The 221,967-nt window shown below is 41.0% G+C and overlaps 10 protein-coding genes across 22 annotated transcripts; 5 read left to right on the top strand and 5 right to left on the bottom strand.

Annotated features, from left to right (window-relative positions):
- Positions 1-7,158: 7,158 nt before the first annotated feature.
- Positions 7,159-60,294, bottom strand: egfem1 (EGF-like and EMI domain containing 1). The gene is made up of 38 exons (XM_030744090.1): positions 60,067-60,294; positions 59,071-59,205; positions 58,466-58,575; positions 58,041-58,145; positions 41,574-41,696; positions 38,641-38,763; positions 36,854-36,979; positions 36,426-36,548; positions 34,974-35,096; positions 34,523-34,660; positions 34,235-34,357; positions 33,750-33,872; positions 33,427-33,669; positions 33,166-33,294; positions 31,177-31,305; positions 30,762-30,890; positions 26,913-27,047; positions 26,548-26,682; positions 25,285-25,410; positions 23,689-23,820; positions 23,296-23,424; positions 23,057-23,188; positions 22,691-22,819; positions 18,402-18,530; positions 17,599-17,727; positions 17,071-17,199; positions 15,947-16,075; positions 15,505-15,633; positions 15,254-15,382; positions 13,495-13,626; positions 13,135-13,263; positions 12,765-12,893; positions 11,628-11,756; positions 11,173-11,301; positions 10,841-10,969; positions 10,144-10,272; positions 9,897-10,025; positions 7,159-8,479 (listed from the first exon to the last, which is right to left on the bottom strand). Exons 1-38 carry the CDS (start codon positions 60,147-60,149, stop codon positions 8,406-8,408), a joined length of 4,866 nt encoding a protein of 1,621 aa, XP_030599950.1. The 5' UTR covers positions 60,150-60,294; the 3' UTR covers positions 7,159-8,405.
- On the top strand, positions 27,765-30,367 carry LOC115790288 (EH domain-containing protein 2-like). The gene is made up of 6 exons (XM_030744091.1): positions 27,765-28,032; positions 28,147-28,323; positions 28,470-28,567; positions 28,989-29,401; positions 29,514-29,678; positions 29,783-30,367. The coding sequence occupies exons 1-6, from the start codon at positions 27,812-27,814 to the stop codon at positions 30,341-30,343; spliced, it is 1,635 nt and encodes a 544-aa protein (XP_030599951.1). The 5' UTR covers positions 27,765-27,811; the 3' UTR covers positions 30,344-30,367.
- A 483-nt stretch (positions 60,295-60,777) lies between the features above and the next one.
- Positions 60,778-67,992, top strand: mffa (mitochondrial fission factor a). Of its 4 annotated transcripts, XM_030744995.1 has the most exons (8): positions 60,778-60,953; positions 61,571-61,817; positions 64,706-64,875; positions 64,989-65,080; positions 65,911-66,072; positions 66,953-67,009; positions 67,248-67,332; positions 67,422-67,992. In XM_030744995.1, exons 2-8 carry the CDS (start codon positions 61,592-61,594, stop codon positions 67,551-67,553), a joined length of 924 nt encoding a protein of 307 aa, XP_030600855.1. In that variant the 5' UTR covers positions 60,778-60,953; positions 61,571-61,591; the 3' UTR covers positions 67,554-67,992. The 4 variants fall into 4 exon arrangements, with proteins under 4 accessions (XP_030600855.1, XP_030600853.1, XP_030600852.1 ...); XM_030744993.1 differs by lacking the exon at positions 65,911-66,072 and having other exon boundaries at positions 64,709-64,875; XM_030744992.1 differs by lacking the exon at positions 65,911-66,072.
- Positions 67,993-68,011: 19 nt separating this feature from the next.
- dnaaf1 (dynein axonemal assembly factor 1) lies at positions 68,012-70,377 on the bottom strand. 2 transcript variants are annotated; one of them, XM_030744991.1, is made up of 3 exons: positions 69,278-70,377; positions 68,582-69,189; positions 68,310-68,508 (listed from the first exon to the last, which is right to left on the bottom strand). In XM_030744991.1, the coding sequence occupies exons 1-3, from the start codon at positions 70,191-70,193 to the stop codon at positions 68,455-68,457; spliced, it is 1,578 nt and encodes a 525-aa protein (XP_030600851.1). In that variant the 5' UTR covers positions 70,194-70,377; the 3' UTR covers positions 68,310-68,454. The 2 variants fall into 2 exon arrangements, with proteins under 2 accessions (XP_030600849.1, XP_030600851.1); XM_030744989.1 differs by having other exon boundaries at positions 68,012-69,189.
- Positions 70,378-70,421: 44 nt separating this feature from the next.
- mrpl44 (mitochondrial ribosomal protein L44) lies at positions 70,422-72,542 on the top strand. Its single transcript, XM_030744663.1, has 4 exons — positions 70,422-70,651; positions 71,057-71,525; positions 71,677-71,855; positions 71,989-72,542. The coding sequence occupies exons 1-4, from the start codon at positions 70,476-70,478 to the stop codon at positions 72,161-72,163; spliced, it is 999 nt and encodes a 332-aa protein (XP_030600523.1). The 5' UTR covers positions 70,422-70,475; the 3' UTR covers positions 72,164-72,542.
- An 850-nt stretch (positions 72,543-73,392) lies between these two features.
- On the top strand, positions 73,393-99,011 carry agfg1a (ArfGAP with FG repeats 1a). 8 transcript variants are annotated; one of them, XM_030744040.1, is made up of 14 exons: positions 73,393-73,773; positions 81,235-81,328; positions 84,063-84,178; positions 85,480-85,645; positions 86,358-86,520; positions 87,789-87,908; positions 89,249-89,281; positions 90,932-91,147; positions 92,468-92,663; positions 93,198-93,277; positions 93,866-93,973; positions 95,594-95,749; positions 95,914-96,008; positions 97,586-99,011. In XM_030744040.1, the coding sequence occupies exons 1-14, from the start codon at positions 73,607-73,609 to the stop codon at positions 97,643-97,645; spliced, it is 1,770 nt and encodes a 589-aa protein (XP_030599900.1). In that variant the 5' UTR covers positions 73,393-73,606; the 3' UTR covers positions 97,646-99,011. The 8 variants fall into 8 exon arrangements, with proteins under 8 accessions (XP_030599900.1, XP_030599899.1, XP_030599898.1 ...); XM_030744039.1 differs by having other exon boundaries at positions 89,249-89,320; positions 93,869-93,973; XM_030744038.1 differs by having other exon boundaries at positions 89,249-89,320.
- On the bottom strand, positions 98,549-101,021 carry slc19a3a (solute carrier family 19 member 3a). The gene is given in 8 exon segments (XM_030744047.1): positions 98,549-98,688; positions 98,691-98,750; positions 98,835-98,976; positions 99,118-99,310; positions 99,439-99,517; positions 99,733-100,231; positions 100,329-100,564; positions 100,875-101,021. Coding segments are annotated over 8 exon segments (1,425 nt in total). The 3' UTR covers positions 98,549-98,619.
- Positions 101,022-101,412: 391 nt separating this feature from the next.
- On the bottom strand, positions 101,413-104,819 carry slc19a3b (solute carrier family 19 member 3b). The gene is made up of 8 exons (XM_030745110.1): positions 104,670-104,819; positions 104,329-104,508; positions 103,914-104,079; positions 103,433-103,742; positions 103,080-103,231; positions 102,166-102,358; positions 101,821-101,962; positions 101,413-101,565 (listed from the first exon to the last, which is right to left on the bottom strand). The coding sequence occupies exons 1-8, from the start codon at positions 104,817-104,819 to the stop codon at positions 101,413-101,415; spliced, it is 1,446 nt and encodes a 481-aa protein (XP_030600970.1).
- A 636-nt stretch (positions 104,820-105,455) lies between these two features.
- daw1 (dynein assembly factor with WDR repeat domains 1) lies at positions 105,456-116,527 on the top strand. Of its 2 annotated transcripts, XM_030744830.1 has the most exons (13): positions 105,456-105,557; positions 105,849-105,921; positions 106,705-106,849; positions 107,632-107,690; positions 107,779-107,901; positions 108,029-108,128; positions 110,142-110,249; positions 111,311-111,417; positions 111,563-111,665; positions 112,137-112,251; positions 112,451-112,527; positions 115,720-115,882; positions 116,046-116,527. In XM_030744830.1, the coding sequence occupies exons 1-13, from the start codon at positions 105,518-105,520 to the stop codon at positions 116,078-116,080; spliced, it is 1,248 nt and encodes a 415-aa protein (XP_030600690.1). In that variant the 5' UTR covers positions 105,456-105,517; the 3' UTR covers positions 116,081-116,527. The 2 variants fall into 2 exon arrangements, with proteins under 2 accessions (XP_030600690.1, XP_030600691.1); XM_030744831.1 differs by lacking the exon at positions 110,142-110,249.
- A 2,523-nt stretch (positions 116,528-119,050) lies between these two features.
- On the bottom strand, positions 119,051-151,093 carry sphkap (SPHK1 interactor, AKAP domain containing). Its single transcript, XM_030744153.1, has 12 exons — positions 150,766-151,093; positions 148,363-148,465; positions 146,948-147,058; positions 130,473-130,532; positions 129,925-130,065; positions 128,520-128,790; positions 124,956-128,262; positions 123,425-123,583; positions 122,486-122,569; positions 121,266-121,315; positions 120,291-120,475; positions 119,051-120,129 (listed from the first exon to the last, which is right to left on the bottom strand). Exons 1-12 carry the CDS (start codon positions 150,798-150,800, stop codon positions 119,974-119,976), a joined length of 4,662 nt encoding a protein of 1,553 aa, XP_030600013.1. The 5' UTR covers positions 150,801-151,093; the 3' UTR covers positions 119,051-119,973.
- Between the last annotated feature and the right edge of the window lie 70,874 nt (positions 151,094-221,967).

Below are 221,967 nucleotides of genomic sequence, written 5' to 3'. Positions count from 1 at the left end.
TGTCTAAGACAGCTGGTTTCAGCCTAGCATGTTTCACTGTGTGTAAAGCATAAGAACCAGAACAAGAAGTCCCTTTTAACCCCCAGAGATCCACAGGTGTTTCCCATAAATACGTGATTATAAAAATTAAAGGTTGGGCGAGTGTCCTCGGTTCAAATGAAAATTGCTCCATTTAAGGATAGCACTGGCGGTGCTTTAATATCACTGAACTCACTGAAGTACAAACAGAAAAAGAGAGTGATTGTTAAACTAAAATCAGGCCAGCTTCCCATCTGCATTTTCATAGCTGTGTGTGTCTGCACAATCATAGCACTGTACACAAGTGTCCAACAACTGTTGCCCACTACACTCCATCCTGCCCGCCTGCGATATCTGTGAAAGGATATAAATAGATTGTCTTTTTAGTGGAAGAGAAGAAAACACAATGTTATTTCTTTTTTTTTTACTGAGATAAGTAGCCAGTGCTGAAGTTAATTGTTGTTCTGTAAAGGGCATATGTCTTTTTCAAAACATTTGAATCCATCCTAGTCCACCAACAATACCACTAAATAGCCTGAATGCTAGTCGTTAGCAACTCCATGCTTGTGTGTCTTTCATTTTTAGACAATCATGATTTTGTTTTCATTTTTTTGTTTTTGTTGGTGTTGTTGTTGTTATTTGCTGTTGTATTTTGAGAATTGTATTTATTTCTTGGCAAACTGTAGTTTGTTTACTGAATAGCACTGCTCTTAGCCCAGGTGAAGGGGGAGATTCCCAGCCGGGCCTATCCCAGAGTTCAATGGGGTTTGTAGATGACATTTGAGTGCCGGATAGTATTAAAACATACAATTCACTCCTTATTCTACTAATGAAATCAGTTGATGAATAGATATTACTTAGGGGTTTTTTTCTATGACAATTTATTGATTCAAATGTAAAAAAAAAAGAAAAAAAGAAAAACAGTATAAAGAATTAATAATAAAAAGCCAGGTATAATTTCTTCATAAGCGCATGATTGGTCTGGTAAGATCTGTATCTGACATTTTCTACGGTTGTCTGCAAGCTTGTGTGATGTTCGGTTCATGTTAATCCCTTGTGCCAAACTTATGATAAATAACAGATTACTTTCATTTATTTTCCCATTTTGAGGGACCAGATTTTTTTTCTTTTGTTTGTTTTTGTTGTTGTTTTGTTTATAATCGACTTTAAAAAGTAATCAGCAAGTTGAGGTACTTTGTTTTAATGCTTTCTACAATGTAACTGTTATGCATTTCAATTCAATACTGTGGGAGGAACAACTAAGAAATAAAGGACTACAATGTGGATTGACATGTTTTCCTTTCTCTCTTTATTTCTCCAGAAAAAATTTTTTTTTTACTCACTCTTTGTCCTCCTTCTCCCTCACACCTCCCCACTCCATACAGTCCTTCTGGCTGCTCATCATTTTGGACCACGTTGAAATTTATACTAGGAGACAAGAGTCAGAACACCACCTGGCGCTTTCTTCTGGCGCTCCCATGGCCTCAGAGCGAGGGAGAGCCTGAACTCTGGTCCTCTTTATTTTTTCTTGAGGCCTTGGCTCACATAGTGAGGGAGAAGCAGAGAAAAGGCTGGAGAGGGCTTGAATGTGGTAGTGGGAGCGGAGGCAGGAATGTGTCCTCTTTATTTGTGTCCGTTTGTGGGCCATGATGGATGAGGTGGGTAGATGTGATGACCTGGCTCATCGCTCAAACACTCAATAAGAGTCCCATCCTGCAGCAGGCCTCCCCATCCGGCACCCCCCTCTGTCACTGCTGCCAGCCAACGTGGGCGGACATTGTGGCTGGGAGGGTTGGAGGTTTAGCAGCTCCATTGTCCAGCGAGTAGCTCAAGTGGGGGGTTGGAGAATTGGGCATGACAGTGAAGATGGCTGGCGCTGACACTCCACATTTACAGTGCTCTTGGCACCCTAATGGATGGGTTATTTTTCTAAGGCCCGTCGTCAGCCCTCAGGGCTCCGTGGGGCGTCCAGCTTTGATGAGGTCATAGAGGGTCACGTTGCGCTGATGAGGTCAGCATGGGTCCTCCAGCTTTGATGAGGTCAGCAGTAGTGGTCTTGCAAGCTAGGACCATAATGAAGTGACATGATATTGGTCATGAGTATGGGTTGTGCCACTTGCACTATTGGGGACTCATTGAAGCTTATATGACTATGGAAGTTTGCCAGCAGTCAAAACACATGTAGCTGCTGATCCAGTAAATCTTGAGGAAAGGTAACTTTTGAATCATTTGGAGACTGAAAAAGTTGACATACATCATATCTTCCAACTTCTGATGGAGCTTTCTGACTCTTAAGCCGCTAGGTCCTCCACTATCACCATGTAGTAACTGGCTGTTTTGAGCCACAAAGGAGGTAGTGTAACAGTGGATTTTTAGAGCTTTTTCACAGACAACAGCTGCTTGCTTCTGCCAAAAGCAATACTATAAGATTAGTGGCCATGAACCAAAACAGTAAAGTTGTCGGCCTCAAAACCAAAACAATGACCTGGACGACACAATAAAACCCCCCTTTTGATGCCACAATAGGACTGACCTATCGAGGCATAGACTCCACTAGACCCCTGGAGGTGTGCAGTAGTATCTGGTACCAAGATGTTAGCAACAGATCCTTTAAGTCCTGTAAGTTGTGAGGTGGGGCCTCCATGGATCAGTCTTGTTTGTCCAGCACATCCCGCAGATGCTCAACTGGATTGTGATCTGGGGAATTTGGAAGCCAAAGCCAACACTGCAAAGTCGTTGTTGTGCTCCTCAAACCATTTTTTCTTTGTGGCAGGTTGCTTTATCTTGCTGAAAGAGTCCACAGTCATCAGGGAATACTGTTTCCATGAAAGGGTGTGTGTGGTCTGCAACAACGTTTAGGTAGGTGGTACGTGGTATGTGGGATGGGTACGGAACACCCAGGCATCCATGTGATGTAAAAGAAAACATGATTCATCAGACCAGGCTACCTTCTTCTACTGCTCTGTAGTTCAGTTCTGATGCAAGTGACGGGTCAGCATGGGCACCCTGACTGGTCTGCAGCTATGCAGCCCATATGCAAGAAACTGACATCTTTCTATCAGAACCAGCATTAGCTTTTTCAGGAACCTGAGCTACAGTAGCTCGTCTGTTGGATTGGACCACATGGGTCAGCCTTCACTCCCTACATGCATCAGAGAGCCTCGGCTCCCCATGACTCTATCACTGGTTTCTTCCTTGGACCACTTTTGATAGATACTGACCACTGGAGACCAGGAACACCTCACAAGAGCTACATTTTTGGAGATGCTCTGACCCAGTCATTTAGCCATCACAAATTGGCCCTTGTCAAAGTCACTCAGTTCCTTGCCTGTTTTTCCTTCTTCTAACACATAAATTTTGAGGACAAAATGTTCACTTGCTCCCTAATATATCCCATCCACTATTAGATGTCGCACAAAAAAGCACTTAAGAGACTACTCTGTTATAAATATGTACATCAAGTTCAGAGACAAGTCCAATCACCTTGCATTGGTTCGGAAAGTAAGTGATCTGCCCTTCTGCAGGTGCAGTAGAGGAAACTGCGGAACAAGAGTTATACCTTGACTAAATCTGGGAACTAACTTGGCTGCAGCATTTAGCCACCAGACCCTCAGAGGCCTTACCCCCACTGCTATTCAAATTGCCCTTGTAATTACATCACCTACATAAAAAGTTCCCCTCGACAAAAGTCCAAAGGCACTGCCTCTGGAAAAAAAGACCAAAATATTATGAATGGACAGCACAGTGTATGGTTTCATTGTTCATGGGCAGTGGACTGACACAAGGGTGAGTTTGGCAGCAGTTAGCTGCGTGTGCGCTGTTTTGATCAGTGTTGATTAGAACATGCCAATGTCACCCATGCATCCTCTCACACTTAATCAACACATTGCGACGAGCTGCTGCCATCATTAACCCACACCTTCATATAAAGGGCTCAGTGTGTATCCTTGTGTGGCTGGCAAGGCCCTGGATGAATGTCTGTGTAAGTGTGTGTTTACACAACTAAGGAAGTGAGACAGAAGAGTGTACATTAGTCACTACAATTGGTTTTAGTTAAATGCGAGAAGAGTGTGTATGTGAGTGTGTGTTTTTCACCAGGTTTAGGTTCCTGTGCTGCTGTGCCCTGACTGTGTGTGTGTGTGTGTGTGTGTGTGTGTGTGTGTGTGTGTGTGTGTGTGTGTGTGTGTGTGTGTGTGTGTGTGTGTGTGTGTGTACGTGGTCTGGTGGGCACTGTGGGCAGCACTTCCTGGGTCTCAGAGCCACTCAGCTAATGGGGCAGCTGGCACAGCCTCAGAATCCATCAGGCCTCATTACAGCTCCTGTTCAGCCACCATCCTCTTTTTTTTTTTCTATCTTCCCCTCTTTCTTCTCCTCACCCCAACCCTTCCTTCCTTTCGTTTTCCACCCGTCCATGCAGTCAACCCAGTGTGGCGTGTAACTGCCCTGGTCCACTTGCTGGAATATACATCACACCCCCAGAGAGAGAGGCCATCACAGCTGGCAGCTCTCACACTGATTGACTTGGCACCCATGCTGACTCAGACACCAAGGGAAACATTGTAGAGAAGGAAACATGGAGGGGTGGGAGTGTATCCTTCAGGGAGGAATTGGGGTTGAAGGGGCTGGCATGGAGGAACACTAAAGCTAACAGCTGGCCGAAAGTGTATTTGTGTGTGTGTCTATATATGTGTATTTGGGTGGGGAGATGTCACAAACCACTTCATTAAGTTTCTGTTGTGTTTACAGTTACGGTAGCACATTCACTGTCAGACAAACAACTGTATGTAAATCAGACCAACTCCTCTCTTCTTCTTCTTTTGCGCTTATGATTGGATCTTCTCTGCACCCACGTCTGCTCCCTCTTGGAAAGCAGCAGAGTTTAAGGTTGTGGTTTCATTACACTGTTCATTTTTCTCCCTGGAGGCTACGGGCCATTAATGTTATTGATGGACACCCAGTACAATCCCAAAGAACAGACCCAGACAAAGCAGCGCAGCCGTGCACATGGTTTTAATATGACGAGTCTAATCAGGATAGGCGTGGTGGCAGAACCACTTGAGGCCTGCTATTGAAATCATCTCCTTCTCTGCTCATGGATTAGATTAGAGGCCATCAGCGTCATTGTTAAAGGAGTGGGTACACATATTTGGGTTTTGAGACTTCTGGAGTCGCTTAAACATAAAATGTTTGCAGCACAAAATTGACAATATATGCTGATGGTAATTAGCGTATAGCATGACCCATTCATTTATGTGCACTCACTTCAATCAAGAGTTCTGTCAAAGTTCCTTTCTGTACTGAGCTCCACCCAGTGGTGAAAATAGCAACATGCATCTACCTGTGAATCTGGGTTTGAAAACTCCCCCAGCTTAATCAAATAAACCTCAAATATAAATGAGTGTCCAGTTAGCACAAGTAATAACATAAATTCTGCTGAAAGAAAAAAAAAAAAAAGGCCACCTTTCTTCAGGCTTGTAGTTAAACAAGCTGACACATCTAAACCAAAGATACGCTCTTTACACTACAAGGCCCCAGAGTGTGGGAGAGTTTCTCGATACAAATCTTTTTACAGCCCTGACATTTAACATTTATTTTTTCAGGCAGCAACCAAACAAATGGTGCAGGACGTGTTGAAATGATTTCCCCTTCACTCTTTTATCTGAGCAGACAGCTTTGTCAGCTGAAGTTCAAAACACTGCGGCCTTCTGGGAGATCTGGTTCAACGCAGAGGGGCAGAAATTATCTCTGGGACGTGAAGCTATGGCAGTAAAGTGATAGAATCTCTTTTGCACAAAGTGGCGTATGCTTAATTACAGTGAAAAAGTACCCATGATGCGATCTTACCTTTTACGGGCTATTTCATCGACAGTTTCCTGCACCCCTCGCTCTCTCTCCCTCTCTGATAAGCCAGCATGCGTACAACAGTGAGGCATTTTATTTCGCTTGAAAACTCTTTCAGCACAAAGGCCATGCTTCATTCATTTACTTGCAGTAAAACAAAAGCGTCCTTTGAAATTCTGGCATCACTTCAAGGAAACAAAAAATTATATCTGAATCAGCTCAAATAGCTGATTAGTTTTCATATCTCAAATCATGAAAAAAACAAAAACAAGGACTCCTGCAACATACTGTATCAGTGCAGTATTAGTAGTGTAAGAGCCAGGCTTCAGCACAACAGTGTGGTAACCATCTTTTGATGTAACCATTTAGATTAGATATGCTGCCTTGCCAGTTCCTCATTTATGGTGCCGCTCACCCAGCGTGCTGTTATGGAGGCGCTGATACAGCGGTGCAGCGGCCACCCAGAGCTCAGTGGATGGATGGCCTCTCTGGGCCTGTTTGACTGGAAACAGGTGTGTGTCATCTGAAGATGAAGGCCCAGCCGATAAACATTATTGGAGAACATCTGCTGCTTGTCACAACACGGGGAGAGCAGGAGCGCGTCGCCATCCATCAGCCACACTGGAGAGTGCGTGTTTGGGATTGGGGGGGGGGGGGGGGGGGGGGGGGACTCGCTCACCCATCGCTCAACCCAGGGATCCTAGATATAGGCTGCATGTTTGGTCCAGGCACCTGCCCGCCTCTGCCAGACCACAGCCGCCTTTGGCCAACAGGAGAGAAAACGCTCCAGTGGACTTGAAAAATGCCTCTGGGAGAGAACACTTGTTCTCTGATGCTGACACACACACACACACACACACACACACACACACACACACACACACACACACACACACAGAAAAGTAGGCACACACACCTTAACACTCTGATCAGGTACTACCCCACCCCGTTTACTACTGGGAAGGCAGGCATGGCCTTAATGCTTGACCCTGCCCAGGCTGATGATGAGAGATGTCTGGTAGTTGCCTTGCTCAAATATGCACACTGACACACACACACACACACAGGATCCCATAGCTCTCTATGACAGCTGAAACCTCCATCCATACCTTACTGGCCCCCAACCACCAGCCTACACAACTCAGGGATCACAGAAATCAATACCATGCAACACTGCATTCATAGCACACAGCTCCAAAAAAATAGATGGTTAGTTAAAGGAAATGTCCACAGACGTGTTTGTTGTTATTTATTTGGTTCACGGCATCGTCTTAACCACAGATGACATAAAACACGCTGACAAAAGGAAACGGATTAACTGACTGATAAATCAAATGCATCTTCATTTTTTATTTTTATTTTTTTTACAATGTAGCACCACTGATATGCCAGGAAATGAGCACAGTAGGTTACAAGTGACACAACTGGCATCGACCTGAGATGTGATACAAATACAGTTTTTCCAAAAAGAGAGAGAAAAAAAGACAAACACCCACTGAAATAAAATGTTTTGTAAGAAATGGCAGTAGTGAAAGGGTGAACCGGGTTTCTGCTATGGTAAACCCAGAGAAATGTGCAGTAACATTTTCTTTTGTTGTTTTTTGGTAAAACTCCCAAACTTTGTGTCAGCAGCTGACTCGGTGAACACAAATCTGAAAGAAGTTAAATGCAATGACTCGCGACCAGCACCGCACTGCACCGGGAAAACCTGTGGTCAACGCTAATAAATGGAGTGTTTGAAGTGCAGGGTAATGAAATTTGGTCAAGGCGAGATTAACCTTAAAGTAAGTTAAGATGAACATTAGGTAATAATGTTCAGAGCAGGCAGCAGTCAGTTTTAAAGTTATCTGATTCTTTTCAGAAGGAAAAATGTTCACATTAAAATGCAAAAATGGATCTGAAAATTACAAGCAACACCGTGAGACTCGTTTCAGCATTTAGCGGGTCACTTTGGTGCAGGCGAATTGCATAAAATATATTCTATTTTTTCCCCTTTGGGACCATATTTTTGTGTCTCGCATGTGCTTTTTCTGTAGGTGTGAATCTTATGGTTTTTTTTTTTAAATAAGTAAACAAGTTGCCCATATATTTCTAAATCTGTTTCATACAACTATTTTTACACAGAAATATGCTTGGAATTCTTTTACACTAAACATTAAGCCTTTTTATAGACACCCACATTACTAAAAAAAAAGGGGAGGGGGCAGTGGATGAAAAGGATCACATGTTGGTAATGGTAACAAATGTGATGCAGGTATTTGTGTACTGCTGAGGAGGTTGTGTAAACCTGGACTTTTAATTTTAGATTGACTGGGGTACATCTGAGTTCATGCTCCTTTGAAGGCCTCTCACATGCCAGGTCCACTGGTTGATTGCCCCCCGAGCTCGCGATCTGGTGACCGAGTGCCAGCTTCTGACAGCCGAGTACAAGTTTCAGCAAACATATTAACACCAGCATTACCTTTACCGAGATGATCTGAGTAATGCTTCACTGAGCCAAGTACTATGTTTGAACACCCAGTCAGATGTTTGTACCTCTGCTTGGGTTATGTGGTTTTGCTGCCTGTTCTTCTCTTTCTTTCAGAGAAGTTCAGCACTCCTGGGGTGTGGTGGAGCGGTGCTGAAAAGAAGGGGAAAAAAAGGCAAGAAGACATCAGCACTATTTGCAAATCAAAAGCAAATGTTCTGGGGATTTTGGAAGAGAAGTAACTGCTACGTCGTCTCCCTGTGTGCTTGGCTTTGAGGAGGTAAAATGAAGACAGCTTCAAGACTGGCTTCATGCTGGGCGCAGATTAAAATAACTGTCAGGAGACAGGAGCAGCTATTGAGAGAGACAGGGTGACACACAGAGTGATGGGGCTCAGCCTCTCACACTTCATGACACAGTATTTCACTAAAGCTGGTTCAGCTTTACAGCCCTTGACCCTGGGTGTCTATGTTTTTGTGTGTGCGTCTGTGTGTGTGTGCATGTGTGTGGTCAGGTATTACTCATGTTGTGGGGACTTGAATGGATTTACACAGACACATTATGGGTTGGTGTCTCCCAAAAGGGGACAAAAACGTCATTCCTCACGACGCGCATTGTTAATTTGAAGGGGGAGGAGACACTTTAAGGTTAAATTATGATAAGGGTTAGGGAGATGTTCATTATGTCTCCAGGAAATTAATGTAAATCAATGTAAAGTCCTCTCATGTAATGATACAGGATTGTCTCTGTCTACAATACCGTGCAAAAATCTTGAGTCACCCCTTTTTTTTCTTTATATTTTGTGTCCATGTAGCCAGACTTTCTTGTGATTTTTTTTAAAATGGTCTTGAGCAATAGCTCTTCAGGCTGTCTGAAGGTCTTTGAAAGATTTTCTTTGGACATGGGCTGCTTTTTCACTCATTTTAAGTCCAGCCCGTGTACCCGACCATTTTCAGAGGAATGCTTTTGCTTGTTTGTTTGTTTGTTAATTAAGCCACATAAGAGCAAAGCAACTAAGCAAAGAAACAATTTTGAATTATTATTAGCAGCTGGTCACAAAAACCCATCATTTGTTCCCATTTATTTAATTGGATCAACAAAAAAATAGATAGAAAAGATAGAAAAACACTCATTAGAACAGTATCAGTCATAGATTGGCCTCCCCAGAGCCCGAACCTCATCATTACTGAAGCAGTGTGGGATCATCTTGACAGAGAACAGAACAAACAGCAGCCAGCATCCAAAGAGCTTTGAATGTCCTTCAAGAAGCCTGGAGAACTATTCCTGAAGACTACTTAAAGAAATGACAAGAGACTGTCTTGAAGAATAAAGATGGTCACACCAAATATTGACTTTCAAGCTCAATGGAATTGTACAGACTGGTTTTTCCTATACTGTAATTTAATGTATGTTTGCACATTTCAATAAATTGTTGCATATATTTCCTCTTTTTCTCACTACATACAAAGAAATGAGGGGGGGGCTCAAGACTTTTGCACAGTACTCTATGTCAAGTATCCATTTTGCTTTGTGTGTGTGTGTGTGTGTGTGTGTGTCAGTAGCAGCTTACCTTCACTACAATTAGGGCCAAGCAAGGTGAGTGGGCACAGGCAGCGCCCATTCACCCCATCACAGTGGGCCCTGGCAGAACAGCCACACAGCAGCGAGCAGTCAGGGCCAAAGCGGTCTCCGCTACAGTCTGAGACATAAGTAGAAATTCAAAGAAAGGAAAGACTTTCTGCACGACAGCCAAAGCGGCCACTTTTCTGAATCTAGTTTGGATTCAAGTGGATCATGTTAACAAAAGTAACATCTACTTTTTTCACATCTCTGCCCCGTTCTTCCTGGGGGACAAAGACAGCGTCCCGTTGATGGGTCACACGGGGCCTCACCAGCGCAGTCACATGACCTTTCACAGTTCAGTCCAAAGGTGCCAGCTTCACATCCTGAGTAGCAAATTAGCACACAAGCACAAACAAATATAATGGAAATGAATGGAAACTAGATTCACTCGCTCAAATCGTGCATACGCATTTTCTCACACAGACACATGCACCCAGATCGATCTGGGTCAGTCTCTGAGGCATGTGGCTGCCTTAGAGGTGCTCTTCAATGCTCAGTCATATCTCCTGCTGGTACTGAAGTGGCCGTTAAGAGCCCTGTGAGCTCGCAGGAGGGCATAAGGATGTAACAAGAATGCATTAAGCAGTAGGAAACACCTGTCTCTCATCAAATAACCAGCCTGCCTGCCCACCTACCTAAAAGCCTGTCTGCCAGCCACCACACACTCACATTTTTTTTTCTGGAAGTCTCTTATTCATTCATGCTCATATCTGCCCCTGTACAGCCACAGCTGGGTATCCAGATGGCCGTTTATTAATGAGCACGAACTTGACTGTGAGCACTGGAGTGTTTGTCTTCACGGTGCTGCTGAATTGCAAGTATCCCAAAAATACTCAGAAGATGCATTTTTAATTGTATATTTAACATAGTAGCTACATGTAATGTACTTACTTCTTTGGCATTGTGAGCCGTAGTAGCCCGGTGGGCACATGCACTTGCCTGTCACAGGATCACAGGCTTGAAGGACCTTACAATCACAGGTATGCACGCAATTCACGCCAAAAAAACCAGATGGGCACTCTGGGAGGAACACAAGGCAGAGGATTTAAGATTAGTTGTTTCACAGTATGGTCAAAAATGGTTGTGTTATATCAGAGTTCATTCAGTCCTCTTTGTCACTAGGGGAGTATAGAAAAGATCCACATTTCAAAATGTCAACAAGACTTCTAGTAACCTTATCACCAAGTTCTCTTTTTTTTAATTTCAAGTGAGGGTTTGCATACTGTGTTGACAGGAGTGGCCATAGTATCCTGCAGTACAGCTGCAGCTGCCAGTGAAACGGTCACAGGTCCCATTGTTAAGGCATGGACAGTCTTGTGCACAATCAAGCCCATATTTACCCTGTGGACAGGCTACACACACACACACACACACACACACACACACACACACACACACACACACACACACACACACACACACACACACACACACACACAGAGAAATGTACACTGACTATAAATGTGAACAGTGAATAGAAGCAACAAAATTCAAAGAACCAGAAATAAAGTTAAGAAGATTAAAGTGGGAAAAATGTCATCATGTGGTTAATAAGAAGGAAACTGGTGCAACATTTAAGAGAGTTTTCTCAGTTAGTTCTATTGTTTGTTGTTGGCTTTTAATTTGAAATTTTCTTATTTTCTTTTGCTGCTGTATCTGTCTGCTGTATCTGAAGTACCTATCTCACAGCGAGGTCCAGTCCAGCCGAGGCCACACTTGCAGGACCCGTCACTGGGGTCACATAGACCCCCGTTCCGACAGCTGCAAGTGTTTCTGCACTGCAGACCATAGCGCCCCCTGGGACACTCTGGAGAAACAATGTTCAGGAAACATCATAATACACAAGAACTACAGATTCTTCTGCTCAGCAACCGCACTAGTGGGTGCACCAAACACAAAAACAGACACACTGCACAGCTTGAGCTCTGCCTGTTTGTCTCTTTCACACACGCACACACACACACACAACTGCATTCACCATGCTCGTGTTTGTTTAAGCAACAGTTTTTAAAGAGATGGCAAAGTAGCCTAATTTGGCGCTGATATAAAAGAATAATCATGTTTCTCTGGGTAATTTAGATTGGGAAAACAATAAGCAAGCCGTCTTTGATTCCCCTGTTTATTTATTTGCTTCCTTGCCAAATCCAGCGACACGGAACATGGAGAATGAGCCACTTTAGGTTTATGTAAACATTCAACAAGAGGAACTTAAGAGGTGGTATGTCCAAGTACATGCAGGAGGCTGAAGAAGAGAACATTTAGTGGAGGCAGTGCTGGAAATTCCCCACTTGCAATCCAGCTGAATTGCTGATAAAAGGAGAGATTAAGAAAACTCAGCTCTGCCTCTGTTTAGTGGGAATAAAAGCCCTGTGATCATCAGAGGCCTTACACTGAGGAAATGGAGAATTTGTAACTTAAATACACACTGAAAATGTTGAAAACTACACCCTCATTTTAGTGGTTGTTTCTCATTTCTAGTTAAGTGTCCTGTTTCTAAAGAACTCATTAGAGCCAGTGGTTCCTAATGATGCATGGCAGCCTCAGTGGTGACTCTTTGTAAACTCGAGAGGATTGTAAAAGAAAAATGTCTAAATATAAAGTCTGTTTGATATCTGTGATATGGTTTTGCTTAAAGTTCAACAATGAGGTGACAGTTTCTATTCTATTTAGTGTCAGTCTTGAAACTACTGTTAGTTTTTTTTTAAATACAATTTTCTCATATGCAACATTTTTCTTGCTACGTCACATTTTAACTTGTGCAAATATATTATTTTTCACTAATACGCAAATAAGCAATCAAACATTTTAGCGGTACCTTGCAGGCAGGACAGTCCCATTCTACCAGGGCCACACATACACCTCCCCGTCACTGCGTGGCATTGTCCTCCTTCCCCACAGGAGCACATCTTAGCACAGTCTTTCCCATAGTACCCACTAGGACAACCTGCATAAATAAATATGCTTTCATTCATATGAAAGAACAAATCAAAAGTTATGGAGGTAAATGTAGGGGTTTTTTTTTCACTTGCTGTCGACCAGAATTTGCTAACACGACATGAAGGACGGTTGGATTAAAAATGTCTCTAAATTAATAACACCAATGAAGCGATATAAGTTAGGAGAAATATGACTTGTTTTGTTGTTTTTCATTGGAGGCCAGGGAGATTCAAGCTTTCTTGACTTACTTGAGCTGCAGTTAGCTCCTATGAAGCCAGGAGGACAGTAGCAAGTGCCAGTCCTGAAGTCGCAGCGACCACCATTTATGCAGCTGCACCTGGACTTGCAGTTTGGCCCAAAGGTCCCTGCTCTACATCCTAGAGGCAAACCATGATGACAAAAAGGCCAGAATAAGACAAACAAAACAATTATTGGCTTAAATTATACATATCGTTGAGTCATGGAAATCTCAAGAACAGGCCAAATAAGTATCCTGCAGCCACAGTTATTTTCAGTAGACTTCCTGTTTTACAAAACAAAATCCACGTATAATGGCAAGTGCCTCTTATTAGTCCATGGTTGCAAGAGAAGATTAACAGCATACTTACTTAGCTCACAGTGTGGGCCATAATAACCAGGCAAGCAGCTGCATCTCCCCGTCACAGGATGGCACTGCTCTTGGTCTCCTGAACACTGGCATAGCTTGCTGCAGTTTTCTCCAAACATTCCAGCAGGGCAGGCTGAGATGATACAAGCAGGAGCACATCGTGCACATGTCAGCAAACAGAATATAAGGAGCACTTGTTCAAAGTAGGGAAATGATAAGTCTTAGATGCATAGGTCACCTGAAACTACTAATCTTTCACAGATGGGTCAAAGACAGCTGTATTAGAGGCGGTGCTTATGATTTCTTATCTTTATAATAGAGTTCAAATTAATCACTGAAACTTTACAGTGTTCACAATTTGCATAAATCATTCAATTATTTAATGGACTAAGTGTATTGAGTCCTCTAGAGCTGGTCCTGTCTCACAGGAGCACAGAGCATGGGATGGTTTGAGTCAGCTATGTTCTTACAAATGGAAATACTGATTTAGACATGGCTGCTGCCTGCAGAAGAGTGTGCAGCATGCTGTGAATCACTGTAAAAAGACCTAAAATGAACTTTGTACTAGAGCGCTCACATGCGCCCTAATAAAGTTCAGGGCTGCAGTGCACATTTAAAAACAGCTTATGTTAAGAAGTAGTCTTTTGCAAAAGCTATTTGTTGATTTATAGCCCATAAAGTGTATGTTAATTAAGGCTTTGTTAAAAGAATTCAGGTTTAATAAATTATTAGGGGCAACAAGCAATGTTTTTGGATATACTCAATTGAAAAGGCATAAATCTTCCTCAAATGTGGCCTTAATTTTTCATTATTACCCCCAGTAGGTATTGCATACCTGAAAGGAATATTTGTGCAGCTCTCCATAGTGGTGGTTAAATTAAGACAGCAGATAAGACCTTAATGCACACACTCAATAGTACACAGGAACAAAGACGCATGCTGTTTCCCTTTCCTTCCTCAGATTATCCTGCGAACACACTGGGACATTCAGTATTGACTGCTAACGAAACCAAAACTCACAACAACTTTCCCTGGTGCCCAAACCCAGGCAAACACAGAGGGACATTCTTTCACACACCCTGTCTGCATACATACATACGCGCTCATCACAATAATGAATGAAGTCCCCGGACAATCAGTCATAGGGAACAAGACGAATCTGTGAACCGAACATGTTTTCGGGTGAGACCGCAGCACTAAGCTACTCAGTCAGGCAGCAGCAGGCAACGTGGGGGACAGATAAGAAAGGACTCCAGACTAAAGAGGCAATTACGGTGCTGTCATTATGCATGTCTGCCTTCCAAAAGCCCTTATCCGCCGCCGAGGAGACAAAAACAATGCCTTCTGTTTTACTTGGCAACCGGTGTGTAACATTTATCAGATGTCTGGGGAGTGTGTAAGGAGAGGAAGGGAGCTGAGGCCGTAAGGAAGGGGAGGAAGGTGGGGAGTAGAAGGAGCGGCGAAGGGCTGAGGAGTGACGCTGCTTATTTACACTCCTTAAGGGTATGGTTTGAATAATGAAACATTCTCACAAGCACACGATTGGTGTGTTCCAAGGCGACAGTGTTTTATCAACAAGGTGCAAATGTTAGCTAAATGGCCTCAAATGTTAGCTATGTAGCCAGACTCTCCTGACTACCTGTTACAGGTAGTGAAATGCTGAAGGTTTGTGGATATTTAGGATCTAAAAATTGAGCAAATAAGCCACTAATCCCCTCGTGATTATAATTCATTCAGATAGGTTTTGTGTTCATTCTTACTTTTCTCACAGCCAGGCCCCGTGAGTCCAGCTGGGCAGCCGCAACTCCCTGTCTCATGGTCACAGGACACTCCAGCCTGGCACTGACACCGCTGGGCACAGGAAGCACCGTAGAACCCCGGGAGGCAAGCTGTCAATCAATACACGCATCACCCAGGCGCACGCACGCACACACACAGTGTCACTTCACTCTTATGTCCTTTACTGCCAGTTTCATTCAGCTCCGATTTCCTCGGTCCTGTACACACTCACATTTCTCGCACCTGGCTCCTCTCCAGCCTGGCTCGCACTCACAGCGGCCTGTCACATGGTGGCAACTCGAACTGTGGACACAGTCGCACCTCTGCTCACAGCCGTCCCCGAAGAATCCCTTAGAACAGGCTTCAGACAAAACACACAAGCTTTCACGGTAAGCATACAACATCAGAGCCCAAGGACACACTTTTGGAAGATGTTTACTTTTTTATATGCTTGGAAAAGGCTACCTACACAAACTGTTTTGATGCACTATACGTTATCAGCTTATTTTCCCGGAGTAAACAACCCTTTCTACTTTTCTGCTGCTGATATCCAAACATTAGCAAATGGAGCACAGGTGCATGACGTTGACAGAAAGGCTACAATATTACGTGTTTTTGCAAAGATATCGGCAGATTACTGTAAGACAACTGCACTGCTAAGTTTAGGAAGTCACCTGATTGGCAGAGGTCTCCTATCCAACCATGGGGACACAAACATTTTCCTGTCACTCTGTCACATCTCCCTCCATTCATACAATGACAGACCTGGGTACAGTTCTTTCCATAATGTCCTTCTTCACACTCTAGGAGAGACAGAAAGGAAACTTAAAAGGGAAGTTACAATCAATTAATAACTTATTACATAAATACAACAGGGCTTTTCCAAGACACTAAATTATGAAGACAGAGACAGAAAGACAAAAAATGTAATCAACAAACCTAAAAAGTTCCATCTGTTTCTCTTAGCTTCCCTACAACACATATTGACTGGGCACTCGATTAATTACACCCTGCTAGTACCAACGTGGACCCGCTTTTGCCTTCAGAACGGCCTTAATTCTTCATGGCACAGATTCAACAAGGTGTTGGAAACATTCCACAGAGATTAGGATCCACACTGGCGTGATGGCATCGCACAGTTGCTGCAGATTTGTCGGCTGCACATCCATGATGTGAATCTCCCGTTCCACCACATCCCAAAGCTGCACTGTTGGATTGAGATCTGGCGACTGTGGAGGTCATTTGAGTGCAAGAACTCACTGCCATGTTTAAGAAACCAGTTTGAGATGATTTGAGTTTTGTGACATGATGCAGAAGTTGGGTACCTTGTTGTCACAAAGGTATGGATGTGGTAAGCAGTGATATTCAGGTGGACTGCAGTGTTTAAATAATGCTCAGTTGGGATTAAGGGATCCAGAGTGCACCAAGAAAATATCCCCCACACATCACATCACCACCACCAGACTGATCCACGCTTTCATATTGTTCATGCCAAATTCCGACCCTACCATCTATTGTTTGTTGCAGCAAAATCGAGACTCACCCAGTGCGGTCTTCTGCTGCTATAGCCGATGTGCTTCAAGGTTCGACGTGTTGTTTGTTCAGAGATGCTATTCTGCATGCCTTGGTTGTAATGAGTGGTCATCTGATCTGATTATTGTTGCCTTTCTATCAGCTTCAAGCACACTAGTTATTCTCCTCTAACCTCTGACATCAACAAGGCATTTTCACCCAGAGAACTGCTGCAGCTGAACAGTTGTACATAACAAAGTGTGAGCCGTGGCGCTGTCGGACTCACCCAACTCACAAGCTGCTCCAGTCCATCCCAGCGGGCAGGAGCACTGGCCACTCACCCTATGACAAGACCCTCTGTTCTGACACAGACATTGGCCCAAACAGTGTGCCCCATATTGTCCTGCAGGACAGGCTGAACTCAAATACACAGAACACAGTATTAAAAGTTAATCATATGAATGGTTTTAAAGATTGAGAAAATAAAGTATTTGATGTCATGCAAATCATCATTAGAGCTATGTCTACAAATATCGACATTACAGTTTTTGTTAACAACTTTTATTGCAGGTTATATACTCATAGATTTTAATTTTTTTTAACAGTTCCTATATTATGAGTTCATTTCTGTAACGCATGGTTAAACCACAACATCAACTGCAGGAACTGTGCCGGGAATTTATAGTGCAAAAAAAAAATCTGTGAAAATCACTGCGTACCAGTGCATTCAGCAGTATGGTTTGAAAAATTGATTGTTTTCATACTAAAATTTGTCATGCTCAGTGATTAGCAGTTTAACTGATGAGCAACTCACGCAGTTGGCACCTGCCTCCAGTCCACCCGGCTGTGCAGCTGCATCTCCCAGTGACATGGTTACACTGGCCTCCGTTCTGACACTCACAGGTCTGACTGCACTGCTCTCCAAACTGACCTTCTGGGCATTCTGCCCACACACACACACACACACCACAAACACATGCACAGACACACACACACTCAGTATTACCTTGGAAAACTGGCTTGAGAGCTAATTGAGATTTTGATACATTATGGTTTTTAGCACCCATATTGTAAACTCAGTAATGATCAAAGTTCAAGATGACATTTGGGGTCTAAGAAAGAGGGAAAATGAACTAATGACAGAGGTGCATGATTAAGTCATCCTTGTGGCTTTCTGCTCACTCTGGTTCTGATAGTTAGAACCACAAAACGGCTGTGGCGAGAGGAAAGTCTTGAATAAGACTGCAGAATGACAGACTAAGAACTTTAGTGGGCATTTCACTAGCTTCATTAAAACAATGGCATGAAATCCTCAAGAAACTTCATCATGAGAACACTGGTTAGCTGCTAAAGTCTCTTCCAAGTTATGTTCTCGCCATATACATGTGGGTGCATTTATCCAGAATAGACTTCAATTAAACCATGTATGCCCCAGGGCACTCTTGTGCCCCCTCCTTTCTCCACCCTTACCCATCCCTAAAAAAGTCATTGGCAATGTCTCATTATAGAGATAATTGTTCACAAACACTTCATAGTTGAGTTTAAGGAGAGGATGTCGTGATGGGCTCCAGTGAGGGCCTCCCTCACACCCTGTTTTAATGATGTGGCTTCCATTACCCAGAATGCAGTGTGGTCCTGCCCAGCCGGCGGTGCACAGGCAGGCTCCTGTGATGTGGTGGCAACGGGCACCGTTCCTGCACTCGCACATCTGGCCACAGTCAAGACCATAAAAGCCGTCCGGGCACACTGTGGGCCAAGATAAAACATCCGACTGGTTAGAACTGGCAGCTTCACAAAAGAGGAGAGGAAAAGGTTTAGATGCCAATATTTTTTTATTTAGTTCTTTCTTTTCCCTTCCCCACTCTCACTCTGTTCTCCTCTTCCTACTTTCCCTCTCCTTCCTACTGAAAATACCAATATCAAATTGCAGTACCACACTGCGGCTGTTGCAAAGCGTCTGCGTTCGTTAAGTGAGCTCATGTCCCACATGTGTGGTGGATCTGGGCCACATCAAAGTTTATGGCGGCTCAGAGGCTGTTCCCTCTGGGGGGGGGGGGGGGTTTAGAGGGGGCACAAAGAGCCGGTAAATAGAGCACCTGCTGAGTCCACAGGCCCCACCAACACACAGCAAAACAAAGCCTGGTGTTACTGTACCCACATACACACACACACACACTGACAGTGTTGCTGCAGATGCAAGGAGATGCCAGTTTAAGGGTCTGTTTCCCATTCTCAAGGCAAGTTAGAGAGATTGCTTGAGTGTGTGTATAGTCAAGTGACACTCACAGAGTTTGGTAAACACAGTGCCTCCCATCCAGAGGAACCTAGCCAGAGGTTGCGGGATGATTGAGCCTTTCCACTACTGGGATGTAAATATTATCTGTAAGCATGACTTCACCAGAGCAGGAAAGAATGACTCTGTTTATTCACGGCCTATTTTTGATCGGTCAATTTGTCACTGAAGAGATCACAGGCTAGCTCAAATGATACTTGCATTCTGCAAAACAAAAAAGTTCTCTCACTCCGCTCTTTATTTACAGGAACGTTGCTATTTCTCTGCCAGAGTGTGACTGACTGACAGCCGCTGCAGACATTTCTCTCCTCGAGTGCCCTCTTCTGTTCCCTGTTGCAGCAGTACGTGAGAAAACGGTTTGCATAGAGCCTGTCCCAATTATCTCAGCAGCCAGCAGTTTTTCAGTTCATTTATATGCTACTTCGTCTATGAATAAGGAAAGCAGAGCACAACGTGACCAAAGGAAGCCACAAATTGGCAAAAATGTGTAGCTTGGTGGTTTCATGTATTATAAATGCCGCATTAGTCAGGGTGTTCCCCTACAGTTAATGCATCATACCCTCCTGCTCTCGCTCAAATTGATGACGGTGTCCACTCCTCCTTTTTCTTCCTCGAGGCCTCAAATTGGGAAAAGTATCTTTCCTGCTCAGCAGTTTCTGGCATGGCCGTCGCTGCGTTCCCACGCTGACAGCATGACGTCTTTGACTCTCTCTGTAGTGGTTAGGCAGCGATGTTATTAAACCTAGCCCACTGAGGATGCTGTCATTTTAATGCAGCTGTACATTAACTCTGTGGTAGCAAAATCGTCGGTTTATTGTCTGCTGTTTATTATTATCATAGCACTTGCTGACACCATGGCAACACGCTGGTATTGCTTGTCCTGCAGAAAAATGGCTTAAGAACATTACTTTGATATATCATGAGCGCCTCAACACATCTCTGTTGTTGAAATATAAACATAAAACCTCTCAGATGAGTCATGTGCCCGTTTAATGAGGGGAACAACAAAATGTAACACTTGCTCTCCTTTTCAGCAGACAAAGTTTACAGCAGCGCACACACACTTTATATTAAATCTTTAGGCAGTCGCACAATTTTGAATGACAAACTTTGGATTTGTATACACCAGCAGGGGGCGACTGGTTTCCATATTAACCACAGAGCTGCAATCTGTCATTTGATATTAGCCCAGTGTCTACCAGTGTTTCTAAATGCAGACTCTTCCCTCTGAGTCTTTGTTTATAGGTAGGCACAGAGGATTCGGTCCACCATCACACACACACACACACACACACACACACACACACACACACACACACACACACACACACACACACACACACACACACAGTGCCATCATTGAAAGACTCCATCTCAAGACTAAATGAGCTCTTTAAGACAGAAGGATTATTTCCAGATCCCTGGTTGTGTAAGAGCCACTGCTGTCAGCCCATAAAGCAGGTCCAGGGACCACACAGCCAGGGAGAGCAGACTACAGAAATAGAGCGGATAGAGAGAACACAGAATAGAACTTCCTGGTGCTATTCAGGGTCTACGTACACTGAAAGGGGTCAACGCTACAACAACAAAACAGCCCGGTTTCTCCAACAAGAACACGGATGTTCGCTGCTCGTCAGACCAGAGCTCTTTTTTTTTTACTGCAACAAAATGAAGGTTTTTGATGCCGACATCAAAGCTGCGGACCAGAAACGCGGCACGATCAGCTTTAATTGAAGAAGTTGTGTGCTGGATCCGTGTCAGGCCGCTTTCCTCCAATAATACTTGATGGGAATGTTTAGCATCAACCTCAGCACCACAAGAATGCTGAATGCAACAGTGCCTTTGGCCATATCAAACTATCTGAATTCTGTGGAGCCAGCTACTTCTGTGAATAACGAGATCTAAGTTCTAACAAGAAGTCACTTCTTTCCCTTTAATTCTTTGAAACAGCTGAAGTAAAGAGGTCTGGACCTTCTCAAACGAAGGCCTCTTCCTGACTTTTCCTGAAGGAAGAGGCCCAGCAGAAGACTGAGAAACTGGACACCTTTGTTTGAGGGGAATGGGCCTTCAGAAAATAAAATCTGGTCAGAGTGATAGCCCCATTTCCACAGCAACATCAAATCAGACTGCGGCCATTAGCCTGTTATGACTAGAGATGTGAAGCTCTGTTCTAGTGTGGCATGGCCATGATTTACAATGCCCTATATACTAGGGAGGGGGTATGAATTTCTGGAACTGGTAGTACAATCATAGTAAATCTTATGCTTTGTAATAACAGGAGGCCACTTCAAGTCAAAACAATTCTATTACATCGTTAAAACTCTCGGACTGTTGTTATGTCTTGGAATTCAGGACAAATATCGATGAATATTTGTTACATGAGAGGCAGGGTGCTGATACAAATTACATCTTAGGATTCTAAAAAGGTTCACTCATGATATTATATGGACAATGTGATGAGTCGCTGGATCTGTATGACGCTTCACCAAAGTTGGAGAAATTATTAAAAAATCAGAAGAATGTCCTGCAGCACCCTCTAGTGCATGAAGAGCAGCAATGTCACCAACCATGGAGAGAAGTATCACCTTCATGGGATCAAGTTCATGAAATGAGTTCAACACACCTTCATTTGTTATAAAATTATTTAACAAAAATAATATTAGTAGTGATTTTTTAATAATAGTAGTTTTTTTTTAAATAATTTAGTAATACTAAATAATTCAGAATGCAATTTCCTCTTGCTCAAGCTGACATATTGATATTGCATCAAAAAAAAAAAAAAACTATTCAAATAAAGCAAAGAAAAGCATTAAGTCCCCACAAATGAGAATGTGGTATGTTCTCCACCTTGGCTTCAATTATGTAACCAGATCATCACTGATGTAGAAGCTCATCGCTCCAGATCCATCATAATTCAAAGGGTATGATTATGAGTGAAGTACAGAAGAAAAGTTGTGCTTTGGTGAGACTGTGGAAACTAATGACAATTCAAAACCACTGACTGAAGTCAGGGAGGCTCACAAACAGTCATACCCAGGGTGCATTAATCTCATTTCACTAAAGTAAAGGAAAACTGCCTGTAAAACGACCAATGTGATCTTGAACTTGACTTTGAGCACAATCTGGGCTCATTAAGTGATTCCTGCTGTTAAAATGGATGGATGGATGGATGGATGGATGGATGAAAACATCTGTCTTCCCACTATTTGATTAGTTACATAAAACTGTTCAATCAAATCTGAACTGATTTTCAAAACTGTAGATTTGCTTGTGGAATCGAGTTGGCAGGGAAACATATTCGAACCACTTTCTTAGGTAAAAGGGATCGGCATCACAAAGGGATCCACTTCCACTCAGGAAAATGTGCTTTTAAGATTTATTCTTGAGGTGAAAAGGAACCAAAATCACTAATAAAGTGCATATAAAGACTCAAATATAGCCACATTTAAACGCTGCTGTGCCTATTAGTGCAATTAAAAGTACCTTAAATCAATCTTTTACTCTAAAGCCAGTATACTAAACAAAATAAATAAATAAATAATTCACAAATGATTTAATAACATTTTAGAGATGTTTACAGCTGAAGAAACATCAGAGACAAGAGGTCACTTACTTTTTTCACAGAAGGTGCCCGTATATCCAGGAGAGCACGTACAAGCTCCACTCACATGGTCACAGAGGGCTCCATTCTGACACTGGCACAGCTGAACACAGCCCTGCCCATAAGTGCCATTCATACACTCTGTGAATGGAAGCATGCACATTATACAATACAGATATTCATATATCTTCCTATTTGCACAGTACAGTTCTTGGATCAAATAAAACATATCCAGACTGTGTTATGCTTGTTAAACACAGAATCAAATATGCCAGAAATTACTGACAGTGATGCTGTAACTGAAATCGCCCCATGGTGGCAGCATTTAGTAAAATATACAAGTTGAAACTGCTATTAGCAGCTAAGGCTATAACTTACTCTTTTCACAGTGCTCTCCAGTGTAGCCGGCCTCACACACACACTGACCACTGACTGGGTCACAGCCCAGAGACTGTTCGTGGCACTGGCAAGTAATGGTGCACCCTTGGCCCCAGAAACCAGGACTGCATGCTACAAACATTTGCAAACATTACAGTGAAAGTTAAGTGCAAGGCATTTATATGTTAGAAGACTCTGTCATAGTAGCTCTTATTTATGTCTCATTCGTCTGTTCTCACGTGTTGCACAGTCGTGGCCTCTTTTGCCAGGAGGGCAGATGCACTGTCCTGTCTGTGGGTCACAACTGGCATCATGGTGGCAAGAGCAAGGTGTTAGACAGCCTGGACCATGATATGCTGCAGGACACTCTATTCACAATCAGAAAATCGCTTTAGTCATGAGCTTCCTATAATTTCAGTTAATTAAATTGTTCAAACAGCTAGTTGAGCAGATAACAGCAATTTGCCACATTGCTGTGCAATTTATTTTTTTTTTGTTCTTTAAAACGTGAAGTTAAATGAGTAATAAACATATTGCAAGAAAACAATAACGTTAAACATGTTATCACCAACATTAATGTCAGCTACATCTTACACATTTTCATGGATCTCAGAAATTTGATGCAAACTCACCATTTTGGCACAGCCGTCCCATGAATCCTGGCTTGCAGTCGCACACACCAGTCTGTTTGTTGCATGAGCCTCTGTTCTGACAGTTAGGGCAGGAAGACCTGCACTTTGATCCCCAGAATCCATCGGGGCAGTCTGGGAAGCAGAAAGCATCTTTCACTTTAATAAAGCACTACACAGTACACACCTAACACTGACCTCTGAATCATTCAAGCATAAAACAGGCACCTAATTCAAGGGATGAACCAGTGTTGTGTCTGCGTGTAACAGAAAAATTAACAAAGAAAGCATTTTAAATTGTATCTTTAGGCACTTACTAGCAGCCTGTCACAGAAACCCATCATTTGTTCCCATTTCTTTAGCTGAATCTACAAAAAAAATGCCAAAGACAACACAGTTGGGCAGGCATAAAATCCTATTTTTCCTTCAACAAGGTGATTCCAAAAACACTATTAGCTGAAAACTTGGAATATCTTGGCACGGTGTGCAGTGTGTCCTTAAAAAAAACTGACAAAACTGGGCAAGTGGAGGGAAAAAGAAGAAATGCCAGGCCTTCAAAACTATGTACAGCAGATCAACGGTGCCTGAATGTCATGTCCTTAAGAAATAGGAAAAATCCAGCAAAGACCTGACACAGGATCTGAAAGATGCATCTGACTCTTCAGTTGATCCATCTGCTGGCTGTCGATTCTGTCCATTCTTATGGAAGAGAAACAGGAAGAAAAGGATGAGGTATGCCAGATTACATAAGAACTGGACTGAAAACCAGTGGCAACAGGTCTGATGGAGTGATGAATCCAGATTTGAAATTTACAGTTCAAATCATTGCTAATAGGCACAGTAGTGAATGTCTACAGCCATTTGTAAAATATACTCGAGGTTCTGTCATGTTTGGGGCTGCATTTCAGTCAGTGGAGTTGGGGACCTCATCAAAATCAATGGAATTATGGACACAGAAAAGTAGCATCAGCTTTTGATTCACTGTGCAGTACATGGAAAGCATCTGATTGGCAGTTGCTTCATTTTTCAGCATGACAATGATCACAAACACACTGCCAGTGCGGCGTCCACAGAGCCCGGACCTCAATGTCATTGAAGCAGTGTGGGATCATCCTGACAGAGAACGGAACAAAAGGCAGCCAACATCCAAAGAAGAGCTTTGAATGTCCTCCAAGAAGCCTGGCGAACTATTCCTGAAGACTTAAAGAAATGACAAGAAAGCTGCCGAAGAGAGTTCAGGCTGTGCTGAAGAACAAAGGTGGTCACACCAAATATTGACTTCCAAGCTCATTAAATGATTTACATAAAGATGAGTGGAAATACAGTATATAAGGCAACAAAAAAAAAAAGGTTGCACAATTTTTTTTCCTATTTTCCCAGCAAAATATAAAGAATTGAGGAATGGCTCAAGACCTTTGCACAGTTCTTTAGGTCTCTGAGAGGGGCAACATTTCTCATGAAGCAAATGTCAAGTTTGTAAACAAAAAAAATATCGCTAGATTGAAATGTCAGTGAGTTCATTTGGCCTTCAATTCATTCTGTTCTTCCTGCAACTCAATCAGGGTAAAACTATTATTATAGGAGAGCAACAATAAATACCTTCCTGGCACGAGTCTCCTGTCTTTCCATCAGGACAGATACATTGTCCAGTTATGGGATCGCAAGGAGCTCCGCTGCAGTCACAGGTCAGGTGACAGTTCTGTCCGTAGCTTCCAGCCTGGCAGGCTAGCAACACAAAACACACAAGAGACACAACAGTCATCATGTAACTCAAGAAAAAAAACACAAGTCTGGATAACACAATAGTGAAAAAAAAATGGTTAAGAAAGACAGCTGGACGAGTGAAAATGTTGAAATCATAATCACGTGATGTTTATTTATTCAGCCTCTGCCAAAAGCTTCTGCTGTAATAACTGAATTAAACAGCCCCTGTCATGACCTGGCCTGCAACTTAAGCTAAGGACAATCTAAAGAAAAAAAAACTTTTATTTGGTTTGACTAAGCCAGCAAGCCTAGGCTTGGACTGTGCACTGGTGCTGACACACAATAATTCTGCTCTGTTATCTTAGTCCGCTCCACAGAGACACAAAGTGATGTTTTTAGCAGAGGCTCCTGAACACCATTCGGTATCACTCTAGAGCACCGCAGAGAGGGTTGAACTTTCCATCAACCGGCAGGGCAAACAGCCAGATGACACCCTGCTGTTCAGGAACACTACATTTTAGTTGTGTAGTTTGTAATCACAAGAACACCTGCACTGACCGGGTGAATTCAACTGAAAGCCCTTTTTTTTTTGTTTGTTTTTATTTCACCTACTAAATCCACTCAATCAATCAAAGCCATCGGAAAATGAATAGAAGCAGGAGGTGAGGAACAAAGGAATGAAGGAAGGTTTATATGTGTTATAGGAAATTAAAAATGTGACAAAGGTGAGCAGACTCATTCATAATAAAATGTGTTGCTTTGTGCTGTCAGGGTGGCATTTTATCAGAAAAAAACACACACAATTGCACAAGCACCAAGTATGCAAACTATAACCATGCCTGTGGACACGTGTCAGTGTGCAAGGCCACGCAGTTCACAAATTCACACACATTATTAAACTCTGTGGTCTTTGACTATAAAAGCTGTGACCACATGAGTGCACTGTGGAATCCAGCTTTGTGGAGAATGTCACACATAAACAGTGCATTTGATAGAGTTTAAAAGGAGCAAATATTATGCTTGATATTATGATATGACATTATGGATGTAAGCCAAACGTCTTAAAAGAACAGCACTGCATATATTAGCCCCAAAATAACTGAACATGTGCTCTTCCATTGGCTTTTTTAAAGTGTTTTAAATCCTTTTTTGGCTTACCCAGTTGACAGTTATGACCGTGAAGGCCTGCAGGACACTGCTGGCTGCACTCTCCAGTCTTGGGGTCACATGACCCTCCACCTGGACAGTCACATGGCTGCTCACATCCTGCCCCGAAAAAGCCTGGATCACATTCTACAATGAGACATACAGATGCGTAAAAGATGACTCCAAGTTTATTTCCTTTCAGCGGCTAACATTAGAGATATATCACTGCAACTGGAAACATAAATGCTCTGAACCTGTGAAGCAGTCAATAAAGTAATGCACCCTTATTCATGTTCAGCCTGAAAATGTGGTCAAACACAAATCTTAACCACTTCATTCCCACCGTTGAATAAACGTGCTCCGAGAAGCGCTCGTACCTTTCTCACACCGTAGGCCGTGGTATGCAGCCTTACAGGAACAGCTCCCCGTTTTGGGGTCACAGCCAGTGGAATGTTCTTGAACGCAGTCGCATTCCTTGGAACAGCCTGCACCGTGTGTCCACCTGGGACAAGCTGAGGGGTTTTAAAAACAGACAAAAGGCATGAGTTAGGTTGATGTATGACGATGGATGGTTTCAATATGCTCTCGTGTTTGCGGGACACTACACACAAAAAATATACACACGTTATACACATTTATTTAAGTAGCAATAGCTGCGGTAATACTGCACTAAAACAACTTCAGTTTCTGTTATTTAAAGTTTGGGTGGTCACAGTCGATTCAAAGAAAAACGCAAACTATTGAAATGAAACTTTCTCTGTATCAAAATGCATTTAAGTATGAGCCAAACAAACACACTCATAACACGATGGGTGTTATGACAACGTCAGATTTCTGCTGGCTTTAGTCATGTGACCGCTGCCTCCTTTTTTCACTTGATTTATTGAACTTTGACTCATCTGACAGTTTGTGCAGTTACTTTGCTTTTCTGCTTATACAGAAAAGCAATTAATAAACAGAGTTAAGTGTTATGCGTGACGTTTAAGTCTGAGAATCGCTACATCCCTCGGTTTGAATCTTGCCAAGATTGTCCCCACACAACAACAAAAACTGAACTGCACTCCACCCTGTCCCTCTACACACTGGCTTTATGTTAGGTGCAGCTGCAGGCTCTAGTTACACCCTCTCCACCCTCTCCAACGTCCCGCTGCAGGATGAAGTGGACAGCTGTGAGAATCTGATAATATTCCTTGTGCACATTCTCCCATCATTTAGTTGGGTCTTAGAAGAGTGAGCAGCTTCCACACTGAGAAATTAAGAGCAAAACTTTGTCGCCATGTCTTTCCGGAGGCTTTGGAGCACCCCTAAAGCAATGGGGGACGTCAGCATGGTGACAGAGGAGCTGAAGAATCTTTATTACAAGAGGCTGCTGCCAATAGAAAAATACTATTCTTTCCATCACTTTCACTCACCAAGCTATGAGGATGCAGACTTTGGCAACAAACCAATGGTGCTGGTGATGGGTCAGTACTCAACAGGAAAGACTACTTTTATCAGGTAAGCTCAGGACTTCGATGACTAAAAAAATTGCAGTTACTTGTACATGCATTAATTTACTGTGTTGGGAACAAGGGGAATAACGGTGCTGGTTTGCACCATGTGTATCTTAAGGTATCTCATAGAGCAAGATTTTCTTGGCAGCAGAGTTGGGCCAGAGCCAACTACCGACTGTTTCACTGCCCTCATGTATGGAGAAGTCGAGGGAATCATCCCTGGGAATGCCCTGACGATGGACCCGAAAAAGCCCTTTCGCAACCTTGACCCTTTTGGAAACTCGTTTCTGAACAGGTGATCGGAGTTCACAGGCAAAAGTGGAGAGTGCATTCCTAACTATTTAAGCACTGATAGGATGATACTTTGCCATTATTCCAGAGAAAGCAATGAAGTAATCTTGAAATGCACTGCATTTAACCATGCAAGAAAAATCTTTACAGGTTTCAGTGTGTTCAGATGCCAAATCGGGTCCTCGAGAGCATCAGCATAATAGACACGCCAGGCATCCTGACTGCTGCGAAAAGAAAACTGAGCCGAGGTGAGACAGAACGTCTTCTAATTCCCCTTTTAGTGTCAGAGGGAGTTAATAAGTCTTTGCTTCTGTTAATGTTGGACTACGCTTTTGTCAGGCCCGTGCAAATCCCTGTGGGAGCAGAGTCATAGAAGATGCAATAAAGCAAGAACATTTTCAGCCCAGCATAATTCAAACACTTGAAGTCAGAAGCAAAGCAGATGAAAGCAATATGATGGTGGGCTGGCGGGAGATAAGCAGTGAGCAACTGAAAAGGCTCTGCTTTTGTTTTATAGACACATTTTCCAGTGGGTGTAACCGAAATGGCTTGGAACCAGTGAGGGCCTCTGGGATGTGTAAAATGTTCCTCGATGCCTTGAGGCTGTGAGGCTAGCTCTATTACATATAATGTTAATGAAACCCCTATGTTTCTGTTCCTTCTCCCCAGGCTATGACTTCCCAGCAGTGCTGCGCTGGTTTGCAGAGCGCGTCGATCGAATCATCCTGCTGTTTGATGCGCATAAGCTGGAGTTTTCTGATGAGCTCACACGAGCATTTGGGGCTCTGTGCGGTTACGAGGACAAGTTGCGTGTGGTTCTCAACAAAGCTGACAGGGTGGACTCTCAGCAGCTGATGAGAGTGTATGGCGCCCTCATGTGGTCACTGGGCAAAGTGTTTCGAACCCCTGAAATTTTGCGGGTTTACATCGGATCTTTCTGGTCCGAGCCGAGGCAGACGTGCGACCACTACCAGCTGATAGAGCTGGAGGAGGAGGATCTTTTGGCCGACATAAGGAACCTGCCACGCAATGCTGCAGTGCGCAAGCTGAACGACCTGGTGAAGAGGGCGCGCTTAGTGAGGGTCAGAAATCATCTGCTATATTAAGCCCCAAACCACACTTTACAGATCTATATTTACAAACCCAGCTGTTGTCTTGATTTTATGTCTCATTTCAGCTTTGTTCTCTTCACAGGCTCATGCACACATCATCAGCTATCTGAAGCAGGAGATGCCAACAATTTTTTGCAAAGAAAGCAAGAAGCACAACCTGATCTACCAGCTTCCTGTCATTTTTAACAAGATTCAGCAGCAGCATCGAGTCCCAGCTGGTGACTTCCCTGACTGCACCAAGATGCAGGTCAAACTTTTTTTTTTTTATTGTTGCCTAATTACCATATTTCAAAGAATGTATTCACTCTTATGTTCTGTGTGAGCCTCACATGTGATTGCGTACATTTTCAGGAGAAACTTTTGAGTCAAGACTTCTCAAAGTTCAAGAGACTCAAACCGAGTCTTATGACCTCCTTGGATAAACTCCTCACCACTGACATTGCCAATCTGGTGCCCTTACTCCAGAATCAAGAACCAAGAAAGAAATCTCTCCCTGGAGTGCTGGACGGGGAATTTTTGGGAACATTCAGGCCCGACCATTACAGGAGACACCCATTCAAGGAACCCCCCAAAGATGAGGGGAGCGAGGCAGATTTTGATGAGTGGGTAGTGGAGAAACACAAGCCTAAGTATGATGAGATTTTCTACAACCTCAGTCCAAATGCGGGCAAACTTAGCGGAACAAAAGTCAAAGAGTGGATGACAAAAACTCTTCTGCCCAACTCTGTGCTCGCTCACGTCTGGAGGCTGTCCGATGTAGACGGGGACGGTATGCTGGACAATGAGGAGTTTGCTTTGGCAGTGCACCTTATTGAGGGAAAACTGGAGGGCCACTGGCTCCCCAGAGAGCTGCCTCCACACCTGGTGCCACCATCAAAACGGCTAAGTACAGCGAGCGACGCATCAACGTGAACTTGTTATCAAAAGGAAACTGAAAGCTGAGAACGTGCATTCATTACATGTAAAATTAGTACAAAATTTTCTGAATGTCAACTAAGCTGTTAGCAGCTTGATGGTGAAAAGTACTAACAAAACTGAAGTGCATGTGAGCGCGAACCTGAAAAGGTAGCAGCTGACACCAAAACCTAAAGCTTATTAGTGGTTTTGATTGCTGTTTGTTTGTTTACAATCACATTATTAAAGTTATCCTACAAGAAAAAACAACAGCCAATTTTGCCAATTATATGGATAGTCTCTCTTTGGTTAAAGCAGTAAGACTTTCATATTTTCTGATTGTAAAGCATTTTTTTTAATCAATGACATTAATGAAAAAACATTAACATTATCACTGTTGCCACCAATATTTTGTACTCTAAAAATTCTCACTCACCTAGGTGGCAAAAACGGCCGTATAATCCTGGAGCGCACAGGCAGGCTCCGTAAAGACGGTGGCAGCGTCCACTGTTGGGACAGTTGCACCTTCTTCTGCAGTGCCTCCCAAAAAAACCCTTTGGGCAACCTGTGAGCAAGAATAATGCCAAATAAATTGGTCCTTGCTTGTCAAAAAAGGAAATCCACTGTAATAAGGCCAAGAGCTACAAATTAAAGCTACATAACAAATACATTTTCAGTTTAAGTTTTTCTCTTTCTTTCCAACATAAATCTTTTTAATGACTCTGACAATTTGGGGGGATAAAAGTGCTCTTACAGATGTCTAATCACAAAGTCAAATTCATGTGGAGGGGGTCACGAGCAAACTAGACCCAGGTGGTTGCGTGTGTCTGTAGGAATGTGTGTATGCAAACCATCCTCGCAGAACGAGCCTTGCACCCCAGGGGGGCACAAACACTTCCCAGTCACAGGGTCACAGGAGCCTCCATTCTGACAGCGGCACAGACTGTTACAGGCCTGCCCATAGCTCCCCTGTGGACAAGCTAAAGAGAAAGGACGTGGAGATGCAGATTTATTGGCTCAAACTGTGGAAAAAAAAAACAAACATAAATGTGAAAATAAGTGGCAAAAGCTAGGGTTTTGCTCTAGTGTTAGAAAGTCAGTAAACGCTTTCACCTTCCTTCCTCTCTTTCCTCATGGTGTGGGCCTGCCTGAATTTCCTAATCTCAGTGGCATTGTTAGCAGTTCTGAGAAGAAACAGCTGGCTGTTTAAGATGTGCTCAAGTGTTCTAATCCATCAAATTAATTGCTGCTTAAATTCAGTATCGCAGATTCTCTGCAACAGTTTTATGTCGCTCCACGGGAGGATAAAAACGTTTAAAATAATGTGGCACATTTTAACATCAGAACAGACACAGGAAATACTTTAGAATTAATTAATATATAAATGAAGGGGCAAGACATATTTGGAGAAATTCATGCAACCAAATTGAACCAAAAGGTAGTGAACAGGTCAGTAGGCAAGGGTGTAATTTTGTAATGGTGTGCATTCTTGGCCACGTCCCCCTGGTTTTAATCTCAAGGAACTTCCTGAATAAAGGTTAAATAAAATAAATACTTAAGACATGCTGTTTAAATACCACAAATACTTGTATTACTTCAATAACAATATCAAAATATTGCTATTAAATACTGTCATGCTGCTTCTGAGAGATCATTCAAATATAATTCAAATAGTTTAAGATATAGGGTAAAAGAGTGTAAAATCAGTTAATTATATTTCTCTATATATGCACACAACTCCATGCAATAAAAATGTTATGCTACATTTTTTAGAGGCCACAGATGGTCCATATTTTTTTTCCTTATTGACCTCTATGTTCTTGCCTACTGCAACATTCCCCATATCTTTGCTTCAGGCACCAATATTCCTCATCTACGCCACCTGAAAATGCTGCCCAGTCCCATCACCTTCAGGGTGTACATCTGAACACTGCCACCTCGGAAGCTCGTTTCTAAAGGTGACAGATTGCTTCTAACGGACTTATCACACGTGGCTCTCCTCCTGTGATTACTAGCCTGACTTGGGTTCAGACCAAAAGACAGCCATTAATCACAGAGCTGGATGGGAACAATGAAGCTTTGCTTTGTAACCCGGTAGTGGACATCCTTGGCCTCAGGCTGTGCTCTTCCAGATTGATTCCCCTGGCCCTCTTGTGTTCTGGAGCCCATAAACAACACAGCCTCCCACACAGAGGAGCCGTCAGGTTTTGATGCATGATGCTGGATCGATACTCAGGGGGAGCTATGCCATCTTTCTTAAACTAGACCATATTGCTAAAGGTAGTTCAAATAGACCTGGGAGAAGATGCGCCTTGTGGGACAAACCAGGCTGCATCCATGTGTGCCTATGCACTGTACTGTTCACTGTACAACTGAATCAGCCGTCTGATCTTGACATGACTCATTCACTTTGGTCTTCCTTCCAGTATTAAGGTCAAAAGGTCAAAAAAGAAGAAATTTAGACCTGTCTAAAAATTAGATGCGAGGACCATTAACATGTGCCACTTAAAAACATAGTAAATATGAAGCCTTTTTCCTCTCTAAGGCTCACTAGTCAAAACTTTGTCATAACATATTGTTTGCATAGGAAATACTCCTATGAAACCACCAACTGCTTTCATTTTTTTTTGTACATAACAAGCCAATGAGCTATAGCCTATTATTTATGAGCTTTAAAAATGCTGCCATATAGATTTTATTCCTTTTTTATTTGCTAAGCTAAGCTAACTTGCTGTAGCATACTGATGAGAGGTGGCACATGATTTAACCCACAGCAACAGTGTCACGAATTTGTGTTATGAAGGAAAGGCGTAACTGCAGAACACTCTAATGAGCCTCACTCTCGTTGCAGATGACCCCCGTCCAGCCGGGCGAGCATTCGCATCGGTCTCTGTTTTCAGTGCATGCTCCATGCGCACAGTCTTCACAGCTTACACTGCAGTCCTCCCCAAATGAGCCATCTAGACACACTAGAAAGAAAATAGCAAACTTTTCTTTTTTATAAGTTCTTGAAGCTCGTCAACATTTAATAGGAAAACAGTAAAATAACTTCAGAATCATCATTCATGCTGTTATTATTTTTTTTTATTTTTTTACTGTACCTATGTGACTCTCCAGTCTAAACTCTCCCCTGCGCTCTCTCAGGATTTCTAATTCTTTTTCGCTGTCACCGTGGTGACTACCATCATCGCCGTCGTCGTGGCTGCCGTAACGGGAGTGCAAGGCTGCCGTGTACTGCAGGAGCCGAGGAGCCTTGCGGAACAGCAGGTCTGGCAATCTGTCCGCCTCGAGCGGCTCCTCCTCATCTTCCTCTTCTTCCTCCTCCAGTTCTCTGCTATAAAGAGCTAAAGACACCGAGCGCAAGGTCGGTGTCATGGTGAAGAAATGCAGTTACGTTCTTTGGAAAGTTGAAAATGTTACTCACAGACACAAGAGTGCTGGTCCTCATCCAATCGGAAGCCCTGTCGACAAAAGCACTCGTACGTTCCCAGGGTGTTGCTGCAGTAATGTTCACAGCCCGAGGTCTCTGCCAGGCACTCGTCAATGTCTAATGGAAGAAAATGCAAACAAAGCGCAGGCAGATGAAAGAATAATGACAGTGCAACTCAAGTGTGGCATTGCAAGTAGATATGGATTTTTTTGATGTTGTTGTTTTGCCTCAGTGTTTGATTTAACATCTTCTACCCATCTAAACGTTGCACTTGATTGTACAAAGTTTATTCGTTCTTGAGTAAAACGTTCTCTTTTTTCCCCGTTTTCTAGTAGGAATTGGCCTTGAAAGGATTAATTTCTCAGCACTCAGTTAGTAAATGCGCTTTGGGAATTTGTGTCATACACGGCTTTGCCACAACACAGAAAACCCTCCTAATAAGTACCAGACTAGATGATCTGCTAAGAGTCCACTCTTACCGTCGCAGCTGCAGCCGTCTGGGTTTAGTCTGTAGCCAGCCCAGCAGCTGCACTCATAGCCGCCTGGATAATTTCTACAGAAGTGGCTGCAGCAAGACTCCTCACTCGCACACTCATTATTATCTGAGGAAAGCACAACGTTTTAAAGAGTTGGGATCAACAGATTGTCTGAAGGACTGAAGCACAAAGTCAAAAAAAATTAAAATGAAAGAAGTGGGTGAAAAAAGAAAGAAAGACAGAATACTGTCTTTAAACTATTTAGAGCACTGTAGATATAGAAGGTCTTACCTACACAGGTCTTCCTGTCTTGGTCCAGCTGGTAGCCTTGGGTGCAGGAGCAAAGGGGGCCGTTGGTCGTGTGCTCACAATGATGAGAGCAACCGCCGTTGTTCTTCTCACAGCTGTTCACTATCTCCATCTCAATGCCTGAAGATGAAAAGACCAAACCACAGCAACAGTACACAACAAGAGATGCAGAATAAGGACAATGATGGGGGCATTTCTGGCTAATAGAGACTCTGTAAATCTTATTTCTTTTGGTATTTTACATGTTTTACCTAAATACCTTTTTATGATGATGATATTATGATGGAAAATTCAAGTTCTGCAATTCAAGTTAAAGCAAAGTTCACAAGTAATATAGTATTTGTGTCAAAGTTCTGCCTTTTGCTGAAATTAAGCAAGTAATAATAATTCAAGAATTACAGTTTGTGAAAGGCAGGGTGAATTTCTTACTTACGGTAGCACTGTGTAGCATCAGCACCAAGTTCAAAACCGGGATGACACACACAGCTAAAGGAACCCAACATGTTGACACAACCGTGGGAGCACTTGGCGTGGCCAGAGCTGCACTCATCAATGTCTATAAGAGTCAGATATTAATACACACAAATGCTCATGTTTAGATACCGACAAATGTAGACAACCACACAAAAGCGTGTAAGAAGAAATGAGCATAAAAAGTCAAGAAGTCATTGATTCTAGCAAAGATTTATCTGCTTTACAGTGTTGCAAAACTCTAGAATATAACTCAGGGTCATATTGAGAAACAGTTGAGGTCAAGAGGATTTTAGTGTTTGTGGAAGTGTGTTCTTGTACTTAAACTATTCACCAGAATTATGTAACCTGACATTCTTGGCCAAGTAGCAGCTAACTCTTTGTACTAGAAGGGTATCATACTGCGACGAATCCAAACACATGTACAGTCATGTGAAAAACTAAATACATTTCTCAATAGCTTGTTAAACCACCTTTAGCAGCAATAACTTTAAGTAATCATTTTCTGTATGACTTTATCAGCCTCTCACATCATTGTGGAGGAATTTTGGCCCACTCTTCTTTTTATTATGTTGCTTCAGTTAACTGAGGTAAGTAGGCATTCATTTATTTACAGCTCTTTAATCAGGTTGAAGTCTGGGCTTTGACTGGGTCACTGCAACACCTTGATTCTTTTCGTTTGGGATCATTATCCTGTTTCATGACCCAGTTTCAGCCAAGCTTCAGCTCGTGGACAGATGGCCTCACATTTGAACCTAGAATACTTTGTTATACAGAAGAGCTAAAAGCAAGCCCAAATCATCACCCTTCCACCACTGTGCTTGATAGTTGGTATGTGGTGTTTGTGCTGATATGCTGTGTTTGCGTTTCTCCAAATGTGGTGCTGTGCATTATGACCAAACATCTTCAGTTTGGTCTCATCTGTCCAAAGGACATTGTTCCAGAAATCTTGCAAAAAGCTTTCTAGTGGCAACACTTCCAAACAAGCCAAACGCAGTCAGTGAGCTTTAACAACTGAGGACTGTAGAGTCTGAAATGTAGCTCTTGGGGTTTTTTTGCATTTTCTCTGAGCACTGCACAATCTCACCTTGGGGTGACTTTGCTGGAACGATGACAACACTGTGTTAACACACACCTGAAAGCTCCAGACCTGCAAGCTGCCAAAACTTCAGCTTTTATAGAGGTGCTAACACTTTGCAGATGTCCAAATAATTAAGTACTTTTGATTAGCAACGTCTAGGTGCTACTTACCCTCTTAATTCCTATGGAAACAGGAAGAGTGTCGTTCGTTTCTCACTGGACTGCACAGAACACTTTTTTTTTTCACACGACTATACATTGATAAAAACATCTCATGCACCATGACAGAAATCTTGTCTGAGTCTTAGCTCTGTGTGTGAGAGGGATTCCTCACCTTCACAGTTCTTGTCGTCTCCAGCCGGTGTAAAACCAGGTCGGCAGCTGCAGCGAACTCGGCCTTCTTCTGAAGTACACAGCTGGCTGCAGCCTCCATTCCTCTCCTCACAGGGGTCCCTCACTAACACAGAGAAAAGGATACACATGCACATATTGAAAGAATGAAGCCAGGTCAGGCCAGTTCATAAGGACAGTTTTTATTCTTGACATCTAAATTTGAATCATGCACATTCATCTATTAATGGTTTACCATATTCTGGTTATGATATATCAAGAGCCCTGATAAAAATCAATCAACCCATTAGAAAATCCATGAAGACTAATCAGATTTTGAGCTCTGTAATGCACAATGACCTTTTTTTTTCCCCCCTCCATAAGTCTGCCACTTTAACAGATTTCCCTATACCAAAAGGTAGGCTGACTTACATTTACAGTGTTTGCCATCTCTCTGCAGCTGGTAGTTCTTCCGACACTCACATTTGTAGTGATTGTTCCCCATGTCCACACACTTGTGCTCACATCCACCATTCAAGACAGAGCAGGAATTCACAGCTTAAATGCAAAAAAAAAAAAAAAGCAAACGAGTGCTCAGTTAAATAAAAAATAAATAAATCAGCTCAGGTGCTCACCTGCAGATTTAATGGGCAAGAAAGTTGTACTAGGTTTGCAGTAACTCAGAAAGGATGACAAATATAATTGAATTTTCTGGCAATCCAAAATGCCTTTCACAGCTCAAATTGCACAGCCATATAATTGTGGAAAACACTCGGGTAAATGCAGGAAACTGGACTGTTGGTCCAATAAGAACCCCTGGTTTACTTTCTAATGAGCTTTCCATCCTATCATTCCAGTGACTTAATGACGTGCCAAATATGAATATTAGCCGTGTGCCTTATGGGTGCTCTAACACAGACATGATGACACAGGCTGTAAAACTGAAAGAACGGCAGGCTTTTAATGCTGATGACTTCAACAGACACAATTAACCATCTCTCTGCATCCATACCTATCCTTTACCACGAAGCTGCAGCTGGAAACTGAGAGCATTAAAGAACATAAATAGGAGTACAGATTTTCACCAAGTAACAAATTGTTTCATTACCTTACAAATTTTATGGAGCTAAAAGGGTAAAAGTACTTTACCACCTTGCATTTCCCCCTTTTAAATTGTGTCTGAACTTCTCACAAGGATTATTCAATGAAGCTCTGAGCTTCTATTCTTTTATTCTGTTTTTTCAGTGTGTCTGTTTGTTACATTTGTACAAAACCCAAAGTGAAAAAAAAAAAGACTTCTGGCATTAACTGTGCAGAAGAAAGTCCAGTGACTGCGACCAAGCAAGACTGCTTTTCATTGGACTGAACGCTTACTGGCCACTTCATTTGGTAGACTTTGCCAGTATTGGCTTCAGAACTGCCTTAATTATTTGTGGCACAGATTCAACAAGGTGCTGGAAACATTCCCCAAAGATTTTGGTCCATATTGGCATGATAGCATCACACAGTTGCTGCAGATCCATGATGCAAATCTACCTCTGTGAGATATGGTGAATGTGGAGTATCATGTTTGAGAAACCACTTTGATATGATTTGCGCTTTGTGCCAAGAATCTATCCCCAAGACCATTCACCCCGAGAACTGTTGCACAGGATAGTTTCTCTTCGTCAGACAACTCTCTGCAAACCCCAGAGGTGGAAACACTCAGACCATCTGGCACCAACAGTCAGGCCACATTCAAAGTCGCTTAACTCACCTTGATCATGTCTTCACGCTTAGATGCATTGAGCTGCTGATTGACTGATTAGATGTTTGTGTTAACAAGCAGTTGAGCAGGTGTTCCTAATGCAGTGGCCGATGAGTGTACATTTCAATCAAATGGATGTATAATGCTATGCCTCCTGTTTGCAGTCTTTATTCTAAGTTATGTAGCTGCTTGCTTAAGTTTCATATAATAAATTTAGATGGTGAGACTGACATTAATATTCCTTTCTAACACTTGGCCAGAAAGCTCATAAGCAAATCTCAGAATGTCAAGCTATTCTTCAAAGGGGCAATAAATTCAAAAACTGTTTAAAAACGGTACTTTATCTGTGTGTTATTACACAGAGAGAATGCAAAAATCCTGAATTATTAATGTGGAAAGAATACCGTGTGGGGAGGAGCGGAGAGAAAAATCGTTTCCTCGAGTGCAATAAATTCTTTTGTTTTGTACTTACAAATGCAGGTCCGACCATCAGAGTGCATACGGAAGCCTTCGCTGCACTCACAGTGATAAGAGCCTGGAGTGTTGACACACGTCTGCTGGCATCCTCCATTGAGCTCCTCACACTCATTTACATCTGAACACACAGATATGCAATACATACGTATATACTGATTACAAAAACTCCTTAACAGAACTGAATATTTCTACAAGGCAGCTCAAAACCACTTCAGGAGTCATTAAAGGACAGCCAGCCTCTGGCTGTCTCAAATATCAAATTTACAAGCATGACAGTGATGAATATGGCACAACTAGAAGCCCACATAAACAGTTTCTCTGCTTTTTGATTAAAGCAATGAGAGACTGGTGAGAGAAAAATACTTGACTTGATGGAGGATTAAAATAAGCATTTTAGAAACAAGGAATTTATTACATCCTTAATTAAAAAAAAAAACTCCCGCCCAGCTTTGAGGTGGTCTATTTAAACATTCTATTTGATGCAGGCCAAATAACAGAAAACGAACAGCGCAGTCTTGCAGCAGTGTAGAATAAAGAGTTGTAATTATGTCTTTTTAACCAAAGCTCCAGTTTCTCCTGTTTTAAATGTTGACTGCTATGTGTAAGGTTCAGCTTATCCCCCTTTAACTCTTCCAGTTTTAATAGTGAAGAACACTAAAAGCTTGCTGCACATTATGTATATAGTTTCTCCTGTCCATTTGTGAACAAAACAATGAATCACTGAATCTCAGCCACACTGAGCTCTGACGCTCTATGAAAGAAATTTACATCTACAGTGTCTTTGAGGTGAATGATGAGTAGTTTATCATGCTGTTTGCACAGTATGCATTTAATCACTGCTTCCTACAGTTCTTCATGTGTGTCAGACTGATGTTTATGTTCCACACAGAGATTCAACTCACATACATTTGGACAACGCATCAAACATCCTCCAAACCTCTTCCCGCTTGTCATCTCTGACTTTTCGGATCACTCTAATGAAGGCTATGTCTACGTGTGCAGTGAGGGGGCAAATAAAGTTTCATTTTCTCTTTTCTTTTTTTCCCAGGAACATGTGGCTCAGTTTGTTTGAGCAAGCATTATACTACCGTCATTTTGGTTTTGGTGAGGTCAGAGAATTTCCCAAGTAGTGCAAATATACTAAATGGTTTTCAGATAGCTTATATGTGTGTTTATTTGTGTTTGTGTGTGTTTTCTCTCTCTACAGTTTCACTTCTCGCGCAGACCCGTGTGGGCAGTCTTCTCCGTAGCGATCGCAAAACTATCTTAACTTTAAAAAATTCCTAATGGGTTGCCCCATTTTTTAAACGCATAGATGAGTGCTAAAAGAAATATTTAGCACTCAACCCACTTATAACAAGGCTCTTTTGTACAACAACAGCTGTTGCAGAGGATGATAACATGCAGAACAACTGCAGAGAAAGAAGTTTGTCAAGGTTGCTTATCGACTTCCTTGGCTGAAAGGATTTCAACATGAGACACACAATTGGAGCGTCTCACCCGTGGGTGAGGAGGTGATATCACGTGACAGTAGAACTGCTGATCTGGCGCCTACAATTAGGCAAAACAGCAGCCCTACTAAGTAAGTTGTCTCACTAATCTCTTCAGGATGTTAAAATGACTTCAGTTCTGAACAGATTCTAAGAAGAGGAATGTCATTTTCTTTTCACACAAAAGCCCCTAAAATAAGAGCTTAACAGCTGCTAAAGCTGCTCACACTTGACTTCTCCAGTTCTCCAGTAACCTCTCACGCACAAAAATGTTACAGTGACAATATGCTGTCTTAAAGGTCAAAGATCAGGGACACTTGTTCACACCTGTAGCTTTTAGGAACAAATGGGCCGACCGCTACCTCGGCGCATTTCTTCCAGATGAGACAGATGAACTGAGAAGGCTCTCTGACATGGTTATAAGATCTCAGCACCACCTGTGAGGCTGATGTAGCTCTTTACAGCCTAAAGTCTAGACAGATGCGTGGGTCTACAAAAACCAGATCATTTTAGTGTGACAGAATCAATAAAGGGCCGCTGAATTCATTCACATGGATGAGTGTGACCAAATGAAATGCACACAGTAATTTATAGATGGCACCAATGTTTTGATCCAAAAAATTGAATGTGCCATCTATAAATATTTTATACATTTAACATTTTTCTCTCGGAATTCATAAAGCCTGAAAGATATACGATGAATGGTAAAAAAAAAGGCCTGAATTAAATGTACAGTGACCATTCTGCAGAACTGAGAGCCACAGGGCCAGGTGAATGATAGTACGTATGTATCTATCTATACAGTAATGAACTCTGAGAGTGTACTATATCAAAAGGAGCAAGTGCAGTAAAACTTTTAATCAAGATAATAAGCAGAAATTAAACAATTCCACCAAATATATAAATAGATAATATAGAGAGAAAGTTGCATCAAAAGAACTGAGTGGCAGGGATATTAACTGCCCGTCGTATCCTTCCTACTCTTTTTACTAAGTCCACATGAACTGGCATAGAATTTTCATGACTGCTTCTTGATTGTGACTCCATCTCGCTGGGAAAAATCTGACCACGGGCAGTCAAAGTAAGCACGTGTAAAATGCCTTTATTTTAGACCCCATAACTAATTACTCTAACTAATTAGGTGCATTTATGATTTCAAAATAAAGGTATGTAGGTTTATGTCTGTTTGTGCTGAAAACCTAATAATGACTTCATAATTAATTAACTATCATGCAATTATATTATATTATATTATATTATATTATATTATATTATATTATATTATATTATATTATATTATATTATATTATATTATATTATATTATATTATATTATATTATATTATATTATATTATATTATATTATATTATATTGAAGTTAGCCCCAGTTGGCCTGTCTGTGTTTGTGTATACCAGTTATTTCTAGATGTCCATCTTACCCTGACAGGCCTTGCCATCTGGCCCCAACCTACTGCCTTCAGGACATTTGCAGTAGTAGCTGCCAATGGTGTTGCAACAGTACCCCTCACAGCCGCCTTCATCCACTTCACATTCGTTAACATCTGAAAGAAAAGGGTTAAAGGCCAGGTTCACTAACTCAATGCACAGTCAACAAAACAGTGCAGATTAATTAACTGGGAGGAGAAAAAGATTTTTGGCCCCACTGCCCCATCAATTTTGCAGGGTTCTTCTTTGTTTGTTTCTTTGCTTCTTTCCTTTCTGAGCTGAAAGTAAATCACCTCTCCTGAGTTTATTATCTCTCATCACTGCACTGATCCTGACCAGCTGACTCGCAAGATGATCTCTTTGACAGAGACACTTTGCTGTTACTGAATCCCCCAAAACAACAACTACCGTTACTTAGTCAGTGAGCCAGAATTTAAGGACCAGTAGAGTCATAAAGCAAAATGAAAGAACAGGAGAATATAAAACATGCATCTTGCACCAAAGATGTACAAAGTCAGCTACTTCCACTCATTGAAGGCTTTCCCTGATTTTATTTGAGTTTTTAATTTGCTTTGGATTGTTTTTTGTTTGTTTGTTTATTTCTTGCATTTGTTACTTTTGTTTTATACTGATTTTTTGTGATCACCCTCAGCTGTGAGCAGAAATTTTGTCTATAAAAATTATGAACAGAATCAGTGAAAAGGACAGACCTTCAGCACCACCAAGAATGAGTTTGACTTATTGTCAACAATGCGGACCAAGCTATCACAACCTGTACACAGGGGCCGGATAGCCCACAACAACATGCCCAATACCCCATCTTCCCAAAGCACTCCCCCGAGGATACCCCAAGGGATGCAAACTCCCAGACTCCACTTCCTCTACAGAAGGCATGTCAGACATACCTTCAAATATCCCTGAAAGGATGAAGAGCTGGTTCAGTGTTCCACAACCAGTATGAAAACTGCAATGATCCTCTGGAATCTGAGGTTCAACTAACAGACAGATTCTCCAGCCTCCTGGCATAGAGCTTCCCAGGGGAGGCTGAGGAACATGATCCCCCTCCAGAACCCGTTCTTGAAGAGGGGAACCACCACCCCAGTTTGCCAATCCAGAGGCACTGTCCCCAACCTCCACACAACATCGCAGGAGTGTGTCAGCCAAGACAGCCCCACAGCATCCACAGCCATGAGAAACTCAGGATGAATCACCCCAGTGGCCCTGGCAGTGGCACCAAGGAGTTGTTTAGTGACCTCACCCCCCAGTGATGGGCATGTCACCCCTTTCATCCCCAGACTCTGCTTCCTCTACAGAAGTCCTGACAGTGAATTTGAGGAGATTCTCAAAGTGTTCCTTCCACCAGCCGACTATGAGTTCATAAGCATAAAAACTCTTTCTTTTTTTTTTGTTTTTTTTCCCTTCACCTCTGTAATGTGACATAACAGTATGTTGTACAATTCTATGTTCTTTTGTTTGTCAGTGAAAACACAAAACTAATAAAAAAAAAAAAAACTCCTTCATATTCTTACCATGTTTTTAACCTTTTTTTCTATCCTAACTTCTTACTTGGAATTCCCAACCTTCTAGTCGGATAGGACTGATAAGATATTTTTCTAACCACTCCACACCACTACCAAAAGTTTGTCAGATGAGGTCTGAAAGACTTTTGACAAAGTGACAAAGTGACAAATGTTTCTAGACACAATATTGCATTTACAATCCAAAAATTGTTGTATAAAATTGATCCTGATCTATGAACGAACTGGTTAAAAATGCTGCTTTTTGCCCCATAGTTCGAGTTCATGATACACTGTTACAAGATTAGCTTAGAAAAGTGATATGCTGTTAGAGATATGAATTGCAGACATCTCCTGTCAGAGAATGTGGAAAGAAAATGTTATTTAGTATCTTGTCCCCATCTGTTAAAAAGATTAAACACAGCCTCTTGCTGAGTTTGTTTATTTTGAACAACAGGAAATTTTAAAAGCCCAACATGGAGTTACAATTTGGAAAAAAATAAAAAGGAAACAGCATGCCTTAAAAAAAAAAAAAAAAGTCATTTGGCAGCTTGCTTCTGTAGATTGAAGGAACATGAGAATGGTTCCTGCATGTTATTGTGATGTATCACAATAACATGCAGGAACATAAGGCACATAAATGCATTTTCAATAAGCTGAGAAACAAAGCCTCTGCTTTAAAAAAAAAAAACATGGCCTTCGATTTTAACATACTCAGCAGAACTCTCATGTTGATCCTGCAGGGGGAAGACACCGGTGGAGCAACAGTCTTAGCCAGAGTTTTAAAAAAACAACAACAACAAAAAACAACAGGGTATGAAAAACTGTTTATGTTGTTCAAGTAAAATACTTGATAATATATCTGTCTCCCCACATCTGCATTCTCAAAAAAAGAAAAGTAAGTGCAAGTTGTGTATGTGCAAGCTACTGCCTGATAACAGCACAAAGCCAGAGCAATCAGTTTAGGCAAAATTGTCTCCAGCTGAGCATGCAAGATGCATTATCAATAGCCTATTCAAAACCCTTCATGCAATGTGATGCAAAGAGCTGTAGTTTGGATGAGTGGTGCTGAATTATTACAACCATGTGTTTTCCCTGTGGAGAGAAAGAGATACTATATGGCTACATATTTTACAGTAGGTGAAATCAGAGATAAATATGCTCATAAATTGAATGTTTCTATTGTACATTAGTTATTACAGGGTGAAAACTGAGCTTGAAAATCTGCAGAGTTCTGCAGGACCTCAGAAACAAAGGATGGGTCGCCATATTTCTTTTTCAGGCCACACCCACACTTGGTTTCCAAGGGCATGCAGGGATTCCTGAGTTATCTAGAGAGACAGACATTCTTAACCACATCTCCAATTCAGATTTAGTTTCAGGAAAATCTACAGAAGATGATGGTCAGTGTTGATTATTACAGCTTAGCCCTCTTTCTGTTTCAGCTCTTTGTAAATCACTTTAGTTGTTTTATTGATATAATTAAGTGTGTAATTAATTAACGTGTAAAGCACATTGTTTTCCTCAGAAAAATACAAATAAATGGCAGAGGAAGGCTGCAGCTTCACCTCATCATTGTCTTGCCTTTACAAGCCTTTACTTACATGGAAGTCCAACATTTGTCCCATCCACTCTAAGAAAATTTGTGTCCAACCCGGAAAACATGCACATGCCTATAGCTGTGCACAGAGACACAACCCTGTGCTACACGTTTCATCAACTCACAAGGAAGTGACATAGACTTTTAACCTTAGAGCCCTGACCCCCCCCCCCCCCCCCCTCCACACACACATCCCTGCTTTGATCCTGCAGCCTCCTGGAGCCTTAATGAGCTCTCCGTATTAGCTCAGGGTCATTTGTCATCACAATCAAGAGGATGAGCAGGGAGAGACTATGTTTGCAGAAACGTTCACTTAGTGCCATTCTGGGAATATTAACATCCAGCTTTTCCAGGATAGAAAGCCGTGACACTTACAAAGAAGCATGTTAGTGATACAAACCATGTCATTATGCCACCATAGTCATCATAAGAAGGTACTTTTAACTGCTCCCTTATTTCCTAAGGGTTCACCACAGCAGCTGGAGCTGCATGTTTAATTTGGCAGACTTTATCCTCGAAGCGCTTCCTGAAATAACCCTCTTGTTTATCCAGCACTACACGTACAGTAGCCTGTGCCCCCCCGAGGCTGGGTTTCCGTCTCCTCCTGAAAGTGAACAAGGAAGCTTTCCTGTGCAAGGCAAATGTGTAAAGCACTACAATATGACCATATGCAAACTGTCATCAAATTAACACAATTTTGGAGATCAGCACACACTTAGCAAGGACAGTCTGCCAATACCAATGCCCAATGAAGTGACAAACTATTACTGTATCTGGGTATTAGTTATATGACCCTGCAACAGAGTGTATTATCTGGGCATTTTCACTGCAACTGAGAGATGAGCATGCTAATCATAATCCAAACAAATAATAATATAATAACTTTAGCAAAGCTACCACATTTATACTAAAGAACAGCTCCACTCACTCGTGACACATGCTCTAGCCTGCAAATGTGCTCCTCTGTGCACCCTGTGGCACAGTAACCTTCAGCGTTTGTGAGCCAAAGTAGTGCATTCTTAAATGAATTTATTGAAGGATACCAGGAATCGATTTTAAACATAGTCATAAATAAAAAAATTTTTTAAAAAGCCAATGTATGACCCCCAACTGGTTGCAGCAGGTGGCTATTCTCTGTGAGCCTTCTGCCAGAGCTTTCTTCTTCATGAAATGTATCTATTCTTTTATCTTGAAAAAGCCCAGAACAAGATGGAAACTGCTGGTCTTTGGTTCATTTATGAATGTAAGTGATTTGTGTTTTCCATCAGTTAGGCCGAACACAGAAGGCAGCTGTTTGAATGCTTTTGCGTTCTCCATAGACAACAATCAACCACCAAGTCCTGATTCCTGCATATCTCATCAAGTGTTATTGACATTACTATCCTCTGCATAGTTACAGTACCTCCGCTTTCCAATTTCTCCAAGGACCAGCATTTTTCCTTCCTTTGAAAAAACTACCTTTAGTACATGGACATTACATAAATCAACAAATCTTCAATCATGTGCCCATTTCCCTCATGGTAAAACATTTAAAGATACAAATCTAGATCAATAACTGAATCAGCAGGCTTCAGCTGCATGATTTGTCTCTCCCAGCACTGTTCAGTGAATGCAGCAGAACTTCAGTTGTCATAAGTGAAATTCAAGCCTGAATAGGTTCACTTATTTTTCCTTAATGGATGGAATTTGGGTCCAGGGCAAGATTGATGCTTACTTCCCATCTGTTCGAAGTTTATTTCTGTTATAACAAATTAACAATGAAAACATTTTAACATTACCCATTACTTAAAATTAAAAAAAAAATTGTTTAAATTGTGAGACCTGCTCTAAAAATACACCATCAACTTTTGGAAAGATTCATGACACAAGACACGGGCTTTGACTGCAGAAGCTCCTCATAAATGCTTTTTGCCAGTGAGCTGTAATATTTCAAAGGTCAGATGTTCCAAGTGATGACTTGGTAGCTTCACTTCTCCCAGTACATCTCATTTCCTTCACTCCATTAATCATTCGTTTTATTAATTATTTAAATATTGCACTTTTTTTTTTTTTTGCATTTATTATTCTACTACCTAAGCTGAAAATGTGTTTTAGTCATAATATAGAAATGTCCCACTGAGCAATTCTGGGAAAAACACAAGCTCTTGTGAACCAGACCAAAGGTCAAAGGTTATTTGAGGACAGCTGATGAGCTTTAAAGAACCTGTCACAGAGAGGGAAGTAAGCTTCAACGATCTGCTCAGTAACAACTAAAGATGAGACAAAAGGGGGATTGTTTTCAAGCTATGGCAAGCTTGAGGAGGGGATACAATCAATCATGGCTCAAGAACATTTAGGAAGAATGCCAACTGTCTTCAAGTCCTCTCTGAATCATACAATAACAGAGAGAAGAAAGGGTGAGCTTGTCATTGGTGATGGAAAGCCACAATTTTGGACAGTTGGGTATGTTATATGACTCACTGATATGTGAACAAGTATTTTGAAAAGCTTCTTTTCTCCTCTTTCTTAATTTTGAAGAACCTATAAGCCTGCACATTTTGAACCATGTGGTGACCTCACTTGAGCAGCTGATGTTTCCCATTTGTCTCTTCAACACAAAGCTCATGCTTTATTGTAAGGGTGGATCAGATTTGACAGTCATACAGGGACACAGGTTCTTCACTCGGTGTGCATGTTTTTTTTTCTCATCTTTCGTTTCTTAATAGCAATAATAAAACCCTATTTTTTTCCTCACAGTGCAGGACAAAGGGCTTGAATTATATTCTTTTTTACCCCATATTTTCTCACAACATTTGTTTTATTCTACCATCTCTGTAATTAACAAATATATTCAAATATACATTTACACAGATGAAATGGGCAAGCATAAGGATTTTGACAAGGGTCAACGTGACTATCCAGAGTTGGGACCAGGAAGCAAAGCTGCAGTCTTACATGCCTCTCTGCAGCTTCTCTCCTCTTGTCATCACCCCAAAACCCCATTCTCATAGAGACTGTATCTGCTCCCAGACCAACCAAAAACAAACCAAAAATCAGTAAAAAAAAAAAAAAAAAAAAAAGCATAAAAATTCACACACAAAAAAAAAATTCACAAAAAAAGAACAATATAGTATCCTCAACTGCACCAAAAAATAAAACAGTTAAACGTGGATTATTATCCAATGGCTCTATCTTGTCTGTTAGTAAATTATTTAATAATTGATTAACATATTGATTTATTCTGCCTTACAGAAACCTGGTTACAACAGGATGAATATGTTAGTTTAAATGAATCAACACCCCCAATTCATATCAACTGCTGGAGCACTGGTCGAGGAGGAGGAGTTGCAGCAAGACCCAGACGGAATTATATTTATTATAGTGGGAAATGTTAACATCCCTGTAGATGCTGAAAATGAACAACACTGCATTTCATCTATTATTAGACTCAATTGGCTTCTCTCAAAATACAAATGAGCCCACCCACTACTATAATCACTCTAGATCTTGTTCTGACATACAGTATAGTAACTGAACATTTAACAGTATTGCCTGAAAACCCTCTTTTGTTGGATCATTTCTTAATAATATTTAAATTGCCAGTAATGGCATGGGAAATAATTACAGTAGAAGTGTTTCTGAAAGTGCTGTAACTAAGTTTAAGGATATAATTCCTCCACTATTAACTTAATTGTTTCCATTCGCCAACAGTGCAAAGCAGTTACCTAAACTCTACTCCCACAGAGGTTGATTATCTTGTCAGTAGTTCTACATCCTTATTGCGTACGACTATGGATACTGTGGTTCCTCTAAAAAAGAAAGCCTCAAATCAGAACCATATACCACAGAATGTCTTCAGAGGTCTGGTGGAGTCCATGCCTCGACGGTTCAGGGCTGTTTGGCAGTAAAATGGGGACCAACACAATATTAGACAGGTGGTCATAATATTATGCTTGATTGGTGTATATACAAAATATTCCAAATAAAACATAACTAATTAATTAGGATATAAAATTTTGAACTGGAAGCCCTGTCCTATAGTCTTATTTCAGCTTTTTGCTCTGCAATTTCATGAAAACCTTCTTCAACATCTGTGAAAACTATCTTGTTTGGTTTCTCACAAATGCCTTCCACAGAAAGGATGAAACATGGCTGTAGATTTATACCTAATGCACTGCAGGTGCAAGGCTGTTTGACATCTCAACACCGCCGTTTCAAACAGGGAATAAACATGATAGTTTTAAGGAGGATTGTTCAGTTTTAAGCACTGAAAGTTCTTACTACTTTCATGCATGTTTCTAAAATTAACATTAAAACAGCATCCGAGTCTGAGTCTGTCTACCTTCTGAGGAATATTACAGTATGTACTAAATTACAAAGCCTCCATATATTCTCCTAATTTTTACCATTTACCACTTGTCCTAATGCTTACAGTAGATAAGATCAGCTTAAAAATGCATGAACTCAAGTTCTAAAGAAATGAATGACTCGCAGTGGCTTTATCTCTATGATATTCCTCTACAAGACAACAAAAGGTAAAGACAGAATATTCAAAAAAGAACAAAAAAAATGTCTTTCTGAGAAACGTTCATACTGAAAAACAATCAGAACTTCATTCCCTTGCTTTATAGCCAAACAGCTGCATATCAGATATTTCTCCAGGTTTAGATTAGTGAAGGCCAAAAGAAGTTTATATTCCTTTCTGCTAACTGGTTTTAAGCAGTTTTCAGTAAACTCCCCACTTGCCCACTTGAAAAATCTCAAAAAAGGGGGCCTCTTTCTTAGGCTTATTTTTCTAAACTCAGCACTAACACTATAGGCCTCAGCCAAACCAAGTTCATGGAAGAATAACTCCACTGCTACTGTAGGAATTCCACAGTGAGCCTTAAGTGCACATGGCTAATCTCACAGACCATTAGCTGCAGCTCGTTCAGCATTAACCTGATAAAAATGATGGCTAAATGCATTTGAAGAGATGTGGGGGTGTTTGTTTAGCACGTGAATACTTTCCTGTCACATGCCAGCAATTGATCTAATGTTCTTCCCTCCTCTGATAGCTATGCTGACACCCTGCTCCCTGTGTCCTGCTGATAGACGAGCCATCTTCTGATCTGTGTTTTGGAATATATGATTCTCCTATCCATACAGAGAACTATAGACTTCAGGAATGAAAACAGAATGAAAAGGTACACTGGCCATAATGGAAGCAATTCTACAGGATAAACTGTGTTTATCCTGTAGAATCACAAATGTCTATGATACAGTTTCTTTGTATGAATCGCAGAAACTTCTGGCATCCAGTCACTATCAGATTTCAGTGTCCAACTTTAACTTCCTTTTAGTGATTGAAAGTCCAACCCATGTAGCTCACAGTGAATATGGGAAAAACAAGATATTATTATACTTTTATGACAGCAGCTTTGTTTGGAATAAAAGGCCTCTGAATTTATCAGCAAGGACAGGTGTTAACTTCAAACTATTCATTTTGTAAGTAGGTTTCTACATTCAGTTTAATGAGGAGTCTTTCTTATGATTTAATTAAGTAGAGATAGAGTGTATTACTGGAAGGTCTGCTGCATTCAGCCAGAAGCATCTGCGGCTTTTAACTCAGTTTTCAAAAGCTGATCGATACCATGTGTCCTCTAATTCCCTTAATTATAAATGAAATTTTAAAAGTATATATTTGCGTGTGTTTAAACCGTGTCTAGGGAGAATGGTACTGGTTGCTCAGTCATTAAGCACATATTACACCAGAGCTGTAGTTTTCAGTGAACCTTCTCACTAACCACGATCAATAAAAACACCAAAGCTAGCCAAACCAGCAACCAACCTGTCAGAGGTAATTTAGAAGTTTGCACTGCAGTTCTTTCAGAAACAAATGTCATGGCTCCCGCACCTCACAGACTTCAGCACTGTAGTTGCCAGGACCTAACATGTTGCTAAAGAAACCTCTGAGACAAGACCAAAATAAGCAACGCACCCTGCCATCATTACAACCGCACAGTTCTGATTATTTCAATTCATCTCTGTCTGCTGGAGATCTGTGAGCTGGGACTTTAAAGCGGCGTCATGTATCCAAGATTAAAATGTGTTAAGACCATATTCGCTGACAGTGACTTTGCCTGAAAAGACAACAGCCCCAAAATGAGTTGTTTTTACCTACAGCCAAAGAACTAGGGAAAGGATAAGTACAACAATGCTTAAAACTGACCTGGAGCTCTGCTAGGGAGCTAAGTGTATGGAAAGACTTGGAGAAGCTAAACTCCCCACATGGTATGTTAGTTAACTTAAGAGGATTCCTTCCAAACCTGTAAAAGACATCACTGTTTTGTGAGAACAACCACAGGAGCTACTAAGACCTTTTACACCTCAGTTCTGGGCCTTCCACTTACATTTTTATCAAATTAAATCTGGGACTAGTTTTATTTATTTTTCCTCAGACATGTTTTTATTGTAACCACATATTGATATTTTGGCTTGACTACAACTTTGAGCTTAATTACTTCCAGAAAACTGAACAAGACTATGGTTTCTTTCTATTTTGAAGGACGGATTGCTTCACTGACACTCGTGTTAAGGTTCAGAGCGGTAACAGACATACCAGCAAAAATTCATCCTGAACAGACTTTTCCTCCTGTGCAAAAGTCATATCCAGGAATGCGCGATATTACTGCCAAAGACATGTGAGAGCAGTGGAAGACAGGGGATTAAACACTGGCAGAGGCTCTATAAAGGACATACTCCATACCAAGTGAACACATTACCAGATCATTTTTCCTGTGTTTTCCAAGAAGAAAATATATTTGAGCTATGGATGACATTTAACAATTTACAGTATATTCTTTGAACCAGTTCTAAATGGCTTATTCAGGAAACATTAATTTTCATGCATGAAAAATGGAAACAATAAAGCATACAGTAAAAGAATTTGCATCAACACCTCCACAGAGTCCTCCAAGAGTAAAACATGTAATGAGTCTAGCATATGAATGAATGAATGAATGAATAAGAAGCACTCTGAGAGCACAAAAATCCGCCAAAGCAGTTCACTCTCTGTGCAGTATTTACTTTTAAGGGAATAGTATTGTATTTTGTATATATTCATTTTGTTTTCTTTGTTATTTTTAAACATACTTTAAGAAGTTTGTGGTGCAGTAAAAATCAGACAAGAGCAGCATGGCAGATGTTTGCTTTGATTACACAAACATTATGTATGAGTAGTTAATAGATAATAGGTACTGATTTGTAAATAACTGGACATGAATAACTTGAGCTAATATAATATTACACTACAGTATTTCTAACTGACTAGGTAGCTCATTCACTTTTTCCTAACAATACTTTATTAAAAAAAAACAAAAAAAAAACCAAAACAATATTTTATTTAAAGATATAACATATTTTGGGGTCAACTTGACAGAAAGACAGATGTTAAATATAAAAGTGAGGTCAGAGGTCAAATGTGACCTGATATTTGGAGGCAAACTATAATGTGATATTTAGAATCCCCATATGCCAGTATCATTTCATAAATGTTGCCAATACAAACAAAGGCTTGAAATAGCTTTAAATAGCTCTATATAGCATTATTATCACTTTGACCTTCTGATCAATCTATTGGCCTTGAAGGAGAGGTCAGAGGTCAAATATAACATATTTTAGATCTTTATATGGTACTTTTTATATGTTGACAATACACACCACACTTGTAAGAATCATAGTTTCTAAGTTATAAGGCTTTTTGTCCATTTGTGACCATTAAATCGTTAAGCTGACCTTGAAGACCTTGATGGATCTAAGCCAAGTTTTTTTTTTTTAAATATATTGGTAACGTGACGCCACTCTGACAGTAGGAAGGTCTAAAGCTTCTTAATAGTGTCTAAAATCTTTATGTTTCCACAGTATCAGTACTGAATTTTGACTCTTATACACAACTGTATTCCTTGATTTTTTTTTTCCTGTTTGCTGCAAACAATTTAATTTTTTTTATTGTTTTATAAGAAATAATATATGATCTTAAAACAGAGCACTTATTTATACTTGCTGACCTTATATCAAATTTGCACATGAATTATATTTTTGTATTACAGAGTACAGATTCTGTAAGTCTGTTAACTTACAGAATCTGTACTTTCGCTGGCTTTCTTTCCCGGCTTCAAATAGAAACAGTTTCTTTTTTCCAGTCTTACTGAACAAAGTGCTTAAAGCACACACTTTCAGTACACACTCTACAGTGCTTTTCCTCTCTCTCTCACACACACACAGACACTGCTGTGTTGCTTTCCGCCTGTGTTGTGTGGTTTATCTCTTCATATTTTTCCCATAGTGTAGTAATAATTGTGATTGGTCAGATGCTGCCAGTGCCACCCCTTTCAGGTGAGCAACCCTGCAACTTAGCAAGTTGATAACTGCATTGTCATATTGTCTTGGTAAGGATCCATAAATAATTACAGCTAACAAATGTTAGGGAAGTCTATTTATGTTTTGTGTGCCTCACAGACAGACAGGCAGGCAGACAGGTAGATCTATGATTAACAACAAGAACTTTTAGGTATGATAACCACCATAATCTAACATCACCGAAATCCAAACACACACAAACATCACCCTAACATGTACAAAAATAACTCCTGATTCTCCAGGAGACACTTCACTATTGAAATGCTGTATAACAAATAGGACTACACAAAAGCAGCCAACAAAATCCAAGGCACGCAAGAAACATCCAAACAAAGCTGCATCCATTTATGCCAAACATTTCTAACAGTTTATAATCTATTTTTCATAGTGAAATGCATATAATAAACAGAGTCTCTACTTCCAGTACCAAAAATAAATACACAACAGAAGAAACCTGGTGGTGATTGAGTCACCATCTCCCACTGTTTTATTTACTGCAGTCATCCTAACAACTCTGCAGAAAATGCCGCTCACTCTATAGCTATAGCTGTTTTCTGCTTATTGTAGCTCAACCATAAACTTTAATTCAATCAGGGAGGATCTACTGTAATCCAATATTTTATCCAACAGAATCACACCAACACCAACGATTGCTGATGTGTTCCTGCAACTCCATCTCCATCCAGCTCTATGTACAACCTAATTCACACCTTTGTTGACATATGTACACAAGTGTTCAAACACTGACAGAGATAAAGACTGGTGTGTTAAAGTTAACAGGAAAGAAAACCAATCCTGTCCAGACATGAGCTCAGTGACTGGGGTGAGAAGTGATCCCACGGCAGACAGCTCAAGGTCTCAGGGATCAAACATTCAAGTTCATGTGAACAAAGAAGATTCCATGAGAGAAGATGTGATTTACACTGCAACTGCAATAACTACACTGCCTTCTACAGATTTACCCAGCTTTAGAGTCTGGAAATAAAGCTGTCCACTCCACTTCTGTTGCTATATATACTTAATTTCTTCATTGACATACTGTCTGGTGACTTTATTTATGTTGGCCGAATCTTTGTTTTCCCATACATTCCCATCAACATTTGTTTGAATGTTGCTGCTTATAACTTAAATCATCAAATTTTTTTGCAAGAAAGTCTTCATTTCTACTGATGTTGATACCTGTCTCCTTAAAAACATCCACTACAACTAGACCCACTCTTAGGCACTCCTCAGAACTGCTGCTCCAAAAGTGCACTGAAAACAGCCAGGCTTCTTTAGTGAGGACCAGATGGTTTCTGTCCTCATGCAGTTATGTGCCCATGGTCTCTTAATTTTATACAGACTCATGCACCAACTTAACCAAAGCAAAGCCTGATCCAAAGCTTAACAGAGTGAGACAGAGTGGCACTCACAAGCACGGATAAATACAACTATTATAGAGGAGGCTCCAGAGTCTCAGCACATGCTTTAGGCACCATGCCGGCTGTTTATTACCTCCCAATGTCAACGCCACAGCCTTGGTGTCAGTGGCTGACATGGATTTCCATGGATGATGCCTACTGTCTCACATCAGAAATGAGAAGCAGGTGGTCAGTTGGCCCGCACAACACACAGTGGGTTCTACCACCACAACTTGGCCAGAGCACCAAAGAAAGTAACAGTTCAAGAAAATCTATCAATGATGAGTGCTGAAAAGTGGTGAGAGGGAGCAGTACCGGGGGTGGGGGTGTTCTGCTTATCTCAGTGTGCATTCTTCCTCTTCTGAAGTTTAAATCTCCATCCATCCATTCACTTCCGCTTATCCTGTTCAGGGTCGTGAGGGGGGGGGGGGGGGGGGGGTGGGGGGCTGGAGCCTATCCCAGCTGACACAGGCCGAGAGGCAGGCCAACACAGAGAGACAGACAACCATCCACACTCACATTCACACCTATGGGCAATTTAGAGTGGCCAATTAACCTAACCCTAGTAAGTGCATGTCTTTGGACTGTGGGAGGAAACCAGGAGTGGGAGTGGGAGTACCCGGAGAAAACCCACACAGACACAGGGAGAACATGCAAACTCCACACAGAGAGAGAGGGGCCCAGGTCAAGGTGGAATCAAACCCCGGCCTTCCAGATGGTATTCTAACTGTGAGGCTGCCCAAATTTAAATCTGCTATGCTAAAACAGGCTGACATCCTTACAATGCATTTTTTTTTATATCTGAAGAAGCAGTGCCAGTATCAACAGTAACAGGAAGTTATTTGCAATCCGAGGAACCCAAGTTTACGATATAAAAAAAACTTCATTGTCATTTAATAACGTGTTCATTCTACCATTAAAAGAAAAAAAAAATCTTCTTTGACGCTCCAGAAAATATAAACAAAATACAGTTTTTTAGCTTGAAATAGCATAATTCTTCTATTTATTTGCCTGGGAGTGTAATATTCACTCACATTCACTATTTCTTTTATGATATAGTTATGTACCAACTCCTCTAATTAGTCTCTAATTTTTAAATTTTTTTTTTTGAATGGGCTGTGTGATACTGAGCATGCAGTAATTTTACTGAAATTTTACTTTTATGTCTAAAAAAACAAAAACAGCTGCCTGCTGTGAGGCTGGAAAAAGATTGATGAAAGCAGTTATGTAAGTGTGCCAAAGCAGTAAAGTTCCCAAAAGGTGGATTGTGTAGCTGTCGTGCAGCAACCATACACAGTGTTGCACGTCTGACATTTGCCCAATGGCACGTGAAGCCCTGATTTAACCAACAAGCACTACTGACTTTAAAAAAAGTAACACAACAATAATTCCAAGTGAAAAGAAAGCAAAGAAGCCGAACCAATTCTCTTGAGGAAAATTTGAAAAAAAAAGACTTATTTATGTGATAAAACAGCTGTTCCGATGCAGTGCCTCAGCCTCCAGTGCAGGTGCAGAACATAATATAGATACTGAAAGACTGGTTAATGTACAAGCTGACAAACACTAGACAACCGACGTGCAGTGGGATTAAAAGCACATGGCAAAGGTTTCAGACCTGAGGGAAAGACTATAAGTCTGATGAAGTCTTGTGAAACATCTTCTCAAGCAAAGAGCACAACAGCTACCTTTAACTTATGACTCCAAGATAAATCGACCGAAGTCAACATTCCTGCTTTTTTATTGTTTCTGTTTGTTGTAAATCATACACGAATCACACACAGGAAAGAAATAAGTCTGTCATTTTGGAATGTGAAAGCTGGCATTCCAAGTCTAATAAAGAAGGCAGGTTAATAATGATAACAATTTGCTTAATCCCACACAAATCAGAATGACTAGTGCGTGTCTTTGCTGCTGTATCAAGCAGAGGTTCTATGAAGGGACCTGGCTGAACACAGAAGCTTGGCTGACTCTCTCTGTGCATAATGCTTCTGGCAGAAGAGTGTGGATAAATCTGCCTCGAGAGATGAGAGAAGGAAAAGTGTTTTAGAAAAAGAAACGAGCAAGATGTGCGTTCCCAAAAAGGATGTGAAAGAGAGAGGATGAAAGTCCCGATTACAGTATCTCTGTTTCCAATTGGTCACTTAGATGTGTGAAAACCAAAGAGCCTGTGCGAAAGCAAACACAAGCGCTGCCTCCAACAAACAACAACAGGCTTGTGTGAAATCTCTTAGCAAGAGGAAGGACTGCATTAAACCTCTGGCAGGCCACTTCTCCTGGGAAATCTAACAGGAAAGCTTCTGTGTGTGTGTGTGTGTGTGTGTGTGTGTGTGTGTGTGTGTGTGTGTGTGTGTGTGTGTGTGTGTGTGTGTGTGTGTGTGTGTGTGTGTGTGTGTAAGCATGTGGAGGGGGTTAGAAACTAAATATCCTCTGCTCACCACCCTCTTTTGCAGGACTCTTCCAGGACAGCAACAAACACACAATTACTAAGGTGACTTAGACTACAAACAGCAGAAAGAACAGACAATGATGGTGACGAGATGAAGGTCAGTGACAAGAAGAACAATAACCGTTTAAACCTGCCTTACTTTAGATGTTTACCATTTACTTGTGACAGATGCTTGCAGTCATAAGGCGGAGACTTTTGAGGTTTCAAGTTCAGTTTATTTATGTAGACGTCCTAAAAACTATCATCAAGATATCATGATTCATCTTTGTAAGTTAGTATGTTTTCAAATATTTAAATGCAATATGGCAGGTAATAAAAACTACTTAGATGCATTTTAAAGGAATACACTTATTCAGCCTCTGGCAGGCTACAGTTAAGAGCACTCATGCTGCCTTTATATCTGTGCAGTAATGAAAAGGTTACAGCGAGCGTCTGGTTAGCTTAGTACAGCGACTGGAAGGCGGTGGGGTGGTCTTTGTCAAATGTTCACTGTCCATTCTCTGAGCAGTGATCAGGCAAACAGCTGTTCCCTGCCAAGAAAGAGTCCCTGCACAAGAAACCCTTTGTGCACTTAAGTATATGCTAACCATCAGTTGGCTGCCTCATGTTTACCACAATGATATCAGAGTGAGATGGAACTTCACATCAGCTTCTCTGCTGGAAAACAATTATGCAAATTTCCCTATTTGCAAATCATTGAACTAAAGAATACTTAACAAATTGCTATCTGTAACCAAACCTCTTTTTCTCTAGGTTCTTTGCTTTACTTGAAGATCCTCTCATTAATGAACAGTTTTTATAGAGAGGAAGCTCAGCTGGGTTAGCCACAGTACTCCAGGCTCTTGCCTTCAAAGGAAGCCCCTCCTCCAAAAGACGGCTTCTTTCACCTTTAGCCAGCCAGAGCCCCCACAGAGCAGCCCAATCCAATCACAGCTACACTACAGGCTCCTTCTGCTTTTCCAGAGTAAAAGCATAAGGTCTGGACTGGACCTATTAAAGCTTCAACAGTGTAACTGTCTGAATGTTTATTTATTTATATTTAAGATGTACTTGGCTATTCTGAATGAGTGTGTGTAATTCATGTTTTTTAAAGTCATTTTGGGAAGTGGAACACTCACCATACTGACACCGCGTGCCTTTGAAGCCCAGTGGACACTGACATATTTGGTCTCCAGTCTCAGCACATCTCCCTCCATTGAAGCACATATTGGCGCTGCATACCCCTGGAGGCATCACATAGCATAGCACTGCTAATATACTCATGTTTGTGTAGACTTCTGCACACACAGGCATACCTATTTGACTGTATATTTGTCTAGACTGGCGGTGGGCAATTCATTTTACCCACTACTGAGCAGAATTGAGTTCAGCTTATTCGTGCAGACCTCCACAACAGTCCCAGTTTCTCATGTGGTGCCTTGGGAAAATGTACTACCCACCCCTGGTCTAGACAATAGACTGAATTTCCAGGTTCAGTTATTGTTTTAGATGCATCTTTAGTAATATCAAAAGTAGCCCCATCTGAGTGAAATGCAGTACTCACTGTGCAGACAACCCCTCTCGTCACCCTTCTGAGTCCAGCCAGGGCAACACTTATAGACTGTGTGCAAATCCACTGTGTACACTTGCCTGTAAACTGTGTAGTATGCTGTCCTAAGGAGGGGAGATTCTGTTACAGACTCTTCATTTTCAGGTAATTACATTATAAGGTATTATGGGTAAACTTGAGAATGCAATGTGGACTGCATATATTTAATGATTTTTAGCACATCATTAAATAAAAATACACTTTGTAAGACGCAAACATCTATTGCTGTAATATCAGCAACATTACTAATCAATTTTGTCACTGCTTCTCTTTTACAGGAGAATGAAAATGCTTGATTATCAGTCCCAGATCATGCGAGAAGGTGAAAAGTAACAGAGGACATTCTTGTTGTGCAAAGGCACTGAACCCCGGCCATTATTGGGGCAGTCATCACTGGCAAACAGAAATGCACTTGGCTAGATTTGTAACTTTATGGTTATGAGCTTATGTGTCTCCATATGCCTGAAACACTCTTCTCCAGTTTTCACTTCACTTGTTAATAAAATGTCTCTGTGAATCTGTTAGTAACGTTTGAAAGTATTTTAAAAGTCTGCACTTACCTCCTCTCATAGCCCGTACACCATTTGTGGCTTGCGCATCCCTGCTTCCACACCTTCACCATGCGAGTAAAAGCCTGGACGCAAGGTTGACGGCTCCCTACCATGGACATCTCCTGGTCAGCACAAACATTTGGCCTAGGCATGAAAAACACACAACTTTAAAAATAATTGGGGGAAAAAAATATATTTTTAAAATGATTTTGAATACATTTGTATTTTCTGTTGAGGTGGAAAGCTGACTGGGTTATATGCATGTTATACTAATGTTCAGTTGCTTGAACATCAACATGCTGCAGCTTCCTGTTTGTTCCAGAAAAAAAGTCATACCTGTGGACCTACTGACTTCAGCACCCAGTAAACAGCATGTAACATTTAATTTGTACATCTATGTATTTAATGCACGCATGCATTCATGTGAAAAAAATTCAAATCTTAACTTGCATAACCCTCTGTTTAAGCAGCCTGCATCTGTTTATGTTGTGAGTGCAGGTAAACTATCCATAGGTGTCCTCATCCATAAACCATCTGGCTTCAATATAGAGGAGCCTGAAGTTAATTAGAGGAAGTATTCTGCTTCTCTGGTAATTAGAAACGGTTGCTTCAATCATATCCTCCACAGTCTATTTAAATTCAAAACCCTCAAGTAGAGTCCAAAAAAAGCGCATTCCTTTGGAAGTTATTATGCAGATGCACGTTACAGCCGTGCTACACAAACAGTGGACACGCACGCACGAGGGGACCCGAAAGAGAGACTCCTAGTGGACATTGAACAGAACAACACAGAGAGCAGCTGCAGTGAGAAATACACAAGGTAAAATCAAAAGTTCAGTAAAGCTTGAGCTCAGCATCTGTCTTTTGAAAATCCAGTCTAATGCGTGCTTTTTCTGTCTCATTTTAAAGAGTGAGAACTTTCCCATTCGCCTTATCAGTCATTTAAGTGTGCACTCAAATTGCAAACAGAAAGCAAAACGGTGTAAATAAAAACACGTTGCTTACATGCCAAGCTGCAGCTCCAAAGATGACGCGATATTCATAGTGCCAAATAATATCACACACAAAATAAAAATATGTGGGAACATAATTTCAGCCAGTTACAACCACGGTGAGAAGATCTCAATCGGCGCAGCCTCTTTGCCCGTTAAATGAAGAGCATCCTGACATTTATGAAAGTCCGCCTTTAGATGAGTTGTGTTTATCCTCCACGGAAATCCCTGATATCCCGTTTACTTGTTACGCAGAGGGACAACTGTGTCATGTCAAAGGCTGCCTTTGAATGGCTCCGAGTAAAGGCACCACCCACAGTGACTGTGGGGCCATCTCCCCAAACCTCCGGCACAACTGACATGTGCGCTCATTTCTAGTATTATAATATAATAAGTAACAATAAGGAAAAAAAGACGAATACGATCTACATTATAAGCATCTAAAGTGCAGCCCTGCACTTTTATTTCTGAACCATCTGAATTTTGTTTTTTTGTTATTTTACAGGCTATTTAAATAGTAAACAACTGTTAAGACGATTATATTGTTGAGATAAACTGAACAATTTAGATCAATTCGACTTTTGTTAAGCTGGACTGTTTACACCTGGACCCGGAACAAGTGGATTTCTGACTTTTTTTTTTTTTCTTCTTTTTTTTTCTGCTTTTAATTTCAGCGCTGGGTACTAATGACCCAACTTCCTCCAGAACTACGACACTTCCTGTTTAGAGTACAGACAGAAGAAGAAGCAGGAAGAGAGAGATGCTGTACAGCTACATTGTCTGTAATACTTAAAATACTTAAAAACTTAGCCGTATCTTTCGGACTACAGGTTCATTTCGTTAAGAAATTTCTGAATAAGTTCTTTGACGAAATAGCGGTCCGTGGCAACAGACTACACGGTAAGAAACCATGGCTAACGCGCTAGCTTGAAATGGCGCTAAGCTGAGGTGTTTTCAGTTTATTTCATTTCCCGAAGCTAAATTATCGGGCTGAGCTGGAAAACATTTCCGCAAATGTTGGCGGGTGATAGTTTCTGAATGTTGTTATGTGACTGATGTATTAGATATTTCTTAATGTTAATCAGGTATGCAGTTGGATCACCACGTATTGACATCTTGTTAGCACTGATTGAGGTCTTTAAAATACACGCTGTATAGAGGCAGCAGTTCTAAACTGCTAAAATCGATTTTGTTTGCTTTGGGATTATTAGTTTCCTTTTGCGTGCCTCTGGAAAATCAGAAGACACTGCCTCCATCATATGATAACATCACAAGCCTGTTCTATCTTTAACCCCTCCTTACCGCTCTGTTAGAACTAGCACTCTCTGAGTATCACTGTGTCCCCAGAGGAGATATTCTGGTTTTGTTATCTAGATGCAGCAGCTGAAGCCACACAGTGCACAACAGCTATTCAGGGTGTGGCGAGGTCAATGTGGCTGAAAGACAACTTTTTGAGCTTCAAGCTTTAAGATATCAGCATCTTTTCTCTTTTTTTAAAATTGATTTTTCCTTTATAGCTAACAGTTAATTCAGTGTTGATGACCAGCCAAATGAACGGAGCAACATTCCCCTCCCCTGCGGCAGAGATCGCAGAAATGAACCGTATCCATTATGAGCTGGAGTACACGGAGGGAATCAGCCAAAGGATGCGCATCCCAGAGATGCTCAAAGTGGCTCCCACAGCCCACGAGGACCCTACTGTGGGTTCACAAGAGGTCCCACACAGTGTTATAATGCAAGTCCCAGAGAGAATAGTGGTTGCTGGTAAGTATACTGTAACACATTGTGTGAATGTAGGGTCTGCACTTTCTGTGCTGCTCAAAGTCCTTTATGTCATATGAATTCTGCACATTATTGGTGGCACACCAGTTTATCACAGCCCTCTACAGATAATAGATAGCCCTCTATCAGTGCTTCAGGACTTTGTCCATTATGCTCCTAGATACCATTTCCCTGCCCAGGATCATGTCAACTTTTTCACTTTTAAAGTAACACTACAGACCATTTTGCAATGCGATCCCACTAGCTGCAAGATCATTGATTTCTCAAGACATACCCAGCTGTAAATGTATTCTATGTTTACACATCTTTTAACACAGCCATATATGGGGAGTTACAAATAAAAAAAAAAGACCACCGGGTGTCTGGAGGAACCTACTTAGCCATGGTGAAACAGTGTGACATCAGCAGCACTGCACTCTGAAACCCATTATATGACAGTTTACCACAGGGGTTGCATGTGCTGTGGTTCAGCATTGTTGAACTTTGACTGCAGCACAGTGATATGCATTCACGCAACCATTAGAAACAAAACCTGGCATTGAAATGATAGGGGGCGGGTGCATAAAAATGAGCACAAAGGCCATTGCAACCCAATTTTTTTGCCCATTTACTCAACCAGGTGTTCAGTGCAGCACATACTGTTTTCTATGTGAAGGGGCCAACACAGGTGGAAATTCTACAATTCAAGCTTCAGCTAAATATCACAGCATGCTTGTTGACTATAGGTGTAAGCACTAAGTCATTATACATTCAGATTTGTATTAAAAGCACAGCACACTTGGTGCATAAATGCACCAAGATGCCAATGCATGTATTACAGTAGGCTTGAGAATTTAAGATGGCATGTTATTCTTTTAGATAATAATGGGTAGACCGGCTATTAATATTGTAACCTGGAATATTAACAGTTGCAGTACACCAATTAAAAGTTTAAAAAGTCCTTAGCTATCTTTAGTCTCATAACACCGATATAGCTTTCTTACAAGAAACACATTTCGGAAAAGAAGTAGAAGCTTTAAAGATGAAACGAGAATGGGTTGGGGAAGTGTTCCATAATTCTGTGTCCAGGAAAAGGACAGTTATTGGCTGGACAACTTAAGCAAGTGGAGGATCAGAGGGTGACCACAGCAATTAAAAAGGATGACAAGATGATGACATTTTCTTCTGATATTAATACAGTTTTCAAAATGTTTTATGAGGCTCTTTATACATTTGAAACTGTATTTTTGATAAAATAACCATGCCAAAAATATCACAGGAAGAAAAAAATATATTGGAGGCGCCTATAACTGAGGCAGAAGTTAGAAAAGCTGTTATCAGTATGAAAACTGCAAAATCACCTGGTAATGATGGCTTTATAGCTGAATACTATCATAGGTTTGTGGACATACTTGCTCCAATTTTAACTAAAGTATACCAGGAAGCTTTTCAATATGGTACGCTCCCTGAAAGTTTTAATCAAGCTATAATAACGCTCCTACCAAAGGGTGACAAAGATTTGACAGATCCAATTAATTATAGACCTATAAGCTTGATAAATGTGGATTGCAAAGTATTGTCAAAAATTTTGGCTACAAGATTAGAAATGGTGTTGCCACGGATTGTTCATAGGGATCAGGTGGGGTTTATTAAGTACCGGTCATCGGCTGATAATATGAGAAGATTATTACACCTTTTGTGGGAAAATAGAAATAATACAAATCCTGTGGTAGCGATGTCATTAGACGCCCAGACAGCTTTTGACAGAGTGGAGTGGAGCTTCCTATCTATGACTTTGTCAAAATTTGGATTTGGTGATAACTTTTGTAGGTGGGTTAGGAACATTGTATTCTGGACCAAAAGCCGCAGGTTTTTACTAATGGAGTGCTATCCCATTTTTTTAGTATTTCTAGATCTACCCGTCAAGGTTGCAATCTCAGTCCACTTTTGTTCACTATGTTTTTTAGAACCTTTAGCCATTAAGATTAGGGAAGATTTCAGAATCAGGGACTTGATTGGAGGGGGGAGGGAACACAAACTATTTTTATATGCAGATGATGTACTGGTGCTGTGTCAAGATCCGGCTAACTCTATAACAACACTGCTGGAAGTCATTGAAGAATTTTCCAGACTGTCAGGTTATAAAATTAATTGTCATAAGTCAGAGGTAATGCCAGTCTGCCAAACCTGCAGTACCAACCCAATATCTGCCTTCAATTTTAAATGGCTACAAAAAGGATTGAAATATTTAGGAATAGTACTTAATTCGAATATTGATGAAATTATGCTGGATAATATGGAAAATCTGTTTACTAAGATCAAAACTAATTTGGATAATTGGAGTAAATTGCATCTGACATTATGGGGCAAGATAAATATAATAAAGGTGACTGTGGCTCCCTTGATTAATTATTACACTGAAATGATACCAATGTGCATTTCCCCACAAATTCTTTTAAGATACAATAATATGATAAAACATTTTCTTTGGAAGAGCAGCAGAACTCGTATTAGTTTTAGCAGGTTATGTCAAACAAAAAATGAAGGAGGACTAGCCCTACCTAATATAGAACATTATAGTATCTCATTTGACATGGCTAGGCTAAGCAAACATTGGGATGGGACAAAAACAGACTTAGACTGGGTTTTAATTGAGCAAGAACTCACCTCTCCATTTACCCCTATTGAGGTATTAACCCAAAAATTAGGAAATAATGGGAATAAGCGGGATAATCCTATCCTGATGTTTGTTTCTTTTTCTTTTTATGTTTCTTTTAAAGTTGTAAAATTCTATAAAAAACTTTAATTACAAAAAAAAAGCACAGTACACTGTTAATAAATGAAGTGAATTAGCAAAATGAATCAGTCTCTCGGCCCATTTCATTTGTCAGGAGGCAGTGATGACCCCCAGTTCCCCAGACCCAGAGACTTGGACCTCATCCAGTCAACACCGCTAGAAGCACTGTCACTTAAAACTCCCCCTAGAGTCCTCACCCTCAATGAGCGACCCTTGGACTTCCTGGAAGATGATCAGCGGGCAGCTCCAGACAGTGAGGAGGTGGTAAGTGATGAATCAATAAATGACTTATTACTAAGGACACAGTTCACCCATCGATTAAGAGAATGTCCTTAGTGTAACCCATAACCTGAACATCAGTTGTCAATTCTCTGTAGTTGCGGCCCCAGGGGCGTTTACGGCGGGAACGTTCGGCCAGTGAGAATGCAACTATGCGTCATAATGCTCAGATGATGCGCAACGATTCCGCGTAAGTATTGGTCCATTAGCTTGGTGCCAGCTCCATCTTATGGCCTCTGTGCATGTAAAAGCATGCAGCATCTTTCTTTTGGTTTGCGTCTTGCATTGTAAGCCACTGTGTCGAGAGAGCTTTTGCTGCTGTCAGTGTTAATGCAGAAATCATTTGTTTTCTTTTCTACTTTAATACATTAACCTCATGATTTTAATGGTAGATTAAAATGTTTAATGATTTAAGGATTAGCTGAAATGAATAAATAAGATTGCTGCTTAGTGCATTACAAACTTAAAGACCATGCCCCCATCTAAGCTACACAGTAGGATACAGAGCAGTAGCTGGAGAACCACTCAAAGAAACTAGTCAAGCAGCTTTTTTTTAATACAAAGCGATTCAAATGTGAAGTTTACTTGGATTAGCTTTATTTATTTGTTTGAAGGCCTGGTATACACTGCAAGTGCTTGGAAACTTTATCATTTTGATAGAAATGATCAGAACAATATTGGGTTTGGTATTTGAGAATATTATCATACAATGCTGGGATTTTAAAAAAAAAACCTGTGTTGCTGTCTGCAATACATAATACTGGTACTGTTGACAAGGTCACTTCTCTGGTATGAATGGTGAACAAGTTAATAGTCAGTTAATCAAACCTAAAATCAGTGTGGTTGGCAGGTTCAGTCTTTGGCTGCTGCTTTTTGCCTTTTTACTTTCACTCTGTCAGTGGAGGACAGTTTCCTTTCCTTATTTCTATCCCTTTCCTTCCTCCTTCTCTTCTACCCTCTCTTGTCTTGTTCTTCCCTTTCCTTTTGAATTTGCTCCTCTTAATGGTGGGCACTGAGCAGTGCGACCACTTCCCCCCCAGCCATTGCTCACCCATGCCCCCCTCTCACCGAGGCTGAAGAACACAACCTCTACAGCGCTAGTGGTGTCTTATCTTTCATCCAGTCCACTACACGTCGGGCCTACCGGCACGTCCTGGAGGTGTTGGATGAGAACCCTCGCAGGTGACCTCTCAATCATCTGGTCATTTTTTTTCTTTTAAAAAAAAAACAAAAACAGTGGCCTAATAGATATTGGTTGACAAAGGCAGTGAAGACTGCACCTATTTTCATGATAGATTGCATTAAATGTACTTTAATTTCATAAGCACCATTTGTTTTGGAAGGGGGGAGAGGGTCATGTGGTACAGGCTATGTGGTCTGAAGCATCTTGTGACCATTTTCTAACCTCTAACAATATTAATAAAACATGTAATCATCAAAGAAAATGTAGAAAAGCTTTCTAATTACCCTGCTTATTAGAAGAATGAGAACTGAAGGTCTCAACTACCACTAACTTCCACAGGTGGAAACCATGGTTGACCGAATTGAGTTTCACCAGAAGTGTTTGCTTTATAGGAAAGAAAATGATTCTCTTTACTGAATTTGTTTTATCATCATTAGAAATATCAGTTATTCCAGGGTTAGAAGCTATGCAGAACATATGGATTCATTACTGAACTTTCTAAGAGGTTTTGCAGGTGCTTGACCTTGTTTATTGTTTGCCTTTATGATGAAGGAATAAGGTAAAAAATTGAAAGAAATATTTTCTAAATGTTGCTCACAAATTCATATTTTCCACACATTTAAAAATGATATTTTCAGAGCGCTTAGCCTCCTTTGAAAACTGAAGTAATTAAGTTGTGGTATATTTTAAGACAATTAAAACAAATGATTTAAGAGCACTGGAGTTGAATGAGACTTTGTAAAAGGAATAGAAATATGAGAAAAATGGAGAAAGTGTAGGTACATTAAAGACATCCAAATTGTGTGCATGGATGCAGCATTGTTGGTTTCTCTATATCTCTTTCGCCTTTTCCCAACTCTGTCTTTCCCCACCCCTTAGCAAACCATCACTGCGAGGGGGGTCGGTTTTGAGCTCCAACCCCCTGCATGATTCCAGGTAACTTCACCTGGCACTTCATTCTGTTCCCCTCTCCTTGTCCTCATCCGTTCCTACCTTGAGTTCTCATTACAGGTCCAAAAAAAAAAAATCAAGATAGCTTCTGTAAAAATGTCTTTAAAAATGATATTTCTGTTGTTAAACTGTTAAGTGTATTTTAATGTACCATCTAAATTATGCACTCTGATGTGACTGGTTATTTTATGTGATTCTTAAACGAGCCGTTTTCCTTTTGAAGGCTTGCACTGTCGACATATGAAGCCTCTCTGGATGGGACAGGTGATGACATGACTGTGGTCGACGCAACAACACTTCGACGTCAGGTTGGTTCTTAATAATAAATATTAACATTAATTCAGTCCTGTGGTGCAAGAGGCCAGAATGAGAAAGCAGTTTTCTGATTCATCAATAGCTCATCAAGTTGAACCGGAGACTCCAACATTTGGAAGAAGAGAACAAGGAGCGAGCAAAGCGAGAGATGATCCTGTACTCTGTCACCGTCGCCTTCTGGCTCATCAACACTTGGGTGTGGTTGCGACGTTAGAGCCGGGCTGTATTTCCGCCGTCGACAAGAGAGGCGAACACATTATTCTGTATTCTGTGAATTAGCTACTCACTGCACTTACCCCTGTGTGAGGAGATGTTAGCATGTGCAAGGCCTGTTGCACATAGGCTCAACATTTTTGATTTTGTTTATTTAAAACATGTACAGTTTTATTTTTGTACTCTTATTTCATTCTGTCTGTTCCATTTTCTCGTGTTTTGTTTTTATTGTCAAATCTTGCTGCCCAATGCTAAGTTGTAAATATTTGTACATGTCAGTCGGATCTCATCCGGAGGCACAGTAGTTCACCAAAAAAAAAGAAAAAGGATCTGTAGTGTGGGGACATGCAGCTCCATGGTGGTAACATGCTGAATACTTGTTCCAGAGAGAGTAATATGTGAGTTGGCTGGGAAATCTAATAAAGTTTAATAAAACCATAGCCATGATTTGTTGTCTTGTATATTTATTGATGCATTCACAGGGTTTTTCCTGTGTAAAGGAGTTACACGTGTTGTGCTTCCAAGACAAATAGCCTAAAATTAACAAGTGTGCGCTGTTGTTTTTCCTCCAGACAATATTGACCAAATCAGTACAGAATTTCTTCTTTTCACAGTATTCTAGCTGACAAGCACACGGACACACTGACTATCACAAATATGCTACACATTGAATTACAGTTTGTTGTTTTGAACAGCTAATATTTTTTGATTGATCTTCCAAGTTTAATTGAAGCTGCCACTTTAGAGACTAAGGCATCATTCAATCTCCTCAATCAGGTGGCGTCGTGGAGAGGAGGTTTGGTTTGTTTCAGAGTTTGGCTGTTTGGCATGGGTGTCCTCATCCTCTGGATACACCAGCGATGTAGAACTGTCAGGGACAGACGATTTGTTGCAGCCACTCATTAAGAACCAAGAGTCTTTATCTGGATCAAAGGTGAAGATGCTGTCACTCTGAATCCCTGGTTTTTCTTCATTGCTGCCACCTGATATGACTTCTATTTTTGGTTTCAAGGCCTGCTTATAAGAGAACACTGCATTAAAGTCTTCTGTGTCCACATCTTCCAAATCAGGCAGTTCATCAATACGCAGTGAGCGAATCGGTGGAAGGTAAATGGTTTCCAGCTGCTCTGCATCTTCCAGCTCTGTAATCTGTGGTCCAGGACCGTGTGCTGGAACATTGTCATCTGCTTCCAGACGAGGAGACTGTTTGTTTTTGCTCTGCTCTCTCTCTGCTTCATTTCTTGTGAGCTGGTTTCCACATGACTGGTTTTCTTGTCGTTTATCTTCTTTCTTTGTCTCTAACATGTGCCCTACAGTGCTTCCTTGCCCTTGTGGTGGGACCTCTGGATTTTCCCTTTCTTTCTCTTCTCTCACAGCGTGCTTTATCTGTGATTGATCCTGGGCATCTTCATCTAACTGCTCTCTCGGCAGCAGCTGACCTGGCTGCTCTCCCTCCAGATGCTCACTTGCTGGCTGATTATTAGGTCCCTGTGTTGACTGTTTCTTTAACAACTCTTCATGGGTATCCAGGCTGTCCTGCAAAAAGGCTTGTATCTTCTCTCCTTGTGAAGAAGTTAAAATCTGGGTATTGTTTTCCTCCCTAGTAGTTTCTGGACTAGGAGAAGCATCGGTTTCCCCTGAAATGAAACAATTATACTGTATAAAGATCCACCCACATTTATTCTTAGAATTCACACGGGGTTGTAAAAGTTGAAAACTGATTACCTTTCTCCTGTAATTCTCGGAGTCGACGTCTTTCCTGGGCCTTCTTTCGAATCATTGCCATTCCATCCAAGCTTTCCTGAATTTTCCTCCTCTCTCGTGTATCCCACTGCTCCCTCTCCTGCTGCTCCCCTTCCAGCCCTCCCACTGCCCACGCCTCTGCACATGCCCTGTCTTTGGGGAACACGGGGCGATCATCAAGGAATGTGAGCTGCTTGAGGCGTACAATCATGGTCTTTCTGTAGTTTGGGATTTTTTTCACCACCTCATTTCCCACTAGATTTAGCACACACAGTTCTGGCATGGCCTCAAGCACAGAGAGAATCTCTGGGTTGTGTAACAGGTTGTGAGACAGGTCTAACACACTGATGGACAGACACTGACTCAAATGCTCTATGTCACCAACAGTTTCCAGCTTGTTATTGGAAATCTGCAGAGTACTCAAGTCAGGGAGGCAGGAGATGTTCTCTATGGTGTGTATGTAGTTGTTAGAGACATTCAGGGTGCAGAGTTTTTTCAGATGTTCGAGGTTCTCCAGCTTGCGTATGAAGTTTTGGTGAAGGAACAAGCAGCGCAGATCACTCTGGGCATCCAGATTCTCAATGCGTTGGAGCCAATTGTTTTCCAGCCAGAGACACTTCAGACCTGTGTACTCCTCTAAGTTCTCAATGATGGAGAAACCTTGGAAATGCAGATACAGTGTGTCATTGAGGTAAGGTGTCACGTACAGTTTGTTCTGCTTACAGTGGTCTTTCAGGAATTTCTTGGTCATTCGTGGCCCTGAGTGTTTTTCATGTTTCTCCAGAGCTGAAGTTTGTAGCCTTTTTTCCCCAAGGCCTCCTTGAGCTCCCGTACTGCCAGAACTTCCTCGTTTATCTCCACCTTGGATTTCAGGTGCTGCCGACACTTTATCGCCCATCCTGTCTTGATTTGGCGCGGTGGATATCGTCAAAAATGATATCAAATTAAGGAGAGAGAAGCTGAAATATATTATACTAATTTGCGGTGTGTTTTATGGGAGTTTCTTATATATCTAGTCAGATAAACATAGCTCAGCAGCCTTCCCTGTTCGCTATTAGTTACCGTTTACGCTCGTTACCATGGTAACACCTCGTCAGTACGCTAGAGCTTACCGGATATAGTTTGTTGCTGCGTGTCGGACACTTTTAGCTGTTGCACCTTGCTGTTTCTCCGAGCAAACATGGCGTCAGGGTACTTGCTAAATCGTGGCGTGCTAACATTAGGGATTCATTGCCAGCGTGTGTGCAGAAATATTTCATTATCACAGGTTAGAGAGAAAAAGCGATGGATGAAAGCGTACACGTACCTCATGGCAAAGAAGTTGAAGCTGGAAGGACCTCCACCTCCGAAACCCCGGTAACGCCAAAAATCACTAGAGAGCATCTGAAGGCCATTCGTGTATTTGATATTTCAGTATGTGTTTGTTTGTCGTAGTCTGTTGAGAATTATGCATATGGACAACATTTTGGTGTTTAATTCAGACCTGTTAGCACTGTGTGTCGTTACTGGTTCAAACGGTTTTTTTTTTTTCCCCAAATAACACCAGTAACGTAGGGGTAGAAAACCAGCATCCCCCCGTGACCTCAGTGTATACGTCAAATTTTATCATTAAGTTTTTATATAAGAAGTTTTTTATTTGTAATAACATTTAATCCGTAAGATTTGTCCATGACCACCTGCGACTCTTTCTATACATGATTTTAGTGACGTATCACGCAGTGTACATTCTTACTTATTGATCATATTTGACCTTTTTTTTAGGTCCCAGAAGCCTCACTGGGACTACCATGCAGAAGTTCAAGCTTTCAACCATCGCCTCCATGAGAACTTCTCTCTTGAACTTCTGAAAACAGCCTTCATCAATCCCTGTTACCTGCAGGTGGAGCAAGAGCGGAGAAAGGGGTTGGGTGTGGACTCTGAGACCACCAGTCTAGCTCTAAAAGATAATGTTGAGCTGAGTAAAAACGGGTCGGCTTTCACCGAAAACTTCCTGACCGACTGGTTCAGGGCAAGCTTCCCGAGCCTGCCAGCCAGTGGGGTGGAAAGTATTGTAGGGCACCTCACCAGTCCAGCAGTCGTCACTTATGTAGCCAGAAATCTGGGCATTGAAGACCTAACAATGAGTGCAGAATTCCCTGTTCCAGATGATGTGCTCCATTCTACTTTCATGGCAGTGATCGGAGCTCTGCGGGAAAGCAGTGAAGCAGAGCGAACTGCATTATTTCTCAGGGTAGGTTGCTCACTGCACAAAATCATTGGCACCTACTAAGTTGTTTAAAGAAAGCATAATTTGTCAATGCTGTTCAGTTGCCTCGGTTGTTTGTACAGTGGTGGGACATTTTGGATTTTTTTAATCCCACCTCCACCTTTCCTCTTCCTAGGATTTTCTGGTGACTCAGCTGATAGGAAAGGACCTCTTTGATATTTGGACTGTGGTCAACCCCATGGGACTATTGGTGGAAGAGCTTACTAAGAGGAAAATTCCTCTGCCAGAGCCTCGTCTCATCAGGTCTGCTGGAGCCAGTACAGTCTTGCCATTGTACTTTGTTGGCTTGTACAGGTATGTGTCCTGTTTTGTACACTTCTGAGGTCTGAGTTAGACGTGCAGACATTTCATATTAAAATGGATACTATGAAGAATTTATATTTTCTTTATATATTTATTTTGCCTGCTTGCCTCTGTGTTAATTCAGTGACAAGAAGCTACTGGCTCAGGGTCCAGGAGAGACGCTTGCAGCAGCGGAGGAAGAAGCAGCTCGTGTGGCCCTCCGGAAACTTTATGGCTACACTGAGAACCGCAGACCTTTTGAATTCTCTCCACAACAGCAGCATCAGCAGCCATTAATTCAGTCAGTCAGCAGCAATTAACATCTCTAACACTGCAGCAAAGAAAAAAAAATAAAAAATTTAAAGGGGCAAGGATGAACAGGAATCTAGTTTGTAGACTTAAGTCTTCTCACAGATTGCAGATCATGTGTTGAACTTGACAGGATTAGTTTCTGTTAGGTATTTAAATGTCAGGTAATGTTCTAAGAAAAAGTGTTGGCTCAGACAGAATGATAATTTTCTGGTAGATATGATGACAGTTGTGACGTACACTGGTCAGCTTACTCTGGATAGTAATGTACAGGTCCTGAAGGCCATTACACAAAATACTCTTGTAAATAATACAAATACCATTTGGTCTACTGTCTCTTATGTAATAATGTGTTATTCAACTGTAATAAAAAAAAATTGTGTAAAATTGCTCATTGCTTTTTTAGTGCTTATTTTTCACACATTTCTTCACTGTATTTGCATATGCTCTTCTGAGAAATTCTTAAAATCAGATTTTTAAGGATTCAATTGAGATTCTTCAAATATCTAATTTTCATTTTCATTCATATATTTACATGGAACACGTAATTACTGTGAATGCTGCAAAGCATTCACAGTATTGTTGTGCATGATCTCCCCCTTGCTTCGGTCAGTATTTACTCTTCAGCAGTACTAAAATGCTCTTGTACACTTGAGGTTTTCAGTGCATGTTCTCACATGACAGTGCCGCATTACATTAAAAAAATGGACTTAATTAACATTAGGTCTGGTCTTTAGCGGTAGTGCCGCAGAGTGGCGCTGGTGTGTTAAAGGCAGAATCGTGCCGCTCTTTGCACTGTCGAGACTACAACCAAAGAGATGTCCCGTTAGAAACAAGATAATACTCCTTGCAGTCTTCGGATTGCGTTGTAGCGCTGAAAATTCTTCACACAAAGCACCCCGTGCACTCCCTACCTTTGTATACACATCACAATCTAACCTGGAGATAAATGAACATATATGGCCGGTAACTGCAGGAATCTACTTTAAATTTTGCTCCTGGTGCTGTTAAAATGCCTGCAGCGCGCACGACATCTAAGCTGCTTTGTATCAATAATGCTAACGTACCTAAAATTAGATTTAAAAGAACGGCCTCTCCCTAAGAATATCTGTTGTAGGTATCTTTGACTGCGGTGAATATAATGGGCTCCCATTTGGCCTTGACACATAAAGAAGCGCCGTGGCTGCATAACGGGATTTAAGCGAAGGCGGAAGTACGTGGCAGCACACTCTTGTCCCGTTAGCGAGCGACAGAGCCATCGCCTGAAAACTCCTTGTTCCAGGAGACGCGAGGCCGCCCTGACAACAGACCCTCCTACCAATTCCCCCTCTGTCTTCAGTACGGGTCGGCAACCGTTAAAAGACAAGGAAAGCACAGCCTTTTGTTTTAGTCGTAGCTCGCTAGTTTTCAGTCTCTCCCTGCTTTTATTGAACCCCTGCTGTAGATTCTTTACCATGGCGGCGAGTGCGAAGCGAAAACAGGAGGAGAAACACCTGAAGATGCTGAGAGAAATGACGAGTTTGCCTCCCAACAGAAAGTGCTTTGACTGCGACCAGCGAGGCCCAACCTATGCCAACATGACCGTGGGTTCCTTCGTATGTACCTCCTGCTCTGGCATCCTGTAAGTATTAAGTTGCACAGTGACCTTAGCTTAGACATGGCGCACATGATATTAGTGCGCTTATTCGGCTATACGGAGCAAACCGAGCCAGAGCCAGTTAGTCAAATAATAGCGCTAGCTACCGTCAGCTGGTTAACCAGCGAAGATGAAGGTAATGTGAGTTTATCTGTTCTGACATTGTCTTGCTGTGCTATGTTGGGCGGGGTGCGTAGATAGAGGTGTCAGGCGAGCGTAGCATCCACCCGAGATGCTAGCTAACTTTAGCATCCAGTATTAGCAAGTGAACTTATCTGACACTTGCAAGCTAGGTCCACAGATAAGCCAGCTGCTGCTACCAGTTGCTGGAGAGGTTAGGAAGCACCACCTTGTAACTGAGCTGTTGCGCCCCGTGGAGCCATATGTTTTGTTCAGTAACTGCATTTTCACTGCGAACGTGATGGTCGACACCTGGGCGTGTGAAAGACGCGACTGATAAATGTAATATCGGTCATCAGTTGTGTTTAGTTCACTCATCTATTTTGCGTATCCGATGTATAAGTATTATCCTCTGTCGTAACCTCGCAGCACGAATTTCAGCTGACAACGCAGTTGACCAAAAGCCTTTCGTCTCTGCAGTTTACCTCCTACGACGGCTCTAAAAAGCCTGTGCGCGTTTCTTTTGTAGTTTCATTGTAGCGGGGTGGTTTTTTGACTTAAAGCCTCGCTGTGCAGTTGTGTAACAAGCATCTGTAGTTTGGGATTAGTGGAGCATTTCTTCTTATTCGGACACACACATCCCACTTCAGTTCATCTGTAACATTATTTTGCATGCTGCAATGATAGCCGGTTTATGTGATGCTGACCACATTTAGAAAGTGTTTTAACGCAGTAATAACAAATCACTGCGTCATTCACTGCAAGTTTTAAAATCGGTTGCGTAGTAAATGGGGCAAAAGGCATACAGCATGGAGGAAGTGTTTGCCTTTTGCTCGATATTGCACTAATCACTCTCAATACTTTGTAGTGTTTGCCCTTTTAAAGTGTGCTGACATTTATTGCACTCAAAAAAAAAAAAAAACTCGCATTAAATACTAAAATAATCACACTCACACATGCAGCCTCCACCTTTTTTATAGAAATCACCTTGTCATTCTCCATTCATGAATAATGATTATCCTAAATGTGGTGTAGGTGAAAGGGAAAGTGTTTACTTCTTAGTATATTCTCACTAATCAGGTTTCAGTTACTGTAATGGATGACTGACATATCTTTATACCTTTCCCCCTCACACACACACACATTGTCTGACATTTAGTGCCCTTTGTCTGTGCATCCTGTTTTGGCTGACTACACTTTGAAAGTGAAGGTTATTTGTTAGCTTTGGAGAGCATTAGATTAATGCCATGTTTGCTGATGTGGCAACACCTGCCCTCCATTTCACACCACCAGTGGAGGTCTCTGGGGACTCCACTTTCTATTTCCCATGTGATTTGCCCTGTGGCTTTGAATCCTGTAATGTCAGCCAACTGAGTTCCTCATTAGCTTGAGAGCTCAGTTCTGAACGACATCCTTTCTCTTCTCTTGTCTTTCTCACTGACTTTTGATCAGGACAAAAGCATGTTCAAGAAAATCTTTCCGTTGGAAGAGTGTGGGTCTGAAAGGATGGATGTCTGCTTGATACACGCAGGAAGCCTGGTGTGATTGTAGGTTCAGGAAGTGGTGCAGCCCCACTGCGCTGCTACATCAGCAGCATGTGATGTGTGTCTGTGTGAGCAACAGGAAGTGGCTATGAGGTCACACTGGAATTATGAGTACTTAAAATTCATGTTTAGACTTGATAAACAGTTTCAATTACTGTCCTGGCTTATCATGCCAATTTACTGAATAATCATGGCATTTTCTTTATTTTTTCCGAGTAAACCAAAGCAAACCCGCTCAACATTCCAGGTGACATTGCTGAAACAACCTTTTCTTGCCTTTCATCTCCATACTAACACTGTTGACTTTCTTTGGGGTGATGGCAGGTTCACAACTGCCTACCTTTTTAATAACCTTCTTCCCCCCATAGTTGTAGTTGTTTAATGGGTGGAGTTGGAATTTGCTATGTAAACACATTCCTCGTGATGGTGGAGCCTTTCCCAGGAGGAACACCACTCACAGTGTCTTTCTGGAGATTTGCTCACGACAGGAAATAACCCCACTTGGCCTGCGTGTTCCTGAGTAACCAGAGGTGGGAAGGTGTCATAGACACCAAATGTCTTGATGCATGACCTGATCAATGGCCAGTTACCAGAAATGACTTTTCAACACCCCTGACATTCAATTTCTAAAAAAATGGCGTGGCATCTGTTCAGCAGGGGTGGATTGACTAATTAATGATAATGTAACTTGACATAAAGGCTAATCAAAAAATGACTAACCAACTAAGAATTGGTATTTTTTGTTTTATAAGGCACTAAACAATAATGTTACTCTTTGTAGTGATCTAAAGCAGTGAAATGAAGCTTTTTTTTTTTTTTTTTTTTTTTTTTTTGTAGACTTTCCACTCTTTTGAGAGTTTGCGCTGCCAGTTTCTCTTGCCCTGGGGCTTTTGCAGTATGCAAATGAGCTGAGTTTTCCTCTCTGAACTGGTGCAATAGGGGCTAGTTCATGATTATTTTACTGTGCAATATGTGGTACTGTTCTCTGACACATTGTGATGCTCAGAACTTATGATATAAAAAGGGGACTTTGGTATTGCAATTTAATTCTCCCCAAAATATAAACTTCATGTAAATATCAAAAATGATACAGTTGACAAAAATTTAATTTCCGGTATTAGAACTCCTCAATGGGACCACTCTGCTAAGATGCTGATATAATATTAAGGCCTCAAGGGCTGTGGCAACCTCTCCCTCTATCTGACCCAGTTTAATCTTTGTAAGACTAGAATTTGATCAGTTTTCTTCCTCAGAGTGCTTGGGGGGGGGGGATCAGTATAAAAATTGGACTCATTCTAATACATTATCACTTGCTTGTCTTTGCTTTTTATGCATTTTTAAATGTTCGCAAACAGTCAGAACTGTGTAATAAGAAATCTTGGGCAGCAATATGACTTAAATTTTTCTTTGTTGTTGTTGTTGAATAAGTTTCATCTTTAGAAACCTAAGTGACATGGTTTGCCCAAACAGCAGCTTTAAAACCCTGGAGACTCTAGTTCATAATAAGAAAAAGAAAATAAATTGCAGACTTGCAGCATATAAAGTGTTTTCCACATTAACTAAGCTTGATAGTTTCTGACACAATTAAGAGTGTTTTCACGCAAGGCACAGTTGCCTTATACCATACTCAAGCCTGATTGTCCCCACTCCCTCCGTGGCCTGTCCTCACTTAAAATTGTCTCAGCATCTCAGCTCTTTCACATGCACGCAGGCTTTTGAAGTGTGCTCTTGGCCTGCACGAGTTTCATCATTTTATACATTTTGTGGCTTAACTGGGGAAGCTGTGTGACACTCACATGTATTTGTAATTACTTACAAATGACAAAATGGCTTTTACATAGGCAGCTGTTGTTAAGGAAGCATTGAAGATCCATGCTGAGACTCAGAGAGCAGTCACACTAATGCGTGCTGTGCCTGGGCACACCTTACGACGCATGTCCTCATCATACTAGTCAAGCAAACTGGCCTTTGAGGGAGAAGTGTACTTCAGTGCAGTTCAGATAGTGCTCTAAGAAACCGCTCAATTGGGGGACACTGCATATGTTTGCCATCTTCTTTGCAAAAGAAGATGGAAAACATCAAGAATAGTCACGATTTCATCAATATTCTGAAAGAAGCATCAGAAGGTTCGAGACACAGTTCACCACTTCCACTCAGAACTATTATTCTTTTACACTTTAGGCCAGATCACCCACCCCTATTCATGATGAAACTTTTATAGGTGTGTACTGACATAAAAATTAAAGCTGAGTTTGAAGAGAGCAGCAATTTGACCCATCAGTACCAAATACCCTGTAGTAACTGTTTTTTCAGGGGACCATTGCAGTTTTTAAAACTCTGCTGCGGGACTTTTTTGGTCTCACACAACAGAGCAGATAATTTATCAGTATAAGAGCTGCTATGATTGGTCCGTGTCTATTTGTTGGCCTAACAAAAAAAAAAGCACTGTTAACTTTTATTTTTAAAGTGTAAGCACTGGTTAAAGATTAGTCACATAAACAGCAGCTCCCAGCATTTGTTTGAAAAACTGAACGAAATCCAGAGAAATGACATGAAGTCCAGGCTTTGCCTGAACGTGCAATAAAACTGGTTATTGTAACACACAAAATACACACATCTGTGCTAGCAGTTTCCTTCAACCCAGAACACAGGCATTTCCTTGCACTCATTTCCATATTTAAATAATTATGTTAGCAGTTTTCTAAAGAAACATGGTGCCCTTGTTTTAATTTTATGTTCTCAAATAGGCCGCATCCATCGATTATTTTAATAATCGAGTATTCTATTGATTATTCCATCAATTAATTGAGTAATCGGATAATAAATACTTTTGTCTTGTTAATGAGCAATAATAAGTATTCAAAAGAGGGGAAAAAACAGGTCTTTTAAAATTAACTGCTCATTGGTTTCCATTTTAGAAATTGCAATTGCAGTTTCTTAATGTTTAATTACATATGTCTGTCAAAAACTAAACCTTTATGTCCCATATTAAAATCATATTTAAAAAAAACAAGTTTCTTAAATGTAAAAATACATAAATAATCACAAGTACAGTAATGTCAAAATAAGGTGTACATGCAGCCTAAACTAAGGCATAAAATAAAAATCCTTTACAGTCTTCTTGGAAGGCTTTCTTACATTAAGAGGAAGCAAAAAGAGTTTGACAGTATTTTGTCTTCTGGATGAGGTAGATGTGGTGTGCTTGTGTTTTTGTGTGTGGGTTTAAGTGTGCTAGTGAATGAGTGTGTGGTTGTAAGCCTTTAAAGGAGCATGAAGAAAAGCGAGCATATCAGCATTCTCAGAGCTGAGGTTTGTCCTCAGAACAGACGTTCTGACGGTGTAGATCACACCAATCACAGGACGGGCCAGAACTGAATACACAGGCTGAGTCGCGGGCTGAGCAGGATTAAAAATAATCATTTTAATCAGAATACAGCAACTTTTTCCTCAACACATTCAGTAATATATAAAATTATATTTTTCTTCAAAAAAAATCACATCAGGAAAAATGAAAATATTCAAGCTGATGAAAATTTGCACATTTTTCGGGTAAAAACTGTGATGTGAATTTCTGCACTTCAGTCATAAAAACGCTGCGTAAACTGTGCAGTGTGTCCAGTTTATTAGCAAAAAGTGCAGCTGCAAACACAGCGGTGGAGACCTGCTCTGATTGATTGATTGATTGATTGATTGTCCAAAAAATCAATCAATCACATGCATAATCGCACGGTCCCATCACTGAAGCTGCAGGGACGTATTAAGATGCTTCATTGTGTCACAGAGAGTTCTCTCTTAATGTTGGAGCTTGTTGATCAGGTGGATTGATGGACTCTCTCCATATTTTTCAGAGGAAAGGTTTTAATGGTGATCACAGGAGCATGCACTGCTGTTTTGGACCCTAGAAAAACGTTTTCTTTCACTCCACCTGAGCTCACCATCTCGATAACGGCTCCACCTCCTTGTTCTTCTCCCTGTGTGTGTGTAGCCAGACGCCACGTTGATCTATGACGGCATCATCTTTAGTGCTGCTGTTGTGTTGTCAGTCATTTTGTTGATAAAACTGGGGCGTGCATGGGCTTCATGTTGTAATACTTCTGATTCACACACGTGCTCCTAGATAAGCTTCTATTGCAGGTCTGTTTTTAGTCGCAAATGTGGGTGAAACGCTCGCACTTACATGGTGACATCTGAGAGCTACAGAGTTTAAACAAAGCAAAATGAAGTCAGCTGACTTGGAGATCTGTTGAGAAAAAAGTTGGATGAAAACTAGTTCTGTAAGAGGTAGTAACAGGAGTGAATAATTTAGCAGGCTTGTCTAGTATTTCAGTGGCTTCAGGATCTGACTCCTCTGTGTATAACATTGTTTGTAAAGAAACTGGGTCTCATTTCCTAGAGAGCTGTCATGACTTTCTCAAAAAATGAGTAAAACGAAGTTCAGCTGTGCACTACATGAAACTGAGCAATAAGCATTAATCTAGTTCTTTTTTTCTTTTTTTTTTAGTTGTCATCTGGCATTTAAATGTAACTTCTGCTAAAATACTGTCAGAGACAGAAACTCAAAGTGCACATAATACTGTAAAGGCTATGACCAGAAGAGGTTCTCAGGTTATACATTATGCAGATATTCAGATTATAGTTTCTGTACATTACAAAACTTTGTATGTCATACAGATGAAATGTACAAAACTCTTTAGAAATGTAACTTGTCTATGTGTCAGTGGATTTTAAACATCAGTTTAAATCTTGTAGATTATAAAGCAGGAGTTGAGATATTACAAAACTTGAATTCAGAATTGTTTGTTGTATATCATGCTCAATCATAAGAGGGACTTTGTTTTAAATGCGTATTTCTATAAGTGAATGCCACGTCGTTGTCTCTGCATCATGGAAAATGTGAATGCTTCCTTTTACACATCTCTGTTATGGCTGAATAAGTCCACTATCCATGCCGATAAACAAATGCTTCTGTTGTGCTCCTGACATGCTAGTGGCTGCAAAGGAAAAAGGAAGGAAAAGATGCTTTTGGCCACAGTTGGCACAGTGTCATAGCTATCTTAATGATATCTGGTTGATTTGATTCTATTCACTGCTCAACACTTTATCTGCTTTTCAAAGCATTTAAAGTTGCTGTGTAGGTTATAATTTTCTGTTACTTTCCCAAGTCTGATTACACTGACTAACAACAAAAGAGCTAGATAGATTTTCAGTATGTTTGCGGTGTTCAGTACTGTAGTCACAGCTAAAAACATGCATGCTAAATGTTCTGTGGTCAGTGACCTTGCAGCCAGCCTTAGTTTTTAAGTGCAGGTGATTCCAGGAAAAAGTACGTAGACAGTCGGGCCTGGAGCTTAATAATAGGCAAATGATTGCTATTTTCAACAATTACAGTAACCAGGCATTTTTAATTTGGGCCATTGTGGCATGAACTGTGTGACCTTCTGAGGAAAATGAGCCAAGCTTGTGTGTGTTAATGGAAGTTTCTATACTAAGGAAGATTGCTCATTCTTTTAATGTACTGACAACCTCAGTTTAATCAATGTAGTTAAGAGAGTTTCGCTCACTTATTTTGGTTGGTCTTTTCTTTTTCTGTTTTTCCGTTATCATTATGCTTCCTTTAGTTCTCTCTGTAATAGTGTCTTCCTGTCCTCAGTTACACACACCAGCAGCTTTCTGCTAATTAAATGGTCCCATCCTGAGAGGTGGGCTCTGGAGTGTGTCCAGATGAGGTTTTCATGTATGCCATCTTCAGATTAAATTGACCCTTGTTTCTATTTTTCCATAGGCGAGGACTGAATCCACCCCACAGAGTCAAGTCCATCTCCATGACAACCTTCACGCAACAGGAAATCGAGTTCTTACAGAAACATGGCAATGAGGTAGGAATGGTGACTCTGCCCTGACACGTAATAAAGTTATAAATTAAACCTGAGGTCAACTTTGTCATTACTTTGGTAGCTTTTCTTTACTGAATGCCCATTTAGTTCAGCTGTTGGTTGAGCCGTTGTTTGTGTCTTGTTGTCTGTTTAGTATTTAATAGTCCGGTGAAGGTTGGCATAATGTCAGCCTCTAAAAATCTAGAAATGTGAAAGTCATGCTTTCATTTTTGTATTTAATTAGTCCGTAGCATGTAGCTATATCATAGCAATAAGGAACTTTTTAGGCACACTTGAAATTCATTTGAATATCATTTTACTGCTGTAGTGTTAAGTATTAAGTAAATAATGTGCGAGGGGTTCCCCATTCAGGTACTGTGAGGAAACTATAAATATGGACTGGCTTTTATCTAACACTTTTCTAGTCTTAGTGTCCACTCAGAGCGCTTAAGGAATATACAAGCAAAGTGTTATAGCCACCTTTTTTTTGTTGTTTATTTGTTGCTTATGGCACGAGACAAGTGTACACTGCTTTCCCACCACAAAAATTGTTGTAAGACATTTTCTCAGTTGAACGCAGACCCGAATTTAAAGTGTTGTGACACACTTTTGACTAGACAGCCCAAACATTTCATGCATTATATTGACACATATTTACTTATGAGAAATGTAAACAATCAAACAGCTGTGCTGTGCAAAATACCAAAGTGCAAGAGACATTTCTGGTAAACAGAGTGTGAAATAGTGCAGTGCCACCCGGGAAGGACAGCCTATTAAAAGATGGAGCAAAGTGGCATGGAAAGCAGACGTGAAGGAGACTCAAGGTTGGAGCTGATGCATATATCCTTGAAGGCTGCTGTATAAATACTGCCTGTAAGTTGCTTTTCTCTTTGACAAAACAAGGTGCACATATTCTCAGTATATGTGCTTGTGCTGGGCGGTATCAGTTAGTATTGGTTTCATGTTTGTATCATTTTCATGGTATATAACTGTTTTTTTTTTTTTTTTTGTGATTAGATATGTTTTTGTGTGACGATCCATTAATATAGGTTCCTAGTGGCTTACTATATTCTACTGTTAGAAGTACATGACATGTAATAACATTTTAATATCATCATAACATGAATTAACATGAATTTTGCTTTTAAGTTAGTTGGATTTCCACTTTTTATTGCCATTTTTATTGTTTTTCAAAACAAAGTCAGCATACTGACAGTTAAATCCCTCGTGCTCAGCTCTATCCTAAACCTTTTCCAAACTGGAGCTGAGGAGGTTGAGCCTAACGCTCCGACTGGCATTGTTCATTTGTTGTATGTGGAGGAACTGGCTGAACCGTGAACTTTGTGACATGAGAAATGACGACAATGTGTCTCATTTTTCTTATGATTTAAACAAACAAACAAAAAAACATCTCTCCCTCTTCTCTTCTTGAATGCACTGTAGCATTAAAGCATCTCCCAGATGTTAGCAGACTGTAAACGGTTATATGGCTAGTTAGCAGTATCATACTTGCAATAATTGTGTAATTTACAACTCTTAGTGCTTGAATTAGACTGTCTATGAAAGTGACAGGGACAGGGGGCACATAGAAGTGCTTTAATTGTTGCAAACCACAGTGTTTCTCACACAAAGACTTTATTTTGATGACCCATCCAGGTAATATTAATAGCTGTTTAAGTATATTTGGTGGCTCATTTCAGCACCATTTGTATTTTTCTGAATTATTTTATCCATCTGGGAGAACAACTGATTTACTTCTGGACAATATCCTGAAAATTCAGTTGTGGCTAATCAGTTAGCCCCAGCCCTTCCCATCTCATTATTTTTCCCCTGCTGGGTGGCTCACTGGGCAGGTTGCTGTTGTGGTGAGCGGCTTTCCTCAGGGTCTCCTCCTGAAGTCACACCTACTCCAGCTTTACTTCCATTGGCTGCTATGGTAGTGAGTCTTCTTGTCCCACCAGAGGGCCGATCTAACTAGAAGCTGGAAGAATTACCACTGCAGTCCAAGATGTATAGAATATACTATTTTACAGTTAATTTAAGAAAACATGCATCGTCTTTTGTGGGACATGTGTATGCATGCACATACAGTTTGTTCTACCGACATTTCCATGGAAAAATAAAGTTCATCTTCTTGAATAGCTTGTTTTGGAAAGTCCTGAACTTGAACAAAATGAAACGGAATGGCGTGAAGGAAGTAGCCCATGTGAGGAATCCCAACAGCATCCCAGAGTTGAACGTGTTGAAAGCCTTGGATTGGGGGAAAATTCCACTGTAAAATGTAATTTAAAATACTGGTCAGCAGTTACTCGAAGCACTTACTTGCAGTTACTGTTGTGAAAAGAGTTCACACCAGGGCAAAAGTTCACATCCTTTTTTTTTTTTTTTTCCTGACAAATATGTAATATTGGATCACTTTCCTCAATTAAACAACCAAATCTACTTATTTCATTTATCATTGGTGTTTCATTTGTTTAATTGGCTGATGAGGTCTTAGGTTATATTTCTGTAGAAATAAAGAGAATACCAAAGTTTTGTTTTTTGTTTTTTTTTACTTGCAAATCTCTTACCCGTGGCTTGTCTTTTTATTTCCTTGTGTCTGTTTTTACTGTAGCAAAACAGTTTGATTACTAATAATGACTGGTAGCAACCCTTATATATCTCTCTGTGTGTGTGTGTGTGTGTGTGTGTGTGTGTCATTTCCTCCAAAGGTTTCATCTCTTACTCTGTTTTCTAGGTTTGTAAACAGATCTGGCTTGGTCTTTATGATGATAGAACCTCTTCAGTACCGGACTTCAGAGAACCACAGAAAGTCAAGGAGTTCCTACAAGATAAATATGAGAAAAAGAGATGGTATGTCAGATCTTAACAGTGCTCTGCCATTGTGCACTTTGCAAATGTGTACCCCCACCCCCCCCCCCCCCCCCCCCCCCCCCCCCCGGCTTGGAATGTTTCACATGCAGCTCGTAGCAGTTTGCCTCCAGCAAGCCACCAAATACCCTTCTTGAGATGCACAGAATGTAGGTCATTACAGGAAAGCTGTTGTATGTGCACGATTTAATTGCTGCATGAAGTTATAGGTGCTAATTAATTGAAATACGTATGAGCTTTGGCTAGTTGTAGACTCCCACACACAAACACACACACACACACACACACACAAACTGTGAATTAGGTCAGCAGTTGAGAAGATAGATGGATCTTGTTTAAAAAAACAAACTCTCATCCATCCATCTAGTGTCTTTAGTCTGAAATATGATCAAAATGAGAGCAATGACTGGTACATGTTTAAACATGCTGGGTTTGCTGCAGACAGGCATTCACATGGTCTGCTCTGTTCTACACACATATGAACACTGTTAATAGTATCTTACTCTTACAAACGTTAGTTTAAAACTTTAATAGTTTGGCATTGACACTAAAATAAATATTTTGTTTATTTTTTTTTTAAATGCATACAAATGCATAAAATGTTAACTTGCAACTACCTGAGTATTTGAGTCAGTAGACTTGAAGCTTTGTTGCACCAGTGGGATCCCTGAGTGTTTCAAGTGAAAGACATGTGCACATTTACACATGCTTAGAAGGATTGTTATAGATTGTATTTACGGTTTTTGGGCTACAGTTAAATTATTTATGACACAGCTCCTGCACTAACATGGAGTCCTGACAAGAGTTTAATAAAGCTTCTAAAGTTTTGTTTTTTTGTTTTGTTTAAAAAAAAAACAAAAAACAAATCAGTTACTATAAGTAAGAAGAATAAGTTGCTGAGCTTGATTATTTTTATTTATTTGACCTATTATATATGTGGGATTTAATGGTTAACTAACTGAAACTTGGTAGATAAAGTTGTTATAAGTTCAATATGTGTATATTTAAAAAAACATTTGGGGGGGGAAAAGGCTCAAATCAAAATGAGGGATAGCATCATAGCCCCAACCCTCCCTAACCTTATCCTTATCTTACAGTATAAAGCGCCTAGAGGTGACGGTTTTGTTGTGATTTGGAGCAACATAAATAAAATAGAATTGAATTATTGAAAAATTTCTTTTTGGGGATATTAATCATGGGAGTTTTTAATTCTTTGTGTTGACTTTTGACCACAGCTCGGCATGTATTTTATTGTAATGCATATATTGTGAACGACTTCCAAGGTACGTGCCTCCCGAGCAGGCCAAGGTAGTGGCATCAGTCCATGCTTCCATATCTGGCTCCTCAAACAGCAGCACCAGCAGCACCCCAGAGGTTCGACCCCTCAAATCCCTGCTGGGGGAGTCAGCTCCCTCTCTACACCTCAACAAGCACACCCCACCAAATCAGGTGAGAATTTGCGTAATGTGCACACATTCATTAAAGTCACAGTACAATCATCATATGATGAACACGGGTTGGTTGATTAGCATATTAAACTGGTTCATGTGAAGTGTTTAGTTGTTACTAAATATGGTATTCTCACCTCAGGCCCAGTAGGTGTGGTATATGTGGACCTAGATGGGCTAATTTAAAAACATGCAGCATATTTGAGATCAACAAGTAATGCAGCATGTGTGACAGGCTACACCAGCTTGATCTTTATGATGGTGTAAATATTTCTGCTGTTACACTTTCAGCTGCGAGCCGGGTTATCAATCAACAGTTACCACTCAGCATCGTTGCAGATGCTATTCAGTAAGCGATTTACACATCCTTAAATGCTCTATTAGCTAAGACTAGAGCAACCGTCCTGACAGATTTACAGACAGCAGGTGCAATCCAGGATTAATTAAACTCTGTGAATTTTTCCACAGCAGTGGGATGAGGTCATGTCTTTAAATACACAAGCATATTTATCAAATTTACCCATTGGGATAAGGTTCATCTTTCACCACTAATGAGATAATGACATCAGACTCTCTTTTTTTGTTTTGTTTTTTTCATGCGGCCTATTATCTCCTCTTCATTAATTTGCATGAAGGTTGTTGAGGGGCTCGTTTATCCAGTTTTTTTGTTGTTGTTTTTTTTAAAATATAATTGCATCTCTTGTCTTCACCAGTCTCCTGTGGTGAGCCGTGGACAAACCCATCAGCAGCAGCTCCATGACAAGAAATACGACCTCCTCAGTGACTTGGGTGGAGACATCTTTGCTGCCCCGCCCAACATAAATGCAGGAGCCAGCTCCAGTTTTGCTAACTTTGCACATTTCAACAGCCACACAAGTAAGGAACAGACCAATAACCACTGACTGACTAACAAAAACATGAGCTGTGTATTTAAGATAACCACTTGAGAAAAAGAGGATTGCTAAATACAGCTAAACATGGTAAAACACAGGAAAGTGGTCTACTGAGATAATGAGAAGTAAAGAAATGCTGTAGATGACTAACAACTCCACCAACTTGGTTAGTTGAAGTAAATCCAGATGTTGACAGCCTCAAATTCTTATGGCATAGAGGACTGAGGGCGTGCTTGTTTCCATTCATTAGATCCTGTCTCTTAACAGATCCCCCTTAACAGATGTTTATCGATTAAATCACCTTATATGTTAAATAATGTTGCTACCACTTTAAAACAATTCTGATTTATTTCAATCTATATTTTTGAGTAATGTCACTGAAGTTGTCCCTCAAGAGATCCCAGAGATCCCAGATCCCTGAACATCTACAATGCATGTGGAGAGAACAAAGATGGCAGCACACATAATCCATATTAAACAGCTACAAAAAAGCCAAAATAGCCATAATAATAATAATAAGAGATAATGAAAGTTGAAATAAATTGAAATGATTTTTTTAAAGGGTTACTTTTTAATATGAGGTACTTGTACAAAGTTGGTGTATTTGCTGCTTTAGATTGGATCAGGATGCCACCAGTTTGGAGAAGCAGGCAGGAATTTGCTACATGTCAGGAGTCATGATGTGCCCTCATGCTGGCGCATCGTGACAGAATATTATGAAGTCATCAGAGAGATAAATTGCCATGGTTACAAATGTCTGTAAGAGGGCTGTTAGTGTTTCCTTCCCTTGGAGGATCATGTCCTCACATTTCCCCCTCAGAGCCTTTTAAGATTCACCCTTAATGCAAGGACTAAATTGTCATTCACACACCTAACAAACATGCAAACAGGAGTTGCACCTTTTAAAATTAATGATGTGTGTAATGCTAAGCACACAAGTTCTTCTCTACATCTGGGTGTGCTCATGAAAGAGTCTTGGATAGTACTGGGGAAAGGTTCAACAACCAGACACACTATCCATTTTAAGTTGCACCACTCTACTACCCTAATTACTCTATATTAATATTTAACACGTCATCCATTCTATTTTGTTAGTGTTGTTTAACCCATTGTATTTGTTCTGCAGTCACTTGTGTCTGTGGATATTGTTTGCATTAATCCATTATTTTCCCCTCACTACGATTTTTTTTGTTGTTGTTGTTTTTTTCGGTTCATCCGTCTGTCTGTACATCACCTCTACACCACCTCAAGTGCCACCGAATATCAAAGGAGATGCAGCCTTTGCTGATTTTGACACATTCGGGAACACTTCTGGGTCGACAGGTGGTTTTCCCTCTGCACCCCAGGCCCCATTTCAGCCCTCAAATACAGGTAGAGCAAGTTGGTCTTACTAGACAAATAACACATCTAAATCACAAACACAAAGAAACCGGCTTAGTTTATGTACACACACATGTGCAAACATATCAAAATTACACAGGCAAAGAATTTTGTCACACACCTCACTGTTGGTCATACCCCCCCCCCCCCCATATCTCTTCTTGGTTTGTTTTATCTGTTGTCACATGTCCTCTGTTCCCACACCTTCCATGTGTACAGTGTTCATTCATTAATCCATCCAAATTTGAAAAGCGTCTTTACACCAGATGCGTGTTTTTCAGGTAATCCCACATTGAATAGAAGGTAAAAGACAGGAGACTCAGACATGAAGTACTACATTCAAGAGATTATGCACAATTCCACTAGAAACATTCACCTGAAGCTGTACTTTGGGCCACCTTATTGTGTCCTGCACTTAATGCATCACACAAGTTAGTCACATGGTGGAAAAATCAACATTTCTGTGCACTCTTACTCTAAATGAATGTTGGTTTTGTGCAACAGAACTAATAGTCCTTAAATATACAATATGCAACATTGGATGGATGAATAGATAGTAATGCTGTCGAGTCACCAGGCAGATAATTATTTTAAACAGCGCATGTAAAACACCAGGTTTGTGGTGGTACTGTAATCCATAACACCACATAGTGTATGCCCTTGTAAAATAATTTTCAGAGTTATTTTAGAAATACATCAGGACCCCCACATTAGTGTATTAGAGCTCAATGCTGCTGGATGACGGGAGCTAATGCCAATATCTATTTTTATCGAGTAAACTATTCCCATGTCAATACATGCAGTATCAGCCAAAGCCCCCACCCCACCCCCCCACAGTAGGCCTAAAATATATTGAGGGCTTACTGGCACATTCTCTGGTTTATTTTTAGCACTTTGACTATTGATTCACATACTTTTACATAAACAGCAATTATTTACACAATCAAGACTTTAGTGTCAGGAAAATGTTGTGTACTACAGCGCCCTCTGCTGGAGGTGCATATTGACTCAGTTTGTGTGAAGAGGTCTCTTTAGTATCTTTTTAATGGAAAAATCACATTTTGGTGGCTTTCTTCCAGACACTGACTGCCTTGCACGGTTTGCCTTCAGCTGTCAAATCTGTCTTATGTGTTTTTTAATTTTGTTTTTAATGCTTTGCTTTAGCAGCATTTGATTTGCTTTGATTTAGCACTTCTGAATGTTTACCTCTTGTTTAGTTGACATTTTTTCTTTGAACACTCTGCCATCTTACATTTCTCATTACCCCATTTCTGCCTTCCTCTTTGATTTTTTTTTTTTTAATTTATTTATTTGTTTTTTTTGGCTGCCAGCATTCACTGTGCTCTCATCCAGCCGCAGTATGGGTGAGTTTGTCACTGCTCTACCTCGCCAATGTTCACACAGTAAGTCTCTCTCTGGGCTTGCCCTCATAACAGCTTTCACCCTCTCACCCATCCCTGTATGTGTCGTCATTGTGATTCTGATCCTCTCTCTGGGTGTTCTGTGTGTCTCGCCGTGTCGCTCTTTTTGGTCTCTCTCAATTGAGATTCACAGTTGATAAATCTCACTGGTTGAACACAGGTCTAATAAACTTTGATTGTTGCAGTGATTAATAAGACTTACTATGGGGAAACAGATGAAAGTGTATAAAAATATGACACTGCAATAATTAAAGAGCTGCATAGTCTTCCCTTTTAGCAATAGTTGGGAGATCTGAGAGTGCTGTGCCATCAAAGTCTTTTGTGTCAATTGCTTATAAAAGTAATTCAGCTAAAATTTTAATAAGATATTGTTTTCTATAATCCAGTGTGAATTTTTTTTAATTATGTGAGTTATAAATAAATGAATAACATCACTGCTAATGCTAATGCTGTTTGCTGTGCTTTTGTGTACTTAAAAAAAAACCCATCAAGCGCAGGTATAGGTGTTCATTTTGATATGCTTAATGCCTCATTTTTTAAATTTTTTTTAATGCAAACATCAGTTTCTCTGAAGCTTTTAAGTGATTTGTGTTTTCTAATAATAATCTTCCACTCCTTTGTTTGCAGTGTCCCTGACCTGAAAGTAGTTTTATAAACAATATTTCGTAGAAAGCAGTAAACCACAGATTAAGATTTGGCAGTAATGGTGTCATTGCTAAAAATTGCCTTCTCTCCCCCTCAGGGTCGCAACAGCTGTGCGGTGTCCCAGTTAGCTCTGATTGTTTTACCTCAATGTCCAAATCATTTATTATTCTGTTTCCCCTTTCAATGGATTCAGTGCAAATCTGCTTCTGACGTGCTACAATATCTGCTCTGAAGCAAAAGCTGAATATTTATCTGTAATATGCAGGAATGTGTGAACTGAGGGAAGTGCCTGAATTGGCACTGTTCCTAAGCATTAGCATGCAGTGTTAAATTAGTTGCACACAGGTGTCCAGAGTGATCAAATTATCATGCAGTCTGTTGCAGAAAACCTTCAGTTCCTACAAAAAGCAGCGATTAAAGTTTCTTTGTGACAGTGTTATTACAGCGCTCAGTAATATCTGCAGGCTTTTTGGCTTATTAAAGATATCTTCCTTTTGAGATACTGAAATGTTTTCCATGTCACAGTAAATACATTTTGATGGTTTTTGTCTAAAACATTCTTATTCCACAGCGTGGTGCTGGGGTCAGAAGTAACAGAGTCACAAGAAAAATTGTGTCCTGCACATCTTGGGCTTGTAACACAAATAAGTGTTAATAATTGTGTGTGTGTCTGTGTATGTGTGTGTGTGTGTGTGTGTGTGTGTGTGTGTGTGTGTGTGTGTGTATATATGTTGTTCCTTTGGTTCATAGGCTAATGGAAAGCCAGCAAAGTGCAGTATCACAAAGGACAGATGTGACTGTCTATCCTTTAGAAGGTGTCCCCTCCCCAGCCTGACTCCAAATTTTACCCTTCGTGCAGCCTCTTCTCTCCCTCTCCAACCTGTTTGATTGTTGGTTTTGAGAAACGGAGTCCCCCTTATGACTTTTTAATCTCTCTCTTTCATGCAGGTAGCGCCTCAGGGGGACTAGCAAATGCCAGTTTTGCAAATTTTGACAACTTCCCCAAATCGTGTAGTGCTGACTTTGGATCCTTCAGTTCCTCCTCCCAGAGTAACTCCACAGGAGCTGGCAGAGACGTTGTACAGAGTACTAACGTTTCTGCCGATAAATACGCAGCCCTGGCTGACCTGGATAACATGTTTAGCTCTGCCAAAACAGAGCAAGGTAAACTTTTCATGCCTAGCCTGTTTCATAGATCTCAACTGTAGGGCTAGTGAGTGGCTGAAAAACGAAAACACAGCTGAAAACAAGGTTTAATTAGGCGCATAGATTTGAATCCCTACTAGTTTTCTTCCCAGGACAGGGACAGGCAGTCTCTAAAAACAGGGCTGATTTACATTTTCTAGCAAATATCTACTTACAGTTGTGGTCATAATTTACATACAGTCATAATTGGCATGAATGTCATGGTAATTTTGGGCTTTTACTAATTTCTTTGAACTGTTCTTTTTTCAGGCTGGAATGATTATACAGCATACTTTTTTTTTTTTTTTTTTTTTTTTTTTTTGGCATTTTTGGCCACAGCAGCTTTTATGGGCAGTGGAGAGAGACAGGAAATTGGGGGAAAGATACAGGGTAAGACACGCAGGCAAATTGGCAACGGGCCGAGACTCGAACCCGCGCCATCCGCACCGCAACACGGCATGTGTATGTGGTCGCCGGCTTCACCACTAAGCCACCCAGGCACCTGTACAGCATACATCTTTAATGATGTTAAAAACAATCCACATAGGGTCAAATTATACATACAGGCTCAAATATATACATACACCCCTACTAATATTTGGTTAAATGTCCGTTAGCAACTTACACCTTGACTACCTTGGTAGCCAAAAGCTTTGGCAAGCTTCTGACATGATTCTGTCTGGATATCTGACCACTCTTCTTGACAGAATTGGTAGAATGAATTTAAACTGGCTGGCCCTGTGTGGATTAGAGAAAATCCAAAATAAATTGAAACTTGTGCACCCAAGATTTATCCTATAAAATCATTCCACTGTGTAAAAGAACAGTTTAAAGAAATCTTTAAAATCTCCAAATTACCATGACAATCATGCCCATGATGAGTGGATGAAAACTTCTAACCCCAACTGTATATAAAACATGTAATTTATTTTCAAACTCTGTGCCCTGGCCTCAGTGTTACTGAACCAGCCTTCATAAAGGCAGCTGGACATGGTTGAAATACCTCCACACTTCAGGGAATGCTATACATATAGGTTTGACTGAAGCATTTTAATATCACACGGTCAGAGTTTTGGTGCTTGAGCATCTGTGAATTGTACTGAGCTGGTTTTTCTTTTTTTTTTCATAATCTAAACTGTATTTTTGTGCTAGAAAATGTAAATTTCCTAATAACTTAACATTTATTCCCTATTAATTTCAATAGGTTCTGTATGGCAGCTATCTCCGGACAATTTCTTCTGCATTAGGTGAACTGAAGTAAATTGAACTCGGCTTCACTTTTATGTGCTTCTATTCCAGGAGGTAGTATTCCTGGTGGGGTGAGCTCAGCCGCAGCAGCCGCAGCAGCAGCAGCAGCAGCAGCAGGAGTGGGTGGTTTGCCTCAGAAGCAGGCAGCAGGTGGGGACCGCTATGCTGCTCTAGCAGAGCTAGATACGGTCTTCAGCTCCTCAGCACCTGCCACCAGTGTTTACAACACCACTAGCACCTCACAAGGGTGAGACGCTACACAAACCAACACAAATCACTGCTGCAGTGGGGATCAGAAATCAAAAGCCTATTATCACTACGACTGTCAGTTGAATTTTATAGATTGTGATGTCAAGTCAGTTTTATTTATATAGCATATTTAAAACAGAGGTTGAGCCAGAGTGCTTTCCACACATTTACAGTCGACGGCCACAAAAACCCAACTTCAGAACACAAAACCCACATGACCAAACATCATACGGCAAAAATCACAATGATATAAATGTGACCCTTGGATAAACCCTTCATATAGTATATTGTGTGTGTATTATTTACCGTATTAACAAGGCCATATTAAGTGATTGTTTAGAACAAACTATTACATGTTTTAATAATGTGTCAGCATACAGTTAGTTATTTGAAAAGCCAGACAAATAGTTTAAAATTTTCATTCATCTAAATCTTGTCTTACAAGCCGTGACCAGCACAGGTGCTTAGTGGCCTCTTTCCTTCTTTTTGCATTCTTTCTTAAACATATGTGTTGACTTGTGTGTCACTGCAGGAGTGTTTTTGGCTCAGAGACTAGGGTGTCAGCAGCACAAACACAGCAGGCCGTGCCTGGCATGGCTCAGGGTTTTGGAGGTAAGTGAACTTTTAAGTAATTTTTAACTTAAGTAACTTTTAAATTTATTAATAATTTCAGGGTGTGGTAGAGCAAACTGTTAGGCAGTCAGAGAGATTTGGCACTTTGATTTTTGCACTTTAAAAGTTTTGTACCCTTGTACGGTCTTGAGGAATTTCTTGGTTGTGCACGGGTTGCTAATGCAACCAAAGAATGAGGCTGTGAATGATCAGTCTCTTCCAAGTGCCGTTCTATAAGAAATTATCCATGTAAAACATGGATAATTGCGACTCGGAGAACTTATTTTTCCAGCCTGCCTGGCTTACATTTTTGCACTTAGTTCATGAAGTTTGGAAAGCTGCAGAAACTTCTGCTATTTATTAAATGCTGTTTCCGGAAGCTTCATCATTTTCCTGCTTAGGACTCAATGCAAATCTTAATTTGTCAACAAGAATTTAGTGTAACTAATATTACAAGTTTAGCATGATGTGTAATAGACACTCACTCTGAACTGTTGTAATATCCTTATTTTGTTTTGTTTTAACATATTTAGTGTGTTCTTCTGTTTATGAATTCATCTTGATTCATGACTTGATGCCTTTCTCCAGCAGCACAGTCAACTAATCCGTTTGTAGCTGCTGGCGTTGCCCCAGCAGCAGCTCCAACCAACCCATTCCAGTGCAATGGCCGAGCAGCAACTGTTGCAGCTGCAGCAGGTTTGTTTTTGTTGGGTGCATCCCTGAGAATCACCTTACTCAGTTAGTTTAGTAGTTCAATTTAAAGGTTGTGTATCGGAGTTAAATCATATAGTTAGTGTATCATATGCTGTATTTTGTTGCACATTGAAGTGGCAACCTTTGCCTGTGCTACCTCAGAAATGAATATGCCTCAGATCACAGTGGCAAACACAGAAACAAGCAATCAGGACAGGAACTGGCAAGCAAGACAAGTGTTGCCGTTTATTGTGCATAAGAGATTTATTTACAAAACAATGAATAAAAAATCAGTATGGTACAGAGTTTTTTAGATTCAGTTGTCTGTCTCATTGTCCTTGCCGTGCTGGACAGGCTTGATGAGGTTTCTTCATGGGCAGGGGTATCCTCCCACCTTTGGTAGGTTTCTTTGTGCTCACTGCTTCTCTTTTGCTCTCATGTGCTTTGCTCTGGCAGTGAATGAGTTTACCTGTCACTGATCTATCAGGAAAATGTCAAAAGATGTAAACATAGCCCCACAGAAATAGCCTAGCAAATAACCCAGTTATTATTTCATCAAAGGGGAACAGAGCTGAAGTGGAATAAGTAACTAATAATGACAGGTTTGACAATGTATTGTTCATGTTTCCCACATGTCTCAGTGGTTTCCTCAGCATTGTCCTCTTATCAGTTAAAAAAAATTAGTTCAGTTTATCGTTTATCAAAAGTAAATTTACACCTCGAGTTATTAATCCTACTGATTACCAGATATGCTTCATTCAGTGGAATGAAGCCAGTAAGACATGGGGAATTTTCACATGATGCTAACTTGTGCTTCCTTGCATCCTCTCTCCTTCATGTGAGGCGAGGACCGAGGAGGGTTCAAGGGGGAGCTTGGGCTAAAGAAATGAAAACATATCCGGTGCAGAGGTCTTTCATCAATTGGTGTGACAAAATGGTGCACCTTTAAACATGGCACCTAGTTTGCTGTCCCCTAAATCCGGTTCTATTGAATTAAGGATTTCTCATTTGGCTTGTATGGCTCCTCCGTCCTCTCCCTCTTACATCCTGGCTGGGAGGTCTTAAGACACAAGGAAGAATCAGGCTCCAGTAGTTCTATTTGGCCACATATTGAGTCACTTTATCAGCTGGCTGTTTTGCAACGATGTCACACTATGGGTTACAGAATCCCAGGGTTTGCAGGGTTTTTTATTTCCCCCATCTGCTGTTCATGTGCTAAAAAGCAGTAGATGTAATTCTCATTGTTTAAGGCAGTACCCCTTCTTCATGCTTACTTTACTGTTCTGTAACCCTACTTGTTTGTCCTTACTCATGTAAATAACTTGCAATAATTCGCTAACAAGATAATACCTTTTGTAGTTTGAGAGACTTTTTTCCCCTCCTGATGCGTGTGCCAGCATTTATCTAATATTACATTTATTGTAATATTTTTATACTCTGTGTGTGTGTGTGTGTGTGTGTGTGTTATAATATTTGTATCCCAATTTTGAGAATATCAAGACACAATATGTTTAAACTTCACACCAGCTTTTGTCTGCTGTGTACCTTTTTTTTTTTTTTGTTGTTGTTTTGTTGATTCCTAAACGAGCTTCTCTAACCTGTTGCTGTCCTGCTGTGTTGCAGCACCATTTGGCACAGGCTCCATGAGTATGCCAGCTGGATTTGGGAATTCTGCAGCCTACAACCTCCCCACCAGTTTTAGTGGAACATTCCAGCAACCCTTTCCTGGTCAGGCTCCCTTCCCCCCTCAGCCTCCTGCATATCCCCAACAACCCAATGGTGTGTGTCATTTAGACATTAATGGTTATGGTGAATTTTAAGCATATATGAGCATCTGCAGTTGTCAAATGAATGTCTGTAGAATCTTTACGCCTTTTTTTTTTTTTTTTTTTTTTGGGCATGTGTCCCCCCATCACATAACAGTGGAAATCGTTGTCTTGCAGGTGGAGGATTTCCAGCCTTCGGCCAGGCCAAATCTGTTGCAACTCCTTTTGGACAGGCGATGGCGGGACCTATGGTCTCCAGCAACCCTTTTCTGGTTAGTTTGGTGGCTATGTGGAATAGCCTCCTGGAGTACACTACTGTGCAAAAGTCTTAAGCCATCCTTTATTTCTTCATATTTTGCTTACAAAGAGGCAGACTTCCCTGCCTTTTTTTTTTTTTTTTAAAGTGGTCTTGAGCAATAGTTCTTCAGGCTTTCTGAAGGTCTTTCAAACTTTTCCTTGGACATTGGCTGCTTTTTCACTCATTTTCAGTCCAGTTGTTGTACCTGACCATTTTCAGAGGAATGTTTTTGGTTGTGTCCACACATACAACTACAACATGTTGCAAAAAATATATCATTTGTTTCCATTTCCTTAATTGAATCTATAAAACATGCCTAAGATAACTTTGACAGACATAAAATAGTATTTTTGCACTAACAAGGTGATTCCCAAAGAGCTATCGGCTGAAAACTTGGCATATCTTACCGTAGTGTGCAATTTTGAGGAAACTGAAAAAGTGGAGGACAAAAGAAGCGGCAGGCCTAAAAAACTCTCTACAGCAGATGACCAGTATCTGAAAGTCATGACCTTAAGACATAGCAAAAAAATAAAAAATCCAGCAAAGACCTGACACAGGACCTGAGAGATGCATCTGACCCTTCAGTTGATCCAGCTACTGTTCACCGAAACCTCATCAGAAATGGTCTCAGTGGAAAGGTGGCTGTCAAGAAGCCATTCTTAAGAAAGGGAAAAAGAACTAGACTGGAAATCAGTGGCAGTGGGTCTAATGGAGGAAAATTTTGGTTCAAATCACCATCAGTACAGAGGAGGTCAGCAGAGAGAGTTACAGCAGTGTTTGTCATGGGCTGGGGCTACATTTCAGCCCTTGTCAACATCAGTGGAATTGTGAATGCAGAAAATTCAGATCCACCATGCAGTACCATCTGGGAAGTGTCTGAGTGGCAGCAGATTCATTTTTCAGCATGACTGTGATCCACCTGGATAGAAAACAGCAATGGCACACTATCAATCTTGGATTGGCCTCCCCAGAGCCCGGACTTCAACATTATTATTGAAGCAGTGTGGGATCATCTTGACAGATGAACAGAACAAAAGACAGCCAACATCCAAAGAAGAGCTTTGATTGTCCTTCAAGAAGCCTGGAGAACTATTCCTGAAGACGACTTAAAGAAATGACAAGAAAGCTGCCAAGAAGAATAAAGGTGGTCATACCAAATATTGACTGTTTTTGCCTTATATACTGTATAAGGCAAAAACAGTCAATATTTGGTAAAAATGTTTCAGTACATCACTGTGCCTATTTTCCATTTTCCTAGCAAAATAAAGAAATGAGAGGTGGATTGAGACCTTTGCACAGTACTGAAGAGCTACATTTAACAGAAATTAATGAAGAGACTTCAATTCTTTGAGCAAAGTTTATTGTAATAAGTTATGGATGGCTTTGATCTTTTTTGAATAACTGCCCCAACTGCTCTGCTTAAACAGCCATCCAGCATACAAACATTAGAGTGGTGTCTGTCTTTTCAGTTAATTCTTAAGAATTTATTTGGAGTTTATTCCGACCCTTAATATATTGTCTCACTGTGTGTGCATCTCTTTTTCATTCTAGGGTGCGGGTCCACCCGCGCAGTATCCAGCAGGAGGCTCTTCAACAAATCCCTTCTTATAGCGGTCCATCATGTCAGCTGCACTACAGGGTCAACAACTGGCACGCTTGCACCTATTGCACTGTTTTGTTTTCACAAGTAGCTTTAAAAAAAAAAAAACCACAATGTTTGTAAGAATTTGTATTTTCTATCGCAGTTTGTCACAAATGGAAGAATATGCGACAGTCATGCTGGCACTGTCGACGGCTACAAAACACAGTGGTGGTGTGTGCAGAGGGGGAGGTCGATCCCCTCTCCTTTATTTAACCTGTGAACTGGCCAGGCCTCTACTGAGCCACAATGTATAATCAAACTGGCTGAAAACTAAGTTATTGCATATAGTATATCATTCATTATGCTGCAATTCTGTACATTTTTTTTCTTTTAGGAAATTAGCTCTTTGTGCATATCAGTATTTGTATCTAACACACAGAATTTGTTAAGACAGAACTGTTGCTTTGAAAAGCTAATGGGTACTGCCAGTTACTGTATTTGTAAAGAACCAAACTATTTGTGCAGGATCCTTTTAGGTAAACTGTTCTCACTAAGGAAATATATTCTGTTGTCGAGATGAAAAAAAAAAGGACTGAATGCTGCATCGTGGGGGGGGGGGGCTCGTTTCTCTACCATCTCCTGCCCTGCTTACAAAGGTTGCAACACTTCAAATGAGTCATAAGGAATGACTGATGAACTGAAAACCACATACATTGGGTATTAAAAAGGTTTAAGTTAAGATGTAAATATATACAGTATATATATTAAAATGAATTTTAAGTAAGAAATGACCAAAGCATTCATTTGTGTGGATCTGTGAAAAACCGTGTATTTTTGTTTTTTGTATAAAGAAAAAAAAATCTATTCATCATGCTGCAGTCAGTAATTTGAAGGCTTTTTTGTATTTTCTTTAATGAACTAACATGGGGTCACTATAGGGGCCAAAATCATAACTGATATTCTCACTTTATTATGCTCTATATGTATTCAGAGTCTGTGTTCCTCACTGCCTGGAGTTTCGTCTTTGTCCGGAGGAGTTATCTCTTTGCTTCTTTGTGCTCTCCAAATGCTGTATAGTCCTCGAAGTGTGAAAACAACAGCGATGACGGAGAAGTAGCTGGCATATATGGTGAACTGCAACAGAGTATACATTTCAAAATGACGCTGATGGACAAATAAACAATAGTGCTGTACATGTTCTGTGATCTGATGGATTACCTGGGGAATGATGGCCAGGCCTAGCCCTCTGCTGTCAACCACAACAGACGTGATAATTGTCTGCAGAGCCAGTGCACCAAAGTTGTTTGCCCCAAAGACCAGCGCATATCTTTCCATTGAGAGATCAGCTGCAATCTGATACCTGGAAGTACAGCGTTCTCTTTTTAACATTTTTATCTGAATGGTTTTTTTTTTTTTTTTTTTTTTTTTGCTTTTATGTCTGTAATAAAATTTGAACTAAAATGTAGTGAAACAAATCTGTTATGTGACTTAGCACTCTTACATGGCTATTGTTATCAGCAGCATGTACAGACACTTGAAAACTACGTAACCGCTGTAGCAGACCCAGATGTTGCCAGTGAAGGTCATGATGAAGAGTGAAGCTGCGCCGAGTCCAGAGAAACCACCCAGGGCCAGCTCTCCCCACTGCTCCCATCTTACCTCAGTGAAGCCTATCCCATAGGCCGTAGCTGCACCTGAAAACCACGTGCCCTTACAATAAGACTAATGATAACAGCTGATTAGGTACCGAGAAATCTCGTGTACTGTATCACTGATACCTTCTCTTTGTATTAGAAAATATAACATATCTAATGTTGCTTACTTAACAGGGTGGAGGCTGCCTCCACACCTCCGTTGTAAATGCTGAAGTTCTGAGCGGGCTGCACATGCTCCCACAGCACCTGCACGGGATAGTGTGGGTGTCATTAGCTTATATTAGGGGTGTGTTTAATTGTTTCTGTAAAATGACACGAATGTTTTGTTTCTGGAAGGGGTGGGCTAACTGTTCAATGCAGATGAATCTACTGGTAATTTGGACTGTTTTAGTGGTTCGGATTTTCAGGATGGGATCCTTTTTACATTTCATGTTTTTGTTTATTTTGCCTTCATGACTGACCTGCACGTAGTTGACAGTCTGGTTATACCCACAGGTGGCCATTGCCCACCACACGGACCAGTAGACCAGCTGTCTAGAGGAATAGCAGCAGCGGAAGTCCCTCCACAGTTGGAGGAGGACTTGGCCGTAACTCTGTGTGCCATCAGGTTCCTCAAGGTTCTCAGCTTTAAGCTCTTTTTCAGCATCAGCCTCCACTTTCCCTCTCTCCACCGTTTCACCCTTTCCATCTTCCAGGGATGTCTTTGACTTTGCCTCCTCTGCTGTTGTCTGCATGCCGTGTCCTCTGTGGAAGAACATGCTCTTCTGTGGCATTGGCAGGAGACAGGAAGTGAAGAGGGCGATGGCAGTGAGAACCAGAGTAAACACCAGGATGTTGTTGTATGACATGAGGTCGAAGCTGACAAGCAGCTGACCCAAGACGTAGCCCACTGTATACCCCAGGAGCTGGACGCTGCGGCTGTAAGAGGTGGCCTTTCGATATCTCTTCAGATCTAATACACTGTAATAAAGAGCATATTCAAAATGTCAAGTCTCCCCCAATAATGCTAAAAAAAAACCAAACCTATGACGACTGACTGTGAGATGCAGTACATGACCTGTAAATGTAGGAGAAATAGGCCACCTCACTGGCTGTCACGACTCCATAGAAGAACTGCACAGCCTGCATGGCTGGCACGCTTACTGTCCACAGCAGCAATGCTGTGGTGGTGAAGAGCATAACACACTGGAACACCACTACAGGCTTGTAACGCAGCCAGTCAGTCAGGAGGAACACCGGCACTAGCACGGACAGGTAGGAGTACGTCCATACTGGGAAAATGTGATTGTTTACCTGGCGAGGAAAAACACAACACACAGGCAGGAAATGCATTTGCTTTATCACAAAAGAGCGCAGGTTTTATAACCTTGATTGGATTTTTATCATTCAGATAAACAAAGATGCCTGTTGACTCTTTGCTGCGAATCACCAACTTGTGTGTGTTTGTGTGTGATGATTTAAATTGTCATTTCTGCATGCACAAATAAAGCAAGTGGCCTGTATTTGAGTTATTCACCACAAGGACTGGCAAACTGAAACAATTTATCTACCAAATGTCTGTTTTGATTGAATTGCGCTGTATTCTTTCTATCATTTGTCCTACCTGTTCAGCTGTCAGATTCTTATCCGGTCCCGTCAAGTACGGGATGAGGAAAGGCTCCAGTGGTTTAACTGTGCTGAAGAATCCATAGATGCACAGCAGGGTAGTGGGATACCTCCAGTCTGATTTCCACATCTTCACTGCCTCCATGGTGGTCCTTCTTGTTTCAGGTGTGGGGATTTTATGGGAGTGAGAAAAAACCTCACAGCTGTCTTAAGTGTTTTTTTTTTTTTTAATCAGTAACCCGGTCAAAGAGCAGCACAGAGAGTCACGTTAAAGCTGAGATAAAAGTGTGACCAATTGAACAGGTAAGCTCTAATCAGAAGTAACTGTGTTTTATTGTGCTGTTTGTCCTCCTGCTTAGATTATAGATGGCAAAAATACACAACACATAAACGTTTGAATTGCAGTATAGAAAAAGTTTAATGTTACAGTTTGTAGTGTTTGTGAAAAGCATATTTAGAAAGTTTAATTACTTAAGGTACAGATACTTAGGTTAAATTACTCAGTCCTCCAAAAACCAGTGAAACTTTGGCACAAGTCAGAGACGTTGTGCAGCAATCACCTCCAGGCCAGACTCATGTTCTTTGGCTTGTGTGTTCCCGGGACAGCATTTATTTACACAGGCGGTGTAGATTCCTCGAATCAAAAAGAGCACCGATATGACAACGTAGTAGCTGCCATAGATGATGAACTGCAGAGGGACACCACATAATCCTTAGCATTATTAATAATATTTCAATCATGACAGTTAAAGAAAAAAAAAAAAAGGCCTACATGCAATAACTAATGATAACCACCAGGTGTCACTTTGTCCTCACATCTTGGTGCTCGTCAGCCAACAGAATGCTGAAGCTGCCTTTTGGTTCTTGACTTTGGGGGATTCCACTTGGGTGGTATCAAATCACTGTGTTATTCCATGAAAATATAGAAGAGTCTACAAACTTACCTGTGTCACGATGTCCAGCCCCAGTGCGGCTTCATCAACAACTGTGACTGTAATGATGGTCTGCAGTGAGAGGGCTACAAAAGTGTTGATCCCAAAGGTCAAAGCGTAGCACTCCATGGAGAGGTTAGATGCGATCTGAAATCTGCAGTGACAGAGTGCTTATAATTATGAGAGGTTCAGCTGATACTCTTAGACTGCCATAGATTTGTACAGCAGTGCAACCATTAAGCTGAAAAAGTAATCAACAGACAAAACAACCGGTTTGAATGACTTCTTCAGTTTGTTATGGTCATTTTAAAGACATATTTAGAGGAGTAATATGGAGGAATTCTATCGTGCACTTACGTTGTGATGGTGATGAGGAGCATGTAACAGGATTTAAATATGGCATAACCGACATAGCATACCCAGATATTCCCTGTGAATGCCATCAGAAACACAGCACCTGACCCTACAGCTGAGAACAGCCCTAGAGCCAGCTCTCCCCACATGGCCCAGGTCACCTTGATGTAGCCCACAGAGAAGGCAGCTGCAGCACCTGGCCCATGGAGAAGAAAAAAAATAAAGCAATTAGTCTGACATCCCAGCAGACATTGCCTCCACTGTGTGCATTTGCATCCTTGCTGTTGTCATTCCCCCGATTTTCCATCACTCTTAACCCTTCCTTTAATGCTAGAATAAAGGCTGATGTGGCCTCATGCACACACACGCCTTCACCGGCTTCCACAGCACCTGCTTATTATGATGAACCGGTCTCACCCAGGTCCTGGAAACAACTATCAGTAATAATCAGAGAATCCATTACCTTTTAAGTCCATCTCCTTAAATGAAGCAATTACTCTTCTTCTCGCACTGAGGCGGGTCGAGCTTAAACCAAAAGGACCGGGGTGCTGCTATTCCCTTTCAAAATCAATACACATTTTCCATGTAATCAGTCACCGCACATATAGCACAGCTGTTTCCCTTTAATTGCAGGTTTTTATAGATCTATGCGCCATCAGAAATGGGAGCCTTTGATGATATTGTTAAATGTTATGTTGCCACATAGTGCGGTTGTGCCGCAGTCTTCTCGCCTTTTCTAATTGAACTCTGATTAAACTCCTGGTTCCAGTTCTGACTGTTGTAAAATGTAGTGATATCCCTCTTCTCTCGTTCTTCTAGACGTGTTCATACGGTTACAGTCTTTTTACTGAAACTGGTTGCGGTTATTATTATTATCATTATTTTTAATCTAAACAGAACCGCTCTAAAAATCTTACCTACAAGAGAGCACGCAGCCTCCACTCCTCCATTATAGATGGATGACGTGGCAGATGGCTCTATATGGTCCCACATAAGCTGGATATAGTTAAAGATCTGCACATAGCCAGCTGTGGCCAGAGCCCACCACAGGGACCAGTAGATTAAATGTCTGAATAATGATAATTATGACAAGAGATTATGATGATGACTGAACAGCTCCTTCTACTATTTAAACAAAGTACCCTATGAATACATCATGAGAATTTGGACCAATTAGTAGTAATCCCAGGTGTTAATTAAATGCATGTGTGCACAGAAGTTCTGTACTCAAAGCATCTTAGTGATTTAAAAAATATTAAAAGAAAAATGCCTGGAAGAGTAGGACTCCCTGAAGCTTTGCCACAGTAGATGTCCTGCAGTGGCCACATTTTCCCAACTGCAGCAGCAAGCACTGCCAATATGTTCCGTCTTCCCTTTCCCGGAGCCTTCTCCATCCATCTCCATCACAGACTCCTCAGGCCTGTTCTCTCCCTGTGGACCCTCTTGCTGGCAGCCCACAGCTGCAGCTGTTTTCCCTTTGAAAAACATGCTTGTTTGGGGCATGGGCAACCAGAAGGAGACGAGAAAAGCTATGCTCACAGTTCCCAGGGTGATAGCATTGATATAGAAGTAGTTCAGACCTGTTGGTTGGAGTTGATTGGTCATTAGTGCTTGTTTAAAGTGCAGTTCATTCATAATCTTCTTTCTTGTTATGCATCTAGGTAAGTCAAATGTTATTCATTATTTTATTGTGGTGAAAAACTAGCCAGAAATATTTATCCTGTGTGTCTTCTGTATTCTGTATCCCATACCTACAAGGGAGACGAGCATTTGGCCAAGGCTGGCACCAAATGTATATCCGGCCAGCATTGCACTGCGCAGGTAACCGGTAGCTCTTTGGTAATTCTCAACCGGAATCACGCTATAAATATAGGAGAAATAGGCTACCTCTGTGGAAGTCACTACAGCATAGTTGACCTGTTGAGGGAACAGTTGTGAGGAGACAGTAGATTGTGATGAAACCTCATTAGAGCATAATGTGTTTGTTAGGTTTTGTTGCGATCAGTGCTGCAGCATGACAGATATGTTATTATGTAATTTGCACAATCTAAATAACATATTTGTGTTTTGTAATAGTCAGGAACACAATACTAAGTTGTTAAATTACACATAAGCGTTATGTATTAATCATTCCGGACGACAAAAAAAATAGATGTTTTAACTGACCTGAAGGAAAGTCATAGCAGGAAGACCTGGGACAAAGCACAATAGAACATAGTTGGTGATGAGAAAGAACCCCTGTAGCATAATAAGGGGTTTGTACCTCAGGAAGTCAGTCAGGAGGAAAACGGGGAAAAGAAAGGCCAGGTAGGAGTACGTCCAGATAGGAAACAGGTAGTTGGTCACCTGCAGGAAACCACAAGCACCACAGAACAGGACTGATGATCCCGTTTGTGTTACTTTTTCATGCTATGCATATCTCATTGCCTATGAGAACTGACAGGCAGTTTGTTTCACATAAGTGCTATAAGTAAAAAAGACAGAACATGTGTGTCTGCGAGCCTTACCACTTCTTCAGAAATGTTCTTGTGTGGTCCAATGAGGTATGGTGTGAGGAAAGGCTCTGCAACTCTACAATTGGCAAAAAACCCATAGAGTGACAGGACGGCTGTAGGATAAGCCCATCCAGATGACTTCAGCTTGGCCCAGCACCCCATGTTAGTATCTCAGCAGAATTTCCTGGTGATTGTTTTTCGTTTATAATTGCTTGGGAGCTACCTGAGCACTTTAGTCTTGACTTAAACGCTGGCCTAATGCCAAAGCACTTTGAGCTTTCTTCAGGTAGCTAGAATACGCACACATAATCTTTATGATGTGCACGTGCCTTATTCACAGAAAGAAATAGACTTTGACCTGTTAGGAAGCAACAGGCAAGAAAAAGGTTAAGGAAATATGTACAAAGTATTATTGTGTGATGGGAATGAATCACACTCTTATTGGGCAGAGACGGGAATACTGATGAATACTGATCTCGGTGCCTCTTCCCCTCCTGAAAATAAAGGCAGAACTGTTAAAAGAACAAAACATTAAATATTTGGCTGCTGCCTACCACAGCACTGCAGTTTAATACTGCAAACAGCTGCACTCACCACTATGACTTATATGAAAAGATTGGCTGGAGATTGCTGGCATCCACATACTTGTACTGTATTCATAAGGCTTTATTACATAGACTCCCAATGTATGTATGTATGTATGGATGTATGGATGGATCTGTTCAGTAAAGCCCAGCAACACAGTCCTTAACCGGTACTTGAAGGTCTGTATTAGGCATGCGTGTTTAGTACACGTGAGTAGGTCGCCATAACAACGGTTTGTTGATCGGTGATGTGACGGGACTTCATTAGAAGGCAAAATGAAACTCAAGCGGTTTCTGCTCAGATATTATCCACCGGGTAATACAAGTTATAATTTTAAACCTATCTGTAATGTTTTTCATCGAGGTGATACCACTCTGTAGTATCGGGATATTGTAATGTGGATATTAAAGTTGCTATATAGTAACGTTTGTTTGACTTTAGCAAGTGAGTTAGCTAGTGAGTTTCAAACATGGCTCGGGAGGAGCGTGACATAGTTGGTTACAGGGTATCTTTATAAGACATAAAGGTTAGTTTAGCGTTAAGTTAAACGCTCCCAGGTGTTGTGATGTAAGCCGCGCTTTATTTCTTTATTTTTCCCGCCGTCAGGAATAATCCTTGAGTACGAGAAAGGAGGGTTTTTGAGGACCAAATCAATCGATCTCTTGGATTTGACTCCAGAGTGCGTGAGTTGTACCCATCAGGATCTGTGTGTGTGTGTGTGTGTGTGTGTGTGTGTGTGTGTGTGTGTGTGTGTGTGTGTGTGTGTGTGTGTGTGTGTGTGTGTGTGAAAGAGAGAGATTGCATTTGAATTGCAGTGCTGACTGGTGTTTTTACTAATGTGGAGGCTGCTTTTCCCACTCACAGTGGACGTCACAACGTTGCACTTCTGTGTGTCATATTAACCTTCTGTAACACTTGTAGTCAGAGTTGTTTGGGGAGATTTCTGTCTTTGACCTCAGCGCTCTACAAAATGTCAGTAATCAAACTGTTATAACCTATTGTACAGTTCCACTAAAAACTATTTCATGCTGGCTAAAATCCTATTTAAAACACTTTGTGACCACATTGCATTTCTGATAACGTTTGACTGTAGTGGAGCTGTAATTCCTTAATGTGGCATTACATTAGTCTAGACATTTCTTTTAAATGATCCATTTACTTTGGGAATACTGGGTGTTAATCATTTCAGCTCATGCTGGCGCTCAACAGCGTGTAAATCTAACAAGAGGGGGAGTCATTTTTTCACACATATTCACATATTAAACATGCTTTGGTGAAAGGCTGAGTAAATTAAATGTTTGTTAAGCTGTATTTCATGTCTATAAACCCTTTCCTGTTTCCATTTGCTTTCATTTTTCCTGTTCCTGATGTCTTTTTTTTTTAAGCATCTTCTCCTTTTTTGCCATCAAGTTACCTGAAGTTACAAAAAAAAATTGATGGATTTGATGTTTTAATATTGTAGAACAAATCCAGATGACTTGGCAGCAGAAATCCTACGGTCAGAGCCTCTGATCACAGAGACTCGGGCTGAACAGGTCAAACAGCTGGTAATTCGACTTCAGAAGAAGCAGACCCAGCAGGATCATCACAGGTTCTGTTTCTGCAAGGTCAGTCACACCACAGCAGTAAACAAATCAACACACAGACATGACGCTTACACGGAATAAAATCCCTGCAGCTGATGACATTGATTTACTTTCCATTACATTGTTGGAAGCTATGTTGTGTTCCTTGTAACCTCGGCTGGTTGTGAAATCTGTAACATGGTCTTATGAATCAAAAATGAATAAAATCTGTTTTGTCTGTAAAACTTGGCACATACATGTTGCTTATTGAGTTATGATGCTAATGCCTATCCCCTCTGTTAGAGCAGTTTGGATTTATTTCATACAGGCTCCTGGGACAATGACATTTTTGGCATCATCACGAAGCTGGTGCGATCCAGTAGCTCAGTGATTGATTAGAGGATGCTATTTACACACGTGGAAATGCAGGCGTTTGATTTGTGAAATTAACAGTCAACACTAGAGAGCAGCAGTGATCGGGTTAGCGAGTCCTAGTGCTTCATGTGCATGCATTGGGGGAGTTAGATATCAGTCAGGGTTAGGTACATAGCTGGAAATCAGAGGAAATTGATTTATTTTGCCTGTTTGAAACTTGGGAGATTTCTTTCTGTTATTAATGAGGGGAGAAAATTATTCAACCAGTGGTGGGTCAGGAGAGAGAGAGAGAGAGAGGCCTTCTCATTACATCATAGTGAGATGAATTATACATATGGAAGTTACACGGGTAATTTTAAAGATGAATGAAGTCCATAACTATTGTATATTGTCTTGGAAATGGGATTTTTCAAACCCGTTTCAATGTCCTTTTTTTTTTTTTTCTGCAGGAGCTTAAGGCACACATACTACCACTGACAAATGTTGCCTTTGACAAATCTGGCTCAAGGTGAGTTTTTAACACCGAGTAGTCTGGCACTTTGGTGTTTGGGAGACATTATATTTTGTTCAATTCCCTCTTTTCTCTCACACTGCAGATTTATTACTGGGAGTTATGACAGGACATGCAGAGTCTGGGACACAGCCTCGGGCACAGAGCTGCACGTGCTGGAGGGTCACAGAAACGTGGTGTATGCAATTGCATTCAACAACCCCTATGGGTAATGAGCCATTTCAGGAAAACTTTTATGGTGTGAGAGAACTGCGTTGCTCAATTTAACATTCACAGCAGTGTTTCATCTTAAAAATTCATGTCTCTTTGCTTTATTTCCTCTTTATTGAACTTAGAGACAAGATTGCAACGGGCTCTTTCGACAAGACCTGCAAACTGTGGTGTGCTGAGACTGGAAAGTGTTTCCATACTTATCGGGGACACATGGCAGAAATAGTATGCATAACGATTTGTTTGAAATTAATTTCATTTAGTTCATTGCAGCTTCATATGCCATGTACTGGTGTATATAGTTAGTATTTATGCACATTTTTTCAATGCAAGGCCAAGTGTTTTAGTAAGAGCTAATTGTGACTGGACATTTCAACTGAAAGGTTCTACTATGTTTGTATGCTTCACGGTTCAAAATAATCAATATTTATTTAATACTGAACCTTGGTTCATCTTCTGTCTGAGACATTATAGCTCCTCTCCCTTTAAGGTCATCTGCCCTCTAAATGAACTTTGTTCTGATTGGCTAACCTGATTATTTGAAACCTTTGAAACGTTGTTTAGTATGAGCAAAATGTGTGTCTGTGTGTGTTTGTATATTTATATATATATATATATATAAAAGAGAGAGTGATACACTGCTCACAAAAATGAAAGAAACACTTTGAAAACACACCAGATCTCTGTGTGAAAAACAATCATGCTGGATATCTACACTGATACAGACTAATGTGTTTGGAATGAAAGGAAACCACATCATTTGATGGAAATTAAAATGATCAACCTACAGAGGGCTGAATTCAAAGACACTGCGAAAATCAAAGTGAAAAAAATGATGTGGCAGGCTAGTCCATTTTATAGAAAGTGCATTACAGTAACTCAAAATTGTACTCAGTAGTTTGTATGGCCCCCACATGCTTTTATGCATGCTCAGACAGCGTTCGGGCATTCTCCTAATGAGACAATGGATTGTGTCCTGGGGGATCTCCTCCCAAATCTGGTCCAGGGTATGACTGAGCTCCTGAACAGTCTGAGGTGCAACCTGGATCAGATGGACCAAAAACATAATGACCCAGAGGTGTTCTATTGGATTTAGGTTAGGCGAGTGCGGGGGGCTCTCATCTGCGAAAAACACAGGGAGCCAGTGGTAGCCTCATGCTACCACTAGTGACACTGACCCTAGCCAAATGCAAAACTAGAGTAGAAACAGTCAGAAAAGACGAGGAGGGAAAAAATGTCAGTGACTTCCACCTGGAAAAGCATGTAAAAAGAAAAAATAATAAAAAAAAAAAAAGAGAACCAGTAAAAGTGACGCAAAATATAAACTGTATAAGAACAAATTGACTATACTGACATTACAGAAGGCATATTATAATAAAAAAAGGAAGATAGTAAAGTAATATTCAAGCAACTTGGAAAGTAATTAATAATATTATATAGAATAAATGTAATGATAAATTTCCAAGTTATTTTTTTAAACAGTGATAATGTTACAATGTAAACAAACTTTCCAAAAAGGAGTTTTTCCTAACGTCTCAGTCCAGAGGACGGCAGTGTTTGTGGATCATGGTCACATATGGCTTCTTCTTTGCATGATCGAGCTTTAACCTGCATTTGTGAACGGCACAGTGAACTGTGCTCACAGACAGTGATTTCTGGAAGTGTTCCTGAGTCCATGCAGTGATTTCCATGACAGAATCATGCCTGTTTTATTAATGCAGTTCAACCCAAAGATCACAGGCATCCAGTACTGACTTTCAGCCTTGTCCCTTCCACACAAAGATTTATCCAGATTCTGAAAATATTTGCACAATATTACGTACTGTAGATGATGAGCTATTCATACGTTTCACAGTTTCACGTTGCCGCTTTAAGATGCTGTTACTGACCTGCTGCCAATTAACCTAATTAGTTGCAAAATGTTCCTCCAGCCTTTTCTGGGCTTTTGTTGCCCCCCCCGTTCCAACTTTTTTGGAGACTTGCTGCTGCCATCAAAATCAAAATGAGCTGATGTTTTTCATGAAATAGTAAAATGTCTCAGTTTAAACATTTATTTTCCATGCTCTGTTGTGAATAAAATGTGGGTTTATGAGATTTGCAAATCATTGCATTCAGCTTTTATTGATGCTTTGTGCACGCATCACAACTTTTTGGAATTGAGGTTGTTTGTCGCTGCCATATCCTATTTAACTTTGTTACACAATACAACTTAAGTAAAAATGCTTTTGTATTGCTTAGGTGTGCCTTACATTCAACCCCCAGAGTACACTGGTGGCCACAGGCAGCATGGATAGCACTGCCAAGCTGTGGGACGTGGCGAGTGGGGAGGAAGTGGCCACACTGACTGTGAGATATCTCTTCTTTGCTTACTTACCAACTCTGTACTGTTGCTTTCCTTTTGTCTTTTTATTCAGGTGTTGTGACGGACATCCATTCATTAATGTTGCTTCATCAGCTTTTTAGTTACTTGTGAAAGGAAATATGAACATGAATTCTGTTAATTGCTGTTGATGGCCATTTTTAGCAGTTTTAGCAGTTCTTGCATTCACCAGTGATCTGATGGGAATGTGACTAACTCTTTAAGAAGGCACTGATAGCCTGCTCTTAGGGGAGCAGCGAGGCCTCTTTGATGTGCAGACTGCACGTGGGCTTATAGTGTGACTGGCTGGTTCTGTCTCTCTGCCCCTCTCAGCTCATTTAGCTTTTCACACCATGAAGAATCGCTCGTGCTCATGGCAGTCAATTGAGTGCAGATTCTTAAATGTATGTTTTGTTTTTTGTTTTTTTTATATAAATTACCCTCAAAATCTTATAATCCACCTGTTAGGCTAAGGTCTGTTTTTATGTTAATGAATTCAGGAGCCTGTTCAAGAGAACTATGGCACAAATAAGTTCCCAGACTACATGTGCCTTTGAAAACATTAAATTTGTATGCAAAAAATACCTCAAATGAGCATTAAAAAGTAAAATAAATGTGGGACAAGGGCCTAAAGAGGGGGGAACAACCCCTTCTAACGGCTTATATTTACCACACATGAATTGCACCACACATACTCAACCTTCATTTGGATCTTAAATACACACTTCTAAAGTTTTGGGACTGTATCTTGCACGGTTGGGACAAATCTGTCCATAGACAATAAGACATAAACAAAGTCAAAGTGCTTAAAGCTGCCTTTGCAGTAGCTGCTTCTAGACCAGTGGCCACATTTTGCAGCAGACACACACACACACACACACACCCGCATGTACACAAGGTGAAAACAATCAGCAATATAAGCCATACTGGTGTGGCCGGTAAATATTTGCATTTTATGATGCACTTTTTCTTCCATAATGCGAGCGACTGTGAGGGAGAAACAAAATAAGACGGTGAGAGATGATCCCCTCTCTCATATTCCTTTCAGGGTCACACTGCAGAGGTCCTTTCTCTGTGCTTTAACACAGTGGGCAATCAGCTTGTCACGGGCTCCTTCGACCACACAGTTGCTATATGGGATGTTGCTTCAGGAAGGTCAGAAGTTATCAATGTTTTGCATTGATTTGTGCACGCATCATCGTTTGTGCATCACAGTTGAATGTATCACACTTTGATCCTGCCTTACAAGGCTGCAAGACTGATTAATTGCTGCTCTCTCTCTCTCTCTCTTTTCCCTTAGACGGGTCCACACGCTGATTGGTCACATGGGAGAAATAAGCAATGTTCAGTTTAACTGGGATTGCTCCTTCATTGTTACTGGTTCCATGGATAAAACCTGCAAAGTGAGCTATCATTAACCAAATTGTCTTTTTTTTTTTTCCAAAAATCTCTTGTCAGAGGCTGAAAATGTGTCTGCTGCCCACTGCACTAGATTTCATTTAGCATTGTAAAATATTGCAAGGCAGGTATTTGAGATGGATGTCTCACATCATTCCTATTGGCTCTCTTTCATTTCGCACACTCTCCCAAACTCCTGTCTCTGAGGTTGAAGGAGAAAAATGAAATCCTAATTCCTTAATTACACCAAAATGAGTCATGCTCACAAGTGAGAATTATCCACCTCGCTGCGTTCCTCTGAGGGAGACGGGCCATAATAAAGCCACTTTATACAGTTTAATGCTATGTTCACTCATGCATACTTCTTGAGACTGAGCTCTGTCTGTTTCCATGAATGCACGCTCCAGTGTCGGTGCTGATGTAATTGGCTCCTGTGTGCATGTATAATTCTGTATTTTTTTGACATTTGTTCGCAGCTGTGGGAGACCGTCAGTGGGAAGTGTGTGGCCACGCTTGCTGGACACAAAGAAGAGGTGTTGGATGTGTGTTTTGATTTAAGTGGTCAGCTCATTGCTACTGCCTCAGCTGATGGTGAGACCAACCTGATGAGGCCTGTGAATACAAATGTGCTAGCACAGTATTACAAACATACCCTATATAGACTATTCATGTAGGGTTTCATATTCTTTACATTTCTTCAAGTTCCTTGGCTTATTGTGTAAATTCTGGTCTTCTCCAACAAAAGCAACAGTTTGATGTATGCTGAGAACCTTCTTCCTGTGCCTCTCAGGGACAGCAAGAGTGTTCAGCACAGCAACACATCAGTGTCTTGTAACCCTAGAGGGCCACAGTGGAGAGATCTCCAAGGTAAGTTGGTGAACCCAAACTGTCTAGTTTAAGATAATTACGAGCAATCAGAAGATGGTCTGTGGTCACTTTGGTCATAATGGGATAGACATGGTTTAAACACCACAACCTCAGGCAGGTCGTGGTGTTTAAACGATGCTTAATTGGTGCTAAGAATCCCCAGCAGCAGCCTGCACTCTTGATACAAGGCAAGATGGATCCATGCTTTCATGTTATTTACACCAAATTTGACCCAACCATCTGAATGTCATGTGATGTTTTTTCCAATTGTCTGTTTGCCAATTTTGGTGAGCCCGTATAAACTGTTATTTGGGTTACTGCTGCCTTCCTATCAGTTTGAAGCATTCTGGCCATTCTCCTATGACCTCTGACATCAACAAGGCATTCTCACTCAGAGAACTGCTGCTCACTGGATATTTTCTCTTTTTCCAGACCATTCTCTGTAAACCCTAGAGATGGTTGTGTGGGAAAATCCCAGCAGTTTCTGAAATACTCAGCCCACCTTATCTGGTACCAACAACCATGTCACATTCATTTAAATCACTTATCTTCCCCATTCTGAAGGTCAGTTTAAACTAGCAGGTCATTTCGACCATGTCAACGTGCCTCAAGTTACTGCCTTGCGATTGGTTAATTAGTTATTTGATTTAACAAGCAGTTGAACAGGTGTACCTAATAAATTGACTGCACAGAAGTGAGGCCGATGCATTTTTAAAGTTACCAGTTTGACACCAAACGTTTACCAATTTATGAGTCTTATGTCTAAACTCAATCATAATTATTTCAATATGCATATAACCATGACTTATAATGTAGTAATTAAAATAAGAAATAAGCATCAAGTATTCTGTAACCAGGGGCACAACCACAACTTTGTGGATGCATCATGCAGCTAGTAGCTATGAATAAATGTGTGATCTTTTTTTTGTGTGTGTGTGTGTAATATTAACTGAGACCACAGGTCTCCTTGCCTGCACCTTAAATAGGTTGTTCCTTTTAATTAACTTGTTAACATGTGACAGAGTGTGATGGTGAAATGGAGGGACAGGACTCCAGGCTTCAGGATGGTTTGAGTCATCCCCAAAGATCAGTGAGCACGGTCTAACCCTGATTAACACGGCCTGCTAGTAGTCATGCATACACACACGCACGCACGCACGCACGCATACTCTGGATATAGGGCATGCTCATCTGACCCTGAACTGACCTTGTTCTTCATCTGAAGTGATATCACCCGTTTAATATTTGTCGAGTGTGATACTCTGCACGAGTGTGGGTTTTCTGCAGGTTCTTTGCTCAGAGGGTTTCTCTGTACACATTTACTAAAATACATTAGACAGCCAGTAATAAATAGGCTGGATGGAGGATGATTCCAGAGGATTATGACACTAATCTCTCCCTAACAGGACATCACTCCTCCTCCTGTCCATGCTTCTTAACCCTTTTTTCAGGTTTTTCTCCTTCTCCGTTTCAGTAGCTCACTCAGTATACTTTTAATTTAATTTTTTTTCCATTTATTTATTATGTCTCAGTCACTCTAGTAAATTCACTTTTCTACCCTTTTCTTCATGAATAATAGCATATTTTACACCTAAGTCTATATTTCTATGTGGAAAATGTAGCTTCTTGTATCAGGAAATTGCACATCCGATTTCAAGAGTACTAAGAGGGCTCTTTCCTATTTTAGATGCTCTATTAGCTTCATTCTTGCCCTTAACTCAAGCCAAAATGACAACATAATGAAGAAAATCATTGTTTCACTAAATTCGTACCATTCACATCATGCTCCAAAGTTTAATAGGAAGAATCCATGTGGTATAGGAAGTAACAGTTTTGCAGGTCCTTTTTGAAATGTGTTATGGAATTAAGTGTTATCCAACAAAAGTATCTCGCTTGGCTTTGAGCATCAACGAGGCGACACAGGTTTTGTCATACCAACGAACCACCAGTGCAGCCTAGTGACCATGTAAACTAGATAACGTTACAAAGACTGAATAAGGAAGGCTTATGAGTCACGCTTCTCCGTCTGGGTCTGAGTTTGGCAGTTGCCAGGAGGATGGTTGTTTTTTTAGGAGTTGGGCTCGGCCCCTTAGTTCCAGTGAAATGAACTCTTAATGCTTCAGCATATCAAGACATTTTGGACAATTTCATGCCCCCAACTTTGCAGGAAAAGTTTGGGGATGCCCCTTCTTGTTCCAACATGACTGCACACCAGTGCACAAAGCAAGGTCCATAAAGTCATGGATGAGTGAGTTTGGTGTGAAAGAACTTGACTGGCCTACACAGAGTACTGACCTCAACCCAACAGAACAAATTTGGGATGAATTAGAGTAGAGACTGCAAGCCAGGACTTCTCATCCAACATCAGATTTTGACCTCACAAACACGCTTTAAACACTCTCCTAAACCTTATGGAAAGCCTTCCCAGAAGAGTTGAAGCTGTTATAGCTGCAAAGGGCGGGTCAACATCATATTAAACCCTGTGGATTAAGAATGAGATGCCACTTCATATACGTGTGAAGACAGATGAGCCAATACTTTTGGCAATATTGTGTACATTAGAATTAATATTCAATATAGAACTGAGACACATCGGCCTTGTTTATTGGCATCTCGCTCCTGAACTCTTTTCTGATCTTTTTCTCTTCACTGTCCATTTTAATACATCATCTTTCCATTTCGGCACCTGTCATAGCACCCGCCCACAGCTTCTTCCCCTGGTCTTCTGTCCTTGCCAGCTTCTTCTCTAGACAGTTTCCATTTCCTGTCTGGGGTCTCTCGTTGGCAGTGAGTTTAGAATTTTAATAAAAATACATACTTTACTTTCATGGCCATCTAGAGCCAACTTCATTTAATCATCCCTTCCTTTACCTCACTATTAGGATATAAAACCACTCAGGGAATGATAAACCCAGACTATAACACAATCAGCCATGATTTTCATAATACTCCAATATCATCTCTGAGTACTTCAACTGGTGCCTTTATTGTCCTTAAGCATTTTAAGTTGAATGACCTCTGAGGAGTAATGCTGCTGATGTGGTAAAATTGGTCTAGACTCACTCATTTCCACCCCTCATGTCATTTCCACTTTCTCAGGCATAATCTCTTATTCAGCACTTGGTTGCAAATGTTGCACACACCCCTGCTCTGAAAAAGGCTAACTGTCCTGGTTTTGGCCTCTCTTGCTAGATCTGCTTCAGCCCCCAGGGCACCAGAGTCCTCACAGCCAGCTCAGATAAGACAGCGCGGCTGTGGGATGCTCACTCTGGAGTCTGTTTGCAAGTCCTGGAGGGGCACACAGATGAGATCTTCTCCTGTGTCTTCAACTACGAGGGTGATGCAATCATTACAGGTACATAGCATCGACACACAAGACCCGCACGCTGTTAAAGTGGAGCCGAAAGGCAGTGAATATGCTCTGCATTGCAAGCCATGACATATGCTTAATTGCACATTTTAGATGAAAAGTATGCAGTTGTGTCCTTCTATGCATTTGTGTTTGTGTTTTCCTGCAGGCAGCAAGGATAACACATGTCGGATCTGGTACTGACTGATATCCCGACCCACCAGAGGCTCAGGATGGCATCTACATGGACACAACAATCAATTTGTGTTTGCCAGATTTCACCCGTTTTATATCAGTTTAATTGTGGACTGCCACAAAACAAACAAACAAACAAACCTAAAAACTGCTGTAACAGTTTGATTTTTAACATCTGTGTGAGGTTGAAGTGGTTCTGGAAATCATCAGCGCTTTGGAAGCTTTGCTCAGAAAGTCTTATTAGAAGGAGCTGAATCGCACAACTTCAAGAACTGTTTATTTTGTGTTCAAGGAGTGGCATGACACTGTGGGGAAATAGATGGATTAGCTATAAATCATACAGTGCTGAGCAAAGCTTTGGAGCCACCCTCATTTTTTCATATTTTACTGGGAAAATGGGTGATGATTTATTGAACTATGCAAACATACATGGAAATAAAATATATAAGGTGAAAACAGAATTTGTACAATTCTAATGAGCTTAAAAGTCAGTATTTAGACCCTTTTAGGCAGGCTTTGTTGGAATTTCTTTAAGTTGCATCAAAGGTTCTAAGGACACGTTGCACACCAAGCTGAGATCTGCCAAGTTTTCGGCTAATAGCTCTTTGGAAGTGATCTTGTGCAAAAATACTATTTTATGCCTGTCAAACTGTGTATCTTTGCCATTTTTCACAGATTCTACTAAAGAAATGGGAACAAATGATGTGTTTTTGCAACAGGCTGCTAGTAACAAAGTGCCTAAAGACACAATTTAAAATTGGTTATTGGCTAAGATGTCTGTTGTGCATAGATACAGCACTGATTCATCCACTGAGTAAGGTGCCTTTTTTTACACTCGAATGATTCATACTGTAGGTCAGCGTAAAACAGCTTAAAGAACAAAAAACAAACCTCTGAAAATGGTCAAGTACAAGGACCGGACTGGGGGATTATTGCTTAATTATTAATTAATTATTGCTCAAGACCACTTCAAAAATGACAAATTATAAGAAAGTCTGCCTCCTGTTGTTGTGTTTTTGCATGCACAGAAGTCTGTGACAAACTTATTCATAATTTTCAGGTAACTTCACATAATTCAAGGAGAATCCATTCGATGGGAAAAACAGGCTTTCCTCTGTTTTCCGCCATCCATTTTTTCTTTTTACCAGATTTGCTATCCAGATTGCTGAATAGTTGTCAATCGGATGCAACAGACTCAGTTAACAGCTACTAATAAAGCACATAGTATGGCACTGCTTGCATATGCAAGTACAGCGTAAAATTCTAATTCATTTCCTCTTGTCCACACTAAGGTTGTGAGTGGTGGATAATGTAAACTGGCATTGGAAATAAGTTCTGATTAGATTTATGTCATATACTGTGTATACCTAACCAACATAGTACTACCCTGTCACTACTGCTCCACAGTGTTGACTACACTGACCTTGAAACCTCCAACAGCTCATGGATCATTGTTAGATAGCTAGCTAACATTAGTTAATTAGCACTCACCTTTGCTTTGACAATGAAGAATTGTCCTTCACCACTCAAACTGCTAATTTATTGGCCCACCCAGATCAGAAAGATCTGTCTTTTTGTACTTTCATCACAAGAAATGCTTAAAAAAAAACAAACTACTATTTGCATATGGATTACAAATCCACAAACATGCTGTTTGTTCAGATATCTTTATCTTCTTTTGAGAGCTGATTAAGAGATTTGTGGTTTGAAGCAGATGGAAAATTGGCAGGCAGCTCTATGGAGTGTCTGGTGTTAGCTGGCATGCTGAAACTGTTTTTCTCTCCAACTCTGCATCATCATGTGACTGAAAACTGTGAAGTTTGGAAATTCTCAAATTACTCCTTGAAAGCTCCCTGTTGAAATATAGTCTTATGGATTTTTATTGATAGGCAGATCTAGATTATGCTATAGAGCCTTTAAACCTTTTCTGCAGATGGACAAAAGTGTTGTCTTTGAATTCAGGTGTTTTCAGTCCTATTGCCACAGATGTATAAAATCAAGCACCCAGCCATGCAGTCTGCCTTTAAAAACATTTGTGGGAGAATGGGTTGTTCTAAAGAGCTCACTGAATTTGAGTGCAGTACTCTAAGAGGATGTCACTGTTTGCAACAGGTCAGTGCTATTATTGCAGAGTGGCTGTTTTCAGGAACCTTAGCAACTCGGCTATGAAGTGGCAGACCACATAAAGGTACAAATCGGGGTTTCCAAGTGCTGAGGCACATGGTGTGTAAAAGTCACCAGCGCTCTGCTGACTGAATAACTACAGTTCCAAACCTCTTCGGGCATTAACATCGACACAAGAACTGTACACCGGGACCTTCGTGACGTGGGTTTCCATGGCAAAGCAGCTCCTGTAGATGTAAAGTGTAGGTGGCCCAGTACTTCTGTTCATTTAGTGTACCTAACTTTTAATAGTTTTTCATGCACAAGACTTATTGTACAAGATTCCCCATGTCTGAGCTTCCAAAACCAAGGCACTCGCCAATATTTTTGTTCCCACTGCATTGTCTCTGCTCTTTTCTCTTTCCCCTCACTTCCAACCAGTTGCCACAGACCCACCCCACCCCCCCGAGCCTGGTGGTTTGCTGGAGGTTGCTTCCTGTTAAAGGCAGGTTTTACCTTCCCACTGTAACCAAGTGCTTGGTCAGGGGAGTGTGATTTAAGTTTTTTTTCTTTTTTTTGGGGGGGGGGGGGGGGGGGGGGGGGTCTTTACCTTACAATATAAAGTTACTATTGTCAATTAGCATTAGTATGTTTCTGTGATGTCTAACTAAGCAGTATTTTCTATAAGGAAACTACTGTGTTGACCTGAGATCATGCTTTTTTGTGTGTGTGTGTGTGTTTCGGGGGGGGATAAACGTAACACTGAATCCTCTGAATCTTTATTTTCCCCGGTACGTTACAAATGACCAGGACTGCTCGTATTTCACATCACAGAAATTTATTGATGTCAAAAGATAAATACATTCATTTCTACTGTGACAGTGTTTACAGCTGAATCGTGTGCTCCCCCTCCCTCCCCAATGCTGATGTAACATGAGATTACCACTAAGTAGAGAAATATACAGACCAAATCCACATACAAATTCAACATTACAAACCTTACCCTGTCTTTTAGACACAGTAAAAGCTAAAAGAGCGGTTCACTACTCCAAGGTGCAGCAGTTCCAAATCTACAGTATATACAGTACAGCTATCCAAAATAACCCCGTCTCAAGTAACATGAATAAAATATCATACTGAATTTCAAAGTCACAACAGATGTGGCTCGTTAGCCAATCAATACAACAAAAATATGGATATCCTGCTTAAGTTACATAAATGTGCACTTCAATGTGGCTATCAGAAGAAAGTGTCAGAGCTTTTCTGGACTTAGCTTTTTTTTTTTTAATACAAAAGGTTTGAGCATGTTGAGGTGCGGGAGGATTATAACCTGATTTTCCTACAGTATGTTCTATAGGTGCCTTTCTCTGAATGAATAAATAGTCATGGTTTGGTTGTGTGAATCTGTAAATATATATTGTTCTATATAATCTGGAGCAGTTAGAACCTGCTGACTTTAAATAGTCACTGGACGGCTAGTTCATTCCTATCAGGAAATGTCCAACCTGTGCATCTACAGTTTGCTGTATGTTGTGCATCTTGCTAGAGAGGTAACTCTGAAAGCAAGGACATGCTCTTTTTAAAGGGAGATCGGTCCATTGCAGCTGCGAACAGCCAAAAAAACCTGGACAAGGGTGAGAGGTATGAATTTCTCAAGTATGCCGATTGCGTCGTGCTTTCAGCTTGCAGTAGGAGACACTTGGTGTTAACGAGACAGGACACGGCAAACAGGAACGTGTTACAAATGCGAGAGAATGAGTGAGCTTGTGGTGTTTGCGATGTGAGGCGGCTAGCATGTCCTAAAGTGTCTCCAGCAGCCAATCAAACAGGCTCGACTGGAGAGACTTGCCTGCCTCTTCTGCTTTCTCATGCAGCTTACAGAACTGAACCACAGCACTGAACAAGTCTGCAATTCGCCAGGCCTTCTGAGACATCAGGTGGACCACCCTCAGGAACTGAGAGAGAGCACAAAAAGAAACACAGGATCATGAGCCTCATGTTTGATTTATTTCACACCAGGTAAGAAATTGGCCCGCAATAGAGGTAATAGTCAACATCATACGATCAGTAACGTGATCTGCTGATCATTTTTTGATATGCCAACAGCGCTCTCTACCTTTGCAACTCTCTTCTCTTTGGACTTCCTGAAGTAGAGAGCGGGAAGGCCCAGCTCCGAGGCTGCAATCCATTGTAGGGCCACTCTCAGCTCCGAGTCCACACACTCTGGCTCGAGGTCACAGTTTACCACCAAGAGCTCCCCGACGCTGCTTCCGTCGCCTGCTGTCCTCGCTGAACTGCTCTCTGACAGATCAAAGGGAACGTGACATAACGTAGTCCGAGTCAGCGCTACATAAGACACCTTAATGTTAGCTATAAAGTCCTCCCCATCAAAGCAGTGTTGGACAACTCATCCTGTTCTAAGCTCACAAAAGGAAATGTGCAAGGCCTTTTTCGTGGAGTCACACAGCATGATCGGCAAGAACAATCCTGGACTCAGTTTTGTTTTGAGGTGTGGTGTAAGTCATTGAACGATCTTTAAGTTGAGAGACTTCTGGAACGGTGGACCATTTTTAAGGTTTTATGATCATATCAAAATCAGAAAAATTAAATCTTCTACTCAAGGACATTTTTGAGGATTAATGACGGCACTCTGCTTCAAATCTATCGAGTTCCTGATAAGTGGTGAGATGTTTAAACTGAGAAGTGGATAACACTAGAGCCCGACCAATGTAAGATTTTAAGACCAGTACCGATATCTGGATTTTTAAAAATCTCCATATATCGTTCCGACATATCAGACGATATTTTTCTTTTTCTTTCACACAAGAGAACATTAACTAGTGCTAACATTTGTTGTGTGTGGTTATTTTTTTACTCATTCATGCTCTGCCAGACTCTGCTCAGATCATTTGGCTGTTGTGTTTGAGGCGTTCCAAACACGTGTGTCGCCAACAGGGAAGTTGCAGACAAACTATGCAACCTCAACACTTATAAATGCCAACACCAGTGCAGTGGCAAATACTCACCTGCCGAGAAATCCATCAGGCTCTAGATGACACTATTGGTGACAAAGATTTATCTCTACACTCACCAAATGCAGTCTCTTTGGCTCCCGCCAGATGGCCCCTCTCAGTCTCCTCACTGCAAGGAAAGAAAATAATGAAAACTAAAAGTTTCAGTGACACATGTGAATATGACAGCTCAACATTTTGGGAGACATGTTTATTCAGACAAGCTCTTAGATGGGAAAATTGGTACCATTTATGTCTGTGTGGGATATAGCCAACTTGCTCAGAATAAAGGGAAGAAAAAAAAGAAAAATCATGAAGCCTGGTTCTCCAGAGGTAGCAAAATCTGCAGACAAGCACATCTAAAATTTGCATGTTTTTCAGTAATCCAAATGAAATGTAACAATTCCCCAAAAAGTTGGGATACTTTGTAAAATGTAAATTAAAACAAATCCCATAACCCCATATTTTATCCACAACAGAAGACTTATAAAATGCTTACCCTGAGAAATTTTACTGTTTCATGCAAACAATTAGCTCAGAACACTTGGGATGAGCAAAAAAAGGAAAAAAAAAAGCCTGGAAAAGGAAGTGGTGTTAATGAGGAACAGCTGGAGGAACATTTTGCAAATAATTAGGTCAATTGGCAACAGGTCAGTAACATGACTGGGTTTAAAAACACCATCATAAAGAGGCAGAGTAGTAAAGGTCTATGTCAGACAAGAATGGGACAACAGTCTTCTCCCGAATTTCCAGCAACTGGTATCTTCAGTTCCCAGATGTTTATGGACTGGTGTTAAAAGAAGACAACATGCTACACAGTGTAAACATGGCCCTATTTTTCTGCCATTGAATTCAAAATTACTTTTTTTTTTTAAAGTGATGCATTTTCTCAGTTTAAACATTTGATATGTTTTCTGTGTTCTGCTGTGAATAACATGGATTTATGAGATTTGCAAATCATTGCATTCTTTTTTTTTGGAATCCTTGTTTAAAAATAAGATTTACTTCATGTAACCCAGATTCTTTAACAGCAAATAAGCATATTTTACAAAATGATGAACTATTCTGTTTATTTAACTATATGCAGTTAACCTGAACATTTGCTGTTAAGCTGAATGACACAGAATAAATGAGTCAAACTTGAGATGTTTTGCTTATTAAACAAAAAACGATTATTTGCTCTGGAATGACGTTGATATCCCTGTCTGGCATGTCTGAGAGAGAATACTACTGGCAAACTTTGTCACTGTTGACACAAGAGTGACACAATGATGAGAAATGTGTGACAGTAAAAACATACTGGATTACTGTGCTTTGAGAGGGCACATCAGAAAAAGAATCCAGGTCTACCAGGCCTAAGCTGGACGTGCTACTGGTCCCATTCCTAGGAAGAGATAGAGAAAGAGAAAAAAGCAAAAGTGTCATTTAAATTTTGTCTCACGACATCCAACACGATCGCTTACAAGAACAATGTCCAAGCGCGAGGATGCAGGCCATGTTGTTAGCTGGTGATTAACATAGAAATAGCAGCTGCAGCTGAACTGGGCACTGAAAGCTGGGAGAGCTGGTGAATTTTTTGCCTGGCAGCTAGTCCATCTGAAAATGGGGATGAGGATATTTGGAGGCAGTTAGGTGATAGGGGTGGACAGGCAAGGCTGGCAGCTATGCCCTTGTGTCACAACATAGCTCAGGAATGAGGTGGAGTTAAAGGAAGCAGGTAGATGGAGAGGTTGCAGTGTTATGATGGTGCGCACAGCTACTCTTTCACTGAACACAGTGCAACTTCCTCTTAACTCTTTAAATTACCCATATCAGTGCCTTTAGAAATTCAATTGAATATCCAGTCTGAGAGCTTACTGATTTTAATCATTGTGATGTACTTAAGAAAAAGTGTGATCTTATACCATAAACTTTTTTCAAGTAGTGATTTCATAATATTAGTTGAGCAAACAAATGAGAATTTGATGAAGCAGAGAATGGTTTAGTGGATGTTATGAACTGGCCTTTTGATATGTTATCACTGCTGCCTACTACTGCAGGAGGAGATCTGACCGTGTATGGTTTTGCTGAGTGAGCTCTCTTGCCGTACACTGCATTTGCAGGTGTGGGTATTGTAACAGCAGGGAGTAAATTGGCATTGGCACAGGAGAACACAGTTAGCAGCGATGGGCCAATGAGAGTGGGGTGAGGGTGGGAGTAGCAGCATTTGGAGCGGTATCAAAGAGCAGCGGTTACTGACCCCTCGCTCAGGTGGATAAAACTACTGGTCTCCTCGTGGGGGTCATCTTCGGGGGTTATGTGAGACCAGCTCCCCATGCTCTCTTCACTGCTAGCACTCATAGAACGCTTGTCCCTCTTCACTACTGCAGCCACCGCCACAGCTGTCCTGTCCCTGTCACTGGTGGAGAGAGCAAACCGCAGATGCTGGGAGTGACCATCAGCTAGTTGTGCACAGTGTCGGCGGCAATGCGTTTGTTCACTTTGGCCACTTATTCCTGGTCATCTATTCACTGCTAATGTATTGTAAACACAGAGTTTTGTTAATGATAAACTGCATTCTGTAAGGCCAGATCATTTCTGCTGGAAACAGTAACTTCCTGCAAATGACAAGCCTTTGGAATATGAAATAATTAAGCACCAGTTAAAAAGAAAGCTAATTCCTTTCATTATCTTTAATGCATCAGCACACTGCATTTCCCACGGGCACTGTTGGATTTCCGGCTTCTTTTTTTTTTTTTTTCCTCAGGAAAGTGATTAAATTAAGTCATAATCAGATGACTGAGGGCTGCCATCGTCAACAATTCTGGAGGGAAATCAGGTTTTATTGAATAGGCGAGTCACTGAATCCCACTCAGACACAAGGGACAAACAGATGCACTCCACTTGTTTCTGGATTATGAGTGTTACCAAGTGAAAAGGTGCCTGTTGTGTGGCTTTTAGCTTTCCCTCTCATTCAGTCATGAACATGATTTTGAGGATAAAATGTTATTAAAATACACAATGAAACACCACATCTGGATGCTTATATTTAAACTTTCCTCTACACTTAGCTTTTATACATTTATCTACTTCTACACATTCTGACTAAAAATGTCCTCCATGAGAGTCCTACGCTCTACCGCCTCCTGAGACAGGCCCCTCAAGACATTTTGTGTTACAGCATTAGAGTGAATCTTGCCACCGTGCTGAGTCCTTGTCTGGTTTGGATTACTCGTGTAAAGACCGAGCATATCTGACAATGCAGCACCCAAATTCTTTGTAATTTTAGCTCACTCAATATCGTCTCAGTACCAGCTCTATCTATTCCAATATCTGCGAGTGTGTTGTGACTTGTTATCTTAGTGTGAGTGCAGCTTGTACTGATAAAGGAGACTTCAACAGCCACTCTGTGGATAAAGAATGAAGCCACTAAAAGCTTTCTGCACACACAGTGCATCACCCATACAATATGAGTCACAGCCTAGACAAAGGTTTGTCAGACCTGCAAAAATAGATTAGTTCACCCAGTAAATAGATCCTCTGTGTGCCCGCCAAGCTTTGATCAAACTAAGAATAGCACTATACACCTGTATTTTGTTTTTTATTGCAGATTTTCATACTGTTTAAAAATAGCCATGCTCTTCTTTATTTCTGTCCCTTACTCTTGTCAGAGAGATTGATCTCTGCTTTTCACATCTAAGTAGCTGATTATTCTGCTGCTGGGCTATTTTTAAAAAAAAATCTTTGTGGAGTCTGACTTTCACACAAAAAGCCTGTGAGCAGTGTAATACCTGCTGCTGTTTGTGGGAGCTCTCTCTGTATGCTTGGTAGCTGACGTGTCTGAGGATGTTTCTTGAGGTCCCCCTGGTCTCGCAGGGTTTGAAAGAGTCTCTTCATCTCTCTGATCTCCTTCGATGTGGATCAGCGGCACATTTCTGGGGCCCCTCATGCAAGCCGGCCCGCTGTCGCTTCCCCCGGACCCTACGCTGCCCGCTGGCTCCTGGCTCGACCTACTCCGGCTACAACTTAGATGGGATTGTCTGAAGCCCCTCCTCCTTTCACCAACAGGCATGTGCGCCTGTGGATGTGACCCAGGTGCGCCTCCACCTACATCTTGCTGTCCCCCGAGCGCAGACTTGCCAATATCCACTATGTCAGCTGCCAGGCGATTGGCAAATTGCTGCACATGGGGCTGGGAGTCTCCTGCAGCTTCCAAATCAATACTGTCTTCAGGATCAGCAATGATCTTGTTCTTTCTCATCAAGGACTCAATGGAGCTTGACCAGGTCTCGTGAATTAGCATATCAGTAATCTGGTCAGTCTTACCCCTTTGATAGAGGCATGAGTCTGACTTACACAGCCCTGTGGCTGACACTGAGTTGGTGGGGTAGATATTCAGTGTGTCTCCGTGCACATTCCGTGCAAATCCATCAAAAGAGTTAGCTTTAATGGGTGAGTTGACAGTCAGGCGTGAGTCTGAGGAGCGCCTGTCTGGCACAGAAGACTGTCGTATACAGAAGGGTGTTCTAAGAGGAGGGGGGAACAGGCTGTTGCTCCACTCTTTAGTCTTTGCAATGCCATATTCCTTGTTTTCCTTATCCATATCCCGGAGCATAAACCTGTAGAACTCCTCTGTGATGCTCTCTGTGCTAGACTGTTTGGATAGGCACGATGATGCCCTGACATTAAGGTGACCATTTTTCTTTGATGCAGCCTGTTGTACAGCAGCAGCCAGGATGCTGCTGGCATTCTTCCCTGCATAGTAGTCCAATAGAAGGTCAAAGCCTCTGCCCTCAGTCTCCATCTGGTTTACCATGAACCGCGAGAACTCATCTGTGATGCTCTCGCAGCTGGACTGCTTAGAAATCGAGCTACCGCGACTCAAGTTCTGACCTAACCGACTGCCCGGTCCCAGGGTGTTGGGTGTGCCGGATTGGTCTGCGTCTTCTTCTGGAATGCTCTCATAACTAGATGCCTTTCCACGGCTCCACCTCTCACACTGTAGTCTGCTGCGTTGCTGGCCTGTTTTGGAGGTATCCACCACATTGAGTTCAGGGCAGTTCAGGATCCTAGCTGTGACCTCAGAGGCAAAGAGGGCAAATGGGTCCTGTGGTTCATCAGGGTTAACCGACTCATCTACCACTCGGTTGACCAGCCGCTCCATTAACTCTGGTTGCTCCTCTGTTTTCCTTTTAATTTCACTTAGGCGGGGTGCCCGATGTTTTCTGGAAGCTGAATTGCTGTTCTGACCCTCTTTTCTCCTCAGCACTGTGCGGCAAGCAGGGATTAAGTAGGCCTCGGGGGCTTCAGCAGAAGATCCTTTAAGGGCACAGAACCAGGGTTGTTTCCCGGTGGAGTTTTCTAGACAGATTGCTGCTAGTTCTGTGGCCATAGACACCACTGTAGCAGCCAAATCATCAGCATAGCAAGTAATAGGTGTCCTGGACTCTGAGTCCATTCTCAAAGAGCTGAGGGAGTACTGAGTTGTCAGAGAGGCCTGTCTGCTGTCGCTACCTGTCCCCAGTCGACCCCTCCTCTCTGTGCCTTGCACTGGGATTTCACTTAAAGGGTCTCTGATGGCACTGTTGCCTTGCTGGATCTGCTGGTGGTCAGATAAGTCTTTGGCAGGCAAGGAGATGAGTTTAGATTGATTCTGTCTGCATAAAGACTGCTGCTGTTGATCTCTTTCCTCGAGCGCGTATTTCTCCTTCAGCCCTGTGGATAGCTTCTCTGTGCAGTGTAGCATGCTGCTTAGATTCTCATTATGGCCAAATAAGCACTGTAATTGGCTTAATGGATCCTTGGCATCCTCCTTGGTGTAAGCAGGTTCCTTCACGCAAGTATCACCCTCTTGTGTTTCACTTGACCCTTGATCGCATGTGGCGATGTGGCTGATCTTCTTCTGTGTCAGGCAAAGAATATCAAACAGCAAATTGTTTACACTGTCTTGCAGAAATACCTGGAAGCTTGGCACCTCTTTCCCAGTACCCTCCAGTTCCTTTTTCTTTTTTGCTTTCTCTAAAGCATGCTTGAACAGGCTGTCTGCCACCTCATTTATTAATTCATCCACTTCTCTTTCATCCGTGTAGCTTTTTTTTGGACATGTAATGCCATCTACTATTTTGTTATGCGTGGTCTCCAACAGATGGGCTACACTCCTGTAGCCTTGTGGTTGAGTCAGCACCTCGGCTGCTTCCCTGTGCAGGACTTCAGCAATGTTGGCACGAAATGCTTCAACACTGGTTCCCTCTGCCACACTGCAGTGCAGTGTGAAGGCTGCAGAGGCCTCGGCAGCAGACATCAGACCACGGGACGCCCTGTAGATTTCAGTGCAATCCACATCAGAATCACCGCCCTCTCCGGGTTCTTCCATTAAGTCCACAGCTGCTACTGCACCAGCTACCTGGGCCATGCCACACATAGCTGAAGAGAAGGAGTATTCGCCTTTCTCATCTGATTCCTGCAGCTCCTCATCTGCGTCCTCTTCCGAAGCGGATTCTATGGCGAGCCGTTCTGATAGCTGTGGGGTAGTAATAGTGCCAATAACATTGGCAGCACAGGCCAAAGCCACTTCTACGTGTTTGGATGTGTGTCCACCATTGTCGTAGGGATTGTGAGCCTGTGTCCCATTCTGTGCCTTTTCTCCAGCTTTGGTAGTGTGGTCGGACACATGAGGCACCTGGTTCTCCGGCCATTCTGCAGCCCCATCGGAATTGTCTGGGCTCTGAACAATGACGATTTTCGGGAGTTCAAAAGAGCAGGTGCGCTGTTGGGAAGGCTCTTTAGTCTTTGAAGGGCTCTTCGAGTTGAGAGGGCAGCTAGAGAGTGATACACTGACAGCTGCCTCGGAGACAAAGGAGGTTTCATCTTGCGAAAGTCGTATGAAGGCATCCTGCAGTACCGACTCGGCTAAATTGGTGGCGTAGTGCCCCGCTGACTCTTTAGTCTGGATGCTTGCTCGCTGATGCCCTTCCTTTTTCACCTCAGCATCCTCCCTGTTCTGATGACGCGCCAGCTGTCCCCGGTGACTTGCAAGTCTGACACACTGTTTCTGTGCAGCTTCTGCCACGCTCTCTCCCTGCTCACCACTCTCTGGCTCTGTGAACAAACAGGAGGAAAAAAAAAAGGTGCAGAAAGACACGGAATGACAAATGTCTACACTGATTAGGAAGCGGAACCGCCAGTTTCCAAAATGTCATCTCAACAGTAGAATATTACTCAAATTTATGCTTCACTGACTGATGGAACTGGGTTTGTTGCATTAAATTTCATTGCATTATAATAATAATAATCATAAGTTTTGATATATTCTGTCAATTCACTCACAAATACAGTTCAAAACAAATCCTACTCACCATTTCTGAAGCCATCATCCTCGCTGTCATCCCCCAAGTGCTCTGAGGCGGTCAGGAAGTCTTCTTCTATGGACGAGATGGAGCGATTGGTGTCGTCATCGACTCGCTGTCCGGCCGCTCTGCTCTGCTGACACTGTCGCTCTTTTCCCCACTGCAGGCCGATCAGGAACTTGTTGATCTCAAAGATGATGCTACCAGGCTGTGTGGAGCGCCTCTTCCCTGAACACTGAACCAGGCACACACCTGTACATCTCTGCTGTTGCAGCCCGCCCTAAATGGATCATGGACAGAGACCTATTATGTATGCACACACTTTTCATATACACTGGCACATGCCATCTACTCAATATACACTGTATGTAAAGGTCTACAAAGGTCTACACATATTAAGGACCTACTATACTCGCATGCAAAGCATACATATGCACACAGCACATACGTAGAGTCACAAACTATGATATAAATATCTTAAAGATCACACAGCCCTATTGCCTGTTTTTCTTCCTTTTATTTGATATACTATGAATCGCTTTGGACCTGCTAATGCAAGTTTAATAGTCTGTGTAGGCTCCTCAGGCTGTTTATTGATTCCAGCAGCAGTTTTAAACATTTATTTATTAGTTGAGCTTCAAAAAAGGACTATAACTGGGGAATATTTTATTCATTAAATACCAAAACAGAAAGGCATTTTAGGTGGCTACTTGTCTGCACATATTTTTTTCATTACTTTATAAAGTATGACTATGAAATAAAAAGCCACCCACTGCTCTGTACCTGCAGGTGTATTTCCTTTACACGGACCTGTGGAACACATCCTATTCACACAAAATCGTATTTTCAATAGCATCTGGTGGTGTGGCGTCTGAGTTGAATATGATTAAAAGGGAAACACTCAAGAATTGGTTATGCACATGCATGAATTAAGTGCAAAACACGTGCTTTGCATCTTGAAAAGTGTAAACAAAATATCCTTTCATCAGATTGGTTATATTTTTATACAGAAACATGTAACTCTTGGTATTCATTTGGCATTCAGACATACTTTTGCACATGTTATCGGTTGCCGGCCCATTTTGCTGCAGTGTATCACATGACTACACTTGGAACAAACAGATCAGCCTCATTTTGAACAAAATCAAATTCAAATCAGAAATCTGGGTTTTTCCAGACAGTCCCGTGCCTCAAAAGATGAGGAGGTGCTTTTACTGGAGTAAAAATGGGAGAATCGCTCCATAAAATGAACAGACTTCCTTGTGGATTTTTCCTAGCACAAAAGGTTCACATCTAGTCACACAACGTTGCTGTACAAGAACAGCTTGTCCTCTCTCCCTCACAGTCCAGGCCAGTCAATCCAAAGGCTGGAAATGCTTGTAAGGAAAAAAAAAAAAAAAAACTACAAACTTACCTGAGCTGAGGGGTGTGGGTGTGCTTGGCAAGCTTCTGCGGCTTCTAATCCACCGAGCAGTAGGATTTCATTTTCTTTCGGCTGGTGGACGGTCAGTAACTCAACAAGCTTTGGCAGGTCTGGAGACACTGATGCCAATTTCTGCAAGATACATGCCAAGCATACAGACAATACTAGATGATAACAATAAAGCGTTTCATCAAGTCACTTCAAAACTAACATAATGTGCTCTCTGTGGTTCTAAGTCAGAGACCCATAATTATAAAATCCTTTCTGTGAGAGGACTTGAACCATGTGAAATGATCACCGATCGCCCACCACTGCCACCACCAGCTGCAAAAGACTGCAAAATCTGCATATTTTCTACGCAAATCAGCCCTCTAATTCTGGGTAATGATCTTGAATCCATGGCAACTGAGCCAATGTGTGTATTGTATGTGAAATACAAGGACCAGAGTTCCCAGGAAATGAAAAGTGGGAAGGAAGGGGGGGGGGGAAAAATGGGAGCGAGAAGAGAACAAATGCGTGCGGAGGAGAAATCTGCTCACCTTGACGCTTTTGTCATCTCGACAGTCAGTTTTCTGTGGGTCCAGATTTACAAAACAGACCTGAGAGTGAGGAAAAAGAGAGAGGGCGTCAGAGTGTGAAAAGAAAGATTTCACAATAAAAGCTACGTTAATTGTAAAGTTACTGCGCTGCCTGTCCATCAGCTGTTCCTTTGCCATGTAGAAACTATAGCAGCTACACCGATCAGACATAACATTATGACCAGCGACATAAGAAGTGAATAACACTGATTATCTTTTCACCTGTTAGTGGGTGGAATATATTAGGGAGCAAGTGAATATTTTGTCCTTAAAGTCGATGTGCTGGAAGCAGGAAAAATGGGCAAGCATAAGGATTTGAGCGAGTTTGACAGAGGCCGATTTGTGATGGCTAGACGACTGGCTCAGAGTCTGTTCCTGGTCTGCAGTGGTCAGTATCTAACAAAAGTGGTCCAAGGAAGGAACAGTGGTGAACCAGTGACAGGTTCACGGGCAGCCAAGGCTCAATGATGCACGTGAGGAGCAGAGGCTGGCCATTGTGGTCCGATCCAACAAGCGAGCTACTGTAGCTCAAATTACCAAAAAAGTTCATGCTGTTCTGATAGAAAGTAGTCATAATACACAGCGCATCCCAGTTGTTTGCTGTTTTGGCAATAAAAAAGGGCACCACCGCAAAATTAGGCAGGTGGTCATAACGTTATGCTTGATCTGTTCAGTCCACTAGAGTATGATGAACTCTCTTATTGACAGAGTCCTTTCTAAGGAGATGTTCTTGTCTCCGAGGGGCTAGTAGAAGCAGGTGTAAACCAGAAAGGATTTTCTTTCACTACATCTCTCTCTCTTCCACATTCCTCTGCAACTGTCTCCACGCTTTCACAGTGTGTCTGTCACATTCCCCATCTTCCTTCCCTTCCGGTCTCGTATGGCATCGCCTCTGGCTGCAGGTTTAATTGTCAGTGATGGAGTTCTCATGTCAGTGCTGGGGCTTTGGGACGGTCCAGTAGCGGCTGTTTGATTCTGCACCACACAGCCTCTGATCTAAGTTAGCGTAGCCAAGTTTGTCCTGTGTGGCTTAACGAATAAAGCAGAGCTGCAACAGCATTGGAGAGGGGTGCAGTTCCTGCTTGAGTAGCCATACTCAGTGTGAATGTGCAGGGTGCTTTGAAGTGCCTTGGGAGGAGTGATATATTTGCAATTCAATTATGATTATATACAATTCAAAAGACATTGTTGCTTGAAACTTTGTGAACCTTTTAGGATCTTTTTATTATTACTAATGGAAATGATTGAATATTACATATCTACCACTGTCCATGATAAGTATAAAAGCTTCCAGGATTAATAGTAAATGTCAATGTAAAATTAGCACCTGCTTGACCAACAATGATCTCTTGAATAGCAAGATGTATAATAGTGTGGGAGGTCACAAAGGAACTCAAGGAAGCAACCCCTGCTGCTCAGTGGTTCCAGTTCTGCATGTTCTCCTTGCAGCCCTTCAAGCCCTTCAAGTGCTGCTCTCCAGGTAGAATTCTCATTTATCTCTGCAGTTTGCTATTAAAGGTCACGTGGACAATCCAGAGGGTTGTTTGAACAATGTTTTGTGGATGGATGTGACAAGAATCCAAAAGGGTTATGTTTGGAGAAAGGAAAACACAGTGATGTCTGTGTCATGGGTAGGGCTCACTGCACTGCACCTTGTCCAGGATCGATGGAACAATGAATTCTGAAATATAGCAGCAAACTCTAAATGAAAATATCAGAACATCTGTCCATGAACTAAAGCAGTGGACAAAGTGGGTCATGCGGCAAACAACAACCCTGAGGACACAAGTGGTTTTATAAAAGGATGATAAGAGGAAGAAAGTTATGCCAAAATCCTGACTCTAATCACAGAGAAATTACATGAAAGGACCTGAAGGAAGGAGTTCAAGTGAGGAAATCTACCAACAACCCGGAGCTGAAGCTGTAAACAAAGTTGTTCTGTGCAGAGGACGAGCCAAAAACCCCTCCAATGATCCAGGTACTGGAAGTATTTAGTTGCAGTTGTTGCTGCAGTAGGTGGTTGAACTAAATACTTAAACAAAAGGTTTGCATTCTTTTTGCCCTCACAAATTATCGGATTGTGAATCACAGATAATTTCTCCCTAAAAAATAATAAAGTCTGAACATTTTGCTCTCATTTGTTAAGTCTGGTTCTCTTCATCAGCTTTTAGGATGGTGAAAATCTGATGATGTTTTAGGTCATATCTGTCTAAGATCTAAGTGTTAGCACCCTGGTGATTGCTCACAAAACTCTTGAGTTAGTGTGGCAGCTTCTCTTTTTTTATCAGTGCACAGGGGGGGGGATCCTGCTATCTCGCTCTTTTGCTGCCACCATCTCCATATCTGCTCTCCCTGCTGCTATCTAACCCCCTTCTCTCCTTTATACACCTGCAAAAACAATATAGTTCCACATCTTGACGCACATCAGTGTTTGAAATTATTTCCCCTTGAACATCCTGAGGTGTGCCTGGCTTATCCTGCTAGGCTTTTAAACAGCAGTTGTGATACGGCGCACATTCCTCATGACTTTCATCTTTTTTTTTTTTCATTTATCTATGTTGGCTTAAAGAAGATTTAGTCCCAGAAAGTCATGTCAAAGTAAAAACCACAACAAATCCAGCATCAAGATGTAAGTGTATTCTTTCCTGTTTCCCTTAAAAAAAAAAAAAAAAATCATGTCATGTTTTTTAGCTGCAGATTTTAAAGTGAAGCAGTAACTGCTGCAATAAATAGGTCAATGTACTCATGAGTTTATATTGGAAGATGAGTGTTTCTCTGCTTAGGCTGCTTCCCCCCATGACCCGTGGCCAGATATGCAGAAGATGAATGGATGGGCTGCACATTTCCCTTTCTCTAAAATGCAGTCAGGGTTTCTTCATTGAAGAAAATGGTAAAATTAAAAGAAAGGCAGCGACAAAAACTGCTTGCAAAGTCAGACTAGATGAACCAAAATATCCTTCAGCTAAATTGAGATAATGTGGTAAATTCAGAACACGCCAATTTCCCCCTCACCTTCAATCTGGCATCCTCCAGTCAAACATAATGTTTTCCAAACTATCAAGGCTAATAGAAAAGAAAAATGCAGCTCGAAAACAGATTCAGCCAAACAGAAAAAAATGTGAAGTCATTGGCAGCTGACAATGACAGAATATGAAAAGTCTCTCCTCTCTCACCCTGATGAGGGTGGTGGATTTTTATTTATTTAGTCATTCATTTGTTTGTCCTGTGCCCTTCACGGGCTGCACGCGTCACCTATAACATTCTCCTTTGCTGGCTCTCTATCAAAATAATTAGAGCAGTGTGCTCAGCGAGGAATGAAAACTGTTTGCTGATTTGCTCGTCTGCTGTTCAGATCAGTGTGATGAGGACCTTTTTACTGTCACAATTGCTGTTAAATGCCAGTGACATACGCATCAGGCATTAGATTACCCACGTGAGTGAAAACAGTGAAAAAAACATTTCCACACGCTGAACCTAGTTTGATCCAAAAAGGAGGATGTTAAAATGATTTTGAACTTCTTTCATCGTATTCAGTCTTGTGTCTGCGCAGGTTTTCACTTTCTGTCCATATCACACCATAGGATGAACACGAGGTTCCGTTCCCTTTCTTACGAACATCTTGGCAGCATTCGCGTGCACCGATATTGGAAATCTTCCCAGAGAAAGCCACCACGACACCTCCCCCTGTCTACTAACACGTCGCCTGCGCATAACCCACAGGCAGAGCAAAGCGAGTGATCCAGAATCGTGCCCTTGAGAGGGACTGAAGCAATTTAACACTATCAGACGGTGAGAGTCGAGAGGCAGTTGTTCTAAATTTGGGAAGCAGAGGACCATCCAGCCATCTGACGGTGACACAAGCCCAGGGACATGCTCTGATTCTATCAGTGTCTCGCAGACATAGTGGACAACACACACGTGCAGTGTCGCTGAAGGACTGAGCAGGTAAACATCAGCTGGGGGAGATAAAGAGAACAAAGAAATACAGCGACAGACAAGTAAATGGTCTGATGCGATGACCGGATGAAGAATAGTGATGCTCTCAAGGACTTGAATTGGTCTGCACTTGTGAGCAATAGCCAGCACTGAGAGGTTTTAAGCGTTGACTTATACTTTATATCACTAAGTACATCGTGGAGTCATAGTGTAGAGGTTTACACATTTGCCTAACAAGCAAATGATTCCTGGTTTGAACCCAGGAAAAGACCCAAACACCTTTGATATTGCATCTAGAAACCTGCCAAACTAAATATGCGGCACTACCTGCTGTGGCAGTAAACTTCCACTAATTGATTTTTTTTTTTTTTTGCCACTTAGAGCCAGCCATAAACACATCTTTACTTGCTGACATTTACAATAATCACCTTCTAGGTGGTTTATTGGACATGCTGAGCGGACACGGAGCATATTAACACTCATTTGGAGTGTTTGACCACCTCACGAATCTTAGATCAATATTCCCCATTGGTCTAACTGTGCATCTGGTCTCTGGCATTCCTGATGGAGATTTGACTACTACTTGCTTTGACTTTAAAGCTGCTAACTGCTCCACTGTGTTCAGCAGCTGATTGCTACCTGAACTGAACTGGAAACAACACAGTGGAAACAAAACACTTACACATCTGCATATCAGAACTCTGGCTGCAGCAAAGATCTAGGTGTCTCCCTACACTTTCTTGCTTCACTGTAAATTTTCTGTAATCAAGGTGACTCCACCCAATTGTGCTGATGGACTGCTGAAATGGCCTTGATTGGAGAAGTAAAACAAATTTCAGTTTTACCATCAAGCTTATCTTAGGGCACATTTTCAGACCTTAAAAAAAAACCAACTCAGATACTGAACTTTCAAGCCAAACATATGTTAAATTCTAACAGTATGAATAGAATCATAATTGACAAAAAGTATTGCACACTCATTTTCAGAATAAATCCTTGTGACATGTTTGATATTGCCTGAAAACCAAGCAAGTGGACCATAGGTGTTTTTTTTTTTTAAATGATGTTGCTGATCAAAGGTGATTACTAGCAAATACACTGCTCAAAAAATTAAGGGAAAACATATCAGATCTCAATGGGGAAATAAATCCTTCTGGATATCTATACTGATACGGATTGAACTGATGCCACGTCGTTTGATGGAAATGAAAATGAGCAGCCTACAGAGAGCTGAATTCAAAGACACCATGAAAATCAAAGTGAAAAAATGATGCAGCAGGCTAGCCCATTCTGATGAAATTTTATTGCAGCAACTCAAAATAGTACTCAGTAGTTTGTATGGCCCCCACATGCTTTTATGCATGCCTGACAGTGTTGGGGCATGCTCCTCATGAGATGACGAATGGTGTCCTGGAAGATCTCCTCCCAGATCTGTACCGGGGCATCACCGGGCTCCGGGACAGCCTGAGGTGCAACCTGGTGGCATTGGATAGACCGAAACATAATGACCCAGAGGTGTTCAATTGGATATTGGTCAGACGAGCTTGGGGGCCAGTCAGTGGTATCAATTCCTTCATCATCTAGGGACTGCCCGCATACTCTCGCCACATGACACTGGGTATTGTCACGCACCAGGAGGAACCCAGGACCCACTGCATCAGTATAGGGTCTGACAGTGGGTCCAAGGATTTCTTCCCGATACACAATGGCAGTCAGGGTGCTGTTGCCTGACCTGTAGAAGTCTGTGTGTCCCTCCATGCCTCCCCAGACCATCACTGGCCCACCACCAAACTGGTCATGCTGAACGATGTTATAGGTAGCATAACATTTTTCATGGATTCTCCACACCCTTTCGCATCATACTCAGGGTGAACGTGCTCTCATCTGTGACAAGCACGAGGTGCCAGTGGTGGACCTGTTAATTCTGGTATTCTATGGCAAATGCCAATCGGGCTTCAGTGAGCACAGGGCCCACTAGAGGATGTCGGGCCTTCAGGCCACCCTCATGAAGTCTGTTTCTGATTGTCTGGTCAGAGACATTCACACGAGTGGTCTGCTGGAGGTAAATTTGTAGGACAGTGCTCATCCTGTTCCTCCTTGCACAGAGGAACAGATACCAGTCCTGCTGATGGGTTAAAAACATTCTACGGCCCTGTCCAGCTCTAGTAACTGATGTGCCATTCTGGATGAGTTGGACTACCTGTGCAACCTCTGTAAGGTCCAGGTATTGCCTCATGCTACCAGTAGTGACACTGACCCTAGCCAAATGTAAAACTACAGAAGAAAACAGAAAGAAAAGATGAGGAGGGAAAAAAACTTCAGTGACCTCCACCTGTAAAAGCATTCCAGTTTGGGGGGGGGGGGGGGGGGGGGTCTCATTACTGCACCTCTAGTGCACCTGTTGCTAATTTTCTGACACTAATGTGGCTGAAAGTGATTAACAACCCCCTCTGCAACTTAACTGACAAGATCAGTATCCCAGAAGCTGAATTTAATTGATGCTATTAAAAAGTGTTCCTTTATTTATTTATTTTTGAGCAGTATAGTATCACCCCTCTATTTTGAGCTGTTTAATTTACAGTATATGAATGTGAAGATTGTCTCGCACAAAAAATAAATGTTAAACATGGATTTTTCATCACCATGCTGAAATGGTCTACATTATTGTATGACATTCTTTTCCTCAGAGCCAGTGGACAGTTTTAGCTACTGTATGTTACTGTTAGATTCATAGTGACCCTACTGTAGCTATGCAGGCATACACACAACATGATGGTTCACTGTCCTAATGGATTTATGCATAAAATCCTGTTTGACTAAACTATCCAGCAAGCACATTTCTTTCTTTGTACTGCACGCACGCACGTACGCACACACACACACACACACGCAGAACCTTTAAAGATACTTAGCCACAGTTTCAATACAACATTATGTGCACAGACATGGTCAATATAAGAATTTATTACAAACATTCAGCCTCCTTTGTCCATCAAAGCTTCATTCCTCCAAAGCAGCCCCCCCTCTGCTCCGTACTCTGGTCCTCCTACACACAGCTGCTGCTCTTGGTTCTGCTGTCTCCTCTTTTTCCTTTAAGTGTGGCTCTTTCTTTTTTTTCATGACTTAAGGGGGGGAAAAAAAAAACAAAAAAAATACAAAAAAAAAAATAAAAAATACACACACACTTTCTTTGGTGTTCTGCTGATTGTAAAATTGTTCTGTCTTTTTAGTGGTTGTCCTGCAGGTATAGTTTGCATGCCCTGTGAATCTCTACTGGTGCTGTATTAAAAAAGAAACAAGGTCCTGCATGTTGCCACAAGCTGGGTTTCATTTGCACTCTGAGGTCACAGCTTCCTTTATTCCTTTACTGTAATATGTTTTGACTTATCTCAGCAGCTGGCAACTTTAATTATAATCCATTTTAAGTTTAAGTTAATTCAAACTAAGTTTTCCAGTGGGTTGAGAAGATCAAGGCTCAGTGGCTCTGCCATAATAATTTTGCAAGCTACACAGCGCTGGTGTTGAGACCAGACAGGCATGCTGTTCACACAGGCTGGTGATTATAAACAGTCTGAACTTGTGTTCATACATTTAAGTACCTGCTGATAAAATGCATAACATCAGCCTAAAAGGAAAGACCAGATGATGAAATTACACATGCTGCCCACTGAGACTGTCCAGGCTTAGCTGCTTCCTATTTATCTGATATACCGCTTTGAGAAAAGTAAAGAAAAAAAAAGTAGGATGCACTGTTCTCAAATCCAGATATGAAAACAAGGTGCAAATCATAAGGAGCCATGCCTTTCAGTTGCTGCATCACACAGGCTCGAACCATTTTTGCTTGGCTGTGAGTTGCTGAACTTGCAGCCTTGGGCTAAAAAGAATACCACATGCAGTGCAGAGAAAAGTATTTGATCCCTCCCTGATTTCTTTTTTTTTTTTTGTATTTGTCACACTTACATGTTTTAGATCACTGAACAAATTCTAATATTAGACAGCGATAACCAGAGTAAATACAAACTGCAGTTTTTTAATGATGATGTCATTTTTTTCAAGGGAAAAGAGTTATCCAAGCCTACTTAGCCCTGTGTGAAAAAGTAATCACCCCTCTTGTTAAATCATAAATTAACTGTTATTAGCCATATTTTTTGGAATGCTAGCCACTAGTTTTCCACACCCGGGCCTGATAACTGCCAGAGAAAGAACACAAAGGCTCGTATCACATTTGCCAAAGAACATCTTGATGATCCGCAAGATTTCTGGGAAAATATTCTGTGGACTGATGTGACAAAAGTTGAACTTTTTGGAAGGTTTGAGTCCCATTACATCGGGCATAAAAACTAACACAGCAATTCATAAAAGAACATCATACCAACAGTCAAACATGGTGTGTGCTGGTCTGCGGCTGCTTTGCTGCTTCAGGACCTGGATGATCTGCCGTGAATTCTGAATCATGAATTCTGCCCTCTACCAGAAAACCTGAAGGAGAATGTCCGGCCATCAGTTCATGCCCTGTAGCTCAAGCGCACTTGCGTTTTGCAGTGGGACACTGACCTGAACACCAAAAACAACATCAACGTTCTGGAGTGGCCTAGTCGAAGTCTAAATCTGACTGAGATGCTTTGGGATGGCCTTAAACAGGCTGTTCATGCTCAGAAGCCCTCCAATGTGGCTGAATTACAACAATCCTGCTAAGAAGAGTGGGCCAAAATTCTTCCACAGATTTGTGAAAGACTCATTGCTAGTTATCATACATGCTTGACTGCAATTCTTGCTGCAAAATCAGGTGTAGGGAGCAATTACTTTTTCACACAGGACCTGGTACGTTTGGATAACTATTTTACCTTAATAAATGAAATTTATTAAACTGCACTTTGTATTTACTTGGGTTATCTTTCTTTGTCTAATATTACATTAGATTAATATTACATTACATTCAGCAAAGGATCGTATATGGATGGAAGCATGTCGTAGGTTCTCTCTGAAGGACTAAAATGACTAACAGCAGGTTATGATGTTGCCCTCAGTAAGTTATACTCCTGTGTTTTGAAATGCGTAAATTTGAATGTGTTCACTTTTGGAGAAGTGCTAAGACGAGTTAACAACATTTATATCACAAAGTTTGCAATGCAAAGAATATTTTTGCTTTATCACTGGATGACAGTGCTCAAGCAGTTAAACAATACTACTTCAGCTTTTCTGAGCTAAGACATCTACTACATCAAATTTACAACTTTACTAGCCATTATTTTTACAATTTTCCATCGCCACTACTTTTACTGTCTCTATTGTCACCTTGCTAGGCTAACAAAAATGTGTGTTTCTGTGCTCGATTTGTGAAGTCAGTGTGCTCAAGCCAAAGCAAGATATTAAGCTGATGCATTAAATAACACACCTCCCAAATGTGTTACTGCATATTAGGCTGGCTTCCAGCTCCAGCAGAGACAGCTACGCATTACCTAAACAACACTGTGCCCGAGATACATGTTTGGCTAAGACTATCTGATCAATATTAAACAGCTAATGTGCACTAAAGACTGGATTACCAACACACTGAGACCTGGACTCTCAGGGGAATCAGTGGTCTACACAGACAGAGCAGTAATCCCCCCCCAAAATGGTTTGCTCTCTTTATTTAAAGCATCACCTGTCCCCTAAAGGAAAAAAATTCAAATATGATAATAACAATTTAATATTATTTTAATATGCAGCTTATTCCTGAATAAAAACCTATCAAAATATCTCAAACCAATCTGGGAAGAGGGACTGAAAGAAATCCTGGATGCCTTTGCACTGTGGCCAAATTCATCTGTGCCTCTAATATAAATATTCAGATTTAGTGACACAAAATAACTGATATAAAAAGGAAGAGGGCATGTAGCTGGGGAAAAAAAAAAGCTCTCACTTTAAATCACAACTTTGCACCAAAGGCTAAAGTCTGTCAAAGAGGGGAAGGGGGGCTCTAAAGAAGAAACTGAGAGAAGTGGTTTACGTTTTGAATGAGGGAGAAGGTTTTGTTTCCTGCTCCAATCCTGCTGTAAGTCAGCGCTGCCGCCGCGGCTGATGGCATATTTATTCTGTTCTCCCTCTCTCTATGCCAGGAAGGGAAAGGTCAGGACACGACACACTACCCAAGTGTGAAGTGTTTGAATCTCGTGATGAATAGGTCGTTTTCCTACACGGACTGCGGTTCAAAGCAGGGAGATAGATGGTGAGAGGAATGGAAAGTGTTCAGGAGAGGCTCTGCAGGCTAACTTAAACTTCTAGGACTGGTGTCACTTTGGAAAATACATTTCCTGCATTTGAAAACAAGTACCGACATTAGCTTAACTGCAGATAGTAGGACTGTATCTAATATATATATATATATATATATATATATATATATATATATATATATATATAAATAGACTTCTGCTCTCTTTAGTTCTACATATTTTTTGTTTCTTTTACTAGTTCACTTTCTTGTTTTGGTCTTTTATTGCTTGATTTTTATGAACAGCTTAATTTTACCTGATACAAGTGAATAAAAGTAAGTAAAAAAATAAAACAATAGAAATTCACTGAGTATAAAGCAACAATTTGCCTCGCAAATGAGAAAAAAATGAGGTGGCGCCTTCCTCTTCAAAATGCTCATCTTGTCAGAGCACTCAGCGGTGTGATGAAATTCAGTGTGACTATCGCAGCAACATGACACTTCTCTGTGACTTCATGCATTAAAACATGAGCGAATGATCAAAGGTGACAACACGATGCAGCCAGAGGTGGATTATGGAGCAAAACACAGAAAATCCAGAGCTTTTATCTTTTATTTAGCTCACAGTTTTTGGCCTTCTGTGCTCACTATTTTAGGTTACTCCGGTTCCTAAACACACAAACACTGATTGTGCTGCTTTTTTTTTTTTTTTTTTATAACTCCTTCAAACAATCATTTCTTAAAAAACTTAACCTAGTGGACTAGTTTGCATTTGGATACCAGGGTATAAATTTTTAGATATTTACACATAAAGTTAAATATATATATATTATAAAACAGTGACCCTTGTAAGACACTGTATCCTACAGTTCAGGCCAGGATGTGCGTCTCACATGGTGGCATCAATTGCAAGCTCCAGTGTGACTGATTCTCTGTGCACACTGCAGAAAAGCTGAACGGCAAATTGAGAGTCAGACGAGCAATTTGTCTTGTCAAAGTCCGAGAGTGATGCTCCCGGGGGGGACGGCCTCATCTGTTCGCATCCGCATTAAAGTTTCTCCTGATTCATAGAAAACAGACACTGAGTAAAGAAAACAAATGGCCATTGTCTCATTTATATGAAAACTGAAGATTAAGCCACTGGAGTTTACATTACATGGAAGAAAAATGAAGAATGTCTGCATAATACTCAGGTATAAACACTAAACTCGGGTAGGAGCCAAGAAGACGCTTCTGCTGCAGAGACAAGGATGCTAACAATGATGTCTTTATTTCAAATAGGCACTGGTCACCCATAGCGTTTCATGGTGAAACAAAGAGAAAAAAGAAAAGAAAAAATGACTATCACTCTCACCTTCCTCACCATGGTGGTTCAGTTCATTAACATTTGCAGGAATTCATTTATGCGCAGCTCCCTTAAGGTCTCTCCGCAGCATTTCAATCAGGTTATGGTCCAAGCTTTAGCTGTCAGACAGATGGCCTCACATTTGACTCTAGAATACTTTGGTATACAGAGGAGTTTACTCATGGTTGACTCAATGACTGCAAACTGTCCAGGTCCTGAGGCTGCAAAACAAGCCCGAATCATCACCCCTCCACCACCATGCTTGACAGATGGTATGAGGTGTTTGTGCTGATATGGTGCTGTGCATTATGGCCAAATAGCTCCACTTTGGTCTTTTTTGCCCAAAAGACATTGTTTCTAAGGTCTTGTAGTTTGTTCAGATGAAACTTTGCAAACCTAAGCTGTGCTGCCATGTTCTTTTTAGAGAGAAGAGGCTTTCTCTTGGCAACCCTTCCACACCAGCTGTTCTTCTACAATCTTGTTCTAATGGTGCTTTCATGAACTTTTAACATTTAACACGCTAACCAAGGCCTGTAAAGTCTGAAAAACAAAACATTGGATATTACGATCATCTCAGGCACACAGCTCTGGTTATGATCAGAGAACCCCCCAACCACCTGCTGTTCAAATGTTTTGCTTGCAAAAGGCAAAGGAACAGAAGTAAGCTGGCTTAAACTGAGGTTGGCCTCAAACAGAGAGTCAAGGACTGATTAAAATCCCAGCATTACATGGATTATTTTGAACTGTGAATCATGCAAAGCTATTGTAGTTGAATCCAAGAATAAAAAATATACAGCTGAAAATGAGCATAATGTGGATGCTAAAGCTATTTCTCCTACACAAACACCTGGACCCCCGCTGATGACAGAGGCAGGTTCAGTACCCGCAACAGAGGAATGTTGGGATCTCTGTGGAATAAAAAGCTGATAAAACACAGTTGTTTGGCACTTGTGCGTGTCTACTTTGAGAATACAGCTTGTGTCGGGTAGTTGCAGGAACATTCAATTCAGCGTGCAGCTGCTCACACTTACGAAGTGTGACATGAGTGTGTGAGAATGGTGCTCTTTGCTAAATTACTGCTATTCCTGTTACCTTGGTAATGATTACCAAGCACTTGAGGCATCTTTTATGGATGGGGGGAAAACAATGTGAAAGCACTTTATTGCTTATTAAGTGGTGTATTACCGCCACTTACTTTAGCTACATAAAACTGACCATCTCAGCTTATGACAGAGATAATTATAGAAATGAAAGTAACTCTTGCTCATGTATTTATTCAATGGCAAGGATAAACTGCACTAAGCTCAATGGCACTGGTTAGATAAGGCTCAAAAGCACTGTTAATGTTGTTGGCTGTGTTTAATCACAGACACGCCTGCTTTGACCTCCTGATGTTAACTTCCTGTTAAAATAAAATGTGCTATGAACTGAGAGTAACAGAAGTTGCAATAAAACTCATAACTTGAAGCTTAAGAATAAACTTAAACAGAATAAATCAAACTTAAGAGTCCACAGCCATTAACAGCTCTGTGACACTGTAGTCTATTACATTGGTGTTAATAAAATCACAATAATAATAATTATATGAGCTATAATTGACAGGGGAGCTATCAGTTTAGTATTGAAGTTGATGCATTTTAACTTCAGATTCAGTGTCTGTGTTCATCAACCAGCCTTGTTTACTATATTTTGCAGATTTTATAGTAAATCTAAGAACAGAGCCCGACTCTTCCTTGTCTTTGTGTCTCAAAAGAGAGCATATTTCTCTCATATTGGCTTCTCTTCATTGGCTCCCTGTTAAGTCCCGTATGGAATTTAAAGTCCTTTTCTTCACATACAAAGTCTTGAATAATCAGGCCCCATCTTAATTTAAAGACCTCATAGTACCATATCACCGCAATAGAGCACTTGGGAGGCAGAAGCCGCGCCACCCACACCGCAACGCCGCAGATATATGTGGTTGCCTGTCCACCACTGAGCTACCCGGGCGACCTTTCCATGCTTCTTCACCTCTTTTCACTCTATTCATAACCACTGTTTTAATCATTAGTTATTCTTAATCTCTGTCTCTCTTCCACAATGTGTCTTTTGTCCTGTCTCCCTCCCCTCACCCCCAACCAATCACAGCAGATGGCTGCCCCTCCCTGAGCCTGGTTCTGCTGAAGATTTCTTCCCGTTAAAAGGAGTTTTTCCTTCCCACTGTAGCCAAATGGTTACTCAAAGGGGGTCATCTGATTGTTGGTGTTTTCTCCGTATTATTGTAGGGTCTTTAACTTACAATATAAAGCCCCTTGAGGTGACTGTTGTGATTTGGCGCCATATAAATAAAACTGAATTTGAATTTATTATGGTTTTAAAGTATTCATAAACATAGTGTATATTCAAGTTTGTTAAAAGATATAGTGTGTCAGAGGACCTGAAAATTTACTGGCCTAAAGAGTTTTTCTGTGACACCCATATGTGCTCGATAAATCTTAAAGGTACGGGGTGTAAAATCTCGCCACTAGATGTCAGGAGACTGCAGTCAACTAAATTCTGTTTTCTTGAGAATTTAATCAAAATGTTTATAAGAGGGAAAGTGTGATTTTTAGGACACTCGAGTCTAACATTAGCTGTCATAATATTAGCTGGTTTGTTGCCAGCTGTCTGAAGATGGGAGGGTTGCACGCCTAGACTGCTGACAATAAGTACTTGCTAAGTACATGCTAAATTAGCATGTTTAAACATTTGTGTTAGAGCCTTGACGTCAGTTCAGGAGATGAGGCTTGAGGTGAGGAGGAAGAGGATGAGGGAGAAGAGAGGGCAGTGGTGGAGGAGGAGGAAGACATAATGAGAAAGGGATGATGAAAATATACATGTGCAAACATTAAATGGTCATAAATAATTTGAAACAGCTATGTGTTGATTTTTAAATTAAAAGTAACTTATAAGGTCTACTACATATGTGGCCAGTCTCCAGCCACACACATACATTTTTTCTGTTAAATAACCTCAAGAATGTACTTGCTGTACCTTTAAAGAAACAGTTTTACACTCCATGCTGCATAGAGCGTGTGTTTCTACCACATTTCACAGTCATCTGTCAAATAGTTGTTGAGACATTTCAGTCTGAACTAAACTGGTGAACCAACCCATGTCCACTCCCAAGTCATCACATACTGACACGTGTTTAATGGACTGGTTCTTATATAACACTTTACTGCTCTGAGCATTCAAAGAGCTTCATACAACATGTCTTTATTCACGCATATTCATAAAAGCACTTTTTTTCTACATCTAAGTGTTTTCTATCTAACATTTGCACACTCATCAACACTCCAATGAATGCATCAGGTGCAGAATGGAGCAACTCAGGGTTCAGCATCTTGCAGCATGCAGCAGCCAGGAATCGAACCACCAACCTTCCAGTTAGTAGATGACCTGCTCTACCTCCTGAGCCACACCCACCAGGAGGCACTGTGCTCCCCTTTAGTGTCATTTTTTTAACATGCAAAGTAATCTGACAGAGTTCAATGAAAAAAAAAAAAAAATCCCTCCGTGTCGTATCTCCCAACATGGGCAATAATTTAACCGTTAACCACTGTTTTATGAAAATGAAATGAAAGCATCTCAGACAGGACTTGAATTCCAGGTTACAGGTTCTGTGATTTTGCCATCCACTAGCTCACTTGCCTCCAACTGATGGCACTTGTAAAGTAAAACAGTACATATGGGCAGTACCCTTCAGATGGAAAATGACACTAAATATCTACCCCATGTGTTAAAATTTGATGAGAAGTGGCTGTGGACCAACTGTATGTTTTGAGCTGACAGCAGAATCCTTAGAACTGGTAGAATTAGAAAGTAAAACCTCTTTTGGTCTACAGAGCTGGTCCTGCTGTCAATAAAATGAGGCTGCAAGACGTGACCTGCTGCTGCTTGGAGTCTACAGGTAAATACATTTAGATTACATATAAATATAATTTTAAAAAAAAATCAACCAGCAAAGAGATAGGAGATACTTTGCAGCTGAAGTTAAGAAACTTAATTGTATCCCTGAGGGGCTTGAATGCAGACTTGTTATTAGGCTATGACAGTGTGAATGAATATGCCATTCTTATTAAGAAACAGCTGGTATTATTAGAGGGAACAGATTGTGTACTTCAGCTACTTTCCTTAATGAGTCCCACCTACATTAAAGCTTGTGAGACTCCAGGGTAAACCATTTTATTAAGACTGCTGATCTAGTTTATATCACATAACAGTGGATGGTGTAAAATTTAACTGATATGCTTGAAGGATCAAACGCCGGTCATTCCTGAACAAGAAATAAGTGCCTTTTAGCCAGACAAATGCAAATCCCGCATGTAATTCATACTCAATTTGCAATTTAAAACGAGCAAGTGATGCTAACGAAAACAAAAGGCTTCCACTCTGTGTTTTCACTCTGTTGATTTATAATTTCCTAATGTGACCAAAACAGCAAATTAAATGATGTGCGAAAAAGCTTAAAATGTGTTCACGCAACACGTGAAATGTCACTGAAAGTGGCTAAAAGCCCCTTTACCCCCCCACTTCTGGAACCCTGGGTCATTAGCCAAGACCCTGGTTATTAAACTGAGCTTTTAAAAACAGAAAGCACAATAGAGTTGCATAGTTTGCTTCTACTCAAAGTTAAAGTAAAAGATGAGAACTTATAAGCAAAGCTTTTCAGCAACATTGCAGCAAGGACCCACCAACAACCTGCTGTAAAATACCTCTCTCTGTAGAACACACTGAGTGAAAACAGACTGAAGACAGTCCAGTTTTTAGAAGCCACGTCAAATCATATCTGCCTTCAATTTCAAACCGTTTCCTTGCTGTCAGTTAACATCACAAACACGCTTCCCGCAGCTTAAAGACTCATCACTAGAACTGACGTGGTCAGACTTTGTTGCCAAAACGGTGCGCGCGTTTCATCATCTACAGTATGCTACTCACCGTGGTGCAGCCGCCCTCCGTGTCGTCATCCAGCAGTCCCAGTCTGCACAGAGCCTTTTCATTCCTCAGCCAGTACTCCGATGAGTCCAGCACGCTGTTACTGCACAGAACCTAAAGCACACAGATGAACTCTGCTCAGACTCAGCAGCACTGAAAACTCACAGATGCACACAGAGCATCATTGCACACACACACACACACACACTTTCTGAGTCACCCATCCACTTTCATCTGCCAGTCTGTGTTCTCCCTTCAGGAAGATGGGATCAATTGACCTTTCTCTAGGACATTTATTTCAGTTTAAGTGTCTGGAGCAAAGGATCAGAAATCAGTCAGCTAAGCAGACACAGTGCATTGTATTTTTAACAGTTATTGTGTCCTCCCTGGAGGCATATTTTAATAAAATCTTTAGGAAAAAATATAGTCACACAGCTGCTTATTAGTCAAGTGTCCTTCTGTCTAATAATCTTGTGTGTCGTAACTGTCGACCAAGCTGTTTTAATAATTGGAAGAATAAAATCAAGGATCCCCTTATCACCGTAATGGGTTTTAACCGTCATGTTGTATATATTTAGAATTTTTTTATTTGTAAAAGAAGATATATTTCACACAGTTTGTACTACTTTAATGCAGCAGATAAAATGTTAAAATTGCATTATATAAATAATACCTTTCTTATGCAATTACTTTGACATATGACTATGTTGTTCATTCCCACTATATATTTTTAGAGACAAATCACACCCCCCCCTGCTTGTACCCTCTGGAATAGACCATCTGTGCAGGCTTTCAGCCAGGTAAAAGTGACGTAGACTCAGCTGATCTCAGCGAGAGTGATCATATCAAAGGCTGCTGCCACAGGTCAGCGGAGCCGGAGGCCCAATTATAACAAAGATATCACCTTCTGTCTGTACAGGACACTCAGGTGGAAGTCAGTTAAGAACATGAGCACTAGGCTAATGAGAGTCCACCTGTACACATACATAATGTACAGTCAGGCGCACACACACATTCTCTCTCTCTCACACAAACACACACACATGCACTAATAGAACTACACACACTTTGAAAGGAAATTCAATCTAGCCGCCACCTCAGCCCACTGATCTGTACTATTTCCCGTCCTGCCTCTGTGGCACTGGGATGTGATAAATCTACTGGGCTGACCTGAGGGCCCGGCTATTTCTCTTATTACACAACCTCTGGGTGTCACTGGCACCCAGGAGGAGGAAATGAAAATTTCTGGCACTGCTGGAAGCACAAACATATAAACTGATGGGAAGACAAATATGATGGACAGTCACCCGAAAACATGAACTGAGAAAAAGGCAAAACCGCCAACTGGATGACAAGCAGTCATGTTATACTTACATAAGACACTACTATCAATACAGTTTTTGAATGCCCACTCTTACCTTCTTACAGGCGCTGATGGATGATGCCACAGTGCTCTCTGTGCTACCTCCCGCCACCTCGATAGATTCTGAGCCTTCAAACATGGCAGACGACTGGAAGTTACTGTAAGGCAAAAGGGCACAGAGTTGACTTTGTCAGAGCAAATTCTCGTCAAAGACTTCCCTTTTTAAAAATCTGGGATCAGTAAAGAGGGGTTATCTGCTCTGACTGGAGTGGCCCAATGACTGTCACATTCGCTAATACAGTAGAGCTGGGGCACTCCTCTATTGAATTAAGTGTTATTGTCAGACAGGAGATGTATTTCAATATTCTGTGGTAAATACTTAATTTACTTCAGCGAGATCCTTCCTAACCCAGCAAGACAGGGTCAAAAACCATTCCCAATGTCCTAGCCCTGATCCTACAGTCAAGAAAAGGTAACAGTTTATGGCCAACCAAAGTGACATTTCTCATGAATAACTGAAGTTTATTTATTATTTATTTACTGTCTTTAGACGCCAAGACCCTTTTATCACATCATTTATGAAAAAGCCATGTACATGGTGTCTTCTCCTTCAGCATGAAATGTACATATAACATGCTGCATGTAGCAGAAGGCTTTCACCCTGTTCACGAGACTCTGAACCAGTTTCCATTTTCTGAAACAGGCTGATATCAAACAAGCGTGTAGCACAAGCAGTGCAGCATCCAAACACCAGCGCTTCTTTGCCTGATCCTAAAATTTGACTTGGACAGCAGCAGTAAGAGAGGATCACAATATGTGACCTTCATTTGGCACACAGGACAAAATTATTCAACAAACTGTAGCGACGGGCATGTCTGTCAGCCTGCACAACGAACCGACGCACAACACAGCAAACTCCAAAATCTCAGGAAGGCGTCATTATCCTCTATGCATGCTTTCACTGAGATAAGCCAAATCGAAGCTTATCTGGAATGGCATTAATGAGGATCAATTTGGAAAATGAAGAGGCTGGGGATGCATATTTAAATAGGAACATCTGTTTTTTTTTTTCCTTTTTTTTTTTCTTTCTATAATCCACATATTTCAAAGCAAATTAAAAGCATTCTGTTTAGAAAGCCCCCGGGATCACACAACTGTATCTATTTGCAGTTAATGAACATGTCTGATGTAAATAACTGTGTCACAGGAAAAGTGAGTTTGCTGTGAATGGCCTGATGCGCTGGAAAATAAAATGTGCTGGAGATAAGTGGATATGATGTGCTTTAAATAGGCTGCTGTGTCTGCAAGGCGAGCATCAAAACAGCCATCCAACACACACAGAGAGAGAGACAGAAAGAGAGAGGCAATGATTCTGTGGTGAACTAGATGGATGCAAGGTTAAAAATTTGGAAAAATACTTTTTAATGGCGACTGTCTGTGGTTTTCGTGCATGAGTGTTTCTCGCAGAAAACTGAAAGAGACAAACGGAAATAATTTCTCACGCGCGACCTTCTTTCTAATCTTTGAGCCTAACGACCTTTCCATCACGACACGGTGATGACTGACAGGTTGGTGCGCTCAAGTGTCCCCGGGCCCGAGGTACTCAGCCTGAAGTGAGGACACAATTAACCCCCCGAAATGTCTGCTTTTAAGACGTGTCAGGCTCCCGCTCTGCTGTTGTAATTCACTGTGAAAGCGTGTACGATTGAGGATTTCATGCTTCAGGGACGAGCAGGCCAGTTTACTGGTCCTCAAACGGACAACTTTTGGTGTCATCCTTGGAATTTCACATCTCTGGAAAGGGTTCCACAACAAAACACAATTAGCGCGGCATGTTAAGGTCTATGGGTTGCAGACGCCTTCAATTTCAGCTCCGACTGCATGAAGCAGAGGACTAAAGCTGACTACGAATGTGCGAAAAATCAACCATCTATTGGAAACGTGACTACTGTTACTGTCAGAATTCCTATCAATTAAGCCAGGCTGGCTGAAACGTGTTATTAACTGCAAAGCGCTGACAATAGCCTACAGCCTTCTCTGAAAGCAGCTCTGATGCCTCGCTGCGTGGATTTAGCGCGTTTTTCTCACAGTAAACACAAACACTCTGCACAACCTTAAAACCACCAGGTTCTGAATCAGGAGCCTACAACATAAATCATGTGGCGCACTGGCACATCATACTTACTTCATCTCAGGGCTGTGGGAAAAATACCTAAAACACTATATCCTAAAAAAAAAATTTAAAAAAAGGTGCTGCAATATCGCATCAAATATCGCATCAAATTGCTGTGTGAACAAAAAAGAAATCTTAAAGTTCCAGTGTAATGAAACAAAAACAGCACAAAGTCTGAATAACATGCACACAAATCAGTTGCTGTAAAGACAGGATTTCGTTTTGAAATATGCGCTCATCGTCGCGTTATTTTTCTTTAAAACCGTTATAATTAGGGTGTCTTACCTCGGCGTCTTCAGAAGGCACTTGGCGCCTGCCATTCTATCAAAAGCAGCCAAACTGTCCTCAGCCGTTGTGTTTATTTCCTATGCGGGGGAAGGAGGACAGGGAGAGGTACAGTGGAGTGCCTCGACGCGTAATTGTCCCCGGGACACTCTCCAGTCCAGATGCGCATCCCCGATCAAGGAGTGAAGGAATTCCACACTGTTTCAGCGTGACTGGATGGGGACTGTGACGAACCGAGCCGCCGTGAAATCAGCAGAAGAAGCAGCAGCAGCGTTATACTGCCCGCTCTGCGCGCGTCTGTCCGCCAAGTGCCGAGTGAAAGCGCAGGAGCCCCGCATGGATCAAACGTAACGAGCTGCACGACGCAGGCAAGGGCATTCGACAGGGCCGGTGTGCGCGCACGTCTACGCACGAGCGTACCGGGCTTGTTAAACTTAAAGCGTGTAATTGTTTTGTCTGCGTTTGATTACTGGAATTAATTATTTTTGACTCTTGGGAGCGTCCCAGCCAGCAGTGAGCACAATTTTGACTTATTATCCCTAAATGTCAAAATGGAACCCAAACAGTTTGCACATTCAGGAGGCAAGGGGCAACACAAGCATTCCCCGGGAGCTCTGGTTCATGTTAAATGGAAAAGCCAACACTTTAAGCTTCATTTCAATTAACCCCAAAGAGAAGCTGTCTCTTTAACTGAATACTCCACTATGTGGCTGTTTGTTACTGGGCAGGTAGTGTACCGTTTGCCAGAGCTTGTTTGTTGGAAAACAGCTGCCAGTGCATCTGGGAATTATGCTGATGAGCACCAAGAGAGCGAACCAAAATAATAGCCTAAAGCTGCTGGCAGCAAATCCAAAACAGTGCGCTGGAAAATGTTAAATGAATCTGCAGAGCCCGAGGAAACTGCAGAGTTGGCTATAATTCTCAGTGGGTTTGTCATTAGGAGCACTTTAAAGAGGCACTTGATCCTTTATATATTTCAAAAAGGTTGCAGCTTTAAGTTTGCTATGGCACATGCAGTAGGCAAGAATATACCTTAAACATGCATGCATAGACACACACATTCTCAGTGGCCAGTTTTGAGAATCACCCTCTCCATCTTCTTGGTGGCATTAAATACCCCAGAGGGAAATATATATATTTTTATATCTGATGGTTCAAGTAACAGTCCACTCCTTGGTCCATTAGGGAGGTCACCAAAAGCCACATATAGGGTAAAGAAGCCGTGATCTTCAGCTCTCTGTTATTGCAGTGAGCATAATGTTGGTAGAAAGAAAAAGGTGAAGAAAGTGGTGGATATGAGAGTGATCACTGACACAGCAGGTGTCCTGATGAGATACAAAGGAGAGACAACTTAAGGGAAAAACCAGCATAAAGTGTTTTAGTAAGGTGCCAGGCCACTGGGTGCCATCACCAAAGCTTAAATCTACCTTGACACTAATTCTACAAGTCTCTAGAACTGGAAGGAGGGAACACCATATTTCCAAAAGGGTTCCCTCATTCAGCTTTTTGATTATGGTGGTGGAGAGAGCTGTTTCACAGATCGGTCCTAAAGCTGTCATATGGGTTCATATATGGGTTGAGATGTGATAACTGTTGCTAGTCATCAAACCATTCTGTGACCCCTCTTGCCCTTTAGATGGGGGCACTGTCATCCAGGAAGAGAACATCCAAGAGAGAAATGTTTCATCGTAGGATAGAGCTGATCACTCACAACTATTTTGCATTGATTTGCAAGTGACCCTTCTCTCTGAGGGGACATGTGGACATAAAGCATGCAAGCCCCAGCATAATGCTCCCCCTCCCCACAGCAGATCCCATCACTGTAGAGGTCAAAGGCTCAGGTTTGTTCTTTAATTTGTGTGTGTGTGAGAGAGAGAGAGCGAGAGCAAGGGAGAAAAGATGATGCTGTTGAGGCTCAAGTGTTGGCCTCCTGGAAGGACCAAAGAAAATACATCTTCTTATGCTGTTATCAGCAATTCGTCCCCATCTCCACCATTTGCTTTTATTCAGCTCTAACAGTATCAAAGCAAATTTCTGTAGTAGCAGTCTTGGCATAGCCATGCAGCAGCAGCAGCACCCCCCCCCCCCCCCCCCCCACACACACACACACACACGATAACCATGATCAACATTTCAAATGAATCTTTTCTCATCCATATATTTCTGCATTCAGAATGAATGAAGACACATATGATTCTATAAACGTGTCTTGCTCAGCCAGTTTCCATCCAAATCTTCTTCCACATTCTGATATAAATAGAAACAGTCCTGCATTAGCCAGCACTTCTCACCAACTGTTAATGCCCTCCCTGGTTCTGTACTGTACCAGCTAATTTCATGCTCCTCAACTGTAGAAAAACAGTTTTTCTACCTGAATCTTTTCAAATAAACAATTTTGTAAAGTTGCAGGGAATGCAAAACACAACATCGGTGAAAAACTCTTTTTAATGAGACAAGACAAAGAAAGAAGGTAAAAAATGTAAACACCAAAGCTGACATGGAAAAATCACAAATGGGCCTTTGAGCACTTCTTACACAAATTGGGTAGCGTTTCATTATTCTGTGTTAGTTCTGTGATAGTATTGAAGAGTACCTTGGTTTTGGCTGAACAGAAACACCCACATCATGTGAGATTCTGCTGTTTGATGGTGTGCATGAGTGACCTTAAAAGGTGACCCAAATAGAATATCACTACACTGCTCCCCTCCTTCACCTGCACTTTCTAAATATAGATTTAAGATCAGATTTAAGGAGAAAGAAGCATTCTAGCATCACCACAAAGCAGGAGACTTTTTTACAAAATGGTGTGTTTACTCTTATGTCCCTCTGGCATCTTCAATGGCAGGTTTTAAGCCTCAGCTTAGAATGTCTAATTTTGTGTTTCTCAAATGGAGGTAGTGGCACCATATATGAGAGCTGCATCAGAGAATCATGCATAACATCTAAAAAACCAATTAAACAAGAACCGGATCATTTAAAAACTATTGGGTTGTTAAAAAAACTTGTTAGATTCAATAGTCCTGTTTTCTGTCGTAACCTGTGGACCTCGCCAAAAAAACAAAACAAAAGTGCAACGTTGTGACGTCCACTGTGAGTGGGAAAAGCAGCCCCCACATTAATAAAAACACCAGTCAGCACTGCAATTCAAATGCAGCCTCTAAAATGATCATACTGTTACAATCGCTCTCTCTCTCTCACACACACACACACATACACACACACACACAGACCTTGCCAGGAAATCTGACACCTCAGGACTCTCCTTAATATCCCCAAATTTTCTCCATTCCTTCAATGCACCGATGTGTCTTCTATGGTGAGATGTGAAGGGTCTAACATTTTCTTCAGAGCTCTCTTTTCACATTCTGTACACACCAGCTTTGATCATGTTTTGTTAGAACTACTGACTGCAACATAAATAGCTCTGTGAAGAGCTTGCCTAAACATGTGCGCCACTTGTACAATTCAACACATCACACCACTCTCTGCAATCCCAGACCTTTTTCTCCATCTTAAAGTGTGACCACTGGGAGAAAGTACGAACACTTATCTTTAGAAGTGGTTGGACAGCACATCATACACAGAAATTTATTTGAGCTTACCCAGATCTTTTTCTTGAGATTTTCATCTTTTTTTTTTTTTTTTAGGTACAGCTATTGAAAACTAACAGTCTGATACACCAGTAATAAGTGATCAAACTGCAGTAAACCCTTCTTTAGTAGAGGGTATAATTCTGAGTTTTGCATAACCCCATTAAAAGAAATATTAATTCAACTTTGTTTTGCTTTTGTTTTGGCAGAGGCTGTTCTGTTATTCTGTGTACACTCAACTGCGATGGACTGGAAATGCCAGAGTAATGAAGTGCCATTCGACGGCTGCGGCTTCCAATAATTCAATTTTAAGACAGTTACACAAAACTGACCGTTCTAATCTTCGCAAATGCTTTTGTTGTACCTTCATCAGTCAGCATGATACCTGAAATTGTTGAATGCCTCAGAATAAGCTGATGTTTTGTGCAATGACGAGCGTATTAAATAAGAAATGCAACAATTTACCTTCATTCTATAAATTTTTACAATATTTTACAATATGCTACAGGCCCTTTTCAATTTGCAATATTTTGACAGCATTTTAGAGCCCTAATAAAGTTTTTAAGTACAGGAAATAGGCACATTAAATTTTCAGGACTATTTTCAGCACAGTCAGGTTTACTACCATTGCAAGTGTCACAATGGTACAATTAATTATTTTAGAATAGACTCCACCAATTTAACGGCACTTGATAGCACCAGCAGAAGATATGGCACGGAGAGCAGCTTCATGGAAACCAAAGCCTCAAGCTGAACATCCTGCTGCGTACTCAAGTGCTTGCTGTCTTCCTGTATGCTTGTGAATCATGGATCCTCAACGCACATCTCACAAAAAGAATAGCTGCCTTTGAGATGAACTGCTTCCGGCGGGTTCTCAGTATGTACTGGACCAGCCACACCTCAAACTTGGAGGTCAGAAAATTGGCTATACAAGGTTCTTGGCCCCATGAAAGTTTCATGGATATAGTCAAAAGCAGTGTTAATTTCATTGACGAAATATTTTCATCAACGAACCTTTTTTTCATAATGAAAACGAGATGATAACTAAATAAAACCTACCTAAAAGGATAAAACAATGACGAAATTAATTGACACTTTCGTCATCAAATGAAAACGAGACGAAAATGCTTGGCGGGACGACATCCAATCAGAACTTGTTTAATTTTGTGACAGGGTGGGACAAGTTAGGAAAATATCCAATCAAACGCACAGTTGCATAAATTTGCTCGAAACCCGGGAAGACCAAACTAGCCTGTGATTTGTCTTTAATTCCAATATAACTAAGTTATGTGAACAATGCCAGCAGGGAGAAAGAGAAGAGCCGATGTATGGACACATTTGTCCTTTGATGTTGTGACAAACAAAACGATGTGTAAACCATGTGGGGCGACTATCTCGGGTAAAATCATGACAAATCTTAAACGACATCTGCAAACCAGTCACCCAGATCTCCATGCAAAGGTAAGCATTTTACTGTCATGCAGGGTAAAGTGTTTTTCCCAGTTTAGCTTTGTGTTTAGAGGAAATCTCCACACCGCGGTGGATTAGCCTTTCCTAATCTTAGTCCTGAACACTGCCCTGTACCTTTCAGAACGTGTCCTGCTGTAAAACGCTCGTATTATCTCAGTAAGGTGGTGTTAATGATCAGGTGTGTGGGAAGCAGGTGAAACACTAATGTAAATATTATTAATAATATTCCATAACTTTTAATAAATGTTTAATTTTGTGTAAGTGTGTATAATGACTAATTCAAGAGAACTGAAGAAAAAACATTTACATTTTACACCCTTTATGTTTTAGTCGACTAAATCGACTTAGATTTAGTCGACTATATTCTTACGATGATTCGTCAAGGAAAACTAGACTAAAACTAAAACTATTCAGATGACTAAATTATGACTAAAACTAAATTACATTTTTGTCAAAAGACTGACTAAAACTAAATCAAAATTTGCTGTCAAAATTAACACTGGTGTGGACAGTCAAATGGCTATGACACGCTATGATGTTAAATTTAATATCTGTGACTTAGAGTAACAGAAACCAGCTCTGGCACCTTGGATGTTTTATCTGTTTTCTGAAAATCCTGAGAGGAAAACTTCAAAATGTGTGTTTGGAGTAAGCTTTTTAGGGTCATATCATTATGCACAGAGGTGTTGCTTGCCACCAGACAAGGCAGGCAACAACTTGGGGGCCAGTAAATATCTTTTCTTTTTTCTGGGACTGAAAAAAAGAAAGAAGGTAAAAGAGGAAGAGGAGACAAAAAATAAGACAGTGGTGAGTATAACAGATATTAATTAGATATAATGCCAGTCAGTGCTGCTCTTCTAGCCTTAAATGTGAGAGAGAGACACTTGAATAACCTAAATTCCATCAGAATCACATTATTTCTTATGGTTTATTTTGATGTTTAATATTAGTTAACTTCGCTAACAGACCAGCCTAGTGCATCCAGCTGTGTTGACTGTGAGGTGACTGAGCCAAGTGAGCGTGGCCGTGAGTCAGAGCAGAGCCAACAGCCAATTTGTTAGCATAGCTATGTAAAACAGGAAATGTTAACTGTTACCAGTGCACAGATAAATGTTATGAGTGCACATATAATTGTTATCAGTGCACAGATAAATGTTACGAGTGCACAGATAAATGTTACCAGTGCACAGATAATTGTTACCAGTGCACAGATAAATGTTACCAGTGCACAGATAAATGTTACCAGTGCACAGATAATTGTTACTAGTGCACAGATAAATGTTACCAGTGCACAGATAATTGTTACTAGTGCACAGATAAATGTTACCAGTGCACAGATAAATGTTACCAGTGCACAGATAAATGTTAACAATGCACAGATAAATGTTACCAGTGCACAGATAAATGTTACCAGTGCACAGATAATTCTTACCAGCTCACAGATAATTGTTACTAGTGCACAGATAAATGTTACCAGTGCACAGATAAATGTTACCAGTGCACAGATAATTGTTACCAGTTCACAGATAATTGTTACCAGTGCACAGATAATTGTTACCAGTGCACAGATAAATGTTACCAGTGCACAGATAATTGTTACCAGTGCACAGATAATTGTTACCAGTGCACAGATAATTGTTATGAGTGCACAGATAAATGTTACCAATGCACAGATAAATGTTATGAGTGCACAGATAATTGTTATGAGTGCACAGATAATTGTTACCAGTGCACAGATAAATGTTACGAGTGAACAGATAAATGTTACCAGTGCACAGATAATTGTTACCAGTGCACAGATAATTGTTATGAGTGCACAGATAATTGTTACCAGTGCACAGATAAATGTTACGAGTGCACAGATAAATGTTACCAGTGCACAGATAATTGTTAAGAGTGCACAGATAATTGTTACCAGTGCACAGATAAATGTTACGAGTGCACAGATAAATGTTACCAGTGCACAGATAATTGTTACCAGTGCACAGATAATTGTTATGAGTGCACAGATAATTGTTACCAGTGCACAGATAAATGTTACGAGTGCACAGATAAATGTTACCAGTGCACAGATAATTGTTATGAGTGCACAGATAATTGTTACCAGTGCACAGATAATTGTTACCAGTGCACAGATAAATGTTACCAGTGCACAGATAATTGTTACTAGTGCACAGATAAATGTTACCAGTGCACAGATAATTGTTACTTGTGCACAGATAAATGTTACCAGTGCACAGATAAATGTTACCAGTGCACAGATAATTGTTACCAGTTCACAGATAAATGTTACCAGTGCACATATAAATGTTACCAGTGCACAGATAATTGTTACCAGTGCATAAACAAATGTTACCAGTGCACTAGCATGTTAAAAAAAGTTTCATTACAAATGTATGTGAGCTTGGGGACCCCCTGGTGGTCGAGGGGGACAAATGCACCTGTCTCCAATATTGGGGGGGGACACCCCCCCGTTCCCCCGGTTCCTACGCCTATGGTTGGTGGTGATCAGATTGTAAACACAGTTGAAGGTGAGTCTAACCTTGTTTTGTGTCAAAAAAATATTCAGCAATCAAGCTTGTCTAACTAAAGGAAGTAAAAGTCAGAACGAAATTACCGTCAGTGAACCTGTGGATCGTTACTGACTGCCAAGCCTACTCTCCGGTCTGCGCTAGCCTTCCATCTCCTGTCTTGTCAGGGTTTTTCACACGGTCTGCTCGTGGGGGACTGGGTGGATAGTCATCTCCGTGTACCCACATGCGATCACAGCCCCCTGTATGCGCCCGTCCTGAGAACAACTGCGCACAATTGCAGTGTCTCCATAACAGCCATCAACATAACAGAGAAGAACATGTAAGTTCAAGACTTGCACATCTTATCATTAAAAGTAGTATAAACTAAAAGTAAAATTGATATATCAAACTATAATATATTATTTAGAATACAATATTAATTTTATTTGAGCATCTGGCCCTCACACTGTCTGCCAAAAAAAAATTCCAGCCCTTGGACAAATGTAGTTGATGACCCCTGATGTAAAAGCTAGCAGTTACAGTATTAACACTTTTTAGCCAGTCAGCTTGGTCTTGGGCAGTGGTTCTCAAATCCAGGCCTCGTGGCCCAGTGTCCTGCAGGTTTTAGATGTGTCCCTGATCCAACACACCTGAACCAAATGGCTTAATTACCTCCTCAGTATGCAGTCACGTTCTCCAGAGTCCTGCTAATGACTTCTATATTTGATTCAGGTGTGTTGAAGCAGAGACACATCTAAAACCTGTAGGACACTGGGCTACGAGGCCTGGATTTGAGAACCTTGGGCATTGTAACTGAAATAAACATTGCTAGAGTACTGTTTTATGTGTCATTTTGTAAGACACCAATAATCATTTAAAGTTAATAAGCTAACTTGGGGGAATACTTTTTTGCAACTGGTCACTGAAAGTTCCAACACGGCACCTCATGGCAAAGAACTCTCTGAGGATCTTAAAAGACGAATTGTTGCGCTACATGAAGACTGTTACATAAGCTGCACACAGACTACTTTTCATTGTGTCAAAGTGTCATTTTGTCAGTGTTGTCCCATGAAAAGATATACTTAAATATCTGCAGACATGTGAGGGGTGTACTCACTTTTGTGATACACTGTAGATGCCAATATTGGTGTATTGGTGTAAATTATTTTGCTATATATGCAATGTTGTGTTTTTTGTTTTTACATAGTGTAGGCCTAGTGGGTTTATGATACTGAATGATACTAGTGGGTACTATGATACTCACATGGCTTCATTACATATACCAAAGTTATTGCACAAAAACCCCGATTAAATTTTGAGGGGAGCAGGTGGGAACTTTTTCCAGATCTGATAGATTTTTATGGAAAGACCCTGCGTTAAAAAACTAGTAGCGACAGACTGAAATGAGACTGACAAACCAATGACTTTCTTTTATTTGTTATAGGAAGTCAAAGTTTCTTGACAGCACTGTTTGGTATTCACACATTTAGCATTCAGGCTCAGCATGCAGGGTACTGATGGTTTTGAAGATTTCAGCAGTGAATTTTTCTAGCAAAAGATCGCAGGGGTTCAAAACTGTCTTGAAACAGTTAAACAGTCGCATAGCAACAGCGAGTCGATTTTAGCGTTTTCTAGAGGAGCCAGCAGAAATATGATAAACAACACGTAACGGCCAACCAAAACGGCATACAACACAAACTGTTGCACCTGAAGCTTCACAGATGTTGATTACCCAACACAATAGGAATGAAATCGTTGCTCTCCTAATGTTTTCCCTGTTTGTTTTTTTTTACAACACTTCCTCTTTCTTATTCCTCTTCTTCTACTCTTTCTGCATCCTTACTCTTCATCTTCTTTTTCATCATCCTCTTTGACATCCTCCACACCTCTTAATCCAAAGGCTTTTCAGGGGGGGAACTAATCCATTGCACACTTTCTTAAAATAACAGATGGAAGAACAACTAAAGTGGAGATGAAAGTGCAGACTGCTCTCATCAGCAGAGAGCCGACATCTGACGAAGCCCAAAGTAAAAACCAAATGAGAATCAGCTAGAGTACAGGCCCTCTGTCAAAAGCCTGTCACAGTAGGGGTATTTTTAATTTAGTGACAGAAATATCTCACGTGAGAAGAGGAAAATGAGGTGAGAGGAGAAGATGCGATGATGAAACTGAGCAGCTGTGACGTAAAATGATATTTTTAGAACATCAGGACTGGAAAGAATTCAACCGTAAACTTGTGTGTGTGTGTGTATGTGTGTGTGTGTGTGGGGGGGGGGGGGGGTGCTGTGGGTTCACAGTCGAAGTTCAGTCGGTAAATACGTAAACAAGCCTTATCAGAATAGAAATGAGCTTGGAAGTGACATAGAATTCTACCCACAGTTCATGTGTGAACTTCTTGTACTTCTGCTTTGAAGTCTGGATCACAGCTATGACAGAGAGAAAGAAGGAAAGAAACAGGACTTCGCACTTTCACGCATACTTTTTGTTTCTCATGAGTAGTGCTGATGGACAGTGATGTCCAGGCTTGATGATGGTCAAAGTTAATAGCGCGCCAATCAAGGTGAATTTCATCTAATTTCCCCATTGATGCATTCAAATTTTCATTATTCTGAGATTCATAATAAGTGAAATCTGCCATGCTATAGTTTTGTGTCGCACTTTCCACATATGACCGACATATAACCATCTGTGTGTGGAGCAAATAAAGCGATCCATCATCATCATCATCATCAAATGAGAGAAAAAGGGAAGATATTTTTGACTGTTGGGTTGATCTGCATCTCCATTACTTTTTTTCCCCCACTGAATCTCTTTCTCATCCTCACTGTTTTCCTCCATTCTGCTTCCCTGTTTATCTTTCTGTGCATCTTTGTCTGGGCATGGTGCCAAGTTCCCACCTTTCTGCCAATCAACTGGCACACACTGACATTTATCCATCTATCTGTCCCTTTGGAGTGTTTAAATCCCAGCTCATCTCATCAGTCCTTCTAGTAGTTGTTTATTTCTTTGCCCGAAGTCTCACTCCACCACTCATCAGTGTGCCTGTTCCTTGCCAAGTTTGCCACCATCTGCTCCTCCTGGATTGAGCCTACACAGCCTACCTTAACCCACTTAATGTGCACCACCCACAGTCTTGTTAGTCTACCAGCTTCTACCTCCCACCACCCTCTACACTTGTAAGGTCCCACACTCCCCACACTCATATCCTACTTTAGTTTAATGAGTAAAAAATAAATAAATACAAATACAGATACTTGTTACTGTAATCTTTTTAGCTACTTTTTGGATCTAGAATTCCTTCATTTTTTTAACAGCTTTACTCTGTACATGTTCAGATTTTGTTTTTTTAGCTGTCAAAAATAAAGAGGCACAGGGGAACGTCTACTGCCCAGATAGCAAAAGACTTTGGGGCGGACCCGCCTTCAAGTCAGCCGATCTGCCCCACGCTGTTCCTCGGTTCTGGTGCTCTGGACAGCACCCGGCCCGCCCACAGACAGCGGCTCACCAAACAGCGGATTAGTGCAGGATTATCAAGTTCAGTGGTTACACATTTTACTGACATCTAATAAGACTTCAAACACACAGATCTTTTTGAAGCAAATTATTAAATAAGCAAATTATTAAGTATTATTATATTTATGCATGTGTGGAAGCTTTTAGGCATTTTTACTTATTCTTATAATTAGACTAGGGCTGCAACAATTCCTCGAGTAAATAAAATAATAAAATAATTGATAGTTGCAGCCCTATATCAGACAGACTTCATGCTTAAAGGCTGCTGCTGACACAAAACTATAAACTGATGTGTTCAGTGGAAGTTCATTGAAGTGCTGCTGCTTGTGTGATTACACATGCAGAGTCGTGTTTCTCAGGCTGCCCCTGAACACATCCTAAAGCCTTCAGCCTGCAGCAGATAGAAGAAGGTGTGCTGCTGTCCCTGTGCAAGAAGATGATGCCGCTGCTGCTCAAAGACACAAACAGATTTGGATGAAGGACTTTATGGTGCCAGAGTTTTTGTTAGATATGTGGAACTCTGACATTTCCTAAAAACTGGACTAACCGATGAAGCAGTGATTTGTGTCCAGAGGTGCAAACAGAAGCTGAAGCAGTGTTTTACTTGGTGAGTCAAACACGGTTCTCAGTGGTTCTACTCATTTACACTCTTTCTGCGGGGTGGGTGGGATGTATGAGGATATTTTATAACTTAGTTTGGTTCATCTGAGTTTTTAATTATTTTGATCTTAATTGCCTAAAACTGATGTCTGAACTGTTGTTAAAGCTAAAAAGCTTTAGATGAATAAAGTTTCTTGCCACAGTTTATGACCATTTCCTTTTTGAAGTCATTGTTCAGTAAACATCTGATGGGCTGCAACAACCCCACTTTTTATTGAGGATTCATCATTTCTGCTGGATACAAAATGCTTTAGAAGATTTCCAGACAGAAACATCAGCTTTACTTTAATGTAAACATTTATAATCTGATCTAAGATCAGATTTCACTGATAGATGATGGCTCTCTGACAGCCACAGCTGTTACTATTAATACAAGCTCACTTTTACTCTTTAACATTTAACTAAAAATGGCATAGTTTCTCCAGCTGTCAGTGTGCCAGTGAGAAACTTCCATGTTACTCTGGAGGAGGCTTGAAAACTTTGTAAATGGAGTTCAATGCAAATCAGTGAAGCTCTGCCGACCAGTGTCAGTGATACCGAGGTGAGCTGCTGAAGACATCCTGACGTCTTTCTGGCAGTGAGCCCTGGTGTTTATACTGCTGTTCCTCAAAGTGTAAAACATGACATTTCCTGTTCCTACTAGGTGGCGCTGCAACTGTTAATAAATATTGTCATATGTATGTGTTCAGGGGCGGACTCTCATCCTACTGAAGAAGTTTGGTCCAGATTGGGTTATGTAGGTATGAATGAGAGCCAATCAGAATTTTGTGGTGAATGAGCAAAATTCATTGTGGCTTCATGGCCACGCCCCCAGTGAAAACTCACCAGTTTTAAAATTTAGATTGTCCCTGGTGTGTAGATTACACTGATCAAATATGAAGTTGATAACATCCAAAACCTAGGAGTAGTTAGAGAAAGTATGAGAGCAGGAAATCGCCCATTTTAATTCAAAATGGCGGACTTACTGTTGGGTTTGGGGCATTGGACCCTGTGGTCTTTTTTGTTCGTCTGGACACATTACATATGTGTACCAAATTTCATACATGTATGTGAATCACAGCAGTGGGAATTGAACTAAAGGCGGCGCTGTAGAGCCATTTTGAAAGGGCCATGCCTGAAACCATTAAAATATGTAAATTTTCACCAGACCTGACATGTGTGCAAAATTTCATGACTTTTTGAGCATGTTTAAGCCCTCAAAAAAGCAATTAATTTGCCTAATCAAAAGCAAATACAATACGGCCTTCGCACTTTTTGCGCTTGGGCCCTAATAAACACAACTAAATTTGTCATGTTAAATTTTGACTGTTCTGCCCTTTAGCACATTTTTTGTAAATGCACCGGCTTCCAGCATCAATAGTAATGGTTGTTTCAATCAAGCATGGACAATATACACTTAATATTGGCAGTGCTCAGCCGAGTGGCTGGCGATGGGTTCAGCTGGAAGTTGGGGCTCCAAATCATGTTCTGCTTTGGGCCTAATTTGGGCCATCTCTGTGTATGTGTGTATGTATATTTGTTTTTTATTCCCTATGTTCTCCTAGATGAGTGGACCAAGCTTGATGAAACTTTGCATAGACATTGTCTAGAGCAGAGGTCCCCAACCCCCGGGCCGTGGGACATTTGGTACCGGGCCACACATAAAGAATAAATAACTTAAATTATTTCCGTTTTACTTATTATCTGCCCCTAAACTATATTTTATTTTGAAAAATGGGCGGATTCGCTCCGTTACTTCCCTCCATGACTTCCTCTTGACGTGTCAAGACGTTTCTGCTCACATGATACGTCACCGCTAAAATTAAACCCAGAAGCTTCAGGCCTGTCTAACGAAATCGGTTGGTTGACCTACATAACGCTTCTTTAAATTTTTGAGTGCTCAACAAGAGTAGAAAAGCGCTATGTAAGAACTAGTCCATTTACCATTTTTATTTATCAACACCGGGGATAGCAGTGAGGTAGACCCAGCCATCAAACTGACTCTCCAGCGCTTGACACCGCGGCTCTGCAGCCACGCTCCATGTGAAATCGGCCGAACCCAGTCAAACCAGAAGTCAGCAAAAATGAGTATCAGAGAAACAAGCTCAGGGGGCTTACACTGATTCAGTGTTATGGTGAGTTGTATTTTTCATGCGCTTTATACAGTAAAAATCACCTAAGTCGAAGTCGCACAAATCAGGTTTTCGCTCTAGTTGGATGGCATCTGCAGGTCCTGATTTTTCCTAACATTAATTCCAATAAAATCATCACATAAATCCGTCGGATATTCACCTACCTCGGATGAAAAATCTGGTCCCATTGTAATAAATTTCCAATTAAATGTGATCGCATAAACTGGATGAGTTTAGCGCTAAAACCCTCCTCAGCTCCTGTCCGCCCACTTCCATGCATCGGCTCGTTCGTGCACAACTACACACACTCTAACAACGCCTGAAAATTGTTTTAGTGTTTATATCAGTTCATTTCACCGGGGACAATCGTGGCAAGTGTAAGCTACAAACTTGCACTTACGAGTAAAATTTCAGATTATAAAATTTGCAGAAGCAAATTCATAGATGAAGCAGAAGCCATTGCAGCGAAATTCGATAATAGACCCCAAACTGGGCCATTTGAATCCGACTGAGGTGATTTCTACTGTATTTGTTTTTGCGGTGTATCTTATTTTGAAGGCATGTTTTACCATGGCTCTAACAGCTGACCAGGGAGCGCTGAGGGCAGAGAGCCGGTTATTCATGTTGAGGCGGGATGTTACGAGAACGCTGCTGATAGAGTTGCATACGAATACAAAGTGGATTCACGTTTTTTATTATTATACGTAGAAAATATCACACTTGGTTATGGTCGTATCATTTATTTTGACGTATTTATTCGCCACACCTTAAAAGCCGGTCCGTGGAAATATTTTCTAACACTAAACCGGTCCGCGGCTCAAAAAAGGTTGGGGACCACTGGTCTAGAGCACTGTGAGGGCCAGCATCTATATGGTGTATACAAATTTTTTTTTTACAAATCCCACAATTGTATATATTTGTATATTTGCAGGTCAATTCAGCAGAGGTGGAACAGCATCTCCAAACTTTCTGTGAGGGGAATAAAAGGGCAAATTCTTCGAGTAGCCTCAGACCTGCCAGCATGTCACAGTGGCTGGTTCTTTTACTGATGAACCACAATGAATGTAGGTAAGGAGACCAACAGGAGAGAGAATGAAACCACAGTGAAACATGTCTGGAGAAATATTTGAAAGTCTGAGGATTTTTTGGTACTCTGAAGTTCCATCCTGAAGAAGCAGAAGCAACAGTACTCCATGCTCCATCCTCTTCTTTCTGGTTACCATGGTAAAATTATTTAGTGGGTTTTTTCCCTTCCTCTTTTTGCCTTTAAGAACATGTTCCCTATGCATGTTCATTTGTTCTTCTGCAAATTTATAGTACATAAATATGTACGTATAAATAAATTTCCAATTTCCTTAGATTTCAACACGTGGCAAATCTCCAGAAGGAGTGAGACAAAAAAATAACTGTTTATTTATGTAACTTCAGTTTAAAACAGCAATTTCCCCAAGCCTCTATAATGCTGTGGAGTTCCGACAGTATTACAGAGGAGCCCAACAATCCAATGATCCCCTATGGGCAAGCACTTGGCAACAGTGGGAAGGAAAAACTCCTCTTTGACAGGAAGAAACCTTCAACAGAACCAGGCTCAGGGAGGGACAGCCATCTGTCACGACTGGTTGGGTTAATGTACTTGGGGAAATTGCGGTTTTGGTTCTATAAAAACTACATCTTAAAATTTAGAATGTAAATCAATTGAAATTGGTCTTCTGTTATTCTGAGAAGCTTCTATCTACACTAGTTATTGTTTGTATTTAGTTGTATGTAATTAGAAAACCGTGGACTGAAACAGCTGCTTCTAAACCTCTGTAAAAAAGCTCGTGGTCAACATATTCTTGCTCTCTTCTTCTTTCCTTTTCCTTTTTTTCCTTATTTTTTCTTTTTTTCTTCTTTCCTCTTCTGAATTTCATCTCTCAGAGAGGCCAAGGGTGTACTCCTAGTATTTTCTTGCTCGCTTCTTGTTTCCTTTTTTTTTTCTTGTTTCCTTTTTCTTGTTTCCTCTTCTGAATGTCATCTGTTGGCGGTAGGTTGCTAATGCTAATTAGCAAGCTAATGCTAACCACTAATAGCAGCTTCAACTTGTTAATTGAGTGACGGGACCTACACGTAACCAGAAAGCACCACTGAAGCCTAATCACAGTCTTTGTGGACGTGTAGTTACATTTCTCAAGGTGCATGTCAGGTTAGGTTCAGAGAGGATTTTCGGTTATGTACACAGGACCAATGCAGAACTCTACATCAGGCCTTATTAGTTCAATAGAGTGATAATTTTTGCATGTAATCCAGAAGAGTTACACTTATATATCATGCATTTAATGTGTCCAAGAGTGCCGTTTACTTTCACTAATGGGTTTGCGGAAATCATGTAAAAAGCATACTCAACAAAAACATAATCCAGATGTTTTAACAATCAGCTGCTAAAAGCATTTCCTTTGTTTGAATATCAACCACCATGTTGTAAGCATAACTGATCACAATTTTAATGCAACAACAGGAAGTAACATCATCTTGCTGGGAACTGTAGTTTTTTTCTTGAAGGCCTTTCGCGGCTCCACTGGTGCTGAAAACTAATGACTGACTATGGCTTTCTGAATACAAGTAGGGCAACAACTATCAATTACTCCATCAATTAATCAAGTAATCAGATAAGAAATAATTTTTCGTATTAACAATTCATCTGCATATTTTAACTTCTGCACTGCAGATGTTTCTCTGTGTGAAACAAACAGCGGTGGATGGAGCAGCTACAAAGTTCTCTTTTCTTCATGCTGCTGATCAGGTGGTTGATGAAGGACCTCCTGCTGTTTCCCAGTAAAGGTTTTAAGGTGGTTACAGGAACAAGCGCTGCTGCTTTGGATGTTAGAAAACAGCTCCTTTCGCTCCACCTGAGCTCACCGTCTCAGTAACGGCTCTGCCTCTTTGCGCTTGCTGGCGTGTGCAGACAGACTGCACGTAAAACAGCTGCTTTTGTGTTTTTTTGTTGAAAAACTGGGGGCTGTATGAGCTTAATGCTGTAATGCTTTTAATTCACGAGCATCCTCCAGTTATGCTTCTACTGTAGGTCTATTTTTAATTGCTAATCAGGGATTAAAGCATAAAAACATTTTGACGGAGCCCCTCAGTACTGGGAGGCTGGGGTGGGGGCTTCTGGTACCAAACGATCGCTAGTGCTAATGGCAGCCCCTGCTAGCAAACTGTGGTTATAGTGATCGTTCTGGTGGCTACAGCTCAAGTAGAGAAAAAATAACAGCTGACTTTCTCTGCACAGCGAGCAAAACACACAAGCGCAGCCACACACACGCACACTCACAGCACAGAGCAATGGAGACGTGGAAAAACTTGTCAGCGATGATCCACTCGTGTTAAATCGTGCCTGAAATTTTCATTTGATCTTCATTTGTCCTCTTACTTCTCGCGGTCATACCAGTTGTCATTTCGATTTCTGTAGCCCATGAAATCAAGCGTGTGCACGACACGCCCATGCTCTGTGGTAGTTTGTAAATTGCAGTGAAATAATACAGGCACAAGCAGCTATAACAGCAGCAATCCAGCTGGGGCGGGGTCCGTGGGGTGCGCTCCTGTTTGCTAAATGCAGTGACAGCAGAGTTCTGAAAACGAAGCGGTGACATCCTCAACCCGGCGCAAGAGTGTCTCAGCAAGGCGCGGCGCCTGGCAATCAGCCGCTAGCTAGAACACTGAAAGGTCTTGGTGTGACCTTACAGACATGACATCACTGTTCAGGTTTGAATTGTGGTGACATTCCAGAGGACTGTGACATCAACAGTGTCACCATAGTTGACATTGTTGTTACCATGGCAACTTTTTAAAAAATTTTAAATAAGAGCTGCTTACTTCTCAGTTACTGCTTCAGTTGGAAAACAAATTGGGGTTTAAAATCCAGTTGCTGTATGTTATTGCATAGACCTGTGATTCCCAAAGTGTGCTCCCAGTGGGCCGTGAAGGTACTGCAGGTGGGTTGCAGTAATTCCTGCATTGGCAAAATTAAATTATTTGCTCCCATTATGTTTTTCTTGTGCATGACATTTGACATAAATATAATCTCATACATCCCCTTTCCTATTGGTGGAAAATGCACCACATTAAACAATCAAAAAAATTATCTGGCAACATTTTTGGTTGCTGAGCATCAGGTGAAAGTTGTGGGAATGACAGCAGCGAATGAGGGCCCTAAAACCGAGCACATACAATAGGGCCTTTGCACATTTCGTGCACGGGCCTCTAGTAGCATGATGATACTATGGGTGATGACAGTGGCAGTCTTGCAGGGCTGCTGTGCCCTGACAGGTCATGACCACCACCAAAAGGAGAAAAACTGCCCAGTTTTTCCCTATTATCAACCCTACAGGAAGTTATGACCCTGGGCAGATTACTTTAGGCTCCTTCCTGAGTTACGGTTATGGCTAGACCAGGAAACTGCACATGGGCTCATTTTTGCTAAGTGGGCCAATTCAGTCAGTCAGTCCTGCAGTACTCTGTCGCTATTACGGCAACTCGCAGCTGCTGAATACATCCAGACCTATCTTTGAGTAAACTCAAGCACAAACATGCAGGTAGACAGTTCAAGGAGCAGAATTTACTAGCTGACAATCAGTTCTTGGAAGCAATTGGAGATAATGACGTTGTTAATAAGAGTAATCACAGTACCCCTTCACTTCACTTACTGCAGATTTAATTTTGTTCAACCTTTCCATCCATCTTTCTTTCCACCTGTGTTCTCATCATAAAATTAAATTATGATTATGAAACCCAATCATAATGATCACATGAAAAGGTTAATGATGAGGAGAGTTGCTGCATCTGCTTTTTAGTGTCAACAGTGAGCGGTCATTTCAGCAAATGAAAAAACAAAACAAAACAAACAAAAAAACAATATTGAAAATAACTTTCCAACTGTCCCAACAGTATTTACATGTTTGTATATTGATATTGATGCAAATTTCCTCTAAAAGATTTTGAGTTCATATATCTTTTTCTTCTATATTTCTCAATTACATAAGAAAAGTAGCTATTTCAGGGGTGGGGGGGCTTGAGACTATCCCAGCTGCCATAGGGTAAGAGGCAGGGTACACCCCGGACAGGTTGCCAGTCTGTCGCAGGACTTTCTTGCAGAACAATAGAGTTTAAATAATTATAACCCCACAAATATTGCACTGTCAGTAGTGGCTACTATGCCATTAGTTTGCCCCTGACTTCTCACTGTTCTCTTTAAAATTTCCATCATGTTCCTTCACATAAACTTGATTTACTGCTTCTCCAAAGCTCCCTCTGAGATTGAAAGTGCTTTCTGAGGTGTTTTACACCACACTGTTACACACCTTCAGTCGTGTTTAGTGAGTGTGACAATCACGTCATAATCTTAATTTTAGAATTCAGACCGCACATTTTGGGACTTTTATTAGCAACTGAAATTCAGTCTAAATACTGCATGGGCGCATTTCTAAAGCTTTTACTCTGGTACCTTTCAGTTACCAGCAGAGGTCTATGGCAGATGACGTCAAAAGAATTGGAAGTCGATGTGTGGATGATGAACAGTTTCAGGGAAGACCTGCGGAAATGGTGCACTAAAGGTTGCATGAGGGACTGATGAAGGCTGGGGAGACATGAAGGATGTCAGGGGAGGTTGTGAAAGCTGCACAGGGCTGCACTGTACTACAGTAGGTGCTGGTGGAGGTGACAGATTGTGGTTCCGGTCTGCTGCTGGGAGAATGCCTGCAGGTTTGGGCTAGCTGCAGCTTTGTTTGAGCCAAGTCAGTGACAGGCCTGCTGGGGAATAATATAGTAAGTTGTATTTAATGCATACATAAAAAATCTATATAGAAAAAAAAAAAACAAAAGCAAACAAATGCTGAGTTGGTTTGGATTTAGCTGCATGAGGTGCAATCCTCACAATCTGATAGATGATAGAAGATCGCCTGTATTAAACTGTAGTCTGAGTCAAAGCTCGACAAATCACGAGGCTACAAAAATCATCTGAAACATGAGCAGCAAATTGAACTAAAGACTCTCTCTCAATAGATATTTCTCCCTCTTTCTGTTTCTCTGGCCACTATCTTCCTACCTTCTCCTACTCTGAATGTAAACCTCTCTCTCATTCTCTCTGTCCATCACTTCGGTCTCCCTTGGCAGTTGATTAGCGTCTGTCCACCCTAATCTTTCTCACGGAGCAGCAAAATGGCTTTCTAACATTTTTAGAACACGCATGCAATCATTTCACACCATTGTAGGCATGTCATGTGCACTTTGGTTATAAAGTCCAATAAACAGAAATGATGATAACAGTGATTATAATACTGTAGTATGAGTATGCTACAGTTACTCCATAGTATAGTGGTTTATACATTTGCCTTACAAGCAAAAGCTTCCTGGCAGGAAATCCTTTGAGGGCTGCATCAGGAAGGGCATCCTATGTAAAAAGAAATCTGCCAAATCAAACATGCAGATTCACCAGCTATGGTGACCCTTTGAGAATAAGGCAACAGCTGAAAGTAGCTTCTATAATGCATTGTTGCCTTATGCCAAGGTTTATAGGAAATCTATGCATGTGCCATTCAGGCATGATATAAACTATACTTTTTTCATTAAAAACAGGCAACTCATTTTCTAAGTGTTCACTGGTTCCTCAAAAACAATCAGTTTTTGCTGAAGAACAAAACACCAAAGTGCAGTTTGATGTAATCCGGTGTAGCAGTAGTACAAGAACACCAAAACAAGTGTTTTGTTTTGTTTTTCTTCAGCTAAATGATCTAAACTAATTGAGCAAGCATAGTGTGAAAAAAGATTCATGTAAATCAACAGCACTCTGACTCAGTCTGAAATACTAAACTGTGAAAAACAAAAAAGAAATATGATTTCTTAATGAATTTTTAATTTGTCTGCACATAGCGGTCACTGAGGGTGCAGAACTGTTTAGTCACCCTTGCTGTTAGGCACACGCGTCAGCAGCCATGAAGAATCACTGTCGACGTCAAAAGAGAACTCAATTAACATTTACAATTAACACTGACAACAAATGGACTACCAGATGCTTTGACTCCACGATTCAATTACTGCTTCTTACTGGTAGCAGATTCATTTAAGGTCAAGACGGTGACATAATTATGCAAGACTATGCACAGTATAGTAAAAGCGGTGAGGATTACTGGGAGACAAAAAGATAGCTTTCAAAGGTTAACTATGCTGTCTGTGTCATTTGTCTCGTTTAAGAAGCCCAGTAAAAGAAGACATGGTTTGTTTAATTAAGGGACTGTAAAGCATCAACTGCTAAACATGAGGGAAATGGAGATAATCACCGACCAGTACTGGAGCACTGGATCATTAGGGCACGCTCTCTTAGAAGTTTAAAATTTTTTAAAGTGTGTTTTGGGGGCAGTGTATTACTCGTTATGTGTGAAGTCAGAATACATTGTCTAAATGCAGCCTCACAAAGCAGCTAGCAAGTCTTTAGGCTTTTGTCTAAAGCAGCTGGATGTCTCCATACTTTCAGAACATTCAGAAACTGACAATCAAAATATACCTTTGATTGATGCTGTTGTCTTTGCTGTGGTTGTTAAAAAACAGTTTAATTTGTATACACGAAAAAACTTTCAGTAATAAACACAATATAGTGCTGCTTAGGATCCAATATGCACTCACCTTCAAATTTTGCTTGAACTTGACGTGGGCTTCATAGATAACTGGCAAAGTTTCTGGGGAAAACCTGGTCTTGTTAGGAGAGACGGCATCCATCCCACTTTGGATGGAGCAGCTCTCATTTCTAGAAATCTGGCCAAATTTATTAACCCTCCTAAAAACTGACTACCCAGGGTTGAGACCAGGAAGCAGAGTTGCAGTCTTACACGCCTCTCTGCAGCTTCTCTCCTCCTGCCATCCCCCCAAAACCCCATCCCCACAGAGTCGGTGCCTGCTCCCAGACCACCAAAAAACAAAGCTAAAATCAGCAAAAAGCTATTTAAGCATAAAAATTCAAAAACAATAAATAATACAGCTTCATCAACTGCACCAAAGAATAAAACAATTAAATGTGTATTGTTAAACATTAGGTCTCTCTCTTCCAAGTCCCTATTAGTAAATGATTTAATAATTGATCAACATATTGATTTATTCTGCCTTACAGAAACCTGGTTACAGCAGGATGAATATGTTAGTTTAAATGAATCAACACCCCCGAGTCACAGTAACTGTCAGAATGCTCGAAGCACAGGTCGAGGAGGAGGATTAGCTGCAATCTTCAATTCCAGCTTATTAATTAATCACAGACCCAGACAAAGTTTTCATTCTTTTGAAAGCCTGACTCTTAGTCTTGTCCATCCTAATTGGGAAAATCAAAAACCTGTTTTATTTGTTATTATCTATCGTCCACCTGGTCCTTACTCAGAGTTTCTGTCTGATTTCTCAGACTTTTTATCTGATTTAGTGCTCAGTTCAGATAAAATAATTATAGTGGGTGATTTTAACATCCATGTAGATGCTAAGAATGACAGCCTCAACACTGCATTTAATCTATTGTTAGATTCAATTGGCTTCTCTCAAAATGTAAAGGAGCCCACCCACCACTTTAATCATACTCTGGATCTTGTCCTGACATATGGCATAGAAACTGAAGACTTAACAGTATTCCCTGAAAGCCCCCTCCTGTCTGATCATTTCTTAGTAACATTTACATTTACTTTAATGGATTACACAGCAGTGGGGAATAAGTTTTATTACAGTAGAAGTCTTTCTGAAAGTGCTGTAACTAAGTTTAAGGATCTAATTCCTTCATTGTTATGCTCTTCAGTGCCATGTGCCAACACAGTGCAGAGCAGCTACCTAAACTCTGCTCCCAGTGAGGTCGATTATCTCGTCAATAGTTTTACATCCTCACTGCGTATAACTTTGGATACTGTGGCTCCTCTGAAAAGGAAAGCTTCAAATCAGAAGTGCCTGACTCCGTGGTATAATTCACAAACACACAGCTTAAAGCAGATAACCCGAAAGCTGGAGAGGGAATGGCGTCTCACTAAATTAGAAGATGCTCATTTAGCCTGGAAAAAGAGTTTGTTGCTCTATAAAAAAGCCCTCCGTAAAGCTAGGACATCTTACTATTCATCATTAATTGAAGAAAATAAGAACAACCCCAGGTTTCTTTTCAGCACTGTAGCCAGGCTGACAAAGAGTCAGAGCTCTGTAGAGCCGAGTATTCCTTTCACGTTAACTAGTAGTGACTTCATGGATTTCTTTACAAATAAAATTTTAGACATTCGAGAAAAAATTATTCATAACCATCTCAAAGATTATTCTTCATGTTCGGCTGCTTTCAGCACTGCTGGTATTTGTTTTGACTCTTTTGCTCCAGTTGATCTTTCAGAGTTAACTTCAATAGTTACTTCCTCCAAACCAGCAACATGTTTGTTAGATCCCATTCCTACTAGACTGTTCAAAGAAGTCTTTCCAATTATTGATGCTTCAATCTTAAAAATGATCAATCAGTCTTTATTAGTTGGCTATGTACCACAGACCTTCAAGGTGGCTGTAATTAAACCTCTGCTTAAAAAGCCATCACTTGACCCAGCTGTCTTAGCTAATTATAGGCCAATCTCCAACCTTCCTTTTCTCTCAAAGATTCTTGAAAGAGTAGTTGTAAAACAGCTAACTGATCATCTGCAGAGGAACGGTTTATTTGAAGAGTTTCAGTCAGGTTTCAGAATTCATCACAGTACAGAAACAGCATTAGTGAAGGTTACAAATGATCTTCTTAGAGCCTCTGACAGTGGACTCATCTCTGTTCTTGTCCTGTTGGACCTCAGTGCAGCTTTTGATACTGTTGACCATAACATTTTATTACAGAGATTAGAGCTTGCTATAGGTATTAAAGGTACTGCACTGCAGTGGTTTGAATCCTATTTATCTCCATTCATTCATTCATTCATTCACTTCCGCTTATCCTGGTCAGGGTCGCGGGGGGGCTGGAGCCTATCCCAGCTGTCATAGGGCGAGAGGCAGGGTACACCCTGAACAGGTCGCCAGCCTGTCACAGGGCCAACACAGAGAGACGAACAACCTTTCACACTCACATTCACACCTATGGGCAATTTAGATTAGCCAATTAACCTAACCCCAGTAAGTGCATGTCTTTGGAATGTGGGAGGAAACCGGAGTACCCGGAGGAAACCCACGCAAGCACGGGGAGAACATGCAAACTCCACACAGAGAGAGGGAGAGGCCTGGGCCAAGGTGGAATCGAACCCAGGCCTTCCAGATGGTATTCTAACTGTGAGGCAACAGTGCTAACCACTGCGCCACCGTGCTGCCCTATTTATCTCATAGACTCCAATTTGTTCATGTAAATGGGGAGTCTTCTTCACACACTAAGGTTAATTATGGAGTTCCACAGGGTTCTGTGCTAGGACCAATTTTATTTACATTATACATGCTTCCCTTAGGCAGTATTATTAGAAAGCACTGCATCAATTTTCATTGTTATGCAGATGATACTCAGCTTTACCTATCAATGAAGCCAGATGACACACATCAATTAATTAAACTGCAGGAATGTCTTAAAGACATTAAGGCCTGGATGACCTCTAATTTCCTGCTTCTAAATTCAGATAAAACTGAAATTCTTGTTCTTGGCCCCACAAATCTTAGAAACATGGTGTCTAACCAGATACTTACTCTGGATGGCATTACTTTGGCCTCCAGTAACACTGTGAGAAATCTTGGAGTCATTTTTGACCAGGATATGTCCTTCAATGCACATATTAAACAAATATGTAGGACCGCTTTTTTGCATTTGCGCAATATTTTTAAAATTAGAAACATCCTTTCTCAGAGTGATGCTGAAAAGCTCATTCATGCATTTATTACTTCTAGGCTGGATTATTGTAATTTATTATTATCAGGCTGTCCTAAAAGCTCCCTGAAAAGCCTTCAGCTGATCCAAAATGCTGCAGCTAGAGTACTGACAGGGACTAGAAAGAGAGAGCATATTTCTCCCATATTGGCTTCTCTTCATTGGCTCCCTGTTAAATCTAGAATAGAATTTAAAATTCTTCTCCTCACATACAAGGTCTTGAATAATCAGGCACCATCTTATCTCAAAGACCTCATAGTACCATATCACCCCAACAGAGCACTTCGCTCTCAGACTGCTGGCTTACTTGTGGTTCCTAGGATACTTAAGAGTAGAATGGGAGGCAGAGCCTTCAGCTTTCAGGCGCCTCTTCTGTGGAACCAGCTTCCAGCTTGGATTCGGGAGACAGACACCCTCTCTATTTTTAAGATTAGGCTTAAAACTTTCCTTTATGATAAAGCTTATAGTTAGGGCTGGATCAGGTGACCCTGAACCATCCCTTAGTTATGCTGCTATAGGCCTAGTCTGCTGGGGGGTTCACATAATGCACTGTTTCTCATTCACCTTATTTACTTTGTTTATACTCCACTCTGCAATTAATCATTAATTGATATTAATCTCTGGCTCTCTTCCACAGCATGTCTTTCTCTCCCCTCAGCCCAACCGGTCGCGGCAGATGACTGCCCCTCCCTGAGCCTGGTTCTGCTGGAGGTTTCTTCCTGTTAAAAGGGAGTTTTTCCTTTCCACTGTCGCCAAGTGCTGCTCATAGGGGGTCGTTTTGACTGTTGGGTTTTCTCTGTATTATTGTAGGGTCTTTACCCACAATACAAAGCGCCTTGAGGCGACATTTTGTTGTGATTTGGCGCTATATAAATAAAATTGAATTGAATTGAATTGAACTTAGTTGGGCCCACATTTTGCCTTCAGAACTGCTTCAATTCTTTGTGGCATAGAATCCCAAAAGTGCACTATTGGATCTGGTGAGTGTGGAGACCATTTGACTACAGTGAACTCATTGTCCTATTAAAAAAAAAAAACAGTTTGAGGTGATCTTAACTTTGTGACCCATCTTCTGGTGGCTGGAAGCAGCCATCAGAAGATGGGTACACTGTGGCCATAAAGGGATGGACATGGTCAGCAACAATAGTCAGGTAAGCTGTGGATTTTAAAAGATGCTCAGTTAGTACTAAGGAATCCAAAGTGTGCCAAGAAAATAGCCCCCACACCATTACACCACCATCAGCCTGAAGTGTTGATACAAGGCAGGATGGATCTGTGCTATCATGCTATTTACTCCAAATTCTGCCCCTACCATCTGAATGTTGCAGCAGAAATTAAGACTCAGACTCAGACGGGCAATGTTTTTCCAGTCTTCTATTGTCCGATTTTGGTGAGTCCTTGTAAATTGTAGTCTCAGTTTCTTGCTCTTAGCTGACAGGAGTGGCACTTGGTGTGGTTTTCTGCTGCAGTAGACCATCTCCTTCAAGGTTTGACGTATTGTAACAAGTGGTTGTAACAAGTGGTTATTTGAGTAACTGTTGCTTTCTTATGAGCTTGAATCAGTCGGGTCATTCTCCTCTGGCATCAACAATGCTTTTTTAACTGATGCTCACTGGATATTTTCTCTTCTTCAAACCATTCTCTGTAAACTTTAGAGATGGTTATGTCGGAAAATCCCAGTAGATCGCTAGTTTCTGAAATACTCAGACTAGCCTATCTTCCACCAACAAACATGCCACATTCAAACTCACTTAAATCACCTTTCTTCTTTGTTCTGCTGTTCAGTTTGAACTTATGCAGGTTGTCTTGACCATGTCTACATGCCTGAATGCAATGAGTTGTTGTAGCATGACTGACTGATTAGATTTTTGGATTAATGAGCCGAATAATAACCTAATAAAGTTGCCAGGGAGTGTAGAAGACCCGCATATAAGATATTAAAGCTGCACGTGAGAAAGGAAAGAAAAAAAAAACTACAGCTGCAAAATCAAATCTGAATTGTTTGATACTACAGTATGTGAAAACACTGGTTTGGCAGGGAAATGGGGCATCAGATGGCACTGAACAAAGGATTTGTAGCAATGGCAGCTTGTAGGTGAGTGAGAGAAATGTCTGGATATAGACAAAGCTATCAGATGCAACTTAAACCAATTATGTCTGGGAATATAAAGATCCAGTCTCAAAGGATAAAAGGTAACAAATACACTCTGATCGCTTAGTCCACATGTAGATACTCATATATTCTTAAACACGGTGCACGCGCGGTCACATGTCTGAAATTTGATCAACCAACTATTCTCATGCTAGGAAATGACCTCCTACAGATCAATATCATGGACTCCTAAATACCTAATTTCTAAAGTCCATTCAATTACCTGTGAACCGAGAATAAAGGACACCATACTCCTCTGTGAGACGTCAGTGGAATCAGTGATTTATAATTCATTGCCACCTATCAAATCTGTGATCAATTAAGGCCACAGTGAATGGAGCTAGCTGTAATGACTGCTGGTGCCTTTAATACAGAATAACGTGCCCGCAACTGGCTATGAGTTAATTATGACTGGTCTGAAAAAGGGTTTACTTGTAAAGATTTCCACAGTTTAATAATTGATGAAGAAATGCTGTGAATGGCACGGGGTGTGCGTAAACAGTCAGATCAATGCTTGCTCTGTGATGGGCTAAATTTAGACTAGCCGCACGCTCAGTCCCACAAGAGCAGTTTATCAGTATCATTTATTAAAATCTGTGACAGGTTGGACTCCTGGCTGCAGGAAAAGGGGGCTTTCTGGATTCTCACGAAGCATGAAATCACCTGGCGAGCGTGGGGATAACACAGATGAATAAACTCTGAGTGGGAATATTAATCTTAGGAAAACATCTGTCCTTAGAGAGGCAGAGAAGGAAAGCTGCTGCTGACTCATTCTCTCTTTCCTCGCCCTCTCATCAATGCTTCATCAAACATTCAGCCTCTTTTCCCAACTCCATTTGTTTTTGCCCATTTGGTTGTTGTTTTTTTCTTTTCCATCTGATATGGCCTGGTAATGTGCTTTCATGTTTCAGTAAACACTTGCTGGGTATACAATATTCTTTATCCACAGAAGTGGAACTAGGGTAAACCCTAGAGGCCTTTTTTTTTTTTTATGATAACTTTGTTTCTGCTTTATTTGTGAGTGATAGTTTGGAACTGAAAGTAGTCATTTAACATTCAAAAAAAAAGAGAGGGATCAAGTCTCTCAACCTCACGGCACTCAAGGTCAAGATGCGTCAAGTGCCGCGTGTCTAAAAAGAGGTCCTTTAAGCAGAAGAGGAAATAACCAGGATTAAAGCACCACATAAGACGTCTTATATTTTCTTTAAAAAAAACCCAAAACAAACAAAAAAAAGATTAGAGTGTAAATATAACACACAGTGGAGCTGAACTACATTGTCCTGACTTTTTTTATTTAAAATTAAAACCTGCTGTATGCCTGCTTTTTTTTTTTTTTTCCCCCTATGAAGAACAAGTTCACTCAGTTTCAGTCACTACACTGATGTAAAATGGATTAAGAAATCACAAACCCACAGATGCCACTGTTGGATGGGACAGTCAGGTGGAACAAAGCTCACAGGGCTCTGCACCACTCGGGGGATTAATGATGAATAAAACACCACGTGATCAGTCATTTATAAAGATAATAAACGGCAGTTGCAATATGTTTCCCCTGAACATCTCACCCTAACTTTAACTAACAAGGAATTTAATTTGTTGTATATTTAGAGTTATGGCTTAAGGCATTTTCCATTTTAATCAAAATGTGTTCATTGCATTGCAATTGACAATAATCCATGCAATGATTTGATGTAATTTATGTTTTAAAAGTGATTAGAACATATACTGTGTATGAAAAGATGGACACTGTTATGGCCCTAGCAGGGCCTGCTGAGGTTCTGAGCCAGTTGGTGTGTCTTGCACGCTTTCCAGTTTTCTGTGTAGCTAACAATTAGGCTTGAGTACTTAAGGCCAGAGAGAGGGGAGCTCCAAGGCCAAAGAGCCTTTGTGCTGCAGCTTGTTAGCTGTGTGTCTGTGGCTGCTTAGTCCTGCTGTGCAGAGAGGAGGGTGTTGATCTTTTAACTATTTATGACTTACACTTTTTGTTTAGTTACCAGCTTCTAGGTTTTTTGTGCTTTTTTTTTTTGATGATGATGATAGTGGCTCCGCCGTCTCAATTAGTTTAATTATTTATTAAAAAAAATTAAATAATTAAACTAATTATTCAGGATTTGCCTTCTCGTCTCCTTTTTCAACCCGGACACTTTTTAACTCCCCACATCCCCTGGACTTGTTGGGGACTGTAACAGACACCTTTACATCAGCCACAGCTCTGTGGACTACCCTTATGATGAACTGAGTCTGGGATGTCGCCTCTTTTATTTCTGAGCCGGAAGAGGCCATAGGAATCACAGAGGGGAGTTATCAGGCAAGTCTAGTTAGTTTGCTTAGCAAGGACAGGAAAGAAAATGGACCGATGTCTAATACAATCAACTACCACATCAGCATAACTCTAAGCCTACTAATGCACACGTCACAGTAGTGTTAAAAGTTTCAAACTTTTGAAACAGTAAACAACATTTTAAGATATTAACCTGAAAATTTGCAAAAAGTGTTGCAAGAAGAACTGAAAGAGATTTTGAATTTTTTCCTTATTCTTTGAGCTGTGTACAATTCCAGAATGGTTTATTAACGTGTACTGATAAGCTAAATGCTGCACAATTTGTGTGTTTTCATTACACAGCAATGAAAACGTCACGACAGCGAAAACTGAAAAAAAAAAGACTTGAACTGACTGACGCTTTTCTATCAGCAGTGTGTGAGCTCAGCTGATAGAAAAGACTGAAAGCACTGAATGAAAATCTCAATACGCATAGCTGTTTAGATAGGGTGGCCCTCCTCCACCTCTCCTCTGCTCTCCTCGCTTCGCTCTTCTCCCCGTTGGAGGCGGCTGAGTGCTCCTAATCAGCAATCATTTGAAAGGTCATGAACAAGATGCCTGCAGGAGAGCCTGCTGGCTGCAAGCTGAATTTTTTTGTATCAGTCAACTGGCGCAAAGAGCCGGCTCTTCTTGAGCTGTACTTTAAATAAATCAGCCTGAGATCCCCTTAACTGGATGTTTTATCTCTGTGACTCTGTCATGACCAGTTTTTAAGCTTTTATTAGAGTAACAGACATGACCAGCCCAGTAATTCTCTCATCACAGACGGTGTTATCCTCCAAACTATTAACCGTTGAGCTAAATGATGAAGGAAATTCATTTAGCTCCTTCAGTTTCAGTTTCACTGAATAGAACCGGTGTTATTGATAACATTGTTTTTTACATATCAGCTGTAACCTCCACATATACTATATGAACAAAAGTATTTGGCCAAGTGTGTTCAGTCCCATTGCCACAGGTGTGTAAAATCAAGCACCCAGCCATGCAGTCTGCCTTTACAAACATTTGTGAAAGAATAGGTTATTCTAATGAGCTCAGTGTGGTACTGTAATAGGCTGCCACTGCTGCCACAAGGTAGTTTGTGAGATTTCTTCCCTCTTAGACATGCTGTAAGTGGTATTATTGCAAAGTGGAAGTGTTTAGGAACCACAGCAACTCAGCCATGAAGTGGCAGATCACATGATGTCACATAGTGGGGTCACAGAGTGCTGAAGCTCATAGTGCGTAAACCAACACTGTTGATTCAATAACTGCAGAGTTCAAACCTTCAATGGGATTAACATCAGCACAAAAACTGTGCATCAGAAGCCTCATGGCATGGGTTTCCATGGCTGAGCAGCTCCTGTAGGTGTAATGTGTATCATAGTTTTTAGGCCTTTAACTCCTTTAAAGAACTGTTAAGAAAAAAGGTATAAAAATCTGCAAATGAGCATTTCTTGGTTTGGAATAATGACTTACTGAGGCCTTCGCTAGTTCCCTGCCATTCATGATAAGTGTCACTGTCAACAAACTCAAACAAAAACATATAAGAAGTTAATATGAAATCAGAGATAGACTAGTTGTTTGCCCATGCTTCCAGTGTTTCTGCTAAATTAAACTGTAGCTTCATCTTTAAGTACGTTTTAACAATGTTCTCAGATAACGCTTCAACGTTTTGTTCTCTTGGTCGCCCGAAAAACTTTGAACATTCTCAGTTTTTGCTGACCATGCATTTTCACAATGATTACTCTTATCAGAAGGCATTTCTAATTGTTTGTAGAGCGCCGTTAGATCCCGTCTGTGTACAGAGAGTCACTAGGACAGATGGCAGAAGCCAGATTTACTCAGGCATCCTACAACCGTTATGCTGTCTCCAGGACAGATACAACACTCTCCATCTGATCACTACAACCACAGAGCATCTGCTCAAAGATTCTGGTCTGTGTTGTTGTGTACAGAGCACTTTATATATGTTTATGCAATGAGGCCTTATATCTGTTTTTCATTATTTGTGTGATGCAAGCATCTATATAGCATGTGCTCACTGAATTCATTGCCTTATAATTTACCCAGAAGGACTAAATTCAGATAAACATCAACAGAGACATAAAATCTCCTCTATAAAAAATGCTTTTTTTTGCTGTGTATCAGCCACAAGTGTGAAAAACAAACCTGTGTGCCCCTAATGACCTTCAATATCTCGTCTTATTATTCCTGCTCCTCCATGTGGCAAACCGGGCCTAGCCTGCAGCTCAGCAGACACTCCTTGATATGCTACAGTGGAATGGATCCATCTACTGTACCTGACAGTATACAAATACGATTCATGACTTTCGCTCTCCCTGCAATAAACACAGTATAGTAGACAAATATGGTTCAGTTGTAATGTGTTGAGCGGCTGTCTCTTGGGGTTTCTATACTGTATGTCCTCTCATAACCATACTTAACACAGGGTGTTATTGTGATCATGAAAGAAAGAAGTGGAAACGTGTTTTTATGAACACGAGGGAGTGAACATGTTTATTTCAGATACATTTTCGTTTACTTAAATTTTTTATTCATTTCATTTTCTTTGATGTAGAAAAATTGGATGGATTGTCATAAAATTTGTATAAACCTTTATGCTCACCTTTGCAGAATTAAGCTCAACATCTATGTATGTAGATGCTTGAAATGAGTCAGCCTGTGGTAGTGGTGAAATAAACAGCAGACAAAATTCTTACTGAAAACCCCCCCAAAAAACTTTACTAGGAATGTGACCTTGCACGATCGGAACAGCCAGATGTTATCACACTGCATTGGGCCAGAAGCTGAGTGAGGTTCACCTTATCTGCACACCTTGCATTGCTGCACTGAACTCATTCAAATGGATGGAGAGGCTGTGTTCAGCTTAGTACAGGACAACTGGTGACAGCAAATGTAAAACCATCTACTCATTCTTCTTTTTCCACCCTCTTTCATAAAAAGGTTGCCAACCCTTTTTCTTTTCTTTTTTTTTTTTTTTTTTTTTTGCCCAGCATGACATCACAGCTTCTCTACAGACATACAAATCACGGCGAGTGGGTTTAATCTGCTGCTCCAGTTTCCAAACAGTTTCCTTGACCCTGGTGACCAACTGAGAGGCACGATGTTGAAACAACACTCCTTTCACACCTCCCACCATTGGCTTGAAAAGTCAAAGTCACTCTTTCTGTCCTTCTGAAGAAAAATCAATGTTTTCTTTTTCCGTTACAGAAAACATTTTTGCAGTAGAGGGCAGACATGAGTGCAGCGCGGCTGTCCGTCTGTCAGGCTGTTAAAGTGAGAAAATACGGCCTGTACAGCAGTCTTGCAGTGACCCCGAGGTTGGACACGCTAACCAAGCTATGACGAGACTTCTTAATATCTGTGCATTTGATCTTCAAGTTTAGTTAAAAGTGACATAAAGAAGGACAGTCTATATGGATGGGAAATTGAATATGAAGGACACTGAAGCTAAAATCTATAAAGAAGGAGCCCAGGGGGGGCAGCATGGCTGGAAGGCACAGGACCATTATTATTGTTTCACTTAATGGTGAGCTCATTCGTGCACAGAGAGAAACTAAGAGAAGCTGAGAAAGAGAGGGAAAAGGACAAATAGGAAAAAAATCATTGCTGATTTACACCTGCTGTTAAAATCCCATCGTCACTCTGATTAGTCTACTTCAGACGTGGCCCCCTGAGCACAGATTACATGTTTACAGCTCAAAACACCTGCACAACAAGCAAGAAATGCAGCCCTGCCTGCCACACTTGCAGGAAAAGCTCTTGATTTGACAGTATTTTGTGTTTACAACAAAGTAAAGCAGGTGCATTGCCTTTAATACTGGTAGTGTGGTGGCCACATATATGCACATTTCACACCAGAATGCCCCAAGCTCTTATTGCGAAGAGAGAGACCGGAATAGATAGGGAAAAGGCGGGAGAGAGAGAGCTGGGATAAAAGGGCTTGACTCCTCCTTTTGAGGAGTTATATTTGGAGTTGTAGTTTGTTGTGAGTTTTTCCTAATAAAGCTGAGACTACATACCGGCTCGTGTCTCCTTCCACCGACTCCTACATTGGTAAAGAACATGTCTGCTGACGACAGCTCAGCGGCCGCTGTTTCCTCACCAGCCGCCGCCGTTTCCTCACCAGCCGCCGCCGTTTCTCCCGCTATTTTTGCGGCCACGGTCAAGCTCCCGGAGTTCTGGCAGCACGATCCAGAGCCTTGGTTCCAGCATGTGGAGGCCCAGTTTCACCTCCGCGGGATCACCTCAGACGACACCAAGTATTACCATGTCGTCGCGGCGCTGGACTCTGCTTCTACCCGCCGGCTGATGGGACTGCTCCGGGACCCGCCGCCTGCTAACAAGTATGGAGCGCTGAAGGAGTTTGCAAACATGGAGCGCCTTGGTATTGTGCGCCGCTCAAACAGCCCGTGGGCGTCCCCGTTGCACATGGTCCCTAAAGCTGACGGTGGGTGGCGCCCTTGTGGGGATTTTAGGCGCCTTAATAATGCGACGACTAATGACAGGTACCCGGTTCCCCACATTCAAGATTTTTCGGTTCATCTTGCGGGGGCAACTATTTTTTCAAAGGTGGATTTGGTGAGGGGATACCATCAGGTTCCTGTCCATCCGCGTGATGTGCCCAAGACCGCGGTTATCACTCCTTTTGGCCTTTTCGAGTTTTTGCGAATGCCCTTCGGTCTGAAGGGCGCGGCACAGACGTTTCAGCGCCTCATGGACTCCGTTTTGCGTGGTATGCCATTTTTGTTCGTCTATCTGGATGACATACTGGTTGCCAGCCCTTCCGCCGCGGAGCATTCAGTGCACCTCCGCCAGTTGTTTGAGCGTCTCAGTGAGCACGGTTTGATTGTGAATCCAGCTAAATGCCAGTTCGGTCTGCCGGCCATAGAGTTTTTGGGACACCTCGTTTCGCCCCAAGGGGCGTTTCCCCTGCCCGCTAAGGTGGAGGCGGTTTCTGCTTTTCCGCGCCCTTCCTCAGTGAAGCCCCTGCAGGAGTTTTTGGGGATGGTGAACTTTTATAACCGTTTCATCCCCCGGGCTGCTCACCTCATGCACCCTCTGTACAATGCACTTAAGGGCAAGAAAGGCAACCAAGAGATAGAGTGGACACCTGAGCGGGTGCAGGCATTTGACAGTGCCAAAGCTGCTCTTGCCAACGCTGCCCTGCTGGCCCACCCGTCTCCCGAGGCGCCTGTTGCCCTTACTACCGATGCCTCCGATTTTGCAGTCGGGGCCGTGTGCGAACAATGGGTGGGTGGTGCTTGGCAGCCCCTCGCCTTTTTTAGCAGGAAGCTTCGGGATGCGGAGAGAAAGTACAGTACGTTTGACAGGGAGCTCCTTGCCCTTTTTCTCGCGACGCGTCATTTCCGGTTCCTGCTTGAGGGCCGTGACTTTACCGCTTTTGTAGACCACAAACCTCTCACATTTGCCATGGCAAAGGTTTCAGAACCATGGACTGCACGGCAGCAACGGCAGCTTTCTGCTATTTCAGAGTTTACCACTGACATTCAGCACGTCGCCGGCAAGTGTAATCGGGTGGCTGACTGTCTGTCCAGGGCGCAGGTTAGTTCTGTGCATTTGGGAGTGGACTACTCTGCCATGGCTGCCGACCAACTTACGGATACGGAGATTCAGGCTTTTAAGGCGGCCGAGTCCAGTTTGCGTTTGGAAGATGTCTCATTTCAGGATAGTGGCGTAACCCTACTTTGCGACGTCTCATTGGGCAGGCCTCGCCCCTTGGTTCCTGCTTGCTGGCGTCGGCGGGTTTTTGAGGCAGTTCATTCTCTTTCGCACCCAGGAGTTAAAGCCTCAGTTAAGTTGGTAGGGGCCAAGTTTGTGTGGCCCGGCCTCCGGAAAGAGGTCAGGGCGTGGGCTTCCTCATGTGTTGCTTGTCAGCGCGCCAAAGTGCAACGACACACCAAATCCCCTCTGGAGCACTTTCCCATACCACAGAGAAGGTTCGAACATGTCCATGTAGACCTGGTAGGTCCATTTCCCCCTTCCCGGGGTTTCACCCATCTCCTGACAATGGTGGACAGGACGACGCGGTGGCCTGAAGCAGTTCCTTTGGCGTCAACCACCTCAGCAGATGTTGCTCGTGCGTTCGTCTCCTCCTGGGTATCTCGGTTTGGCGGACCGCTTGACTTGACATCTGACAGGGGTCCTCAGTTCACGTCTGAGCTGTGGACTGCTGTGGCGGAGAACCTTGGCGTCAGACTCCATCGCACTACCGCGTACCACCCGCAGTCCAATGGCCTTTGCGAGAGGTTCCACCGTACCATGAAGGCGGCCTTACGGGCTGCGCTGGTGGACAGCAGCTGGGTTGACCGCCTTCCTTGGGTCCTGCTGGGCCTGCGTGCGACACCTACGGAGGACCGGCAGTCTTCTTCAGCCGAGCGGGTCCTGGGCCAGCCTTTGAGGGTTCCAGGGGAATTCCTTCCTGGTGCATCTGCTTCGGGGGCCGACAAAAGGAGCGGGCCGGTTTTCCCGGGGAATGATAGGTTTTTGGCCCCAGTAGCGGCGCATCACTGCCTTCCACAGTCATATGTGCCAAAGGCCCTGATGTCTGCCAAGTACATTTTTATCCGCCATGACACGCACCGTTCTCCACTTCGACCTCCTTATGATGGTCCATTCCGTGTGCTAGAGGTGGGACCTAAGGATTTTTTGGTTGAGCTGGGAGGTCGTCAGGAGCGGGTTTCGGTGGATCGCCTTAAGCCTGCTCACATGTTTCCGGATGGTCCTATTGAGTTGGCCCAACCTCCGCGCCGCGGTCGTCCTCCCGTTGCTATGCCTCACTCGGAGGACCTGCCCCCAGCTGCTGTTTTTTCCCCTGCGAGGGGGCAGTCTCGCCGTAGTCGGGGCTATGCCCCTCCCTCGTTTTCACCACCTGTGGTCGCCAAGCACAGCCGTAGTGGCCGCCTTGTTAAACCCCCTAGGAGATACTCTTGATGTGGTATTTTATTTTTGCTATGTTGAGTTAAAATGGTTGCTGTTTTTATTATTGTATTGTTTGCCATTCTGTGTGTTCAGGGGGGGCCTGTGTGGTGGCCACATATATGCACATTTCACACCAGAATGCCCCAAGCTCTTATTGCGAAGAGAGAGACCGGAATAGATAGGGAAAAGGCGGGAGAGAGAGGCCTAGGATAAAAGGGCTTGACTCCTCCTTTTGAGGAGTTATATTTGGAGTTGTAGTTTGTTGTGAGTTTTTCCTAATAAAGCTGAGACTACATACCGGCTCGTGTCTCCTTCCACCGACTCCTACAGTAGCAATTTTCCCAAACAATTTGGACAGCCCCTGGAACGTGTAGCTGGAGCGTCACGGGATCGCAGCTGAGCTCAAATGGCTTTCTGTTGAGCTAGACTGCTATGAAGATGCACAAAGGCTGCAAAGCCAATGGCTGACTCAAGATGACAAGCTGCATCCTATTCTGCTCTTGTTTTACTTGGGGAATATCCATTACACTGCTTTTTAGGCTTTTACCTGTTAGACATTAATAGCTCACTGTGCAGTTTGTCAGCACATTCACAATAATACTTTTAAGACTGGGACTATAATTGAGGCTGGGGGCCCCTGCCCGAGCATGTCAAACATGAAATTGCAGTGTCACTGTGGGTGTATTATGAGAACTAAATAACACTGAATGGTGCCCACTCACCTGAATGAAAACCACCTGGCGCTTGAGCCAAAATTGTTTTCTATCCAGCTTCCAGGTCCATTTTGTGTGGCCCGAACACATGTTCACAAAGACTAGTGATGATAAATGAATCCCATTCATGCGCTTGTATTTATCCTCCACATTCAGGTTGTTCTTTTCCCAAAGTGCAGTTTGACCTGCAATTATTTTCTGTTCTACTTCACTGTGTCCCAGTTGATTCAGCCAGAATAATCAGAGCATCTGAAGCAGGTGTTTCTGATGCCCTTTACCATTTGTCTCCTCTGTCCTACAGCATGCTTTCATCATCCTTATTCATCTAGTCATATTTATAGATGTATTAAACTCTAGATGATGATGTTATTCCATGGAAATCTGTTCATCCAAATGCGCATTGTCTTTTTTTCATTAATATTACATGTAGTTTAGTCTGTTGTCGTCTTTTTCCATCTACTGGCTGACAAAGCCATCATTAAAAGCTGGAAAAAAAAAAAATGGACGATGACATTTTCCCCTGGCCAACAGCAGCACAACCAGCATCACGTTATTTCAGCCTCATCCTGTTACCAAAAAACACATCCCTCTGATATTACATAAAACAATCCCCCTCTCTTAGCACCATCTGTCCCATTTATTTTTCTGTCTGACTAGGGACTGGTGGCACCTGTTATGCAAGCCGCACTGCTGAGACGCTGCTGCTGTCGCTGTTGATGAGGTGTATCTCAGAGTCCTGTGCTCTCTCAGCAGCTTGGTGTCCATTAGTGCTTTATGACCAGCGCTGTGCCTCAGCACTCCCAGTGCATGTAAGTGCTTGGCTTTTCATTTTCCTCTCTCTCTGGCTCCCTAAACTAAGTCTCTAGGGAAACACCAGCTCGGGCTCAGATGATAAATTGAAGCAATTAAGTGTCGTAATCACACCCAGAATGAAGAAAGATGTCAATAAGGTGGAGCAAAAAAAGTGTGCCCCCATGTGGAAGAGAGGCAAAATGCCCTAGTAATTGTAGGGCCTTTTACTGCCTGAGTTTAAGCAAAAACCTTGTCTATGGATACATAATAGTGGCAGAGCAACAAAAGTAGAAAGGTTAAAGATTTTGTAGCTAGTCAATTTACCCCCCCCCCCCCCAAAAAAAAAAAAAAAAAATAAACAAAAAACTCTACAAGCTATGAAGAAGGGAATGAAGTATATTAGCTGCCAGAGAGCGAGAGACAAGAGATTTAGGGAGACTGAGCAACTCGCTATTAGATGTGTCCTCGGAAAATCACGTGACTTCCAAGGCCGCCATTTGTGTTTGTCTGTTGTGTGGCGTTAGTCTCAGTGTGTTTTGTATCGAGTGTCAGAAGGTTTCCTGAATGGCTGCGAGAAAGACCACCAAAGGTGCTCAATTTTGCTGTGCCATCAACTGCAGCAATAACAGCAAGACTTCCACTGACCCCAGGATTGGTCAGAAGTAGAGATTTAATCGATTTCCTGCCGACAAAGAGAGGTGAGCATCAGTGCTGTGAGCCACTGAGTCAGTGTGGATGGTGCTAAATTGAGTTCAATCTGATGATGAATGGAGAAAAATAAGGGTCAGTGAATAAGAATGGGTATTTGCTGATTTCAGAAATGTTTGTGAAACATGAAGATGAAGATGCCATTCAGTTACTCGATCAATTCAGTGTATTTATACTCAATACTTTAATACTGCAATAGCATTTCTAATCTTGATAGCTCTAGCTTAAAACATAAATAAAGATGCTTATTTATTCCTGATATTGTCAAAGTGACTGATTTTCAGCAGATCAGACCTGCGACCCACCGGATAGCTGACAGGAGCCTGCTAACAACAGCTGGTTATAAGCTAACTGTGTACCACCTAATATTAGGCTCAAGTGTCCTAAACATCCCACTTTCCCTCTGATAAACAATTTGATTACATTCTCCCATTTTATGAGAGTTTATTTGCTCAGCATCTGAGTTGTTAACAACATGAGATCCACCTCAAATAAAGGCTAACTGTAGCTAACTTTGCAAACACAGAAGCAGTTACTGACAGAGAAGCTCTGGCAATCCTCAACAACTCATCTCAGTATCACTGTCATTGGACAGAAGTGAGCTTTTCTGACTCATCGACTCGTATCAGACTCCTTTCATAATGTTTTACAGCCTCCTCCAGAGTGAATGGTGTGGATGCTCCACAGCTGCATTTTATATATATATATATATATATATATATATATATATATATATATATATATATATATATATATATATATATAAGAAAAAGAAAGCAATGGTCTTACAGCTCAGTGAAGGTCCGAAGCACAGTAATGAATGCTGACAACATCTTCAGTCCTATTCTTGGTCTTCTTTCCAAATTTCTTTCTAAATTTCCGGGTTCTGGACCTGAAACACACAAAGACACTTGAATTGTTAGAAGAGTTTATACAAGCACACAGAGTCACACAATTATATTGTCAGAAGGTATGAACAGATGGTCGCCTTTCTTTGATGCAACCTTTGTCCTGCGGTTTCCACCCCCATCATATGGCAGGTGTTCTGCTGTGGTAGTGTGAATGATGCAAGCAGCTTAAAGTACAGCAGTATGTCGTCACCTCTTCCTCAGACACTGTGCAGGCACACATAGCGACTGTTCATGTTCACACATGTACACACACACATGCACACAGACACACATACACACACGAGGAAAGGAAACCATATGAAATCAGATCGATCAGTATCAGTTAAACAGTTTAATGCTATAATCTATGCAAGCAAGACAGAGTAAACCTGAAATATTAGCGTTACATCATTCCTATAATTACAGAGAACAATAAACAAAATGTCAAAACCATTCAGCTGATGCATCAAATGTTTTACTTAATGTAAAATATCTTGTTTCAGACTGGTCTGAAGCAGGTGGGCTTGCATTTTGGTGTCTTAACACATTTATTTACAGCGTTAATTCAAAATTTCAGATAACGATTTTTTGTGTTAAATAGAGTAGCATTTGATGATGTTCACTGACTGCAAAGGATTTCCATCCCAACATTAAAAACAATCCTTTTATTTAAAATTATGTCAGTTTGTCGAATACTTTTGAACCTCTGAAAATGGGGAACTATATAAAAAAAATACTGTAATCAAAACTTTTGATAAACTCTTTGAATTAAAGCTGAAAGTCTGCACTTAAATCAAATCTTAAAGGTATGATTTGAAATCCTCTGTGATAGTAAACAAAGGAAAAGTTACAAAAATTGTGCCATTGCCGAAATACTTATGGACTATAGTGGACATGGTTTTATTTTAAGTAATAAAGTATTGTTTTTTCTAATTTTCACCTTTGTTTTAACAATGTTTCGTATGTTTTTATAGCCGTTAATGATGTTTAAAATGGGAGCCAGTCATTTTTAACAACTGTTTTAACACAATCTGTACAAAACTAAGTTAATTACCATTCCCTCCTCCCAGTTATCAATTTTTAGCATCACTGATGACACTGAATGCGATAAACTAGCAGGGACACTTTTTCTGATATTAAAACTGGCTGAACAATTTTTGTTGCCAAACAGGTACAGTAACTTCTGTCTCTGTTATTAATTTTAAATTACAGACGATGATGAGGTCATAGAGGATTGTAATGAGGTTTCAGCACCAATTAATGAAGTTATTGGGCATTTTAATGAGGTCTGAGCACAAAAGAAATGAAGCCATTAAGCTTGTGTTGATGTTTATATTAATCTCACACGCGCAAACACACATTAATTGCTTATCCTATTAATGTAAGGCCACATCCTCTTGATTATTAAAGATATTGAATTTGCTTGATTTGAAAAGTCAATCAGTGGGGGAAAAAAACTGTCAAAATAGTGAGACAAAAGAACATGTTATGTGGACTTTGTCTGTTCACAGCACTTTGCTACCTTCCTGGAGGGGTTTATTTATTTATTTAGCATCAGCTCCCTAAATTTTAACCACTTGGTTTAACCTAATCTAATGAAATACATTATGTCATTATGTCATTGCATTAAATTAGATGGATAAAAACAGATTGATTTTTCATTCATTCATTGGAGCAGGAATAAAATCACAGGAAAATTACATTCTGAAATTGCTTGCAGTCACGTGAACCTTTACAATACTATAATACATGCATACTAAATATGCATGTGCTTATTTACTCAAGGACAGTTTAAGTTACTATATTCTGAAACTTGATTTACAGTTGCGGTCAGAAGTTAAATCCACTCATCATGGGTGTGAATGTTGTGGTAATTTGGAGCTTTTAATGATTTCTATGAACTGTTCTTTGTCCAGGGTGGAATGATTGTACAGCATCCACCTTTACTCACTTTAAAAAGAAGAACTGATGCTTTTAAGTTTTGATCACACACAAGAAAAAAACCCCAGACATATTATTTCCCCTGTTTCTCCAAATGGCTACGAACACAGTACTGCATTCTTTTGCATAATCATAAGCAGTCAAGGTACCAAGAAAATCACATTCTTCTTTCCTAAAGGCTATGTATTCATTTTTTCCTTTATCTGCACTACATGACAGTTTCACATTACAAGACAGCAAAGCCCTTCTACTGAAACACACCGTGCCCGTAACAGACATCCCAGGCTCATCAGACAAGACAATCAGCGCACAGACGGGTGGGCCCTGATTGGCATCTTCAGTTCTCTGCAAGCACAGAGAAAAGAAACTGATTCGATTGGTCCTGTACTGTCTATGCACAGCTAGAAAAGAAATAAATGATCTGTGTGCCGCGTACTCTTTAATTCCACTTTTTCCATCAACCTCTGCACTACCAACATCACCGGCATCAATACAAGACAACAATGTTCAAGAAACTGCTTTTTTTTTTTTTTTTTAAAGAAACTGCTTTAACAGAGGAAAACATGAAGTGGGTTAATCCAGGAGACGGCTTTGATGTCTTATTGATTTGAAAGACTTGCATTACCGGAAACTCTAAGGATGACATAACTTTTTTTTTTTTTTTAACTGTAACCTTTCTTCCTCCTTTGATCGAAATGAAAAGGCAAGCTCCAAGCAAGATCACAAATGAGTCAACGCTATAGCACAGAAAGAGACTTTTTTTTTCTAAGAGTTGTGTAAGGTCCCAAGGCAGAGAGTGATGGCTAATTCAAAATGCTTCTTCTAAGTGTGGAGATAAACATCGAGTGAAGCGGTCTTGCTTTGATGGCTACTCTTTGATCTGATCCAGTGTCCACAAGCACTTAAAGGGTTTTGGGAAAGAAGAGAGAAGAACATAAAAAAAGAAAGAAAACAAATTACAAAAGAACATCTTATTACCCCACGTTCAACTCTGAAAATGACTCTGGAAAGCAGAAATGCAACCTTTTCTGTCTGATCATCTTTTATATCTGCAGCGTTATGTGGTGCCACTGTCTAAAACAACTTTCAGACTGAGCGGATCTGCACTGGTTTCACATTTGTAACTATAGGGTCGAATTTGCAAATATTCAATTCAATTCAATTCAATTCAATTCAATTTTATTTATATAGCGCCAAATCACAACAAACTGTCGCCTCAAGGCGCTTTGTATTGTGGGTAAAGACCCTACAATAATACAGAGAAAAGCCAACAGTCAAAACGACCCCCTATGAGCAAGCACTTGGCGACAGTGGAAAGGAAAAACTCCCTTTTAACAGGAAGAAACCTCCAGCAGAACCAGGCTCAGGGAGGGGCAGTCATCTGCCGCGACCGGTTGGGCTGAGGGGAGAGAAAGACATGCTGTGGAAGAGAGCCAGAGATAAATAACAATTAATGATTAAATGCAGAGTGGAGTATAAACAAAGTAAATAAGGTGAATGAGAAACAGTGCATTATGTGAACCCCCCAGCAGACTAGGCCTATAGCAGCATAACTAAGGGATGGTTCAGGGTCACCTGATCCAGCCCTAACTATAAGCTTTATCATAAAGGAAAGTTTTAAGCCTAATCTTAAATATAGAGAGGGTGTCTGTCTCCCGAATCCAAGCTGGAAGCTGGTTCCACAGAAGAGGCGCCTGAAAGCTGAAGGCTCTGCCTCCCATTCTACTCTTAAGTATCCTAGGAACCACAAGTAAGCCAGCAGTCTGAGAGCGAAGTGCTCTGTTGGGGTGATATGGTACTATGAGGTCTTTGAGATAAGATGGTGCCTGATTATTCAAGACCTTGTATGTGAGGAGAAGAATTTTAAATTCTATTCTAGATTTAACAGGGAGCCAATGAAGAGAAGCCAATATGGGAGAAATATGCTCTCTCTTTCTAGTCCCTGTCAGTACTCTAGCTGCAGCATTTTGGATCAGCTGAAGGCTTTTCAGGGAGCTTTTAGGACAGCCTGATAATAATGAATTACAATAATCCAGCCTAGAAGTAATAAATGCATGAATGAGCTTTTCAGCATCACTCTGAGAACGGATGTTTCTAATTTTAGAAATATTGCGCAAATGCAAAAAAGCGGTCCTACATATTTGTTTAATATGTGCATTGAAGGACATATCCTGGTCAAAAATGACTCCAAGATTTCTCACAGTGTTACTGGAGGCCAAAGTAATGCCATCCAGAGTAAGTATCTGGTTAGACACCATGTTTCTAAGATTTGTGGGGCCGAGAACAAGAATTTCAGTTTTATCTGAATTTAGAAGCAGGAAATTAGAGGTCATCCAGGCCTTAATGTCTTTAAGACATTCCTGCAGTTTAATTAATTGATGTGTGTCATCTGGCTTCATTGATAGGTAAAGCTGAGTATCATCTGCATAACAATGAAAATTGATGCAGTGCTTTCTAATAATACTGCCTAAGGGAAGCATGTATAATGTAAATAAAATTGGTCCTAGCACAGAACCCTGTGGAACTCCATAATTAACCTTAGTGTGTGAAGAAGACTCCCCATTTACATGAACAAATTGGAGTCTATGAGATAAATAGGATTCAAACCACTGCAGTGCAGTACCTTTAATACCTATAGCAAGCTCTAATCTCTGTAATAAAATGTTATGGTCAACAGTATCAAAAGCTGCACTGAGGTCCAACAGGACAAGAACAGAGATGAGTCCACTGTCAGAGGCTGTAAGAAGATCATTTGTAACCTTCACTAATGCTGTTTCTGTACTGTGATGAATTCTGAAACCTGACTGAAACTCTTCAAATAAACCGTTCCTCTGCAGATGATCAGTTAGCTGTTTTACAACTACTCTTTCAAGAATCTTTGAGAGAAAAGGAAGGTTGGAGATTGGCCTATAATTAGCTAAGACAGCTGGGTCAAGTGATGGCTTTTTAAGCAGAGGTTTAATTACAGCCACCTTGAAGGTCTGTGGTACATAGCCAACTAATAAAGACTGATTGATCATTTTTAAGATTGAAGCATCAATAATTGGAAAGACTTCTTTGAACAGTCTAGTAGGAATGGGATCTAACAAACATGTTGCTGGTTTGGAGGAAGTAACTATTGAAGTTAACTCAGAAAGATCAACTGGAGCAAAAGAGTCTAAACAAATACCAGCAGTGCTGAAAGCAGCCGAACATGAAGAATAATCTTTGAGATGGTTATGAATAATTTTTTCTCGAATGTCTAAAATTTTATTTGTAAAGAAATCCATGAAGTCACTACTAGTTAACGTGAAAGGAATACTCGGCTCTACAGAGCTCTGACTCTTTGTCAGCCTGGCTACAGTGCTGAAAAGAAACCTGGGGTTGTTCTTATTTTATTCAATTAATGATGAATAGTAAGATGTCCTACCTTTACGGAGGGCTTTTTTATAGAGCAACAAACTCTTTTTCCAGGCTAAATGAGCATCTTCTAATTTAGTGAGACGCCATTCCCTCTCAAGCTTTCGGGTTATCTGCTTTAAGCTGTGCATTTGTGAATTATACCACTGAGTCAGGCACTTCTGATTTGAAGCTTTCCTTTTCAGAGGAGCCACAGTATCCAAAGTTATACGCAGTGAGGATGTAAAACTATTGACGAGATAATCAACCTCACTGGGAGCAGAGTTTAGGTAGCTGCTCTGCACTGTGTTGGCACATGGCACTGAAGAGCATAACAATGAAGGAATTAGATCCTTAAACTTAGTTACAGCACTTTCAGAAAGACTTCTACTGTAATAAAACTTATTCCCCACTGCTGTGTAATCCATTAAAGTAAATGTAAATGTTACTAAGAAATGATCAGACAGGAGGGGGCTTTCAGGGAATACTGTTAGGTCTTCAGTTTCTATGCCATATGTTAGGACAATATAAACCCTTTACATTTACAGTTCTTCCAAATAACATCCCCTAACCTGGGGGTTTGCTTAAAACCTCTATGTTTGCCAGAGTGCCACATAGAGATAAACATACCAGATTTGAACCTTGATTCTTACCGCACAAACATGTTCACAACACAAATAGCAGGGCCTACTTCTGAGATAACTTTTGGGGACCTCATTTGAATTCCATAGCTATAAACAGTTGATGGGTTCCCCACATTTGAGCAATGTTGACACAGTCACAGTTCTTGGCATTCACTGTAACCCAATCATTACGCTGTAGTTATTACATAAGAATGTGACAATGATAGTTGGATAAGCAGTTCATACTATGGATGGATGGATGGATGGATGGATAAAACAGCTCCAATAGGAAAGCATACAAAAGACTTAAAATAACGGTAGAAATATCATACAGACTAAGGATTAATATCATATGTATTCTACAACAAACCCAAGGCAAATGTCATGGCGTATGTAGGTTAATGAATCATTTTACTGTCAAACCATTTCCTGCAGTACAGACACATGTTTTTATAATTTCATGTGTTTTCACCCATCACAGCTGTGACACCCTCACTCTGTCTCAGGTGTTATATTGCAGTGGTGAAACAACCCATCTAATTCATGCTGAGAAGGAAAGGAATTGCAAACAACATAACAGCATTTGCTTGAACATGCCAAGGAAACAATCGCTGGGATTTTCCACAGCGGACATCTTCACCAAATGCTAATTGCAAAGTCATAGCTGACTTTGTTATGGTAATTTATTACACACTGTGAGGATTATCCTAATGTGGGGGATAGACAGAAAATTAAGAATCATGTCAAAGGGATCTTTCAGTTCTGAAGGAAGAGGAAGGAGGAGACTTGGAGTGAGTGGGACCAAGGGAGCACTGTGACTTTGATGAGCATCTCTTGCTCTGCTTTTTCAACAGGCTCTGGGAAATCAGGATGGCAGCTCAGCATCACTGAATCAACCTCACAGTCCTTCTGGCAGTTTTTGTTCTAGGTGGGCTTCAGTGTGGTGCCAGGTCTGTCTGTAACACCTGCGAGAAAGAGTCCCCTGTTTTCTCCCTTCCCTTTTCTGGATTAAAATGATTCTGCTTTTTGTGAGTTGATGAGAGCAGGAAAAAAAAAGTGTGTGTGTGTGTGTGTGTGGGGGGGGGGGGGGGTGGGGGGGGGGTGAAGGGGCTATAGGACTAGGGAACTGTGCTTTCAAGTATTTTGACATGTAAGCCACTGACAGTAACTGATCGGAGACCTACCGTCTGTAACTTGTAAGGTCCTGAGACCAAGAACAGACACAGACAAAAGGTTCAGATGAGGGTTGCTCGCTGGAAGTCCACATTTCGAAGCATCAAAGATCCCCTATTCAACTAAGTTTCTTTGCACTGCACACACGATTAACTGAAGAAAGTAACTGAACTCTGACATGAAGTGATACTGCTGTTACTGACCACCCTTCCCCAACCTGTGTGTGAAAGCTCTTATTGTTAAAGAAAGTTTGCAACCAGAGAGCGTGAGAAGCTACTGACAGTGGTGACTGAGCCACTGAAATAAACCACATAGTTTGTTTAGTTTTAGTTTTATTGTCATAGGACAGGAGAGAAGATGCAAAAGCTGGGAAAAAGACCCAGTAAAGGCACACAGTAAATGGCTTCAGGGCTGATTTGAAGCCAGGCCTCTGCTCATCCCTGCAGAGTTGGTCCAAACAGGAAAGGCTGGCACAGCAGCAGTTTTAATTTATGAAGGAACCTTAAAGCAAATTTATGTTCGAGCATAAACTAAAATATGATTCAAAATCAACCACTATGGCAAACCACTACAAACTGCTAATTTTCTTGGATAGATGCAATCACGAATTTTATTTCATGCTTTCATTTGCAGATTATTAAAAGTGAGGCAAAATCAGGCAGCAAATGTTTGAACATTTAGAAAAGATTGGAACAGAAAATGATGTGTGCTGTCTGGGTTAAATTCCAGAAAATATTTAAATCATTCTGTTGCATCGCTGAATCCAATTCCAGTGAGAAAACAGTGGGGAAGCCCTTTGATCACAGCAAAAAAATAAAAAATAAATTCTGAGTAAAATTGAAACCAAAGTTTAACAAAGGATTAAGAGCAACACAACCAGAGCAGACAGAGAACAGGCAAATAGGCAAAAACCTATAGAAAATCAAAAAGCAGGTTACAGGTGGAGATCTTGCACAAGAAATTACAGGTGAGGCAAAAAAAAAAAAAAAAATGCAGCATGACTATAGAGCTTGCAAAGGTAATTTGGCAGCTGAGTAATTGTGATTGGCAGAAAACTGAGAAGCACAAAAACAGGGATTACCAAACAACAGGAAATGATTCAGCTGCAGTTTAGTACAAAATATAAATTTCACTGTGCACAAATCACACACTCTACAACTTTCCAAAGTGCTTTTTTGGCCAAAGCTTTTAAATCAACAACCTTTCATGTTTCTCATACTGTGAATTTTGTGGCAGCCGTTCTTTCCTTAACTACTCGCTGAGCGGAGCTACCTGTGGATCACAGGCTAAAATCAGTCCCCGCTCCTCTCAGGCTGTCAGTAAGTGAAAAAAGAAGCTCCAAGATGAAGGGATGGGGGTGGAGAGGTGGTGACACGCAAATGAGTCATCATGTGGAATAACCTGCATACCACATGCCAGTTTGTGAGCCTGTATGTTGTCACGATTTGTTGCGCAAAAGCATGAGTGACAGAGAGAGAAGGAGAGTTTGTTTCAAAATCCTCAGTACTGTCTCTCTCAACAATGTTTTGTCAAAGACTCACTATTGCCTCAGAGCTGCAGAGTGACTGGAAAAAGAGTGCGCTGCCATAAGTGACAAACTTGATCCACAAGAAAAAAAACCAAACAAGCAAGCAAACAAACAAAATATACACTGAAACAATGCAAAACAAGTGTATAGCAAAACAGATAGATGGATGGACCTATCATGGCCAAGAAAAGCAAAAACAAGAAATGTGACAACTGAGGTCAGGGAACGTTGAGTTTTGAGTCACAGTGCACTTTCTACCTCCCACAGCCACCCTGTGGAAAAGCAAAAAGGAAAGGAGAAGGAAGGATGATGCTTGAGGGAAGGATAGGTAGAGGGCACGGACAGATGCACTGACATTTCCAACCCATTACCATGGTCCACAGAGTGTGTGCTTGCTTTGCACACAGACACTGCTGCTTCTGGCTGGCATGTGCATCGGTGTGGAATATAGACTAGTTGTAAATGGCCACATATTTATAGAGTTACTTGAGGTAACAAGACCCAGAAAAGTTTCAAAGAAATAGAAGATTTGCCTGAAGCTACTTTTGATTTCAGTAACTGGCAGTGTTTCGTGGGTGATGCAATGCATGCTTCAGTAAATTAAAAACACGTTGATGAGCAAGCACCAAGAGCGCCGTGAGAGGAGAATATAGTATGGAGCGTATATACAGTACTGTGCAAAAGTCTTGAGCCACCCCTCATGTCTTTATATGTTGCTTCCAAGCAGCCAGACTCGCTTGTAATTTTTAAAAGTGGCCTTGAGTAAGAGTTTCCCAGACTTTCTGAAGGTCTTTCAAAGTTTTTCTTTGTACATTGACTGCTTTTTCCCTCATTTTCAGTCCAGTCCATGAACCTGACAATTTTCAAAGGTATGTTTTTTTGTTAAGCTACTCATCATTCAAGCATCCTAACTCAATGGATGAACCAGTGTTGCGTCTACACATAACAGAAAACTTAATAAAGAACTGGTTTTAAATTGTATCTTTAGACACTTTGTTGCTAAAAGCCTGTTACAAAAAAAAAAATACAATTTGTTTTAATTTCTTTAGTTGAATTTATTTTAAAAAATTCATGGTTTGGAGCTGTATATGATATTGGAGCCAGTGGTGTTCAGTTTGAGAAAAACGCCCATCAGCATTCATACCAAAGTGCCTGATTTTCAGCAGCTTCATTTTTCAGCATGACAATTATCCCAAACACACTGGATAGCATACCTGGATAGAAAAACACACATTATCGCAGCAGTGTGGGATCATCAACATCCAAAGAAGAGCTTTGAATGTCCTTTAAGAAGCCTGGAGAACTATTCCTGAAGACTACTTGAAGAAATGACAAGGAAGTGGTCACACCAAATACTGACTTTAGAGCTCTTTAGAATAATACAAACTCTTATACAGTATACTATACGCATGTATGTTTGCATGTTTCAGTACATCACTGCACATTTTCCTAGCAAAAAAAAAAAAGAAAGAAAGAAATGAAGGCTCAAAACTTTTGCACAGTAATGTAAATGTCCAAAAGAGGCTGTTGGGATAGAGCAGTGGTTTTCAAACTGTGGGGCAGGCCCCACTGGTGGGGGGCAACCAGAGGTAAAAATATCAAGTGAAACCAATTGAAAATTAAAAAAAGCTCCTCCAGAACACGTTAAATATTCCACACTTGCCAGAGTAAAAATGTTCTCGCAGTAAGTTGTAACCTCTCAAATATGCTGCACAGTACAAATTACATAAACACATTTTACTTATTCTTTCCTCTGGAGATTCCTAGTTCAAATCCCAAAACGAGCAAGAGATGCATACAGGATTGTTTACTTGCTTTCAAGAACAGACCTAGATCTGCCCATGAGTTGGCAGACTCCACTGCTAACACTCCCTCCCTTTGTGATTTGTCAGTCACTTTCTCTGGAAGAATGTTTACATATCTATACATGGCTACGACAGGTTTGCTGTATGTGAGATGCTTTGTGCTTTAACAGCTTTAACATGTGGCTGGCATATGAAAGGTGCCATAATTCAAATGCTCTCCATTGTAGCGAGCTTAGAAATAATTCTTTTTAATACCAACTGACTGACTGAGTCACTGGCAGAGATAAGAAGAAGCTGAGTTTTAGGAGGAAATACAAGCACATGCACTTTTTTTAAAACACACTCTTCAATGCCATGCCAGCTCTCATTTTTCTAACCCCTGCTGTATGCATACTGCATATTTGATAACCTGGTGTGCATTTTGATTCCATGTGCTGAGCCTTCCAGTCAGGCAGTGAATGCACTGTATTGAATAAAGAGATTTCTATATTGAGCTATAGATTTTGTGTCACCCTTGAAGGATTTCTGTGTAAGGCTTCAGTTTTTCTCAGTGAGGACATACACACAAAATATTAGTTTCCCTCTGTGTCATACAGCTGTGTTTTGTCCTCCTTTTATTTATAACAGCAGAAGTCAGCATGCTAGCATTTTTATATAGATGCATAAACAAATGCATTGTCGGGTGAGCAGCCTGAAGAGCCAAATGGAAACTTAGGGAATAAACAGACTACATATAGTGTAAACAGTGTAAAGGTTAAGGCAAGGATGGTACTCCACTGAGGATACACAAATAGACACCAGGGACACACATTTATTATCATACATTTTAGTCTTCTTTGAGGAAGCATGCAAAGCTGGTACCTTTGTAATGTAGTGAGTGAATAATTGGATGTCTGCACAAAAGTTCACACACACTCTGACAATGAAATTTATGCAATTTGGACTTTGTAACTGCAACTGGAATGATCAATGCTGTAAGTTCATTAAAAAAAAAATCATTATGTTTACCAATGAATAGGCCTATAAATGTATGCTACATTTATTATGGGAAAAATTCAGTGGCCAAACTGATACATGCAAGTGCACATTCCTGTACGAGTACTCATCCATCCATATTCTTAAACACTTATCCAGTTCAGGGTAGTGGAAGGCTGGAACCTATCCCAGATTATATTACGTGAAGGTACAACCTGGACAGAGCTAACACACAGAGACTGACAACTAATCACACTCCCAATTACATCTACAGACAGCTCAGAATCCCAATAAACTTAACAAGCTGTGTCGATTTCTGCTCCTCCATCTGTCTGGTCTCTGTTTGTCTTTCAGTGTTACCCTGTCTAGTCCTTCGGTCTTTCTCTGTGTTAATTAATCTTTGTTTCCCCCATTCAGTTGTGTCTTCCTGTTTTTGGATGGATGGATGTTCTGTGTTGTGTTGAGTTTGCTTCCCTCTGTCTCATTATGTGTATTGTCTACAGCTGTGTGTGTCTCACTTTTTATCTCTCCGCTCTTTATCCTATGAGTATGTACATGCAGCAAATGCTGCAATTCACACAAATGCAAACAAATGCAATATAAACACTGACTATTCGCTCTAGAAGCTTTCCATGAGTCAGATAAATCACCTCTGTGAGCTTATAGCAGCCCTAACCGATAAAGACGACACCAATCTAAAATGGCCATGCACCGTCCATTGGTTGTCCCTGCACAGTACAAAGCATAAAAAGCAATCGACCTGTTTCAGTAATGGAGTTCAGTAATAAAAAAAGTGAAGGAAATTACCAAAGCTCGGATTTAGAAGCAATGTAGCTGATGTAATGTACTTGGAGTGATGACCAGTTTGAGTTTATTTTTTCAAAAGAGGACACTAATTTTGATGGCATGCGAAAATCTGTGCAAGCCTCTATCCCAGGTCTTGATGTTAAAAGATTTAGTACAAAATCTGTAGAATTCCTAATGAGACACAGCTAAATAAAAGATTCATTCAGGCTCACAAATACATGCAAAGTACATTCAGAAATCTCACTGATTCCCAGTTACAGTTCAGCTCATTGGGCTTTCCTGGTGAACACACCTCTATTTCCAAGCACAAGCTTTCAAGTAATTATAACATTTCTCTCAGTCACATTTATTTTATTCCTTTTGGCCCAAATTCTGTATCTACATATCTATAACACCTGACATGCTGGAGTGATGTTGGCGTTCCACGTTTGAGGGGTTTTAACTTTTCCAGAGTGTTCCGTGAAATGTATCCCGACGGGGCAAAACTAGTTAAAACTGTCAGTCCTCTCCACATTAAGCGTGCCAACAGAGATCATCTCACTGCAGAATCAATTTTATGTGCTGCAAAGTCATCGAGCAGAGGATAGGGATGTGACTTTTATGCATTGTAAGCTGTAAAGACATTGGACACATTTGATTCTAAGCCAGCAGCACAGAGGACTTTAGTGCAATTATCCAAAAAAATTGGATAATTGAAAAAGATGGTCATGTGCCACACGATGCAACATGTGAAAGTTTACTGAAAATTGTGCATTTTTAAACCTGACATATAATTAGGTAAAACACATCTAAATGTTTCTCATTTATGCATATTAATGTGTTGACTATAAACCTTGTGATGTATGTCATTGACATGCTGCACAAACCTCATCCCACAAACCTCCAACATAATTTATCTGTATGCCTGCAGTAATATTATATGCATGAGATATATAGAAGTTATAAGTAAGTATGGCAAAGTAATCTTTATATTTGCTGTTGCATCACTCAAGTTATGCTATATACTAATATAATTATAGTCAAGTGATCTTCATAAATTTATACTCTAAATAATATATTCGTGTCATAAAAGTTGCAGTGGTGCAGTGGGTAGGTGCTCGCCTTTCAGCCGGACGGTTGCAGGTTCAAGCCCCTGTCCCTGTGCTGCGTTGTGTCCTTGGGCAAGACACTTAAACCACATTGCCTAACGGTACTGCTGGTCTCTGGCTGCATGACCGCAGATGCTTGTCTCTGCATGAGTGATCTGGAACCATCATTTTGTTGTGTACCCTGTGCGCCCAATGACAGTGAGTTGAATCTAACATCTAAAAAGATACTCTCAGTAATTACAAGCCTCATATTGTATAAAAAATGCTCCAGCACCCCTGCGACCCTGACTTGGATAAGCGGAAGAAAAAGGATGCTCGATAAATAAATAAATAAATAAAAATTAGTGTGGATTTGTAAAAATGGCTGCAGAGAGGGTAAAAATCCATTGCTAGTCACACTCCAGTCTGCAGTAGAAGTAGAAATATCAGTATCAACTTTTTGTTATCTTTTTGGTCATAAAAAATGGGAAAAGCATCAAACACATAGCATTTAACATCTGGTATTAGTGGAAATGCAAATGAGTTGCACCATAATTTGTAGAGTATTTGCATTCATGTATGAAATAAACAGCAATTTATATTTGATGCTTATAACCAAAACCCGTGTGAACGTCATCACTTCATATCATCAACACCAACTCAGAAAAATTAATTACTTACTGTGTGTTATACAGGTAAACCCAATTTTTCCCAGTTTTTTGATTGTGGCTGACCCAAAAGTAATTACAAGTTACAGAAGTTTCATTATCGATGACTAATGTTGAGGAAGCAGAGGCAGGTCTACCTTCATGCTGGAATGCTTTCAGCTACAGCGCTGTTGTGCGCTTGGAAGTGTTTTGACAGCTTTGGCAGTGTAAACAGCTGCATCGATCAAATAAGAACAATCAAACAAAAGCACCAAGACAGACAATAAATTCAGTGATGCCCACTGAATGAAGCTACATTGCATCCCCAATACTGCATGCCAGTGCTCTGTGTCTGCTGTGGTGCTATCAGATATTAGAAGCGTTTTGCATGTAGAGCCTGTGGCTTCATATATCCATGTCTTGTACTGCAGTGTCTCTCTCTCCAGCGTCCATATTGATAATCCTCTGAAAACAGCTTATCAGTGTTTGCAGGGAAAAAATATTTTCTTCTTTTTTTTTCCCCCTCTACACCACAAAACAGGAATGGGTCATTATTGGTCTTCTGAGCTGTGGTTTTGTACATGGACTCACAAACATTTAGTCCAGCTGGCAGCTTCTCTAAAGGAAGGACAGTACTTAAAGCTGCATGAATACTGCAGCGCTGATGCATCATCACTGAAGACTGGTGGTCTTTTAGCTTGTGTCTGACAGCTATGTTTCTGGGGCAATTGTTAACTGAATGTAATGACAAATCACTTTTTCAGCACTCTGACTCACACAAGCCCTGTGTTTGTCTATTTTTCTGTGTTCCTCCACTTCTTAATCTCCTCTCCCACTTGTGTTTCACTCCTTAGCCCACTCTCTCAGTGGGAAGGAGGGACAGACGCTACTTTGCAAATGCTCCTGCTGGCGTGGTGTTAGTTTTAGTGTCAATTTTTACTTGTAACTGCAAGTTGACTATCAAATGGCCATTATTCAAAATGTAGCTACAGCTCAGCACACCTCTGGTTCACAGTGGGATGCTGGGAGAACTTGACAGGTTGTAACAAACAATTGGACTGGAGGGAAGGCTGATGCACCAGGATTTTTCACTATTTTTCTCTTGAAAGGAGGCTTGCCCTTGTTTCCTTTCATGCAAAAAAGGCTGATTTTATGAAGTGTAAGATGATATGGCTCAAGGAGAGACAGAATTTTTGCCAAAGGATTGTTAAAAAGGAGAAGAACTCCAACATGGGAAGCCAATTAACTCTCACCCATTTCTCCAACATGACACGAGCCAGATGTATCTCACAAACTGCAAGCCCTTTGCTCAGCAGTCTAACTGCTGCAGTGCTGTTTCTCATGATTTGGATGACAAGTAAGCACAAGCATATACTCGTGTACTTATGATGCATGTGTCCTTATGAACATTTTTTGAGAAGAGCTGACAAGGTAAAGGACATCCAAAAGTCAATAGTACAGTACATACAGTATACTGCTCAAAAAAAAATTAAGGAACACTTTGAAAACGCATCAGATCTCAGTGGGAAAAAAAAAATCATGCTCGATATCTATACTTCTGGGCACTACAGGGTAATGTGTCAGGAACAAAAGGATGCCACATCATTTGATGGAAATGAAAATTATCAACCTGCGGAGGGCTGAATTCAAAGACAACTCAAAAATAAAAGTGTAACCTTCAACCTGACTGAAACATAATGTCCCAGAGCTGTTCTATTGGATTTAGTTCAGGCAAGCGTGGAGTCCAGTCAGTGGTATCACTTCCTTCATTCTCCAGGAACTGCCTGCATACTCTCGCCATATGATCCTGGGCATTGTTGTGCACCAGGAGGAACCCAGGACCCACTGCAGCATAGGGTCTGACAGTGGGTCCAAGGATTTCATCCAATACCTAATGGCACTCAGGATGCTGTTGCCTAGCCTGTAAGAAGTCTGTGTGTCCCTCCATGGAAATGCCTCCCCAGACCATCATTGACCCACCACCAAACTTGTCATGCTAAATAATGTTACAGGCAGCATTAACATTCTCCACTGCTTCAAAAGACCCTTTCACATCTGTCATGTGCTCAGGGTGAACCTGCTCTCATCTGTGAAAGTACAGGGCGCCGGTGGTGGACCTGTCAGTTCTGGTGTTTTATGGCAAATACCAATCGGGCTCCACAGTGCCGGGCAGTGAGCACAGGGCTCACTAGAAGACATCAGGCCCTCAATCCCACCCTCATGAAGTCTGTTTCTGATTGTTTGGTCAGAGACATTCATACCCGTGGCCTGCTGGAGGTAATTTTTTAGGGCTCTGGTAGTGCTGATCCTGCTCAGAGGAGCAAATAACTGGTCCTGCTGATGGGTTAAGGACCTTCTACGGCCCTGTCCAGCTCTCCAAGACTAACTGTCTGTTTGCTAGAATCTTCTCCATGCTCTTGAGACTGTGTGCTGAGAAACAGCAAACCTTCTGGTAAAGGTACGTATTGATGTGCTGTTGGATTATCTGTCCAGCCTCTGTACGATCCAGGTATGGCCTCATGCTACCAGTAGTGACACTGACCCTAGCCAAATGCAAAACTAGTGAAAAAACAGACAGAAAAGATGAGGGAGAAAGGGGCCAGTGGCCTCCACCTGTAAAACCATTTCTGTTTGGGGGGGGGGGGGGGGGGTCTCATTGTTGCCCCTTTAGTGCACCTGCTGTTAAATCAGCTGAAACTGATTAACAACCCCCTCTGCTACTTAACTAACCAGATCAATATCCTAGAAGTTTAACTGACTTGATGCTGTACTCTGATTGAAACGCTGTCCCTTAATTTTTTTTGAGCATTGTATAGGTCTTATATAGGTCTTACTGAACTTAAGCCTCATACTGTGTGACACATACTCATGAGTAAATCATGAAATGCATGTATACAAATAAAAAAAATACAATTTTGTCGACTTCATTTCCATATAGGTGTAGCCATTGTTATGAAATAACTCAGTTCAGACACCAGATATGTACGCATGCATTCAAAAAAACGTGGCTGGTTGTTTGAAAAGGTTTGGTCTACTAGGTGGGTTTGAGAATGGATGGGTGTGTGAGTGCCTCTTTGTCTGATGTGGTCTGTCAGATGTGACCATGCAGTGCCTAGTGGGAGAGGACAGAAGTGACTCAGACAGACACAGTTGTCTTGTTTCTACCGAAGGAAGTAGCGGGGTGTGGACAAAAGAGAAAGGCAGAGACAGATGATCAAAATGTGTGTGTGTGTGTGTGTGTGTGTGTGTGTGTGTGTACACACGTGTACAAGTTTGTGTTTGTGGAGAACCGAAGGGCCTCTATCATGACATGCACTTAAAGAACTCCTCCGGTCACTGAGTGTCCGCACTAATACAAATGCACTTGACACTTGGTCAGGCCATGCGCCATCAGGGGAAAAAGGGGAAATGTTGCTCTTCATTTGGCTTTTCAGCCCCCTGAAGGTGTGACTGTGATTATCTGTTTCACTCCAGCTGTTAAGATTCTACATTTGAGTGCATAAAGTGTGCTTGCATTTCCTGCTTTGTGTGTGGAAAACTGTTGTGTACGAGCATTCACCGTCATGTGATTTTTTTTTTTTTTTTGTAAGTGTGCTGCAAAGCAGCAGTGGGCCTATTTTTAGCACAACATGATGATGTATTTATCTGCCGGTTATGGTCACGGGGCTTGGGCATCACAGTTGAACAAATAAATAAAGCCTCAGCACAATGCTCCAATCAGGAGAGAAACTGGAAACACAAATGGAGGAGCATTTCTCTACCTGCCAATTTAACCTCAAATTATGCAGGTCGTGTTTCTGTTCACATCCATTTGACACTACAGAAATTTTTTTATTTTAACAAACATAACTGTCTATATTGGGCCTAAAATAGCAGGTAATCAACCACAACCCAAAGGATGTATATGGACTGGAGGCAAATTTCTTCAGACCCTGTACTTTCATGATTGGTAAGGGATGATCTGATTAAGTTTCTGAAGTTTCTGATGGGTCATCAGCTAATGCAGCTCACCGCGACCTTCAGGCTATGACAAGTCCATGTGTTCACTCGACTTTTCTATGAACAATTTTTTGCATTTGCACGAACACATCAGTTCACCATTTGTGTTGCTGGCATTGCTTACTTTGACACTCTACAGCTTTGTGTTTAGTTTTACTAAATGACATTTCAGGAAATCTCTATTTAGGGTTCCTTGAGCCAGTTTGCCACTGCAGAAATTTCCCCAACTGCTAAAAATGACCATTATCGCAGATCATAAACTCAAAATGGCAGAGTCTGTGACTGACAGACAAGATTAACACAGTGAATTTTTGTGTATTACACTTCAGTGAAGATCATCTTCTGAGCAGATTTTGAGGGAGACTCTCAGTTAAAATGTCTGTTTCCTGTTGTTTCTCAAAAACAGAACAGGATTTCATTACTGAGGGGCTCTTTGAAATATGAGGCAAGGTTTATAATTCTTTCAAGATCAACAGCTTTACATTAGCAGCATTATGAATTCCTTTTACCAATTTTCACTCTGCAGAGTCTTGTCTGATCAGGTGTAATGCTGAGACAAACAAACTACTCCCACTAACAGATCCTCTAAGTTTCATTCATTCTTCTGCGGCCTCCACATCCATTCCATCTCTCTGCCATGTCTTTGTTTTTGCCTTCTTTAATGGCCCCTCTGCATTATTTACATCAGAGGTCTATTTTCAGTCACCTTGAATTATGTACATAGGGTGTCTAAATGAAGCCTGCAAGCAGCCAGGAAGTGTTTGATAGCATTGCTGATTTCTTTGCATGTCTGTTCAATTTCAGAGAGTACGCACTGACAGCACTGTACCCTTTCTTTTTGTTCTGTCTCTGGACAGATGTGTGGGGGTGGTGTATGAGTTAATCGTGTGTTGAGTGAATGAGTGTACGTGTCTTCAGTGTAAATTTCTCTGCAGTCTAAATATCTTTACATCTGTGAGTAAGGGTGTCTGGCAGCCTGATACTATCCATTCCAGTAATGCTGTGGGGATCAATCCTCTCAGCATCCATTAGTGAAACATTATGACCCTTTGGGATAAGCACTGAACCGAATGCCAGCACTATAGGAGCCCAGCATAGAATGGACTCTCATCCATTTAATCCCTGTCTGCCCTGTTTCTCACTCTCTCTGCTTCCCTTCCACCCTTTCCTTACCCTGCTACATTTTGTATCACCGCTCATTTATTCTCACTTGGACTCATGAATTGCCGTCTTTAGGCTTTGTGGTTACACCTGAATACAACGCCATGCACAGACAGTCAGAAGAGAAGAATATGGTCTTGCTCATCACTCCTTAACAAGATGCAGAAAACATGAATCACATCCCTGGAACATCTGCTCCAGGATGATAAACTGAAATGAGATGCACTCTGACACAGTGCAGCTCAAGAGGGCTATTTTTAAAGAGACGTAGTACACGTGTGATGGATTTTTTTTTTTTCTACAAATTATGTTACTAGATACCCAAAAGCAAACCTCAACAAAAAAACAAAAAATCTTGTTTATTTGATTCAGTGAAATTTATCCCTTGCAAGAAGTGATGACAGAGGTAGCCAAAGCCAAGACCTGCTGAGAACTACGACCTGCATTAACTTAAAAGAAAAAACGGACCCTTAAGCTGCTGAAAGTAGCACAATGAAGTATTTCATGTAAAGTTTCTACAAAATGTATGTATTTTTTTTATAAATGTTATAAATCTTTTTAATAAACAACAGGGAATGCTCATGTAGGACTATGAAACAGACTTAGTTTCATTATAATCCACTGAAGCCCAAATCCAAATAATACAAGCTGTTATGTTAAACTATAAAAATATGTGCTTCAAAGTGACCCCAGAAATTTGCAACTACAAAAAAAAACCGACTGTTAATAAAAGTGTTATGCAAGTTTACACTTCTTACACCTCAGAATATCATCATGCAACACGTGGCTCAGAAACAGGACTATAATTTTTATAGAACACTTCTCCTCTGCCTAGCATTGTAGAGTACTGCAGAGCTGGGCGATAGTTTCCTTTGGGTTATTCAAAGTACATTATCGTGTATGCAGTTGAATGTACTGCTCACCAGCCATGTCGTTAGTCTTTAACTTCTCATTAACATAAATCAGTTAATCACATGGCAGCAACTCAATGCATTTAGGCACATAGACATGGTTAAGACAACCTGCCAAAGTTCAAACCGAGCATCAGAATGGGGGAAGAAAGGTGATACTTTGACTTTGAACATGACATGGTTGTTGGTGCCAGACTGCTGATCTGCTAGGATTTTCCCACACAACCATCAAGGCTACAGTTCATTAAGGAAAGCATAGATCCATCCTGCCTTGTTTCGAAACTTCTTGGCACACGCTGGGCCCCTTAGTACCAACTGAGCATCACTTAAACACCACAGCCTACCTGAGTGTTGTTGCTGACCATGTCCATTCCTTTATGACCACAGTGTACACATCTTCTGATGGCTGCTTCCAGCAAGATAAGGCATCACACCGCTGAAATTATCCCAGACTGGTTTCTTGAACACGATGAGCGTTCGCTGTACTCAAACGGCCTCCACAGTCACCAGAACTCAAATTCAATAGAGCACCTTTGGGATGTGGTGGAGCAAAAGATTCATATCATGGATGCGGCCGTCAAATCTGTGGCAACTGTGTGATGCTGTCATGTCAACATGGACCAAAATCTCTGAGGAATGTTTCCAGCACCTTGTTGAATCTGTGTTATGACAAATTAAGGCAGCTCTAAAGGCAAAAGTGAGTCAAACTCAGTACTAGTGAGGTGTATCTAATGAAGTGCCTGGTGAGCATTTATAACAAATATTATCAACTCATTAAAGACAACGTCCATGTAAATTTTCAGCTAAATCCATCAAAAAATCAGAAGCAATACCATCAAAAAAAATAACGATTGCAGGACTTTGATTTCCCCTTCACAAAGAAATCTTAAAAGCAGTTTCCTTCCAGTCAAATAAAAAAAAAAAAGAAATTATTTTGATTGTTTTCCTGTATGAGTTTCTTTTTTACTATATGAGGAAAGAAAATAAGTTTGATTAATTGAAGTGGCTGAAGTGAAATTAGTCTGACCACAATAACTCCAAACTGCATTTGCCAACATCTGCACACTCCAAGTCTCTCGAGCTTAAATGAGGTGAATACAACACTTCACATAAAAATCACTGTGCATTAAATTGAGTGAGTAATAAAAATGAGAAGTGTCCTGTGCAAATGTGTTTTGATAATGAGTGATAATAGGTGAGAGATGTAAAAAGATAGTGAATGGCAGATGGCATTCAGTACTTGTATGCTGAAATGCAGCTTAGAGCGTATTAACAGCTCATACCGCATAAAAAAATTGCTTAAAAATCTGTCGAGGAAAGAGGAATGGAAGAATGAGAAAGTTGTGGAGCAAAAAAAAAAAAAAGGTAATAAAAAAAAATGACTGGACATAGACAGTAAAAACCCATAGCTCCATGTGCAGGGATACAGTTTATAGATCCAGTCTGTGCTTTGAACATTTTCATTATGATAATCAATGAATTTTAATGAATTTTAGGCACATATTCAAGCAGTTGTTCTTAGCTACTTTGGCCAGCTGCATTCATATTTCACTCTATTTGCTTAACAAATATTGTTTCTGTTACGAGGAAAGTGGAAAGAGGTCATACACGTGAAACTGAAGTTGATTTGCATCCATTAATTTTGATTTAACATTGCATTACAGCGATAATTAATGTGTTCCAACAGTCGCTTTATTAAACATGACGCGTTGTCTTCATTATGTACCATCACTTAGTGTAAGCCCTAATGTTTTTGAGTTCTGTGAGGCTGCCAGAGGAAAACATCAACATCAACATGAGTCCAAATGAGCATCATATGAAAAACAAAATCAGTCAGGTCTAACTCTTTCAAAGCCTTTTCTCCCTTTTCCCATACCCTTGTCAAGGATATTAATTGATTACATACTGTAGATTTGGCTCATTAGTGGGCTACTTGCACAAACTTGTGAGGTTTAACAAGCTCTGCAGCAGGGGAGCTCAGCCAAAACCTTGTTAAGGTTTGTCAAGGCCTGTCTTAATTGCTTCATCACGCTGTTTGTCCGGTGTCTGTGGTGACGTGCTGCCTCATTGACTTGAGCAGGTATAACACTGGAGGCTGACTTTATGCTTTTTCTCTTTACCTCCGGAGAAAATCATTAGCCACAATCACACAAAGTTATAGGCACGTATTTGCATATATTAGCTGTGATATACACATTAGGGTATGTAAATTACATCGTTATGCAGACATTCACAAACATCACATAAACATTTCTGACATTACTACAGGCGTGAATGTTAAATATAAACCTATTAGATAAAATGAAGGTTGGTACTGAAATACAATGCAATTGTTTGTTTAAAAAAAAACAACCCACAAAATTGTTTAAGGAATGCCAAAGGAAGTCAAAGGACAGGCATCAGTACATCATCAATAATGACCAACTGATGAAGGTCATTATTGATGATCCACAGTGAAGTATTTTATGAACACTTTTGTGAAAAGTACTCACTAATGGATCAACAGATTAACTTTAGCTGAGCACCAAAGTATCACAGTATCCTGTGGTATACACAGTATGGAGATCCAAGACAATATACACAACTTCCTGCCAACTTGATTTCCTCTGTATGGGATAATTCAGGTTTTGTCCAAAATAGACTAGGCACACATTTTTAGGTAAGCAGAGCCAAGCTTCTGAAATGCATTGTGCTACGTCTAGTGAAATCACAGGCAGGCAACTATCCTCACATCCTCTAACCTTTTGCAAGTATTGCTGCCTCTGGAACAGCATGTTCCCAATCCTTTTTTGGCAGCATGGTAACTCAGTGGTTAGCACTGCTGCAACACTCATGCAAAATATTCATCTCAAGCCTTTCACTTACTGATCTTCTTCTTTTGCTTCTTCTACTTCCATTAGGGGGTCACCACAGTGCATCATCTGCCTCCATCTCATATCCCTAGCATCCTCCTCTGTCACACCAAGCCTCTGCATGACCTCGTTCACTCCATTCATTAATCTTCTCTGTGGTCTTCCTCTTCTCTTCCTAACAGGCAGCTCCATATTCAACATCATTTGTCCAGTATATCCACTATCCTCCCTCTGCACATGTCCAAAGAGTCTCAACCTTGCCTTTCTAACTTTGTCTCCAAACCACTCAACCTGAGCTGTCCTTCTGATATACTCACCTCCTGTCTTTTTGTCAGTGTCACCGTCTCCAAATCATATAGCTTCACTGTTGCACCTGTCTCCTTCTCATTTGCACACATGTATTCTGTCTTGCTTCTACTGACTTTCATTCCTCTTCTCTCCAGAGGATACCTCCACCTCTCCAGGCTCTCTTCCACCTTCTTCCTACTATTATTACAGATCACTATGTCATCTGCAAACATTGTACTCCAAATAAATTCCTGCCTGATATCATGTGTCAGCCTGTTCATCACATTGCAAACAAAGGCTCAGAGCCAATCCTTGATGCAATGCATGCCCTGCACCACACTCACACACTTCTCTAGTTAAAAACAGTTCCAACAACCCACGGAGTACTTAATGTTATTAGGCTGCTCCTCTGTTCTATCTTTGCTTTCCCCTAACACCTGACGTGGTAGGTGGATTACCTTACTTACCCAGTCAGCGACTCCATGGCAACCACTGTATTCCTCGATTAGTTGGTGATTGGTTCCTGGCAGTCGCTATGTGAAACTGCTCACAAAGACGTATACGTTGATGCACTGAAAACCTAGTTATGATTGCTTTGGTCACTGTCAGACTGCTGTGGTTGCAGTTCACATTTGCCTTCAAAGTAAAAGTTCCACCTTTTGAAAGGTGTTGGTTGCTGTGGTAAGTCACAACTTTTACTTTGAAGGCAAATGTTCTCCATTTCTGGTTTACATTGTCAAAATTTTACTACTGCTTGGCGAGTAGTTGGCAAGTGTTTGCAGACAAGTAGACGTCTTCCATGCTAACTGCAGACAAAGAGGGCAGTCTGCTAGCGACCAAAGCAATCATAATGTTTATTTTAAGCAGCACCCTTTATGCAGCCAATATTAATCCTGCACATTAAATAATAAGGCTTACCAGTTGTGTTTAAATTTCCTCTCAAAGGGTCCATCATAAGCATCCATATATAAGCCGATCTATAATAATTGCCATAACCCAGTTTACCATGGTACAGTATGCCAGTGACTTTAAAAAAAAAGGCAATACCCACTCAAAAGGTGAAAAACAGATTGGTAACCAGCTTTTAATACTAAGCTCTATTCAGAAGATAACAAATTAGAGAAACACTAATTAATTTCTTCAGAAATGTGACATCCTGGTATTACTAAGCACTAAGACAGAGGAGTGCACACTCAGTCGTGGTGATAAACTGTCTAAATCCATAAAATTGCAATTTAAATTTATGTACATAAGGAACAAAAACACAGAGAAGAAGTCTGTTGGCAAGCCCTAAGGCTTGAGTTAATCCAATAAACTATTTTGTGTTATATCACATCCATATCTCTAATAACATCTATGAATCATTCTGGCCACACTAACGGTAAAGACAGTGAGCATTTATTGTCTTTGTGAGCTCATTTTAAAGGCTGTGATGATACAAGAAAAAAATATTATGAAGAAAATTCTGGGCTTTAGTGCTTTAGTTTCCCAAAGCAGGTTACAGAGATTACTGAGGAAAGCAAAAGACATACTTCCACACAGTGAGAATAAATGTACCGATGTAAGGAGCTACAACCAGCTTTAAAGAGTGGATTTGTAAAGAGCAGATGGCCTAAGAGAAATATGGATATTGGTAAAAATATTAAAATACCAAGTTAAAAGACAAACAAAAAACAAACAAGGCAGCTAGTATTAAGAAATATGTTTTATTTAGTAGAAAAAAGCAGAGGCTGAGCAATAACAGGCTGGCTGTATAGAAAAGGCACATGATCTAATTTTTAGACAACCTGCAGTAAAAGCACTAACACATCAGTGAAATTTAAACCAGGTGACCAAACACCTTTCTGAGAGGGCATCGCCTGACTCCCAGACAAAATGCGAGCACTGTGAGGAACAAAATGGGTTAATTGGCCATGTTTGAAGCCGAGCCCATCCCACCCCATTACAAAGCACTCTTTTCCCATCAGCACTGGGTTTGTCACAATTTCTCTTTGATGAAAATATCGGTCAATTGGCACAGGTGCAGCTCCGCATAAAATATTAATATGACCGCTGTCCTTGAAATGTTTGGCCTTAATAAGATGAAACAATATTTTGATTCAATTTGTCAGCCCAGCATTGAGTTTCTTGGCTTACCCCCTCCACCTGGAGGTCAGAGCATATGCTCACTTACACAAGACTGCCCCTGGAAGCTGGTATGATTCTCTTCAAATCAGTTTTTTTCCTTCTTACTACACAATCCCGCTGCACAAAATTATATTTCAGACATCACTTATTGGTAATGAGCTTTGGATAGTGTGCACCACACTGTGCCTCAGCCTTGATCGAGCTCTAATTTGACACAGTCACTATCAGCCCAAATTGTCATTCAACAGCCTTCTAGCACTGAGCTTTTGATCAGCCACTTGATCAATTTTCTGCCCTGTCAAAACCCATTAGCCAGTCAGAGGCTTTTATATGGGTGTCAGGAAACAGGGAAAGACACCGACAGTATCACTGAACACGGATCATATGCCAGTGTAAACACATGGACAAGAGAGGCGTAGCATGACAAACACACACATTTAAATAAAAAAAAAGCAGTGCAGAGAGGGCACAGAGAGAGTGCAGCAGAGCACACAGAGGAACTCCTTTTTTTTTTTTTTTTTTTTTTTCACAGTGCTAAAAATTCTCTTCTCAGAACACATTTTTTACAGCAGTATTTCAGTGCAGGGTCCAAAATTGAGCTAAGTTTAAACTCAAATCTGGGATATATGTTGGCTTGAATTTAATTTAGTGACTGCATAGTTGGGTCCATAACTTGTTGGACAAAGACAGTTTTTGTAGTTTTGCCTCTGTGCACCACCACAGTGGATTTTAAATCAATTAATATGTCACTGAAGTACAGACTTTTAGCTTTAACTCAGGGGATGTTACAAAAAAAACAAAGCAAAAACTGACTAACTGTTTAGGGATTAAATCCATTTTTATACACGGTCCCCATATTCTATTCTTCTATTCTACTTTGCCAGAAAACCTCTAAACAAGCCACTGCAGTTCTGGAAAAATTCTTTGGGTAGCAAACCAAGATAAACTTGTACCGGAATGACGGGACAATAAAAGTATGGAGGAGGAGAGAAACAGCTCATGATCTGAAGCAAACCACATTATCTGTCATACATGGTGGAGGACACACTGACATAGCATGGCTACTTACAGCTGCCACTGGAAGCAGATAACTGGTGTTTAGTGATGATGTGACTGCTGATAGAAGCAGCAGGATGAACTGTGAAGCGTACGGGGCTATACTCTTTCTTAAACTCCTTTAATTAACACTTCTCTTCAATCATATATTGATTGTTTGATTTAAAATCTACTATGGTGGTATACAGAAGCAAAATTATAAAAAATTGGGTCTTTGTCCACGAAACTGTGGTCCTAACTGTAAAAAGTAAAAAATAAATTAGGCTTAATTGAAGGTACAAAACTTCTAATCTCAGTGAATTCCTTAATACTGAAATTGCTTGTTTGAATGGCTAAAGTTAACTTTGGGGAAATGTTGTGTCACTTCATGAAATCAATGAGAGTAAGCAGCTCTCAATAAAGTCCTTTCATGTGCACCTTTGTATGACACGAGCAAAAATCTCAATCACGCAAAGGACATAATGACAACATATTTAACAAGGTGCCTTTTTAGAGTAATAAGAAGAGCTTGCTTAAGCTTTAATCAGATTGTTTAATTGTCCAGCAGAGCTAAAGAGACACATGATGAAGTATCTTAATGACTCTGATGAAGACTTATTGAAGCATTAACTGCTATCACCAACAAGGTTAATGACATAAGTGGGAAGAAGTGCCACTTCTTTGTTTTTAAAGTTGAACATCTAATTTGGTGTCAGCCTTTGCTCCATTACACAAACATGCGCTACTTATTTCAGGTTTCCATACAATCAGTCTAATTTGATGTTATAGCCTCAGTGCAGTTTTAGGAAGCAGACTTTTTCCCAGGCAATTCAAATGTTGAACCACTTCCTCGACTTTCTTTCCATGTACTAAAACCAGAGTAGATGATGAGCCAGCACTAGCTCCTTTGCCGCCCCCTCCCTCTTTCCATCTCATTATACATTCATCAAATCATTCAGTCTGTCTAAAGGCAGAATGAGTTTTTAATGTGAAAGGCAGGGCCTCGCTTCTCATCAAGTACTTACATAATATTATTCATAGTGATCTTTGAAGTAATTCTTGTTGTGACAAGACAGATATGTCATATGATCACGTGATCATCCTGGCGACTTACCTCTCAGCCATGTGCCAGTTTATGCTGTATAATATGCGTGAATGGTACTACCAAATTCTTGTAGAGGAACGAATGCAAAATGTTATGTGAAAAAGTAGTGAGGTAAATCTGGTCGACCTCACATCGAAGCCCTTTTTTAAATCCATCCATCTAGTTTTTTTCCACTTATCTAATTCAACCTTTTCCAGCTGAACCCACACAGGCACAAGGAGAACATGGCAACGCCACACAAAAAGGCCCCAACCTGGCCAGTGGATTCAAACTCAGCACCTTCTTGCAGTGAGGCAACACTGCTAACCATCATGACACCAAAGGCAAACAGACTGTGTGGCGTGACTCTAACACAACTGGGAAACCTGACTAAGGACACATGAGGAGAATGATAACAAACCTTCAAAACTTCAAAGCCCCCAAAACACGAAACACTGGACAAAGGGCCCAGGACCATGACACCATCAAATGCTCACATCCCTCAAAATTGTGTATTGTCAGATTAACAGTAGTCTTTGTCATAATAAACAATATCGACTGCAGCTACTTTACACAAAACTTGAACCTCACTAGTATCTCTTTGATGATTTTTTTTATTTAACCACTACTAACAATGAGAAATTCTATGATCAATACTAATTAAACTGTGAGCGAGACTGCTATTCTGTTGTGGTATCATGCAGACAATCTTATTTCTTGTTTCCTACAAAAGAAACAAGGCACCAACACCATAGCATGTTCCTGATTTTTTCTATAAATGGCTCCATTGTTCTGTTGTGCATATAAATACCAATGTGCGTGCGTGCATGTGTGTGTGTGTTGAGTTAGACAGGAGCCTATCAAAGCCATATAATAGCCTTACCCACAAATCAATAGGCCTCTGTCTCCTGTTGCAAGGTGACTGAGTTACTGATGATAGTGATGAGGAGTTGTCCCTTTGGGGCACACCAGTAGTGTTATATAGGAGGAAAAAACTATACACTCAGGAAAAATTTGTGTGTGTGTGTGTGTGTGTGTGTGTGTGTGTGTGTGTGTGTGTGTGTGTGTGTGTGTGTGTGTGTGTGTGTGTGTGTGTGTGCGTGTGTGTGTGTGAGTGTGTGTTCTTGTCATCTGAGTCCATGCAGGTCTTCACAGAGACATATATTCTGTACACTAGTACGTAACAAAGGAGCTTCTCTGTTGAGTTTAAGGCTGATATCTGTACAGATGTTTGTCATCTGGCAGAGGAATAGAGGATTTTTCAAGGCTAAAGGAGCAGAAAAAAAAAACTGATTTTCTGGTCATGTCTTTTGACACAAAAATTGCAAGGTCAATGCAGATCAAATCAATTTGGTCCCTGGAAATACTGTGTAATTAACTGCTGTAATTAGGAATGGCACAGATGACAAACTGTAATGACGGAGTAAAGAGGGAGCTGGACAGAACGGATGCTGAGTGAGCTACCATACAGACACAATACACAAGTGAACAAGAGAAAAGGAAAATGAAAAGAGACATTTTTAAGATTCTGATGTCTGTTATTTACTGTGGTGCATCATTCATGCTGCAGAAAAGCAGTTAAAAATAAATGTCTTTTTATTTATAGCCAGATGTTCAACATATGTATTTGTACTATAGCAATACATGTATGGTATATTCAAAATTTAACAGAAGCAGTTTAGAAAATTGGCACATCCAGCCGACTCCCTTGGGAAGCCCTCTTTCATTCTCTCTCCCCTGCAGCTGTTATGTGATGCTAGAGTCTCATCAATAAGGTCATGTGAGAAAAGTGGCCTCAACTGAAAATCTAAATGCCGCCACTCTCAGAAAATAGTACATTTGACCCCTTAATGCAGTTAGTTTTATCAGGCCTGTATGATTTATGGCTGAACTAACCTGTTTAGATTTTTTCCCTTCAATAATTTTCTTGGAAAAACGAAGTAAAAAAAAACCAAACAAAACAAGCCGCTGCCAAAAATAGACGTTCTTATGATTATGCTCACAAAATCTGGCATTACTGTTTCCAATAACGAGCAAACTTTTATGATCTTGCATATAGGTTTCATTAACATTTGCAGTTACATTACACAAAGGAAACAAACGTATTCTTTGACATAATGAGCTCAGTCACCCTGTTTTCTTCAAGAAAAATCAATGCAAAACCCATATTATACAGGTACTCTTTATTTTAATGTGTCATACTGTTGAATTCTGGCTATTACTAAAGACTGTATTTGGTTATTTTGACAGAATACTGTAGATCATGAAGCAGCATCAATGTAATGAAGTCATTTGATTATATCTGGTCAGTTTGTCCAATCATTTTTTTTCCCTAAAATATTTTTGTGTTCCATGAATTACACTGAAATGGAACAGATATTATTTTGTATATAGTAGCAAAGATGATTTATGTGTAAAAGTATTCAGCCACCCTTCATTTCTTTATATTTTGCCTGGAAAATGGATGCAACCATATATGGAAATACAGTATATAAAGCACAAACAGAGTTTGTACAATTCTAACAAGCTTGAAGGTCAGTGTTTGGTACGGCCACCTTTATTCTTCAGCACAGTCTGAATTCTCTTCGGCAGCTGTCTTATTATTTAAGTAGTCTTCAGGAATAGTTCTTCAGGCTTCTTGAAGAACATTCAGAGCTCTTCTTTGGATGCTGGCTGCCTTTTGTTTTGTTTTCTGTCAAGATGATCCCACACTGCTTCAGTAATGTTTGTCCAGACTTTGGGGAGGCCAGTCCATGACTGATTATTATCTACTGTGTGTTTTTCTATCCAGGTATGCTTTTACTACATTAGGATTGCATTTAGGATATATTAGGGTATTACATGGTGGATCAAAATCTAACAGTACTTTTCTGGATTCATAATTCCATCAATTTTGACAGGATCCCAAACATCACTGGCTGAAATGCAGTGATGTTTGGGACAGGGCCTCCACCTTGTTTTACAGATGGTTGTAGATACTCTCTCCTGAACTCCTCCCTACATACTGATGAGAATTTAAACCAAAAATTTCAAATTTAGTTTTGTCATTCCACAAAAACTGTTGATGCTGATTTTCAGTTCAGTTCTTGTGTAATTTGGCATTCCTGTCCTTAAGATTTCTTGACAGCCACCCGTCCACTGAGACCCTTTCTGACGAGGCTTCAGTGAACAGTCGATGGATCTCTCAGGTCCTGTGTCAGGTCTTTGCTGGATTTTTCCCTATTTCTTCATGACTTTCAGAAACTGTTCATTTGCTGTAGCCAGCTTTTGTTGTCCTCCACTTGTCCACTTGTCCTCAAATTTTTTAAGGACACAGTAAGGACAAATTTTTTTACAAAAACCTCTTTGGGAATCACCTTGTTGGTGCAAAAATACTCTTTTATGTCTGCCAGACTGTTATCTTTGGCATTTTTCATAGTTCAGCTAAAGAAATGTGTTTTTGAGACAGACTGCTAGTAACAAAGTGCCTAAAGGTACAATTGTTGTTTGCTAAGTTTACTGTTATGTGTAGACACAACCTTGAAGTTAGTTGCCTTGCCAGAGGAAATCCCGTCTACAGACCACAATGTCTCACAAACCAAATGGATCCCTGCACAAGTACATTCACTGATTGTTCTTTTCTCCATCCATCTCCATCTTCACCCCTTAATACTGTAGCGTGTTATTCTAGCTAAATTATACTCCATATACTGCAGGGAACTGCAGATCACTGATTGCTTCTACTGTACCAACGAAGTTATGAAACAAGGCTGTCAGACTTAAAAGCATCTCCACAGTGAAATGTGTATTGCAAATAATGAAGCTTCTACATTCTCTATTGTGATGACAGTGACTCAGTTTGCGTCTCCGTTGCAACATGCAGAGCATGTCTCCAAGATGCGTGACACAAAGAGTGAAAAGAAAGATGTGAAGCAGTCCCTATTTCTGTGTCGTGGCTGACTCATCAATTGTGTGAGCTTTTAGCTGGGGAGCAAAAACTCTCAGTGAGATCTTGAGTTGGTGATCCACAAGGGGGACTGGGTTTTGTTCTATTATTTCTTGAAAGAGTGTGATCACGCTCATTCTCTGATCTAACAAACGCTGTGCTGCTTTATAACAGTAGCGCACACATAGAAATACAAAGCCAGTAACAGTTTTAACAGCTGGAGATGGAAAAGTGAAATATAATTGCATGTAATTTTGCCTCACACAATAAGAAGGGGAATCAAATCACCAACAGTTAAAATGACAAACTGCTATATAGATGATCCTGTATAGTATATTTTGTATATTTTTATGGTAATTTCTATGTCAGCGTGTATGTGTGCCAGCATGTACCCGAGTACATTCATACACTCCATATTTTCTAAATGAATCTTCAATTAAATGCCATCTTGCATGAAATTCACTGGTTGAGTGTTTTCAAGTCCACTACGTGCAAGGATTTTATCACTGAAATATCAGAAAATCAAAGTGTACAAAGTTAATGATTTTGACGGCAAAAGTAAATTGACATTTTTCATTGCAGGAGTTTAATTTGAAACACTCTGCACACTGGAACCTTGTCCCCACAAGGGGAAACCCTGTTTTTGG

Source organism: Archocentrus centrarchus, chromosome 13, assembly GCF_007364275.1.
Source record: "Archocentrus centrarchus isolate MPI-CPG fArcCen1 chromosome 13, fArcCen1, whole genome shotgun sequence".
Lineage (NCBI taxonomy): Eukaryota > Metazoa > Chordata > Actinopteri > Cichliformes > Cichlidae > Archocentrus > Archocentrus centrarchus.
The sequence above is the reverse complement of the archived record's forward strand: the minus strand, read 5'-3'. Positions and strand labels throughout refer to the sequence as shown.

What these genes read in the sequence shown, in the direction of transcription:
- slc19a3b (XM_030745110.1), bottom strand. Translation starts at nt 104,819, where the DNA reads ATGGGGTGCTGGGCCAAGCTGAAGTCATCTGGATGGGCTTATCCTACA. An exon ending in AGAACATTTCTGAAGAAGTG is followed by an intron (nt 104,509 to 104,669) that starts GTAAGGCTCGCA and finishes GGTTTCCTGCAG; the next exon opens with GTGACCAACTACCTGTTTCC. An exon ending in CTCCTCATCACCATCACAAC is followed by an intron (nt 101,963 to 102,165) that starts GTAAGTGCACGA and finishes CTGTCACTGCAG; the next exon opens with ATTTCAGATCGCATCTAACC.
- agfg1a (XM_030744038.1), top strand. Translation starts at nt 73,607, where the DNA reads ATGGCGGCGAGTGCGAAGCGAAAACAGGAGGAGAAACACCTGAAGATG. An exon ending in AAATATGAGAAAAAGAGATG is followed by an intron (nt 84,179 to 85,479) that starts GTATGTCAGATC and finishes ACGACTTCCAAG; the next exon opens with GTACGTGCCTCCCGAGCAGG. An exon ending in ACCTCGCCAATGTTCACACA is followed by an intron (nt 89,321 to 90,931) that starts GTAAGTCTCTCT and finishes TCTTTCATGCAG; the next exon opens with GTAGCGCCTCAGGGGGACTA.
- sphkap (XM_030744153.1), bottom strand. Translation starts at nt 150,800, where the DNA reads ATGGCAGGCGCCAAGTGCCTTCTGAAGACGCCGAG. An exon ending in TGCCTTCTGAAGACGCCGAG is followed by an intron (nt 148,466 to 150,765) that starts GTAAGACACCCT and finishes TTTGCCTTACAG; the next exon opens with TAACTTCCAGTCGTCTGCCA. An exon ending in AAGAGAAGAGAGTTGCAAAG is followed by an intron (nt 120,130 to 120,290) that starts GTAGAGAGCGCT and finishes GCTCTCTCTCAG; the next exon opens with TTCCTGAGGGTGGTCCACCT.
- egfem1 (XM_030744090.1), bottom strand. Translation starts at nt 60,149, where the DNA reads ATGTTCCCACATATTTTTATTTTGTGTGTGATATTATTTGGCACTATG. An exon ending in GGGGCCTGGCTGTGAGAAAA is followed by an intron (nt 13,627 to 15,253) that starts GTAAGAATGAAC and finishes GTATCATCTCAG; the next exon opens with CCTGCCCTGCTGGAATGTTT. An exon ending in TGGCCACTCCTGTCAACACA is followed by an intron (nt 10,970 to 11,172) that starts GTATGCAAACCC and finishes TGTTCCTCCCAG; the next exon opens with AGTGCCCATCTGGTTTTTTT.
- mrpl44 (XM_030744663.1), top strand. Translation starts at nt 70,476, where the DNA reads ATGGCGTCAGGGTACTTGCTAAATCGTGGCGTGCTAACATTAGGGATT. An exon ending in CCTCCACCTCCGAAACCCCG is followed by an intron (nt 70,652 to 71,056) that starts GTAACGCCAAAA and finishes CCTTTTTTTTAG; the next exon opens with GTCCCAGAAGCCTCACTGGG. An exon ending in GAACTGCATTATTTCTCAGG is followed by an intron (nt 71,526 to 71,676) that starts GTAGGTTGCTCA and finishes TCCTCTTCCTAG; the next exon opens with GATTTTCTGGTGACTCAGCT.
- LOC115790288 (XM_030744091.1), top strand. Translation starts at nt 27,812, where the DNA reads ATGTCTTTCCGGAGGCTTTGGAGCACCCCTAAAGCAATGGGGGACGTC. An exon ending in AGAGGGCGCGCTTAGTGAGG is followed by an intron (nt 29,402 to 29,513) that starts GTCAGAAATCAT and finishes TTCTCTTCACAG; the next exon opens with GCTCATGCACACATCATCAG. An exon ending in CTGACTGCACCAAGATGCAG is followed by an intron (nt 29,679 to 29,782) that starts GTCAAACTTTTT and finishes GTACATTTTCAG; the next exon opens with GAGAAACTTTTGAGTCAAGA.
- dnaaf1 (XM_030744989.1), bottom strand. Translation starts at nt 70,193, where the DNA reads ATGGGCGATAAAGTGTCGGCAGCACCTGAAATCCAAGGTGGAGATAAA. An exon ending in CCGAGAATTACAGGAGAAAG is followed by an intron (nt 69,190 to 69,277) that starts GTAATCAGTTTT and finishes GTTTCATTTCAG; the next exon opens with GGGAAACCGATGCTTCTCCT.
- mffa (XM_030744995.1), top strand. Translation starts at nt 61,592, where the DNA reads ATGACCAGCCAAATGAACGGAGCAACATTCCCCTCCCCTGCGGCAGAG. An exon ending in CTCCAGACAGTGAGGAGGTG is followed by an intron (nt 64,876 to 64,988) that starts GTAAGTGATGAA and finishes AATTCTCTGTAG; the next exon opens with TTGCGGCCCCAGGGGCGTTT. An exon ending in CAACAACACTTCGACGTCAG is followed by an intron (nt 67,333 to 67,421) that starts GTTGGTTCTTAA and finishes ATTCATCAATAG; the next exon opens with CTCATCAAGTTGAACCGGAG.
- daw1 (XM_030744830.1), top strand. Translation starts at nt 105,518, where the DNA reads ATGAAACTCAAGCGGTTTCTGCTCAGATATTATCCACCGG. An exon ending in CTCTTGGATTTGACTCCAGA is followed by an intron (nt 105,922 to 106,704) that starts GTGCGTGAGTTG and finishes TTAATATTGTAG; the next exon opens with AACAAATCCAGATGACTTGG. An exon ending in ACAGTGGAGAGATCTCCAAG is followed by an intron (nt 112,528 to 115,719) that starts GTAAGTTGGTGA and finishes CTCTCTTGCTAG; the next exon opens with ATCTGCTTCAGCCCCCAGGG.